The 232184-nt window shown below is 49.2% G+C and overlaps 1 protein-coding gene, 1 long non-coding RNA gene and 1 pseudogene across 3 annotated transcripts, besides 28 other annotated features; 2 read left to right on the forward strand and 1 right to left on the reverse strand.

Moving 5' to 3' along the window:
• Positions 861 to 1507: an enhancer, noted in NCBI's record as "H3K27ac-H3K4me1 hESC enhancer chr7:2902048-2902694 (GRCh37/hg19 assembly coordinates)". NCBI's record gives its function as "activates a minimal SCP1, AML or CMV promoter by ChIP-STARR-seq in naive H9 embryonic stem cells {active_cell/tissue: H9 hESC(naive)}" and the evidence as "EXISTENCE:reporter gene assay evidence [ECO:0000049][PMID:30033119]".
• Positions 2156 to 2285: an enhancer, noted in NCBI's record as "active region_25555". NCBI's record gives its function as "activates an Ori minimal core promoter by ATAC-STARR-seq in GM12878 lymphoblastoid cells {active_cell/tissue: GM12878}" and the evidence as "EXISTENCE:reporter gene assay evidence [ECO:0000049][PMID:35858748]".
• Positions 3063 to 3142: a silencer, noted in NCBI's record as "silent region_17888". NCBI's record gives its function as "represses an Ori minimal core promoter by ATAC-STARR-seq in GM12878 lymphoblastoid cells {active_cell/tissue: GM12878}" and the evidence as "EXISTENCE:reporter gene assay evidence [ECO:0000049][PMID:35858748]".
• Positions 7893 to 8097: a silencer, noted in NCBI's record as "fragment chr7:2909080-2909284 (GRCh37/hg19 assembly coordinates)". NCBI's record gives its function as "represses an EF-1alpha promoter that drives an FKBP-Casp9 reporter gene in an ReSE screen in K562 erythroleukemia cells {active_cell/tissue: K562}" and the evidence as "EXISTENCE:reporter gene assay evidence [ECO:0000049][PMID:32094911]".
• Positions 9045 to 9264: a silencer, noted in NCBI's record as "fragment chr7:2910232-2910451 (GRCh37/hg19 assembly coordinates)". NCBI's record gives its function as "represses an EF-1alpha promoter that drives an FKBP-Casp9 reporter gene in an ReSE screen in phorbol 12-myristate 13-acetate-treated (for megakaryocytic differentiation) K562 erythroleukemia cells {active_cell/tissue: K562(+PMA)}" and the evidence as "EXISTENCE:reporter gene assay evidence [ECO:0000049][PMID:32094911]".
• Positions 10071 to 10722: an enhancer, noted in NCBI's record as "H3K27ac-H3K4me1 hESC enhancer chr7:2911258-2911909 (GRCh37/hg19 assembly coordinates)". NCBI's record gives its function as "activates a minimal SCP1, AML or CMV promoter by ChIP-STARR-seq in naive H9 embryonic stem cells {active_cell/tissue: H9 hESC(naive)}" and the evidence as "EXISTENCE:reporter gene assay evidence [ECO:0000049][PMID:30033119]".
• Positions 12554 to 13134: an enhancer, noted in NCBI's record as "NANOG-H3K27ac-H3K4me1 hESC enhancer chr7:2913741-2914321 (GRCh37/hg19 assembly coordinates)". NCBI's record gives its function as "activates a minimal SCP1, AML or CMV promoter by ChIP-STARR-seq in naive H9 embryonic stem cells {active_cell/tissue: H9 hESC(naive)}" and the evidence as "EXISTENCE:reporter gene assay evidence [ECO:0000049][PMID:30033119]".
• Positions 25659 to 25718: a silencer, noted in NCBI's record as "silent region_17889". NCBI's record gives its function as "represses an Ori minimal core promoter by ATAC-STARR-seq in GM12878 lymphoblastoid cells {active_cell/tissue: GM12878}" and the evidence as "EXISTENCE:reporter gene assay evidence [ECO:0000049][PMID:35858748]".
• Positions 35320 to 35821: an enhancer, noted in NCBI's record as "H3K4me1 hESC enhancer chr7:2936507-2937008 (GRCh37/hg19 assembly coordinates)". NCBI's record gives its function as "activates a minimal SCP1, AML or CMV promoter by ChIP-STARR-seq in naive H9 embryonic stem cells {active_cell/tissue: H9 hESC(naive)}" and the evidence as "EXISTENCE:reporter gene assay evidence [ECO:0000049][PMID:30033119]".
• Positions 39181 to 39430: a silencer, noted in NCBI's record as "fragment chr7:2940368-2940617 (GRCh37/hg19 assembly coordinates)". NCBI's record gives its function as "represses an EF-1alpha promoter that drives an FKBP-Casp9 reporter gene in an ReSE screen in K562 erythroleukemia cells {active_cell/tissue: K562}" and the evidence as "EXISTENCE:reporter gene assay evidence [ECO:0000049][PMID:32094911]".
• CARD11 (caspase recruitment domain family member 11) lies at positions 44589 to 182314 on the reverse strand. Of its 2 annotated transcripts, NM_001324281.3 has the most exons (26): positions 182114 to 182314; positions 118967 to 119027; positions 96947 to 97078; positions 86022 to 86234; positions 84266 to 84403; positions 82659 to 82984; positions 78196 to 78375; positions 77126 to 77278; positions 76354 to 76479; positions 75484 to 75681; positions 72900 to 73076; positions 70982 to 71033; positions 68439 to 68521; positions 67045 to 67145; positions 65186 to 65238; positions 62680 to 62812; positions 61579 to 61780; positions 61081 to 61207; positions 57819 to 58059; positions 56938 to 57034; positions 55737 to 55832; positions 53684 to 53819; positions 51734 to 51913; positions 50619 to 50743; positions 48497 to 48612; positions 44589 to 45289 (listed from the first exon to the last, which is right to left on the reverse strand). In NM_001324281.3, the coding sequence occupies exons 3-26, from the start codon at positions 96951 to 96953 to the stop codon at positions 45085 to 45087; spliced, it is 3465 nt and encodes a 1154-aa protein (NP_001311210.1). In that variant the 5' UTR covers positions 96954 to 97078; positions 118967 to 119027; positions 182114 to 182314; the 3' UTR covers positions 44589 to 45084. The 2 variants fall into 2 exon arrangements, with proteins under 2 accessions (NP_001311210.1, NP_115791.3); NM_032415.7 differs by lacking the exon at positions 118967 to 119027.
• Positions 51431 to 51931: an enhancer, noted in NCBI's record as "H3K4me1 hESC enhancer chr7:2952618-2953118 (GRCh37/hg19 assembly coordinates)". NCBI's record gives its function as "activates a minimal SCP1, AML or CMV promoter by ChIP-STARR-seq in primed H9 embryonic stem cells {active_cell/tissue: H9 hESC(primed)}" and the evidence as "EXISTENCE:reporter gene assay evidence [ECO:0000049][PMID:30033119]".
• Positions 51932 to 52432: an enhancer, noted in NCBI's record as "H3K4me1 hESC enhancer chr7:2953119-2953619 (GRCh37/hg19 assembly coordinates)". NCBI's record gives its function as "activates a minimal SCP1, AML or CMV promoter by ChIP-STARR-seq in primed H9 embryonic stem cells {active_cell/tissue: H9 hESC(primed)}" and the evidence as "EXISTENCE:reporter gene assay evidence [ECO:0000049][PMID:30033119]".
• Positions 61516 to 62232: an enhancer, noted in NCBI's record as "H3K4me1 hESC enhancer chr7:2962703-2963419 (GRCh37/hg19 assembly coordinates)". NCBI's record gives its function as "activates a minimal SCP1, AML or CMV promoter by ChIP-STARR-seq in naive H9 embryonic stem cells {active_cell/tissue: H9 hESC(naive)}" and the evidence as "EXISTENCE:reporter gene assay evidence [ECO:0000049][PMID:30033119]".
• Positions 75865 to 76761: an enhancer, noted in NCBI's record as "H3K27ac-H3K4me1 hESC enhancer chr7:2977052-2977948 (GRCh37/hg19 assembly coordinates)". NCBI's record gives its function as "activates a minimal SCP1, AML or CMV promoter by ChIP-STARR-seq in primed H9 embryonic stem cells {active_cell/tissue: H9 hESC(primed)}" and the evidence as "EXISTENCE:reporter gene assay evidence [ECO:0000049][PMID:30033119]".
• Positions 77665 to 77856: a silencer, noted in NCBI's record as "fragment chr7:2978852-2979043 (GRCh37/hg19 assembly coordinates)". NCBI's record gives its function as "represses an EF-1alpha promoter that drives an FKBP-Casp9 reporter gene in an ReSE screen in K562 erythroleukemia cells {active_cell/tissue: K562}" and the evidence as "EXISTENCE:reporter gene assay evidence [ECO:0000049][PMID:32094911]".
• CARD11-AS1 (CARD11 antisense RNA 1) lies at positions 82482 to 85534 on the forward strand. The gene is made up of 2 exons (NR_187443.1): positions 82482 to 82955; positions 85044 to 85534. It is a non-coding gene; the product is annotated as a CARD11 antisense RNA 1 (long non-coding RNA).
• Positions 93130 to 93189: a silencer, noted in NCBI's record as "silent region_17890". NCBI's record gives its function as "represses an Ori minimal core promoter by ATAC-STARR-seq in GM12878 lymphoblastoid cells {active_cell/tissue: GM12878}" and the evidence as "EXISTENCE:reporter gene assay evidence [ECO:0000049][PMID:35858748]".
• Positions 106068 to 106250: a silencer, noted in NCBI's record as "fragment chr7:3007255-3007437 (GRCh37/hg19 assembly coordinates)". NCBI's record gives its function as "represses an EF-1alpha promoter that drives an FKBP-Casp9 reporter gene in an ReSE screen in HepG2 liver carcinoma cells {active_cell/tissue: HepG2}" and the evidence as "EXISTENCE:reporter gene assay evidence [ECO:0000049][PMID:32094911]".
• Positions 117091 to 117180: a silencer, noted in NCBI's record as "silent region_17891". NCBI's record gives its function as "represses an Ori minimal core promoter by ATAC-STARR-seq in GM12878 lymphoblastoid cells {active_cell/tissue: GM12878}" and the evidence as "EXISTENCE:reporter gene assay evidence [ECO:0000049][PMID:35858748]".
• Positions 117914 to 118645: an enhancer, noted in NCBI's record as "H3K4me1 hESC enhancer chr7:3019101-3019832 (GRCh37/hg19 assembly coordinates)". NCBI's record gives its function as "activates a minimal SCP1, AML or CMV promoter by ChIP-STARR-seq in naive H9 embryonic stem cells {active_cell/tissue: H9 hESC(naive)}" and the evidence as "EXISTENCE:reporter gene assay evidence [ECO:0000049][PMID:30033119]".
• Positions 118641 to 118730: an enhancer, noted in NCBI's record as "active region_25556". NCBI's record gives its function as "activates an Ori minimal core promoter by ATAC-STARR-seq in GM12878 lymphoblastoid cells {active_cell/tissue: GM12878}" and the evidence as "EXISTENCE:reporter gene assay evidence [ECO:0000049][PMID:35858748]".
• Positions 118641 to 119375: a biological region, named in NCBI's record as "H3K4me1 hESC enhancer GRCh37_chr7:3019833-3020562".
• Positions 118646 to 119375: an enhancer, noted in NCBI's record as "H3K4me1 hESC enhancer chr7:3019833-3020562 (GRCh37/hg19 assembly coordinates)". NCBI's record gives its function as "activates a minimal SCP1, AML or CMV promoter by ChIP-STARR-seq in primed H9 embryonic stem cells {active_cell/tissue: H9 hESC(primed)}" and the evidence as "EXISTENCE:reporter gene assay evidence [ECO:0000049][PMID:30033119]".
• Positions 137541 to 137786, forward strand: RN7SKP130 (RN7SK pseudogene 130; annotated as a pseudogene).
• Positions 182027 to 182376: a silencer, noted in NCBI's record as "silent region_17892". NCBI's record gives its function as "represses an Ori minimal core promoter by ATAC-STARR-seq in GM12878 lymphoblastoid cells {active_cell/tissue: GM12878}" and the evidence as "EXISTENCE:reporter gene assay evidence [ECO:0000049][PMID:35858748]".
• Positions 182027 to 182536: a biological region, named in NCBI's record as "Sharpr-MPRA regulatory region 4127".
• Positions 182242 to 182536: an enhancer, noted in NCBI's record as "tiled region #4127; K562 Activating DNase matched - State 4:PromP". NCBI's record gives its function as "activates a minimal TATA promoter and a strong SV40 promoter by Sharpr-MPRA in K562 cells {active_cell/tissue: K562}" and the evidence as "EXISTENCE:reporter gene assay evidence [ECO:0000049][PMID:27701403]".
• Positions 201609 to 201928: an enhancer, noted in NCBI's record as "active region_25557". NCBI's record gives its function as "activates an Ori minimal core promoter by ATAC-STARR-seq in GM12878 lymphoblastoid cells {active_cell/tissue: GM12878}" and the evidence as "EXISTENCE:reporter gene assay evidence [ECO:0000049][PMID:35858748]".
• Positions 204254 to 204333: an enhancer, noted in NCBI's record as "active region_25558". NCBI's record gives its function as "activates an Ori minimal core promoter by ATAC-STARR-seq in GM12878 lymphoblastoid cells {active_cell/tissue: GM12878}" and the evidence as "EXISTENCE:reporter gene assay evidence [ECO:0000049][PMID:35858748]".
• Positions 204374 to 204423: an enhancer, noted in NCBI's record as "active region_25559". NCBI's record gives its function as "activates an Ori minimal core promoter by ATAC-STARR-seq in GM12878 lymphoblastoid cells {active_cell/tissue: GM12878}" and the evidence as "EXISTENCE:reporter gene assay evidence [ECO:0000049][PMID:35858748]".

The raw sequence follows: 232184 nt of genomic DNA on the forward strand, positions 1-232184 counted from the left end.
TGGTTCCAGAATCCCCCATGGGTACCAAAATCCCTGGATGCTCAAGTCCCTAATATAAAATGGTGTAGTATTTGCATATAACCTACGCACATCCTTCTGTACACTTTAGATAATCTCTAGATTACTTGTAATACCTAATTCAATGTAAATGCTGTTCCAGACCAGCCTGGGCAACATAGTGAGACCCCATCTCCACTAAAGAAAAATTTACAAAAAAAAAAAAAAGATAATGGCCGGGTGTGGTGGCTTACCCCTGTAATTCCAGCACTGTGGGAGGTCGAGGCAGGCAGAGCACTTGAGGTCAGGAGTTTGAGACCAGCCTGGCCAACATGGCGAAACTCTGTCTCTAATAAAAATACAAAATAATTAGCCAAGCGTGGAGGCATGTGCCATCACAGAGTGATACCCTGTCTTAAAAAAAAAAAAAAAGAAAGAAAAAGAAAAATTGAGCCAGCCACGGTGGTGCTCACCTGTAATCCCAGCTACTTGGGAGGCTGAGGTGGGAGGATCACTTGAACCTGGGAGGCGGAGGCTGCAATGAGCTGAGATCGCACCAATGTACTCCAGTCTGGGCAACAGAGCAACGCTTGGTCTCGAAAATAAATAAATCAATAAATATAGTTGTTAGATTGTATTTTTAAGGTGTTTATTTTTTATTGTTGTATTGTTATTTTAAGAAATATTTTCCATCCCTGGGTGATTGAATCCATAGATGCAGAACAAGCAGCTATGAGGGGCTGAGAGTGTGTGTGTGTGTGTGTGTGTGTGTGTGTATACATAATTTATTAATTACATATAAAAAAATCTCCTACTGGTTTTGTTTCTCTGGAGAACCCCCAACTAATACAGTACTAGTTATGCCTCTCCCAGCTAAGGTCCCAGGAAGTACAATTCTACCCATTACCCTTAAGACATCACAGATGATCGGTCAGTACTAATAAGTGCTGTACGGTTATTGGACAGATTCGAGTTAACGTATGGAGAACAGGCAGGGTGCAAAGTGCATCCTGGCGTAGACCCCAGCTCTGCCAGGCACTAGCTCTGTAGGCTCTTGAACAACTTCCTTACCTCCCTGTGCCTTGTTTTCTTTTTTTTTTTTTCCCGAGACGGAGTCTCTCTCTGTTGCCCAGGCTGGAGTGCAGTGGCAGGATCTTGGCTCACCACAACCTCCACCTCCCGGGTTTGAGCAATTCCCCTGCCTCAGCCTCCTGAGTAGCTGGGATTACAGTTGTGTGCCATCACGCCTGGCTAATTTTTGTATTTTTAGTAGAGACGGGGTTTCACTATGTTGGCCAGGCTGGTCTCGAACTCCTTACCTCACAATGCGCCCTCCTCGGCCTCCCAAAGTGCTGGGATTATAAGTGTGCGCCACCGCACCCGGCCCTTGGTTTTCTATTCTGTAAAACGGAAGTGACCCGGTGGAGATAAAGGGGTAAATGCAGAGAATGAACTCAGAACATGCCGGTCGCCTTGGCAGTGCTCGCTAAGTGTTTGCATTTTTTTCCCTCCCTGTAACCGCTAGACCACCACGGAACTTGCATTTTTTGCTACTGGATGACAGGTCTTCCTCCTCTCCCAGGGTGGCTGTCTGGCAGGTTTCCCCACTTCCTGCAGTCTTCTCTGCCCTAGGGGACCAGTAGCCATGTTTCTGCCCCAACAAGTAACCTCCTTGCCCTGTCCTGGCTCCCGGGATCCTTCCTCTGGTGGTCTGCACGGGCCACGGCGCTCAGGGTGCCGCAGCGGCAAAGTGGGCAGTGGTCGCCCGTGTTCCAGGGAAGGAGGAGGGTGAGGGCGCCTGACCTCAGAGACCCCCAGAAGGTATCTGTGGGGGCACAGATGACCAGGAGCCCTGGAGTTAGTTCCATTTGCTGGCTGTGACCTTGGAAAGCCAGCAATGATTCAGGACCGGCTGCACAATTTGTGCAAAATGAAAATGTGGGGCCTCTTGTCCAAAAAGTATTACGAATTTCAAAACAGCCACAGCAGAGCACCACGCCGAGCAAGGGCCCTTCTCAGTACAGACCCTGAGCCTCCCGAGAGTGTGAGTGCTGGGGAAATCTGGGGAAAGAGGCCAAGGCTGTCCAGAGCCGAGCCCCTCCCTGGGGATTGTGTCTGGGGCCCGCAAACTCCCCAGGCGGAGGGAAGAGCCAGTCCTCCGGAGACGCTGGGCACCGAGCCTCCTCCAGGCCCGGAGAACGAGCCTGTAGCCTGTCGCTGTTTGCTGAGGGCCCTGACCTCTGTGGGAACACACAGGAAGTGGTTCATTTTCTCCCCACCAGTGACTCACTCCCGTCAGCCCTGCCCTTTCCAATCTCTGCTTCCTGTCCCTTAGCCTCAGCTTGGGTAATTCTGGGCAATAGAAAGGCCAGTCTGGTTGAGTCTGAAACTGCCATCTCACATGCAATTTCGCACTCATCTTGTCCCCCACTGAAGGGCTGGCTTAGCCTTGGCCGGAGAGCCCTGGAGAAGGAGGGGAGAGGTCGGGGGGACTGGCTGCGGTCCTTCCTCTTTCTCCTGGCTTCTGGGGTTGGGAGGGGAAGAGGAGGAAGAGGAGGAGGAGGAGAAGGTCTGGAGTGTCGGCACAATAGTAATATCAATAACAATAGCAGCTAATATTTACTGCAAGTGGTTCTCTGGGTCTGGAGATGCTCCAAGCACTTTTCTGACCGTAAGTTATGGCATTAAGTTTTGTAACTAGGAGGTAGGTCCTGTAATAAGGTCCTGTTGTAATTCCCATTTTTCTCTGTTGAGGAAACAGGCTGAGACAAGGTAGGTAATGTGCCCAAGGCCACAAAATTAGGAGGTGGCAGAGTCAGGATTGGAACCCAAGGTCTTCCTGATTCCACATCCGTTGCCCAGTCACTCCACTGCCTCACTTTCGCAAGAGTCCATATAAAGTTCCTGAGGTTGGGGCCTGGGACCTGTGGCAAGGTAAGTGTCCAGGGATTCAGCTAAGATGAGGCTTACACTTTTTTTTTTTTTGATAGAGTCTCTCTCTGTTGCCCAGGCTGGAGTGCAGTGGCAAGATCTCAGCTCACTACAACCTCTGCCTCCTAGGTTCAAATGATTCTCCCACCTCAGCCTCCCGAGTAGTTGTGACTACAGGCATGTGCCACCACGCTTGGCTAATTTTTCTATTTTTTGGTAGAGACGGGGTTTCACTGTCGGCCAGGCTGGTCTCAAACTCCTGACCTCAAGTTATCACCCCGCCTCGGCCTCCTGAAGTGTTGGGATTACAGGCGTGAGCCACTGCGCCCGGCCTGAGATGAAGCTTATTGAGGGTACTGAGAAAGATTTTTGACTCAATTTCTGAACCTTGTGAATTCTCACAGCACTTAACAGTAAGGAATTATCTGATATTTACATGCTTGTTATCTGCTTTCCTCATTAGGATGCAAACTTCATAAAACCATTTTGTTCATCTCTTCCTGATACCTGGTATGCGCTCACTAAATGCTTGGGAACGTGAATGAATGAATGAAACGTCTTCTGACGTGATCCTTGTATCTACATCTCCTTGCTGCGGCCAAGTCTCAGGTGCACCCTGAGCTCAGTGGTGGTCTTGCCTTTGCCCAGAGTGGGATGGGGTCCAGGTGGGGTGTCCCAAGCAGCCTGAAGAACATGACTCGAAATTCCCATCTGTGACCACCAGGTGTCGCTCATGCCACACAAGGAAACCCATAGATGGCCTCTGCTGAATTAGGGGTGCAGCGGGTGGGGAAATCTCATCTGTGACCACAGATGAGTTATCCAGGCTGCCATTTGTTCTCATTAGGTCCTGGATTTCCTCCTCAGAACCAGACAGATGTGATCAGCATTGTGGGCCGAGGGCCGGCACCTCCCCACCTCCCCGGCTATGGGTAGCTGTAGGGTGTCAGGGAGGGGATGCTGGGGTTCAGGCCCCGGATTCCATCCAGCTGCAGCCGTGTCACTGCCACTCCTCCTGCCCCCAAGCTTTGGCCTTGGCTGCCCAGGTAAGGCTGGCCCGGCACAGCCATTCATCAGTGTCAGCCGCCAGATGCCCCTCACAGGGCTCCCGTCCTCCGGGAACACTCCCAGGCCCCTAGCAACAAACTCAGCTTCCTGCCCTCATGGCACCGGCATCTTCCCCACTCCTTTTGCCGGGGTCTAAGTTTGGGGTGCATGCTTCCAGCCCCAGGAGCCCCCTCAATATCACACTGAGGTTGACTTGGCCATTTCTGCTTTCAGCCAACATAACCGGGTTCTAGAAGCTTCCTGACCGCTGTGGGAGGGTCACTTGGCCAGCAGGCAAGCGTTTCTTATTCCATGTACTTGAGTGAAGCAAAACCAGGGCTGTGTTTTTTTCCTTTTTTTTTTCTTTCTTTTTTTTTTTGAAACCAAGTCTCTCTGTCGCCCAGGCTGGAGATAACAGGTGCCCACCACCACGCTCAGCTAATTTTTGTATTTTTAGTAGAGATAAGGTTTCACCATGTTGGTAAGGCTGGTCTTGAACTGCTGATCTCAAGTGAACCACATGCCTTGGCCTCCCAAAGTGCTGGGATTACAGGTGTGAGCCACCACGCCTGGCCCTTTTTTCTTTTATTTGAGACAGGGTCTCGCTTTGTTGCCCAGGCTGGAGTGCAGTGGTGGGATCACAGCTCATTGCAGCCTCAACCTCCAGGGCGCAAGCGGTCCTCTCACCTCAGCCTCTTGAGTAGCTGGGACCAGAGGTGCTTGACACCACACCTGACTCATTAATTTTTTATATTTTTTGTAGAGACGGGGTTTTGCCATATTGCTCAGGCTGGTCTTGAACTCCTGAGCTCAAAGGATCCTCCTACCTTAGCCTCCCAAAGTGCTGGGATTACAGGTATGAGCCACTGTACCCGGCTAGGACTGTGTTTTTCTGTGACCCAACCTAATCGTTATTTCCAGCCCCTTTTCAGACTGATGATGGAAAATGTCATCTTGGCCAATTCCAGATGAACTTGGTCATTTAAGCTCAATTCTGAGCATTCCTTTGCTCACCTGGCGTGGCAGGTATGCTCTAGGGGGTGGTATAAACTTATGGCCCTGGGGAGGCTCCAGTTCCCCCTCCAACACAGATGTCTCCTGGAGGGACATTGTCATGTGCCATCCCCCACCCTCCATGCTGGTTATCCCAGAGGTGCCTGGTTCTCTGTGGAGGGCATTTTCTCTGCATCTTGCTAGCAGTCCCTGACTAATTTCCCGGCCTCACATCCTCCCGTGCTCCCATGGGGGCCATGGGAGACTTGGGGACCGTCTTTCTTGGACCCCTGCCAGGTGCCTTCTGTGTTAGTGAGATGTGCCCTTCCCTGGGTGGAAGGTTGACTTCCCATTCCCTGGGTTGGCTTCCCATTTCCCTGGGTGCCATCTGTGCCAGTTTGTTCTTGCATTGCTATAAAGGAGTACCTGAGACTGGGTAATTGATAAAGAAAAGGGGTTTAATTGGCTCACAGTTCTGCAGGCTGTATAGGAAGTGCGGTGCTGCCTTCTGCTTCTAGTGAGGTCTCCGGAAGCTTCCAATCATGGCGGAAGGTACAGGCGGCAGGAGTGAGAGAGAGAAGGGGGAGGCCCCAGACTCTTAAACGACCAGAGCTCTTAAACCCAGATTCTTAAACAACCAGATCTCATGTAAACTGAGCAAAAACTCACTCATCACCAAGCGAATGTGGCTAAGCCACTCGTGAGGGGTCTGCCTGCCGTGATCCAACACCTCCCACCAGGCCCTGCCTCCAACACTGGGGATCACATTCCAACATGAGATTTGGAGGGACACACATCCAAACCATATCACCACCTATCTCCAGGTATCCAGCACATGTGGGCTTCCTCCTCCCCTGCAGCCTGGGGGTGGGGTACTACATTTTCCTTTATAACATAGTGGTCACAATTTTGCGTTCTTTTCTTCCTGTTAAATGCCTCTCTCTCTCTCTCTCTCTCTCTCTATATATATATATATATAGATAGATAGATAGATAGATATTTTTTTTTTTAGATGGAGTCTCGCTCTGTTGCCCAGGTTGGAGTACAGTGGTGTGATCTCAGCTCACTGCAATCTTCGCCTCCCGGGTTCAAGCAATTCTCCTGCCTCAGCCTCCCAAGTAGCTGGGATTACAGGCAAGCACCACCATGCACAGCTAATTTTTGTATTTTTAGTAGAGACGGGGTTTCACCATGTTGGCCAGGCTGGTTTCAAACTCCTGAGCTTAGGTGATCCACTTGCGTCAGACTCCCAAAGTGCTGGGATTAAAGGTGTGAGCCACTGTGCCCAGCCTATAAATATTCATATATATACACACACACACACACACACACACACATATATATGTATATACATGTAAAATTTTTTTTTTGAGACAGAATCTTGCTCTGTTGCCCAGGCTGGAGTGCAGTGGTGCAATCCCAGCTAACTGCTTTCTGTGTTCAAGCGATTCTCCCGCCTCAGCCTCCTGAATAGCTAGGATTACAGGCATGTGCCACCATACCATGCTAATTTTTGTATTTTTAGTAGAGGAGGGGTTTTGCCATGTGGGCCAGGCTGGTCTGGAACAGTTGACTTCAGGCGATCCACCTGCCTTGGCCTCCCACAGTGCTGAGATTACAGGTGTGAGCCACTGCGACCAGCCTAATTTTTGTATTTTCAGCAGAGACAGGGTTTCACCATATTGGCCAGGCTTGTCTCAAACTCCTAACCTCAAGTGATCTGCCCGCCTTGGCCTCCCAAAATGCTGGGATTACAGGTGTGAGCCACTGTGCTGGCCTATTTATATTTTTAATTAAAAAAATTTTTTTGAAACAGGATCTCACTCTGTCATCCAGGGTGGAGTACAGTGGCGCAGTCACAGCTCACTGCAGCCTCTACCTCCTGGGCTCAAGTGATCCACCCACCTCAGCCTCCCAAGTGGCTGGGACTACAGGTGTTCACCACCACACCTGGCTAATTTTATTTTGACTTTTGTAGAGATGGGGGTCTCACTTTGTTGCCCAGGTTGATCTTGAACTCCTGGGCTCAAGTGATCCTCCTGCCTTGGCTTCTCAAACTGTTGGGATTACAGGTGTGAGCCACTGTGCCCAGCTATTTATATTACTTTAAATGGACAAATAGCAATTGATATGTTTATCATGTACAACACAATGTTTTGAAATACGCATACCTTGTAGAATGGTTCAATCAAGCAAATTAACATATGCATTCCTCCCATGCTTATTATTTTTTGTAGTGAGAACACTTAAAATCTGTCTACATGGTGAAACCTCATCTCTATTAAAAATAAAATACTCGATTGCATTTTCAAAATACAAGATGTCTCGATTTAAATAAGGGTTAAATCTTGTTTTCTCCACCTTATTTCCTAGTTCGCTAGCAAATGCTGCATTTGTTAATTAATTTAGGGCAATTCTTTCTTTCTGTAATTGACAAATAATAATTACGTCTATTTAAGGGGCACCGTGTGATGCTTCGATCCATGTATACGTCGTAGAATGATTAAACGCAGCGAATTAACATATCATAACCCTTAAAGCAGAGGCTTCCAGTTTCCTCTAGGGGATTCCCCATGTTCCATTCCAGTTCTGGTGGGGCCTTTCCAAGCCATACACAAACACATACACACGCGGATGTACCCCATGGAGTCACATACGAACGCACGTACACCACAGCCACGCATAGTCACAGGAGCATTGCAGGCACGCACGTGCACACACCCACCCACACACCCACCCACACACCCACCCAGGGGCATGGTCCTGTAACCCGGACCTCTTCACATCTTTGGCAACAGTAACGTGGCCCAAGGGGTAGGCCTATGTATTAGTCTGTTTTCACCCTGCTATAAAGAACTGCCTGAGACTGGGTGATTTATAAAGGAAAAGAGGTTGAATTGACTCACAGTTCAGCATGGCTGGGAGGCCTCAAGAAACTTACAATCATGATGGAAGGTGAAGAGGAAGCAAGGACCTTCTTCATAAAGTGGCAGGAGGGTGAAGTGCTGAGTGAAGCGGGAAGAGCCCCTTGTAAAACCATCAGATCTCCTGAAAACTCAGCCACTCTCACGAGAACAGCTTGGGGGAAATCTATCCCCGTGACTCAATGACCTCCACTTGGTCTCTCCCATGACTCAGTGGAGATTATGGGGATTACAGTTCAAGATGAGATTTGGGGCCGGGTGCGGTGGTTCACACCTGTAATCCCAGCACTTTGGGAGGCCGAAGTGGGCAGATCACTTGAGGTCAGGAGTTCGAGACCAGCCTGGCCAACATGGCGAAACCTTGTCTCTACTAAAAATACAAAAATTAGCCAGAAGTGATGGTGCGTGCCTGTAGTCCCAGCTACGTGGGAGGCTGTGGCAGGAGAATCGCTTGAACCCGAGAGGCAGAGGCTGCAGTGAGCCGAGATCACACCAGCCTGGGTGACAGAGCCAGACTCAGTCTCAAAGGAAAAAAAAAAAAGATGAGATTTGGGTGAGGCGCAAAGCCTCACCATATCAGTCTCCACCCAGGAGAGTCCACCCTGCCTGGAGGAGAAAGAGGGCGCTGGGCTGTGGTGGCCCCGTGTGTCCCAGTGGAGGGGTCTGTCTGCCATGGGCAGGAGTGCGCCCCCCCTGCACAGAGGGCTACAGCTCAGAGGCGAGGCGGGGATCGGACCTAGTGAGAGCTGAGCGCCTGGTCTGGGCCCTGTTGGGCTTGGTGAGCCACTCTGTGGCTTTTAGTGATACCTGAGCCAGCAGACCTTACCTCTGTGCGCCAGGGGTGCTTTGTGGGGTCCGATGCTGTTCACACCCTGCGTCCTCCCGTCCTGTCCGGGTCCCCCTTTCCCACGTGCACAAGGAGTGGCTGACGGTCTCCCAGGACTCCCCCACCACCCCCTACACACTCCACTTCAACTCTGCAAAGGCAGCACCCTTCCCTGGAGTGTGAGACCCTCCCTGCCTGCCCCTCTCTGCCTGAGCAGGACAGGAAGCTATTGAGCCCCTGTGAAGCTCTAGGCCAGGTGCCTGGAGTCAGCGATGAGTAAGAGGAGGCAGGGCCTGCAGCCCTCGGAGGCCCAGGACTTTAGGGAACTCATTAGAGAGACTCATTTCGTTACCTGTGTCACTTTGGTCATCTGGGAGGCAGACGTCAAGACAGAAGAAATGAGCAAGAGATTGATGAAACGCAATGCCCAAGCAGGATACAGGGAGAGGATGCAGGGTGGGCGGGGACCAACTTCCAACCGTGACGCAGGGCTTGTGTTTGCCAGAGGAGAAGAGGAAGGAAGGAGGGTTAAGTGGGAGGAGCCCCAGGCTGCAGTGCAGCTGTGAGAAAGTCCTCTCCAGGCCCACGGGGAGCTCTAGCAAGGTCCCGGGTGGGGCAGGAGCTGCCAGGCCCCAGGTGCTACTGCATTCCTGTGGAGGGTGACTCTGGGAGGGAAAGCAGAGCCGTGCACCTCCAGGGCCACCCCGACGGTGACACAAAGGCTGATGTGACACATGCATCAAAGCACTGACCAAATGCCGGGGCCGGTGGCTCACGCCTGTAATTCCAACACTTTGGGAGGCTGAGGCGGGTGGATCACCTGAGGTCAGGAGTTTGAGACCAGCGTGGCCAACATGGTGAAACCCCATCTCTACTAAAAATACACAAATTAGCAGGGCGTGGTGGTGCCTGCCTGCAGCCCCAGCCACGGGGAAGGCTGAGGCAGGAGGATCGCTTGGACCTGGGAGGCGGAGGTTGCAGTGAGATGAGATCGCACCACTGCACTCCATCCTAGGCAATGGACCGACCAAGGGACTGGGGTCAGGGAGCACCGACCAAGGGACTGGGGTCAGGGAGGCTTCCTGGAGAGGGCTGACACCTGAGACATTTCCAGTGTAAAGGAGATGGGGGCTGAGTGTCAGAGGCCAGGGCTTATGCAGGGCCCCGAGGTGGATCATCTCTCTGGGACTGGATGAGGACAGCATCACAGGCGCAAGTTGAGGGCAGGACTCATGGCTTGCGGGCGCAGTGAACGTGACATGGGCCAGGCTTGCAGAGCCCGAGGGTTGTATTTGGGACTCTGGTCCTGTGTCCCAGCCCACTTTGATTCCAGTGGGCAGACCAGCTCAACCCAAACCCCTGCCACTGGCTGAACGCTCCCTGGGGCCCTGGGTCTACCACCTGCCTTGGGAATGCTGCCTGAGCTCTCTCTCTCTGGCATTCTGACCACTCCTGCCAGATACAGCTCGATCTGTGCCTTTGTTCTAGCACTGATTTTTGTTCCTGCATGGAGAGCAGGCTTGCCTGTCTCCACAGTTAGGCTGGGGCCATGGTGGGAGGGGATCTGCTTATTCATTGCCTGATTATTCATTTTGAGGTCTGGTAGAGTGGGATTCTCAGGGAATGGGTGCCTGCCCCAGGATGAGGTTCAAGAACCTTCTCTCCAGTGCAAGGTTTGGAGAAGGTCCAGGTGAGCAGGGGTCTGGGGTCTGAGTCCAGAGTGACCCTAAGCCAGCAGCATCCCCCAAGAGCTTATTAGAAACACAGATACTCAGGCCTCAAGCCCAGACCTGTAGAATCAAAATATACCTGGAGGTAGAGTCCAAGAATCCGCATGTTATGAACTTTCCTGATGATTCTTACACCCATCCAAGTTTGAGAAACACCAGTGGTCCAAGTTTGAGAAACACCAGTGGTCCAAGTTTGAGAAACACCACCGGTCTAGTGCAATCTCCTCACTCCACATGGGGTGGCGGTACTTGGGCTGAGGCTCACTCTGAGTCCCACACCCAGACGGTGGCTGAATGCAGACAGAGAGCACATCAGGCCTCTGGGCTGTGAGGAACACAGCCAGAGACTTCAGTAAAAAACGCATCTGGGGGACTAAACCTATGATTTGTGCAAAAACACCTGGGTGATTTTCATCATGAAATAGAGCTCATCCTTCTGGAAAAACAATCCACCCATCTGTTCGCAGTCAGAGGAGGATGTTCACGTAACACCAGATGCCGTGTTGGGTGCCATGGTAACAGCACGCTTCCGGCAAGATGGTCCTGCCCTGCACACAAATCCTGAAACAGACAAAAAATAATTTAAAAAAAAGCCATGTAAGTTGCCCATGCTCAGGCCTTGTTCTTGCTCTCCCCAGGATGTGTCCTTCCTCTCCTGTTTGTCAGACTCCTACTCACCCTTTGAAACCCAGCCCAGATGTTCCTTCCTTCCCATTTGCATGCATCAACTTCCTCACCCCATCCTTTTTTTTTTCTTTCTTTTTTGAGATGTTGTTTCGCTCTTGTTGCCCAGGCTGGAGTACAATGGCGCGATCTCGGCTCACTGCAACCTCTGCCTCCTGGGTTCAAGCAATTCTCCTGCCTCAGCCTCCCAAGTAGCTGGGATTACAGGCATGTGCCACCACGCCCGGGTAATTTTGTATTTTTATTAGAGTTGGGGTTTCACCATGTTGGTCAGGCTGGTCTCGAGCTCCTGACCTCAGATGATCCACCTACCTCGGCCTCCCAAAGTGCTGGGATTACAGGCGTGGGCCACCGCGCCCGGCCCACCCCATCCTTAAGTGTTCAGGACACTTGGCCTGTACCTTTGCTCTGGTGCTTATTTTTGTTTCTGCATGGAGGGCAGGCTCACCTGTCTCCCCAGTTAGGCTCTGGCCATGGCGAGAAGAGGTCTGATTATTCATCGCCTGATTATTCATTGTGAGGTCCAGTATAGCAAGGTTCTGAGGATATGTCAGCAGGGACTGAGGCTGAGAGACGCTGATCACAGTTCCGTCAGGGATGACCTCCTCTGTCCTGGCAAGAGGCCAGACTGGAGCGACACTTCAGTAGAGAGAAGCCAGGGCTTTCTTCCCGCAAAGTCAATGATGTCTGGTCTCAACTGTCGGAAACTCGGTCAGCAAGTTTATGCTGTGATGAGAACTGGAGCACCAAACTCTGTGATGTGCATATGTTGTGGGCAGTGGCGGGTGCTGTTATCATTCATGACTGTTCCCTTCCCTGCACCTCGAGTTTGGGCTTTGCTGAGAGATTGCTTTGGGCAGTGGGCTGTTGAGGGGGATGTAGCAGGAGCAGAGGCTTGACACGCACTTCTTAATGGGGCTTGCCTTCTTGCCCACCTCTTTTTCGCCATGAGAAGAACAGCCCTGGGCTAGCCTGCCAGGCCACAGGGCTGAGCCTCACCTGCAGTTTGGAGCCAAGCCCAGGGAGTCCAGTCTAAGTCATCAGGATGCAAGAAATACATACTGTTTTCTGCAGCTGAGGTTTTCGCGGCTGTTATGCAGCCAAAGCTGACTCATGTACAGGATCTAGACTGGCCTATGGAATTAGAAAATCCTTTCTGTTGTTTTCCTGTTTGCTCCTCCTGGCTTTAGCCACAGCCCTCTGATTTGCATATGGCCCAGGAGTCTCCTGGGAAGAAATTTAAACCCCATGTCCAACATGGTTTTAAACATGTGCAGATTGTCAGATGCGGTGGAGAGGTACGGGCCATGGAAGACAAGTGTAGGGAGGAGAAAAAAATCCCTCCACAACAACAACAACAAAAAAGAACTCACCATAACTAAGAGAAGAGTTGGGCATCATGGGAAAACTCAGGAAGAGCCTGCGGGAGATGAAACAATGTTTTTCATAATGACGGTAGATTGAAGTAGATTTTATTCTCCTCCATCCTTGCTTTATCTACTCTGTTCTGTGTGGGGGTAACATACAGGTCCTTTTGCTTTCTTCGGGGATGATACAGCCACCTGGCCAAAACTGATCAAACCCCTGCTTCTGTGGGAGGAAGACCCCCAAGAACCATCAGAGACCAAAGGCAGGTGGATGAGAATGTTGGGTGGGGACTTGGGAGGCCCCAAATGGTGATGTGTTGATGAGGGCAACCTGCCTGCCAGTCATCCTTTAGGGACTCAGAGGACCACAGGAGAAGGGAGGGTCAAAGTCACTTGGCTGTGTGAGCTTTTGATGCAAGCTTTCCTGGGCAGGCTGTCAACACAACTGCATATCTGTTCAGGCCACAACACTTTCATTCACAGTGACCATTTGTTTTGTTTTGTTTTGTGTTTTGCTTTTTGAGAAAGTCTCATTCTGACACCCAGGCTGGAGTGCAGTGGCACCATCGTGGCTCACTGCAGCCTCAAACTCCTGGGGCTCAAGTGATCCTCCTGCCTCAGCTTCCTGAGTAGCTGGGACCACAAGCTCACACCAGCAGCCCTGTCTAACTTTTAAATTTTTGTAGAGATGGGGTCTCCCTGTGTTGCCCAGCTGGTCTCAAACTCCTGGCCTCAAGTGATCCTCCCACTTTGGCCTCCCAAAGTGCTGGATTACAGGCGTGAGCCACTGCACCCGCCGACACAGCAACCTTCTCCTGTTGGAGTCCTTAATGTCCCACTTACAGATGATGAGGCAGGGGTGGGGTGTGGTGTGGGATTTGCCCACGGTACCACACCTGGGCATGGTGAGGCTGGACCTGGAGCAGGACTTTCAGATTGTGAGTCCAATGTGCTCCTTGACTCTCAGACAAGGACACAGGTTCAGGTGGTTTATTTGGGAGGTGACCCCAGGAACACCATAAAGACGTGAGAGCTGAGACAGGGCGGGAGGAAGGCTATTAAGGGTAAGACATGGAAGGCATGTGAACTTCCTTTTACTGCTGTAACAAATCACAACGGAGTGACTGAAAACAACCATAGTTTGTTTTCTTACTTTTCTAAAGGCCAGAAGCCCAAATTCAAGGTGTCTGCAGGCCCTTGTCCTCCTGGAAGCTCTAGGGGGATCCGTCCTGTCTCTTCCTGCTTCTGGAAGCTCCCAGCATTCCTTGGTTTGTGAATGCCTCGCTCCAATCTCTGCCCCCGTCATCACGCGACCTTCTTCCCCATGCATGGGTGCGACTGTGTCTTCACAGGATGTTCTCTCTGTGTGTCTGGGTCTAAATTTTCATCTTCATCTTCTTTTTTTTGAGACACAGTCTTACTCTGTCACCCAGGCTGGAGTGCAGTGATGCAATCTCGGCTGACCTCCCAGGATCACCTCCACCTCCCAGGATCAAGCGATTCTCCTGCCTCAGCCTCCTGAGTAGCTGGGATTACAAGCATGTGCCACCATGTCTGGCTAATTTTTATATTTTTAGTAGAGACAGGGTTTCACCATGTTGGTCAGGCTGGTCTCAAACTCCTGGCCTCAAGTGATCCGCCTGCCTCGGCCTCCCAAAGTGCTGGGATTACAGGCGTGAGCCACTGTGCCCGGTCAAGTTCCTTCTTCTGATAAGGACTCCATTCACCGGGCTAGGGCCCTTCCTACTCCAGTGTATCCTCATCTAACTAATTACATCTGCAATGATGCTATTTCCAAATAAAGTGATGTTTGCAGTTACCAATGGTTAGGACTTGCGCATATCTTTTGGGGAATATAATTCAACTCACAAGAGAAGGTTGTAGCTGCAGGCACTTGGGGCTCAGTCTTGGTGGCACCCCTCCCTCCAAGAGGCTGTGTGGAATGTGCTTGAGAATTGCCCCCGTGAGGCGTGAGGAGCTGCGGCATTGACCCGCCCCCTCCTGCCTGGAGGTGTCTCGGAGCCCTGGGATTTTCCTCCCAATGTGGCATTCACAGGCATCACATCACTATCTGGCCATCAGCCACGGTGGGAGTATTGACACCACAGACATCAGCGGATGTTACAAATCAGGCTTCTTTTTCCCCGTGAATCAGCCTCCTGTACCACTCCGGCCCCTCCCTGGTGCAGGAGCAGTGCAGTGAGCTGATTCATGCGGAGAAAGATTGGTCTGGCCTGCCCCGTGAACGGTCTGTGTGTGGTCCTGGCCTGAGGACACCCCAGCGGGCTCATGTGGGGACTGCCTGCAGGTAACCTCTAGACTTGGCTGAGCACCAAGAGTGTTGGCCATAGGGGACCAGGCAGGTGGACGCCTGGGGGCAGCTGCTGGCTTCCCAGCGGGGCGCTGCCTGAGGCCCGGTTTGCCCAGAGAAGTGAGCAGCCAGCTGTGGCCCGGCAGAGTCCCAGGCCGTGCTGACAGGTGTGGCCAAAGGGCAAAGGGTGTTATTATAAAAGAGAATTTACGGCAGCGGCAGCTTGGGCTGGCTGAGCCCACGGGCAGCAGGAGGATGGAGTGGGGCTGGCAGGATGCTGGCAGGATGAAGGATCTGCATTTCATTGAGACAGTGGGTTGGAGTCCACGCGGCTGAGATTAAATAGCCCGTCCCCGGAATGCAGAGAGCCAGAGATAAATCAGACTTTACTGCAAGTGGGGTGGCAGGGAGTTAATTAGGAAAGAGAAAAAAAAATACATTTCAACTCACAAAGAAGCCCAGTGAGCCAGCAGAGAATAGCCCGGCCCCTCCAGGGGTCACTTTGGGGAGGGGCTGGCATCCCTGGTCCCACCAAAGGGCACACAGGACTGGGAAGGATGTCACCTTGGAAGTGTCAGGGCCCAGTGCAAGAGGGTGAGAATGCTGGCTGCCCCGTGGAGCTGTGCCCGGGCTGTGCCCCGGCTGGTCTTGGCCTGGGCCCTGCCAGTGAGGTGAGCTGGGTCCTGAACTTCCAGGTTGGGGACCAGGTCCTGGAATTGCATCCTGGTGCAGGAGCAGGCATCGCAGGTCACATTCAATGAGTGCTCAGAAATACTCACGGAGGACCGGGCGCGGTGGCTCACGCCTGTAATCCCAGCACTATGGGAAGTTGAGGTGAGTGGATCACTTGAGGTCAGGAGTTCCAGACCAGCCTGGCCAACATGGTGAAACCCCATCTCTACCAAAACCAGAAAAATTAGCTGGGTGTGGTGGTGGGCACCTGTAATCCCACCTACTTGGGAGGCTGAGTGGGGAGGATTGCTTGAGTCCAGGAGGCAGAGGTTGCAGTGAGCCAAGTCATACCACTGCACTCCAGCATGGGAGACAGAGCGAGACTCCATCTCAATAATAACAATAAAAAAAAAAAGAAATACTCACGGAGGGAGCCCTTTACCCTAAGCCCCCCAGGTTCACCTCTTGCCATGCCCCACCCAGCCAATTGACCCCCAGCACCTTCCTTTTTCGTCTCCTCTCTGCCTCTTGCCTTTACTTGCGAGGGGACCCCTGTATGAACATCTGCCTCACTTTCTCCCAGCCATCGTTCAAAGTCCAGTTCTATTTATTTTCTTTCTTTTTTATTTTCTTACAAGACAGGGTCTTGCTCTGTTGCCCAGGCTAGAGTGCAGTGGTGCAATCATAGCTCATTGTAGCCTGGAATTCCTGAGCTCAAGTGATCCTCCCACCTCAGCCTCTTGAGTAGCTGGGACTACAGGCACGTGCCACCATGTCCGCCCGCATAATCTTTTTTTTTCTTTCTTTTTTTTTGAGACAGAGTTTTGCTCTGTTGCCCAGGCTGGAGTGCAGTGGCACGATCTCGGCTCACTGCAGCCTCTGCCTCCCAGGTTCAAGCGATTATCCTGCCTCAGCCTCCCAAGTAGCTGGGATTACAGGAGCATGCTACCACACCTGGCTAATTTTTTTGTATTTTTAGTAGAGACAGGAATTCACCATGTTGGCCAAGCTGGTGTCGAACTCCTGACCTCAAGTGATCCACCTGCCTGGGCCTCCCAAAGTGCTAGGATTACAGGCGTGAACCACCATGCCCAGTCCCGGCTAACGTTTTCGTATTTTTGTAGAGATGGGGTTTCACCATGTTGCCCAGGCTTGTCTCAAACTCCTGGCCTCAGGCGATCCTCCTGCCTCGGCCTCCCGAAGTGCTGGGATTACTGATGTGAACCACTGCACCCGAACTCTATTTCCAACTTTTATTTAATTCATGCATTCATTCCACATCACTTACTGAACTCCTACTCTCTGCTGGGCCCTGCTGGAGGATCTATACCCAAGACCAGCCTCTGCTCTTCATGAATTTACAGCTTAGTGCTGTCCAGGGTAGGGGTACAGATGTGTGAACAGGTGGTCCTAGGATGAGTGGGGGATGTTGTTCATGGAGGAAGTACGGGGTTTTGGGCACCAGAAGATGGTGATCTGGCCTTTTTTTGTGGTGGGGGTGGGTGCAGTAAAAAATGTTCTGAAGTCAAAGTTGCTTAGAACATCAAGGCACACAGCCTGGCTGTGGGTCCCTGCAATGCCCTGGGGCAGCTGTCCTTCGTTTTTTTCCTTTTTTTCTTTTTTTCTTTTTTTTGTTGAGACGGAGTCTCACTCTTGTCACCTAGGCTGGAGTGCAATGGTGCAATCTTGGTTCACTGCAACCTCTATCTCCCAGGTTTAAGCTTCTCCTGCCTCAGCCTCCTGAGTAGCTGGGATTACAGGCGCCCATTACCATGCCTGGCTAATTTTTGTACTTTTAGTAGAGATGGGGTTTTACCATGTTGGCCAGGCTGGTCTCGAACTCCTGACCTCAGGTGATCTGCCCGCCTCGGCCTCCGGAAGTGCTGGGATTACAAGCATGAGTCACCGCACCCGGCCGGTCCATTGCTTTTTAGTGCCCCCTCTTGATGTGGACCGGTCTGTGAAAGAGGAGCCAGCACTAGAGGGTCCCTCGTGGCCAATTCCACCTTGATCTGGGAAGCAACACAGGCTGCAGCTGGCCTCTTCAAAGGGGCAGGAAGTGTAAGCTGCCTGTGTTTCCGGGAGCGGGGCCCCTAGTTAGATGTGCACGGGCAAACGCTACCATGGCTGAGTTTGAAAGGAGTAGGAACTGGCCTGACATGGGAGAGGGGTGGCCCATCAGAGGCAGGGAAGCAGGGTAGCAGAGTGCTCATTGTCACTGGAATGTGTGTGTGTGTGTGGACGCACGTGTGCATCCGTGTGACTTGAGTGTGTTTGCACATGTATATGTGTGGCTGTGTGCATGCCAGAGTGAAGCACAGGTGTGTAGTCCATGGATATGTGTGTCATGGGAGTGTGCATGTATCTGTGCCTGACTCGAGTGCATTTGCACGTGCATGTGTGTGTGAACGTGTGTGTGCATGTGGACATATGTGACCATGTGCATGTGTGCATGCCTGTGAGCAGCACATATGTGTATATGCACGTGTGTGTGAAAGTGCATGTGTGTATCTGTGCATAACTCGAGTGCATTTGCACATGCACATGTGTGTATGTCTGTGCATATGGGCATATGTGGTGTGTGCATGTGTTCATGCCTGTGTGCAGCACTTATGTGTATATGAACATATGTGTGAGTGTGCGTGTGTGTATCTGTGCATGACTGGAGTGCATTTGCATGTGCACGCGCATGTGTGTGAATGTGTATGTGCATGTGGACATATGTGACCATGTGCATGTATGCATGCCTGTGTGCAGCACACAAGTCTAATTGTACATGTCTATGTGTGCCTGTGAGTGTGCATGTATCTGTGCATGACTTGAGTGCATTTGCATGTGCATATGTATGTGTGTGTGCCTATGGGCATATGTGGTATGTGCATGTGTTCATGCTTGTGTGTAGCACATATGTGTATATGAACATGTGTGTGCGTGCATGAGTGTATCTGTGCATGAGTGCATTTGCACGTGCATGTGTGTGAATGTGTGTGTGCATGTGGACATATGTGGCCATGTGCATGTGTGCATGCCTGTGTGCAGCACACAAGTCTACTTGTGCATGTCTATGTGTGTCTGTGAGTGTGCATGTGTGTATCTGTGCATGACAAGTGCATTTGCACAAGTGCACGTTTGCGTGCATGTGCGTGTGCGTATGTGTGTCTCTGTGTGAATGTGTGCATACATGTGGGCATATGCATGTGTGCAGCACATGTGTATTTGTACATGTACACGTGTGAACATGTGTGCATGCATGCATTCGTGTGTGTGTGTGTGTAGGGATAAGGTGGTAAAGCCAGCACGGGAAGCAGAGACCAGACTGTGCAGAGTGTTGGAAACCGGGCTACAGAGGGCAGATTCTGCCAGAAGGCAGCAGGGAGCCCTGGACATTTCCTGTCCATATTTGCATATAGAAAGACCCCTCTGGGAACAGAGAGGAGAGTGGGTTAGAGGGAACCAGAGTGGACAGGAGACCCTGGCTGTATCCAGTGGGAGGTGATGGTGGCCTGGAATTGGGGGCAGGGCGATGATGGAGAGAAAGGGGCTGTGAGATGCGTCCAGGCAGGAGGCTGGCCAGGGTCCTCCCCCAAGTGGCCCCCGCCCCTCAGTTTCTCCAGCTGGGCCTCTGCCCAGGCTGGCATAAGCCTGCCCTGGGTCCCCCTCGGACTCTCCCACACACGTTGATCCTGCTTCTCTTCCGAGCCCATGAGGCAGGGATGGTGTCTGAAAATTGCTTGTAGCCCTCGGGGATACAAAAGAGGCAAAAATCGATACCAGCACGCAAAAAAGAAAAATGCTAAATGGAAGGGAACCGCCTTCTGTTGATGCTTATGGGGGGGCAGATGCTTGGTTCAGCCCCATTTCACAGAGGCTGCGGGCAGCAGTGGAGGCCCAGCCCCACCAGCCGGAGCCAGAAACAGCTCAGGATCCAAAGCATCTCTGAAAGAGGGTGGGAGGTGCTGCCTTGGGGCTGCACTTGGGACAAGTCCCAGCTTCTCCTGGCCTTGCCCTCCTCTCCACCCCGAAGCCCCTCCCACAAGGCTGCCGAGGAGGTCAGAGATTGGGGAGTCCGGGCTGGCTGCCCCAGCCAGTGGGAGGTCAGATCCTGCATGAAGCTGGGAGTGGCGGGCAGACAGCCCACCCTCCTACCCGCAGACCAGAGGTAAACATCTGATGCCCAGACGGAGGTGCAGAAACTTCTAGATGCAGCCAGCTGCTCTGCAGTGGGGAGAAATATAGATCTTGAAAAAAAAATCCTATGGTTCCCAGAGGTAACAGCGTGGATGCCACATTTGCAGGCGTTTCTGTGCACACGCAGCCTGCGCAGTTACCATCTGAGCTTCCCACGCGGACCGCCCATACTGTTACCCTCAGCTGCCTCCTCGCGCCAGTGCCTCCTGAACATGTCGGGATCCATGGGGGCTGCTTTGCTGTTTTTCACCAGCCCAGAATTCCCTGGGTCCCATATCCAGCTGCTCTGTGGCCTATTGGTGGTCATTTGTCCTTTTTTTCTTTTCTTTTTCTTTTTCTTGAGATGGAGTTTTACTCTGTTGCCCAGGCTGGAGTGCAGTGGCGCGATCTTGGCTCATTGCAAACTCCACCTTCCAGATTCAAGCGATTCTCCTGCCTCAGCCTCCCAAATAGGTAGCTGAGGCTCGCCACCACGCCCAGATAATTTTTGTATTTTGAGTAGGGACAGGGTTTCCCCATATTGGCCGGGCTGGTCTCGAACTTCTAACCTCAGGTGATCCGCCTATCTCGGCCTCCCAAAGTGTTGGGATTACAGGCGTGAGCCACCAGGCCCCCTTTTTTTTTTTTTTTTTTTTTTTTTCTGATGTTGGGCTATTTTAAGCCACGCTGCAGGGGGTACCCATGGGCACCATCGGTGTGTCCTGTGGGGAGTATTTCTAGGTGCAGAGTGTTAGAGTCACTCACTGGGTCCTGAGATGACCACTCCGTGCCTCAGTTTGCTGATCTGTGAGATGGATTCTAGCCCTTCCTCCTTTATAGGATTAAAGGAGGGAGAGTGCGAGATGTGGGATGAGTTCTCTGATTTCCATGTCCCGCCTGGGTGTGGGTGGCTCAGGGCATGGGCCCAGAACCCGGCCTCTGCACCCCAGCCTGGCCAACCAGAGGACAATGCCCGGCTTGGGAGAACAACCGGCCCTTGCTGTCAAGGCGTGAGGATTAGATGCAGAATAATGCAGTCCCCGATCAAACCTGCAGCTGTAACTCAGGCCCCAGACGCTGCCAGTGCCATAAATTTGGGGGGAAAGTGCAGCTCTAGCAGTTTGCGAACAAGAGCGGGGGAGGCTGAGTGAATTACAGCCCAGAGGAAGCGAAGGCCCCCTGCCTGGCATTGTTAGCCCCAGCCAGGGACTGATTGCTCACTGCCTTTAATGAAATTGAATTTTAATTTATATCCCAACCCAAGGTGGGGGACAAGGGTGTGCCCGGGCAGAGGTGGGCTCAGCCCCAGGATGGGGGCTCCTTCTGCAAGAGGAGCTTGCAGCCAAGTCCTACAGGAGAAAAAGATGGGCGCCCGGGGAGCTTCTCCAGCCCAAAGTTTCGAGGTCCTGCCAGTGCGGGCTCTGGGCAGGGTGCGGCCCCCGTTTGGCAATTCCTGCCTTGCTTAGGTGCAAGCCCCTAGAGGGCTCAGCGAAGGGGAGTCCCCGTCTCTTCCTTGTGAGAACTGGGAGCTCTGCCAGGTTGCAGGGGGAAGCCTGGGGAGAGGGGGAGCGTAATGATTTGTGGGGTTCGTTGGGAGCCCCCAGCTCCTTCACCTCTCCAAGGTTCCCAGATGACACATGATAACCCGCTGCACCCGATTTCCATATATCGCATGGGGCTTTTGAGGCCTTGCCAAGTGCCAGGTGAGGCTCCACGGGCACCCGTGTGGCCTTTGCCTCCTGTCTGTGTGCACCTGCTCTGGGTGGTCGAGGAGGGGCCATACCTCGGGGGCAGGCTGGCCTGGCTGCCAATCCCACCTGCACATTTCCTGGCCTTGGAAAACCACTTCCCGCCTCTGAGCCTCAGTTTCTACATCTGCAAACTGGAGATGAGGAGCACACCTCCGCCCAGAGCATCTGAAGGGGGACAGGAAGTTTGCAGGAGCTGCGGTTCTGCAGCGGCGCTTTTCCAGACCCTGCTCCGAGCTCATGGTTCAATGTGCTGGCGGCCAGCTGGGGGTGGGGGGTGATGGCCATCAGGACGCCACCCCCGTGGCCACGGCAGAACAGTGGTCTCCTTACGGCCCAGTGAGGAGGGGCCTCACAGAGGGGCTGGCAGGCGTGAGGGCATCCTGGGAACAGGGTTCCCGTGCAAGGGTTGCGCCTGCCGGTACAGGGGCTGGGAGGGCCAGGGCCTCCCTTGCGGCTGAACAGACGGGCTCAGGAGGCAGGCAGGTGGGGGCTGCAGGCCTCCCCCGACTTGCCTGGGAGCCTGGGAACAACATCTAGGGCTTGTTCTCTGCCTTCCTCACTGTGGTGGCCCCAGCAGGGCCCCTGGACATGCATCTGGACCCTGTAGTGGCTTCCTCTGTGGCCCTGAATGCCTGGTCTCCTTTGCAGGCCACAGGTCCCCCGTTAGTAAAGTGGGGAGTTGTCCTGGCTCCTGAGGACCTGTGGATGCCTCCCTACCCTGTGCTCTCCCCATTGTGCCACCCACACGCACCCATGAGCCCCAGAATCCACGTGTGGGGCCACGGCTCTCAGGGCTTTCGGGCCAGTCCTGCTCCCAGCCCTGCCAGTGTGCACCGTGGCAGGGCCTGTGGCGGGGGATGGAAGGCAGCTGCCTCCCTCAGTGACTTAGGACAGGTTGATCAGGCTGCGGCTGATGAGTGAGGCATAAATCCATTGGCTGCTGGTGGAAATTATTTTCTGCTGGTGGAGCTGTCAAGTGAAGCCATCGGTTTAGACACAGGGTGTGTGTGTGTAGGAGAGAGACTGGGGGAAAGAGAGACTTCCACACTGACTGTGCTGGGGGCGCCTTTGGAACCCAGGAGACATCTTTAGCTCCTACCTTTCGATTTTCAGGTGGAGAGACTACTCAGGCCCAGAAAAGGACAGGCACTCGGTTGAGGTCACACAGCAAGGGAGTCGGGAAGTTGGAAGGAGGAGGATGTGGAAGACGCAGTTTGCTCCTGGGTCCTCAGAAAGGAGGCTGGGTGTCAAATTCTACCCTTAGGAATTTTAGTGAGCAGGCGGTGCCTTTGTGCATAGAAAAAGATGCCCCATCCTCTGGGTGGCCCGGCCCAGCACCAGGGCGTGTGGCCAGTGAGCAGGCACAGGCCGGGCTCAGCCCACCTGGACCCCTGACTGCATGCAAAGGGTTCCAACTGGCACCAATGTGCCATTCCTGACCCCGCCTTAAACAAACGGATTATAAAAGGAAATTTTATAGCCATAATTTATGGGCAGCCAGCAGTGCTTGCCAAACATAGACGATAACACAAAAATAAATATGTCTCCAATACATTTTATACTCTTTTTTTTTTACCCCCCAGAGACAGGGTCTCTCCCCACGGTCCAGGCTGGAGTGTACTGGTGCAATTATAACTCACAGCAGCCTCCTGCTCCTGGGCTCAAGCGATCCTCCCACATCGGCCTCCTGAGTAGCTGAGACTACAGGCATGCACCACATGCCTCACTGATCTTTTTGTATTTTTGTAGAGATGGGGTTTCACAGGCTGGTCTGGAACTCCTGGGCTCAAGCGATCCTCCCACCTCGGCCTCCCAAAGTGCTGGGATTATGGGTGTGAGCCACTGCGCCCAGCCCTATCTTATATTATTATAATATTTATGATATAAATATGTATATATGACATAGATGCATATATGGATATACATACTTTTTTTTTTTTTTGAGACGGAGTCTCGCTTTGTTGCCCAGGCTGGAGTGCAGTGGCGTGATGTCCACTCACTGCAAGCTCCGCCCCCCGGGGTTCAGGCCATTCTCCTGCCTCAGCCTCCCGAGTAGCTGGGACTACAGGCGCCCGCCACCACGCCTGGCTAATTTTTTTGTATTTTTAGTAGAGGCAGGGTTTCACCGTGTTCACCAGGATGGTCTCAATTTCCTGACCTCGTGATCCGCCTGCCTCAGCCTCCCAAAGTGCTGGGATTACAGGCATGAGCTACCGTGCCTGGCCAGATATACATACTTTATATTTGTATAATATTATCGTAAAAGGTTTGTAATCCCAGCACTTTGGGAGGTCAAGGCAGAAGGATCGCTTGAGCCCAGGAGTTCATGAGCAGCCTGGGCAACACAGTGAGACCCTATCTCAAAAAAAAAAAAAAGTGCAAACCTGAAGTGCAAGCAAACCTGCTTATGAGGATTAATTGATCAAGTTGCTCTCCTGAGGTTTGGGGAAGGAATGGAGGATAGCTGAGTTTTGATGGGGACTGTGGCTGGGGGTCAGGGCTGGGCAGGTGCCATGAGGTAGGGTGCTGGTAGCAGGTGGCAGGGGATGGGATGGAACAAGGTCTGGCTAAGCACCAGGCACTGGGCTCAATGCCCTGCAAGTAGCTTCCCTGCAGTCCTGAAGGGGGGCTTGATATCCTCACTTTATTTTACCTTTGTATCTTTTTTTTGGAGACAGAGTCTCACTCTGTCACCCAGGCTGGAGTGCAGTGGTTCAATCTCTGCTCACTGCAACCTCCAACTTCTGGGCTGGAGCGATTCTCCTGCCTCAGCCTCCCGAGTGGCTGGAATTACAGGTGCACACCACCACGCCTAATTTTTGTATTTTTAGTAGAGATGGGGTCTCACCATGTTGCCCAGGCTGGTCTGGAACTCCTGACCTCAGGTGATCCACCTGCCTTGGCCTCCCAAAGTGCTGGGATTACAGGCGTGAGCCACCGTGCCTGGCTGTATCTTCTTCTTTTAAAATAATTCAAACATACAGAACACTGCAGAGTAGCAGAATGAACCTGCCAGGTACCTGCCTTCTAGCCCTATCTGGTCCCAATATGCAGGTATTTTCTTGGTATCTTGTGAAGAAACAGACCATGATAGATGTTACTGAAGCCCCACTCCCAACTTGCTCCAACCCAGCCCTCTCCCCTTCTCTGTCTCCTGAAGAAGAGCCACCTTCTCAGTTGATTATCCATTTTTCCATTGCAGGAATTTATACTGTTATTGCATATGTACATAACCATAAATAATATATGCAGTATTGTTTTTCAATTTCATAGATCTGTGCCCATTTTATAGTTGGAAACCCTGCGGCCCAGGGGACTGAGCCACTTGCTCACGTGCACATGGTTGTGAGTGGTGGAGCTGGGCTCAGACCCTGGGATCCTCCCTCCGGAGTCCCTCTCACGGGGGAATTCAGTGACCGTGGGTGGGGGTGCCCTGGAGATACATTTCTTCTCCACAAAGGCTGCCCTGGCTCAGGGATAAAGACACGTGGATTTATTGGAATGGCTTTTAGGGCCTGGGGACCTGCTGGGTGGTGCCAGGTCTCAGGGGCTCCGGGTCACATGGGGCGGGAGGGAAGAATGTGCAAGGGGCCTGCCCCTTGACTCCATGTTCTTTTGCAGAAAGGAAATCAATACCTTCCTGCTCCAGCAGGCTGGGGCACGAAGCTGTGGCCTGTGAGGTGACTGGAGCTGGGAGGCACCTTCTCTGCAGAGCAGGGAAAGGCTTAATCCTGGGAGACTTATGTCACCAAGGATGGCAGAACTCTGGGTGAGGGGAAGGGGGTCCTGGTCACCCCTCCTTGTTGCGCTGGCTGAAAAGTGGGGTAGTGGGCCTGAGAGGGAGGGTCTGCCAGGGGCCTGGGTTTGCCCATCTGGCTTTGGGCCTGTCTGGGGGGATGTGAAGAGGGTGGGGTGCAGCTGGGGGACATCTGGCAGTCATAGCCTGCAGGGAACAAGGCCACCAGGGGGGCCAGGGTGGAGAGGACAGTCGGGGTGGGGTCTCTGTGCATGTGCGTGGGACCACAGTGAGGGTCCGGTACCCACGTGTGCCCCACCATGGACCTGACACCCCCCCACCCCACCGTGCACAGACATGTGTGTGCACACATGTGTGTACACCTCTCCACATACACACACACACACACACACACACACACACACGGAGCCAAACACACACGTGCACACACAGAGCGCAGTGGAGTCCTTCCCACAGCTAGGGGGTGCTAGAAGTCTTCCCAGCAGAAATTCATTGGCTGAAACCGACGGACACACACTCACACAGAGGAAAAAAAAGGAAGAAGGAAAAAGAAAAGAAAATCCCTCGAAAAATATAGCCGTTGATGGTAATTCAAGTCGACAACACCCGTAAATCCTGGAGGCTGATAACAACAATAGAATATGAACGGAGCGGTGCCAGATTAACCGAGATATTTGATGCTTTGCCACCCAGATCAATAAGCCGCACTGAGATTTTTCCCGACATTCGGACCCCGAGCTGGTCCCTGCTGTAGGTTTGTGGGTGTCGTGTTCACCTCCGTCCCAACTCATTCTTCTTTTTTTTTTTTTTTTGAGACAGAGTCTCACTCTGTCACCCAGGCTGGAGTGCAGTGGCACCATCTTGGCTCACTGCAACCTCCATCTCCTGGGTTCAAGTGATTCTCGTGTCTCAGCCTCCCGAGTAGCTGGGACTGCACGCACGCACCACCACGCCCAGATAATTATAGGCACACGCCCTGGGCCCAGCTGATCTTTGTATTTTTAGTAGAGACAGGGTTTCACCATGTTGGCTAGGCTGGTCTCAAACTCCTGACCGCAAGTGATTTGCCCACCTCAGCCTCCCAAGGCCGAGGGATTACAGGTGTGAGCCACTGCGCCCGGCCTCCAACCCCCTCTTCCAACTTCTCTGTGCAGCATTAGGAGCTGCCTAGGGGTGGGGGGTGAGAAATCACATTTCTGACGGCGATGCCCCTGGGTCTTAGCTGGCTGTTCTGTTCTTCAACGGTGACCCAAATTGCAGCAGGGAATTGGGCCTGCCAAGGTCTCTTTCTGCTGGGCCAGGAGCCCCACTGGGATCCCAGCCATGGCTGGGCTGCTGCCACCTCCCCTGCTTGGGTTCTGCTGCTCAGCCCCAGGAGGGACAACTGCAGCAAAGGGACCCCACCCTGTACCCCCAACCCTTGTGCATGGGGAGCCCGGACCAGCAGCAGCTGCCTTCAGATGGCTCCTGTTTGCAGTGTAGCTTCCCTCATTCTCATTCACCGCCAATGGCAAATGTGCGTGTCTGTGTAGTTGGTAATTTTATGCTGTCGGGGTCTCCAAGGACAGGGAAAGATGGGCTTTTTAATTTTAACTTTTAACAATTATTTTAGGCCAGGTGCAGTGGCTCATGCCTGTAATCATTGCACTTTGGGAGGCTGAGGCAGGTGGATCACCTGGGGTCAGGAGTTCCAGACCAGCCTGGCCTAAATAGAGAAACCCCGTCTCGACTAAAAATCAAAAAATTAGCTGGGCGTGATGATGCACACCTATAATCCCAGCTACTTGGGAGGCTGAGACAGAAGAATCGCTTAAACCTGCAAGGTGGAGGCTGCAGTGAGCCGAGATTGCACCATTGCACTCCAGCCTGGGCGACAGAAAGACTCGTCTGAAAAAAAAATTTTAGGTTCAGGGCACACACGTCCAGGTTTGTGACTTGGGTATATTGTGTAATGCTGAGGTTTGGGCTCCTACTGAACCCATCACCCAAATAGTGAACCCAATTGTAGGTAGTTTTTCAACCCTTCCCCCACTCGCTTCCTCCCACCTTTGGAATCACAGTGTCTATTGTTTCCATCTTTTTTTTTTTTTTTATTTTTTTTGAGATGGAGTCTCGCTCTGTCGTCCAGGCTGGAGTGCAGTGGCGCCATCTCGGCTCACTGCAACCTCCGCCTTCTGGGTTCATGCCATTCTCCTGCCTCAGCCTCCCGAGTAGCTGGGACTACAGGCGCCCTCCACCATGCCCGGCTAATTTTTTGTATTTTTAGTAGAGACAGGGTTTCACCATGTTAGCCAGGATGGTTTGAATCTCCTGACCTTGTGATCCTCCCGCCTCAGCCTCCCAAAGTGCTGGGATTACAGTATTGTTTCCATCTTTACGTCTGTGTGTACCCACTGTTTAGCTCCCACGTATAAGTGAGAACATGAAGTATTTGCTTTTTTGTTTTTGCATTAATTCACTTAGGATAATGACCTCCAGCTGCATCCATGTTGCTGCAAAGGACACGATATCATTTGTTTTGATGGCTGCATAGTATTCCATGGTGTATATGCACCACATTTTCTTTATCCAGTCCACTATTGATGGATGCTTAGTTTGACTCCATGTCTTAGCTATTGTGAATAGTGCTGCAATAAACATACCACTGCAGGTGTTTTTTTCGATTGAACGATTTATTTTCCCTTGGGTAGACACCCAGTAGTGGGACTGCTATATTGAATTGTAGATCTATTATTATTATTATTATTTTGTGTGTGTGTATTTTTAGTAGAGACGGGGTTTTGCCATGTTGACCAGGCTGATCTCGAACTCCTGACCTCAGGTGAACCACCGGCCTCGGCCTCCCAAAGTGCTGGGATTACAGGCGTGAACCACCGCACCTGGCCAATCTATTTTTGGTTCCTTGAGAAATCCCCAAACTGTTTTCCACAGGGGCTGAATTAATTTACATTCCCCTGGCAGTGTGTAAGCGTTCCTTCTTCTCTGCAGCCTTGCCCGCATCTGTATTTTGACTTTTTAGTAATGGCCATTCTGACTAGTGTGAGATGCTCTCTCATGGCAGTTTTGATTTGCATTTTTCTGACGATTCGTGACGTTGAGCGTTTTCTCATGTTTTTTCGCTGCTTGTACGTTTTCTTTGGAGAAGTGTCTGTTCATTTCCTTTGCTCACTTTTTAATGGAGTTTTTTTTTTTTTTTTCAAGAGAGTCTTGCTCTGTCGCCCAGGCTGGAGTGCAGTGGTGCACTCTTGGCTCACTGCAACCTCCACCTTCTGGGTTCAAATGATTCTCCTGCCTCAGCTTCCCAGGTAGCTGGGATTACAGGCGCCCGCCACCACGCCTGGCTAATTTTTAGTAGAGATAGGGTTTTGCTGTGTTGGCTGGGCTGGTCTTGAACTCCTCCTGGTCTGAAGCAATCTGCCCACCTCGGCCTCCCAAGTGCTGGGATTACAGGCGTGAGCCACCGCACCTGGCCTTGTTGTTTTTTCTTGTTGATTTAAGTTCCTTATAGATCCTGGATGTTAGTCCTTTGTCGGATGCATAGCTTGCAAATACTTTCTCCAGATGGGCTCGTTTTGGAGGTGACTTCTGGGCCAGACCTCCCAGGCTCTAGTTTTGTTTCAGGGTCTGTGTTCCTCACTGCTTTGAGCTCTGGAGCAGCCTGTATCTGGCCATTCTCAAGGTCAGGGCTGCCTGTGAGATGGCTGGAGGGGACGCTGCCATGGAGCCCTCAGCCTTTTGTCCAGAGCATGTCCATGGTGGGCCCCGGCTGCTCAGGGCTTTTCCCCACACCAGACCTTGGTCCTGTTGTCTATGGTGGAGGCAGGGCTGGGCTTTCTGGCCTTACTGTCTGCCTATCCAGGACCCTGTCTCTGCAACATTCCTTGATCAAGCACTTCCTACACGCTCCAGGCTCTGTGGATGCAGGAGATTCAGGAGCGGGTTCTGACGGAGAGGGGAGCAGCTAAGCCAACCTTGCCGGCAGACACCAGTGATGAGGTGGACGGAGCGGCCGGCGGTGGTCAGCACTGAGACCCAGGAGGAGAAGAACAACGCTTCACGCCTGGACATAGGTTTGCAGTTTTGAGAACACATCCATTCTTTCAACAACACTTATTAGGCACCAACTGGGTACCAGGCATGTGCATAGCAGTGCCTAGGAAGACAGGGTCCCTGCTCTTTGACATTTAAATTCTGGTAGGAGTTCCCTGTGGCTGCTATAAGGAATCACTGAAAACCAGGTGGCTTAAAACAACAGAAGTGTACTCCCTCACAGTTTCGGAGCCAGGAGTCCGAGGTCAAGGTGTCTGCAGGACCTCCTTCCCTAAAAAGGCTCTGTGGAGGGTCCTTCCTGCCTCTTCCAGTCTCTGGCGGCTCCTGGAGTTGCTTGGCCCATGGCTGCGTCATTCTAGCCTCTACCTCCCTCTTCAGCCTTCTGGCCTTCTCTGTGTCTCTGTATCCAAATCTCCCTCCTCTTTTTTTTTTTTCTTTTTGAGACAGGGTCTTGCTCTATTGCCCAGGTTGGAGTGCAGTGGTGTGATAACAGCTCACTGAAGCCTCCAGCTCCTGGGCTTAAGTGATCCTCCTCCCTCAGCCTCCCGAGTAGCTGGGACCACAGGTGTGCACCACCATGCCCAGCTAATTTTTGTATTTTTTTGTAGAGATGGGGTCCTGCTATGTTGCCCAGGCTGGTCTTGAACTCCTGGCCTCAAGTTATCCTCCTGCTTCGGCCTCCCAAAGTGTTGGGATTACAGGGGTGAGCCACCGTGCCCCGCCTCCCTCCTCTTTACGTGGACACCATCACTGGATTTGGGGACACACCCTAATCCCGTATGACATCTTAACCTGATTACATTGGTAAAGACCCTATTTCCGGATAAGGCTACAGTCACGGCCACTGCAGACTTGGGCACATCTTTCACGGGGAGGTAGTCCGGTCAGTCCAAGAAAACCATGCAGCAGCTGAGAAGGGAGAAAATGCGGAGGCCGAGGCGGGCCTGAGCCCCATACCAGGGGAGGGGGGGAGGGAAGCGGGAGGGGGCAGCAGAGGGAACACCGCCACTAAGGCCTTGCACAGAAAGAGTTTTGGGGACCAACAGGGGGCCAGTGTGGCTGAATATAGCCAGTAGGAGGAAGAAGGTTCTGGAAGGGGCCAGGCCATGTAAGCACGGCAGATTGTTCTCATTTAATTCCAGCAGCAGGGGATCAGGTGCTATGGCTCTCACCTGTTATCCCAGCACTTTGGGACGCTCAGGTGGGAGGGTTGCCCTGGCTTAGGAGTTCAAGACCAGCCTGGGCAACATAGCGAGACCTCCTCTCTACTAAAAAATAAAATATAAAAAAATAAATAATAGTAATTCCAGGCTGGGCGTGGTGGCTCACGCCTGTAATCCCAGCACTGTGGGAGGCTGAGGTGCATAGATCACTTGAGGTCAGGAGTTCGAGACCTGCCTGGCCAACATGGTGAATGAAACCCTGTCTCTACTAAAAAAAAAATATACAAAAATTAGCCGGGCGTGGTGGTGCAAGCCTGTAATCCCAGCTACTCGGGAGGCTGAGGCACGGGAATCGCTTGAACTTGGGAGGTGGAGGTGTAGTGAGCCGAGATGACGCCAATGCGCTCCAACCTGGGTGACAGAGCAAGACTCCATCTCAAAAAAAAAAATAAAAAAAAAAAATTAGCAATTCTGGTAGCTTCCAATGGGAAGGTCTCAATCATCACAGTGACACTCCAATTTGTGTTCCAGAAAGATCCCTCCATCAGGGCGCTCTTCATTCGAATCCATGGATAGAGAATTCAGGGAGTCTGTGAATGTTGAATGGAAAAAAAAAATGACATCTTTATTTTCCCTACCCCCTAATGGAAAGTGAGCATTTCCTTGCCTTATGAATGAATGGAAGAAAAAAAAAAACAAAACTGCAGAGGCATGATGCAGCGCCTGGGACACGTTCATCAGTAGAAACACGGGGGTCTTCCCATCCCACTGCAGCTGCCGCAGGTAGCGTGAAACACCAAGCATGCTTGTCACAACTCCAGAATAACGACAGCTGTTGGCCCCACTGCCAGAGCTTGTTATTCAATCCTGTGATTTAATACATTCACTCACCACACACACAAAAAAGCATGCAAATTACCGGATTACCCATTTGCTCTTTAAATATTTTGATAAGAAAGTTGGCTTCCTTTGCGATCCTGTGTGTTTTATTTCATGCATTTGAAAATGTTATTTTGAGAAGGGAGTCTCTGGGCTTTCAGAGGCTCAGGGGAGTTCATGGTTCAGATGGAGCAGAGGGTGGGGCTGGAGAGAAGCAGGGGATTTGAGGTGTCTGTTGGGGTTCAGCTGGGAACCGGGGATGAGGCTTGGGCTTTAAGCCTGAGTGACTGGTGGGTGGGGATGCCATTGGTGGAGGGGGAAGAGGAACAGGTTTCCTCTTTCCAGGGAGAAAGTGTTGGGTTTATTTTTAAAAATTATTTATTTTTTTGAAATGGAGTCTCCCTCTGTAGCCCGGGCTGGAGTGCAGTGGCACGATCTCGGCTCACTGCAATCTCTGCCTTCTGGGTTCAAGTGATTCTTCTGCCTCAGCCTCCCAGAGTAGCTGGGATTACAGGCGCCTGCCACCATGCCCGGCTGATTTTTTTTTTTTTTGTATTTTTAGTAGAGATGGGGTTTCACCACGTTGGCCAAGCTAGTCTCAAACTCCTGACCTCAGGTGGTCCGCCTGTCTTGGCCTCCCAAAGTGCTGGGATTACAGATGTGAGTCACCGTACCCGGCGGTTTGTTTGGATTTGGACACTGAATTTGGGGAAATCCAAGCAGAGATGCCAAGAGGACCTGGCTCTACTAGGCTGGCCATTTAACAGCTGGGCTGGAGGTGCCTATGTGGGGGTCCCCTTGCATGTGGGGGGGTCCCCTTGCACGGGCTCACTGGGTCCTCACAGTGACTTCCTGTGGCTCGTCACCCAGCCTTTCTAGTGTGACGTTACCTCCCTGGGCTTACAGAAAGCTGTCAGAGAGCTCAGATGTGGCCATTTCCAACCCTGGGGCTCCACGTCATCCCACAATATGGGCATCTCCCAGCCAACAGACACCCTAGGACTCCTCACTGTGAAATCACATGGGATGGCACATCTGGGGGCCCGGCTACTCCATCACCAAGACCCCAGGCCAGGCGTGGTGGCTCATACCTGTCATCTCAGCACTTTGGTAGGCTGAGGTGGAGGATTGCTTGAGCCCAGGAGTTTGAGACCAGCTTGGGCAACATAATGAGACCCTATTTCTTAAAAAAAAAAAAAAGAAAGAAAATTAGCTAGGTGTGGTGGTGCGTGTGTGTGGTCCCAGCTACTCTGGAGGCTGAGGCAGGAGATTGAGCTCAGGAGGTCGAGGCTGCAGTGAGCTGTGATCATACCACTGCACTCCAGCCTGCGTAACAGAGCAAGAACTTCTCTCAAAAAGAAAAAGAAAAAGGAAAAAGAAAAAAACAAGACACCTAATGTCCACCTGGGCCTTGGCTGGTAACAGCCAAGCAGCTAGTGGTCTAAAAGCCTGTGTGTGTGTGTTTCTTTCTGTTTCTCTTTTTCTCTCTGTTCTGTTTCCCCTCTTCCTGTTTCTGTCTCTCCCTCCCTCCTTCCCTGCCTCCTTCTCCTTCTCTCTCCCTTCCTTGGTCCTTCCTCTCTGTGTCTCCTTCTTCATCCCTTCCTCCGTCCCTCCTCCTCTTCCTCTTCTGTCTCTCTGTCTCCCTGTCTCGCACACACACAGAAGCAAATGCAATTTCACAGCCTCATACCTGCGTTCGTATCCCACCCATCATACAAGCTAGGAGGGGCACACAGCGTCGGTCAAAACAACATCAGAACTGAATGTGACATGTAATAAGGAAGAAAGACAATCCTGTATCAGAGACTCATTTCCAGTCACCCCAAGCCGCGTGGAAACTTTCAATACAATTTTTAGCCAAGCACCTGGGGTTTCAAAGCAGACTGTGCTGAGAGGAGAGGGTGTGAGCCTTTGGCCCCCTGTTCACAAACAGCTAATTTTAGTAGCCAAACAAACCAGAAAGCCCCCAATCCTTTCTCCTCTCTCTCCTCCACGCCCCCGCCTCACCCACCTGCTTCCCGGCGCAGCTGCAGCTCCTGCCCACAGCGTGAGCCCCAGCTTCCTGCCAAGGGCCCCGGCTGTCTTGCCTTGGGGCTGCCAGGGAAGGACGATACCGAGGAGTTCAGGGACCCAGGTTGGGGTGCTCCTGTGCAGAGGACCTTGTTGGCACCAGGGGCCTTGTTGACCCCAGGGGCAGTGCAGGAAGTGGGCCATGCTGGGGACCCTCAGTCAGGACCAACCTCTCCATATCTGGGTCTGCAGGGAGGAGGGGCCAGGGCTCTGAGCTGAGCCCCCACATATGTACCAGTATTGGTGGCCCACCCTTCTCATTCTTTTTTTTTTTTTAAATTTTAATTTTAGTTTTTTTTTTAATTAAAAACTTTTTTTTTTTTTTTTTTTTGAGAGAGAGTCTCACTTCATCACCCAGGCTGGAGTACAGTGGCGAGATCTGGACTCACCGCAACCTCTGCCTCCCGGGTTCAAGCAAGTCTCCTGCCTTAGCTTCCTGAGTAGCTGGGACTACAGGCACACACCACCACGCCCAGCTAATTTTTTGTATTTTTAGTAGAGATGGGGTTTCACTATGTTGGCCAGGCTGGTCTCAAACTCCCAACCTCAGGTATCTTCCCGCCTCCACCTCCCAGAGTGCTGGGATTACAGGCGTGAGCCACTGCGTCCGGCCCCCACCCCTCTCATTTTTCAGCACTGCCTCCTGAGCACCTGGGAACTCCAGTCTTCCTGAATTTTGTCTGACCTTGACCTCTGTCCTTGGACCTGATGCACACCTCAGTGAAGCTTGTACCAAGTAAGCCCTGAGGCGGCCGTGAGAAGCCCTCGAAAGTTCCCCTGTTCATTATTATAGTTACTTTTAGAGACAGGGTCTCACTCTGTGGCTCAGGCTGGATTGTACCATCACGGATTACTGTAGCCTTCAACTCCCGTGCTCAAGTGATCCTCCCACCTCAGCCTCCTGAGTAGCAAGGACTACAGTGTGTGTCACCACGCTGGCCAATTAAACTTTTTTTTGCAAAGACAAGGTCTCACTATGTTTCCCCGGCTGATCTTGAACACCTGGCTTCAAGTGATCCTCCCACCTCGGCCTCCCAAAGTGCTGGGATGAGAGGTGTGAGCCACTGTGCCCAGCTGGAGGTTTCTGTCTTCAGATCTCAGCTCTGTTCCCAGATGTGAGACCCCCCTGAGCCTCAGTTTCCCCATCTGTAAAGTAGGAATGATGGTCACCAGGGGAGCAGGTCTGTGCTGGGTTTGTAAACACCAGGTGTAAATGGGCAGGTGCATGGTAGGTACCCTTGTCTGCTGGAGGGGACCGTTCTCTTTGCCTAGTTTGGAGGTCACCTTCAAGGTTAGAAGACCCAGAGGCCTCAAGCAAAAGGAGCTGCAAGCCCCACTCCGCTCGCCCAAAGCGGGCACTCAGAGGCATGTGTGCGGCAGTGACGGTAATGGGATGTGATGGGAGATCAATGGGAACACAGGCAGCTGCCTGGGTAGGGCTGTGGCTATCCCAGCCCTGGGGTTGCTGCTCTAGTTCATCAACAGAGATCTGATAACAAGAGGCCAGGCCAGGTGCCGGGGCAGGAGGGGAGCTGCCGATGGCAAAGGGACTCAGGCCCGTGGGGAGGGGGAGCCCTTTGACCTCTTAGGTGAAGCACTGCTAGACCCAGCTCCCCAGAGGCCCCCCACCGTGAGCTGGCCATGGGCAAAAGAGACGTCTGCTTTCAGTTTCTGATTATTACTATTATTTTTTGTTTTTGAGAGGGAGTTTCGCTCTTGTTACCCAGGCTGGAGTGCAATGGCGCGATCTCGGCTCCCTGCAACCTCTGCCTCCCGGGTTCAAGTGATTCTCCTGCCTCAGCCTCCCTAGTAGCTGGGATTACAGGCGCTCGCCACCACGCCCGGCTAATGTTTGTATTTTTAGTAGAGACGGGGTTTCAGGTTTCACCATGTTGGCCAGGTTGGTCTCAAACTCCTGACCTCAGGTGATCCACCTGCCTCGGCCTCCCAAAGTGCTGGATTACAGGCGTGAGCCACTGCACCCTGCCAGTTATTTTTAACACACAAAAATTCAATGAAATCCGTGGATCGGGAGAAAAGGTAGGTATGACCTGAGGAAGGGTTGCCCAGGGAGCCGTCCACTTGCCCTCTCGGCCCCTCCTCTCTCTCTGAATTGCGTCTCCAACCTGCCAGAATGTCCCTATGAGCCCTCTGGTGTTTTTCTTGAAGTTTATTGTGTTTTCCTCCTCAGCGTACTGGTCGGTGAAGGCCTGGGGGAATGAAATGTGTCTTGAGAAAAGCCTGGGTCACAGAGTAGGGTGGGCCACGTGGGATCTCGGGAGTGGGTGTCCCTGGTGTGCCCCCTACTGGTGACCTCTTCCCTGAGGATGGCCAGTCCCCACAACCCCGCTGAACGCACAGGCCTGGGCAGCCACCTTCCCGCCATGTGACCCTGCCTGGTCCCGCAGTGAGTCGAGCCGGAAGCCTGCTGGTCCAGTCAGATTCCTCCTGCAGCACTGGGCTGGAAGCCATATGGATATGCGGGCTGAGTATAAAAATGGTCACTGGAAGCAGACTCAGAGAGGAGAGAGAGGATCCCGTTGTGCGAAAGGCAGAGATGAGAAGAACCAGGTGTCCCCTGTCTGGGAGAAAGTTGTAGACAGACGTGCTAGGAAAGGTTCCCTGCTGGCCCGGCGCAGTGGCTCATGCCTGTAACCCTAGCACTTTGGGAGGCCGAGGCAGGCGGATTGCCTGAGCTCAGGAGTTCAAGGCCAGCATGGGCAACATGGTGAAACCCCGTCTCTACTAAAATACAAAAAAATTAGCTGGGCGTGGCGGCGTGCACCTGTAGTCTCAGCTACTCAGGAGGCTGAGGTAGGAGAATGGTGTGAACCCGGGAGGTGGAGGTTGCAGTGAGCCGAGATCGCACCATTGTACTCCAGCCTGGGTGACAGAGTGAGACTCTGTCTCCATAAAAAAAAAAAAAAAAAAAAAAGTTCCCTGCTCTCTGGGGAAAAATCCTGATTCATGGCTTTTGCCACCTCCCTGGTATAAACACCTCCATCATGCCAATATCAAGCTGCCCCTGTAAAGTCACTGAATAGGGACTTGGGAAGAGGTATCCACAATCGGCTCTTGCTGGTCTGGGCTGGGTGTGGCCTCGGTTTCTGATAGTTTCACTGTCTTCATGGGGCCTGGAGGCTGTCCACTTTCTGGCCATGAATCTTGTCCGCCCCTCCAAAGGTGTGACCCAAGGGCAGTCTCTCAGAAGTGTCTGAAGCCAAGAAACACAGCCCAGCAACCAAGTAAAGGAACTCGAAGACTTTTGCTTCTTGGCCAGGCATGGTGGCTCATACTGGTAATCCCAGCACTTTGGGAGGCCGAGGCAGGAGGATCATTTGAGGCCAGGAGTTTGAGACCAGCCTGGCAGCATAGTGAGAATCTGTCTGCATAAAATATTTTTTAAACATTTGTCAGGTGTGGTGGCATGTGCCTGTAGTCCCAGCTACTCTGGAGACTGAGGTGCGAGGACTGCTTGAGCCCAGGAGTTGGAGGCTGCAGTGAGCCATGATTATGCCATTGCACTCCAGCCTGGGTGACAGAGTAAGACCCTGTCTCTAAAAAAAAAAAAAAAATAAGGAGAAATCCTAACTGAGGAGGAGGCCCTCCATTTTTGCTTTGGGCACCAGCATGTGAAGATGTGATATCTGGATTGGTGGCAGCTATTTTGTGATAATGAGGCAACCTACCTGACAAAACCAACAGTTTTCTTGAACAATCTGTTCTGGCCAGAAAGAGCCTGCTTCCTGCATGACACCAAGCAATTGAGGCTGAGTTCCAGGTGTCCCTTTTAAGTGGATTATGTCCTCTCCAATTTGCCACAGTCCCCGCCTGTCCCTATTGCATTACTCTGGTCCACTTCACTCATTTACATTCTTGCTGGCACCTGGGCAACTCCAGTGGCAATGTAATAACTTGTTTAATTGCATGCCTATCCCAACAAGCTGTCAGCACCTTGAGAATAGGGACTGGGGCTGATAAATCTCTGGGCTCTTGGACCCATCCCTGTGGTTCCAGGGACATGGCAGGAACTCAGCGACTGTCCAAGGCAGGGCAGGCGCATAGAAGTATCTGCAATGATGGAAATGTTCTCTAATCTGCTCTGCCCCATACCGTAGCCACTAGCCCCATGAGGCTCTTCAACATTTGAAATGTGGCTCATGTGACAGAGGAATTGGATTTTTATTGACTTGTAATTAAAACCCAAATCCCAAATTCCTCGGGGAGGTGGAGTTGAGGTTTGGCGACCCTGCGATTAAACCCCTTTCTCTGCTGCAAGCTGATGCCTTGGTGTATTGGCCTGCTATGTCCAATGGGCAACAAACCCATTAGGGTCACAGAGCCAGGGAGGCAGACGGTGGGGCTTGGAGCGGTAACTGCTCTTCAACTGGTAAGGAAGAATCCAGTATTTTCCCCAATGGATCAGCTCTGCCAAGGCCATGACTAGCTGAATCCATGACTGGTCCCTGACCACTCTTTCCAGGCTTCGAACCTCAGCTTCGCTTTTCCTCTACCCACAGTCTACGAGGACACACTCAGTGAGATCTAACTCATCCTTCAGGCCTCACCTCTGACCCTCCCGCTTTGAGCCCCTGGCGGAATTGATCGTTCCTCTCCTACCCTTTCACCAGAACCCCTTCCCGTGGGGCATGTTCACCCTGAGGATGCCCTGAAATTGGTCGGTGAGTGAATGTTAGAACAAGTGAAGGAAAGTTGGGGGGGGCCCTGCAGGCTGCCCCTCCTGACGGCCTTCCTCCTCCTGCAGCCAGAGGGAAAGGAAAGATTCGCTTTTGTTCATGCTTTTTTCTTTTTTCTTTTTTTTTTGAGATGGAGTCTCGCTTTGTCGCCCAGGCTGGAGTACAGTGGCGCAGTCTCGGCTCACTGCAAGCTCCGCCTCCCGGGTTCACGTCATTCTCCTGCCTCAGCCTCCCAAGTAGCTGGGACTACAGGCGCCCGCCACCACGCCCGGCCAATTTTTTGTATGTTTTAGTAGAGATGGGGTTTCAACGTGTTAGCCAGGAGATTTAGCTAGGATGGTCGCGATCTCCTGACCTCATGATCCGCCCACCTTGGCCTCCCAAAGTGCTGGAATTACGGGCGTGAGCCACCGCGCCCGGCCCACGCGTTTTCTTTTTTTTAAAAACAATGGTGCAAAAGTACATATGACCTAAACTTCACCATTTTAACGATTTTAAAGTGTACAACTCAGTACATTCACAATGCCGTGCAATCAGCATCACTGTCTAGTTCCAAACAGTTTCATCACCCTAAAAAGAGACCCTGCACTTATGAAGCAGTCACTCCCATTCCTCTCTCCCTGACGCCTGGTAACTGCTAATCTTTTTTTTTTTTTGCCTCTAGGGATTTGCCTATTCTGGACATTTCATATAAATGAAATCCTACAATATTTGTCTTTTTGTGGCTGGCTTGTTTCACTGAGCATAGTGTTTTCAAGGTTCATCTAGGTTGCCATGCGTATCAGCATTTCGTTCCCCCCCTTTTTTTTTTTTTTGAGACAGGGTCTTACTCGGTTGCTCAGGCTGGAGTGCAGTGACACAATTAAAGCTCACTGCAGCCTCGAGCTCCCGGGCTCAAGCGATCCTCCTGCCTCAGCATCCCAGGTAGCTGGAACTATAGGTGTGCATCCCCAAACCCAGCTAGATTTTTTTTGTTTTTTATTATTTTTATTTTTTTTGAGACGGAGTCTTGTTCTATCACCCAGGCTGGAGAGCAATGGCACGATCTCGGCTCACTGCAACCTCCGCCTCCTAGGTTCAAGCCATTCTCCTGCCTCAGCCTCCTGAGTAGCTAGGATTACAGGCACATGCCATCACACCGAGCTAATTTTTGTATTTTTAGTGGAGACAGGGTTTCACCATATTGGCCAGGTTGGTTTCAAACTCCTGACCTCAGGTGGTCTGCTTGCCTCAGCCTCCCAAAGTAAGTGCTGGGATTACACGCATGAGCCACCATGCACAGCCTGTTTTTTTTTTTTTTGTTTGTTTGTTTGTTTGAGATGGAGTCTCACTCTGTCGCCCAGGCTGGAGTGCAGTGGCGCAATCTCGACGCACTGCAAGCTCCGCCTCCTGGGTTCACGCCATTCTCCTGCCTCAGCCTCCAGAGTAGCTGGGACTACAGGCGCCCGCCACCACGCCCAGCTAATTTTTTGTATTTTTAGTAGAGATGGGGTTTCACCGTGTTGGCCAGGATGGTCTCGATCTCCTGACCTTGTGATCCACCCACCTCGGCCTCCCAAAGTGCTGGGATTACAGGCATGAGCCACCGTGTCCGGCCCTGTTTCTTATTTTTAGTAAAGATGGGGTCTTGTTATGTTACCCAGGCTGGTCTCGAATGCCTGGGCTCAAGCCATCTCCCATCTTGGCTTCCCAAAGTGTTGGGCTTACAGGCATAAGCCACCATGCCCAGCCTCATTCCTTTTCATGGCTGAGCAATATTCCATTGTGTGGATGGACTATATTTTGCGTATCCATTCACCACTTGATGGACACTTGGCTGGCTTCCACCTTCTGGCTGTTGTGAACAGTGCCGCTGTGAATGTGTGTGTACAGTTGCCTGTACAGATGGAGAGGAGAGGAGAGGGGAGAGACAGTGCCCGTGTTACCTGGGTTTCTGGCTGAGTGACTGAGTTAAGGGTGGGCTGGGGAGGAGAGGGGCAGGTTTGGGAGTAACAAGGTGAGTGGGTTTTAGGCCTGTGTGGACTGGATTAGTGTCCCTCACAGGATGGGGGGGTGGGGATCAGTCTGTATCTTGTAGAGGTGGTGGGGTCCCAGCACCAAGCGTCTCCCCAGACTCTCCCGGGGAAGAACCACCGTGGTTCACAAACCACATGCACTACTCTGCAGTAAAGAACAGCGGCCCTGGGACCAGGTTCCCAGAGCTTAGGGTGTAACCGAGACAGGTGAGTCCACCATCCACACTGACCCCTGCCCCTATGGTTGGACAGGCCGAAATGGAAACGTCCCAGGCCAGCGCCGCCAGCCTGCTGTGGCCATCACGAAGCCCCGTCTGTGTGCGTGCACCCTCCGGGGAGGGCCGTGGGGCTCCCTCCAAGGAAATCAGTGCATGGCCCCTCTTGGGGGACTATCTTGCAGAGAAGAACTGTTCAAAATGATGCTCAACAGTGATTCCCTGGAAATGACGGCTGTCTACCAACAAGGACTGGTGACGGAAGGACAGGCCAGCACCGGCAGAGCACCACATGGCTGTCAAAAGGAATGCGAGAGGCCGTGCGGTGGCTCACTCCTGGAATCCCAGCACTTTGGGAGTCCGAGATGGGACCATCTCTTGAGGTCAGGAGTTCCAGGCCAGCCTGGGCAATGTAGTGAGACCTCGTCTCTACAAAGAATGTTTAAAAATTAGCTGAGCATGGTGATGCATGCCTGTAGTCCCAGCTACTAGGGAGGATGAGGCTGGAGGATTGAGCCCAGAAGGTTGAGGCTGTAAGTGGGCCATATTCATACCACTGCACTCCAGCCTGGATGCTAGCTTAAGAGATATGCCTACCTTGGCCTTCCAAACTGCTGGGATTCCAGGTGTGAACCCCCACACCCAGCCTGTGATGGCTTTTGAGAACAGCATGGTGGCATGATGCCAGGGCTCAAAGACATCTCACTCCTGCATTCACCCCCTCCCCAAAGCAGCCCCCTTCCTGGGTTGGGTGAGAAAACCAGCGTTTCTCAGAATTGTGACCTGGTTAGGTAGAAGCCCAGGGCCAGCGGGCCGACACTACCAGCGGGTGAGCAGACCGACTCTTCCAAGAGAGGAAATCCTGTAATCCCAGCACAGTAGCTGGGACTACAGGCATGAATCACCATGCTCAGCTAATTTTTAAATATTCTTTGTAGAAACAAGGTCTCACTACGTTGCCCAGGCTGGTCTGGAACTCCTGACCTCAAGTGATCCCAGCACTTTGGGAGGCCGAGGCAGGCAGATCAACTGAGGTCAGGAGTTCGATACCAGCCTGGCCAACATGGTGAAACCCTGTCTCTATTAAAAATACAAAAATTAGCCGGGAGTGGTGGTGGTGCACACCAGTAGTCCCAGCTACTCAGGAGGCTGAGGCACAAGAATCATTTGAACCTGGGAGGTGGAGGTTGCAGTGAGCCAAGATCGTGCCACTGCACTCCAGCCTGGGTGACAGAGTGAGACTCTGTCTCAAAAAAAGAAAAAAAAAAAACAAAAACGAAAACCAAAAACAAAACAAAAGCAAAAACAAATGCAACCAAACAAAAAACCACAAACAAGAGAGGAAATTCACATCCTCTCAGTGTGGTCATTATGTCACCCAGCCACCCAGCCCCCAGCCAGCCACTGCCTGGGACACCAACCACTTCCTTGGTCCCTAGAAGAGCAGAGGGGACACACGACCAAAGGCCCTGGGACCCCAAACAGCACCTCAGAAATGGAAAATCCAGCCCCGAGCTTACAGTTGCAAATCAGCAGACCTGGGTGAAGTTCCAGCTTACCAGCTGTGTGACCTTGGTCAAGTCACTTAACCTCTCTGAGCCTCAATTTTCACCTGTATAACATGGAGAAGAGTTTGGGGATAAGTAAAATAACATTTACAAGGTGCTCAGCACAGAGGAGGAGCTCAAAAAACATTTGCTCATATTTGCCAAATCCCAGAGCAATAGTTCTTTATCTTTTTGGGATTGCAACACCCTTTGGGAATCTGAGAAAGGCTGGACTTTCTCCCCAGAAAAGTGTGTGTCTACACATACGACACAATTTCCAGTGCTCGCCTCTCACAGTGGCTCTGGGCTGCGTGGCTGGTGCCCATGGTGTGAACCAAGCATCGTTGTGGCATTGTCGGCTTGGCACAGGCATCCAGAGCCTCGGGCTCCAGGCTTTGCTGTACGGGGAGCTTCCCTGAGCCCTGGGCTGGCTCTGCAGTCAAAACTCAGCTTGCAGGCCCTTGTGCAATACTTGGACTTGCAGGCAGACGGTGCAAAGAGCTCCGTGCCTCCCTCCCCGGCCTCCCAGACCCCACTCGGCTCACCAGGCAGACACAGGGGTTGCTGGCAGCTGAACAGGCAGGACCTGGGGGCTGAAGCCGATGATGCTGGAGGTCTCCTTGGAAATCCTCATGTGGACCCGTCCCCGGGGTGCCAACCCCACTCCCCTGCTGCCTTCACCATTTCATCAGAGAAGGGAAGGGAAGAGGGAACCTCATTCCAGCCCTCGGCCCCTGCCTCCTCTCACCCGCTTATTAGCAATTATCCACCCCACAGCCCTGCACTCTCGATCCTGGTTAAAATCACTCGGGCAAGGCAAGGGGGAAAAGAAACCCCACCACAGATTCTTTTCAGATATCTTTCCCTACGCACAGCTTATCTCCACCCCACTTGTCCTCCCAAATGACATGCAAGCCACCTGTTTGCTTATTCTGCTCAGCCACCCGAGAGTTCTGAAGTCAAACAAATGATATAAATCACTCAGCTGGCTTTTTGTCCGAGACTCCTTCCCGGTCACGTCTGTCCACTCAGCACGGAGCGCTTTACGAGGAAGCACAGCTTCCAGGCCGAAACACGAAGCCCTCGGCTTGGGGGAGGTTTACATTTTAACTTAAGGCTTTCACAAGATGGAAGCTGCAGGCCTTCCGGCCCTAGCATGGCCTCGTGTGGTGGTTTATTTGGCCCTAAATAACGGCAGCTGCACCTAGGAGTCACGGCCTCTCTACACCCAGCACGTCTAGCTTGTTTCTGGGGGCTGTCTTGGAAAAAGCAGCATTGCTCATGGGCTCTTGGAGGGAGACACTGTTTTTCAAGGTGTCACACTCCCTGGCAGACCCGGAGCTGGTGGTGCAGAGATGGATTGTGAGGGAGGAGGCAAGAACAAGGCATCCTCCTAGGACCCCCATGCATTCACTCCCACCTCCTGGAGATTTCTGCTGCTAATTTGTCTTCTGTAGGTCAAAATGCCAGAAAATGCTACAGGCCACACAGTATTTTCTTTTTTTGGAAGAGATCTTTATTAATAGAGTGCTTTTATTAATAATTCATACCTTGTCTAAGCGGTAAAAACCCAGCAGAGGATTAACCCATGCCCATGGTATTTGAAACTATAAAGAATAAAGTTTTCTCCTGTATTTGTTAGGAATTGCTCTTGGCTGCAAGTAACAGAGAACTGAAATAACAGTCATTTAACACAAGACACAAATTTCTTTCTGTCTCATGTAAAAGAAACCCAAGCAGCAGTCCTGGGCCCCCAAGTATCATCAGTGACTGTGGCTCCTTCTTTCTTTCTGATCTGCCATCCTCCAAGTGGGGTTTCCACCCTCACAGTCACCTCAAGATGCAAGAACACTGCTGGTGCTCCAGCCATTGCGTCTGCATCCGCAGCAGAAAACTGGAGGAAGCGCCATTTGTCTCTCCCCCAAACTTCCCCTTACATTTCCCTAATTGCAAGGGAGGCTGGGATATATGGTCTTTGAGCTGTGCATGTAGATTCCCAGGATGAGTCAGGATTCTCTTAGGAAGGAAGGGGAATCTGGGTATTAGGTTGTTAGTGAGCAGTTGCTCCCACAGTTCCCACATTCAGACAGACCCGGGTTTGAATCCGAGCCTGCCACCCAGTAGCTTCCTGCACATGCAGTGTGGTGCCCCGTGAGGGTGCAACCTGGCCTGGTTTGGCTGTGCCTGTCAGGTCCACACTCGGCAAATTTGCGTCAAGGGGGTGAAGGAGAAGAATGGTTCTAGAACTCCTAGGACTTTTGCTACCTGCTGGGGAGCGGGCGTGGCTTTCCTGCACCCCTCAAGCTCCTGGGAAGTGGGGTATGAACCCCCCAGAGGGCTGTACCTCACGTGCTTGCTCCTGACCTGCAGGAGGAAGCGGGGCTGCCCTTTAGGGACATTGAATGTGGGGCAGGGGCAGTTATGTGCAGAGAAGAGCTGAGTGACGGGGGCCTGGCCTCAGGGCTGGAGTTACGGGGCAGGCCAGACACAGACTGCAAGGGCTCCCCAGGGTCAGTGAGAGGATGGGCCCTTCTCAGGGTGACAAGATAATTTATTGATCTTCCAAATCAGGATGCATTTGAGTCCATAGGGTGCGATTAGCAAGTATTACCCTAAGCCCAGGGGTAAATCAGGCCTGTCCTGGGACCCTGGGGTGTGTGGTCACCCCACCTTCACCCTACCCAGGAACATGGGGCCTGAGTCTCCAGCTAAGCTCACTGGGCATGGTTTTCAGGTTAGGAAGGCGGCAAGGGCTCAAGGCCTGGCAAGCTGTTCACAAACAAAGGGTCGAAACAAAGAAATAATAATACATTTTAATGCAAGAGAAATCATAGCCTGGTACACACCCCTTCCCCGATCTGTCCTGCCTGGGGATGTGTTTATGGTGAGTGTGTCCCCAGGACTGGTAGTCACCTGGCTGTCCGGGTCCCCGCCCTACTGGCGGCAGCATGCCTGTCCCCAGCATTACATTCAACTGCTGCTCTGGCTCTCGAGAGGCCGGCTGGCCTCGGGCCTCCGGCTTGGCGTTCTTTGCTCCCCTGTCTCCCTGCTAAGGCCAGCAGGGCCAAACTGCTAGGCCAGGTCAGCCAGGGCTGGGGGAATGGGCTGTACCCTGCTCCTCCCCAGGCACGACTGTCCCCCCGGGGCTCCATCACCGGGTGGGGCGGAGCGTCTGCTGGGGCAGCTCTGTGGGCCACAGGATCCCCCCGCACCCACTGCATCTCTCTGCCCAGGGTGCCTGCCTCATAGGATGCCCCGCGCCACAGAGTCTCTCTGCCCAGGGCGCCCGCCTCACAGCTGGTCCTCGTCCACCCAGATGGTCTTGCGCTGCTCCTCGCCGATCTTGTCCTTGACAACGCGGAGCAGCTCCTCTACGCTGCCCCACATGTCAGGTTCCACCGTGGCGTACAGGCACGGCAGGGCCTCCAGCTCCTTCTCCTTCAGCCGGCACACGCGCAGGAACTCCTCCTCCGTCTCAGGTCGGGGCAGCAGCTTTCTGGGAGGAGACACGCAGGGGCTGTGGGGAGGCTGCAAGGCCGTGGCGCTGGTGTGGCACCACCTGTCCGGCCACCCCTGACTGCCGTGGTCCCCACCCCTTCCCTGCCTTGCTTCTCCCTATAGCGTCCGTGCCTCTTAACGCTAGGGACCGTGCCCCTTCATGCTGTTCATCGGAAATTCCAAATACATCCTTATTGATTGATTGATTGATTGAGATGGAGTCTTGCTCTGTTGCCCAGGCTTGAGTGCAGTGGCACTTTCTTGGCTCACTGCAACCTCCACCTCCCGGGTTCAAGTGATTCTCCTGCCTCAGCCTCCTGAGTAGCTGGGACTACAGGCATATGCTATCATGCCTGGCTAATTTTTATATTTTTAGTAGAGATGGGGTTTCACCCTGTTGGCCAGGCTGGTCTTGAACTCTCGACCTCAAATGACCTGCCTGCCTTGGCCTCCCAAGGTGCTGGGATTATGGGCGTGAGCCACCGCTCCCGGCCACATCCTTTTTATTTTTAATTGTGCTAAGGTACGCATAAAATAAAATCAACCATGTTACCTATTCTTTAAGTGAGTAATTCAGTAGCATGAGGTATATTCACACCGCTGTGCAACCAATCTCCAGAACTTTCTCAACTTCCCAAACTGCAACTCTGGGCCCATTAAATACTCACTCCCCATCTTCCCTCCGGCAGCCCCTGAGAACCACCCTTCTACTTGCTGTCTCTAGGAATCTGACTGCTCTAGAGACCTCACAGAAGCGGAATCACATACAGCATGTGTGTTTTTGTAACTGGCTTATTTAACTGAGAATGACACCCTCAAGGTTCATCCATGTTGGAGTGGGTGTGAGAATCTCCTTCCTTTTCAAGGCTGAATAATACTCCACTCTATGGGCCGGGTGCGGTGGCTCAGGCCTGTAATCCCAGCACTCTGGGAGGCCGAGGCAGGAGGATCACTTGAAGTCAGGAGTTCGAGACCAGCTGGCCAACATGGTGAAACCCAATCTCTAGTAAAAATACACAAATTAGCCAGGCATGGTGGTGGGCACCTGTAATCCCAGCTACTCGGGAGGCTGAGGTAGGAGAATCTCTTGAACCTGGGAGGTGGAGGCTGCAGTGAGCCGAGATCGTGCCACTGCACTTCAGCCTGGGTGACAGAGTGAGACTCCGTCTCAAAAAAAAAAAAATACTCCATACAGTATTTTTGTTGTGATACACACTGCACCATAAACACATTCCCAGGCAGGACAGATCAGGGAAGGGGGTATGTACCATGCTAGTATTTCTCATGCATTAAATGTATTATTGTTTCTTTGTTTCAACTCTTTTTTTGTTAACAGTTTGCAAGGTTTTCAGCTCTTGCCACCTTCCTAGCCTGTATGGATGGGCCCTATTGTGTGTATTCACTCCCCACAGACCGACCCTTAGGTGACGTCTACGTTTTGGCTATTGGGAGTAACGCTGCTGTGAACACGGGCGTGTATATGTCTCTTACAGACCCTGCTCTCAATTCTCTTGGGGATATGCCCGCAGGTGGGGTTGCTGGATTATATAGTATTCTATTTTTAATTTTTGGGGGCATCGCCATGCTGTCCTCCACAGTGGCCGCTCTCTTTTGCATTTCCAGCAGCTGTGCACCGGGTTCCGACGTCTACCCTCCTCGTCAACACTTGTCAGTTTCTGTCCTTTTGGTCCTGGCCAGCCTAACGGGTGTGAGGTATCGAGGGGGATGCCCGTCTCTTTTGCTCACTGCTGCGTTCCCCAGAGCCTAACCCTTCACAATGGCTCAGTGAGTATCTGGTGAAAAGGAATGAATGGGCCTAAACTCTCAGTCTGTGATTCCCTCTGCAAAATGGTGGCAGGACATTTATTTTGCAGGTGCGTGCGAGGAGGGGCGGGGATCCGAGATGAAGCCACTTAAGGGCCAGTCTGTCCTCATCACCCAGGCCCCAAACCTCAGCGCCGTCCTTTCGTTTTTTTTTTTTTGTTTTTTTTTTTCTGAGATGGAGTCTCACTCTGTCGCCCAGGCTGGAGTGCAGTGGCTCGATCTCAGCTCACTGCAACCTGCCCCTCCCACGTTCAAGCGATTCTCCTGCTTCTGCCTCCTGAGTAGCTGGGACTACAGGTGCCCGCCACCACGCCCAGCTAATTTTTTTTGTATTTTTAGTAGAGATGGGGTTTCACCATGTTGGCCAAGCTGGTCTCAAACTACCAACTTCAGCTGATGTGCCCACCTTGGCCTCCCAAAGTGTGGGGATTATAGGCGTGAGCCACCGCGCCCAGCCTCTGGTTCTCTGGAACCCCAGAGTGAACCCTTTCCCGAATCCTGCAGGCTCGACCCTGAACACGGATTCGGAGTCAGACTGCCTCTCATCGCCTCTCAGACAGAAGCCCGGCCCACACCGCCACCCTGCCCGTGTCCAGAGGTGAGAGGTGCGTTTATACCCTAAAGTGGACCATGCCACCTTCAGTGGCCTCCAGATGCACCCAGAACAAGATGTCGCAGCCTCCCGTGGCCCTGCATGGCCTGGACCCGCTGCCCCTCACCCCTCAGCCTCTCACTCTCCGTCCCTCACCCTCCGCCCCTCACTCCTCAGCCTCTCACCCCTCTGTCCCTCACCCTCTGCCCCTCACTCCCCAGCCTCTCACCCCTCCGCCCCTCACCCCTGCGCCCCTCACCCCTCCACCCCTCACCCTCTGCCTCTCACCCCTGCGCCCCTCACCCCTCAGCCTCTCACTCTCCGTCCCTCACCCTCCGCCCCTCACTCCTCAGCCTCTCACCCCTCTGTCCCTCACCACTCCGCCCCTCACCCCTCCGTCCCTCACCATTCCGCCCAAACATCTGTCTCAGGGTCTGAGCACCAGCTGTTCCCCTGCTGCCCAGATTGCGTCTTCTTTCTCATCTCCTAGGCCCCCCTCACTGCCATGGGTCTCGCTGATGGATACCCCAGGCCTTCCCGGACCACCCTGGGTGATGGGCACTCCGCCCCGTCCCTCCCAGCTCTTGTCCCCTGGGATGCGCCCCATATGTGAGTCACCATCTCGGCCGCTGTCCTTGGCATCAGCTCTGCAAGGTCAGTCCCGTACTTGGTGAGGGTTTACAAAAGGGGTGCATGAGGTGGGGGCACACAGGCCTCCTGCGATCCATGGAGGCTTGGTGGGGTGCTAGGGACAGGAGGGGACAGCCCTTAGGGGTCTGGGAGCCCTACCTGAACCTCTTGATGTTCTTCTCACACACCCGGATGAAGAGCACGATGGGGTAGATGTTGGACTTGATCAAGTCTCTTGTGCAGCCGATCCCAGCCTCCAGCAGGCAGTGCTTGTTCTGCGGGCACAGCGGCTTTGGTCAGCAGCAGCCCACCCACCTCCCGCTCCTGTGAAGGTGCCTGCAGCGGGGCCTGGATGCAGGGTTGGGGTCTATAGCGGGGCGGGAGCCCTGAAAGCCACCTGCCGCTGATCCAGGAGATGAGACCCCCACATGAGTCTGGACACTCCAGGACTCTGCTGACCACAGTGATGTTCATGGGCAGAGATGAGGCCCCGGACGGGGTGAACCAGGTGGCGTGAATGAGTTTGAATGAAACACCTGCTACCAGCCGGGCGTGGTGGCTCACGCCTGTAATCCCAGCACTTTGGGAGGCCCAGGCGGGCCGATCACTTGGGGTCAGGAGTTCGAGACCAGCCTGGCCAACACGGCAAAACCCTGTCTCTACTAAAAGTATAAAAATTAGCTGGGTGCGGTGGCCCACGCCTGTAATCCCAGCTACTCGGGAGGCTGAGGCAGGAGAATCACTTGAACCCGGGAGGTGGAGGTTGCGGTGAGCCGAGATGGTGCCACTGCATTCCAGCCTGGGTGACAGAGTGAGACACTGTCTCAAACACACACACACACACATACACACACACGCACACACACACACACCCCAAAACACCTGCTACCCTAGCCAGCCTTCAAGTAAGAGGGTAGGGAACACATGAAGGGTGAGGCGGCGAGGCTGGCAGGTCCCAGGAGTATCTGCAAGGTTCTCAACCATGAGCTCATCATTTTGAGAAAGGGCAATTTCTGCTTTGCTGAAGGCATCACTTAAAAAAAAATTCCACCAAATGTTGGCATGGTGGCTCATGCCAGCAATCCCAGCACTTTGGGAGGTGGGAGGATTGCTTGACGCTAGGAGTTCGAGACCAGCCTGGGCAATATAACAAGACCCTATCTCTAAAAAAATTAGAAAATCATTAGCTGGGCATGGTGGTGAGTAACTGTAGTCCCAGCTACTCGGGAGGCAGAGGCGGGAGAGTTGCTTCAGCCTAGAAGTCGCGGCTGCAGTAAGCCGGGATCATGCCCTGCACTCCAGGCTGGGCAACAGAGCGAGCCCCAGTCTCTAAATAAATAAAACATCAAACTTTGCATTGGAATAGAACATAAACACAGCATTCTAAGCATGCAGCTCAGTGAATTTCACAAACTGAACGCAGTCTAGCACTCGTGTCTGGAGGTGGGAATGACCCCCCTCGCCCAGGGTCTCCTTGGGCCTCCTGCGGGGCCACTGCTCCCCATTCCCCACCAATAGGACCATGGCCCACATTTCTACAGCACAGATCTGCTGGAAGGCTTCTTCTTTTCAGCTAAAAACAATCTCAGCTCCAACCCTGTCTGCTCACTTTCTATCCACGCCAGCTATCAGAATTTCCTAAACTGCTGTGGCCCAGACTTAAAAAAAACAAAAACACCACCATCTGCTCTTGCCATCCCCAAGGTCAGCGTCCACCACGGAGCCAGCCCCCGGCAGCTGGGGGAGCCCTCCAGTGACGCGGACAGAGAGCCTTTTCTTCATCCAGTGCTGGGACGAGGAAGAGCTCAACGCTTAGGTCACATTGTCTGGCTCCAAAGACTCCACATTGCACACAGACAACCTTTTTGCATCGTTGCCAATAACCCTTGTGATGCCCCGTTTTCCCCTCGTTTGGTGAATGCAATACCTGTCACCTTCATGTTCATCCTGTCTCTCGCCCTGATGAGCTCGTTCTCTATCTCTGGCCCTTGTTATCACAACCAGACACACACACTCCTAAATAATGCGAACACACACCAGCTCCAGGAAGCCAACACAAATAGAAAGCTCCAAAATAAAAACTCACTTCAGAGCCCAGGGAACAAGGGTGCAGAGAGGGAGTTAACACGGGGCAGCTGCTGGGACAAGGGGAAAAGGAGAGGTCTGGCCACGGGGAGGTGAAAACAACTCTTCATCCCACCCTTGTCCCTGGCCCAGGTGGCCTCATGAGGATCATCACGGAGGGTCCTGGCCCCATCCAACCTCCCAGTCCCCGCCTCACCTTGGCGGCCACAGCTTCAATGTTGGCAGGGGCGATGCATTCGAACGCGTTGGGGTTCTTCTCTCGGGAGTAGATGATGGTCTCCGTCTTCTGCCTTCTGAGGAACTCATCTCTTGTGACGATATCTGCAGAGAGAGGGGCCAGTCCTGAGGGCAGCACGAGGTGGCCTTGGGTTGACCATCCCACTCAGGCCCTGCCTGCCACCTTCTGGGCTCTACAGAACTCGATGTCCGATCCCCTTCCAGCCATGTTTAAATGAATCTCGTCTCCCCTCGACTAGACTGTGAAGCTCCTTGAGGGCAGGGCTAAGGTTAACCTTCTCCATACTCCCCATGGCAGCCCATAGAGCAGGTGCTTGGCACCTCAGCAATACCTTTCACTGGACAAAGCAGCTCAGGCACCGTGGTGCAAGGCTGATCACCAGTCTAAATAAATCTCCTGTTCCACCCACCCACCCACCTACCCATCCATCCACCCACCCATCTACCGACCCCTCACCCACCCACCCATCTGTCCACCTACCTATCCACCCATCCACCCATCCCCTTATCCATCCATCCATCCATCCATCCATCCATCCATCCATCCACTCATCCATCCATCCACCCACCTATCCATCCATCCATCCATCCATCCATCCATCCATCCATCCATCCACCAATCCATCCACCCACTCACCCATCCACCCACCCATCCTTCCATCCATCCATCCACCCACCCATTTATCTATCAATCTGTCCACCCACCCAGTCACCCATCATCCATTCAGCCATCCTTCCATCCATCCATCCACCTATCCAGGGGGAGGAGGGGTGATGGGGAGGAGGAGGAGGGAAGAAGAGGGAGGAGGGAGGGGAGGATGAGGAAGAAGAAAAGGAGGGGAGGAAAGGGGAGGAGGGAAGTGAGGAGGGGGAGGGGAGGAGTGAGAAGTTGGAGGAGGGAGAAGAGAAGAGGGAGAAGGGAGGAGGAAGGAAAGGAAAGAGGGAAGAGGAGGAAAGAGGGAAGAGAAGAGGGGAGGAGGGAAGAGAAGAGGGGAGGAGGGAAGAGAAGAGGGGAAGTCGTCCTGGTTCATGGCTCCCGCGGGGCTCCCCAGGTGGCCGTGGCTCGCCGCTCACCTGACTTGCAGATGGTGAACTCCATGGCACCTCCCGAGTTGAGCAGCCTCTGCACCAGCGTCTTGGCCAGCACGGTGGGTGTGAAGAGCACGGGCCGGCGGCGCTCGCAGTAGAAGGCGCGTACCAGGCTGTAGGGGATGAGGCTGAGGTTCTTGCCCAGCTCGCTCTCAGGGTCCAGCTCTGGCAGGGGCAGGAGAGGGTGGCGGTCAGACCCCTGGGGCTCCGAAGACCTTCCACGGAGGACGGGGCCCCTGGGCTGGGTCCTGGAAGCCACCGTCAGTGTGAAGGCCTGGCTGCTGCCCCGGGCATCCAGTGTCTGAGGTCACCTCGGGCTGGCACTGCTTGGGGCTTGTGTGCCAGGGAGGGGAGGTGTGGTGGGGGGCAGGCAGAGTGTGTGACAAATGCAGGAACCTTGGCTGAGCTCTGGAGGGAAAGTTTGCCTTGTCAGACGATCAAGGAGGGCTTCTTGGAGGAAGGGTAGGGACTGGGTACAGCCCAGCGGAGGGGAGGGCGAGGGCAAGGAAAGCAAGTGCCGGCAGGCACCCACGAGACACCAGGACCAGCGGCCAAGGCCTTGGGTGTCTCCCAGGAGCACTGGGAGGGACGACTTGGCCTCAGTTCTGCTTTCTCAGTCCCTCTGTGGCTGGAGTGGCAGAGCCACACAGAAGCCCGGGGTTCTGATGAAGCCACCCCCAGGCAGCCCGAGGAAACAGCTCCCAGAAACGGGCAGCCTGTCCCTTGTCCCTTGTGCCTTTTCTTGTACCCTGGCCTGGCCACTCCAACGTCCAAAGGGCCAGCCCGGGAAGCCGCCCCAAGGCCTCCTTTGAGATCCAGCCAGGGCTGTGTGGCTTCCCTTTCCCTGAGCAGGGCCAGCCAGGGCCAGCGGGGTGGGGGACGGTGGACCGGGAGGCCCCTCGCCGGGTTGATAAATGGCAAGTGGCACTCAGTGGGTAGAGAAATCAATAAAACGAACACTTCACAGCAAACAGCCCCAATTAACACGGGTACCCGGGAGCGAAGCAACCACACGAGAGCGTCGTTATTGGGTGAGCTTGGCGGGATGTCACCCCGAGGCAGCATGGTCCTCACAGCCAAGGCCAGGCTCCCTCACCGTTTTAATTTCTTTTTGTCTTTTATTTTTATTTTTAGAGCTAGGAGTCTTGCTGTATGGCCCAGGCCAGAGTGACTGCAGTGATGTTATCTTGGTTCACTGCAGCCTCAAACTCCTGCTCAAGTGATCCTCCCACCTCAGCCTCCCAAGTGGCTGGGACCATAGGCACGTGACACCATGCCTAGCTATTTACATATTTTAAGATTTATTTTTAATGCTTTATGTTTTTATTTTAATGTTTTTATATATTTTATAGTTATATATATATATATTTATTTATTTATTTTATTTTATTTTTTTTTCTGAGACGGAGTCTCGCTCTGTCACCCAGGCTGGAGTGCAGTGGCGGGATCTCGGCTCACTGCAAGCTCCACCTCCCAGGTTCACGCCATTCTTCCGCCTCAGCCTCCAGTGTAGCTGGGACTACAGGCGCCCGCCACCGCGCCCGGCTAACTTTTTGTATTTTTAGTAGAGACGGGGTTTCACCATTCACAGGATGGTCTCGATCTCCTGACCTTGTGATCTGCCCGCCTCGGCCTCCCAAAGTGCTGGGATTACAGGCGTGAGCCACTGCGCCCGGCCATAGTTATATTTTTTTGTAGAGATGGGGGTCTTACTATGTTGCCCAGGCTGGTCTTGAACTCCTGGCCTCAAGCGATCCTCCAGCCTTGGCCTCCCAAAACACTGGGATTGCAGGCGTGAGCCACCTGTGTCCACCCTCCTCTCCCTTTGGAGGACTTCCAGGCCCCCTCACAAGGACCGATGTTCCTCCAGGTGAGGGTGAGGCATGTGTGACTGTGGCTGGGAGTGGTGGGAGGGGCCAGGCGGTCCCCATGTACCTTCCTGCTTCTCAGTCAAGAGCTTGGTGGCGTCCAGCGAGGACCGGGCCAGGCTCCCTAGCGGACTCCCCGAGATGATGCGGACCCGCTCGTTGCTGTTCATCCGCTTATACTTGTTCTCGGACCTGCTGACGAACTGGAGGAGAAGAGGGAGGGTCGGGGGAGGACTGTTTTGCTTCCACTTCTAAACAGACAGGGTGCTGCCCTCAACCCGGCAAAGCCAGACCTTGTTCAAATCCCTGCTCTGCCCCTGGGGGTTCCTGGGCCAGTCATTTCCCCTATAAAAGCAGGAGACTCCCAGCAGGTGGCTCGAGCCCTTTAGCCACTGGAGAGATGTTCTCAGTAGGTAAATGAGTGAATCGGTGCCCACGCTGTCTTCCGCAGCCGGATGAGTCTCGGGTCAAGCTCATGTGCATCCCCGTGGGAACCTCAGGTGCAGCTCTGCAGGCACTGTGGGACCTGAGCCGCCCCAGCCATGAAGACCCCTGGCTGGAAACCCCTGTGGGCAGGGACTGTCCCCCTGCTGGGCATGTGCTGGACAATGCCACCTCCCTCTGACACTGTGCTCACCATGCCTTTCTGCTTCGGTATCCCTAAGTTTAATGGGGGCACCCACTTTTTTCTACAATTCACAGAGTTGAGTCCTGGAGGGCAGAAACGGATGCCCTGGCAATGGGCCCAGAAGCAGGTTCACACCATATTCTATGGGCTACTTTGAGTCTCTCCACACTCTTCCTTCTGCAGGAAGGAAAACGCATGGCATCTGGGGTGTCAGCCGGCTCTCTGTTAACTGGCTACAGGGCTCTGGATGAGACTCCCAAGGTTTCACTTTTTTTTTTTTTTGAGATGGAGTGTTGCACTCTCACCCAGGCTGGAGTGCAGTGGTGCGATCTTGGCTCACTGCAACCTCTGCCTCCCGGGTTCAAGTGATTCTCCTGTTTCAGCCTCCTGAGTAGCTGGGATGACAGGTATCTGTCACTGCACCTAGCTACTTTTTGTATTTTTAGTAGAGACGGGGTTTCACCACGTTGGCCAGGCTGGTCTCGAACTCCTGACCTCAAGTTATCCACCCGCCTCAGTCTCCCAAAGTGTTGGGATTACAGGCGTGAGCCACTGTGCCTGGCCCCAAGGTTCCACTCTTGCATGTCATGCGGGTGTAAAAATGCGTCATCTCAAATGGTTCTGCCTTTGTGAACCCCTCAGACTTTGCCAGGTTTCCTTTCCACCTGGGTGTCTCTCCGCCACTTGTTTGTGTCTACCTGGATTTTAGGGTCACACTGCTCACAATTTCCCTGGGTTTCCCTGTTCCAAGGTTGAGATGGAGCAGCGGAACATAACACTGTCTCCGTTGGGGTCTAATGAGTGAGGCAGCCACACAGGAACACGCTCATGGGGTCACATTTTCATATTACCCCCTTGGCTTTTGTCCACGGGCGATACAAGAAACGATCCCAAAGAGTGTTTCTGCATTTACGAGAAACCATTTCTGAAGATACCACACACGATGCTAGTCAATGTTCTTTGTATAATGATCCACGCCAGAAAAAAAAAAATCCCTTTTAGAATTAAGTAGAAGGGAAAAGTCCTTTCTGGTCTTGATTGCTAAAATGTTTCCCAAGACAGATAAGATTGAAAGACTCTGCTGGGTTCCCTTTTTTCCTTGGCTGCCGGGATGCTCAGATAAGTTGAATGCTCAATTAATGAGGACCTGATCTGGCCTAGATATTTAGGATGTTTGTTTTCATCTCCTGATACACTGCTTCTGATCTTTCTATTAGTATCTGAACAGCTAACTTCAGTTTCTTTTCACCATAAGGTTCCTCAATCTTTTATGAAAGTGGGATTTGCTTCCCGCAGGCACAGAGATTGTCTACCCACCTGTCACTGAGAGGATAAAACGGGACAGGAGATGTGAGGCACTGTGAAGAGTTGCAAGTGGTGTACAAACACAAAGCATGGTTATTTTGATTCGGGTGTCTCTTCTCAGTGGGGAGAGGGCAGGGCCACAGCAGAATATGATTGAAAAATCGGTAGGTGCTCCGGAGAGCCTTACCTGAAGGAGCTGGCCAAAAAGGAAGCTTGCTCGCGAGAGACGGGGGCTGACCCGGGGGTCGCTTGTTGAAAGCGCTTCTTCTGGCTGCAGGGTGTTCTGAAATGAATTTATCAATCAGTCAGGCCCTGCTGGGCTTGGCAGGAGGGGAGAACACAATGATGCTGGTGAGAACTGGAGACCTGTCCTCAAGCCCCTCCATGCTAACGCTTTCTTAGGGAAATCAAAAGGCTGCAGGCAAGGGGCGGGGGCAGGCAGGGGCAGGCGGGGTAGGGGAGAGGAGTCCTGGAGACTTGGGAGAGAGGTGATTTGCTTCAACAGAGACCAGGGATGGTAGAGCAAAGGCCTGCAGTCCAGCTGGAGCCAGAAACCTAGGCTCATCTTCTTTTTTTTTGAGACAGAGTCTCGCTCTGTCACCAGGCTGCAGTTCAGTGGCATGATCTCTGCTCACTGCAACTTCCACCTCCCAGGTTCAAGCGATTCTCCTGCCTCAGCCTCCCGAGAAGCTGGGACTACAGGCGCACCACCAAACCCAGCTAATTTTTGTATTTTTAGTAGAGATGGGGTTTCACCATGTTGGCCAGGATGGTCTCGATCTCTTGACCTCATGATCCTCCCGCCTCTGCCTCCCAAGGTGCTGGGATGACAGGCGTCAGCCACTGTGCCCAGCCTTGTTCTTGTTTTGAGACAGGGTCTTGCTCTGCCGCCCAGGCTGGAGTGCAGTGGCACGATCTTGGCTCACTGCAACCTCTGCCTCCCAGGTTCAAGTGATTCTTCTGTCTCAGCCTCCTGAGTAGCTGAGATTATAGGCGCCCACCACCATGCCTGGCTAATTTTTGTGTTTTTAGTAGAGACAAGGTTTCACCATGTTGGCCAGGCTGGTCTTGAACTCCTGACCTCAAGTGATCTGCCCACCTTGGTCTCCCAAAGTGCTGGGATTACAGGCGTGAGCCACTGTGCCCGGCCAGACACCAACCCCTTGTCCTGGAAAGTCAGGACCTGTGGGAGGGCATGAGAGGATGGGGCTCCTTCTATAGGGAGCGTCTCATTCCTAAGGAACCAAGGAACCAAGTTCCCTAGAATTCATCATCCCAATACGGATGGATTGCATTTGTTACTGCCTCTAAAAAAGACCCGGGAGTTAGGTTTGAAGCTGGCGAGATCCCTGCCCCTGCTGCCCCCACAGGGTGCTTGGCAGACCTACCCGGAGTGCCCGCAGGGTGTGGTGGGTGCCGTCTACCTCCTCCCGGCTGCCTCGGTGCATCAGGCGCTGCAGTTTCACCAGGAGGAGCTGCTGGGCTCTGGGGAGCGAAGAGAGGAGCCTCAGAGGCTGAAATTCAGGGGCCAAGCACCGGGAAGCCAGCGGGGCCGCAGCACCGCACTGGCATGGGTGGGGCGCGTGTCCGACTCTGCGTAGGGATGGCCCTGTGGCTGGTGTGCGCTCTGAGCCCAGGGGGCGCCCGGGGAGAAGATGTGGCTCCTTGTATCTGTGTTTGGATCCCACCTCCAGCACTGGCTTGCTGTGAGGCTGCAGCAAAGTGGCCGAACCCCTCTGAGCCACGGTCTCCTCCTCTGTAAATCTGGTGTGATGATGCTTGCCTTCGAGGACTGGCCTGAGGTGTGGTGTTATGGTCTCATAGATGCTGTGGTATGGATGTGTAGTGTTACAGTCTTACAGATGCTTCCAGATGCCTGCTGTGTGCCCGACACACTACCTGTGCTCAGTCCTTGGGGGCTAGTGCTGTTATAATGACAACGTCGTTGTCGGGATGAGGTCTATGGAAAAGAAATGACTAGTGAACCCAGCAAGACAGCATAGAATTGAGTGGTCTGGTCACTACCAGATGGAAAAGGATTCTACAGGATTCTAGTGAAGGTTGAGAGAAACATCTCTGAGGAGGCAGGAAGGGCTTCCTGGAGGAGGAGGGCCTGGGGGACCTCACTGTGAAACAGGGAAAGCAGTGGCCTTCTTTGGCCTGGGCTTCTCTATAAGCCCCTCTGCTGATGTTCGTGGCATCCGCAGCCTCCTGCCTGGTCCTCCATAGACTCAGGGAAATGGAGGCCCCGCCCTGATTCTGGCCTCACCGGCTGTAGCTGGGTATGGTGCCCATATCCAGGTCATGGTCTGTGAAAGGGTCGACCCGCGCGCACAGCCACTCGTGCCTGTCCTGGTACATGGTGTCACGGACGTGCACAACATCGTCACACTTCAGGGACATGGTGCAGGCGTCCAGCTGGCTGGAGATGTTCAGGTTCAGCCGGATGTAGAACGAGTCCCCCGATGTGATCAGGCCGTCCTCCATGTCCTTCACCAGCTTCCGGTACCCTGCGGAGGGAAAGATGCTCCAGCTGTCTATCAGTATGGGGTCCCCCGACCATCAGAGCTGCTCCTACAGCAGCTTTCCTCACCACCAACGTGCCTGTGCAATATGCTGCTCTTAGAGCTCATAGCCAGGGGAAAGTTCTACCTCCCCAGTGAAGGTAGCCATGTTGTTTACCAGTTTCCCTTTTTGTCTTGGCTGCCAGGAAGCTCAAAGCTGAAATTTTTGCCAAGTTGCAGTGATCACCTTTACTAGCATTCCCGCTACACTCTTCATATTTCCCCACCATTATACAGCACTTGTTTGTTTTTTATTTTTTTCACTGATGCACAACTCGCATACAGTAAACTGCATAAATTCTTAAGTACTCAGTTCAATGAATTTCCACAAATGTATATGTGTGGGCAGCAACAACCAGAACCCTCTCTGTCAGTACCTTTCCTAAGGGGAACCACCTTCCTAACCGATGTTGCTATAAATAGGCTGAATCTCACTTCATGTAAGTGGAACCAAACAGTATATGTTCTCTTCACTTCCAGCTTCCACTTTTCAACATTACGCCTGTGAGATTTGTCTGTGATGCTGCAATGTAGCTGGAGGGCGCTCTTTTTCACTGGTGTATAGTACTCCATGGTATGTGGATGTATCCATTCTCCCATGTGCAATTTGCATTGTTTGCAGTTTTGGGCTATTGTGAACAACTCTGCTATGAGTTATTCACACACACTGCTGTCTGTGGATATACGTGCTCATTTCTCTTGGGTATATATACAGAAGTGGAATTACTTGGTCATAGAATATCTATCTATTCATCTATCTATTATCTTTCTACCTATTATCTGTCTATCTATGGATATGTGTGCCCATTTCTCTTGGGTACATACACAGAAGTGGAATTACTTGGTCATAGAATATCTATCTATCTATCTATCATCTATCTACTTATCCATCCATCATCCATCTACGTATCCATTATCATCTATCTATCTATCGTCTATCTATCTATCTATCTATCTATCTATCTATCTATCTATCTAATCATCTATCTACTTATCCATCCATCATCTATGTATCCATTATCTATCATCTATCTATCTATCTATCTATCTATCTATCTATCTATCTATCTATCTTCTACCTATCTTCTATCTCTGTATCTTCTATCTATTTATCTATCTTCTACTTCTATCTATCTTCTATCTATCTATCTATCTATCTATCTATCTATCTATCTATCTATCTGCCTATCTATCTTCTATCTATCTTTAGAAGATACTGCCAAATGGTTTCCCAAAGAGACCATGGCACATGTCGTTTTAACCTTATTTAAATGTCATCAACCTCCCAAGTAAAGTTTTGCAAATACTTTGTGAGGGAGCGGGGCATAAACCATGAATGCAACAAATGCAGCAAGCTCTGCTATGATATCAAACCATAATATAAACCCCCACATCAGCCCCACCTGCTGAGGGCTGTATAATACTGCGGAAGCTAAAATGGTTCTAATAACCAGAGTAGCCTGTCGAATGTCCACGCCCACATTCCAGGGCCGTGCCAGCCAGCTGGATTATCTGATGAATGTTCCCACCACTGTGCATGGAGAAACAAGGGTTCCCTGTCAGGTCCGTCCGGGGGATCTTGGCCTTGTCCAGCACATCTCAGAATTCTGCCCATCCACCTGGCCAGGGGCCACTGTGATCGCTATCTGAGTTCTCTGCCTCCTGTGAAAACGGAACCTGCACACAGGACCCTGCCGGAATGAACTTTCTTTCCCTGGAATTCCAGACTTGCAGGGCTGTGCTGCTGCGCAGCTCCGGGCTTTGGAGGTGCTGCCCACATCATATTCTGCAGGCCCACGGATTTTCTGCTGGGCTGGAAGATCAGGGTGCACCATCGGAGAGAAGCCTGTCCTGCATGTAGGGACAGAGCATCACTATTGTCTTTGCACGGGCAGGGCACTGCCGGGAAGGAGCTCAAGCAGGCGGCTCTGGGGAGTGGATAGAGAGAAACTGGCTATTTATTCTCTACTGAAACATTCATGAGCCCTGGCGGTTAAAAATAAGATCCAGCTGCAGAGATAATCATGTAGAAAAACCCAGAGGTGAGAACAAGAACTCAGACTTGTTCAGAGCGGAAAACAAAGCTCAGAGCTCACAGCCCAGGAGTCTTGGCCGAGAAGGAGGAGATCCCATTCAAAGGATGCTGGGGGCCCCGTGAAAAGGGAGGGTGAGGCCCGCCTGCCCCGGAGCTGGGGGATCACAGAGCAAGAATCCTGGGGCCCAGGATGTGGTTCAGTGGTCTTGGTCCTGGGTAGAGAAATCTCTGGGCCCCCTGGCCAGCAGTGCCACAGAATATGATGTGAGCAGCGCCCCCCAGGGTTGGGAAGCAGCACAGCCCTGCAGTCTGGAATTCCAGGGAAAGAAAGTTCACTCCAACAGGGTCCTCTTTGTAGGTTCTGTTCTCATAGGAGGCAGAGAGCTCAGGTAGCCATTGCTATGGCCCCCGGCCTGGTGGGTGAGCAGGCTTCTGAGATACGCTGAACAAAGCCAGGAATCCCCCAGCAGGACCTGACAGGGAACCTCTGTTTCTCCATGCCCAGTCCGTGGGCAGACTGACCCTAGAGCTGCTGCCTACGGACATCAGGAATGGGAAGCCCGAGAGAGGAGGAAACTTCCACTTACCAGGGAGAGGGCTGAGCTGGGCCAGCCGGGGCTCCAACAGGTGTGCCTGAGGCTGGGGATGCCGTGTCCACTGTGACCCGGCGGGCAGCCCGAGACACCTGGGCAGGTGAGTGCAGACGTGGCCAAAGAGCCAGTGCAAGACAGCAAAGCCCCGCTCACGGCTGTTGCCGTCCCTGTGTGCTCTCCCAGACCTGCCCCTGCACCTCGTGATGCTGCCAGGAAGTGCCCATGCCTTCCACTGAACAGACGAGCAAGCAGAGGCTCTAGGCGGCGAGGTCACTTGTCCAGGTCAGAGACTCGCCTCCCTGGCCAAGGGTCGCTCCAGACGGTGGAGGGAGGTCTCACCTTCGTGGTTGACCTTGTAGTGCAGCGTGACGGGGCCGCTGCACCTCTGGATGGTCCAGTGGGCTTCCTCTTTGGTGCATGTGTCCAACGGGACACTCTGCCTCTCGCCTCGGATGCAGCCTTCTAGCTGGAGAGCAGAGACAGCGTTTGTCTCCTGGCCCCACAGGCAGCAGAGCTGCGGGAGCGAGACCGCTCTCTGTACATTGGGAAAAAAACCATCTCTCCCTGAACAAAGACTAGCTCAGTGCCAACAGGGGGAAAAAGCATCTTGTTCAGGGGGGTGCACCTGCCTCCTGCCTGCACCCTGGGAGCTTGCAGGATGCAGAAGCATGGGCGGGGAGCTGGGGAGAGAAGGGCCCAACAATGCCGACGGTCTGACCACCTTCCAGCTCCCTCCTCCTGCCCGGGGATCCATGGCTGAATGCAAGGCTTAGGGGCTCCTAAATGTCACCACTGACACTACAGTTGCAGCCACCTCCCTTGCCGCCATCCCCTCACCAGCAGCAGCTGGTGGCCCTCACGGAGGCCGGCTTTCTCGGCCAGAGAGCCAGGCTTGACCGAGTGCACGAAGCTCCCTCGCGCGTTGCCCCCCAGCAGGGTGAGCTGGGAGGTGAGGCTGTCGCCATTCAGCGTCGTGTGCTGCACCGAGGGCCCTGGGCCCCGCACGTGCCCCACAGAGGTGACCGAAGGCCGGAAGGGTCTGCAGCAGGAAACAGAATGTCAGTTAGGCAGCTGGGCTGAAAAGAGAAAAGCCCTACTGGGACACACCGGGGGTTGGTGGTGGGCGCCAGGACCCCGGTGGCATGGCCTCCTGTGGTCATCAGGCGCCTGGGTGTCCTGGCTCCGAGAAGGCCCTTAATGGCTAAGGGAAGTGAGAGCTCACAAGTGGCTCCTGCTGCGAGAAATGCAGATGAGGAGAGGAGCTGAGGCACCCTCTGTGGCCGCAGCGGCCGTGCTGGGACTGGCAAGGGCCATGTTAGGAGGGTCCCCTTGAGCGCGGCCCACCGGGCTCCACTGTGTCATGGATGGGGACTGCTGGGTATCTGGGTCCCACTTCTTTGCCTCTGCCATGCTGCATGGCCTTGGGCAAGCCCCTTCCTCTGTGGGCCTCGGTTTCTGCACCTGGACACTTGGGAGGTCAGAGGAAGTGATTTCTTTTTTTTGAGACAGGGTCTTGCTCCGTCGCCCAGGTTGGAGTACAGTGGTGCAATCATAGCTCACTGCAGGCTCAACCTCCTGGGCTCAAGTGATCCGCCTGCCTCAGCCTCCTGAGTAGCTGAGACTACAGGTGTGTGCCACCATGCCTGGCTAATGTTTAAATTATTTTGTAGAGATGGGGTCTTGCGTGTTGCCCAGGCTGGTCTGGAGCTCCTGGGCTCAAGCAGTCCTCCCGCCTTGGCCTCCCAAAGTCCTGGGATTATAGGTGTGAGCAATGCGCCCAGCCAGGAAGTGATTTCTGACTCGGGAATGCTACAATTCTGGTTCTGGCTCTAGGAGAACAAAGCCCACATGAATGGTCCCCTTTGTAAGAGAGCGAGGGGGCAAGGGGTCTTTATCCCATCCCCACCCTCAACCCCGGCTTCCCCTTCACTGGGGTACCTTTCCAGAGAGAACTTCCTGAACATGAGGTTGACCTGCTCCAGGTCGTAGGCATCCAGGCCCTCGGATTGGTGGGAGGAGGAGGAGGAGTGGATGGAGGAGGGTCCGAAGGAGTAGCGTTCGTGACTGTCATCTGCAGAGGGACGAGGGCCCATCAGTACCAGGGGTGGCGGGGAGCTCTGGAGACAGCCCTGGGACCTGCTGGGCTGGTCCCGGCACTGGGGGCAGGCTCGGAGCCCTCCTTCCCTACTCTTCCCGGGCAGCCTCCCAGGAGATGGGTCTCTGAGGTTCCCTGGCACAGATGGCTGAGTCCTGCATTGAATGTCTCCAACACAGATGTTCTCCAGCCTCCAGGAGCTTCCTCTTAGTGGGAAGCTTTATCAGGTATCTGGTTTTTAAGATTTTTTTTTTTTGAGAGAGGGTCTTGTTCTGTTGCCCAGGCTGCAGTGTGATGGTGTAATCATAGCTCACTGCAGCTTCAACCTCCTGGGCTCAAGTGATCCTCCTGCCTCAGCCTCTGGAGTAGCTGGGACTACAGGTGTGCACCACCATGTCTGGATAATTAAAAAAAAATTTTTTTTTATAGAGACGGGGTCTCACTATGCTGTCCAGGCTGGTTTTTAATTTCTGGGCTCAAGCCATCCTCCTCTCTTGGCTTTCCAAGGAGCTGGGACTACAGGCATATGCCACCATGCCTGGCTAATTAATTATTTTTTTGTAGAGACAGGGTCTTGCTATGTCACCCCTCCTGGCCTCCAGTGATCCACCAGCCTTGGCCTCTCAGAACGCTGGTATTACAGGCGTGAGGCACCGCGGCTGGCTTCATTCTGTTCTTGAATTGGGCCCCCACATTTTCATTTTGGGACCCTAAGGCCTCACCATCATCCATCAGCTTCCCGGCCCGCAGGGGCCTGAAGCAGGGCAGGAAGAGGAGGGTCTGGCCCCGATAGGAGCCCCTCCCTATCTTCTCACCCCAGGTGGACCCAGAACACCTGGAGGAAAGACACCCACTGCCCAGAGCTCTGGGTGGCTGGGATGGAGAGAACTACAAATCTGCTCGGGGCTGATAACAAAGGCTTCTCTGCAAATGGAATTTTTCCCGACACTGCAAAATACTTTGGACGGTTGCCCGGGATTCTCTCCCCTTTCCAAAACTCTTTCAATTCTTCTCATTACCCAGCCTCGATTAGGGGCTAACCTCTCTTTAACACTTGGTAGCGCTGATGCTTCCCCATTAAGGAGGACCACTCATCTTTCGTTTCATCGGTTGGCAGCCTTAGCTGGCAAAGGCTGGGGGAGCCCTGGAAGAGAGGGGGCTGGCAGGGCACACCTGGAGGACTCTGAGCCACAGTCTCCCCTGCTGCCAGCTCTGTCGGGGCCAGGGGATGCTGCCACCCTCCCTCGGTGCTGAGACAGGCTTGAAGGTGGTGATCCTGCAAGCCCGCCTTCACCCTCCCTACTTCTCCCCATCCTGCCTTGCCCCTCCAATGTCGACCTGTTCCCCTGGCCTTGCCCTTCCAATGTCGGCCTCTCTCCCCACAGCCTTGCACCTCCAAGGTCGGCCTCTCTCCCTGGCCTTGCCTTCCAATGTCGGCCTCTCTCCCCACAGCCTTGCACCTCCAATGTTGGCCTCTCCCTTCAGACTTGTACCTCCAAGGTCGGCCTCTCTTCCTGGCCTTGCCCTTCCAATGTTGGCCTCTCTCCCCACAGCCTTGTACCTCCAAGGTCGGCCTCTCTCCCTGGCCTTGCCCTTCCAATGCTGGCCTCTCCCCACAGCCTTGCACCTCCAATGTTGGCCTCTCCCCACAGTCTTGCACCTCCAATGTTGGCCTCTCCCCACAGCCTTGCACCTCCAATGTTGGCCTCTCCCCACAGCCTTGCACCTCCAATGTTGGCCTCTCCCCACAGTCTTGCACCTCCAATGTTGGCCTCTCCCCTCAGCCTTGCACCTCCAATTTCGGCCTCTCCCCCTGGCCTTGCCCCTCCAATGTCGGCCTCTCCATCTGCATTCTGTATTCCTTTTGCAGAGGCTGGTTAACAGCTCAACACATGAATTTCGCATGAGAACTCCCTGCTCCCAGCCCACTCTCTGCCCTCCTGTTCTTTCCTGTCTCTGAGGCTCCTGTCTTTATCTATAAAATGAGGGTAACAATAGCATTTCTGAGAGCGGCTGTTGAGATTAAACTGGATCAGGTATGCAGGTCGAGCCCCTCCATGGTGCCTGGCTAGAGTATGTGAGAGCTACGCTTTTTAAAAGCCCAGACCTAGCTCGCACCCTCTGCACAGCAGCCGGATGGGCCCCCATTACCTACAAGACAAAGAACAAGCTCACAGGGCATCTCTCAGCCATGGGCAAGCCCAATGGGGGACAGAGGCTTATCTTTTGTGTTCAAGAGCGACTCTGAGTCCATTCCACATAGTAGGTCTTAAGGACCTGTGACCCTCCACCTGTGACCCTCTGTGACCCGTCCTACCCAGGACCCTCCCGGATCTGAGAGGCACGTACCATCCAGATCTAAGGCGTCAAACCCGCCGCTGTCATTGTCTTCTTCGACTGTGCTGCAAGACACAAGGGAGGTGGGGGAAAGCATGCATGTGAGTGTGTGTGTGTGTGCACACGCAGGCAAGGGAGAGAGAAGCTTCTGGAAGGTTCCAGGCTTCCGAGTGGCCTTGCTTCTGAGAGGGCAGTGTGGGTGGAGGAGGTTGGGACAAGGAAGGGTGGAGTAGGCAGGAGGCTCCCTGGAAGGGTGGGTGGCCTGGAGGTCTTGGAGATTGCCTCCTCCAGCAGGGGAGGAGGAAAGCCAGGGCAGGTGAACAGAGGCCCTGCCGGCCCCACCTGCTGTTCACGTCTCTCTCACTCTTCTCCGACATGGTACAGGACAGAGATCCATCTGCCCTGTGTGATGGGTTTGGGAGCTGAGCGCCCTTCAGCCGGAGTGGACACAGCAAGCTTGCTGTGCTCTGGAGTTCTCAATTGTCTGCATGTGGTTTTTGCAATAGTGCTTCAAGGTGCAGGTGCTTTCATGCAGACGCCACATGTGGCTTCTGAAAGCTGCTTTCAACACCTGCCCCCGGCTGGCCAGAGGGTGCCCCCGCAACACAGCTGCTGGTGGAGGGGCTGGTGTGGGTCTGATTTTTTTTTTTTTTTAATTTTTGAGATGGAGTTTTGCTCCTGTCACCCAGGCTGAAGTGCAATGGTGCGATCTTGGCTCACTGCAACCTCTGCCTCCCGGGTTCAAGCGATTCTCCTGCCTCAGCCTCCCCAGTAGCTAGGATTACAGGTGCATGCCACCATGCCCAGCTATTTTTATTTTTTATTTTTTTAATTTTTAGTAGAGATGGGGTTTTGCCATGTTGGCCAGTCTGGTCTTGAACTCCTGACCTCAGGTGATCCACCCGCCTCAGCCTCCCAAAGTGTTGGGATTACAGGCGTAAGCCACTGTGCCCGGCCTAGTGCAGGTCTTTGCTGCTGATCTCTGGAGCCAGCCAGGGAAGGCCATGCTAAGAGGCCCAAACCCAGGCCCCAGTGGGACCGGGGGTGTGGATCCAGCCTCCAAGGCCACTGCTTGCTCTCTGCCCTTCTGGAAACCGCCCAACAACCTCTGACTTTGTAGGTGACGTGCCAAACCCTGGCAGGCTGGAAACACCCGTTGCCCAGGCATACTTCTACTGTGGTTCTCTTTGTGAGGACACTAATGGTTTTTAGGAAGTAAGGAAGGTGGGAGAGGAGATTGGAGAAGCCATTCATGAGTTTCTTTTTTTTTTTTTTTTGAGATGGAGTCTCGCTCTGTCACCCAGGCTGGAGTGCAGGGGCATGATCTCGGCTCACTGCAACCTCCACCTGCCGGATTCAAGCGATTCTCCTGCCTCAGCCTCCCGAGTAGCTGGGATTACAGGCACATGCCACCACACCCAGCTAATTTTTTGTAATTTTACCAGAGATGGGGTTTCACCATATTGGTCAGGCTGGTCTCGAACTCCTGACCTCAGGTGATCCACCCGCCTCGGCCTCCCAAAGTGCTGGGATTACAGGTGTGAGCCACCATGCCCAGCTGTGAGTTTCTTATTCTTTGGCAGAAAAAGCCAAGCCCTGGGGCTGTGGGGCCCGGGAACCTGATTTCTGGGCAGCATGGAGCCACGGGTCATAGGTTTTGTCCTTGGACAGGCAGCTGGGTGAACCCAGGGAGGCCGCTTCCCTCCTCTGAGCCTCAGCCTCCTCATCTGTACAATGAGCAGTACCCTGCCTTTCAGGGTTGCTTCGAGGACAGCTGGGTCAGCAAGCGTGGACTGGCCCAGAGACGGGGTAAGGAGGCTTGGCATGGTGGCACGGGGCAAAAGCCCAGTCCTCCCTCACCTGCCACCCACCTGCGATGGGGCGCGTCCTCCTTGTAGCGTCTGACGATGGAGTCGTTTCCCGGGGGCTCGGCGGTGATTGACATGATGCTGCTGCGGCTCCGGGGGGGCTGCTTCAGACACAGACACACACACGTTACGGGTGCATAAATATTACACACGCAGGGACTCAATTCAATGCAAAATCGTGCCCGCCTCCTACTCAGGCGGCATGGAGGCAGCGAGCCGGCTATCAGCGGCGACCTTGGCTGGAGGAGGCTTGTGCTGAGCCCGGAGCGGCCGCAGCCGCCGAGCTTGAAGCACATCTGCTCGCACATCTGCTCACAGGGAGGACGCAGGCGGGAGCCGGCCGGCTGGGGGACTGGGGCGCTGCCTCGCCATGGTGCACAGGCTGAGCTCAAGGCCCCCGGGCTGCACCTGCTGTGGGCACCTGCTCTAAACATGGTGAACAGTGTGGGCCTGGGGCGTGGGGAGGGCAGTGGTGCCCCGGACGGCACAGCTGCTGGAGGGCAACCTTTGAAACCAGGCCTGCTGGCTCCTGGCCAGAGCCGCTCTTAATAAGAGCCTGGGATTCTGCCACCCAGGGCAGCCATCAGACAGGAATCATTCATTATCAAATATCTGCCTCCCCCAGGGCCTGATTTTGGAAGCTGAGCTGACAAGCTTCCCAGGGCTTCCCCTTGGGGTTAGAATCTCTAATCTTGGGCCTTCTGCTGCCTGTCAGGGGGTGGGCAGTGCTGGATGCAGTGGCTGGGACCCTGCCCGGCTCTGCCCGGGTAGGGGTTCTGGGCTGGGGATGGGGCCCCAAGCCTCAGCTCTGCGGCGGCTCCAGCTGCTCACAGCTCCCTGCCCTGCCTGCCGCCCGTTCCCCAGGCTGCGGGAGTTGCCAGGGGCTGAGAAGTTGCGGCAGAATTTTCACGGCCTGTGCCATGCGCGACAGCCCCTGGGAGGCCCAGCTCCTCCTCCCACCAAGTGTTAAATTGGGAAAGGAGGCGGCAAGAAGGTGTAAATACATTGCGAGGCTGTGGAAACCTCTCTAAATAAACATAAGGGAGGCTGGGGCTGCAGCCCAGAGCAGGCAGCAGCGCTGCTCAGAGGCTGGGTCTTGGGGAGGAAGGCGAGGTGGGTCAGGGCTGGTGGGGTGGATGAGGCTGGGGCCCCGGGACGGTGCTCTGCAGCAGGAGAGGGTGTTGGGGGATGAGCTGGTGCCCCGGATGGCACTCTGGAGGGAGAGAGGGTGGTGGGGATAAGCTGGGTCCCTGGATGGCATTCTGCAGGGGGAGAGGGTGGTGGGGATGAGCTCTGGAGGGAGAGTGGGTGGTGGGCATGAACTGGGGTCCCAGACACTCTTCTGCAGGGGGAGACAATGGAGGGGACCTGCAGATCGGGCAGAGGCTGCAGCTCACCATCTTGGTGAAGGAGTTGGTGATGGGCAGAGATCCGCAGGAGCTAGGGCTGGCGTCCGTGCCTTCTTCCTCGTGCCCCTTGGCTGTCCTCACGGGAGACGAGATGGGAGAGACAGAGAAAGGAGAAGGGGGCCGGGGAGGGTTTGAGGTGGAAGAGAGAGAGGGGAGGAAGAGAAAAGGTGGGGAAAGGGAAGTCAGAGCCTCATGGCCCATAGGCACATGGGGCTCTCTGGCATCATCCCCAACCTCCTTCTAACGAGGTGGGTCTGGGGCCTCTTCTCTCCCTTGAGGGCTCACTCCACTCTCTGTGGCATCTGCTGGAGAAAGAGCCCTCAAAAACCTCCTCTTGCTTTTTATCAAATTTTTTATAGAGATGGTGTCTTGCTATGCTGCCCAGGCTGGTCTTGAACTCCCGGCCTCAAGCAATTCTCCTGCCTTGGCCTCCCAAAGCGCTGGTATCACAGGCATAAAACCATCTCTTCTTTTCCTGTCTCCCCCCACCACAGTAGGCTCCTGGCGGGGAGGGGGTGGTGGGTCTCATTTGCCAACATATCGCAGCTCCCAGCGAGGGTCACCCCCTGGGCAGCCTGGGTCAAAGCTGGACAACGCCATGTGTCTCTGAGGACTGGTGTGGGGTCCCCGGCTGGCATTTTCTGTGAACAATGGACAACCGGGGCATGAGTCTTCCTGTCCAATTCTCTGCCATCAACATGGACTCTGCCTCTCCCCGACAAGCAGGGCTGGCTGATGGGGATGAGGACAAACTGGGGGCCAAGTCCGTCACCTCCTCAGTGAAGCCTCCCTTGATGTCCCTGCCCCAACCCCTGGCTCTGTGGTGGGTTGCCTGGGGACCATGTGCACATCCTCTCAGCCCTCCTAAGACGGCTTTGCTCTCTGTGTCCCCTCCTTGCTCCCACCCTTGCTGTGTGTGCCCGTGTTGTGTGCACAGAGAGATATACGTACATGCACCCCCATCAGTGGATGCCTTGTGGGGAGGAACCATATGCTGTCCTTCCCTGGGCCCCCAGCACCTGGCACTGGGCAGCCTATTAAGGTCTGATGAGGAGCCCCATGGCCACTGCATCCTGTCCCTTCCCTGTGATGCAACCCCCTTCTCTGCTTCCTGCAGGCCCCAGGCCCTTTGCACCTCCCTTCTGATACAGAAGGCCACTGAGACACCGGATGTGGCCGTGAGGGAGCTGGACGGGGCCCCCCGCCCTGGCCTCCCTCTGCTGCCCTCCGTGTCCAGAGAGAACGGCCTTAAGCACAGGTCTGCACTCTTCACTCTCCTGCCCACCCCAAAGCCACCTGGGGGAGGCTTCATCCTTGCCATGCAGGATGAAGTCCATATCTTCAGTGAGGCGCCCACAGTCTCAGCCCAGTGCTCTCCTGCTTTACGCTCTGGGGTGGCAGGGCGGCTTCTGCCTGTGCACCTCCTGGTCTCCACACCTCTGTTTATGGGCCCCTCTCTGAGCTGAGGAGTACTTCTGGACACTGTGTCCCTCCACCAAAAGGCTCCCTTTTCCAGCCCCAGTTTAAATGTCCACCCCGCCCCCACATTTTTCTTTCTTTCTTTTTTTTGAGACAGCGTCTCACTGTGTCACCCAGGCTGGAGTGCAGTGGTGCCATCTTGGCTCACTGCAACCTCTGCCTCCTGGGCTCAAGTGATTCTCCTGCCTCAGCCTCCCGGGCTCAAGTGATTCTCCTGCCTCAGCCTCCCAAGTAGCTGGGATTACAGGCATCTGCCACCACGCCCGGCTAATTTTTGTATTTTTAGTAGAGACAGGGTTTCACCATGTTGACCAGGCTGGTCTCAAACTCCTGACCTCAGGTGATCTGCCCGCCTTGGCCTCCCAGAGTGCTGGGATTATAGGTGTGAGCCACCCCACCCGGCCAAATGTGCCCTTCTTGATGGATCCTTCTCTGACCTTTGTCCAGCCACTCTCAGGACCCATGCACTTTCCACCTCCTGGCTGTGGCCCTGCCTGAGTGTGTGGGGTCTATGGACATCTACTTGGGCCTTCCAGCACCTGGCACATAGTAGGTGCTTGATTTGCTTAGGCAAACCCTTCTAGCCGATCTGTCACTCCCAGAGACATGGTGAGGACAAAAGAGAAGATTCTGAAGGCAGTGTGTCTCGGAGAACCAGGGACTGACGAATGAACCAGCCTCCTGTGAAGTCCTGTGGGGGAACACCCGGCCAAAAGTCTTGGAAGAGGGTCAAAGAGTCCTTTCGCTGAGAAGCCACGGGCAAAACGCACAGTTCAGCTAACGCACCAGGGATTCCGGACAGACCCACCGGGAGAGGCGGGGAAGCGTGGAGGGAACCACAGAGGGGACCTTTCAGCAGTTGGGCTCCTGCCTGCTTTGAATGACGATGAACATTAATTGCTATTTGGATGGACCCCCACCACTCCGAGACCCCCGAGAACCCGCCACGTTTACCACGCAGGATTGTTCGTTACAGTGGGAGAAACAGATGGACCGAGAGAGACAGAGTGACAGATGAGACAGGCCAAGAGAGATTTGGGCGTCTCACTAACCTTGAAAATCTGATGTTCGCTTCAGGCTGATGGGGGATTTGGCTCTCTGCAGCTAAAAGGGAGGGGAGGGGAAGAAACAAGACACAAGACACAAATCAAACAGGGACCTAGACACATGTCACTGGGGCTTAGAAAAAAATAGAGAGAGGCCAGCCATCGTGTCCCTCGTCATACGGCCACCAGGTTCAGCCCGGAACGCACACGGACCGATGCTCATCTCCCGCGGCCGGGACGACAAGACACAGCGGCTCCCCTGGGCTTGAATCAGGCAGCTGCTGGTATAGACAAGCTCTCCTCCCAGGGCGGCCGTGTAATATGGCTCATGGCAGAAGACAGGACAGGAGCCAAGAGCGGCAGAGGGGACCAAGTGATGTGCGGGGAGTGTGAAGCTGAGCAGAGCTGGGTACATGACACAGAGCAGGTTTCAGAAGAGGGTGAGGCTGCCAGGCAGGTGCCCTGGCCACCCCCGGCCCGGAGTGCTAATGGGGTCTCAGTCAGCTCAGATGTGCTGCCTCAGGCCTTCTGGCTTGGCGTGTGGAAGGCTGGGAGAGGCAGAGGCATTGTCAGGCCCTGCTGTGGCATCTCATTCATTCACTCATTCCCTCCCCATCGAGAGCCAGCCGTGGGCTTCGGGTTGCCCGAGATTCTGAACACAGTGACAGGATTACTGCTAACTCCAGCTCCTGGGATGGTGCCTGACATGTGACGGGCATGTGATTGGCACTCAGTACATATACTCAATACATATGTGATGAATAAACAAATGAATTGGTTTTTTTTTTTTTTTTTTTTTTTTGAGACAGAGTCTTGCTTTATTGCCCAGGCTGGAGTGCAGTGGTGCGATCTCGGCTGACTGCAACCTCCGCCCTACTGGGTTCAAGTGATTCTCCTGCCTCAGCCTCCTGAGTAGCTGGGACTACAGGTATCCACCAACACGCCCGGCTAATTTTTGTATTTTTAGTAGAGATGGGATTTCGCCATGTTGGCCAGGCTGCTCCCGAACTCCTGACCTCAGGTGATCCGTCCACCTCAGCTTCCCAAAGTGCTGGGATTACAGGCGTGAGCGACTGCACCAAGACTGAATTTGGAAATGATGCTCATTTCATTCTCTTTCCCTCCTTCCATCTTTCTTTCTTTCTTTCTTTCTTTCTTTCTTTCTTTCTTTCTTTCTTTCTTTCTTTCTTTCTTTTTCTTTCTTCCCTCCTTCCATCTTTCTCTTTTTCTTTCTTTCTTTCTTTTCTTTCTTTCTCTCTCTTTCTTTCCTTCCTTCCTTCTTTCTTTCTTTTCTTTTTCTTTTCTTTCCTTTCTTTCTTTCTCTTTCTTTCGTTTCTGTTTCTTTCCTTTCTCTCTCTCTCTCTTATTATTGAGACAGGGTCTTGCTCTCTCACCCAGGCTGGAGTATAGTAGTGCGATCATAGCTCACAGCAGCCTCCAACTCCTGGGCTCAAGTGATCCTCCTGCCTCAGCTTCCTGAGTAGCTGGGACTACAGGTATGTACCACAATGCCTGGCTGTTTTTTTTCTTTTCTTTTCTTTTCTTTTTTTTGAGACACTTGATCTTCCTATGTTGCCCAGGCTGGTCTGGAACTCCTGACCTCAAGTGATCCTCCCGCATTGGCCTCCCAAAGTGCTGGGGTTACAGGCGTGAGCTACCATGCCCAGCCTGTCTTTCTTTCTCTCTCTTTTAATGTCTATTACATTTATAAGAGTGAGGAAATCAGTAAAAATGTACAAATGAGTAAGAAGCGAGTCGCAGGATTTCCAGCTTACAGGGTTGAAATAGGGTGAGTCACAGTCTGGGCACCCAAGACCCACCCAGAAGCAGGCGTGGCTGTGCTGCCCCATCGCCGCCTGCAGGGGCCCCCGGCTCACAGACCCTCTGCCCTGCACCTGCGCCCCCTCCCTCCACACCCATGCACCTGGATGCCCTTCAGGTTCATCCTGCGCTGGGGCGGATGGTAGGGCAGGAAGTACTTGCTGTCTTCAGGTGACTCCTCCGAGGTGGAAGAATCGTCAGCTTCTTGACCATTGGTCCTGGGGCTGGCATCCCCAAAGTCCTGAGAGATGATGGTTACTGGCAGGTTCCTGGGCAGACTCTGGGGACAGAGAAAAAGCTGGCGTTAGTGGTGGGGCTTGGCGATGCGCCACCAGTGGGCAAGATGGCTGGGCTGATGGCATCATCATTCCCTCGGCCACCCGAACATGAAGCTCACTTTGGCCATTCTTCTTTCCTGACCCCAACCGTAACCCCAGACACTGAGCCCCCATCAGTCCAGCCTAATGATGCATCCTCCTCCCAGGCTTCTGGTCCAGTCTCCCAAACAAGCCCCGGTCTTCTTGTACAATGGTAAAGGCATTGCCTCCTAACTGGCCTCAGCCCCTTCCATCTCATCTGCCACCATGAAATTTCCAATTTCTAGCCCTGTGCCTGAGCTAAAAATATAAAAAATATTCAGAATGACTGAATGATGTTAAAAAAAAAACACACACACACAGTCCTAGGTACTGTCTTGTCTGGAGCGCTTCATAGCTGTCACCTCATTGAATCCTTCCTGACAAGTAGAGGTTGTTGTTGATAATTGCTTTTTACAAAATAGGAAGCGGAGTGCTGTAGCATGAAGGAACTACGTGGCCCACAAAGCCACATGGCACCCGCATGCTGCGCTGCCTCCAGACTCAAAGCGTCTTGTTCCACTCCCTGTGCAAAATCTTCCAGGGGCTCAAAACAGCAGTAGAGCTCCTGGGTGTGCACAGCCCACCTTGGCGTGCCCCGTTAACCCCCTGCTGCTCCTTGACTCCCACTCTGCAGACGGATGGAAGCGCCGGTCATGCCCTGCTGACAGCACAGTGGGCTAATGCCAGGCCTGTGTTCACGCTGTAACTGCAGCCGGGAGCACGGGTCCTCCCAAAGTGCTGGGATTACAGGCCTGAGCCACCGCGCCTGGTCAGGGTCCCTTCCTTTGTAAATGAGGACACTGAGCATGCTTTCCATGCAGGACAGTTCCGTGGGGTAAATGAGGTAATGCACAGAGGGCACATTGCGTGGCACCTGCACGTGACAGCACTCGGTAAACCCAGAGCTATAATAGTGGTAACATTTACCCTGGAGGAGGCATTCCTTCATTTCTCAGTGCCTGGAGCCCTGCTGGGAAATGCACTCTGCAATTCACATAGTCCATAAATGAGGGTTTACTCACAAGCACTAGGAACCGTAACGACCACAGGGTGTCTTAAACCCAGTGACGGTTCAGGTGTGCGGGGGAACCCCAGTGGGAGGCCAGCAGCTGGCTGTGGTCACTGAGAGGGCACTGAGGCTCCTAAGGCAGAGGCTGCCCAGCAAGGAAGTGGCCAGGTCAAGCTTGCCTTTTTTTTTTTTGAGATGGAGTCTTGCTCTGTCACCAGGCTGGAGTGCAGTGGCGTGATCTCGGCTCACTGCAACCTCCGCCTCCTGGGCTCAAGCGATTCTCCTGCCTCAGCCTCCCGAGTAGCTGGGACTATGGGCACGCACCACCACGCCTGGCTAATTTTTTTGTATTTTTAGTAGAGACAGGGTTTCACCATGCTGGTCAGGCTGGTCTTGAACTCCTGACCTCGTGATCCACCTGCCTCGACATCCCAAAGTGCTGAGATTACAGGCGTGAACCCTCGCACCTGGCGCCCTGCATCTTCTTATTTATGTTTTTAATTTTAATTTTTTAAATTTTTAAAAATTTTCGCTCTGTTGCCCAGACTGGTCTTGAACTCCTGCCCTAAAGCGATCCTCCCACCTCAGCCTCCCAAAATGCTGAGATTACAGGCATGAGCCACTGTGCCCAGCCCTACCCTGCATCTTCTAACTTCAAAATGAGTGGCTTCCACTCATCACTAAACAGACACAAACACAACAGTAAAAGATGTGGATTATGCTGGGCGTGGGAGGGAACTTCCGGCTTCAAATATATGAAGAGCCAACCGGGCACAGTGGCAAACGGCTGTAATTCCAGCTCTTTGGGAGGCTGAGGCGGGAGGATCGCTTGAGGATAGGAGTTTAAGACCAGCCTGGGAAACAGTGAGACCTCGTCTGTACAAAAAAATTACAAAATTAGTCAGGAATTGTGGTGTGTGCCTTTAGTTCCGCTACCCAGGAGGCTGAAGTGGGAGGACTGCTTGAGCCCAGGAGTTTGAGGCTGCAGTGAGCTGTGATAGTGCCACTGCATTCCAGCCTGGGCGACAGAGTGAGACCCTGTCTCAAAAGCAAAACAAAACTAAACAAAGGACAAGGAGCCATTCATTGCACAGGGAAGCGGCGACTGGTCACAGCCCTCAGTGGGTGCCAGGGGGCACCTGGCTTCTGGTTTGGGGCCCCACAGGGAGGTGGCGACTGGTCACAGCCCTCAGTGGGTGCCAGGGGGCACCTGGCTTCAGGTGTGGGTCTCCACGGGGAGGTGGGGACTGGCCACAGCCCTCAGTGGGCACCAGGGCCCACCTGGCTTCAGGCGTGGGGTCCTGCCCGTCCCGCCCCACCTGGTCCAGGTTGTTGCTGTCCTTGGAGAGGCGCCGCAGCTTGCTCTCCAGGTTGACGATGCAGGCCTCCCGCCGCACCATCTCGATCCTCATCTCGTCGTTCTTCTCCTCCAGCTCGCGGATCTGCTTCCTGTACTTGTCCTTTTCGATTAAGCACTGCGAGTACTGTGTCTGAGCTTCATCTCGGGAGTGGAAGGCCTGCCAGGGAGAAGCGGGACGAAGGCTGCTTTGGGGGTTGCACCCCAGCCAAATCCAGCTGGGCCCAGGGACAGGCATCATCCCAACCCAGGGGCCAGCCACATCGTCTGTGGCTCTCGTCTGCAGTCTGACCCCTGGGCGTGTCAGTCACTACCTTCTTCATTAACGCGATCACAGAGCCGATGGTCCGACCCTTGCTAGTGGCAGGCTCTGTGTTGAGAGCTTTGATGCAGTGTCCCTGGAAGGCCACAGCCTGTCCCTATGAGGCGGTGCTACCGTAATTATCCCCATTTTACAGATGAGGGCACTGAGGTCAGGGGTGGCAGCTTGCCTATGGGCATACACCTTATGAATGACAGGGCTGGATCTGAACCCATCCTCTCACCCGAGAGAACACACAACATTTAAGAACCATGCTTGGTCGTGGGAGCTGCTGGAGCCCAGCTCGGATCCCCCTGCTACCCAAACGCCTGTGACTTCCAAAAAAGCCTTTTGGAATTCATCTTTTAGAATTCATCTTTGGAACAGAAATGGGAAAGATGGATTCAGGAGTGATCCCTGCATTGTCAGTGATGTTGCACTGGACAAAACACTCTGAAGGAGCCGGTGGTCTGGGGTGCGGGCCCCGCTGTGCAGCCTCGCCGCCCTGCACGCTGCAGGTGGTGCCTGTACCTGGTCCCGCTCCCGCTCCACCTCCTCCAGCTGCAGCATGACCGTGTTCATGCGGTGCTTGTACATTTCACAGTCCTTTCCCAGGGTCGAGCACTTGAGCTCCAGGTCCTCCTTCTCCTCCAGGTACTGTGAACCACACAGAGAAATCAATATGCGCATCGAGCAATCAATAGGTCAGGACTGAAAGCTGTTCTCTGCTCGTGCCTTCCCGCCAGCTGGCTGGAGCTGGCCTGTCCCTCCCTAAGCTGGCATGGTCAGGACATGGCCTGCCCTTCTGGGAACCGACTATCTGACTGTTGGGGCTCAAGGTAGGAGACCAATCAACCCAGCATTGTTGTGAACCCACTACAGACCAGGTAACATAGGGGAGGACAATGTGATCTCAGTCAGGAGGGGGACACAGGTGCTAAGCTGGTGCAATAGCTTGTACATGCCCAAGGGTGGCCGGCACATCTGGGATCCTGCAATCCGCAAGGTGTGGGTGAGGCTCTGAGACTCACACCTTGGCAGGTATGTGGGTTCCCCCAATCCCAAGCCCTCACCCTCCCCTCTGCCCACATTGCTCCCACCCCCAGGCCCTCATCTGGTTGATAAACTGCAGCTTCTGCCAGGGGCTGAATACTGGGAGGTACAGGGGATTTATGCCAGGGGTCTGATCTAGTCCCTGGAAAGGAGTGTGGGGTCAGGGAGGTCCTGCTGACACACACCACTGCCCCCTGGTGTGAAGGGGGCCGGCCGAGGGCACCGCTGGGCGGGCGATCCCCACTCCCACCTTGTCTCGCAGCTCCTCTGCCTGGCGGGCCTCCTCCTGCAGGTTGTAGATCCTGTTGACCAGCTCCTGCCTGTCCTCCAGGGCCTCCTTGCGGTCGTGTTCCAAGATGTCCAGGATGGCCTTGTCTGAGTCTGGCAGGCTGCGCTTCCCGGCCTGGGTGGGAGGGAGGAGGTTTCAGAGGGTCAGGGTCGGGGTGGGGAGCCAGGTGGTCCTGGAGGGCAGGGGACAGAAGAACCAGCAACAGATACGGACAGAGCAGAAGGTTTTGTGCCTGGAAGGTAGAGGCAAGAAGAGATGTATGTCCCCTGGGGTCTCTAAGAAGCTTAGCATTTAAGAAGTTTATTGCCTGGAAAGAAGCAGAAAACTGGCTTTTGCTTGGGCGTATCCTGGGCCTTTTGTTCTCCCTGGCGCTTATCGGAGCGCAGAGAAGCAGTTGCTGCACCCGAAACACTTTTTAGATGCTGCCCCTGAAATATCAAGGAATCTGTTCTGGAGAAGCTGGGTTCATCCTCGGCTCTGAAACAGAGCCTCATATACCAGGCAGCCACTCCTGGGGGGACTGTTCTGGAGGGAGCAGGAGGATGCATGTTTTTTTTCTTGCCCTGTAGATATGTTTTGGGATGTCACTCCTCAGCAACTTCCTCCTCTGTGCCCACAAGTGACTCGGCGATGACAAGTGTGGGGAGGCATTTGAGGTTGGAACAAGAGGCACGGAGCTTACAGTTGAGTTTCTTGGAATCTTTAAGGGCACGTAGGTTTCCTAGATGTCCTTGTCTCTTCCCACAGTGCCCAGGGCATTGATTTCCACGTGGTTGGTGATTTTCCTGGAGTGCTTCAAATAAGCACATGTTTTCCCAAGTATGATATCCTATCTCTGACAAATGGGTGGTGGGGGTCACCGCTTTACAGAGGAGGAGACAAAGGTGCCCAAGGATGGCACGCATGCCTGTGATCCTGCAGTCAGCATGGGTGAGGCTTGGGGACTCACACCCTGGCAGGTTCATCGTTTCCCCCAACCCCAAGCCCTCACCCTCCCACTGCCCGCGCTGGCCCCGCCCCCAGGCCCTCACCTGGATGATGGACTGCAGCTCCTGGTTTTTGGTCTTCAGCATTTCATTCTCCCGCTCCAGTTCCAGAACCTGCTCCTTCTTGGGCCGATTTTCAATGTCATTCTTCAGTTTTAGAGACTGATTTCTCTCCAGCTTACATTCCTCCTCCATCTTATTCAACCGGTGCTTTAGCTGATCGATCTGAAATACCCCAAGGGTGCCCAGGGGAGAAGGCAGGTGGCAAGAAACACTCAGAAAAGGCAACGCTTCCCCCGATCCCACTGGGCTGGCAGCATAACCTGAGTTATGCCCCTCTCTCCTTCTTCCACGGGCAGAGAAGGGCTCCAAGAAACCTTCTCCAGTAAAACAAACTGTCATCACCCTGTTGATGGAGAGTTCCTGATTAGTCTATTTAGAATAGCTCCAAAGGGGCTACAGGCCTCAGAGAAAATTCCCTCAACCTTTGTCAGGTGGGACAGGTTATGGATTTTGGGATAAAAGAGATCCAAGTTGGTGTTTCCCACTTCAACGCCCTTCTCTGATGGGTTTCAAATTCTGATCCTCGGAACTCAAGGATTCCCCTGAGGAATCCAGGGGTTACCCAGGGGGAAGGAGGAGATGGTTGACAAGTTGGGGTTCTGGGCATCCACACTGACTTCACATCCCAGAACAGCTCTGCTTGTGTGGTTTGTTCTTCTGGGTTTCACACAAGATTTTATTTGGATAAATAGCACTGTTGCTAAAAAGGAAGAGGAAGAGGAGGAGGAAGAGGAAAAAGAAGAAAAAACAGGAGAAGGAGGAGAAGAAGAAAAGTAGAGGAAGAAGAAGAGGAAGGGGAAGAAGAGAAAAGAGAAGAAGAGGAAGAGAAAGAAGAAGAGGAAGAGGAGGAATGAGAAGGAGAAGGAGAGGAGGAGGAAGAAGAGGAAAAAGAGGAAGAAGAGGAGGGGGAGAAGAAGGAAGAGGAGGAGGAGAGGAGGAGGAGGAAGGAGGAGAGGAAGAGGAAGAGAAAGGGGAAGAAGGAGAAGGAGAAGAAGAAAGAAGAAGAAGGAAGAGGAGGAGGAGAAGAAAGAAGAATAATAGGAAGAAGGAGGAGAAGAAGGAGGAGGAGGAGAGGAAGAGGAGGAGGAGGAGAAGGAGAAGGAAAAGGAGAAGGAGAAGAAGACAGCCTGAAATTCACTGAATTGTAATTTCACAGGATCTCCACCCTAAAGAACCTCCCTAGACTTAGTGGCAGAAAGAGTAGCTTCCTGGAGGAGGCAGCTATTGCATCTGGAAATGAGACAAGTGGAGATGTGCTGATTTTCACACTCAAGAGTTTAGTGTCAGGAACTGGGACCAGCAGAAGACTTCTTCAACCTGTGAGACTAACCTGTGTTCCTCCCCAAACACATCGGCTTTGCTAAAGTATCCCAAACAAGAAGGTTGCATTCGAGGGCTATAAAGAAAGGAGGCACCAAAGGGGAGAGTGTCATTTTTCAAATCTAGTCTTGGAAGGAGAATCATCTCAAGGAATCTGGCAGGTAGAGAGCAGTGGCTTTAGCAAGAAAAGACCAGCTCCTGCACCCCAGTGATTAACCTGAGACGATGAAGAAAGGGGCGTGCAGGAAGCAGCCCGAGGCCAAGAAAACCAGCCAGGGACTCTGCTGGCCAGATGTTCTTCCAAATTCTACTTACACTTTCTCACTATTAATGTATCTCCAGGGAAACATAACACAGGAGGAAGTTCCGGGAGAGAAACTTGTAAGTCTCTGCCACAGGGTAACTTCCCCAAATCCTAGGTAAAAACAGCATAGAAATCTCTCCTGCTCATGCAAAAAAAAAAAAAAAAAAAAAAAGCTCCTCAGCATCTTCAAAGCTTAACCCAAGTGTCCTGTGGTAAGTCCCGGGTCCCACACGAGCAGGCATGGGGCGCTAGCATTGTGGGGTGCTTACAGGGTCAGCCGCTCCGCCAAAGACCTACGGTTCAGTATCCCAGCAATCCTAGGGCACACGTATTACTTTCATTATTGACATCTGCAAATGAGGAAACTGAGGCCAATAGCTAAGTAAGTCGTAAAGCATAAAGCCAGAATTTGAACTCAAAGCTACAGGACTTACAAAGCTCATGCTTCTAACCAAAACACTATTGCCTGCTATGCCACTGACTCAATTCACCTGAATTCCCGGTGGATTGTTTACGGATCTGTCTGCTTCACTAAATTGTAAGTGACCTGAGCACAGCTCACGTTATTTATCCCCATGTCTCCCACAGTGCTTAGCACAGTGCCTCACACGTGGCAGGTGCTTAATAAATATTCTGTGAGTCTATTTTCCATCCAGCAGCCAGAGTGATCCTTCTCAGACATAAATCAATTGTCACTCTTCAGCTCTCAATCCTTCAGAGGGTTCTCATCACAACTAGAATAAATCCCAAAGTTCTTACCATGCCCCCATGATCTGGACCCCGCCATCCCTTCCACTCCCTTCTGCACCATTTGTTTATTTGGCTCTGGCCCCACTGACTCTCCTGCCATTTCTTTTCTCTTTCATTTGTTTCTCTTCCTTCCTTCCTTCCTCCCTCCCTCTTCCTCCCTCCCTCCCTCCCTCTTCCTTCCTCCCTCTTCCTTCCTTCCTCCCTCCCTCCCCTTCCTTACTCCCTCCCTCTTCCTTCCTTCCTCCCTCCCTTCCTCCCTTTCCTTCCTTCCTCCCTTCCTTTCTTCCTTCCTTCCTTCCCTCCCTCCCTTCCTGTCTTTTTCCTTCCTTTTTCTTTCTCTTTCTCTCTCTCTCCCTTCCTTCCTTCCTTCCTTCCTTCTAGTTCTTTCTTTTGACAGGCATGGCTCACTGCAGCCTCGACCTCCCAGGCTCAGGTAATCGTCCTGCCTTATCACCCCTAGTAGCTGGGACTACAGGTGCATACCACCATGCCTGGCTTATTTTTGTAGAGATGGGGTTTTGCCATGTTGCCCATGCTGGTCTCAAACTCCTGGACTGAAGCAATCCTCCCGCCTTGGCCTCCCCAAATGCTGGGATTACAGGTGTGGGCCATCAAGCTCAGCCTTCCTGCTGTTTCTTCAAAAACAAAAACAAAAACAAAAACAAAATGCCCCCTACTTATGGGCTTTGCGAGTGCTTTCCCCTGAGACTTGCATGGTTGGCTCCTTTCATCCCTTCAGATCTCTCTTCATGTGTCTCCTTCTCAGAGACCTTTCCTGGACACCCTAGTTAAAGTAGCAATCCTCATGTTCTGTCCTCACGCCCTGTCTTCTCTTCTTGATAGCACTCATTTCTACCAAGTATCTATGCATTTGTTTTCTGATTACAATGTTAGTTCCACGACAGAAGGGTTTTAGTCTTCAGCTATGTATCCCTGGAAAAGAGCCTGGGGGCCAGGTGTGGTGGCTTATACCTGTAATCCCAGCACTTTGGGAGGCCAAGTGTGCAGATTGCCCGAGCCCAGGAGTTCAAGACCAGCCTGGGCAACATGGTGAAACCCTGTCTTTACTAAAAATAGAAAAAGGGGGGTGGGTAGGATAAAAATAGAAAAAAATTAGCTGGCATAGCATGTACCTGTAGTCCCAGCTACTTGGGAGGCTAAGGTGGGAGGATCACCTGAGCCTGCAAGGCCAAAGCTACAGTGAGCTGTGATCACACCACTGCACTCCAGCCTGGGTGACAGAGTGAGACTCTGTCCAAAAAACTCCTCCAAAAAACCCAAAAACAAAAAGCCTGGTACCCGATGGAACTCAATAAACAGAAAGAATGAACGAGGCCGGGTGCAGTGGCTCATACCTGTAATCCCACCACTTTGTAAGGCCAAGGGAGGCAGATCACTTGAGCCCAGGAGTTGCAGATCAGCCTGGGCAAAATAGCGAGACCCCTTTTCTACAAAAAAATTGAAAGAATAGCCTGGCGTGATGGTGGGCACCTGTAGTCCCAGCTACTTTGGAGGCTGAGACAGGAGGATCACTTGAGTCTAGGAGGTCAAGGCTTCAGTGAGCCATGATCACACCACTGCAGCCTGGGCAGTGGAAGACCCTGTCTCAAAAAAAAAAAAAAAAAAAAAAAAAAAAAAGAAAAGAAAAAGAAAGAAAGAAAAGAAGGAAAGGAAAATAAAAGAAAAGAAAAAAGAAGATGTAAATCTCCTTAATTCATTTGCGGAGTGAGCCATTCTGGGTCTGCATGCGCATGTGCAAGGTGGATCTGGGACTGAGCCGGTGGTGGAAAGCTGCGCACTGGGTCGGTCCTTGTGCGCATGTCTGCCCATGCGCACAGGGGATGTAGGCCGCTTACCCGGTAGCGCTAAGCACTATGGGTACACGTGCAGGTGCATAGTGGACCTAGAACTCCCAGAGGCCCTGTGTCCTCCATTCCCCCACACCTGGCTGGCAGGAAGCTCCGGCAGACCACGTGCATGTGCCTGCACCTGCTTTATGGGAGAATTGAGCCCTGGTGACATTTGTTTCCCCCGGGTCACCCTGGCGGAGTAGCCCTTGGGCACCCCTCACCTCGAGTTGGAGGTCTCGGCTCCTCATGACCGCCATGTTCTTCTCCTCACTGAGCTGTGCGTAGCGCATGGCTAAGTTGTAGTTGTCGTCCTTCACCTTGACCAGCTCGTCATTGTAGCTGTCCCGCTCTTCCTTCATCTTGTAGTACCGCTCCTGGAAGGTTAGCAGCTCCACGCGCGTCAGCGTCATCTGCTTCTTCTCATCCTCCAGCTGCCGCAACCTGGCCAGCAGCTCGCAGCGTTGCAGGTCCTTGGCCTTCATCTGCTGCTGCAGCTTGATGACCTCGTTCATCAGGAAGTGCGTGAGGCCCTCGTGGCCTTCCTCCACTGTGGAGAGGGGGCACCCAGTCAGGCCTGAGGACTGGGAAGTGGAAAAAGGAGGTTCCAGACGCAGGGCAGGTGCCATTCATTCACTCACTCACCAACGTTGTGCCAAGCTCTTTACTCACTCTGCCCACGAGGCACTGGGGATTCAGAGTGAGCGAGACTCACAGCCTTGGCCCCGGGAGAGCTTAGGGTGTAATAAGAGAAACACATTTAAAAAAATCAAATGATACCACAAATAGAATTACAGACCGTGAGGATTTCACAAAGTAAAGGTAGATGGGGCTATGAGAGTGTGTAGCAGGGGCCCAGATCCAGCCTTGTGGGCAGAGGGGGTTGGAGAAGGCTCCTGATGGTTGAGGTAAAATGTTAAGTTCGGGTGGGAAAAGGCATTCTAGGAAAGGGGAACAACATTGCCAAGGCCATATGGGGAGGAGGGAGGAACTTGGCATATTTCAGGAACTGAACGAAGACCAAAGTGGCCGAAGGAGAGAGAGAGAAGAGAAAGGCGAGGCTGGTGGTGTCAGCAGGGACTGGATCATGAAGGGTCCTTGTGGGCTGCATTAAAGACCTGGGACTTTTTTTATATTTTAAAACAGGGTCTCGCTCTATTACCCAGGCTGGAGTGCAGGGGCATGATCATAGCTTATTGCAGCCTGGAACTCCTGGGCTCAAGCAATTCTATGGCTGCAGCCTCCAAAAGTGTTGGAATTTCAGGCATGAGCCACTGTGCCTGGCCAAGACCTGGGTCTTTACAAAGAAGCAATGAAAAACCACCAAAGGGTTTTAAATAGGGGAGGAAGAATGGAGAAAGCACTGGAACAGATCGGGAATGGATATGGAGAGTTAATGGGGTTGTGGGAGTCTGGACTGTGGGAAGTGTTGGGGCGGGCGAGAAGACTGATTCAAGAATGTTTAGAAAGGAAGATTAAGAAGGCAAGATGCTCAAGGGCTCTGGCCCATGAGACACTAGAAAGAATGCAGGCAAGGCAAGGACAAGATCTACGGGGTAGAATGAACTTGTGTTCCACCTGGCGCCATTCATGGGGGATGGTCCGTGAACACCCACTTCTCTTGGTTCCTGCTTCCCTTTGCCCCTGTTAACCTTTCATCATCAAGCAAAATAAGTGGTTGACAGACCCCAGTTCTATATGTCATAGATTCACAGCTTAAGAACCATGCCACTACTGAGGACACACACACACACACACACACACACAGACACACACACACACACGCCCCTCCTCTTAGAGTCCAGATGTTCCCAATGGCAAAAGCACTTACCCACAATGGTGGAGAATCTCCGAGTGGGCTCTTTCCCAGTCACCAGTTTGTACAGTTCTGGGTAATAAAATTCTAGGCTCTCCAAGAAGACCACATAGCCCCTTTGCCCCTTGGTATGTAGAATGTCCAACAGCCGGCCTAGGGGAAAGACCAGATCACTCTGTGAGAATACATATCTGATGGAACGCAAGTCTCTGTGGCTGGTCTCATCCTGGACTTGTGTCCTTCAATCAACTCTAAGAAGACAGTCTCCCCACATTCTATCACTTCTGAGTTGTATCTTGGAGCCCAGATGACGTAAATCAAGGTGCCAGGCCCTCCGCAGGGATTTGGTGAGCGTTAGTTTTCTGTTTCTAATAAACTGGTAGAACCAGGATAAATGGAATTGCCGCCCCAGTTTTGAAGAGTTTCCCAACTGACCAGGGCCAAAATGAACCACGTAGGCACCAGGTCTTCTATGACTGAAGGAGGTTGGAAGCACGATAAAAATTATGGAATAATATATGGTTCTCTGGGATTGAGAGCAGGAAGACAAATCTTTGGGTGAGAGGCTAGGAAAAATCATAGGAAGTAGGGATAGTTCTAGGTTTTTCTTTGGGATTATTACACAACCTGGAAACACCTTAAATGTAATTTCCCCAGCAGGTCCCAGTTTCTATACTATTGATTCCACTTATTGCTTACATTTCTGGGCCCTTCCTTAAACATTTTATTTTCAGATATTCTTCTGAGATATAGAAGAAGAAAGGTAGGTCTTAAAACTCGACCTTTTCCCTAGGACGGACAGAAGAAATAAATTTGATGGTATGTCAACCCCGATTGTTTGGTGAAGCCGCCTGCAGTACTGTTTCGAGAAACATTCCAAAGTTACATCCAAGCTCAGTGGGAAAGCATGCTGATTACTGATGTCTGCCATGGATGCCAGAGAGTCGCAGCTGATGAGCCACTTACCACCAGCCACGCTGGGGGACAGTGATTATCAAACCTTCTAAACTGATCCATAGAAAGAAAAACATTTAACATTGTGGTCTAGTGACCATAGACAAAGATAACTCTACAAGTACATGTGTATACACATGTACATAATGTAAAATTAAAACAAGCTTCACAAACCATATTTATTACCTTTACTGAATATGATAAACCCCCCCTCCAGAAGTCAGGCTAGAAAAGCTTGTGGAACCCTTCTCGGAATATTTTTAAACAGATAAAGTACATCAGATTACAAAAGAAACCAATTATAATAAAATCCAGTTATCAAATATTAAATAAATTTGTGTTTCAGTAACATACTTCTTTATTAATGCATTAAATAACAAGACCTCTCGGCAGGTCTAATAAGTACTGTAATTTTGAAAGAGAGATGAGTGTAAGTGGCATTTTGAGAGATTTGCAGTAACTGTAGTGATAGGAAGAGATCTGTAATTTTCATTGTTGCCTAAGTCACAAGAATTACTAATCACTCCTGTAATTTGTGGCTTCCTGACATTTGCAATTGAGGGCAATGCTGAATTGCAGTTGAGGTTGGTAAAATAAAGATGGCATTTCTTCCCCCCTCCCAGTTTATGGATCCTTTGAGTTCCATACACAGACAGCTTGAGTTCTATACACAAATGAGTAGGTGATGGACTGCGGACCCCAGTTTAAAAATCCCTGACCTAGAGCAACTTCATTTTGGTACAGCTACCAAAGGGTATGTCTGGAAGTTGCCGTGTGCGGTAGCCCTCCCTCTCCCGCAAAGAGGTCCTAAGGTTACCTGCTCGGTTGATCTTGGATGGCAGCATAGGGGCATTAAGCACTTCATCTTCATCCTGCTCATCAATGACCTTACACTGACGCAGGTAGGGCGTGAGCTTGGCAGGGTTGATATAGCGGCTGAGCATGTGCCGGTTACACTCCACATTCTCCCACAAGGCGTCCTCTTCATCCTTCAGCGTCTCCATGTAGTCATCCATCTCTGGCCCTCCTCCTTTTAGACATAAACCCCAACAAGCTTAATAAAGCAGTCTCACTGGAACAGCTCTATCAACTCCTCTGGAGTGACCTCTAGAATATATTAAGTTAAAAAAAAGTCCTGTACACTAAAGTATATATAGCATTTTACCTTTTGTCTAAGAAAGGGGTTATGAATATAAAAATATATATTTCCTTATATGCTAAACATAAACAATGGAAGTTTAAGCCATCAATTTTAAAAAAGATTATTTATAGGGCAGAGAGGGAAAATCCTGCGGTTGAGTCTACCCTTTCCATCCAAGTTTTTATGTCTTACTAAAAATGTATAGTTCCCTAAACAATATATACTATTGGCTTTTGTTTTAAAATTTCACATAAATGGTGTCATACTGTACGTTTCCTTTTTCAGCATGTTTTTCTCCCTCTACATTTTTTTTTGAGATTTATCTAGATGGATACATATAGATCTAAGTCATTCGTTTTTAAAAATAGCTTTATTGTGATGTAATTCACATAGCATACAAGTTACCTTTTTAATATGTTCAATTCAATGATTTTAGTATATTCACAGAGCTGTGCAACCACCACCACAATCAATTTAAAATCATTTCCGTCATTTCAAAAAGAAGCTCCTCACCCTTTATTAGCCACTCTCAATTTCCCTCTAATCCCTGCTCCTCCAGCCCTGTGTAACCACTCGTTCACCTTCTGTCTGTATAGATTTGTCTTTTCCGTACATTTTATACAAGTGAAATCCTACAATTTATGGTCTTTCATGTCTGGCTTCTTTCACTCAGCAACTTTTCAAGGTTTGTTCCTGTTGTAGCATGTATCAGGACTTCACTTATTTTAAATTGCTCAGTGATTTTTTCATTGCATGGACATGCCCCATTTTGCTTGTCTGTTCATCCACTAATGGACATTTGAGTTATTTCTACCTTTTGTCTATTATGAACAATGCTGCTATGAACATTCATGTAAAAGTTTTTGTGTGACTGTATGTTTTTATTTCCCTTGGGTAGATACGTAAGAGTGGATTGTTAGGCCATATGGCAACTCTATATTTAACATTTTGAGGAATTGCCAAATTGTTTTCCAAAGCAGCTGCATCATTTTACATTGCCACCAACAAGCCATGAGGGTTTTAATTCCTCCATATTCTTGCTAACAACTTGTTATTGTCTGTCTTTTTTATTACAGCTCTCCTACTGAGTGTGAAGTAGCATCTCATTGTGGTTTTGATTTGCATTTCCCTAATGACTAACGATGTTGAGCATCTTTTCATGTGCATATTGGCCATTTGTGTGCATTGAGAAATGTCTATTCAAATCCTTTGCCCATTTTAAAATTGTGTTGTTTGTCTTTTTATTATTGGGTTGTAGGATTTTGTTATGTATTCTGGATGCAAGCCACTTATCAGATATATGACTTGCAAATATTTTCTCCCACTCTGTCAGTTGTCTTTTCACTTTCTTAAAAGCATTGTTTGTAGCACAAAAGTTTCAAATTTTGAGGTAGTCCAATTTATTTATTTTTTCTTTTTTTCACTTGTGCTCTTGGCATGTATCCGAAACACCATTGTCTAACTCAAGATGATGAAGACTTACTCCTGTTTTTTGCCTTTGAATATTATACCTTAGTTCTTACATTGAGGATGATCCATTTTGAGTTAATTTTTGTGTATGGTGTGAGGTAGGGGTCCAGTTGCATTCTTTTATGTGTGGATGTCCAGTTGTCCAAGCACAGTTTGTTTGAAAAGACTACTCTTTCCCCATTGAATGATCTTGCTACCCTTGTTGACAATCAACTGACCATAAAAGTAAACATTTGTTTTTGCACTATTGATTCTATTCCATTGATCTATATGTGTATCCTTATGCCAGTACTACATTGTCTTGATTACCGAAGATTTGTAGATTTGTAGTAGGCCTTGAAATTGGGAGTATGGGTCTCCCAACCTTGTTCTTTTTCAAGATTGTTTTGGCTATTAGGTGCCTTTTACCTAATTTTAGGATTAGGATGTCAATTTCTGCAAAAAAGGCAGTTGGCATTTTGGTAGTGAATCTGCTGAATATGTAGATCAATTTGGAGAGTACTGCTACCTAACAATATTAAATCTTCTGATCTATGAACAGGGGGATGTCTTTCTTTAAATCTTCTTTAATTTCTTTCAGCAATGTTTCATAGTTCTCAGTGTACAAGTCTTGCACTTCTTTTGTTAAATATATTCCTAAGTATTTCATTAATTTGATGACATTATAAATGGGAGTTTTTTTCTTAATTTCATTTGTGGGATATTCATTGCTGGTCTATAGATATATAATTTATTTTTGTATATTGACCTTGTATTCTGCAACCTTGTGAAATCATTTATTAGTTCTGTTAGTTTGTTAGAGACATCTTATGATAGCCTATATATAAGATCATGTCATTTGCAGATAAAGGTAGTTTTACTTCTGTTTTTCCAATCTGGGTGCCTTTTATTTCTCTTCTTTGCCTAATTGCTCTGGCTAAAATACCTCCAGTACAATGTTAGATAGAAATGTTAACAGCAGGAATCCTTGCTTTGTTACTGATGTTAGCGGACAGCATCCAATCTTTCACTGTCAAGTATGACATTAGCTGTAGGCTTTTGCTTTTGTTTTTAAGATAGATGTCCTTTATCAGGTTGAGGAAGTTTTCTTACCTTCTTGGTTTATTGAATGTTTTTATCCTGAAAGGGTTGTCGATTTTGTCAGATGCTTTTTCTGCATTTATTGAGGCTGCCATGTGGTTTTTGTTTTTTATTGTATTGATAGGGTTACACTACCTGACTTTCAGATGTTAAACCAACCTTGTATTCCTGGCATAAATCCCACACAGTCAGGGTGTATAATTCTTTTTATATGTTGCTTTTTATATGTTGCTGGATTTAACTTGTTTTTTAAAATAGGATTTTTGCATTCATATTCATAAGAGATATTGGTCTGTAGTTTTCTTTTCCTGTGATGTCATTGTCTGGTTTTGATATTGGCCTCAGAATGATTTAGGAAGTGTTTCTTCCTCTTCTGCTTTTTGGAAGAGGCTTTTAAGAATTGATATTAATTTTTCTTTTGTTTGGTAGAACTTACAAGTAAAGACATCTGGGCATGGGTTTTTCTTTGTGGATTATTTTTACAAATTCAGCCTCCTTACTTATTACAGGTCTGTTCATATTTTCTGTTTGTCTTGAGCCAGTTTCAGTAGTTTGTGTCTTTCTAGGAATTTGTCCATTATATCTAAGTTATCTAATTTATTGGCAGCAATTGCTCACAGTTCCCTTCATAATTCTTTTTATCTCTATAAGTTCAGTTATAATTTCCCCCCTTTCATTTCTGATTCTAGTAATTTGCATCTTCTCTCTTATTTTGTCGATATATCAAAGAACCAACTTTTGGTTTCATTAATTCTCTGTATTCCTTTTCTATTCTCAGGTTCATTTGCTTCTGCCCTAGTCCTGATTATTTCCTTTCTTTTCCTTGCTTTAGGTTTAGTTAGCTCTTCTTTTTCTACTTTTGCAAGGGAGGAGGTAAAACTGCCTTTGCAAAAGTTATAACAGAAAATTCTGACAGTGAAAGAGATCTGACCTAACCAATTCCATCTTGCTTCTAACCTCCAAGCAGTCCTCGTTCATTCCTGGGCAGAGGCCAAACTAACTTTGGGAGGAACTTAGTTCATAGATTAATGTATTATTCTGCTGCTGTCAGATGGAGTGGACTACAGATGTCTGTTAGGTCTAGTTTTTTTTTTTTTTTTTTTTTTTTTTTTTTTTTTGATAAAGAGCCTCCCTCTGTCACCAAGGCTGGAGTGCAGTGGTGCAATCTTGGCTTACTCCAACTTCTGCTTCCTGGGTTCCAGCCAGCATGTCTGGCTAATTTTTGTATTTTTAGTAGAGACAGGGTTTTGCCATGTTGGCCAGGCTGGTCTCGAATTCCTGACCTCAAGTGATCCACCTGCTTTGGCCTCCCAAAATGCTGGGATTACAGGTGTAAGCCACCACGCCCAGCCAGGTCTGGTTTGTTTATAGTGTTGTACAAGTTTCTTATTTGTTGATCTTCTGCCTAGTTGTTCTATCCATTATTCAAAGTAAAGTAATAACGTCTTCAACTCTTTTTTTTGAGACAGAATCTCACTCTGTTGCCCAGGCTGGAGTGCAATGGCGTGATCTCAGTTCACCGCAACCTCTGCCTGCCGGGTTCAAGTGATTCTCCTGCCTCAGCCTCCTGAGTAGCTGGGATTACAGGCACCTGTCACCATGCTTGGCTAATTTTGTATTTTTAGTAGAGACGGGGTTTCTCCATGTTGGCCAGGCTGGTCTCGAACTCCTGACCTCAGGTGATCTGCCTGCCTCGGCCTCCCAAAGTGCTGGGACTACAGGCATGAGCCACTGCGCCTGGCCAACGTCTTCAACTCTTATTGTTGAATTGTGTATCTCTCCCTCCAGCTCTGTCCATCTTTGCTTCATGTATCTGGGGCTCTGATAGGTGCATATGCTTATAACTCTTATAGCTTCTCAGTGGATTGACCATTTTATCATTATGAGATGTTCTTCTTTAGCCACAGCCAAATTCCTGGACCTGGGGATTTCACAGTGGTGGGATGGGTGAGTGTGCTGGGGGCAATTGAGCTAGAAGGTGGCATTGGTGTAGCCATGGAGGTTGGAGCTCAGCCAGGGTGAGGAGACATGCAGGCAGGTCAAGGCTATGAGGGCAGAGAAGAAACCAGCAAGCAGAGGAAGCTGGTCTACCGAGTGGTGCCATGGTGAGCCCATGAGGTTCCATGAGAAGCGGATGGCCGGGGTCATCTCTCTTGCTGCATAACTCAGTTCCCAACCTCATGAGCCTTGGCCTTCTGTGGTGTCTGGTCCTTGTTGTAGGCTTTCAGTATCCTTCCACCTTCCCCGTTAATTTGAGCTATTAAATTTGTTTTAAAAATTATCATTTTTAGAGACAGGGTTTTGCTCTGCCACCCAGGCTGGAATGCAGTGGGGCAATCCTAGCTCATGGCAGCCTCAAACTCCTGGGCTCAAGCAATCCTCCCACCTCAGCCTCCTGAGTGGTTAGGACTACAGGTGTGTGCCTCCACCCCTGGCTGTTTTGAACATTTTTTGTAGAGACAGGGTCTCACTACAGGCATGCACCACCATGCTGTAGTTTGCCCAGGCTAGTCTCAAACTCCTGGCCTCAAATGACCCTCCTACCTCAGCCTCCCAAAGTGCTGGGATTACAGTCATGAGCCACCACTCTTGGCCAATTTGAGATATTTCAAGTGGGATTTTGTTCCCTGCAACCAAAGTGCCTTGAGTAAAAATATCTATTTTCTGTCATGAGCAAAAGTTGGATTTAAAGTAATTAAAAATGAGGATTTGGTCTCCATTGAATCCAATGAACTTTGTATAGATGACAACCTCCATAGTTCACTGCCTTAAGTTCTGACCTCTATGAGCCTTTTGCTAACACATGGCACTGGCTACCTGGGTCAAAGCCAGCAACACCATAGACACGCCTACAACAATGGCTCATTCTGACAACATGACCACGTGATCATTTGCATTCACAAAGGAAAATGTACTTGCTTTTATTATTTTCAAGAAGTGGACAGCCTAAGAATTTTATTCAACGAATTATTTATTGACTAGGTGGCAGGCACTGCTGGTGTCTCTCCACACGACCCCCGACTTCCTGCTAACAGAATCCTTTTTTTTTTTTCCCCAAAAGCCAGGCAGTCTGATGCTTCAGGGAGGCTGAATATCTTTTGAGCTGCAAAGAGTGGCCCTTGTTTGGTCTCTACCAGTAGCGTAGAAACAAGCAGGTGAAGTGCTTTTGGCCATGCAACCTGCAGGAACATGCACTGGGAGCGGTTCTGGAGGTTTTCCTTGATCTTTAACAGGGACACCTTGTCCTTGGGCTTTTGGCTATGAGTGTGTAAAGGTGAATGTGATGGTTTGGGTCACTGCACCTCAGCCTGTATCCCTCAGGTGACATCAAGGACCGAGGGTCTTTCCAGCTCTCTGCTCTGCCATCCTGAGCCCCTCCCACCTCTGGACTCCTGTAAGATATAAATGCTCTTTGTCCCAAGCCTTGTGAAGTTGGGTCTACTGTGATTTGCAGCCCAAAGCCTCCTAACTAATAAAGACATCTACTTAGTACAAAGACTTGCTCAGCACCATGAATGCACAAGAGAGCTGAAAGGCAGGTGTTAAGAAGCTTATACCTTTTGCGGGGTCAGAAGGCACAGGCCTAGGAATTAAACAGCAGCTCAAGGCAAGAAGACAGGCAGGTCTGGATAGACCAACCAGCATTTCTTACCAGCTTTCATGAACAAGGAGGTTGTAGTTGGCACATGCCAACCACGTGTTACAAGAGTGCTCAGTGACATAGAAAGCCTTCCTCCCGGGACCCCGGGTGACCCGGTGCAGCCACCTCAGCGGCCTGTCAGCTAAGCAGGAAATAACTAGGGCCAAATCTTCTTTCCAGAGCAGAGATGAAAGGGACCCTCCTACCTCATTGTAGCTCTCTGCAGCCTTGAGCTCCCAGGCTCCAGCAATCCTCCCACCTCAGCCTCCTAAGTAGCTGGGACTATAGGCGCACACCACCATGCCCGGCCAAGGGACCCTTCTACCTCAGATGCAGTGAAATCACAGACCCTGGATCTCGTTGAAACCTGTCCCATCGTTAATGCCCCTTTGCAGCACAGTTGCTTAGCAACCAGGGGTGAAGTTGAACTTGGGAAAGTGGACCAGTTTGTGAGTGCCTGGACTGAAAGGGCCTCTTCAACCTCAGCCGACTTGAGTGAGAACTGGCTCTGTGCTGAGCACTGTGCTGGGAACAGAGGGTGCAAAGACGTTTCGCACACAGACCCTGGGTTGCAAGCTGCTCAGAGGTTGGTGGTAAGTGTCAGCCGCCCACACAAGCCCCGGTGGGAGGAACAGCATCCTCTGGAACCCTGCAGAGAGGGCAGCCACACGCCCTGCTGGCAGAACAGGAAGTGCTTCCCCACTGGGCTGCCCGCGTGCCAGGCACCGTGCCTGACCCTTTATAGAAATTATCTCATTTGGCTGGGCATGGTGATTACACCTGTAATCCCAGCACTTTGGGAGGCCGAGGTGGGCAGATCACTTGAGGTCAGGAGTTCGAGACCAGGCTGGCTAACATAGCGAAACCCCGTCTCTTCTAAAAATACAAAACATCAGCTGAGCATGGTGGCAGGTGCCTGTAGTCCCAGCTACTCAGGAGGCAGAGGCAAGAGAATCACTTGAACCCAGGAGGCAGAGTTTGCAGTGAACCCAGATTGTTCCACTGCACTCCAGCCCTGGCAACAGAGCAAGACTCTGTCTCCAAAAAAAAAAAAAAAGAAATCATCTCATTTAACGACCACAGCGGCTCTGAGAGATGGATGTGCTCACCCTTGTTTTGTAGACAAGGAAACCAAGAACCAGAGAGCCCTAGCAACTTGCTGAGGGTCACATAGCAAATCTAACTGGGGTTCCAGCCCACGCCTCCTTCATGTGAAGACCTCCCTGAGGTTCCCCCTCCTTAGAGAGCTGGGAGCATTTTGAGTGGGAGTTTGCTAGGCAGAGGGACAGGCAAGATAAAGTAGCCTGGTGAAGGGTGAGTTCATATCACAAACACCCGGAGCCATGATCTGGGGGCATCTGTTCTCACTGGAGTGACAGAGTAAGGACGCTATTGCACCTCTGCTCCCAGCAGGGGCTCACCTGCAGACATTTGTTACTGTATGAAAAAAACCTGCAAGGGCTGGAAAACAAGTTGGTTTCACCTAGTAGGGTTGAACATGCAGAACATACATGCCAGGAGTCCCTTCTAGATATCATCCCTAGAGAAATTCTACCCGTGTGCATCCAGAGACCTGTGCAAGAATGTTCAACAGCAGCACCGTGTATCCAAAACCAGAAACCACACACAGACATCGTCCAACAGCGTGGATAAATACACTGTGTATTCAACGCTGGAGCACTCCCCAGCAGTGAACATGGAAAGAAATATGACCATGTGCATAAGCACAGGTGGACCTCAGGAACATGATGCTGAGTGAAAAAGCAAGCCACAGAAGATGCATGGTATAAAACTGTCTATAAGTACTTCAAAAACAGGCTGGGCACAGTGGCTCACGCCTATAATCTCAGCACTTTGGGAGGCCCAGGTGGGAGGATTGCTTGAGGCCAGAAGTTTGAGACCAGCCTGGAAAACACAGCGAGACACCATCTCTACAAAAAATAAAAACAAAGTAGCTGGGCATGGTGGTACACGCCTGTAGTCCCAGCTGCTTGGGAGGTGGGAGGATCACTTGAGCCTAGGAGATCGAGGCTGCAATGAACTACGATGGCACCACTACATTCCAGCCTGGGAAAAAGTGAGACCCTGTCTCTAAAAAATTAAAAAAATATATACATATATATAAAACAAGGCTGAGTGAGATGGCTCATGCCTGAAATCCCAGCACTTTGGGAGGCCGAGACGGGAGACTGGGAGTTTGAGGCCAGCCTGGACGATATAGCAAGACCCCATCTCTACAAAAAAATAAAAACTTAGCTGGGTGTGGGGTTGCGTGCTTGTAGTCCCAGCTACCCAGAAGGCTGAGATGGAAGGATTGCTTAAGCCAGGAGGTTGAGGCTGCAGGGAGCTATCATCATACCACTGTACTCCAGCCTGGGAGACAGAGCAAAATCCTGTCTTAAAAATAATTTTTTTTTTAAACATACAAAACAAAACCCTACTGTTAAGGATATACGGCAAAACTATACCAAGAAACAAGGGGACTGATAAAAATCAGAATGGTGGCTTCCCATGGGGAGGGGCAGCCAGACAGATGTGACCTCGGAAGGTCCCCTGAGGACATTGGTGACACAAGGAATTATGTTATGCTTCAACTGGGGACATGAGTGTCTGTTTCATTGTTCTCTGCCTCATAGATACACATTATATATACATATTTATATGTATGAAATATTTCATGGAAAAAATCTATGGAGAGTGTAGCTAGCCTCAAAAGAAAAAAAATGTCTCAGACGCAATTCGAAATGTATTTTCCCTTCTAACACTTCCCTCTAACTCAGCATGACTCAGCCTCATCACCGGGGATGAACCCAGTGACTCTGTCAAGCTCTGGGCAGTTTCTTTGAAGGCAGTTTTCTCAGAAATGTGCCCAGAGGCCCCGAGGCTCTGAACTTTAACAGCATGGCAGGTTGGATGGCCCGTCCCTACCTAAGTCTTAGCTGGAGCTTGTCGCAACTCGCAACTCAAACCCAACCTTTGGCAGGGTTTGACTTCCAGTGTGAGACAGGTCCTAGGCCACACCAATCTCTTTGCAAATGGCTGAAAAGCAAGTGCCAGACCCCCAGGCTAGGCTCCACAGAAAGGGCTGTGTTGCTCACCTTCCCTGGGAAGCAAAGGACCAGGAGGTGACCCACCTGAGGACGAATTCCATGAGAGTTGCTGGCCTCACGTCCTGACTTACTCATTCAAGACCTCTACTGTGGCTTCCTCTTGCTGTTATGATAAAGTTCCAATCTTTTTTTTTTTTTTTTCTTGAGATAGGGTCCTGCGCTGTTGCCCAGGCTGGAGTGCCGTGGCGTGATCTCAGCTCACAGCAGCCTCTGCCTCCTGAGCTCAAGCAATCCTCCTGCCTCCACCTACTGAGTAGCTGGGACCACAGGCAAACACCACCGTGGCCAGCTAATATTTTAAAAATTATTTTTGTAGAGATGGGGTCTTGCTATGTTGCCCAGGCTGGTCTCAAACTCCTGGGCTCGAGTGATCTTCCCACCTTGGACTCCCAAAGTGCTGGGATTACAGGCATGACCACCATGCCAAGCCATGTTCAACTTTTTTTTTTTTTTTTTTTTTTGAGATAGAGTCTTGCTCTTTCACCCAGGCTGGAGTGCAGTGGCACCATCTGGGCTCACTGCAGCCTCGGCCTCCTGGGTCCAAGGATTCTCCTGCCTCAGCCTCCTGAGTAGCTGGGGTTACAGATGCCCACCACCATGCCTGGCTAATTTTTGTATTTTTTGTAGAGACGGGGTTTCACCATGTTGGCCAGGCTGGTCTCGAACTCTTGACCTCAGATGATCCACTTGCCTCGGCCTCCCAAAGTGCTGGGATTTACAGGTGTAAGCCACTGTGCCTGGCCCATGTTCAGCATCTTGATCTTGATCTTCAGGCCCTGCAAGGTTTGCTTTCTGCCAGCCCCTCAATCTTATCACAACTACATCCCCGGCCTGCCAGCCTTTTCTCTGATGGTCTCCCAAGCTCCGGCTGGTGTCACAGCCTGATCTCTGCCCCTCTCTCCCTTCACTACTCCCGCCCCTCCGCCAAGTCTCAGGTCACCATCACTTGCGTTTTTTCCAATATAAAGGAACGGCCAGGCACAGTGTCTCCTGCCTGTAATCAGTGCTTTGGGAGGCAGAGACAGGGAGATCGCTTGAGGCCAGGAGTTTGAGACCAGTCTGGGCAACGGAGCAAGGCCCTGTCTCTACAAAAAATTTAAAAAATTCACCAGATTTGGTTGTGTGTGCCTGTGGTCCCAGCTACTTGGGAGGCTAAAATGGGAGGATCACTTGAGCCAAGGAGGTGGAGGGCTGCAGTATGTTATGATCACATCACTGCACTCCAGCCGCAGTGATAGAACAAGACCCTGTCTCTCCATAATATATAGAGAGGTATAGAGGGGATAACAGATGCCGAGTACCTGGCATGGAGGGGTGCTCACACACAGGGGCTGCTATCCCGCCATTGGGGTGTGACTTCTACACTTTCCGGCTGGATCTTGTCGTCCCTTGAGCCAGGCTCCCGTTGCATCTGGACTTGCAGTGCTTGGGATCTGAAAAGGAAGAGATAATCAGCCTTGGAGCAGGAGGCGGAGGATGGAGAGAAAGGGAATCGTTCTGGGATCAAAGAGATGTTCTGCTTTGGAAGAAAAGGCCAGGAAGTCCTGAGGGGCGTGTCACCCTCGATGACACTGGCAGAGTGGACCACACCAGGGGCTGCAGGGGGAGAGGGGCTTCTGTTCCACCCTGGGGAGTGGACAGCCTGGGAGGCCACTGACACAGGTCCTGACACCCCTGGAGATGGGGAGGAGGGAAGATGGCAGCCTTGGGCATGCTCGTGGCCAGTGTGGAAGATCTTTGATGGAAAAGGCTTTGATGGAAACCTCTGCAGACTGGAGCCGCTCTAATCAGCTGCTAATTCATTAGGTCAAAAGCAGCAAACCCCGTTCCCAAACCCCGAAGAGTTCCCGTCACTGTGAATTATGTCTTTAGCCTCCAGCCTGCCATGGGTTTGGGCAGGAACACGCGGTAGCCCACACACGCTGTAATTTCCCAAGGGCAGTGTTCCTTATGGTGACTGACGAGGCCACCGCTAATGCCCCACTCAGCCATCCAGGAGCCCAGCTGGGGGTTTGGGTTTTTTGGGGAAGGGTCAGTTCTCCTTCTGGAGAAAGGAGGCCAGGATCTCACTCTGTTGCCCAGGCTGGAGTGCAGTGGGACAATCATGGTAAGAGGGAAAGGTGGGGTTCAAACCCTTGTACGGTGGAAAGAGCCTTATGCCTGTCCCCAAAGCTGCTTGGAACCTGGTGGGGGGCAGGCTTTAGGCAGCTGCTCTAGGACAGTTCCATTCAGGAGTGACAGGGACCCTCGGCCGCTGATGTTTAATCAAGGACTTCCTTGGTTTTGGCTTTGAAGACTAACCACAGGTGACATGAGATCTCCCGGGGCTGACAGAAGCTGTTCCTGTCGGGCAACGGCTGGGCTTGGAGTGAACTGTCAGAGGCCCTCAGCCCCGGGGAGGTGGTGGCGACAGGCATCGCTGCAGGACACCATCTCCCTGGTCTCCTCACGGCCTCCCTGCTCTGTGGCTGGGACAGGGCCAGGGGTTGGGGCTGGGTGGGGAAGGGAATGAGAGAACCAAGGGCCTCTGCAAAGGCAGCAAAGCAGTCCACAGGCCAGTCAGCAAACACAAAGGGAAATGACACTGTCTGCATTTCTTAAAAAAGAGAATGTGTTTATCATCAGAAAAAAAAAGGCTTTAAAAAATTGTAAGGAAGGCTTTAATTGTGGCCAGGCATGGTGGCTTATGCCTGTAATCCCAGCACTTTGAAAAGCTGAAGTGGGAGGATTGCTTGAGGTCAGGGGTTCAAGACCAGCTTGGGGGAACATAGCGAGACCCTATCTCTACAAAAAAAAAAAAATTATCTGGCCTGTACACCTACAGTCTCAGCTACTCAAGAGGCTGAGGTGGGAAGATCGCTTGAGCCCAGGAGGTTGAGGCTGCAGTGAGCCATGATTGCGCCACTGTACTCCAGCTGGGGTGACAGAGCAAGACCCTGTCTCAAAGAGAAAAAAAAGAAAGGTTTTAATTACAAGAAAGGAGAAACAAGGCTGGGTGCTGTGGCTCACGCCTGTAATCCCAGCAGTTTGGGAGGCCGAGGTGGGCAGATCAGCTGAGGTCGGGAGTTTGAGACCAGCCTGACCAACATGGCGAAGCTCCGTCTCTACTAAAAATACAGAAATTAGCTGGGTGTGGCGCATGCCTGTTGTCCCAGCTACTGGGGAGGTTAAGGCAGGAGAATCGCTTGAGCTGGGGGCAGAGGTTGCAGTGAGCCGAGATCGCACAGTCGCACTCCAGCCTGGGCTGCAAGAGTGAAACTCTGTCTCAAAAAAAAAAAAAAAAAAAAAAAGGAGAAACAGGCTTGAACAACTACCCTTGCTGTTCTACCCCTACCCCCTACCCACTATGTCAACGTAGGTTGGGAAAACTGAGGCACAAGAAAACCAGTACTGAGGCTGGGCTGTTTCTGACTTTAGAATTTTGATGACAGCATTTGGGAACTTGGTCCTCAGGTCAGGGAAGATTTCTAGGATTAAAAGTCAATCTCTTGACCACTTGCAAGACTGGCTCATAGGTGTAACATGCAACTGACCAAACACCATCCCTCGTGCTTACAGACTATCCGGTGTGTGCCAGACACTTTGTTAGGCGTCACTGATGAACCTCCAGAACACTTTGAGGTAGGTGGTATCATCATCACCACCACCACCACCACCTTACAACCAAGAACACAAAAGCTTAGAGAGGGCTGGGCATGGTGGCTCACGCCTATAATCCCAGCACTTTGGGAGGCTGACGCGGGTGGATCATGAGGTCAGGAGATCGAGACCAACCTATCCTGGCTAACATGGTGAAACCCCGTCTCTACTAAAAGTGCAAAAAAATTAGCCGGGTATGGTGGTGGGCGCCTGTAATCCCAGCACTTTGGGAAGCCGAGGCGGGAGGATCACAAGGTCAGGATATAGAGACAGTCCTGGCTAATATGGTGAAAGCCTGTCTCTACTAAAAATACGAAAAATTAGCCAGGCATGGTGGTGGGTGCCCGTAGTCCCAGCTACTCGAGTGGCTGAGGCAGGAGAATGGTGGGAAACCGGGAGGCGGAGCTTTCAGTGAGTCGAAATCGCGCCACTGCACTCCAGCCTGGGCAACAGAGCAAGACTCCGTCTCAAAACAAACAAACAAACAACTATTGCTTCTCAAAAGAGGAATCAATTGCTTAATGCACTGTAGATTCCTCATGGTGGTGTTTTCCAAGTACAATCAATGCCCATTCACCCCACTATGAAGCCTGCTAGTTGACAAACGAAATGTTAGTTTTTCTTTTTTTTCCTTTTTTTTGAGATGGAGTGTTGCTCTCGTTGCCCAGGCTGGAGTGCAGTGGTGTGATCTCTGCTCACTGCAACCTCTGCCTCCTGGGTTCAAGTGATTCTCCTGCCTCAGCCTCCTGAGTAACTGGGATTACAGGCATGCGCCACCATGCCCGGCTAATTTTTGTATTTTTAGTAGAGATGGGGTTTTACCATGTTGGCCAGGCTGGTCTCGAACTCCTGACCTCAGGTGATCCAACAGCCTTGGCCTCCCAAAATGCTGGGATTACAGGTGTGAGCCACCGTGCCTGGCTGGGAAATGCTGGGGTTTTTGTGGCCTCTCACTTAAGAATAAATAGAGGCAAGGATCACTTGATGGTTGAGGAAAGTCTCCACATGAAAGGCAGAGATCAAAAGGGTCACACAGACACAAGGAACCTGCTAGGAGCAGACAATGCACAGAATAAGAGAAAATTTTAAAAAAACATAACCTGGCCGGTGCAGTGGCTCACACCTCTAATCCCAGTACTTTGGGAAGCTGAGGTGGGAGGATTGCTTGAGCCCAGGGATTCGAGGCCAGTTTGAACAATATAGCGAGACACTGTCTCCACAAAAAATCAAAAAATTAGCTGGGCATGGTTATATGTACCTGTAGTCTTGGCTACACAGGAGGGTGAGTCAGGAGGATTGCTCGACCCCAGGAGATTGAGGCTGCAGTGAGCCATGTTTGCACCACTGCATTCCAGCCTGAGCAACACAGCGATACCCTGTCTCAAAAGAAACCCCCAAAACATAACCTGATAATTAAGAATCATTTAGAGATGAGATGAAGCACTGCATCCATAAAGCAATGGTAGGGTGCTAAGAAGAGGAACAATCAAAGAACAAGAAGTTCTTGGCAATTAAAAATAAGGCAGCAGAAATTTAAAATCAATAGAAGGCTTGGAAGATAAAGTTGAGGAAATTTCCTGAAAAGTTAAATAAAAAATTAAAGAGAAGGAAGATAAGAGGGGAGGGAATGAGATCAATTTAGGAGGTCTAATATCCAATAAATAGAAATCCTAAAAAGAGATGACAAAGACTGTGTCTTCTTGTTATATATCTTCTGGGGATAGACTATAAATCAAGGGATGAAATTATCAGAGAAATAAAGTTAGAGAATTCTCTGAGTGTAAAAACATGAGACTTCAGACTTAATAGGCTCTTTGAATATTAGTACAATCAGTTGAAAAGAACCTTCTCAGTGCACATTGTTGCAAAAATTCTGGCCACCAGGGAATAAGAAACGACCCTAGAAGTTTCCAGAGAGAAAACCTCAGGTCACATGAAGAAGAATGGAAGCAAATATACCATCAAACTCCTCAATACAAATACTGGAAGCTCGGAGAAAATGAGGCAATGCCTTCACATTTTTGATGGAAAATTCTTTTTTACCTGGGATCCTATATCCACCCAAACTATTATGTGTGAAAATAGAATAAAAATTATTTTCAGAAAAGCAGGAACTCCAAATATTTGCTCCTGGGCACCTTTTCATTGGAAGCTACTAGAGGATATGATGCAGCAAAATGAGGAAGTAAACAATAAAGAGGAAGGTGTGGAGCTCACAAAGCAAGGAATCTACTTGGGGAAGCATCAAGGAAAGTCCCAGGGTGAAAGTAAAGCGGCCAGGAGCAATTGGCCAAGATTGCAACAGGATCATGGAGTGTCCACAAGGGAGAGGTTGCCAGGGGAAAAACAGAATGATTTTCTGATATATTTGATAATTCAGGAAATCATATTGTTAGGCGAATGACAGATCTGAGAGTCAGATGGGGAAACAATGAAGAATAAGTATATTTAAAAGAAACCCTGCGCAAAAGCAAAGGAAAAAAAAAAGAGGCAATATTAACTCCAGGAAAAAAACAAAAGTGCAGACAAGAAAGAAAATCAGAGCACACAACTTGCCTTAACATGAACAATATTTACCTAGTTATAATAATATAACCACCACAGATGAATCAACACAACAGATTGTGGCCTAATATAATGAGAAAATGGAGGAAGGGGAAGTGCTTTGAATGGGTTATTAGTAAAAGAGAGCTAAATTCTCATCTATCTAACAATATGTCAGTTGATAATGTCTTAAAACTAACATATCAACAAATAGCAAGGCAAACATTATTTAGACCTAGTGAAAAAGAACAGAAGAAATAACAGAAGAAAACAAAGTGAAAAAGAGGTTTTTTTGTTTTGTTTTTTGTTTTTAGGTGGAGTCGCACTCTGTCACCCAGGATGGAGTGCAGTGGCACGATTTTGGCTCACTGCAACCTCCACCTCCCAGGTTCATGCGATTCTCCTGCCTCAGCCTCCCAAGTAGCTGGGATTACAGGTATGCTCTATGTCTGGCTAATTTTTGTATATTTAGTAGAGACGGGGTTTCACCATGTTGGCCAGGCTGGTCTCAAACTCCTGATCTTAAGTGATCCACCTGCCTGGGCCTCCCAAAGTGCTGGGATTATAGGCATGAGCCACTGTGCTTGGCCTGAAGAAGAGTTTGAGGTGATTGCCTCTGGGGATCAGGACTAGGGGATGATGATGGCTGGGTTGGGGAGTGATGTTTTTCTTACATGCCTATTTTACTTTCTTATTTTCAATTTTTTAATTAAAAATATAATAGAGATGGGGTTTTGTCATATTGCCCAGGCTGGTCTTGAATTCCTGGACTCAAGTGATCCACCCGCCTTGGCCTCCCAAAGTGCTGGAATTACGGACGTAGCCACCATGCCTGGTGTATTTTGCTCCTTTGCATGACTCATGTATGACTTCGATAAAAAATAAAACTAACTTAAAAAAACACATGTCAGTCATTGGAAATATGGATAATGCATTTAAGTATGAAGAACAAAATAGTTATCTTCAGTCTTTGCACACACACCACGTTCCATCTTTTGCAATGCTTGTGAGTCAGCTCACCCCTTCCTAAACTGAAACTGCTGACTGTGTACCTGGCTCTTCATGGCTATCACCTTGATTAATCTTCACAGAAGCTCAATTAGGTGGTTTTATTACTCCCATTTTATGGATGAGAAGGTAGGATCTGAGAGTTCAATAACAGAGTGAGATCTCACAGCTAATAAGTGGAAGAGCAGAGATTCCTACTGAGCCTCCCTGAACTCCACATCATCTGAGCTTAATTAAACTAGCAATCATCCCAGCTAATGTTTATTTAGCATAGCATCTAATCGAACCAATTATATTCTTTTCTTCCTGAGCTCCAAATCTTCCTCTTTATTACTGTGTGTGTGTGTGTCTGTGTGTAGAGACAGGGCCTCACTATGCTCTGGAATTATAGGTGTGAGCCACCGTGCCCAGCCTCTTTATTAATTTAAGCCCTCATTTTGCTGGAATGTATACTCGAATAGCTGCCTCTGAAAAGGCATATGGAGTTGCTATTTGCCAGATATCATGCTAAATGCTCTATGTCGATTATCTCATTTAATACACAAAACAACCCTATGAGGTAGATACTCCTACGCTCCTTATTTTATAGAAGAGGAAACTGAGGCACTCAAAGAGAGTTCCAGCAATTTGCCACATGTCTGTCTCATCTCTGTATCCCCAGGAGAAATTAGCATGGAGCTATATTCTTAGTAGGTGTTCAATATATATATTTGTTGAGTGGATAAATACAAATAAATATCAAATCTTGAATAAAATAAACATTAAGTTTCCCATTGCTTCAAACCCAGGGAGCCCTCTGGAAATGAGCTGTCTTGGGGGGGCAGACACCTCTTTTTTCCAAGAGCTGCCCCAGTGCAAAAGCTCTGGAAACAGGAGGAGATAAACAGTTAGTTAGATGAATGCATCTCTGGTTAATTGATTTGCCTGCATGATTGGAGTGAATGGCTTAATATGCAGGGTTTAATTATTCCAATGAAACCTCCACTTAATTGAAAGGGCTTCTAGCAAAAAAAGGGAAAGAGATTATTTAAAAGGATGATCTACTGCCCATGAGAAAGGATTGAAGAGACATGGATACATGCCCGGACTCCAGCTATACTCAGTGTTTACAGCCTTGAAATGAAAGCTTGATGGAAAAGAGCCAGAATCATCCCTTCATGTACCACCTGCCCCATCCCCTTCATTCCTACAAAGAGGGCACTTGCAGAAGCAGCTAGAAAATTCCCCCTGCAAGACTATTCCCTGGTATCCCAGTTAACTTTTTAACCTCTGTCTATCTCAGCTCATTCAACCAAAATCCTGAGATGATAATATTTCCCATCAATTAACATGCGTTGAGCAATCAGCAGAGCTTCACTGATACATATTTTGAAAGTAGCAATTATCATTTTAAATTTGCAGTGGTGTGGCAGACATTGCCAGCTGCTGGCCCAATAGCCATTCTCTCTTACTTATTAAGAGATCACCAGTTTTGTTTGGGAACATTACTGTGCCCAACCAAAAACCTGTTATTTCCAGCATCCCTTGCAGCTAGGTGGCTATTTGACACGACTCTGGCCAGTGAGATGTAGGTGGAAGTTTCTGGATGAGTCATATGGGAAGGCTCTTTAAAAGGAGGCAGATTTCAGATGAGAAGAGCCCTTTACTTGTCCTTCTCTTCCTACCTGGAATGTGGGTGTGATGCCTGGAGGCATAGCAGCTATTTTGTGACAGTGAAGACTAGGCCAGGCTCTAAGGATGTCTGACTAGGATGCTATAAGAACCTCAGGTCATTGATGACAACCCTGGACAGCTAACCTTTGAATTCTTGGTCCATGAGAAGAGTAAAACCCCTAGTAGGCAGAAAATCTGATTCTGTTTCTATTATTTGCAGCTGCAAACAGTCCTAACAGATACAAGTGCCACATACAACGCACACTTTCTAAGTTATATTGGTCCTGGCCACAGACCCCTGATCCCTGAAATCAGAGCAACCCGCTTATCGATCTATTCCTTCCCATTCTTTTTTCCTAGAGACAAAACCAAAGTTGGCAAGTGGTCAATAAGAACTAAGTATTTAATACTATCCGTGTCTAAAGTGCTGCGGCGGACAGAAACAAATGGTGCAGCTCTGAGGGGTGAGCAGTACCATGAGGAGATAAGGATCGCCCAGGAAATTGTAACTCACGGACGACACCCTCAGCCATTGGTTTAACCACTCCCAGCTTTCAGTGTGTAGGCAGGATGATTTATCTCACCCGCCTTCTGTGGCCCTGCTTTGTATCCCCAGCATGCCCCTCACTGTGCAGTCAATGCTGTCACTTCTCCAGCCTCTGCCTTATCCCCTGGGCTGCATCTCCCCTTGCATCAGCTCTCACTCTTCCATAGGCACCCTACCTCCTCCCCATGTCACATTACAGCCGAGCTTCCCGGCCACCATCCCCGGCAAGGCCTAGTCCCTTGGTCCAGAGCACTGCCCGCCACCCCAAGCATCCCCTCAGGCACCAGACTGCCTCTAATATTCATACCTGAAGCTCCCCAAGAGGCCACATCATTTTTAGCTGACTCAGGCAAAGGGCCAATGGCTCCTGAAGATAAAAATGTCTCATCTTGATTCCTTTTTAGGGAAGGCGAGAGCATCAGTAGGAAGTTAGGAGGGGCTGGTGTGCCCTGAACCCAGAGACCAAGGGCACCACCACATATCATCCCCCAGCCCCCCGGAATATATCCACACTTATTCTGCAGTGGCTTCAGATTTGTACCAAGACGATGAAGTGTGGAAGGGCACGCACCCCTAGTATTCCCAAAGGACCCTGCTTCCTGGGTCTCCTTTTTTCTAACGCCACCGCAGAAAAGCTTTTGATAGAAGCCCAATTAGGAGTGACAGATTTAAATTGTTCTGAAATGCACATCAATTCATCACGTCCACTTTTTATGAGCATTGGCCCCACCTGGATTTCAGGTCCGTGCACAGGGCTGATTGACAGCTCTGATGGCGACCAGGAGCCATGATGGGACCACTCAGCCAGACCCAAATCCCAGAGTGAGGTCACCCTCTCGGACTCCTGTCAAGTCAGACTTGCTACAGGACTGGCTAGGGGGAAACCCTGGCCTTGATAACGAAATACTCTTCTCTCCTGCTGTTGCCTCTGAAGCCTGGTCAGCAAATCCGCCTTCCCCACAGGAGACTGATAAGCAGTTGCGACCACCAGCTGATTCCAATTCAAGACCTCTCTGTGCTTTCAAAGATGGGCTCTTGGCTTCACCTGTGCACTGGATGGAATTTGTTTCATTGCTGTGTTCTTCAGTGTCCTGGCTGGCATTTTATTGCCTGGGTTGGAAGCAACTTGGGGAGCCCATTGTCCCTCTTTGAGTTCTCTATGTCAGTGTCGTGATTTGCTTGGGCCACGCTATCCGGTATGGAGTGGGTTTTTAATAAATATTTGCCGAATTGAGTGCTCTGATGTTTTATGATAAAAACATTCTGTTGTCACAGAATTACATTCAGTGTCAGTCCACCAAGGAGAATGCAGTGAGCTTAAGTGCTGTGACGGGCCCGGGACGGCTACTCTGCAGTTTTGTCTGACTGCTCCAGTGGAGTGAGGACCCTTCCTTCATGCCACCTGTGCACTGGGCACAGAACAAATTTTTGTACCACTTCTTTTTTAAATTAAAAATTTTATTTTTACAGATGGGGTCTTGCTCTGTCATCCAGGCTGGAGTGCAGTGGCATGATCATAGCTCACTGCAGCCTCCAACTCCTGGGCTCAAGTGATCCTCCCATCACAGCCTCCCAGAGCACTGGTATTACAGGGGCACACCACCACCCCTGGATAACTTTGTTTTTTAAGAGATGGGGGGGCGGGGGGTTCTTGCTATGTTGCCCAGTCTGGTCTTGAACTCTTGGCTTCAAGGGATCCTCTTGCCTTGGCCTCCCAAAGTGCTGGGATTTCAGGCATGAGGCAGCCTGCTGGGCCCAGTTTCTGCTTCTTACCCTCTTTTGCCATTGCTGGTTCATACACCTGTCGTGAATTCCTTGGAGGAGGCCTCACGTGCACCCATCGGTGCCTTTCCAGCACAGCACCTGGCCCTCCTTTGTAGCGTGACGGAATAAACAAGTCTCCTGTAGCGTTTAGCCTGGAGACTTGACACGAAAGCAACAGCAAGGTGGGATACAGAGCCTGTGTTTTTGTGCATACATTAAATTCGGGAGGAGGAGAGGTGGGAGGAAATTGTGTTACTCTTTGGTTTTGGGAAGTTGAGAGACAGTGTGGAAGGTGCAAAATCAGACATGGGACAGGCACTGCCAGAGACTTGGGCATTAGAAAGCAAAATCCTGCCCCTGGGAGCCCTTGGGGCTGGCATGTGAATGTGTGGGGTGGGCTCAGCAGCCCCGAGAATCTTCTCAGTGAAAGAGTTGGGCCCTTGAGTTTTGTAGAAAAGGTGACCAGTATCATCAAATGAGTCCCACTCGGAGAGTGGCCAAGAACCAGAGGTGGAAGAGTCTGTGGGAGCCACAGTCAGACCTTAAATCTTCCTCATTATCTTCTTCTCATCTTACTCGGCTGCCACTAGAACCCCCAAGGAGCCCGCGACAGGGTTAGGCCAGGCCAGGCCAGATGCCTTTGGAGTCAACTCCGGGAAAGTGTGCAAAGCGTGGTAATGAGGATATTCCAGACAGACTGCGGGGACGGGGGTCCCACTCACTCACTTGCACATTCACTCACTCGCGCATTCACTCCCACTCACTCATTCACTCATTCATTCACTCATTCATTTACTCACTCATCCACTCATTCACTCATTTACTCACTCATCCACTCACTCATTCATTTACTCACTCATCCACTCGCTCACTCTCCCATGCACTCACTCATTTACTCACTCATCCACTCATTCACTCACTCACTCATTCACTCACTCATCCACTCATTCACTCACTCATCCACTCATTCACTCACTCATTTACTCGCTCATCTACTCATTCATTCACTCACACATCCATTCACTCATTCATCCATTCACTGACTGACTCACTCATCCATTCACTCACTCATTCACTCACTCATCCATTCACTCATTCACTCATTCATTCACTCACTCACTCATCCACTCACTCACTCATTCATTTACTCACTCATCCACTCGCTCACTCTCCCATGCACTCACTCATTCACCCACTCATTCATCCACCCACACATCCACTCGCTCGCACATTCACTCACTCATTCACTCACTCATTTACTCACTCATCCACTCATTCACTCACTCATTCACTCACTCACTCATTCACTCATTTACTCACTCATTTACTCGCTCACCCACTCATTCATTCACTCACACATCCATTCACTCATTCATCCATTCACTCACTCACTCATTCAATCACTCTTCCATTCACTCACTCACTCTTCCACTCACTCACACATCTACTCACTTATCCACTGACTCACTCATGCATTCACTCACTTATTCACTCACTCATCCATTAACTCATTCACTCACTCATCCACTCATCCATTCACTCACTCATCCACTCACTCAGCCATTCACTCATTCACTCACTCACACATCCACTCACTCATCCACTCATTCATCTATTCACTCATTCATTCACTCACTCATCCACTTATTCACTCATGCATTCACTCATCCATTCACTCATTCACTCACTCATCCATTCACTCATTCACTCACTCATCCACTCACTCATCCACTCACTCATCCATTCACTCATTCACTCATCCACTCACTCACGCATCTACTCACTTATCCACTGACTCACTCATGCAATCACTCACTTATTCACTCACTCATCCATTAACTCATTCACTCACTCATCCACTCATCCATTCATTCACTCATCCATTCACTCACTCACTCGGCCACTTACCCAGCCATTCACTCATTCACTCACTCACACATCCACTCACTCATCCACTCATTCATCCACTCACTCACTCATCCACTCACTCATGCATTCACTCATCCATTCACTCGTTCATTCACTCATTCACTCACTCTCACTCAATCACTCATTCACTCACTCATCCACTCATTCATTCACTCACTCATCCATTCACTGATTCACTCACTCATGCACTCACTCACTCATGCATTCACTCATCCATTCACTCACTCATTCACCCCTCAGTCACTCATTCACTCACTCACTCACGGATTCACGTGTTCGTTCTCTCACTCACACATTCACTCATTCATTTATTCACTCAATCATTTACTCACTAATGCACACATTCATTCACTCAATCACTCATCCACTCATTCACTCACTCATCTGCTCATTAATTAATTCATTTACTCATTCATTCATGTGCTCACTCACTCACTGACTCACTCATTAGATTCAAAAAGCATTCCTAGATGCAGAAGTCAAAAAAATCGAAGAAACTTTGACTATGAGAAGACTCAGGGAATGAAAAATAAGTAAGAATATGCCACACATGACAAATATGGGAGGTTCAGAGCCGAGAAAAAGAGGCAGGGAAAGAGAAACTCAGAGGAAAGATGGTCAAAAGGGCCCCCAGACTCATTGGAAGAAGAAAGAAGTGGCAAGAAAGATCGGGGCTGAGGAGCAGTGAGAAGGAGATTGGAGGGAAGAAAGAAACCTGGATCCCAGCCCAGTCTGGCCCGTATTTTAAAGTCAAGCATTAGCTCAGAGAATGCAAATCAGAGCTACAGCAGAGTGATTTACCAAGGGAACGCAGCGTGATCACTCGGGTCACTACCTGCAGCTCAAATGAAGTTATCTCCAGGGCCCAGAGCTGGCCCCGACCGCATCACAACCTTCCTTTGAGGAGTCAGCAGGCAGCGGGACACACACCAGGCACCCGTCGCTGCCTTCTGCATTTATAAGACACGCTGGAAATACACTTAGAATAGACGCAGCGATCAATTTAAAATGCATTTCTAGTTGTGGGGCCATCTATTTTATGAAATACCCTGCAAATGGATAAATGCAGCAGTGCTTCGAAACACATTCCCAGGTGTTTGAAAGTAACTTTGCCAACTTTTTCCATTGGCTAGAAGGTCAGTATTTTTTTTTGAAATGCAGATTTCAGGTTTTCTTCCATGGTGACAGGGATGTGGTGGTGGAGGCTTCTGCCTCTAGCTTTCTAATCCTCCCATTCTTGTCCCAGGATCCACCAAGAGGTGCAGTCAGGGCAAGTCGCCTCAACCACAGCAGAAGAGCCCAAGGAGGGGTCTGTGTGTCTTTCCCTGGAGCTTCACAGGGCTCCCAGCTCTTCCTTCTAGAAAGGCCTTCAGGTCTGGTCAACCCAAGGTTCAGGAAGCAGCTTTTTTTTTTTGGCCAGGCATGGTGGCTCATGCCTGTAATCCCAGCACTCTGGGAGGCCGAGGCGAGTGGATCACTTGAGGTCAGGAGTTCACGACCAGCCTGGCTAACACGGTGAAACCCCGTTTCTACTAAAAATACGAAATATTAGCTGGGTGTGGTGGTGGGTGCCTGTAATCCCAGCTACGAGGGAGGCTGAGGCAGGAGAATCGCTTGAACCTGGCAGGTGGAGGTTGCAGTGAGCCGAGATTGCACCATTGCACTCCAGCTTGGGCGACAAGAGCAAAACTCCTTTTCAAAGAAAAAAAGACACTTTAAATTTTGTGTGTGTGTGACAAGGTCTTACTCTGCCACTCAGGCTGGAGTGCAGGGGTGCAATCAGAGCCCACTGCAGCCTTGACTTCCTGGGCCCCAGTGATCCTCCCACCTCAAGCCTCCCCAGGAGCTGGGACCGCAGATGTACACCACCACACCCAGCTACTTTTTAAATGTTTCTATTTTAAAGATGGGGGTCTTACTACATTGTCGAGGTTGGTGTTGAACTCCTGGCCTCAAGCCTCAGCTTCCCCAGATGCTGGGATTGCAGGCATGAGCCACCATGCCCTGCCAGATCTGGGTTTTATTTAGGTCTTGGACTTCCTTATTTTAACCCAAGGTGTTCAAGGCTTGAGGTCAACACTGCATTTTCTCATCTATCAGGCTCAGTGGGCAGATTTCCAGGCAGCAGAAGAAAAAGAAGTAGGGTGGTTTTTGAGGGCTAGGCTTGAGTGACTTTAACCTCCTGCACTCAGGAGGTTAAAATATTGTAAGTTGTACTTGCTGCTGTGAAGTGACATCGTTCCCTCCAAAAAGGGCAGGGGTTGTAGGGGAAAGGATTGCAGGAATTCTAATTAAACAAAAAGAAAGTCAAACCAAAAAAAAAAAAAAAAAACCTTTGCATGAAGAGATAAAAACGGCAGTTCCCCTCTGTGTTCTTAGTGGGAAGGATGTGGTCCTGCAGTCAGAGAGTCCTGGGTTTAAACTTCAGTTGTGCCATTTGTTGCTGTGTGGCCTTGGGCATGTTGCTTACCCTCTCTGAGCCCCCTTTTATTGGCTGAGTAGCACTAACATCGTTTTTTGTTGTTGTTGTTGTTGTTTTTTTGAGGTGGAGTCTGCTTCTGTTGCCCAGGCTGGAATGCAGTGGCCCTATCTTGACTCACTGCAACCTCCGCCTCCTGAGCTCAAGCGATCCTCCCACTTCAGCCTCCGGAGTAGCTGGGATGACAGGCATGTGCCACTGCGCTTGCTTATTTATTTATTTATTTATTTGTATTTTTAGTAGAGATGGGGTTTTGCCATGATGGCCAGGCTGGTCTTGAACTCCTGGCCGCAAGTGATCCACTGGCCTCGGCCTCCTAAAGTGCTGGGATTCCAGGCGTGAGCCACCGCTCCTGGCCACGAGTAGCACTAACATCTTAAGGCTACTGTGGCACGTACAGTGGGCAATGCTACTTAGCTACTCAGCCCACCCCCGTCGGAAGCTAGCAGCAAACTCAGGACAGAAACAAGAAGTCACTACCTACTCGTCCTGTGTAATTACCTCCATTCCAAGCAGAATTTAGAGAAAAACTTTAAACATTTACCCTCAAACCTTCTGTCTGAGCTTCCGATTGGAAACTCACCCAGCCGGTGGTGTTGGCATCTTTCTGTGTCTTCCACGTTCCTCTGGGCAGGGACACACTTCATATTTCCTTGTGTACCCTGGCTTAGCAAGTGTGTTCCATAAATCGGCATTTCATATTTATCAAGTGAGTGGTGTCCAGTGGCTAAACGCTGGCTTTCTTTCGCTCATTACAGCTTCTTCCCTTCAGCCGATCAGACCTCTACCTCCCCATGTGTGGGGAGAGCTTTCACTGTGACTGCTTTCCGGTGCCTGCTGTTCCCACCTAGATGGTTCCACTGTGCCTGCAGTTTGGAGGTATGCACCAATCCATCTTGTACTCTCAATCACTCACGGGTTAGAAGCCTAGAATAGATGGCCCTCTGATTTCTGACCTGCAGGGCGCAAACTGTCTTTACCTGGTGAAATGCAGACAGGCCAGCTGGTCCTATGTCCCACCAGGAGAGCTCTTCATTTGCCAGTGTCCCCAAACATCAGTGTTACGGAAACAACAAACATATCTGCCACCTGCTCCCACCCTGGGCAATTTCCAGAATCTGAAGGGCCTTCTTCACTATCAAAGCCAGTCTATTCTGCTGGGCACCATGGCTCATGCTTGTAATCCCAGCACTTTGGGGAGGCTGAGGCAGGAGGATTGCTTGAGCCCAGGAATTCGAGACCAGCTTGGGCAACATAGTGAGACTCCGTCTCTATAAAACTATAAAAAAATTAGCTGGGTGTGGTGGCATGTGCCTGTAGTTGTAGCTATTTGGGAGGCTAAGGCAGGGGGATCACTTGAGACTGGGAGTTTGAGACCAGCCTGGGCAACATAGTGAGACCTTGTCTCTACAAAAAAATTAAAAAAGTAGGCAGGCATGGCGGTGTGTGCCTGTGGTCTCAGCTACTCAGGAGGCTGAGGTGGGAGGATCACTTGGGCCCAGGAGGTAGAGGCTGCAGTGAGCCATGATTGCATCACTAGACTTCAGCCTGGGTGACAGAGCGAGATCCTATCTCAAAAACAAGAAAGTCCATTCTGTCCACTGGGCTGTTTCTGGAGTTCAGTTATGTTTGTGGGATATTGATAACCCCATATCAGCCATCATTTTTTGGATTATACTCGTCCCTCTCTCATTGTTTAAGGGAATGAGGGGTGTATGGGAACTTCTTTACCAGTTGACCTTCAGAGGACATATTCCCAGACAACCAGGGCACAATGTCTCTGTGCGGTGGGTGTCTGCACACAGTGGGCATTCAGTCAACCTCAGAGCAGGACGACAGAATGTCTCAGTTACCAAACCCACATGACAGACGCGCAGGCGGACGCTGACAGCCTCTAAGGGGAGACTGCTGTGGTGTAGGAGACCTGGGAAGCCCCCATCCCGTGTTCTGGACGTTCATGCTTGGGCTGTCTGTAACCTCACCAGGATTACTGTAGGCTGTGGCTGGGCTTCCGGGAAGGAAAATGAATAATTAAGACGCTGGAGATGGAAAACTTCAGGACACAATAGAGATTTTTAGTCTTAACTAGACAGGAAAATAAGTGTCTCAGGCCAGGCACAGTGGCTCACACCTATAATCCCAGCACTTTGGGAGGCCAAGGTGGGTGGATAGCTTGAGTCCAGGAGTTTGAGACCAGCCTGAGCAACATAGGGAGACCCCGTCTCTACCAAAAATACAAAAACAAGCCGGGTGTGGTGGTGCACACCTGTAGTCCCAGCTACTTGAGGAGGCGGAGGCGCGAGGATCGCCTGAGCCCAGGAGGTTAAAGCTGCAGTGAGCCGTGATTGCGCCACTGCACTCCAGCCTGGGTGACAGAGCAAGAGCTTGTCTCAATAAAATACAATAAAAATAAAATAAAATAAAGCAGCATCTCAATATTTAAGCACATTTGACCATTCAGGAAAGGGCTCTCAAGAGACCTCCAAAGAGTAACCTCACCACCTCTTAATCCCCAGGAACTGACGACCCAGTGGGGCAGGTTCCAGATTCCTCATTTGTCTGATTTTGCTTTCTACTATGTGTTTTTTGTTTTTGTTTTTGTTTTTTTGTTGAGATGGAGTTCACCCAGGCTGGAGTGCAGTGGTGCCATCTCGGCTCACTGCAACCTCTGCCTCCTGGGTTCAAGCGATTCTCCTGCCTCAGCCTCCCTAGTAGCTGGGATTACAGACGCCCACCACCACACCTGGCTAATTTTCGTATTTTTAGTAGAGACAGGGTTTCCCCATGTTGGCCAGGCTGTTCTTGAACTCCTGACCTCAAGTGACCCACCTGCCTCAGCCTCCCAAAGTTCTGGGACTACAGGCGTGAGCCAGCACGCCTGGCCTCTGCTGTGTGTCTTACAGTAACATCACCATTTACAGGAGGCATTTCTAGAAGAATAAAGCATGAAACCTACATCCGGTGCTCTTATTATCACAATTATTATAACAATGAGTGTCTCCATCTGAGGTTAGGTGGGCACAGAAACGGAATTCAAACCAGTCGGATTTTCTGTCTCGGAGAATTCTGCCAACAAGATGCCAGGGGAGCTCGTGCGTTGAAATGCATTAATTGAGTACCACTATTTTGGGAGCAAAATAGGTTTGTGCATCCAATTAAATGTGGGGCATCTGAGAGGGAGAAAGACGGAGAGAGAGCGGGGATTCAGAAAGGGTCTCTTTACTTATAATTAACTACAAAATAAACAGCTCTTTCATGGAATGGGGCCCTCTCTGTTCCCGCCACCCCTGCAGCCCACGTTTCAATTAGCTCTGTGTTATTCGGGTCCCCTATTACTCCAGATAACCCAGGACTGGCTGTAATTAATTGTTATAATACACTCAGGAGCAGAGCCAAGCTGCAGCTCGGGAAGGCTGGTTGAAACTGCTCTGTTCCTCTAACCGGCCTCCTGGAAGGGCTGGCTTGGAGCTCCACCTTCACCAATAAGTCAGAGCTCCTCCATGGGATGACGAGGGAGAGGGGCTGAGATACTTGGAGTCTGCTTTGTTTGCTGCATTTGGTGCTGAGCAAGGTGCTGGCCCTTTTCTCTCTGCCCCGCTCCCTTCACAGTCCCTGAAGCCCTGAACCCTTCACTCCAGCGACATTTAAAATAAAGACATCAGGCCAGGCACGGTGGCTCACGCCTGTAATCCCAGAACTTTGGGAGGTGGAGGTGGGCCTATCACTTAAGGTCAGGAGTTTGAGACCAGCCTGGCCAACACGGTGAAACCCCGTCTCTATTAAAAATACAAAAATTAGCCGGTCGTGGTGGCATGTGTCTGTAATCCCAGTTACTCTGGAGGCCGAGGCAGGAGAATTGCTTGAACCCGGGAGGCAGAGGTTGCAGTGAGCCGAGATGGCGCCACTGCACTCCAGCCTGGGCGACAAGAGCAAAGCTCCGTCTCAAACAAACAAACAAACAAACAATCACAAAAATCAGCCGGGCGTGGTGGCAGGCCCCTGTAATCCCAGTTACTTGGGAGGCTGAGGCAGGAAAATCACTTGAATCCGGGAGGCGGAGGTTGTAGTGAGCTGAGATTGCACTACTGCACTCCAGTCTGGGCGACAGAGTAAAACTGTCAAAAAAAAAAAAAAAAAAAAAAAGACATCTTATCCATAGAATGGAATATTATTCATCCATACAAAGGCACGAAGAAGCATTGCTGCTTGCTGTGGCACAGATGAGCCTTGCAGACACTAAGCTCAGTGAAAGAAGCCAGACACAAAAGGCCACACATCATAAGATGCCATTTAGATGAAACGCCCAGAATAGGCAAATCCATAGATTCAGAAGGCAGGTTCGTGGGTACCAGGGACTGGGGGGAGGCAGGGATGGAGGAGGGGGTGGGTATTAATGGGGATGAGGTTTCCTTTTGGGGTGATGAAACTGTCCTGGGGCTGGATAGAGGTGGTTGTTACATAGCACTATGAATGTACTAGACGCCACCAGGTTATTGATTTTAAAATGGTGACTTTTATGTTATATGAATCTTACCTCAATAAATAAATAGCAACAGGCTGGGTGCAGTGGCTCACACCTGTAGTCCCAGCACTTTGGGAGGCTGAGGCAGGAGGATTACTTGAGCCCAGGAGTCTGAGACCAGTCTGGGCAACATAGCAAGACCCCATCTGGGCAAAAAAATAAAAAGATTAGGCAGGCGTGGTGGGGTATGTCTGTAGTCTCAGCTACTCAGGAGACTGAGGCAGGAGGATTGCTTGACCCAGGAGTTTGAGGCTGCAGTGAGCTATGATCACACCATTGCACTCTAGCCTGGGTGACAGAGGAAGACCCTGTCTCAAAAATAAACTAAACTAAAATAAAAACAGCTACAATTTTTTGAGCCGAGGTGAGCAGGGGCTAGGCCCCAAACCCTCAGTGACTCCAAGCCCCAGACAGCCTGGGCAGGAAGCTCTGATCATCTCTGGTGAAGACCTGAGACTTCCCAGTCTTGGGGAGGGGACACCAAGGGATGAGACAGGTTGTGGGGAAGCTGGGACTTGAGCGCTGTAGGGAGGCCGTGTGCTTGTCATGGGAGGCAACAGTCCACGTGGGAATTGCAGGAATGCCTTTTTTTTTTTTGAGATGGATCTCACTCTGTTGCCAGGCTGGAGTGCAATGGCGTGATCTTGGCTCACTGCAACCTCTGCCTCCCGGGTTCAAGCGATTCTCTCGCCTCAGCCTCCCAAGTAGCTGGGATTACAGGCGTGCACCACCATGCCTGGCTAATTTTTTTGTATTTTTAGTAGAGACGGAGTTTCACCGTGTTAGCCAGGATGGTCTCAATCTCCTGATCTCGCGATCCACCTGCCTCGGCCTCCCAAAGTGGTGGGATTACAGGCGTAAGCCACCGTGCCTGGCCTTTTTTTTTTTTTTCTGAGACAGAGTCTCACTCTGTCGCCAGGCTGGAGTGCAGTGGCGCGATCTTGGCTCACTAAAACCTCTGCCTCCTGGGCTCAAGCGATTCTGCTGCCTCAGCCTCCTGAGTAGCTGAGATTACAGGCACCCGCCACCGTGCCCTAATTTTTGTATTTTTAGTAGAGACGGGGTTTCACCGTGTTGGCCAGGATGGTCTCCATCTCCTGACATTGTGATCTGCACTTACAGGAGGCAGGGTCAAGGAAAGGACAAGATAGAAGCAGAGGTGGAGAAAGAGGGTGAGGTGAGTGGGAGAAGAGGGGACGGCGGGACAGAGGCCTTGTGACAGAAAAGGGAACAAGAACTCAGGGTTTTACGTTGTACCCACAGGTGCAGAGCTGAGAAAAGGAAAGAGAAATGAAGAACGGCAACTCGGAGGGAGGAGACGGTGGGGGTGGCGCGGGCACCGGGTGCAGGCTGAGAAAGCGAGAGGGCGGTCCGGCCAGGGGGTGGGGGTGCTGCAACCAGCTCTGGTCACGCCCCTTCTCCTGAGAGCTCCCAGGACTGCAGGCAACTTGCTGAAGAACTTGGGTAATTTCCCGGAGGCCGGCTCACCTGTTTCCAGCCCATCAGTGATCTTGAAACTTACAAATACTCAGACTCACACTTTCCGCCTATCCGTGCAAGGTAAGAGGAGCCAAACACATCTCGAAATGCACCGATTTTTCTTCTTCTAAGGGGGCAGACTCTCGTGGTGTGCCCCCACCCTCTCTGTTAATGCCTCTATTGTGTAAAAACGTCTTTAGATAAATTTGTCGGGCTTGGAGCCTGGGGTGGCCATTTCTTTGCACTTTATCTACTACAATCCAAGACCAGCAAACATGAGGCCACGTTTTTCCAGTGGTTTCTGCCTCCCCCACCACAGTGGTGACGGAAATACGCTCCCCAGCAACAGTGAGAAGACCCTGGGATTCTGCAGGCTCAGAGATCATCTGTACCCTCCCGCCGTGTAACTGCAAGACGACAAATGAGATGCAAACAGGGAAGTCTTTCTTACGTTTGTGCCAAATGATACAATCACCAATAATGAAATAAGGCACCTGTGAAAACTGCACCCAGAAACGGTCGATCAGTATGGACATGAGGTTGTTAAGAATGCGTTTCCTTAGCATCGAAGAGGGGGTAACTGGCTGCTCTCTGATCATCTGTCTCTTCTTCCCTGTGTGCAGGGAGCTATGAAGGAGCCCACTTAGGAAGCCAGGATTTAAGGTGACAGGAGCATATTGCAGGTGGGGCTCCACCTGCCGGGCAGTGACGGCTGGGGGTCACCCCGAAATCTCTGCACTCAGGGCTGTCAGACGGACGTTACGCGGTATGTGAACTAGAGACACTAAGAGCCTATTATTCTGTTTTGCATTTTAAAGGAGGTCTCTGAGGACCAGCTGATGCTTTCAAACCACTTAAGTCAGCGAAGCCCCAAAAAGGCTGTAGTCTCTTGCAAGCAAAAGTTACCAAGGGGCTGCCGAGGGTCTTCAAGCCCGCAGGACTTAAGAAATTCCCGAGTGTTTCACCAGGAATTGAGGAATCTACTCGGATCCCTTTCAGGGATCCCGGGGGGAGGGGAACTTCCCCTTTGGGGTCCCCAGTCCTACTGTCTCTTTGGGAAGCTCCTTGTCCCACAGTCGCCTGGTTTGTCCTCCGGTGTTTGTGGGCAGGGGCTGGGCCTTTGGTGCCCCGGTGGACACCAGCGAGCCACAGCCTCATTTCTTAGCATTTGCAATCTCAAGAGATCCCAGAGGAACCGTCTGGAAGGTGCTTGCGGGGTTGAGGGGTGGGGAACACGAACCCTTCCCAGACCTGGGGAGGGCCAGGCTGCAAGGCCCCACGTTTTGGAAACAGACCCTGTACACACTTCCTCTCCACCCAGCTGGGGGCCACGGGCAACTCAGGCCTTGAGACACACTCTGCGCACTGAGCCCCACTCCCCGGCCCCTGGCACTGTCCCAGTCAGAAGAAAATAAGACCCAGTGCCACATGACAACGGGAGCATCCTGGCCTGTGTGGGTCACCGGGCATGTATGGAGAGCGTCTACGGGCTGGATCCATGGAGCTCTGTGCAATCCAAGCCACGGCATGAGACAGTCGCCCCAGCACCTGCTGCTGAGACTCCACATCTGGTTTAGGAAATTAGGAGATGCAAAGAGGTGTGCATGAAGCCATGAAAACACATGGGCACGGACAGGACAAGGGGGCCAGGTGCTGGGGAGAGGGGGTCCCATGGCAGCCCCCCAGGGACAGGGCTTCACCAGCGCTGCACCCGCGGGCCTCAGTCACGGGACCGGCCAGTTGGGAAACGTACTCACGCGGTTGTGAGCCAGCTGGGTCCTGGGGGTTCCTCGTGTTCCTCTCAAATTCTCTCTCCTCCTGTTGATTCCCCAGAAAACACCAAGGCTGTGGGAGAGCAGCCACCTCCCCCGGAAGCCTACACCGACGCCCCACTCAGATGCTGCCTCTATTTTTAGCGGGGGCAGAAGTGGGGACTGGGGGTGGGCTGCCTTACTTCCCTCTTTTTTTTTTTTTGTTCCGAGCAGAATCTGTGGGTGACTTTCCATTCATGGGAGTGGGGAGGCTCGGAGAGCAGAAAGGGACCCAGGCCGTGCAGGGCAGGCAGAAACTGCAGGGAACAGGGTGCGTCTGTCATCAGGGCCAGGAGGGCGGTGGGGCAGGGAGGCAAGGGCAGGAACCCGGCGTCGTCAGTCACTGTTCGCACCTCTGCTCTGCTCTCACCGCTGGGCCCCGGGCCACGCCAGACCTCACCCAGGGGACCTCTCTGGCCTCCTCTGCCTCTGAATTCCACAGAGGAGGAAGACTGGCCAGCAGAAGTGCGGGGCCTTGGACATTCCAGGGAACACTCTTCTATGAGCGTGCATCCCATGATGCATACCCTTTTCCCCTCTGTCTCTTTGAAGTTTGTTAGTGGGTGTGGAGCCCAAAGTACTTTGGACTGGAACATCATGGCTGGAACATCGTGTCTTTACCAGAGAATGGAGGGCAACCAGAGTTGTGGGAATGAATGGAGGCAATGCATGAACACCGCCCACCCCAGCGACCTGTGGATGCAGGCGATCAATTCCTTCCCCAAAGCTGTCAACGTCCCCTCCGCTCCTATACAAGCAAACACCAGTTTCTCGGCCATTGCTTCCTGGCCCTGGCCCTGTGTGCAACAGCACCCAAGTCTACTATCTTAGCAGGCTTCCTCCCTATTTCCCAGCCTATACCAATCACAAGAATACTCGCTGTTTCCCTTCTTTTCTTCCAAAAAGTTGAGGTGTAATCAGTGAGCTGCATGGGTCTTCAGTACACAGTTCGATGAGTTAGGAAGATGCCCACGCAACCAAGATCTCAGTCGTGATACAGAGCATGGTGACCCCCACTAAGAAGTTCTCCAGGGCCCTTTCCATCCCCCTGTGGCCCCCAAAGGCAACCGCTCCTGTGATTTCCATCAGCTTTGCCTTTGCTTGAACCTTAGGAGAGTAGAATAATGTGTTGTTCTACTCAGACGTCCCCTCCTTGGGTCTCCAGGAAGCTCTGGGCACCGCAGCTGTGTACTCCATGCAATGGTTAATTTTCTGTGTCAACTTGACTGGGCTAAGGGATGCCCAGATAGCTGGTAAAACATTTCTGGGTGTGTTGTTGAGGTTGTTTCTCAGCATTGGAATCAGAGGACTGGGTCAATAAGACCCGTCCTCCTCATTGTGGAAGGGTGCCATCCAATCTGCCGAGGACCCCTGATAGAACAGAAAGTCGGAGGAGGGAAGAATTTGCCATTTTGAGCTAGGGCATCCATCTTCTTTAGGGTCTGGCTGCTTTCACGCAGCGTGTGAGGCTGGTGTCAGTCACGCATTCCTGTTTGTCACTGGGCAGTATTCCATCGAAAATGTCCCACATTTTCCTGACTTGTGTATCTTTCGCTGGACATGTGGGTTGTTTCCTGTTTGCCTGGGACCTTCCTGTACAGATCTTCATGTGGACGTGCTGTCATTTCTTTTGAGTAAACGCCCTGGAGTAGGACTGTCTGGGGGAGGAAGACACGGTGCCCCCAGCCAGGGCCGCCATGGAGAATTGGGGGAGCAGCAGGGACTGACCATGATCTCCTCACACCTCCGCTCTCTGATCATTCCAGCGCTAGCACTTTCTGGGAAGGCTGGGAAGCTCACTGATTACACCTCAAGTTTTTGGAAGAAACGAAGGGGAACAGCAAGTATTCTTGTGATCGATGTAGGCTGGGAAATAGGGAGGAAGCCGGCTACGATAGTAGATTTGGGTGCTGTTGCACAGGGAAAGGAAGCAACGGCTGAGAAACTAGTGTTCACTTGCATAGGAGCGGAGTGGACGTTGACCTCATCCTTCCCGGCTTAGGCGGGAGAGACAGTGATGATGATATCGGGAGGCCTGAAACCCACCAAAAAGAGTCAGAAGGAAGCTGATTCAATATGGGACTGGCAATTTCAGGGGGAAAAGATGTCAACACCTTCAAAGGTGGGGCCAGACCCCCTGGAGGTAAAAGTCCCTTCCAATTGGATTCTTAAACACACCCCATCGGAGAGACCAAAACATGGCTGGTGGAATTCAGGCTTGATTCCCATTTCCCCGGGAGAGGGTGAAAAGGTTCCTACTGGGCTGCTCCAGGGAGCACGCCAAGGATCACCAGCGCCATGGGGCAGAAGAAGCTGAGTCCCCCCATGAGCAGCACGGAAAAGAGGGGGTCACCTGAGGCCACAGAGGAGAGGGACTCCTTGGAGGAGGCAGCAGTAACTAAGTCACACACATAAAGGAAGTGGCATCTGAGAGCTTCCGGCACGCACGCCCAGGGAGGTGGGAGCCTAAGCTTGTGGGTGAGGAGTGATTTTTCTAGTATGACAAGAAACATAAAATACAAAACAGGTGGTTCTGCCAATAAGTCAGCCCCAGAGGAGCCTGGTGACCCTGGAAATGGGGCCGACCTGATGTGGACTTAGGGGCTTTGGGGTTTGAGCCCCAGCCTGGACTCCTGAGCTTCAACAAGGGGGCTGGGAGGCAGCCCTCTTTCCCTTTTTTTTTTTTTGAGACGGAATCTTACTGTGTTGTCCAGGCTAGAGTGCAGTGGTACAATCTCGGCTCACTGCAACCTCTGCCTCTTGGGTTCAAGCAATTTCTCCCACCTCAGCCTCCTGAGTAGCTGAGATGACAGGCGTGCACCACCACGCTCAGCTAATTTTTGTATTTTTAGTAGAGACGGGGTTTCACCATGTTGGCCAGGCTGGTCTCGAACTCCCAACCTCAGGTGATCCACCCGTCTCGGCCTCCCAAAGTGCTGGGATAACAGGCGTGAGCCACCGCACCTGGCCAGGAGGCTTCTTTCCTGATGCTGCTCCTCCAGTGGAGCCAGGTCTGTCCTTCTGAGGCCCCCAAAGCAGTTCAGGCCTAGGCCTGTGCAAGCACTCAGGATCCCACCTCCTCCCTGGCACTATTTGTTTTCTTTATCTCCGCCTTGAAGCTGTAGTTCCAAACAGGCAGGCCCTTGACTGCTGATTCAGCTGCCGGAGCCAAAACTCATAAAATCCTATTTCAAAAAGGTCCAATGATTTTCTTTTCTGATCATAAATATGAAATTTAATTAGCAGCCTGCTGCTAATGAAGTCACCGTGGAAGCCAGCCTGGAGAGGCGGAGGGAACGTGAACACCTGCAGGCAACAGAACCTACTGCCTGATTAACCCTTCCTCTCCTGCTGCCCCTCACTGGGCCCTTTCTAGGGCCCCATGGGCCCCGCTGCAGAGGGGCAGCCTCTGGCCTGGAAGGACAAGGAGGGACTGCTCGTTCAGGCAGAGTTGGAGGTGGCTCAGATGTCGCTTCCTTGGGTCTCCAGGAAGCTCTGGGCACAGCAGCGGGGTACTCGATGTGCTGGTTAATTTTATGTGTCCACCTGATTGGGCTAAGGGATGTCCAGATAGCTGGTAAAACATCTGGGTGTGTCAGTGAGGATGTTTGTGGAGGAGCTCAGCATTTGAATCAGTAGACTGAGTTAAGAAGATCCGCCCTCCCCAACGTGGTTGGGTGCCATCCCATCTGTCCAGGGCCCCTGATAGAACAAACAGTCAGAGGAAGGAAAAATTCTCGTTTGAGCTGGGACATCTGTCTTCTCCTGTCCTCTGACACTGGAGCTCTTGGTTCTGGGCCTTCAAACTCTGGGACTGACACCATGGACTCCCTTGTTTTCGGACCTTCAAACTGGGACTGAATTATATACTAGCTTTCTTTCTTTTTCTCTCTCCGTTTTTCTTTCTCTTTCCTTCTTTCTTTCTCTCTCCCTCCCTCCCTCCCTCCCTCCCTCCCTCCCTCCCTTCCCTCCCTCCCTTCCTTCCTTTCTTCTTTTCTGAGACAGGGTCTTGCTCTGTTGCCAAGGCTGGAGTGCAGTGTCATGATCATGGCCCACTGCAGCCTTGAACTCCTGGACTCAAGTTATTCATCTGCCTCAGCCTCCCGAGTAGCTGGGACTACAGGTGTGCATCACCATGCTTGGCTAAGTTTTTAAATTTTTTTTAGAGATGGGGACTCCCTATGTTGCTCAGGCTGGTCTTGAATTCCTAGGCTCAAGTGATCCTCCTGCCTTGGCCTCTGGAAGTGTTGGAACTATAGGTGGGAGCCACCACGCCCGGCCGTGGCTTCTGTGATTCTCCAGCTTGCATAGAGCATGTCATGGGGCTTCTTGGCCTCCATAGTCATGTAATCCAATTCCCATAATTAAATCCCCTTTTATATATGTCTCTATGTATCCTACTGTTTCCATGTCTCTGACTAATACACTGTGCTGCAGATCAGAGACCCAGCTTCTGTCTTCTCTTTAAAACCCTCTGGTAGGCTGGGCCCGGTAGCTGACACCTGTAGTCTCAGCAATTTGGGAGGCTGAGGTAGGAGGATCACTTGAGCCCGAGAGTTCGAGACCAGCCTGGGATAGTCAGACCTCTCTACAAAAGATTTTATAACATTAGCCAGGCATGGTGGTGTGCCCCTGTGGTCCCAGCTACTCGGGAGGCTAAGGTGGGAGGATCACTTGAGCCCAGGAGTTCAAGAAGCGGTGAGCCATAATCGTGTCACTGCACTCCAGCCTGGGTGACAGAGCGAGACCCTGTCTTTAATAATAATAATAATAAAACCCTCTGATGGAACATTGTCCACAGCAAAAGGGAGGCACTGGGAATAATACACAGCTCGGCATAGGAGCTTAAGGGAAGGCCACCGGAGCTCAGAAAGTGCCCAGGGCCTCTGCTCAATGCTGTGCGTGAGCTGGGGGCACACAGCATAGTCCATTCTGCCTTACAACGGACTGGATGGTGCGGAGTCCTTCTCGCCACCAGCCAGCCTTCCTGGTAGTGACTTCCAGATACCTTCTGCCCACAACCCAAAAAGATCAGAGGAACCCTATAGTTCCTCCTTCATACTCCACAGAACACATGAAACCCAGGACCACCCTATTCCTCCCACTACTCCTGGCTTCATTTTCTCCTCCTATAATGCAGGAATAATAATGCCCATAGTTTGCAGGATTTTAGGGATGATTCAACAAATGTCTAAAGAACATGCCTGGCATACAGGAGGAGCTCCATAAATGGGAGACTTTATAATCATCATCTTGCATGAGTTTATGAGTTAAATCCCCAATCCAGAACTCACTACTATCTGAAGTCCTACGGAGGAGACACGGACTATTTCAAACATGATTCAGGAAGCTGAAGTGAGAATGTGACCATTAATTTCCCAAACATGTTCGGAAAAACCCAATCCATCTGGTCGGTGCCGACATCACGCTAATATCTACTCAAGCGTGTCCGTGTGTGGAACACAGGGTCTGCAGTCCCAGCGTGTGTGGATCGTGTGGGGATGTGTCATTTCCCTGCACACAGGTCACGCCTGTGCAGACAGCCTGCATGGGCACTGCACACAGGACCTGGTACACAGACCCCTCCCTGCAAAATGCAAATACTCATCAGAAGTGAGAAGGAGCCGTGCTCCCCCCGATAGAGCCTGCAACGTAAAACTTTAGATTTAGTCTGTGGTCAAGGCACACAGGATTATATTCTAGTAAAAAGTTTATGACAGAAGGTAATAGAGTTTTTGAGGGATTTTTTTTCTCGCCGGATTTTTTTTTTTTAAACAGAAGCGTATTGCAATTCTGCAGGTATTTGGGTCCCAGCTCCTGAACGAGTAGGAACAGCTCAGGTTTTGCTCCCTGCACCTCTGCAGGGAACCCTCCTAGGGTCATGGCTGAGGTTGTTGGGATGCTGGAGCCGGAACCCCTCAGGTATCACGGTCAGCACCAACAGGTGCAGCTGGCTTCCAGGATTAAATGTTACCGGTAAGCTGAGTTTGTGTAAATCAAACTCTCTTCTCCCCATTGACTGGATTTAGAGCTGACTCCTCACCTATGCAACTGCCCTCCACAGCCCCTGCTCACAGCCTCAAATTCCTCACTCAAAGTGTCGCCCATCGGCCGCAGCGTCAGCAGGTGCTTCACCTGCCGCATTTTGAGCCTCACCTCAGCCCTTCGGAACGGAGCCTGCGGTTTAACAGGCTCCCCAGGTGACGCTCACACACACTGATAAACGCCGCTCCAACTCACCCCTCCCTGTGCGCAGAGACGTGGGTCCCCGACTCTTGGTTCACTCCCTGCCTGACCCCTCCCCGTGCGCAGAGATGTGGGTCACCGACTGCCGGTTCACTCCCTGCCTGAGTCTTTCAGGACTTTGGTTTGAAGCACTATAGAATTCGTCCATGTAACTAAAAACCACTAGTACCCCAAAAGTGATAGAAAATTTTAAAAAATCTGTTAAAAAAACCCCAAACAAGTTAAATATTTAAAAATCAGATAATATTTCATATAAGTTTTTTCAGTGCACTTGAAGTCTTCTTTGGGGACAGGGTGCCTAGTGAATCCGACCCTCCACAAATCCCACCTCATGGCCAACCTTGGTCCACTGCAACCTCCGCCTCCCAGGTTCACATGATTCTCGTGCCTCAGCCGCCTGAGCAGCTGGGATTACAGGCACCCACCACCATGCCTGGCTATTTTTTAAAGAACTGAGCACTTCAATGAAAAGGCAGAGGTGATCGGGGTGGATTAAAGAGGATTCAATTCTATGCCGTCGATAACAGGCACACTTGAAACATAAAGATGTAGAGAAGGTAACAGTAAAAAGATGGAAACGCTATTCATAAAAACTGAAATGGCAATATTAATATCAGAAGAGTAGACTTCAGGAAGAGGTGTATTACCAGGGATAAAGAGGGACATTTCATAATGAAAACAGAGTCAATTCATCAAGAAGATACAATCTTAAATGTGTATGCACCAGTTCTAAAGCTTCAAAACACGTGAGGCCAAAAGAAAGAAAACTGAAAGGAGAATTGGACAAAATCTACAATGATGGTTGTTGATTTCAACAGTCTTTTTCACTAATTGTTCGAGCCAATAGATAAAAATGAAGGCTATAGAAGATTTGAATAATAGTATCAACCAACTTGACCTAATTAATGTTTAAAACACTACAATTAACAGCTGCAGAATACATACTCTTTTTTTTTTTTGGGACTGAGTGTCACACTGTCGCTCGGGCTGGAGTGCAGTGGCACCATCTTGGCTCACTGCAACCTCCGCCTCCCAGGTTCAAGCGATTCTCCTGCCTCAGCCTCCTGAGTAGCTGGGATTACAGGTGCCCGCCACCACACCCAGCTAATTTTTTGTATTTTTAGTAGAGACAGGGTTTCACCATCTTGGCCAGACTGGTCTCGAACTCCTGACCTCGTGATTTGCCCGCCTCGGCCTCCCAAAGTGCTGGGATTACAGGTGCGAGCTACTGCACCCAGCCATACATACTCTTTTCAAGTGTACGTGGAACATTCACCAAGATCTTTTGTTGGTCTATAAAACAAGTCTCAACTTTAAAAGGACTAAAATTATATAGAGTATGTTCTCTGACACAATGAAACTAAAGTAGAAACTTATGATAAAAAGGAACCTAGAAGTTTTCTAGATGTTTGGAAATGAAATGACACAGTCCTAAATAACTCATTGGTTAAATAAGAAACCAAAAGAAACTTTTGAAGATGTTTTGAACTGAATGGAAATAAAAACAAAACATCAAAATGTGTGGAATGCTGCTAAAGCAATGCTTAGGGAGGACTTTATAACTTTAAATGATCATATCAGAAAAGAAGAATAATTTAAAATTAATGGTCTAAGTTTCTGCATTAAGAAGCCAGGCTGGGAGTGGTGGTTCACGCCTGTAATCTCAGCACCTTGGGAGGCTGAGGCAGGAGGATCACTTGATGCCAGGAGTTTAAGACCAGCCTGGGCAGCTTAGTGAGACCTCATTGCTATAAAAATAAAAATAAAAGGTGGTGTGCACCTGTGGTCTCAGGTACTTGAGAGAATTAGGCAGGATGATCACTTGAGCCCAGGAGCTTGAGGCTGCAGTGAGCTATGATTGCACCAATGCAATCCAGCCTGGGTGACAGTGAGACCCTGTCTCAAAACAAAACAAAACAACAACAACAACAACAACAACAAAACCCCCAGAAAAAAAACAAAAGAAAGAAAGAAGAGGAAAGAAGATAATGAAAATAAAGATAAGAGTGAAAAACAGTAAGTTAGAAAGCTTAAAAACAGTTTAGAAAACCAAAAGCTGGGTCTTTAAAAAGAGCAACAAAATGGATAAACCTCTAGCTATACACTAAGAAAAAAAGAGAAAAAACAGGCCTGGTGCGGTGGCTCACACCTGTAATCCCAGCACTTTGGGAGGCTGAGGTGGGTGGATCACGAGGTCAGGGGTTCGGGACCAGCCTGACCAACATGGTGAAACCCTGTCTCTACTAAAAATATAAAAATTAGTTGAGCGTGGTGGCACATGCCTGTAATCCCAGCTACTCAGGAGGCTGAGGCAGGAGAATTGCTTGAACCTGGGAGGCAGAGGTTGCAGTGAGCCGAGATCGCGCCACTGCACTCCAGCCTGGGCGACAGAGCGAGACTCTGTCTCAAAAAAAAAAAAAAAAAAAAAAGAGAAAAAACAAAATGACCAATATCAGGAATGAAAGAGGAGCTATCACTACCAGTGCAACAGACATTAAGAATATATTAGGAATATTGTTTTAAAAACATTATGCCCACAATTCTATAATATGAATGATAAGAACAGAAATTACTCAAAAGATATACATTCCCAAAATTGACTTAAGAAGAAATAGACAGTCTGAATTAGCCCTATATCTATTTGAAAAGTTGAAGTCATTATCAGAAACTCTCCCACAAAGAAAATTCCAGACTCATACAGCTTCACTGGTGAATTCTGTCAAACATTTAAGGAAGAAATAACACAAATCTTACATAAATACTTTCAGAAAACAGAGGAAAAAGCAACACTTCCCACCCATTTTATGTGGCCAATATTATGCTGATTCCAGAATCAACCAAAAAACATTACAGGAATAGAAAACTAGGAACCAGCATACTTCATGAACATAGATACGAAAATCCTTAATGGGATTAGCAATAACTTCAAAAATATATAGAGAGGATAACACATCATGAGCAAGTGAGATTTATTCCAGAAATGCTAGTCCATTCAACATTAAAAAATCTACCAATGTGGCCAGGCACAGTGGCTCATGCCTGCAATCCCAGCACTTTGGGAGGCAGACGCAGGCAGATCATGAGGTCAGGAGTTCGAGACCAGCCTGACCAACACGGTGAAACCCCCTGCATCTACTAAAAGTACAAAAATTAGCCAGGCGTGGTGGCGGGCCCCTGTAATCCCAGCTACTCAGGAGGCTGAGGCAGGAGAATTGCTTGAACCTGGGAGGCAGTGGTTGCAGTGAGCCAAGATCATGCCACTGCACTCCAGCCTAGGCAACAGAGCGAGACTCCATCTCAAAGAAAAAAAAATAAATCAACCAATGTGCATCACCATATTAAGAGAATAAAGAACGGAAAAATCATCTGATTACTTCAATCTATGCAGAAAAGTCATTGGGCAAATTTCAGCATCCATTCATATTAAAAACTTCCACAAATTAGAATAGAAGGGACTGTTCCCCAAAGACTGGGACCAAGGCAAGGATATTCACACTGACCACTTCTATTCAACATTGTGTTGAAGTTTCTAGTTAATCCAATAAGACAGAAAATAAAAAGGACGAAGACTGGAAAGGAAGAGGTAACCTGCCATTATTTGCAGAAAACATGATTGTCTAAAAGAAATCCAAAGTAATCTACAGAAAAATCTGCTAGAATTAATAATATTCAATTAACAATGATTAATAATTATTTGCTAAATTAGCAAAGCCACAGAAGGTCAATATACAAAAGCCAAAAACCCTAATATCCAGAAACATAACACACGTAGGATTTAAGATAAGGAAAGCTTTGTAAAGTGTCTGCACCAAGAACTACAAAGCATTGCTAAGAAAAATTAAGGAAGCCCTAAGTCAAACAGAGAGATATATCATGTTCATTGATTGGAAGATTCCTTAATATTGGTTTTTGGTGTTTTTTTTCTTTTGTTGTTGTTTGTTTGTTTTTTTGTTTTTATTTATTTATTTTTTTTGAGGCAGGGTTGTGCTGTGTTGTCCAGGCTGGAGTGCAGTGGTGCAATCATAGTTCACTGCAGCCTCAGACTCTTGGTTCAAGCGATCTTCCTGCCTCAGCCTCCCAAGTAGCTGGAATTACAGGCACACATCACCACACCCAGCTAATTTTTGTATTTTTTGTAGAGACAGGGTTTCACCATGTTGGCCCAGGCTGAGCTCAGGCAATCCTCCCACCTCGGCCTCTCAGACAGTGCTGGGATTACAGGCATAAGCCACCATGCCTGGCCTGGAACTCTCATACATAGCTGGTGAGGGTGTAAAATAGGACAACCACTTTAGAAAACGGTTTGGTAAATTAAATATATACCTATTCTGATGACTTAGCAAATACCTAGGGTTCTAGGACCCAGGACCCCTATGTATTTACTCAAGGAAAATGAAAATATGTCCACACAAAGACTTGTGTGTGGTTAAACTGATAACAACTTCATTCATAATAGCCTCAAGCTGGAAACCACCCCAGTTACCCAACAGGAGGAAGGATAAACAAATTGTGGTAATAAAAATAAACAGGAAAGAGACATGCAACAACGTGGAAGAATCCGAAAACATGCAGAGTGAAAGAAACCAGACACGAAAAGGTACACACTGTGTGATTCCAGGTATGTGAAGCCCCCGGACAGACAAAGCTACCCAACGTGAAAGAAATCAGAACAGTGATTGTCCCAACAGCTTCTGGTGGGAAGGATGGAAACTGAGCAGGAGGGGCATGAGGAAACTCTTGAGAGCACTGAAGATGTTCTGTATCTTGATGGATTATGGGTTACGTTCGTCAAAAACGGTTGAACTATCTACCGTGCACTTAAGATCTGTGCATTTCACGGTGTACAAATTATATCTCAATTTAGAAAAAAGAAATGAGAATGGATCTGAAGTGATCCCTCCAATACAATACTGTGCTTTCACACCTCTGAAATCTTTTATTTGATTTTTAATTTTCATTTTTTATGTCCATAGGTTTTTGGGGGTACAGGTGGTATTGGGTTACATGAGTAAGTTCTTCAGTGGTGATTTGTGAGATTTTGGTGAACCCATCACCCAAGCAGTATACACTGAACCCAATATGTAATCCTTTATCCCTCTCCCCATCCCACCCTTTCCCCACTAAGTTCCCCAAATCCACTGTGTCATTCTTATGCCTTTGCATCCTCTTAGCTTAACTCCCACTTATGAGCCAGAACATACGATGTTTGGTTTTCCATTCCTGAGTTACTTCACTTAGAATAATAGTCTCCAATCTCATCCAGGGCCCTGCAAATGCCACTAATTCATGCCTTTTTATGACTAAGTAGTATTCCATCGTATAGATATACCACAGTTTCTTTATCCACTTGTTGACTGATGGGCATTTGGGCTGGTTCCATATTTTTGCAATTTTGAATTGTGCTGCTATACACAAGCGTACACCCTTGAAATCTGAAATGATAGCTCAGTGGGCCTGGGGAGAGGGGTAGAATTCCAGCAGATACTCCAGGAATAAACCAGATCCCAATGGGCCCTTGGTGTTGTTTGCACCTGTGATCCCCATGCACACAGGTGATGGGGGATGGCTAAGTTAGACGACATCTGTGTTTCCTAGAGCTGCAGTAAAAAATTATCACAAATTTAGCAGCTTAAAACAATGGAAATGTATTCTCTCCCAGTTCTGGAGGCCAGAAGTCCAAAATCAGGGTGTCGGCCAGAGGGGCTCCTTCTGGAAGCTCAGAGGGAGAGTTTTTTCCAAGCCTCTTTCCCAGATTCTAGTGATTTCTGATGATCTCTGGCATTTCTTGACTTGTAGATACCTCACTCCAATCTCTGCCTCCGTCATCACACGGCTTTCCCTGTGCATCTCTGCACAGCCTCTCTTCTTTTTATTTCTTTTTAAAAAATATTTATTTATTCAGAGACAGGGTCTCACTCTGTTGTCCAGCTGGAGTGCAATGGCACAAACACGGGTCACTGCAGCCTTGACCTCCCAGGCTCAAGTGATCCTCTCACCTCAGCCTCCTAAGAAGCTGAGACTACAGGTGCATGCCACCATGCCCAGCTAATTAAAAACTTTTGTGTGGGGGGTAGAGATGGGGTCTTGCTGTGTTTCTCAGGCTGATCTTGAACTCCTGGGCTCAAGTGACCCTCCCATGTTGGCCTCCCAAAGTGTTTTGATTACAGGTGTCAGCCACCAGGCCTGGCCAGTCTGTCTGTCTCTCTCCTCTCGTTCTCCTTTTTGTAAGGAGGCCAGTCATTAGATTCAGCCCCCACCTCCTTATCCAGTATAATCTGTTTTTAACTTAACTAACCCCATGTGCAGAGACCCCATTTCCAAGTTAGGCCACACTCTGAGGTTCCAGGTGGGCAGGAAATCTGGGAGACATTATTTCCTCCACTGCAGTCCATGCTCTGGCCAAAGTACAGGCAAGTTTCAATGAAGGTGAAAATACAGCACAGGGCCTGGGTCTTCATAGGGGCCTTCAACAACCCATGTGTGGGTTTGGGACATGGAAGCCCAGGCCATGGAAAGCAGATCATGAATTAGAATTTGAAAGAGCACGATGTGTGGGTGTGCGGGGCCATGATCGCACCAGAGGAGGGATGGAGAAGGCATTTCTGGGGGTTCTTGGGAAGAAAGTGCATTTCTAGTGACCCCACCCTGGCATCTGATCCACCCAGAGGCATTGCTAAAATTTGAAGGCCCCGAAAAGCTTTGAGAACACACCCGTGACACGTGCGAAGTCTACGGGAAAGAGAGGCGGCGGACTCGCCAGGGGAAAGCTCATATCCAGGGACGCAGCAGAAGGTGGGCCCCGTGATCCGGGTCGGAGCTGCTTTTAATTGCCTTTGCTTTTCCTGCACAAAGGAGTCTGGGCCATTTGGCTTTCTCTGCAGAAGAATTAACCTTTAGCAGGATGGATAATTGATCCTCAGCAGGGGAAACGTCCCGTGGGTTTTGACGCAGAACCGGCTCTCGGTAAACCTGTCCCTGCCACACCCTGCAAAGCTCCCGCCCCTGCCTCCTCTTGTCTGGAGCTGTCTCCCTTCTAGCTCGCCAAATGCTCAGGGTTCCTATATTTTAAAAAATCTTGTCCCATCAAACTCTGCTTTCAGGAATGGCACGAAGAGCCGACACGCACGGTGAGCAGCTGCCTTCTGCAGATGGAACGCCTCACCTGGGACGCCTCACCTGGGACGCCTCACCTGGGACGCAGGCGTTCCTGTTCCTAGTCACGCCCTGAGCCCTGGATTCCTGCCCAAGCTCACATAGCAGGGACTGGCCCAGCCCCATTCACTCATGCATGTCTGACCCCAAGGCAGGGCTGGTGGCCTCTAAATCCTCCCGCTAGGGTTTCAGCGCCTGGCTGCGTTGAAGGTATCACCTTTTCTACGAACACCTGTTCTGAACAGTGAAAATAGCTATTCCTAACAGAGGAGTTGCAAGCTCCAGGGATCTGTGTGTGCGTTGGGGAGAGTGGAGTACATCATTTCTGGAAAACGGGGCCTCAAAACGTAGCGCCGTTTACAGATGAGAAAAGATGCATTTAGAGGCTTGAACTGGAATGGGCTGTACACAGGACTGCCTTGCCAGACAGCGGCTCAGAAGTCTTCAAAAACGTTTGAAGATGCCCCGTTAAAAGCGTTTGGTTATCTGTTGGTAACAGTGCTGGTCTGCTCAGCCTGCCTTAACAGAATACCACAGACTGGGTGGCCTAAGCAAGAGAAATTCACTTTCTCACAGTGCTGGACACTGGAAGTCTGAGATCAAGGTGCCAGCAGGGTTGGTTTCTGGTGAGGCTCTTCTACCTTCCTTGCAGGTGGCCACCTCCTGGCTGTGTCCTCAAATGGCCTTTACTTCCATGCACGTGAACCTGGTGTCTCTTCCTCTTCTTACAAGGACACCAGTGCTGTGGGATCAGGTCCCCACCCTCATGGTCTTATTTAAAATTGCCTCCTTAAGATTCCTCAAATAAATAAAAATTGAGCTACCATTTGACCCAGCAATCCCACTACTTGGTGTCTACACAAAGGAAAACGAATCATTGTACTAAAAAGATACCCACGCCCTTATGTTCATGGCAGCGCTAGTCACAAAGCGAAGATGGAATCAATCTAGGTGCCCATCAACGGTGGATTGGATAAAGAAAATGTGGCATATATACACCATGGAATACCACACAGCCATAAAAAGGAACAAAATCGTGTCCTTTGCAGCAACATGGATACAGCTGGAGGCCATAATCCTAAGTGAATTAACAGATGAACAGAAAACCAAATACTGCATGTTCTCACTTAAAAGTGGGAGCTGAATGAGGAGAACACATGGACATAAAGATGGGAACAACACACACTGAGGTCTGCAAGATCAGGGAGTGAAGGAAGTGGGCAAGGGTTGAAAAACTACTGATTGATATGGTTTGCCTCTGTGTCCCCACCCAAATCTCACCTTGAATTGTAATAATCCCCTTGTGTCAAGGGCGGGACCAGGTGGTGGTAATTGAATTACAGGGCTAGTTTCCACCATGCTGTTCTCCTGACAGTGAGTGAGTTCTCACGAGATCTGATGGTTTATAAGCATCTGGCATTTCCCCTGCTTGCACTCATTCTCTCTCCTGCCGCCATGTGAAGAGGTGCCTTCTGCCATGACTGTAAGTTTCCTGAGGCCTCTCCAGCCATGTAGATCTGTGAGTCAATTAAACGTCCTTTCTTTATAAATTACCCAGTCTTGGGTATTTCTGCTTAGCAGCATGAGAACAGACTAATACAACCACCTATTTGATGTTCACTATTTGGGTGATGGGTTCAGTAGAATTCCAAACCTGAGCATTATGCAATGTCCCTATGTCACACACAAACCTGCACATGTACCCCCGGAATCTAAAATTTCCAAAAAGAGAAACAATAACTAAAAAGAAAAACCAATCACTCCCTGCTTAAAGGCCCCATCTCCAAATACAATCACATTGGGAGTTTGGGCTTCAACATGTGAATTTGGGGGACACCATTCGGTCCATCACAGTAACCAAGCCTGCTATCCCTCCCCGTCCTGATGGGATGTGTGAACGAAAGTGGACTTTTTTAAGAAAGGAGGCTTGACTTGACAACACCCAAACGAACAGTCCTTTAAGACAGTGTTTCCGGCAATTTCCCAATTGCTCCACATGTTTTCTGGAATTTCTTCCTCTGAACTGCTGCAATTCTAAAGCTTGAGAAACAGTTGCAGAGGGTGAGAATCTGCATTCTTCCCTGTGCAGTGACACCATCGCTGGGATAGGCACAGAGACCAAACAGCGGCCACATCGAATGACCTCACATTTCCCAGCCTCTGTGCACACGCCCATGCTGTTCCATGCACCGGGAACACCCTTCCCATCATGTCCATGTACAAGGCACACCCCTTAGGGCTCAGGGCCACTGTTGCCTGAACTCCATGGCAGTTCCATGCCTGCTTCCTCCACCGCTCCCAAGCTGCAACTTTCAGACTCACACTTGTCACATGGGATTGTGCTTTTTGGCCTCCTTCACTTGGCAATTTGCCCTGGAAACCAGCAGACCTGTCTTGTCACCAGGAGGGCCTCAGTCATCAAGGCACTCTGCAGATGTCTGTCTAATCTTGTGGAGGTGACGTCCTAGCCAGCTCCCCCCAACCCCACCCACACCAAAAGCTGCCACTGCCTGGTTTTGTCACAAAGAAAAACAGGGAATAAAGTGACACCAGCAGACCTACTGCCACTATTCCCAGCTCTGTGCCTGAGGCCTTTCTTTCAACTGTTTTTTTTTTGAGGCAGAGTCTTGCTCTGTTGCCCCGTCTGGAGTGCAGTGGCACAATCTCAGCTCACTGCAACCTCTACCTCCTGGGTTCAAGCAATTCTCTTGCCTCAGCCTCCCAAGTAGCTGAGATTACAGGCGTGCACTACCATGCCCGGCTAATTTTTATATTTTTAGTAGCAACAGGGTTTCCCTGTATTGGCCAGGCTGGTCTTGAACTCCTGACCTCAAGTGATCTGCCCACCTCAGCCTCCCAAGCGCTGGGATTACAGGCATGAGCCACCGCACCTGTCCTTCCGGGACTATCTTAGACCACCAAGCCCAGAGTGTAACAATTAAGGGTGTTTGGGTTGAATAACCCCCCAGGTACCTCAGTCTCAGGAGGAATCCCTGGGCGTGAGTTCTGCCCATCTGCCCAGCCTCCCCATGGGATGGAGTCCCTGTCATTCACCGTAGTGACAGGCTCCATAACATTCCCTTTATCAGCTGCCCCTCGACGCTGTACCACTTCCCCACCCCAAGATCCTCATCCCCGGCAACTCCCAGATGAACTAGTTGCATTCAAACCCTCATCTCAGAGACTGCTTTGCGGGGGCACGCAAATGATGATGCAGTCCGGGATGGCAGATGTTGCTCTGGACAGGTGGCATGGAGCTCAGATCCCAGCTCCGATAAAGGCTCGTTGGAGCTGGCCAGATTCAAAGCAAACAACAAGCAAAAATGCCTGCCCTCCCCTACCCACCCCAACAAATCTCAGATGAGAACCTCAGATGGTGCAGATGGACAGGGCACCATTTTTCAGGAGAGGGAAAGCCGGGGTCATCCTGAAACTCCCTTCAGCTCAGCCCACAGGGGAGGCAGGGCGAGGATGGAGGCTGATGGTTGTGGGTGAGTGGCCCTAGGCATGGCTCAGTTCTGAGTCTTCTTGTGGGCCTGACTTAGCTGAGAGGCAGTCCTGAGATGCTCAGGCCCACAGCAGGGACAGCAGCGGCTGCTACCACCTCCGTGCTGAGAAAAAAACAACAAGCTGCCCAGAACTGAGACACCCCACCCAGCAGCAACCAGGGGCTCCGGGGACAGGATGGTGGTCTGGGCCCTGGGCTCTCAGCTCACATTCTACAGTGAAAAGATGGACGTCTTTTTATTTTTATGCAGAATCAAGCTGACAGGGTCTAATTCTTTCCCCCAAGGAAAGATTAAGTGGGGAGGTTGAACTTGGGATGGTAGAACGAGCTCTGTGCTGGAAAATCTACGTTTAGATCCCATTTCTCTTAAAGTCTATCTGTGGCAATTTTAAAACCTGACCCCCAAATTCTCTGCCACTCTTCCCATTGTTAGATGGGGCTTGTGTCCCCACCCCTTGAACCCGAGCTCTGTAACTGCTTGACCTACAGAAAAAGCTGGAAGTGATACTGTACCAGTGTCTGGACTGAGGCTCTAAGAAACTGCAGCTTCCTGGTCGGGCGTGGTGGCTCACATCTATAATCCCAGCACTTTGGGAGGCCAAGGTGGGCGGATCACCTGAGGTCAAGAGTTCGAGACAAGCCTGGCCAACATGGTGAAACCCCATCTCTACTAAAAATACAAAAATTAGCAGGGTGTGGTGGCTCATGCCTGTAATCCCAGCTACTCTGGAGGCTGAGGCAGGAGAATTACTTGAACCCAGGAGGCGGAGGTTGCAGTGAGCCAAGATCACACCACCACACTCCAGTCTGGGTGACAGAGTGAGACTCTGTCTCAAAAAAAAAAAAAAAAAAAAAGAAAAAGAAATATATACATAGCTTTCATTGTCTGTGTCCTGGGACACTCACTCTTAAAGCCCAGACATGCCTGGGCATGGTGGCTCGTGCCTGTAATCCCAGCACTTTGGGAGGCCGAGGTGGGAGGATCACTTGAACTCAGGAGTTGCCTGGGCAACATAGCAAGACCCAATCTGTAAAAACAAAACAAAACAAAACAAAATTATCTGGGTATGGTGATACACACCTGTAGTCCCAGCTACTTAGGAGGCTGAGGCAGGGGATCACTTGAGCCTGGGAGGTTGAGGCTGCAGTGAGCCGTGATTGCACCACTGCACTCCAGCCTGGGCAACAGAGCAAGACCCTGTCTCTTAAAAAAAAAGAAGCCCAGACAGCAAGCAGCCCATGCAGAGTCCACGTGGACAAGGATCAAGGTTCCCAGCCCTCCCTGGCTGAGATCCCAGCCAATAGCCGGCAGCACTTTGCAGCCACATGAGAGCACTGTCTGGGAAGTGGATCCTGCGGCCCCAGCTGAGCTGCCCGAGTTGACCCCGCGTGGAGCAGAGACAAGCTTTCTCTCCCAGGCTCTGCCCGAACTACAGAATCCATGAGCTCAAGAAATTGTTGTTGTTTGAAGTCATTAAGTTTTGGGGTGGCTTTTACACAACACACAACCAGAATAACGTCTCTGTGGCCTGGGGCAAATGCTTAACCTCTCCCGACCTCGGTTTCCTCGTCTGTAAAGGGAATAGGATTCAAAGCCTTCCAAAGTGCATTTCAGGATGTGAGGGTAATCTGGCTGCAACAGCTGTCACCCCCATTGATCACCAGAGTTGATTTGGCTGATCTGGTTGGCTAGGCGGGTGTCCCCTTCCTCCCTCACCGCTCCACATGTGTCCCTCCTGAGGCTGCATACTTGGTCAAAGAGGATGACCATCCCCGAGAGAGGAAGACCGGTCTTCCATCAAGGGTACAGAAGTAGCCGCGCTCCCCTGCTAGAACCTCCAAACAAACTCTCAAGGTGCAAAGTGCATTTCAGCTCAAATAGTCAATGCACTCTTTCAACAATAGTGAATCAGTTTCCTGGTTTTATCATAACACGTAACGCCCTTTCTCCAGTTTATCAAAAAATTCCCTAAAAGGACCAGAATGCTTTGTCAGTCCTTCTTAAACATCAATGTCTACATGACTCAGCTGGAGATCCTGTTCAATGCAGGAGGTCACAGATGGGGCCTAGAAATCTGCATTTTAATGTGATTTTTCTTTTTTCTTTGACTCAGGACAGAGTCTCACTTTGTTGCCCAGGCTGGAGTGCTGTAGTGGTGCCATCATAGCTCACTGCAGCCTCAGCCTCCCTGGGTTCAAGTGACCCTCCCACCTCAGCCACCCAAGTAGCTGGGACTACAGGTGCACACCTACCATACCTAGCTAATTCAAAAAAAATTATTTGTAGAAACGAGGTCTCACTATGCTACTGAGGCTGTTCTTGAATTCCTGGGCTCAAGCAGTCTTCTTGCCTCAGCCTCCCAAAGTTCTGCGATTACAGGTGTGTGCCACCAGCCCAGATTTTTTGCTTTTTTTTTTTTTTAACAAGATGGGATCTCACTTGCTTGTCCAGGCTGGAGTGCAGTGGTGCAATCATATCTCACCACAGCCTTGAACACCTGAGCTTGTGATCTTCCTGTCTCAGCCTCCTAAGTAGCTAGGACTACAGGTGTGCTCCACCACAACCAGCTAAGTTTTTTTGTATGAAGAAATGAGGTCTCACTGTTGCCCAGGCTGGTCCTGAACTGGCCTCAAGCAATCCTTCTGCTTGGCCTCTCAAAGCGCTGGGATCCCAGACATGAGCCACTGCACCCAGCCACTGATTGCTTTTTTCTTTTTTCCTGAGACAGAGTCTCACACTGTCACCCAGGCTGGAGTGCAGTGGTATGATCTCAGCTCACTGCAACCTCTGCCTCCAGGGTTCGAGCAATTCTCCTGCCTCAGCCTCCTGAGTAGCACTGATAGCATTTTGAGTAGCAAGGGCCCCTTTGTTTGTCTGTTACCAGCAACCACCCTTACCCACAGGATTAAACATGGAAAGGCAGTATCTTTTTTTTTTTTTTTTAAGACAGGGTCTCACTCTGTCACCCAGGCTGGAGTGCAGTGGTGTGATCATGGCTCACTGCAGCCTCAACCTCCTGGGTTCAAGCGATCCTCCCGCCTCGGCCTCCTGAGTAGCTGGGACTACAGTCATGTACCACCAGGCCTAGCTAATTTTTTGTATTTTTAGTCGAGATGGGATTTCACCATGTTGCCCAGGCTGATCTCGAACTCCTGGGCTTGCTCAAGTGATCTGCCCGCCTTGGCCTCCCAAGGTGCTGGGACTACAAGTGTGAGCCACTGCGCCTGGCCGGCAGTATCTCATTTAATCCTAGAACAACTCCCAAGGAAGGCTCTAGAATCACGTGCACTTTACAGATTGGAGACACAGCATCTGGAGAGGTCTGGGGATGTGCCCACGGCCACAGCTGGTGAGTGGTAATGGCCAGGACTTGCACTGAAGTCAGCTCCTCCATGCTCAATCCCCTGCCGCCCTCTTCTGAGCACCAGGTGATGTGAGATCAACCATGTTTTTAAAAATCTCACCCCTTCATGCCTGCAGCAAGGCAGCTGGGGATGAAGATCTATCACAGAAGGACAGAAATGGGGACTCAGTTACACTCAGGAATAACAAAACAGAGTTAATAAAGATAGAGGTGACTTTTTCAGGTTCCCCAGCTCCAGCCGTGATTAATTTACAGCTTTTTACATGCTAATGTTTTCCTGCCTTCTGCTCATAATAAATAACCAATATGCTTTAATACCTAGTTATTATTCATCCCTTTCAGATACTTGGATTTTGATTCTTTGCTGCAGCTCAATCACATTGAATTTCTTTAACCAGGACAGCTCCATTAAGAGTCCCTTGCAAGGACACCCTGGCGGGGCGGTGACAGTAACAGGTAACGGGTGACGAGAGAGTGAGGAGCTGCCACACGAAATATTGGCAGCCATGGGGAAAGAAAGGGGAGGCCGTAATAAAAAACACCACCAAACTACATTTAAGTAACGCGGAGGTGATAACACAGACCAATAAAACCAGGGAACGCACAGTGAAGGTTGACACGCCATCCTTAACGCGCCTCCCCGGCTTGTTTCTGCAATAGAAACTCACATCCATTTAATCACCTTTCTGACATGGAGCGTTCCCTTATATTGGGATAAGAATGGCTCGTCATCCCTCCCACCCCCTCCACCTGCCGGGCTGTGTATTTCAGAAAGTTCCTTGGAACTTTCTCCATCTTCTCTCCCTCCCAGTGGTTTTCAAGCAGAGAAGGCCAGCTCATCAAGAGACATGCATGCGAGTTAATAGAATTGCTTCCTTCTAACGAAGCTGTTCCTTCTCCTGCAATCCAAGAGCTCTCTGGCAATCCTGTTCCCCATTTGACACACGGCGACTCACGTTCCTCCAGGCCCACTGAGGACTGAACGTGGCAATCCTCATCCTGCTCTGCGGCTGCCCCAAGAACAGCAGCCTCACTCCTGGGGCTTCTGGGCAGCCACTTTCCTTGGCCACCTGGACCCTCGTAGGTCAGTCCTCTGCCTCCCATGCTGGGCCACTCCTTCCACTGTAGGAACCACCCAAGGTGTTTCCAATACAGGAAGCCCTTTCTCAGGGACAGCACTTTGTATCTTTCTTGAACTCATCTGGGACTACTTCCCGTATAATGTGGTGTTTTTTTGTTTTTAAGAGATGGGGTCTTGCTATGTTGCCCAGGCTGAAGTACACTGGCCATTCACAGGCGTGATCACAGCACACTACAGTCTGAAACTCCTAGGCTCAAGCAATCCACCTGCCTCAGCCTCCTGAATAGCTGGAACAATGGGTGTGTGCCACTGTGCCCAGCTCAGAATAATGTTTTTAAATACATAGAATAACATATAGGCCGCGTACAGTGGCTCATGCCTGTAATCCCAGCACTTTGGGAGGCCGAGGCGGGTGGATCACTTGAGGTCAAGAGTTCGAGACCAGCCGGGCCAACATGGTGAAACCCTGTCTACTAAAAATACAAAAATTAGCCGGGCGTGGTGGTGCGGGCCTGTAGTACCAGCTACTCAGGAGACTGACGGAGGAGAATCGCTTGAACCCAGGAGGTGGAGGTTGCAGTGAGCTGAGATCGTGACATTGCACTCCAGACAGTAAACAAATGAAACTGCATCTCAAAAACAAACAAACAAACAAAAAGCTTCTGCGGAGGCCTCAGGAGACTTATAATCATGGTGGAAGGGCAAAGGGGAAGCCAGCACATTTATGTCAGGAGCGGGAGGAAGAGAGAGAGAAGGGAAAGGTGCCACATCCTTTTAAACAACCAGATCTGGTGAGAGCTCACTCACTGTCAGGAAAACAGCAAGGGGGATGTCCATCCCTCCCCATGATCCAGTCGCCTCCCACCAGGACCCTCCTCCAACACTCAGTCACAACTGGACATGAGATTTGGGTGGGGACACAGAGTCAAACCGTATCACTCGGCCTCCCAAAATGCGAGGATTTACAGATGTGAGCCACCACACCTGGCAAATTGGGTCATTCTTATCACACCCACCTAAAACAGAGTTGGGAGGGGTGGAGGTAAAAAGCACCCGGGACACATAACATGGCTCCAGAAATGAAATTCTCTGCAAGCCCGGGCTGCGGACACTGCCAGCCGTAACCTGAAACCAGTTTTCTCTAACAGCTACTGAAACAATCTGCTATGACTGTAAGGTTAGTTTTACCCACCGCTGTCACTCACCAATCGGGGCTTGCCAGCTCCCCAAAACTTCACTGGTGACGGTCAACTTAAAGAACAATACGTAACACTTCTGTTTTAAAAATAAAACCTCAAACCTTTGTTCTTTGGACATAACGAAGACCACCCAGGTCTGTGTGTACGTCAAAAATTGTAATTCTTTGTTTTTTTTGAGGGGTCTTGTTCTGTTGCCCAGGCTCTAGTGCAGTGGCCCCATCATAGCTCACTGCAGCCTTGACCTCCCAGGCTCAAGAGAGCCTCCCACCTCAGCCTCCTGAGTAACTAGGACGACAGGCGTGTGCCACCACTCGCGGCTAATTTAATTTTTTTTTTTTTTTTTTGTAGAGATAGGGTTTCACAATGTTGCCCAGGCTGGTCTCAAATTCCTGGGCCCAAGCAATCCTCCCCCCTCGGCCTCACAAAGTGCTGGGATTACAGGTGTGAGCCACCGTGCCCAGCCCAAATTGCTGTTCTTACTTCTCAAGTAAAACTTCTGAATTGCAGAGATTCGTCTCTACAGTTTATTTGATGTCAACAACTCCTATATATCCAGTGCCTGGCCCAGAGCTCAATAACAACCACCAACTGTGTGGAAGAGTCCGATCTGATTCTAACTCTACAGTAAAGGACGCCCCACAGTCATTGAGAGGCCACGAACACTGCAGCAGATGGCACAAGGTGGTCTGCTAGTCTCCTGCCTAACTCATCATCACAGCCTGGCCTATTAAGAACAATTCCTTGCCAGAAGGGCCTCTCTCTAGCCTTACCCCATTGCAGCATCAGCTTACTGGTGGGTTTTGGCAAGAACCCGAAGTTAAGACGGGCACGGGAATGATGCCTCCACGTCCGATCAGCGCCAGAAGGTGCTGCTGCGACCTCTTCTTCCCCGCTCCCCCCAGTCATTTCTTCCCTGCCTGGACTCACTCTGTGGGAAGTGATGGTATCTGAGGACTGCAATATGCTCCACGCCAGGCCCCCATCCATCACCAGCTTCCTGCTGGTTACCATGGAGACGGAATGTGGGGTCCCCACTGGGATGGCACATTCAGAGTCCCTGGGCGAGGGAGTATTTGTGGGCAAAGGGACACTGTGAGATCCAGGACCACCCAGAGTGGGGCCACGCAGAGGTCCACGCAGGCAAGAGAGGCCAAGGGGGAAGGAGGCAGCTGAGAAAAACTGCTGGATGTGCACAGAACTAAGGGCAGCATCCATGAACGTCTGGAAGACCAGACCAACCGCACGTGGAACTCTGGTGAGCTGAAGAAACCAGACCCTGACTATGGCACAGAGGTCTGGGCGAGCTAAGAGGTCAGCAGCTTCTTAAGTCCACAGCCCACCGTGAAGATACCACGTGCCTTCCCAGGTAGGGAAACACTGGATAATCTCAATAGTCACTTCTGCAGCTATCTAAGACACGCCTTCATATATATATATATGTGTGTGTGTGTGTATACACATATACACACACACACACATATATAGGAGCAAATGATAGCATCCATAGGAAAGCTTAGTTCACAGCCTGCCACATAGAAACTCAATATATATCTCTCTCATATATTATATATGTAACAATATATATTATTGATATATGATAGATATATAATTATATGTAATATCATATAAATATACATTATTGTATATAATATACAATTATATATTATATATTTATATGAAATATGTTATATATGATATATAATTAAGTATATATTTGCATTTTTAATTTATTATATTTTATTATATATTATACATAATGTATATCATATATATTTATAATTTTAAATTAAAATATATATTTCAATAAATATATATTTAAATATATAATATATAAAAATAAATATAAATTTAACATATATTTTACTATATATTTATAATTATAAATATTTATATATAATATATATAATTTATATATAATATAATATAAATTTATTTATAAATATAAATATATAATATATAATATAATAAAAATTTATATACAATATAAATTTATGAATATTTATAATTTATTGTAATTATTGTTTTTTATGAGACGGTCTCGCTGTGTTGCCCAGGCTGGTCTTAAACCCCGGGGCTCAAGCGATCCTTCTGCCTCAGCCTCCCAAATAGCTGGAGTTACAGGAAGGCACCCCTGCCCCTGGCTTAGCGCAGGCCTCTAATGAGCCTAGCAGCATGCTGGATTTCTTTTGACAACGGAGGCTGGCCATAGGAAGGTAAGGAGAGAGTCTAGGAAGAGACCAGGAACCTGGCTACACCTTAGTGGGGTCACCCTACACTCAGGATATGGGGCTCCGTTTTGTAAGCTCAAGGAATTTACTATTTCCTCCTTCATTCTGGTCACTGAATGCTTAAGAGGCTGACTCATAAACCATAATGCTTATTTATTTGGGACAGGGTCTTGCTCTGTCACCCAAGCTGGAGTGCAGTGGCACAATCACAGCTCACTGCAGCCTTGACCTGGGCTCCAGCAATCCTCCCACCTCAGCCTCCTGAGTAGCTACTACTACAGGAGCTTGCCACCATGCCTGGCTAATTAAAGAAAAATTATTATTATTATTTTTTTTTGTAGAGATAGGGTCTCGTTATGTTGCCTAGGCTGGCCTTGAACACCTGGGCTCAAATGATCCTCTTGCCTTGGTCTCCCAAAGCTCTGGGATTACAGGCGGGAGCCACTGCACCTGGCCCTAATTTACCTTTTTATTATAAGTGGCCATTTTCTTCTGGGGAAGCATGATAAAGTGGACTTTGGAGGGAGGCAGGCCTGGGTTTGAACCTGGCTCTACCACTTACTGGCTGAGTGAGGAGGGAAAGTGGCTTGAACTCTCCAAGCCTCGAATGCTTTACCTGTCGAATGGGAGTGATGACAATATATAAATTTCACAGGGTTGCTTTAAGGAGCAAATGAAATCATACAAAAGAAAGCTTAGTTCAGGGCCTGCCACATAGAAACTCAATAAATATTTCCTGTTAACTACACAGAACTGTGTCCCTAGGAGACAGTGTGTTTAGTCAAAAAAAAAAAAAAAAAACCAAAAAACAGTGAGGAGTGGGGTGTGTGATGTGACCAAATGGATTGGTAAGCCTGGTATCACAGGACTTCTCAGATCCTTTGCACATGAATCTTGCTAAGGAAGGTGCAGCACGCAGCATTTCCCAGCTTATCTGACCATGGCACCCTTGGTTCATGGAGCAACTCACGAACTAGTGTTCTGTGTGGCATACACTTTGAGAAACATCATCACAGGCCATGTGTCCATCAACCTGGAGAAGCTGATGAACTCACGTGCACTCTGGGGATGCATCTGTTCAGAGAATGTGGACTGGTCGGTAGCATCAGGCCATTCCCTCCCCAGGAAAGTGGAGGGGAAAAGCACATGCACAAGTCTTACTCTTGGACAAGAACACCGTCTTCAGTCATGGCACCAATATCCATGATGGATAAGCTCAGTGAATGAGATCACTTTGCATTCATTTACATTCTGGCTTGGAGTCTACTGATGAGGTGTGGGAAGGACCCAGTCACTGCGGAAACTCGGCTCAATTCATCTTTTAGGGCAAGTGATCCCTGCTGGGAATCGCTCATTCATTTCTCTTCAATTCCTATCAGGTGGAATTTCAGGGCATGGCATTTTCTGAGCCTGCTCCCAAATTCTGGAAAGAGGGAGGGAGTGGGTGGAAGTGCAGAGGGCTTGGGACAAGATAGTCAAACAAGCTCTACTGCAACCAGCAGGGTGGCCTGGCCCAGAGCACGATAAACCATCAAGATACTTCCCTGCCTATGAAATCAAAACCATAACAGCTCCTCCAACTGTGGGTGGTGAGTTAATATTTATACACTCTATAGATTTATTCTAGAAGAGGAAACTGAGGAACTCTCCTAGAATCCAGCAGAAAAAGGTGGTGGTGGGTGGAGCTGGACAGGATAAAAGAAAAGCTAAGTGGAAGACAGATTGAGAAGTTGCAACGGTTGTCTTACAGGTGATACAGATGGAGAAAATTAAAAGAATGGAGAGGAAGAGAAATTCAAAGAAACTCTAGAAAAAAAATCCCAGAATTGAAAAAATATAGGAATCCTAAGCTCAAATAATGCAATGGTTTCCATGCCAGTGAGTGCATGTGCACAGCTGTACGGTAAGTCCTCAGTCGGCATTGCCCACTCGTTCTTAGAAACTGCAATTTTAAGCAAAATGACCTGTAAGGCAATGAATTTTACCATAGGCTAATGATTACAAACAGGAATTAAGTTTCTACTCACAAAAACATCACCAAACAACAGCAACAACTACTACTACAACTTCTTCTTTTTCCTCCTCCTCTTCCTCCTCTTCCTCCTCCTCCTCCTCCTCCTCCTCTTCTTCTTCTTCTTTCTTCTTTCTTCTTCTGTCTCACTCTGTTACCCAGGCTGGAATGCGGTGCTGGAATCATGGCATACTCACTGTAGCTTTGACCTCCCAGGCTCAAGTGATCCTCCTGCCTTAGCCTCAAAAAGTGCTGGGATTTCAGGCATCAGCCATTGTACCTGGCCTACCAAACTTCTCAAGACCAAAACACTTCTAGTATTAAACATGGAAATAAATGTGCACTATACATAGAATAAATATGAGCTTAAGAAAGATTCATTAAGAACAGCAAATAATTATTTACCCATTTATTGCAGTTAAGGGTCTTGGGTGGTCAGAGCCCATCCCAGCAGCTCAGGACACAAGATGGGCACCAGCCCAGGATAGGACACCATCGCGGGGCATCTCTCACACCCCACACTCACTCAGACTGCAGCCATGTAGACGCACCAATGAACCTAATATGCACACCTTTGGGATACGAGAGGAAACCGCAATACCCAGAGAAAACCCACACAGACGTAGGGAGACTCACAGACTCCACACAGGCAGTGGTCCCAGCCAGGAATCAACTTTTTTTCCCATTGACATTATAATGAAACAACATTGAATGAAATGACATCAATACCCTCCTCTGAAAAACTCAGACTTCAGCTTGGAAGACAAACCAATACACCAGAGAATCAGAAAACAAGAAGACAATTGTACATCTTGATTTTAGCTTCTGACCAATTTTCTATGATAACCTTGAGAACAAGATGATAGAATTGGGACTGACTGGTTTTCCTCATAGGTGAACGCACAGGTGGTTGAACAGCATTACCTAAATAGTATTGATAATAGTGTTTTCTTTGTGCTGAATACATTTTAGACCTTGGAGAATGTCTAAGGGGTTAGACGAAAGAGCTCATTTCTGGACCCTGTTTTGTTCAACACCTTTGGCAATGATGTGTGTGATGACATACAGGAGAACCTTATCAGATTTGCAGGTCACATAAAGTTGGGAAAAATGGTTAATATGATAAATGCACTCATCAATATTCAAAAAGACTTGACAGGCAAGAAGATAGGGCCCAAACCACAAGATGGAATTCAACAGAAATTAACGTAAAGTGCTGAATTTTGCCTTAAAATTTTGCCCAAGGGCAGGATGGGGGAGAATTGGCTTGGCAGAGGCTTAGGAAGGAAGGAAGGAAGGAAGGAAGGAGGGAGGGAGGGAGGGAGGGAAGGAAGGAAGGAAGGAAAGAAGGACGGAAGGAAGGAAGGAAGGAAGGAAGGAAGGACTGACTTTATCAGATTTTAGCTGGTCACACAAAGTTGGGAAAGATGGTTAATATAACAAAGGAGGAAGGAAAACAGGAAGGAAAAAAAAAGAAAGAAAAAGGAAGGAAAGAAGGAAAGGGAAGAAAAACACTGTGGGCTTTTAATTAACTAAATGTTCAATGTGACCCGGTAATGTAATAAGTGACACTTAAACCATAAGGGCAGATTATACGAAGAAGGCAAACTGTAGATGCTGTAATTTCTCCCTTCTCTCCCACTCCCAACCCAGTGGATACAAAATTATGAGAAATCATTTTATCGCTAGCAGACAGGATCGAGCTGAAAGAGAAAACCCAAGTCCGGAGGCTGCAGGAAAGACCAACTCCAAGACCGCAGACACCAGATACAAAGGATAGCTCTAGGGTGACAAGTTAGAGCTCTGCCTGAGACAGGGACAGCTGCCCGGGTTGAACCTCCTGCAAACTCCCCTCACCCCATTCCATGGCCAGGCAGCACCCCAGGGAGATGTCTTCCCTCCTGCAGGCAGACTGCGGGCCTGGCGGTCAGAGAGGCACGACGGTGCTTGCGGGGAGGGTTGGGCTGTGCAGGTGAGACCCAGGAGGAACAGGAAGCCTCAGATTCTAGAAAAGGAGTCCCTACAACGCAGCAGGGATCATCTCGTGCTCACCAAAAGGCCGCAGGCACAGATACAGTCAGAGCTGACCATTTGGAGAGGATGCCCAATGTGAACGTGGTCCTCTCCCCAGGAAACACTAGACACTGGAGGAAAGCCAACGCCGTAAGAGAAACAACCAAGCACGGTCAAGGAAAGCGTTCACAGGGCCAGCAGAACAAGCCATTAGATTGTGCGTGCTTCATGTCCTCAGAAAGACGCAAGAGAGCATTGGCTCCACAAATAGAAATTAAAACAAAACATCACCGCTGGGTGCGGTGGCTCACGCCTGTAATCCCGTCACTTTGGGAGGCCGAGGCGGGCGGATCACGAGGTCAGGAGATCGAGATCATCCTGGCCAACATAGTGAAACCCCATCTCTACTAAAAATACAAAAAATTAGCTGGGCGTGGTGGCAGGTGCCTGTAGTCCCAGCTACTCGGGAGGCTGAGGCAGGAGAATGGCGTGAACCTGGGAGGCGGAGCTTGCAGTGATCTGAGATCGTGCCACTGCACTCCAGCCTGGGTGATAGAGTGAGACTCCGTCTCAAAAAAAAAAAACCCAGAAAACCCCCCCAAAACATCACCAAAACAACAACAACAACAAAACCAAACAGTAGATGGACTGAATTTACAGAATGGACACAGCTCATGACCAAATCACTGACTTAGCAGATGGAATTGAGGAATTCTCCCACAATCCAGAGAAAAAAGGCATTGGGGGTGGCCTGGATAGGATAAAAGAAAAGTTAAAGAGATGTGGGAGATAGATCCGGAAGTTCCCACGTTTGTCTTACAGGTGACCTAGCAGGAGAAAATGAAAAGAACAGAGAGGAAGATAAACTCAACAAAACTCTAGAAGAAAAGCTCCCAGAATTGAAAAAAGATATGAATCCTGAGCTCAGAAAGATGCACAAAGTGCCCGGAAGAACGAAGGGGAAAAAAAAAAAACCACAGCAATTCACGTGATGCTGAAGTCTCAGATGCCAGGCTTGCGAGAAAAAGTCTTGAAAGCTTGCAGGGATCTGTTACCTGCAAAGCTATAGAATCAGATGGATCAATTGGCAATACCTGGTCCAAGAAGACAGTATCTTTAACATTCTAAGGAAAAACAATTTTGAAACTAGAATTCTATATTTAGCTCGACAATGATTTCAAGTATAAACATAGAAAAAAAAATTTCACACATGCAAGGACTGAAAAAGTTTCCCATCCATAGACGTTCAATGAAACCATCACCAAAAGCAGTACATCGGCAAGGAGGAAGAAAGACTCCAAGGGGAAGAAATAGGATATAAGGAACAATGGTAGTTGCCTGTTATGGACTGCACAGCATCCCCCCGAAGGCATAAGTTGAAGTCCTAACCTTCCGTAGCTCAGAATGTGACTGTATTTGGAGATAAGTTCTTTAAAGAGGTAACTAAGCTGAAATGAGAGTTAAGTGGAGCCCTAATCCAATCTGCCTGCTGTCCTTATATGAGAATACGTTAGGTTCGTGCAAAAGTAATTCCAATCCTTGCCATTATATAATGGTAAGAACCACAATTACTTTTGCACCAACCTAATATAATTTGAGGAAAAAAGCATGAAAAGTAACTAGGAAGATTTTTATGCTATTTTTGAGACAGGGTCTTGCTCTGTTGCCCAGGCTGGAGTGCAGTGGGGCCAGCAGAGCTCACTGCAGCCTTGATCTCCCAGGCTCAAGTGATCCTCCTGCCTCAGCTCCTGAGTAGCTGAGACTACAAGTGTGCACCACCATGCCCAGCTAATTTTTTAATCTTTTGTAGAGACAGGGTCTTACTATGTTGCCCAGGCTGGTCTCAAACTCCTGGGCTTAAGAGATCCTCCTGCCTCAGCTTCCCAAAGTGCTGGGATTACAGATGTGAGCCACTGTGCCTGGCCACTTTTCATGCTATTAAGCATGAATGCTTGCATGCCTCACAATCTGGCTTCACAGCACATAAAGCAAAACTGATAGAAATACAGGAAGAAATCGGTAAAGACATTGCCACAGTAAAGAGACTTCCTGCAGTCCTCTGAGACGGGGACGGCAAGTACAGGGAGAGATGATTCAAATAGTTAGCATGTTTGCTCTAATAGAGCTACAGAACTCTGTACCCAACAAATAGAAGAAAAAAAACTCTTTTCAATTACACATGGAAATTCTACAAAAATTCAACACAGATTAGCCACAAAGGAAATTTCAAGTAATAATGAAACGCAGAAATAGCATATGGCATATTTGCTGACAAAGACATAATAAAATTTTTAAAATGACAAAAGAATACCCCCTCTAATCTATAAACCAGAATATTTACAATTATTTAAAAATGAACCATAACGAGAGCAGAAACTGCTAGAATCAATATGAGAGTGCAATAAGGTGGCTAAATCCAAAGTCAACTTGCATCTCTCCAGATATTAAAACATATTATAAGACTACAGGCCACAGTGGCACAGAAACAGATAATTAGATGAATGAACAAAAGTCTAGCAGACAGCCAGTGTAGGTGTAAAAATTTAGTGTATGATTAGGGTGACATTTCAAACCAAGGTAGAAATTCAAGTGCTGATGGATAATTGGCTAACGATTCAGAAAAAATTACGTTCCTACCTGCCCCTTTGCATAATTTGCAGATAGATGAATGATTTATAAATGAAATAATAAATTCCAAAGTATTAGAAGAAAAAAAACTGTTAAATACGCCGATAACCTTCATATAGGAAAGGCCTTCCTAAAGAAGGCATGGTATGCTAATGTCATTTAGGAAAAGATTGATGCCTTCGCGTACATTGTAATTTATAACTTCTATGTGGTGAGAAACAGCACGACGAAGTTAAAGTGTAAGTTATGGTCCAGGAAAACATCTGTAATATATGAAATAGAGATTAATGTGCAGACTGTCAATAAGAAAGAGACAAGGCACGTGGTGGGAAAGAAAAGGAGGAAACTGAGCAGGAATTCACAGAACTTTACACAACCAATGAACATGGCAGTGGTAATTAGGCTCACTAACAAAGAAAAAAATTGGAACATTGAGATTCCATTCTGCGCTTGAGCTGGAGCTGCAAAAGAGGAGTGAGAAAAGAGCTCACCTCCACCAGGCACTGTGGCTCATGCCTGTAATCCCAGCACTTTGGGAGGCCGAGGCAGAGGATCGCTTGAGCCCAGGAGCTCAAGACCAGCCTGGGCAACATAGTGGGACCCCCCCATCTCTACAAAAAAGAGTCAAAAAATGAGATGAGAAGATGGTTTGAGACTGGGAGGTTGAGGCTGCAATGAGCAGTGATATCCATTCACTTAATCCCACAACAACCCTGTGAAGTGATTTTTTTTATTTTTAATTTTGAGATGGGTCTCACTCCGATCACCCAGGCAGGCTGGAGTGCAATGGTGCAATCACTGCTCGTTGGTACTAGCAGTTTCTGCTCTCATTATGGTACAGTACCTGGGACAGGATCGGCGGCCAGTAAGCATAGGCAGTTGCTATCATTATCATCAGCATGTTTCCACCATCTGAGTGGCTAACATTTTCAAGCTGGATAATACACAGTTTTGGCAAGGGTGCAGGGAAAAAAAAGGACTCTCCCGCTGTCTTGAGGGGAATCTAAATGGGTCCGGCCAGTTTTTGAGGGCAATTTGGCAATATCCATGAACACATGCCACCACACATCTGACACTGGGTGCTGCTGTGTGATTGTGTCTCCCTGAAATCCTATGTTGAGATCCTAATCCCAAGGAGATGGTATTAGGAGATGAGGGAGAGTACCTCACCCTTGGGAGTCGGTTAGGTCAGGGGGTGCTGAATCCTTGGGGATGGGATTAGGACACTTATAAGAGAGTCCCCAGAGAAATATCCTAGAGAGACCCCTTGCCCGTTTCACCATGGGAGGACATGGCCAGAAGGCACCGTCTATGACGAAGCAGGCCCTCACCAGACACTAAATGCCTTGTTCTTGGACTTCTCATCCTCCAGAACCATAAGAAATAAATGTTTGTTGTTTGTAAGCTGCCCAGTCTATAATATTCTGTTATAGCAGCCTGAATGAACTAAGATGCCCAGGAATTCCTATTTGGCGCCCAACCTAGAGAAATATTCAACCCTCTGCACATCCATGGACACACAAAGGACAGCAAAAGGTTGGAAGCCATCTTAAATGCCCATTAGAGAAACCACACTTTTTTGTTTTTTTTGAGACGGAGTCTTGCTCTGTCACCTAGGCTGGAGTGCAGTTGTGCGATCTTGGCTCACCGCAACCTCCGCCTCCTGGGTTCCAGCGATTCTCCTGCCTCAGCCTCTTGAGTAGTTGGGACTACAGGTGCCCACCACCACACCTGGCTAATTTTTGTATTTTTAGTACAGATGGGGTTTCACCATGTTGGCCAGGCTGTTCTCGAACTCCTGACCTCAGGTGATGCACCCACCTCGGCCTCCCAAAGTGCTGGGATTACAGGTCTGAGCCTCTGTGCCCAGCCTCATATGGTAATTTTGTGTTTAACTTTTGCCAAAACTGCCCAGCTGTTTTCCATGGCAGCTGCACCATATTACATTCACACCATGATTTCTTCTTTAATCACAAAATGCAAGAGAAATTCTGGGAAGGGAGTGGGAATGCCAGAGGGAGCAGCTAGGAAAGGAAAGGTTTGTTGGGCATCAGTGAGTGTGCAGGAGGGTAGAATCTGCCCAGGCCAAGAGGAAGGCAGGCAGGCAGGCCAGTGTTCAGACAGGAGCAGAGCCAGGCAGGGCCTGGAGAGGGAGTGGGCTGGGCCTATGTCTGGGCAAAGAGCTGGGCTTGAGTGCATAAAGTCACGGGGAAGTCTATTTAACAGCAGTGGCCGGGAAGGGGTGTTGAAGTCTTTTATGCAGAGGCCGGCCTCAAGCACGGGCCCAGCCCACCATCTGGTCACCTGCAGAAGGACCCCTTTGCCCCTTCCCTTTTAGGTGCATCCTGGAATCTACTGGAAGACGCAGGAGGGTGAGAGGGCAGTGGCAGGCTGGATAATGAGGTCGCTGGTCCTCCTGACCCTGCGGTGCAAAGGCAGGGCGCCCGGAACTGTCATCATCTGCTTCCAACTGTCATAAAAGAGATGTGGCGAGTGGGGAGGACATCAAACTAAGTTTAACATGCAATTGAACCAGGGACTGAGCTGGCTCCTGCGTCTTCTCTCTCTGACTTTAAAATGAACTCCCGGAAGCTCCAGCGGTGGAGCTCAGCACCGTGCCCACAGAGGAGCTCAATAATAGGGGGGATGACAGCGGCGGTGGTGAGGGCACAGGACGGAACGGCAGGCCCTTCAGTGCTGCCCTGGAGACCCGCGGGCTGCACACACATCAGAAACATCTCTGTGGAGCCCCCGAGGCCTGCATTGCCGCAAGCGGGAAAATGGATTGTTGCACCAGCATTTCTGGTGGCCAGCGACAGGGTCTGCCTCCCATCCTGTGGACGGAAGCCCAGGAGTTCAAGGCTCCAGACTTGGAGGCAGGAGTCACTCCAGAGCAGGGAGGGACCAGCAAGCCTCTGTATGAGTTTCCTGGGATTCATGTGTTAAGAATAAACTGCCATAGACAGGGCGGCTTCAACAACAGACATTTAGCATCTCAGGGTCCTGGAGGCTGCTGTCCGAGATCAAGGTGACAGCAGGGTAGGCGTCTCCTGAGGCCTCTCTCCCGGGCCTGTAGACGGCATCTTCTCCCTATGACCTCACAAGGTTGTCGTTCTGTGAGCATCTCTCTCTGATCTCTCTCTCTCTTTTTTTTTTTTCTTGAGATGGAGTCTCACTTTGTTGCCCAGTCTAGAGTGCAATGGCGTGATCTTGGCTCACTGCGGCCTCTGCCTCCCTGGTTCCAGTGATTCTCCTGCTTCAGCCTCCTGAGTAGCTGGGACTATAGGCATGCACCACCCTGCCTGGCTAATTTTTGTATTTTTAGTAGAGACAGGGTTTCACTATATTGGCCAGGCTGGTTTTGAACTCCTGACCTCAGGTGATCTGCCCGCCTCCGCCTCTCAAAGTGCTGAGATAATAGGCGTGAGCCACCAGGCCAGACCTCATTTCCTCTTCTTATAAGGACACCAGTCACATGGGATTAGGGCTCACCCCCATGACCTCATTTAACTTAATCACCTCTTTAAAGACCCCATCTCCAAATACAGTCACATTGTGAGGTCCTGGAGGTTAGGCCTGCAACATATGGATGTGGGGGGACACAACAGCCCATGATCCCCCAGCAACATATGGATCTGGGGGGAGACAGCAGCCCATGATCCCCCACGGGGGCTTTGGCACTGGAGTGGCCCCAGGCCTGCCTTCTCCTCACCTGGCTGCATCAGGTAACTCTGGCTGGCAACACTTCCAGACTCTCATTCCAGAACCACCCCAGGGAAATAACAGAATGTGTTGAGACTCTTACTGTTGATAGCAGCCGGCTGGGTATGGTGGCCCACACCTGTGAACTTTGGGAGGCTGAGGAAGGAGGATCGCTTAGGCCAGGAGTTCGAGACCAGCTTGGGCAACAAAGTGAGACCTCATCTCTACCAAATATTTTAAAATTAGCCGGGGATGGTGGCACACATCTGTAGTCCCAGCTACTCAGGAGGCTGATGTGGGAGGATCGCTTGAACCCAGGAGTTCAAGGCTGCAGTAGGCTGTGATCAAGCCACTGCACTCTAGCCTGGGTGACAGAGCAAGACCCTGTCTCTAATAAAAGAAAAGATAGCAGTATTAGCCACTTGACCCTTCCCGTGGGGCTGTGTCCAGGAATCGCAAACTCTCAGAGGCATTTGAACAAGAGCAATTCCATCTTGAATAGGAGCTGGGTAAAATAAGGCTGAAAACTACTGGGCTGCATTCCCAGATGGTCAGGCATTCTAAGTCACAGGATGAGATGGGAGGTTGGCATAAAGACCTTGCTGATAAAACAGGTTGCAGTAAAGAAGCCGGCTAAAACCCACCAAAACCAACATGGCGACGAGAGTGACCTGTGGTCATCCTCATTGCTATACTCCCACCAGTGCCATGACACTTTACAAATGCTACGGCAACGTCAAGAAGTATGGTCTAAAAAGGGGAGGCATGAATAATCCACCCCTTGTTTAGCATATCATCAAGAAATAATCATAAAAATGGGCAACCAGCAGCCCTCAGGGCTGCTTTGTCTATGGACTAGCCATTCTTTTATTCCTCTACCTTTTTTTTTTTTTTGAGATGGAGTTTCACTCTTATTGCCCAGGCTGGAGTGCAATGGTGTGATCTCAGCTCACTGCAACCTCTGCCTCCTGGATTCAAGCGATTCTCCAACTTCAGCTTCCTGAGTATTACAGGAGCCCACCATCACACCCAGCTAATTTTTTGTATTTCTAGTAGAGAAAGGGTTTCACCATGTTGTCCAGGCTGGTCTCGAACTCCTGACCTCAAGCAATCCACCCACCTTGGCCTCCCAAAGTGCTGGGATTACAGGTGTGAGCCACTGCACCCGTCTGGTCTATTCCTCTATTTTCTTAATAAACTTGCTTTAACTTTATTCTATGGACTCACCCTGAATTCCTTCTTGCATGAGATTCAAGAACCCTCTCTTGGGGTCTGGATCCGGGTCCCTTTCCAGTAACAAAATCACCCTCACCGCACCCTCCATGAAATCTCACAGCATCTCAGTGGAAATTTAGGTGAGCATCCAATTGGCAGGTAAGAAACGGTCCTGGAGAACCAGACTCAGAGCATCCTCCATCTTCCACGTGTTTATTGGACACCACAAGGTTCATAGAAAAAGGTAGAAATTGGATGCACAGCCAGCAGGATGGGCATGGCGGCCAGTGGGGTCCTGCTTTACCTCCAAGGGGGATGGGCTGCCCAGCTCAGGCTGCCCAGGAGGGAGAGTGTGGACAACCTGGACCCTGTAGATCAAACAGGACGCTGGAGGTGCCAAGCCATGAGTGCCTGCGAGAAACATCAGGAGGAAACAGGGCTTTTGTATTTCTTTCCACATCAGTCCTGGGTCCCACTAAGGCTACTGGAATGATTGATTTTTGGTTTGGCAGTACTGTTGTCTGAGGCGTTCAAACCACAGCGACTCCATCCTGAGTGAGGCTGAGGAAAATAAGGCTGGGACTTGGTGGGCTGCATTCCCAGAAAGTTAGGCACTCCTGGCCTCTAGATGTTAACGGTTAAGAGAACAGACTGATAACGTTTACCAAACAGACCCAGACTTGTGAGTGTCCTGATATTCTGACATCTTTTTTTTTTTTTTGAGACAGACTCTTGCTCTGCCGCCCAGGCTGGAATGCAGTGGAGCAATCTCAGCTCCCTGCAACCTCCACCTCCCGGATTCAAGTGATTCTCCTGCCTCAACCTCCTGAGTAGCTGGGACTACAGCATATGCCACCATGCCTGGCTAATCTTTATGTTTTTAGTAGAGACGGGGTTTCATCATGTTGGCCAGGCTGGTCTCGATCTCCTGGGCTCAGGTGATCCTCCTGCCTTGGCCTCCCAAAGTACTGGGATTACAGGCTTGAGCCACCCCACCCGGCCCCGATATCTTGAGAACAAAAGCATTCCTAATTTGCTTTAAAGATAGTAATATCAATTCTTGCAAAATATAGTAATTAAGAAAATTAATCCTCCATCACAAATCCTTGTAGCAAAGTATATTTCCCCATGATTTTCTTTTTTTCTTTATCCTATATATAAACAAGTATTGTACCTAGGTAGACGCGTCCCTCCTCTTACTTTCAGGACCACCCTACTCTGTCTATAGAGGTAACTGTTCTTTCACCCTTTTTTTTTTTTTGAGACGGAGTCTTGCTCTGTCACCAGGCTAGAGTGCAGTAGCGCAATCTCGGCTCACTGCAACCTCCGCCTTCTGGGTTCAAATGATTTTCCTGCCTCAGCCTCCCAAGTAGCTGGAACCACAGGCACACGCCACCATGCCCAGCTAATTTTTGCATTTTTAGTAGAGACGGGATTTCACCACGTTGGTCAGCCTGGTCTCGAACTCCTGACCTCAGGTGATCCACCCGCCTCGGCCTCCCAAAGTGCTGGGATTGCAGGCATGGGCCACCGTGCCTGACCCACCTCACTTTCTTAATAAACCGGATTTTACTTTGCACTGTGGACTCGCCCTGAATTCTTTCTTGCACAAGATCCAAGAACCATCTTTTGCAACATAGTCACCCTGCAACATCGTCACCCTGGGCCTGAGCTTGCCAGCAAAGATGGCGGCGTGGGAGGAAATGGACGTTGTGACCAGTGCGGGCTCCTGGCTGAGAACACAGCCCGGCCTTCCTCAGACACTGTGACTCAGGTGCACACTAAACACAGGGGGAGAACTGGTGTGGGGCACAGCGGAGACCCTTCCTCTCTGAGCACCATGAAATCATGTCAAACCTGGAAACTTCTGGCAACCCATCAGATGACGCAAAACATTGAGAGCTTCAACTGAATCCAAGGTCCCAGGAAAACAAGGTTCTGGGACATTAACCAGAAGTCCAAGTATTTGAATGCAAAATAATTCTGTGCAGCCAGACATGGTGGCTCATGCCTGTAATCCCAGCACTTTGAGAGGCCAAAGCGGGTGGATCACCTGAGGTCAGGAGTTCAAGACCAGCCGGGCCAACATGGTGAAACCCTGTCTCTACTAAAAATACAAAAATTAGCCAGGTGTGGTGGTGGGCGCCTGTAATTCCAGCCAGCCTGGGCAACAAGAGCGAAACTCCATCTCAAAAAAAAAAAAAAAAATCTGTGCTCTTGGAACTACATGTCATTTACGTTACATGTGCAGAAATCTACTCATTGCCCTGAAGGGCTGTTTCCTAATCTCCAGAATGTTCTCCCACGTTCAGGCTGGGAACTTTTTAAGGGCAGGGCCTGTTTTGTGCTGTCTTTGCATCTCTTTGGCATGTGTTAGGATCACTTGTGGAGTTTTTAAAAATCCATTACCCCAAATAATGAAGCAATTAGTTGTGGTAGGGCCTAGGCAATGGCAATTTTAAAAGAGGATTCTGACCGGCAGCCAGGGCTGGGAACCATTGCACCAGAGCCCCTGGCTTTAACAAGGACCCACATGAAGTGTGAGAGGAGAGGCAGCAGAGGAGAAAGGGGGCCCAGGTGAAGCTTGTGGACTGAGCAGAGCTTCTCCAGGTTTACTGTGTGTAGGAACCCTCTGGGCTCTTGTTGAAGTCATTCACAAGGTCTGCGGTGGGGCCTGAGAGTCTGCATTTCCAACACAGGCCCAAGAGACGTCAGTGCTGCTGCTCTGAGGACCACACTTTGAGGAGTAAGAGAAAGGGGCACCAGGAGAAAATGCTTCCAGCTGGATTTCCAGTGAAATGCATATACATTTCTCTCTGCTCCCTCCTGAAAATGGAGCAATTCACCTGTTAAGAAATGAAATGTGTGTGTGTTTTCATATGAACATAAAGAACAGAGAAGATGACAGTAGATGAGAGATGCTGAGAAAATTTTGGAAGATGGAAAGCAGATAGAGACTACCATTTCTGGGGAGACTACTGCTATGGTCTCAATGTGTGTGTCTTCCCCCAAATTCATAGGCTTGAATTCCTCTCCCGTAAGGCGATGGTGTTAGGTGGTGAGGCCTTTGAGAGGTGATTACGTCATGAGGGTGGGGCCCTTGCAATGAGATTAGTGCCTTTATAGAAGGTATTCCAGAGAGTTCTTTCACCCCTTCCACCATGTGAGGACACGGCTCTGAAACACAGGCCCATTAAAACAATTAAATGTAATCAGAGATTATAGAACATTTCCCCTCCCCCACACTTCACCACTACACTGACAGGGCTCCAGTGTAATCACAGTGGATTAGAGCTGAAAGAGCTGCAAATCACAGACTTGCTCTAAGGAGGAATATACAGGGAATCCCCAAGTCAAGAGACTAGACAAAAGCAAGGACATTTGAGGAGTCTGAAGCTCCTAGTACCTTGAAATACAACAAACATTAAACAGAACCTGAATCTTAGCAAGATTCACAGAATCTTCACACTAACGGCTCATTTTTCTCAGTTCCTATTACCTAATACAGCATGTATGGCTGTCAACAAAAAAGTACAAGGTATACCAAAAGGCAAGAGAAAACACTCTGAAAAGACAAATTGATGATCAGAACCAGACTCAGATAGGACATAGACAGGGAATTTAAAGAAGAAGACATTGATGCAGCCAAGAAACAGGAAACAAAGCTCAACATCACTGATCATTAGAGAAATGCAAATCAAAACCACCGTGAGATACCATGTGTTGAGGGCCCAAATGGAAAAAAAATAGACAGTATGTAAGAACAGATGGATAAAGTAAGCAGACAAATGGAAACTGTATGAAGGAATCAGAAGGACATGCTAGAAATAAAAATCACAGAGTAGAAAGGAAGAATGCCTTCAATGAGTTCATCAGTAGACTGCACATGGCCAAGGAGAGAATCAGTGAGCTTGAATACAGATGAATATAATGTCCCAAACTGAAATGTAAAGAGAAAAAGGAATTAAAAAAAATCTGAATCCAGAATCTACAGTGAACTCAAACAAATTCACAACAAGAAAAAATCAAACAACCCCATTAAAAGGTAGGCAAAGAACATGAACAGACACTTCTCCAAAGAAGACATTTATGTGGCCAACAAACATGAAACAAAGCTCAACATCACTGACTATTAGAGAAATGCAAATCAAAACCACAGTGAGATACCATCTCATACCAGTCAGAATGGCCATTATTGAAAAGTCAAGAAACAACAGATGCTGGTGAGGTTGTGGAGAAATAGGAACGCTTTTACACTGTTGGTGGGAATGTAAATTAGTTCACCCATTGTGGAGATGGTGTGACGATTCCTCAGAGACATAGAACCGGAATACCATTTGACCCAGCAATCCCATTACCGGGTATATACCCAAAGTAACATAAATCATGCTATTACAAAGATACATGCATGTGTATGTTCATTGCAGCACTGTTCACAATAGCAAAGACACAGAATCAACCTAAATGCCCATCAATGATAGACCGGATAAAGAAAATGTGGTACATATATACACCATGGAATACTATGCAGCCATAAAAAGGAACGAGATCATATCCTTTACAGGAACATCGACGAAGATGGAGGGGAAGTTGAACAATGAAAACGCATGGACACAGGGAGGGGAACAACACACAGTGGGGCCTGCTGGGTGGTGGGGTTGGGGGAGGGAGAGCATTAGAACAAATAGCTAATGCATGCTAGGCTTAATACCTAGGTGATGGGTGGATAGGGCAGCAAACCACCATGGTACATGTTTACCTATGTAACAAACCTGCACATCCTGCACATGTACCCCAGAACTAAAAATAAAAATTAAAAAAAAAAATCAGGGCAGAACATCCAAGAAGTATCGAATAATATCAAAAGTGTGTAAGGCATACTTGGATAAGCAGAGGGAGACGAAAAGAGAAGGAAGCAAAAGAAATATTTCAAGTGGTAACGACCAAGAATTTTGCAAAATGAATGACACAAATCCAGGAAGTTCAGAGAACACTAAGCAGGACAAATAACAAAACACCCCAAGGCATATCCTGTCCAGCTGCAGAAAACCAAAGATAAGGAGAAAAATCTCAAAAGGAATAAAAGAGGGAAAAAAACCCTACCTTATCTGTAAGTGAACAATGATAAGAATTACTGCAGACATCTCATCAGAAACCAAGTGAGCAAGAAGAAAATGGAGTAAAATAGTGACAGAAAGAAACCACTGACTTAGAATAGAATTCTGTGAAGTAGTCCTCAAACGTGAAGGAGAAATAAAGACTTTCTTAAATAAGCAAAAACAGAGAGAATTCATAGCAGACTTGCTCTGCAAGAAATGTTAAAAGAAGGTCTTCAGAAGAAGAAAAATGATACAGAGGAAGAACAATGGAGAAGAAATAACTAAAAGTAAAATAAGATCTTTTTAAAAACTCTTAATTGATCTAAAAGATAACTGTTTTTAAAGAATAACAGTAATTATGTATCAGGTAATTCTAGCAAATGGATCAGTGAAGTGATTGACAGCCATCTCACGGAGTCAGGAAGAAGGAATTGGGAATTCTGTTACAAGGTATCTTCACTGCATATGAAACAGTACAGTGTTATTTGAAGGTGAATTTGGATTAGCTAAAAATGCATTTTCTAAATTCTAGGACAACCACTAAAAATATTTAAAAAGAAATGTGGTTGATATGCTAAGACAGAACATAAAATGCTCAATTAAAACCTGAGAAGTTGGCCGGGCACAGTAGCTCACATCTGTAATCCCAATGTTTTAGAAGGCTGAGGCGGGAGGATTGCTTGAGGCCAGGAGTTTGAGACCAGCCTGGGTAATATACTGAGACTGTGTCTCTACAAACAAATACAAAAATTAGGTGGGTGTGGTGTTGTGTGCCTGTAGTCCCAGTTATTTGGGAGGTTAAGGTGGTAGGATGGCTTGAGTCCGGGAGGTTGAGGCTACAGTGAGCTGTGATGGCACCACTGCACTTCAGCCTGGGTGACAGAGTGAGACCCTGCCTCAAAAAAAAAAAAAAAAATTTATATATATATATATATATATATATATGAAAAAACAACAAGAAGACACCTGAGAAGTCAGAAAAGGAGGCCGGGGGAAGAGAGCTTGGTATTTATTCAGAGAAGGACAAGTAGATCTAAGAAACAAAACAGAGTTTGGGTTCAGATTTGAAGCCATGATTATTTGAAAATTTTGATATATCAGAAGCTTAGCATTGCAAATCAGTGGGGAAAAGATGCTGCAAAAACAAATGGATATTTCTTTGGAAATAAATTTAACTGGATTTCTCCCATAAGCCATCCACATAAATAAATACCATGTACTTTAGTGTGAAATCTTATTGCTAGCATTTCTTATGATATATTGATCTATACAGATCATCCCCGATTTACGATGGCTCGACTTACAATTTTTTGACTTTACAATGGTGCAAAAGTGATAGGCATTTAGTAAAAACTCTATCTCAGGCACCCAAACAACCATTTTGTTTTTCACTTTTCGTATGGTATTCAATAAATGCCATGAGATATTCAACACTTTTTTAGAAAATAGGCTTTGTGTGAGAGGATTTTGCCCAATTGTAGGCTAATGTAAGTGTTTTGACCATATTTAAGGTATCCCAGCCTATGCTAGGATGTTCAGCAGGTTTGCACTAAACGTAATTTCTTTTTTTTTTTTTTTTGAGTTGGAGCTTTGCTCTTGTCACCCATGCTGGAGTGCAGTGGCGCGATCTTGGCTCACTGCAACCTCTGCCTCCCGCGTTCAACAATTCTCCTGTCTCAGCCTCCTGAGTAGCTGGGATTACAGGTGCCCGCCACCATGCCCGGCTAATTTTTGTATTTTTCAGTAGAGACGGGGTTTCACCATGTTGGCCAGGCTAGTCCTGAACTCCTGACCTCAGGTGATCCACCTGCCTCGGTCTCCCAAAGTGCTGGGATTACAGGTTTTAGGCACCATGCCCAGCCTACTAAATGCATTTTTGACTCACATATTTTCAACTTATGATGGGTTCATCGGGATGTAGCCTTATCATAAGCCAAGGAGTATCTGTATATCCTTTTGTCTGAAATTTTCAAGAAATCTAACTTATAATTTCAAAACGTTTACAGACTTTACATTAGAGAAGGATGAAACCCGAGTTCCTAATGGTGGAAGAGCTGGCGAGGAGAGAGACAGTTTTCTCTGCAGAGCCCCAGAAGAGCTCAGAAAATGGAAGCACCTTGTACTGCAAGAGGTGGTGTGCAGGGCAGGGCTGGGGCCAGCAGATGAGTGGAGGAAATGTAAAAAGAGCAGGTGAGCCCCCAGATTCCCTCCCCAACTGATAGGAGAAGGTAGGTTTACTCGCTGGAAAATTATGGGGACAACAGGTGTGGGGATAAGGTGCCATCTGGAAGGGTAGATGATTAAAATGTTGGAAGAATGGGATTCAGAAGTGGGGAGGGGCAGGCTACAGGACTGCTATTTTTTATTTTAAGTCATGTGATAGTATTTGATGTTTTATTTCTATTTCTAGTTTTAGACAAGGTCTCACTCTGTTGCTTGGGCTAGAGTAAAGTGGCATGATCATGGCTCACTGCAGCCTCGACTTCCTGGGCTCAGGCTATCCTCTCACCTCAGCCTCCCGAGTAACTGGGACTACAGGTGCGTGCCACCATGCCTGGATAATTTTTTATTTTTATTTTTGGTAGAAACAGGGTTTTGCCATGTTGCCCACGCTGGTCTCAAACTCCTGGGCTCAGGCGATCCGCCTGCCTTGGCCTCCCAAAGTGCTGGGATTACAGGCAGGAGCCACCACACCTGGCTGTGTTTGACTTTTGTAAACCAAGTACACATATTGTTTAGATAAAAATAGAAAGCAAGCTTAAAAACAAAGAAAACAACCGCAACCTAAAATTAAGGTCTCTTCTGGATGTGGTCATTGGAATGGCTTTCTCCACTGTGGTACAGAATGAAGACCAGGAAGCAGCTACCCAGGGAACGCATAGTCTCACCAGTGGAAAATCCTGCCCCTCAAATCTGCAGGTGTCATGCCCTGCCATAATGTCAGTGGGGCCAGGCCTCAGGGAGAATAGGTGTTTGGTCCAGGAAAATAAAGGGTGTTCTTGTAATGACTTCACAATTTCTTCCCAACTTGGTTCTTCTCTCATTTTTCCCCCTAAACTCAATCATCCATCATTTACCTCGGACTTGCTTCAGGCCACACTATTTATAACAATAGAAGCAGCATTTTTGGCTTGTCACCTTTCTCCAATGGAGCCCAGATTGTCTCTAAACCTTTAATGGGCATACAGAGTACCTGGGAACCTTGTTAAAATGCAGTAGGTCTGGGGTGGGGCCTGGGAGTCTGCCTCATGGGAGCAGCCCCAAGGGGAGGCTAACGCTGGTCCCTGGAACACACTCTGAGTAGCAAAAGGACTTGAGGCAACTTTTTGGGGGTGATGGAAATGCTCTAAATCTTGATTGTGGTTACATGGAGTATATACATTGATCAAAATGCACTGAGTTTATTGTATGTAAATTATACCTCAATAAAGTTGATTTTAAAGGAAAAAACCCATTCTAGATGAATTACAGATATAAATGTGAAAGATGAAACAATAAGGCTTTTAGAAGGAAACATAAACTTTAGGATAGGTGAATGCTTCTTAAACAGGACTCAAAACAAATTAACTATAAGAAAAAAATACACACATGAATTGGACTGCATTAAAACTAAAAACTTCTGTTCATCAGCAGACTATTGAGAGTAAAAAGCTGAGCTGTAAACTGAAAAAAAATCCACAATACATATATCTGACAAAGAACTCACGTCTATCATATATAAAGAACTACTACAATTCAATAAGTAAAAGACAACTCAATAGAAAAATGGGCAAAACACTTTAACAGGCACTTTGCAAAGGAGGCTATCTGAAACGGACAATAAACACATGAAAATGTATGCTAATTAGTCATAAGCAAAATGCAAATTAAAGATACGAAATTATTTATTTTGCCTAAACACCCACAAGAATGGCTATAATGAAGACACAGACAATTCCATGTGTGAGTAAGAGTGTGGAGCAACTGGAACTCTCATACACTACTAATGGGAGTGCAGACTGAAATGACATCCTTAAAAACTATTTGGTAGTATTTATTAGAGCAGAACAAAAACATAGTCTAAGATCCAGCAAATCCACTCTTGAGTGGCCAAACACATGTTTCCAAAAACACATAAGAATGAATGCCTGGCTGGGCATGGTGGCTCATACCTTTAATCTCAGCACTTTGGGAGTCCAAGGCAGGAGGATCACCTGAGCCCAGGAAGTCGAGACCAGCCTGGGCAACAAAGTGAGACCACCCAATTCTACCAAAAAAGAACGCTTGTAGCAGCATTATTCAATGCAGCCAAAAATTGGAAACAACTCAAATATCCATCAGCAGTAGTATAAATAAAACGTTATACTACTCATTGGCAATAAAAAATGAATTATTGGCAATAAAAAATGAATGAGCGACCGCCGCAAGCAACAACATGGATTAAGCTAAGGTTGCCAGATAAAATAGAGGACATTCAATTACATTTAAATTTTGAATTAAAAACAAATGATTTTTTTTTTTTGAGACGGAATCTCACTCTGTTGCCCAGGTCAGGCTGGAGTGCAAGTGGCATGATCTCGGCTCACTTCAACCTCCGCCTCCCGGGTTCAAGCGATTCTCCTGCCTCAGCCTCCTGAGTAGCTGGGATTACAAGCACCCACCACCACACCTGGCTAATTTTTGTATTTTCAGTAGAGACGGGGTTTCACCATGTTGGCCAGGCTGGTCTCAGACACCCAACCTCAGGTGATCTGCCCGCCTTGGCCTCCCAAAGCCCTGGGATTACAGGTGTGAGCCATTGCGCCCAGCCCAAATGATTTTTATTTTTATTTTTTTTTAGCATAAGAATGTCCTATGCAGTATTTGGGACATACTTACACTACAAAATTCTTATTCTATTAAATGTTATTATATTACAATATTATTTTTTAGCTGGTCATGTTCTGTTTCTTGATCTGGGTGTCACTGGGCGACCTGGGTGTGTTCACTTTGTGAAAATCCGCTGAGTTACACACTTAGGATGAGTGCAGGTCTCTGGTGTGCATTTGCTACTTCAATACAAAGTTTATCTGAAATCACAATAAAACGATCCCTGGCCCGTGGCCCATTAAATGAGGGCCTGCCTCTTGCCTTGAGGGACCCATCTGTTGTCGTCTCTGCTGTCTGTGATCTCTGTAACCCGTGCATCCATCCTGGCTTGTAGCCGCTGCTCAGAACGCCCCGGTGACGCACCCTTGCCCACAGGACAGCATCTGCCCTCCTTGGCACAGCACCCCAGGGCTCCTGTGGCCTCCCCTGCCCCATTTCCACGTCCTCACATCTTTTTTCCAGCGCTGACACTAACCACACCACCACGGCTCTGTGCCTGCCGCTTCGCCTGCTGCTCTGCCAGGCAAAAACCTATTTATTTTCCCAGTCTCATTTCAGCTTCTGTCGGCTCTGGGAGGTCTTTCCTGACTCCTTCAGGCAGACCTGTCTGTTCCTGTCCCCAAGGTCTGTCTTCATTTCAAGCATCCATTAGAGCAACTCCATTACTTCGCAACTGACTGTTTATATATCTGTCTCCTCCCCGGACAACAGGCTTGCTGGGGCAGGGACTCTGTCTTTTTGTCTTTTTATCCCTAGCAACTCACAGAGTGTCTGTGCGTGTTAGGCTCTGCGTATGTGTTAAGTGGGTCATGACAGTAATGGGTGTTAATGAATGGGGACCAGCAGAGAGATCGAAGGGCTCTGTAAAGCGTTCACACTTAATTTTAGAATTAGAGATGGCAAAACCCTGTCTCTACAAAACAAAACAAAAACCAAAAATTAGCTGGGCATGGTGGTGCATGCCTGTAGTCCCAGCTACTCAGGAGGCTGTGTTGGGAGGATCACTTGAGCCTGGGAGGTGGAGGCTGTAGTGAGCCATGATCCTATCACTGCACTCCAGCCTGGAAGACAGAGCGAGACCCTGTCTCAAAAAAAAAAAAAAAAAAAAAAAAAAGAGAAAGAATTGGAAAATGATGCTGTAAGTCACTCTGCTAATGAGTGGCCAGTGTCTCATTTAACTTCCCAGGAGAAGGGTGCTGGTCTTGTCTCCCATGTCACAGATAGGAAGAAAAGTGCTGAGCAGTTCAATGGTTTGCCCAAGGTCACATGGCCGGTAGGGAGCAGACCACACACTCATGGCACTGGCTGTTCCGTGAATCACAGCAGACGCTGAATCACTAAAATGTCCTTCTGGGACAGGCAAGTCAACAGAGGAAGTGCCCAGTCTGCCCCGGGCCACCTTTTGACTCAAGCAAGCTTTCTGGCACCTCTCAAATCAGTCCCTGTGGGTGGCCACCCCCTCTCCCATGGAATGGCTCGCCGGGAACGGGTTAACACCTCAAACACCTAAACACAGCGTTCAGCTCTGTCCAGACACTCTCGACTCCTGCCTGAGATTTTCAGGTTTTAAACAAAACAAAAATCTGATTCACTGTTTCCAGTCCTACAGGAAACTCAGGTCCTTTATTTATCTGCCACTAAAAAAAAAAAAAAAAAAAAGAAGAAGAAGAAGGAAAAAAAAATCAAACCAGAAAAAAAGCCCTTTATGTCTTAAAAGGGTTTTGAATGCATCTCGTTTCATACAGCACCAAACATCGTTCATGACGGGGGCTCCAGGATGAAGCCCAGACTAAAAGACAGAAGGAAATGAAACGCATTGCAATAAAACACACATGCTAATAAATAAGGGCCTGGGCAATGAATCCAGCTCGGAATATACCACTGGCAAGAAGAAATGCCCCAAAGCTTTACTTAAACCAAATAATAGAAGAACAGATGGCTCCCCTGGGTCTCTGGGAAAAGTTAATAGATCCAGGAGGCTGCAGATAGAGGCTTTGTTTGGGATTTGGGCAGAAAACACAAGGCATTCACAAGATTCAAGGTGAAAGAAAGAGGGCTTGTAGATTTAGGGACAGGGACATTTTCATCAGATAACGAAAATAGATATGTCTGGATATCTCTGCTGGGTTTCCACAGGCTGCAGGGCACGTGCCCTCTCCAGAAATTAACCAGGGCTGCGCTCGGCAGCATGCTAGGGAGACCGACTGCTTCTAGCTGCCCAACTGGAGAATTAATTTAACTCCAGAGATTTGGATAATAAGAAAGAACCCTTAAAGGAGATAAAAATTTACTTTGGGAAGATTTTTGTCCCCACCCATTGTACAGCAGCATCCTTAAGTGGTGGGAACAGTGGGTGGGAACTGGAAGCTCTGGGTTCTATGATGCAAGACCCCCCTGGTCACTGATTAGCTGAGTGACCCTGAAGAAAACCTTCAGGCTGCCACCTGCCCAGCGGCTGTTAAGAATGCTGAGATCCGTGGACACAGGGAGGGGAACATCACACACCCGGCCCTGTCGGGGGTTGGGGGGAAGGGGCGGGAGAGCATTAGGACAAATAGCTAATGCATGCGGGGCTTAAAACCTAGATGACGGGTTGATGGGTGCAGCAAACCACCATGGCACATGTATACCTATGTAACGAACCTGCACGTCCTGCAAATGTACCCCAGAACTTAGAGTGAAAAAAAAAAAAAAAGAAAGAAAGAAAAAAAAAAGAATGCTGAGATCCGGTTGGGCGCGGTGGCTCAGGCCTGTAATCCCAGCACTTTGGGGGCGGAGGTGGGCGGATCATGAGGTCGGAAGATCTAGACCATCCTGGCCAACACGGTGAAACTCCGTCTCTACTAAAAAAAAAAAAATACAAAAAATTCGCCTGGCGTGGTGGCGGGTGCCTGTAGTCCCAGCTACTCGGGAGGCTGAGGCAGGAGAATGGAGTGAACCCAGGAGGCAGAGCTTGCAGTGAGCGAGATGGCGCCACTGCACTCCAGCCTGGGAGACACAGCGAGACTCCGTCTCAAAAAAAAAAAAAAAAAAAGAAGAATGCTGAGATCTGTGGACACAGGGAGGGGAATATTACACAGTGGGCCCTGTCGGGGGTTGGGGGGCAAGGGGAGGGAGAGCATTAGGACAAATACCTAATGCATGTGGGGCTTAAAACCTAGATGACAGGTTGATGGGTGCAGCAAACCACCATGGCGCATGTATACCTGTGTAACAAACCTGCATGCTCTGCACATGTATCCCAGAACTTAGAGTTTTTAAAAAAAAAAGAGAGAGAGAAAAAAGAATGCTGAGATCTTCTAAGCACGGAAGGATCACACCCGCATCCAACCCCCATATTAATCCCCTTTCTCCTCCGCACCAGGGAAATCCAAATGACCTTGTCTTCCCAGAGTGGGGGGCAGCAAACTGAATCCATTAACAGGGAAAGAAAGGGCTTTCAACCCAACCGGTGAGATGGTTCAGAGGAGTGCGTGACCGACAGGAATCCACAACTGGAGAGGTCAATTAATAAAAAATAAAACTTCCCCTTTATACCACGGTGCATAAAAACCTCCAGCACCATTTTTCATCTACTTACATTGTCTTGAGAGCAATTTTGTGTAGTGGCAAGGCAGGAATTATTTATCTCCATCTTATTCATGAAGAAATAAAATCTTGGGACAGTGAAGCGATTTGTTCAAGGTCACGAGGTCATCACGGATTTTTTTTTTTTTAGCTTTTATTTTAGGCTCTGGGGTATACCTGCAGGTTTGCTATATAGGTAAACTAGTGTCATGGGGATTTGGTGTATAGATTATTTCATCACCCAGATACTAAGCCCAGTACCCAGTAGTTCCTTTTTTTTTTTTTTCTCCCGAGATGGAGTCTTGCTCTGTCACCCAGGCTGGAGTGCAGTGGCACAATCTCGGCTCACTGCAACCTCGACCTCCCGGGTTCAAGTGATTCTCCTGCCTCAGCCTCCTGAGTAGCTGGGATTACAGGCGCCTGCAACCACACCTGGCTAATTTTTGTATTTTTAGTAGAGACGGGTTTTTGCCATGTTGGCCAGGCTGGTCTTGAACTCCTGACCTCAAGTGATCTGCCTGCCTTGGCCACCCAAAGTGCTGGCATTACAGGTGTAAGTCACCGTGCCCAGCCCCCATAGTTACTTTTTTTCAGATCCTCTTCCTCTTCCCACCCTCCACCCTCAGGGAGGCCCCACTGTGTGTTGTTCCTGTCTTTGTGTCCATGTGCTCTCATCATTTAGCTCCCACTTATAAGTGAGAACATGAGGTATTTGGTTTTCTATACCTGCATTAATTCACTTAGGATAATGGCCTCCAGCTGTATCCATGTTCCTGCAGAAGACATGATCTCATTCTTTTTTAAAGCTGCATAGTATTCCATGGTGTGTATGTACCAACTTTCTGTATCCAATCTGTCATTGATGGGCATTTAGGTTGATTTCATGTCTTTGCTACTGTGAATAGTGCTGCAGTGAACATTCACAGGCATGTGTCTTTATATCGTGGATTTTCAAGGCTGGAAGGGCTCTGGGTCATGCAGGGCAAGTGCAGATGACGGATGGGGCAGCCCAGCTTCCACGTTCAGATTCACACCCATGGGCAAACGTCAGTGATTGATCACTGAGCTTGGGTCCTCAATGCGGTGCTCCAGCAAGCCATTACTAGTTGATTGGAATTGGCTTGCTAGATGCAACCCATTTACTGCCCCAAGTCCTGTACAGTCTTCTCATTTGACTTACGAGGAAACTGAGCCCCAGAGGTGAAAGGGAACTTGGCCCAGACCATCCAATGGGTCAGTGTCTGAAAACCAAATCCCTCTTTCTGAGCCCAGTGGCCTCTCCAGTGCACTGTGCGGTGCCCTATCTACTGCAGAAAGAATTCCCCCATCAAGGTGGGGCAAGATGGCTCATGCCTATAATACCAGCACTTTGGGAGGCCAAGGGGGGCAGATCACTTGAATCCAGGAGTTCGAGACCAGCCTGGGTGACATGGAAAAACCCTGTCTCTACAAAAAATACCAAAATTAGCTGGGCATGGTGGTGCATGCCTATAGTCTCAGCTACTTGGGGAGGCGGAGGCAGGAGGATCGCTTGAGCCCAGGAGGCAGAAGTTGCAGTGAGCCGAGATCATGCTACTGCATTCCAGCCTGGGTGAGAGTGAGACGTGTCTCAAAAAAAAAAAAAAAAAAAAAAAAAGATTTCCCTATCAAAAGACGCATGAGAATGACATTCTTCATGACCTAGCCTGAGCAAATTTTCTTTTCTGTGCCCAGCAAGCGGACAAACTACCAACAGAGAAGTGAAGGACTGTTCCAAGGATCTTAAGTCCGAGTCCCAGGCAGGATGGGATGGAAGAGAGAGTTTGGAAAATCACAAGTTTGATTTTGGATTCACTCCATGTCCAGGCAGACGTGTGAAGACAGTTGGATATTAAAGTCTAAAGTTCAAGAGGAGACCCTGGGCGGAAGATATAAACTTGGGAGTCATTGGCCTATAGATGACTTTTAAAGCAAGAGGTGGGAGGAGACCACCCAGGGGAAGAGGCCCACGGACTGAGCTCCGGGCAGTTTGACCTCAGAGGTGAGGGAGACAGAAGAGTCAGAAAAGAGGCCAGGAGGGAGTAGCCAGTAAAGAGGGAAAGAAACAAGATGGAGAGGCCCCAAAGCCAAAGGAACCTGTGTTTCAAAGAGGAGAGAAGAATGGGCTTCAGATGCTGCTGAGGTCAAGATCTATAAGGACAGAGAATGAGCCATCAGATAAGGGCATTGGTGACTTTGTGTTTTTGTTTTTTGAGACAGGGTCTTACTCTGTCATGCAGGCTGGAATGCAGTGGTGTGATCATAGCTCGCTACAGCGTCGACCTCCTGGGCTCAAGTGATCCTCCCACTTCAGCCTGCCAAGTAGCTGGGACCACAGGTGCACACCACAATACATGGCTTTTTTTTTTTTTTTTTCCAATAGAGACGGGGTCTCCTATGTTGCCCAGACTGGTCTCAAATTCATAGCCTCAAGTGATCCTCCTGCCTTGGCCTCCCAAAGTGCTGAGATTACAGGCGTGAGCCCACACCTGACCACATGGGTGGCTTTGGCTAGAGCTGTTTAAATTGAGTACTGGGGCAAAAGCCTGAAGAAAGTGGGCTCAAGATGGAAGGGGAGGAGAAGAATTAGGACAGGGAGTACAGACAACACTTTGCTATAAAGGTGTTACGGGCTGAATCCTGTCCCTCCAAATTCCTATTATGGACATCCTAACCCCCAGGACCTCAGAATGGGACTGTATTTGAAGACGGGGTCTTTAAAGAGGTGCTGAAATTAAAGTGGAACTATTGGAGTGGGCCCTAATCCAATCTGACCTGTGTCTTTATACCAAGAGGAAACTGGAGGCACAGAGACCCAGGGGACACACACTCAAGAGAAAAGGCCAGGCGAGGACACAGGGAGAAGACGGCACCTGGGAGCCGCAGAGAGAGGCCTCAGAAGGAACCAGCCCGCCCGGCACCTTGATCCAGGACTTCCAGCCTCCAGAAATGCCAGGCAATAAATGTCTATTGCTGCAGCTGCCCAGTCTGTGGGATTTTGTTATGACAGCCCCAGCAAATTAATACAAAGGGGGTGCAGAGAAATGCGGCAAAGGCTGGAGGGGAATGTAAAATCAAGACAGGTTTGTCATTTGTTTGTTTTAAAGTGGGTGAAATTGCAGTAGATCAGTCGCACTTGGATAGGAACGGTCCCCGTAGAGAGGGAATACAGAATGGAAGATGCAGCAGAGAGAGAAGACAGTTGCTCGAGAAGCGTCTTTGATTGGAGAGAGGTGGGCTCTGGTGCCTGTGCAGAGTGGGCCTTGGCAGGTGGCAGGATCATCATCTCAGGCACAGGGCAGGGCGAAGTGCCAGGCGCAGAGGCAGGAGGCCCTAGGCAGGCGGAAGGGGGAAGTAGGGCCACCAGTGCAGTGGGAGGAGGGCCTCCGAGGCCCATTAGTCTGACTGCCACAAGACATAAGGTTGATCTTTAAAATATATTTTAAAATTACAGCTGGGCACGGTGGCTCATGCCTGTCATCCTAGCACTTTGGGAGGCTGAGGCGGGCGGATCCCCTGAGGTCAGGGGTTCGAGACCAGCCTGGCCAACATGGTGAAACCCTATCTCTACTAAAAATACAAAATTAGCTGGGCATGGTGGCACACACCTGTTATTCCAGCTACTCAGCAGGCTGAGGCAGGAGAATTGCCTGAACCCGCGAGGTGGAGGTTGCAGCGAGTTGAGATCACACTACTGCACTCCAGCCTGGGCAACAAGAGTGAGACTCTGTGTCAAAGAAAATAGAACTGTATATATATAATTACTAAATTATATATATAAATTATATAAATAGATATTATACAAATATAATTATACATATTATATACAATTATATATAAATATATAATTATACATATAATTACATATATAATTTTTTAAAAATAATATGTATATATGTACAAATTACTTAAGAAAGATACAGGGCTGGGCACGGTGGCTCACATCTGTAATCCCAGAACTTTGGGAGGCTGAGGCTGGAGGATAGTTTGAGTCTAGGAGTTCGAGACCAGCCTGGGCAACATAGCAAGACCCTCATCTCTACAAAAAATAAAAAAATTAGCCGGTCATGGTGTCACATGCCTGTAGTCGCAGCTACTTGGGAGGCTGAGGTGACAGGATTGCTTGAACCCAGGAGGCTGAGGCTGCAGTGAGCTATGATGGCACCATTGCACTCCAGCCTGGGCAACAGAGCAAGACAAAATTACAGCAAACTTCCACATAAAATGAGTGAGGAGACACGGTGACCCGTCCCCGGCGCACAGACGGCCTTCTGCTTGTACCGGAGCTGGGTCCTTTCCCCACTAGGTCATGCTCTTCGCCAGTCTAAGACCTCCCCGGGCTCAGAACACTCGGAACAGGGCCCGGTAAAAGGCCGTCCTTTAAGAAGGAGGAGAAACATTTTTCAAAGATCGAGAACTCTCCTACGAAGAGCCAAGAGCCTCTGCGTGCCTCAGGGACTCAAACGGGGATCACGGTGCCTGTTCACTGGCAAACAGGGACCCCCATGTCAGCTCGCAGAGGCTCTCCGCAGGGTATCAAGCTGCTTCTTGAAACGCGTCTGAGAATTGAAGTCAGGAGTCTTGGAAGGCGGTGTGAGGTATCGTTATTATTCTGCTGAACGTTTCCCCCGGAACCAACGATACCTGAATCCCTTTAAAAATAGGCCATTTCTTCTTAGAAGATTTCCACGAATCACATAATCCTTACGCAGAGGCAGGCAACGAAGCACTAATGTCAATAACGTTACAGTTTTACTTCACAGCAGCATTTATCCACTGACATAGCAATTTACTAAACCGCAGAAAACGCCGGCACAGGGCCTCTGCTTGCCCTTGGATTTTTTTTTTTTTTTTTTTTTTTTTTTGAGATGGAGTCTCACTCTGTCACCCAGGCTGGAGTGCAGCGGCGCGATCTCGGCTCACTGCAGCCTCCGCCTCCCGGGTTCACGCCACTCTCCTGCCTCAGCCTCCCGAGTAGCTGGGACTACAGGTGCCCACCACCACGCCTGGCTAATTTTTTTGTATTTTTAGTAGAGAGAGGGTTTCACCGTGTTAGCCAGGATGGTCTCGATCTCCTGACCTCTTGATCCGCCTGCCTCGGCCTCCCAAAGTGGTGGGATTACAGGCGTGAGCCACCGCGCCCAGCCCTCCTTGGATTTTTTAAATTTCAGAGACAAGGTCTCCTTCTGTCGCCCAGGCTGGAGTGCAGTGGTGCAATCACAGCTCACTGCAGCCTCTACCTCCTGAGCTCAAGTGATCCTCCCACCTCAGCCTCCTGAGGAGCTAGGCCCACAGGCATGACCACTACACCAGCTAACTTTTACATTTTTTGTAGAGATGGGGTCTTACTATGTTGCCCAGGCTGGTCTCAAACAACTAGGCTCAAGCCATCCTCCTGCCTCAGCCTCCCAAAGTGCTGGGATGATAGACATGAGCCACTGTGCCCAGGCTGCTTCCAGATTTTTTTTTTTAAAGGGCCATCACCACCAAGACACGTATAAGAATGTTCACAGTGGTTTCATCATAACAGCCCCAAACTGCAAGCAACAGAAACATTTATCAACGGTCAGGTGGATAAGTAAATTGTGGTAATTTTTTTTTTTTTTTTTTTGAGACAGGTCTCACTCTGTCACCCAGGCTGGAGTGCAGTGGTGCGATCTTGGCTCACTGCAACCTCTGCTTTCTTGGGCTCAAGCAATTCTCCAGCCTCAGCCTCCCGAGTAGCTGGGATTATAGGCGCAAGCCACCAATGCTTGGCTAATTTTTGAATTTTTGTAGAGACGGTTACATCCTGTTGCCCAGGCTGGTCTTGAACTCCTGAGCTCAAAGCAATCTGCCTGCCTTGGCCTCCCAAAGTGCTGGGATTACAGGCATGAGACACAGCGCCTGCCCCTATTGCGGTAAATTTATGCCATGAAATACTGTGTAGCAATGAAAAAGAAACATTGAATGTGACTCCGTCCACGTCAAGTTCAAGGACAGGGATGGTGATAGAGGTTGGAAGGGTCCTCCCTTAGGGGACAGGGGAGGGGTAACGACTGGGAGGGGATATGGCACTTCCCCAGAACCTAGAAAGGACCCAAATCTTGATCTGGGTGATTGGCTCCAGAAGGGCATGTGAAGGCCCGTCAAGCTGTTTGTACGCTTAAGACTGTACTGTGTGTGTGTTATACCTTAATTTTTAAAAATTATTATTATTATTATTACTGATGGGCAATCAGTTTTACCTTTCTTTTTTATTTTATTTTTAGAGATGGGGTCTTGTTCTACTGCCCAGGCTGGAGTACAGTAGTGCAATCCTAGCTCACTGCAGCCTCAAACTCCTGGGCTCAAGTGATCCTCCCATCTCAGCCTCTGGAGGAGCTGGGACTACTACAGGTGTGTGTCACCATGCCTGGCTAATTTTTTAAAGTTTTTTTGTAGAGGTGGGATCTCACTATGTTGCCCAGGCTGGTCTCGAACTCCTAGGCTGAAGTGATCCTTCCACCTGGGCTTCCCAAAGTGTTGGGATCACAGGTGAGAGGTGCCACGCCTGGCCTATCAAACTTTTTGATGTTTGCCAGTCTGACAGGTGGAAAACGCTATGTCCCTGTTGTATTACTTCACATGGATTTAATTACAAACGAAGCATGCTGACTGACCTGCTCATATTCCGTGTGTTTGTACCCTTTCACCATTTTTTCCATTGGTTGAATTCTCTAATTTTGGGGTCTGGACACTCCCACTGAGGGTCCAGTCCTGTGCCATCCACTGTGCCGAAGGTGGCCATACTCACTCCCAACTGCAGCCGCCTCCACCCCGCAAGGACAGAGTTGCTAGCTTCGACAGAGACCCTCTGGCTCACAAGGCCTAAAATATTTACTATTTGGAGCTTTCGAGAAAAAGTGTGCCAGTTCCCATGTCTCATTGGTTTACAAGAGTTCTTAGTAAATTAAGGAAATAGCTCTTTGCCACATATACTCTGTTTTGCATTTAGCTCATCTCTCTCTGTTCTCCCTCCTGGCCTCTGAATAAGCAAGTCAGAAGTAAAACTTAAAAGCAGAAGCCTGCAGAACCCCTTGACACATTTGGTGCGTTTGGAAACACTTTGGTCTATGCTAATCTAGGGGTGGTATCATTATTATTATTAATTTGTGATAGAGTCTTGCTCTGTTGGCCAGGCTGGAGTACAGTGGCACAATCGTGGCTCACTGCAACCTCTACTTCCCGGGTTCAAGTGATTCTCCCGCCTCAGCTTCCCGAGTAGCTGGGATTACAGGTGCTCACCCCCATGCCTGGCTAATTTTTGTACTTTTAGTAGAGACGGGGTTTTGCCATATCTCAAACTCCTGACCTCAGATGATCTGCCCGCCTCGGCCTCCCAAAGTGCTGGGATTACAGGTGTGACCCACTGTGCCCAGCTAGGGGTGGTAATTTTATACCCATTTTACACGTGCAGCAATTGAGGCTCAAAATCATCATGTGACTTTGTTGGGGTCACCGAGATTGCAGGCAGTGGAGCCGGAATGGGCACCTTGTCTGTCAGGCTCTAAGTCTGTAGATCTCTCCAGAAAGCAGGTTTGCCTTTTTTTTTTTTTTTTTTTGAGACAGGTTCTTACTCTGCTGCCCATGCTGGAGTGCAGTGGTGCAATCACGGCTCCCTGCAGCCTCAACTTCCTGGGCTCTAGCAATCCTCCCACCTCAGCCTCCTGAGTAGCTGGAACCACAGGCGCATACCTCCATACCTGCCTCATTTTTAAATTTTTTGTAGAGATGGGGTCTCGCTATGTTGCCCAGGCTGGTCTCGAACTCCTGAGTTCAAGCAATCCTCCGCTTTGGCCTCCCAAAGTGCTGGAGTGCTGGGATTATAGGCATGAGCCCTCGTGCCTGGCTTTTTATTTTTTTTTAATCTTGCCTCTTAAGGAATGAGGCCAGTCCCAGGGGACGGCAGAAATCATAACCAGCATTGTCCTGGCAGGTGTTGCCTTTGATACCACCATGACCGAGGACATGGCATGGGGCAGCCCCCATTCTGCTGCTGTGATACTTGGGTATAAAGACAGCAAATTCCTCAGTTGCAGAGGGGCAGGAAGGAAGATGACATGCTAGACACAGAAACCACACAAAGGAGGATGGAGCCCTGTTTGTGAGCATGGATACTACACATGCCCCTCTCTGGCTCTCACACTTGCAAGAATAATGCCCACTAAGGAATGGCCCCGGCTGGGCCAGGAGGAACCCAGCACTTTGGAGGAATGACTGTGCTTGGAGTAGCAGGACAGGGGAAGAAGAAGTGACAGCCACACAGATGGGACTGGAAGGACTTTTATCACCCTCTGGCTCTCGGCCACCAACACCTATTACAGAAATGTGACAGCAACCATTATAATCTCTGAGCCCTTGAACAAATCACAACCCAAAAGGTTACCCTCCCGAAAATAATCACCCCATTAAAACCACTGACCCAGAGAGCGGCAGTCCCTCAAGGAGAGAACGCAGACAAGGCATGGGGCGTGTTCTTTGTATGGAGCGTGCAGTGCCCTGGCCGTGATTTTCTTATGTGGCCTGCCACAGGAAGAGGCTGGCATCTGGAATCTGTGCCTTCTAATTTTTATTCTTTTCTTTTTTTTTTTTTTTTTGAGTCGGAGTCTCGCTCTGTTGCCCAGGCTGGAGTGCAGTGGCACGATCTCGGCTCGCTGCAAACTCCGCCTCCGTGGTTCAAGCAATACCCCTGCCTCAGCCTCCCGAATAGCTAGGATTACAGGCGCCCGCCACCACCCTGGCATAATTTTTTTTGTATTTTTAGTAGAGACAGAGTTTCACCATGTTGGCCAGGCTGGTCTCGAACTCCTGAACACAGGCAATCTGCCCACCTCGGCCTCCCAAAGTGCTGGGATTACAGGCGTGAGCCACCACGCCCAGCTGCCTTCTAATTTTTCTTTGGCAGAAGAGCATGTTTAAGGGGCTCCCTCGAAGGTTCTCTTTTCCTTCTCTTTTTGTTTCTGTATTTCAATCAATCGATCAAAATATTTCCTTTCTTTTTTTCGTTTTTTTTTGTTTGAGACAGGGTCTCGCTCTGTCGCCCAAGTTGGAGCGCAGTGGTGTGATCTCGGCTCACTGCAACTTCTGCATCCCAGACCCAAATGATCCTCCTGCCTCAGCTTCCCAAGTAAGGAGAGACCCCTATGCCTGGCTAATTTTTTAGTATTTTTTTTGTAGAGACATGGTCTCATCACGTTGCCCAGGCTGGCTGGTCTGGAACTCCTGGACTCAAGCGATCCTCCTCCTTGGCCTCCCGAAGTGCTGGGATTACAGCCATGAGCCACCGTGCCCAGCCAATCAAGCTATTTTCTAGACTGATTGGGTACTGCCACCACCAAGAGTGAGGGTTTTTCTACAGGGTAGATTGACGGAGCATCAGCTCGGTCTGTGATTTCCTTGGGCCTCATAATTCCCCCGTAAGATTGAGATTGCAGATAAGGAATCTGAGGTTGCACCAGAAAAAAGTAACGAGGTCCATCCAGCTGGTGTTTGCGGGGATACCGGCACTGCAGCCCTGGGTCTGGACTCCAGGGTCCAACCTCTGATCTGCTCCAGACCTTAGTCATCACGGCAAAGGTAGTCCTAGCTCATATGCCGCATTTTCTCATTTTATGCTTGGTGTAACTGACAATACTGAAAATAACCAGTATTGATATCCTGATTTCATTAGAGAAATGACTCTCAGAGAGCTTAGGTGACGGGAAGCCTGTCTAAGGTCACACGGCTAGCACAGATCAGTAGTCATGCCTCAAACCCATGCCTTCATGGGCTCCAACCCAAAAGACGGAATGCTGCTGGAGGCGCTGCCTGCAAAGCAGATAGTGCAGGGCCTGGCCAAGAGGGAATGGAAAGTGTTTTTTTGTTTTTTTTGTTTTTTTTTTTTTTTTCCTTTTTTGGAGACAGAGTCTCACTCTGTTGCCCAGGCTAGAGTGCAGTGGGGCAATCTCAGCTCACTGCAACCTCTGCCTCCTAGGTTCATGCGATTCTCCTGCCTCAGCATCCCGAGTAGCTGGAATTACAGGCGCCTGCCCAATTTTTGTATTTTTAGTAGAGATGGGGTTTCACCATGGTGCCCAGGCTGGTCTCAGACTCCTGACCTCAAGCGATCCGCCTGCCTCCGCCTCCCAAAGTGCTGGGATTACAGGTGTGAGCCACCGTGCCTAAAGGCGGTTTTTAAAATGGATTCGAAGAGGCTCCATTTTTCAGCATTTGACACGCCTTTTCATCATCATCATCTGAAAATCGGGACCCTATTTGGCCTTTCATGCCCGACATGCTATGAGGAGCTACAATCACAAGTGCGTCTTCAACTCCACGGCCTCTGCCAGCCACCACCAAGCCACAGTCACACAGCCCCTCAGTCCCAGGAAGCAAGCCTTTTATCGGAAGGGTCCAGAATCACTGCATAGGATAAAGAAGTCCAGACACTGCCCCTCTTTTTTTTTTTTTTTTTTTTTTTGATACAGGGCCTTGCTCTGTAGCCCAAGCTGGACTGCAGTGGCGCCATCTTAGCTCACGGCAACTTCCGCATCCCAGGCTCAAATGATCCTCCTGCCTCAGCCTCCCAAGTAGCTGGGACTACAGCTGCACACCACCATGTCTGGCTAATTTTTTGGTATTTTTTGTAGAGACAAGGTCCCGCCATGTTGCCCAGGCTGGTCTCGAACCCCTGGACTCCTAGAACCTGGGCGCCCTCTTGTGACCCTGCCAACCCCTTCCTAGTACAGTGTCCACAGGTGGCTGTCCTGTCCCATCTCCCAGCTCCACACCCCCTTTTGGTGGGGATGCCCTTCCTCCCTGAGATTTTCAGCACCATCTCGGCCTGGAACCTTCCAGGAATCCCTGGACCTTCTGAGTCCTACCATCACCCAAGCTCACTCCCTGCTGCCCTTCCCACTCCTCCTAATTCTTTACCATCTCATGTGTGTCTCAGCCACACTCTGACCACGGTATACACAGACTGTGTGATGAACCTACTCAGGGTGGAGCGCTGCTTCTCACATCCCTCCTGAGCCCCCTGCGGCACCAAGTACAAAGCCACTCACACACGCCCACTGATGGATTTAAACAAGCGTGTCATCTTTAGAAGAGCTTGGTTTAGAAGTCTTTTTTTTGAGACAGAGTCACGCTCTGTCACCCAGGCTGGAGTGCAGTGGTACGATCTCAGCTCACTGCAACCTCCGCCTCCCCAGTTCAAACGGATTCTCCTGCCTCAGCCTCCTAAGTAGCTGGGACTACAGGTGTGCGCCACCACGCCGGGCTAATTTTTTGTGGGTATTTTTAGTAGAGATAGTGTTTCTCCACTTTAGCTAGGCTGGTCTGGAACTCCTGTCCTCGGGTGATCTGCCCGCCTTGGCCTCCCAAAGTGCTGGGATTACAGGCATGAGCCACCGCGCCCGTCCAGAAGTCATTTTTTAAAATCACATAAAGGATGAGCGGATACACAAAATATGGTCTATCTGCACAATAGAATATTATTCATCCTGAAAAGGGAAGGAGATTCAGTCACAGACTACAACACAGATGAACCGTGAGGACGTGAGGCTCAGAGAAATAAGCCAGGCACAGGAAGGACATAGGTTGTATGAGCCCCCTTATATGGGGTCCCGAAAGTCATCAGATTCCTAGAGACAGAACGGGGAAGGGTGGCTGCCAGGGGCTACGGAGGGGGCCAGGAAGCTGCTGTTTAACGGGGGACACAGTTTCAGTTTGGGAAGAGCTGGATGGTGGTGATGGCCGCAAGATAACATGGACGGGCTTAACAGCACTCAACTCTGCGCTTCAAAGTGGTTCAGCGAGCTCATTTTATGTCACATGTATTTCACCACGATTTTTAAAAAAATCACATCAAGGACCATTCATGCATTAACAGAAGACTGCTGGGGCCAGTGGAGCCACGGCCTGCCTATCTGATACCCAGGCAAGTAACATCCACACGGGTCCAAGCATTCCCTGGCCTTGAATTACGCTGAGTCCTGGTCACTGTTGCGCTCCTCAGGGCAGCCCTGGCCTGAGGCAGGGGTGTCATCTCTTTACAGATGCCTTGCTGGGGAGAGAACCGGAGTTTCCGCGAAAGCGCAGAAGTGGACACTTACGGAGAAATTCCTGTCCTCATATCAATTCCCGGCTCCCGGGATTTCCGGCACGCATTATGCACAGGCTGAGCGCTCAATAAATGTGGAATGAACGATCGACTATTTTTCTCCCCTTTCTGGTAGGTTGGTAACCTTATACCTTCAAGACGAGTCATAAATATTAGGAGAAAATGTTTTGAACTACAAATCAAAGGCTTTGAGAGCAGGCCAGGCAGAGAGAGGTCAGTTTGGTCCAAGACCAAGTTTGTGTGGGCAGCCCCGAAGCTCACAGCTGAGACCACTGTCCATGAACCTGGGTCCCCGTGACAGCCTCCAGCGGTGCTCAGAGCCCCCGAGGGACAGAAACACCCTCTCTGCCCCTATCTGCAGAGGGGGCTCAGCAGAAGGCCTGGTGGCCCCATCGGGCCTGGAGGGGCCTCCTGGGGGAGGTGGCTTTCAGGCCTGAGGCCGCTAGGACCTGCTCCGGGTTTCAGTCGGGAACCTGGGCCCTCTCCTGTGCCCCCGCCACCCCCTTTCTAGTACAGTCCCCGCGGGGGGCTGTCCTCTCCCATCTCCCAGCTCCACACCCACTTTTGGTGCGGCTGCCCTTCCTCCCTGAGCCAGGCCCCACCTTCCCAGGAGCCTCTGAGTCAGGCTGGGCTGTGGTCTGCAAACTTCCGGGCCTTTCAGGTGTCAGAAAAGTTTCTCTTCCTCCCTCTGGGGCAGGTGCACCAAGGGGCTGCAGCCTCCTGACCCCCGATTTTTTCCTGTCCAGTAGGAGGAGGTGGGGGCTTTGCTGGGCGGTGATACTCAGAGACGCTCAAAGAGACACGGAGGAGAGGCACACGAGGTGGAAAGTGAGGGAGAAAAAGGGTTGGAAGGGAAAAAGGGGAGAGGAGAGTGAGAGAGAGAAGGGGGGCAGGGGGACAGAGATGGAGAGGGAAGGATACCCCCAGCATCGCGGGACCAGCGGGAGCCACTCCCATCCCCCGACGCCCCCCCCGCCACCGTGTCATCTCACTGATGCCCCCCATCTCCTCCCCGTGCCCTCTTCTCTTCCCCCAACTCCCCGCCTCGTGCTCCCCCTCCGCCAGCTCCCCCATCCCCGCTGCGCCTACCTGGGGCGCTCATGCTCCGCCAGCCAGCTGCGCGGGGCGCCTCCTCCACGCAGGCCTCCGGCTTCCTCCAGGCGACCAGGCCCTCCGTCCCCCCGGGCCCGGAGCCGTCCTCCGAGGGGCGCCGCCCGCCCAGGGGCTGCAGGGCCGGGAGGGGGCTGCGGGCGGCGCGGGCAGGAGTCCGAAGGCCAGAGGAGGCAGGAGAGAAAAAAGGAGAGAAAGTATGTCATAGGCTGGGAGGGGCGGGGGAGGGAAATGCAAAACCCGACAGGAAATGAGACTAAAAAATGCGAAAGGTTAGAAAAAGATAAGGAAGAGAGGGAGGGGGCGGAGTCGGTGCTTCGGGAGGAGGGCGGCAAGGAGGTGGGGGTGGGAGTGGGGACAGGGCCGGGGGTGGGGGTGCTTGGGGACAGATCAGGGAGCCGGAGATGGGGAGACCAAGGCGAGTCTCAGGGCCCAGCCCACCTGCATCAGTCGGGGTGAGGCTGGACCAGTCTGGGCATCAGTCCCCACCCAGCCGTGACCCCCGGCAGAGTCCAGGTGGGGCCTTGGGAGGGGCTCTCTCCCTTCTAGGTTCTCCAGGGCACTGGCTCCCGAGATCTAGCTGAATTTCTGAAGAAATTCCAGAGCCTGTCACTGCAATGGGAGGGGAACGGGGTGCCCCACATCAAATCCTGCAGCCTCCTACACCCCAAGCCTCTTTCCTCCCTCAGCCCCTGTTCTGGAAGCTTCCTGGGCATGCCGGGTGGTCAGCACCCCTTCAAAGGCCTTCCTCACCCCGACAGCTTTGGGGTCCAAGACACCCACCATCAGCTTGTGCCCTCGATGTTCCGGTGAAGTATACTTGTAAGAGAAACTGTGATTTGGATGTCATCATTTTACTTTATTTTTATTTTTTGAGATGGAGTCTCGCTCTGTCACCCAGGCTGGAGTGCAGTGGCACAATCTCAGCTCACTGCAAGCTCCACCTCCTGGGTTCAAGCGATTCTCCCACCTCAGCCTCCCGAGTAGCTGGGACCACAGGCGTGCACCACCAAACTTGGCTAATTTTTGTATTTTTAGTAGAAATGGGGTTTCAACATGATGGCCAGGCTGGCCTCGAACTCCTGACCTCAAGTGATATGCCCACCTCAGCCTCCCAAAGTGCTGGGATTACAGGCATGAGCCTCTGCGCCCAGCTGGATGTCATCATTTTAATAATTTACCCCAAATGGCCATCGTCATGGGTGGGATGGTCCCAAGGGTTTACATGGATTGCAGACTCAAAAATCTGGATGAAAGAAAATGTGATACACACACACACGCCATGCAATACTACTCAGCCATAAAAAAGAACGAAATAAAGTATTTTGCAGCAACTTGGATGGAACTGGAGGCCATTATCCTAAGTGAAGTAACTCAGGAGTGGAAAACCAAATACTACATGTTCTTATTTAAAAGCGAGAGCTAAGCTATGGGTAGGCAAAGGCAGGCAGAGTGGGATCATGGACGTTGGAGACTCAGAAGGGGGAAGAATGGGAGGGGGTAGGGGATGAAAAATCACCTATTGGGTACAATGTATACTGTACAATGTGCACTATTCCAGTGACTGATGCACTAAAAGCCCAGACTTCACCACTATACGCTTCATCCACGTAACCCAAAACCGCAAGTACCCCTAAAGCTATTGAAATAAAAATCTGGATGAGCCATGCCTACCCAGAAAACCTTAGTTTCTATTCTCTTGCTGCAATTGCACTGCCTCCTGCACCGCCCGCCCCCCCGTTGCCCCAGCCTCTGCACCTCTCATTCTACTCTGCCTCAGTTTACCATTCTCCTCTCATCTATCTCCCTCTCTTTTGATCCCCTCATTATGGCTAGAGAATGTAGGCTTCTGTTTCATGTTTTAAGTGTTCTGAGAAAAGTTCCTCGAGCTGCTAGAAGGAAAGGCCTTCAATAAATTAAATTTTCAGCAAGACAATAAATAAAAAATGGGACATTGGTCCAAGCACGGAAGAATCTGAAATACCAGTGAGGAGTCTGTTTGCACTGATGCACATGTGCTAGGGATGAAGGAAGACACGAGTTTGCTTCCTGTAAAGCGTGTTCAGAAATGCAAGCAAGGGCCGTAAAGAAAGTTTCTAAAATGAACACCAAGACCCACAGCCTTCTAACACCAAGACCCACAGCCTTCTAGGCCTTGGTCCCTAAGGATACATCTCACTGCCTACCTGGGACTGGGGAAGCTGCTTGTACTCCATGAAACCTCTAAATCAGGCAGTGGCATTTTATTTATTTATTTATTTATTTGGGATGGAGTCTCACTCTGTTGCCCAGGCTGGAGTGCAGTGGCACGATCTCGGCTCACTGCAACCTCCACCTCCCGGGTTCAAGTGATCGTCCTGCCTCAGCCTCCTGAGTAGCTGGGATTACAGGCACGCACCACCACACCTGGTTAATTTTTGTATTTTTAGTAGAGATGGGGTTTTACCATGTTGGTCAGGCTGGTCTCTAACTCCTGACCTCATGATCCGCCCACCTCGGCCTCCCAAAGTGCTGGGATTACAAGTGTGAGCCCATGCGCCCGGCAAGCATTTTATTTTATTTCATTTTATTATTTTTGAAACAGGGTCTCGCTCTGCTGCCCAGGTTGGAGTACAGTGGCTTGATCAAGGCTCACTGCGGCTTTGACCTCCTTGGCTCAAGCCATCCTCCCGCCTTGGCCTCTCGAGAAGCTGGGACTACAAGTGCACGCCACCACGCCTGGCTAATTTTTTAATTTTCTGTAGAGATGAAGTCTCACTATGTTGCCCAGGCTGGTCTTGAACTCCTGACCTCAAGTGATCCTCTCGCTCAGGCCTCCCAAAGTGTCAGGATTACAGACATGAGCCACGGCATCTGGCCTGTCATTTTAAAGAAGAGCTCAGATTTCCCTCCTGCAAGATACGAAATGAGGGCAGTGCCTTAAAACAATGAAACATGTCTGTAGAGATATGTATGCAGTAAAGTACACAAATGCTGCAAAGTCCCATGAATTTTTGCAGCAACTTGGATGGAACTGGAGGCCATTATCCCAAGTGCGAGTGTAACCCACACCCGCACTTCATTCTATCAAAACATGGAACTTTATCTGCACCCCAGAAACCCCCTTGTGTCTCGTTTCAGTCACTCCGCCACCAAGGGTAGGCACATTCCTGCCTCTGACAGCATCAGTCAGTTTGCCTGTTTGTGAACTGCATGTAAACGGCAGCATGCATGCGTTCTTTCGGCAGCCTGGTCCCTTTCACTCAGCGTTATGTTTCTGACTTTTATAGATGGGACTGCATGCGGGTCTAGTTCATTAAGACAAGCCTGTTTCTCCTCCAATATCTTATTAAAAATTTTAAATGTTCAGAAAAGTTAGAAGAACCATCTAGTGAATCCGCATATACCCCACCACTTGATTCTACAACTAGCATTTTGCTATATTGGCTTTATCACAGATCTATCCATCTATCTCTCCATCAATCCTCTCGTCCTTTTTGTTTTTTTTGTTTTTTTTTTTTTTTTTGAGACAGAGTCTCACTCTGTCACCCAGGCTGGAGTACAGTGGCACGATCTCGGCTCACTGCAAGTTCCGCCTCCCGGGTTCATGCCATTCTCCTGCCTCAGCCTCCCAAGTAGCTGGGACTACAGGCGCCCGCCACCATGCCTGGCTAATTTTTTGTATTTTTAGTAGAGAGGAGGTTTCACCGTGTTAGCCAGCATGGTCTCGATCTCCTGACCTCGTGATCCACCCGCCTCGGCCTCCCAACCTCCTGTCCTTTTTTCTGGGTGTATTTCAAAGTAAGTTGCAGACATCATCAGTACACGTCACTGTTAAACACTCCATCATGCATGCCATTCACTAGAGAGGTTTGTTTAGGTGAAATTTACAAACAGATTTTAACCATATGATGCAGTGAAGCTGGGGATGGTGGCAGGTGCTTGTAGTCTCAGCTACTCCAGAGGCTGAGGTGGGAAGATTGCTTGAGCCCAAGAGTTCGAGGCTGCAGTGAGCTGTGATTGCACTACTGCACTCCAGCCTGGGGGACAGAGCAAGACCCCACCTCAAATACATACATACATACATACATACATACATAAATGATTTAAAAACTATATGATGCAATGAGTTTTGACAAATGTACATATTGTGTAAGCCAAGCCCTTATGAGGACATAGAACGGTGTGGTCCAATGTGACAGCCACTGGCCACATTTGACTGCTGAGCACTTTGACAGGAGGCTGGTGAGAATAGGAAGCGAGTTTTTAATTCTCTTCCATTATTATTATTATTATTAGAGAAGGAGTCTTACTCTGTAGCCCAGGCTGGAGTGCAGTGGTGCGATCTCGGCTCACTGCAACCTCCACCTCCCGGGTTCAAGCAATTCTCCTACCTCAGCCTCCTGAGTAGCTGGGATTATAGGCGCCTGCCACCACGCCCAGATGATTTTTGTATTTTTAGTAGAGACTGGGTTTCACCATGACGGCCAGGCTGTTCTTGAACTCCTGACCTCCAGTGATCCGCCTGCCTTGACTTCCCAAAGTGCTGGGATTACAGGCATGAGCCACTGCACCTGGCCAATTTTAATTATTTTTAATCTAAATCCAAAAACTAACACTTGATTTTGTTATCGAAAAGCTTTTAAGTACGTCTGGAGCAATTTGAGCATGTTCACCTACTTTTTCAACTGTAAAGTTAATGAAATCTAAATACAGGTCAAGTATCTCCGAGGAAAATGTGGTGTCTGCATTGACGTGCTGTACGTGTAAAAGAAACCAGATTTTGAAGACTTTGTGTGTAAAAAAGAATATGAAACGTCTCATTAATAATGTTTATATTGATTGCATGCTGAAATAATATTTTTGATAAGTTGGATTAAATGAAATATCTTATTAACATGCATTTCCCTGGTTTCTTTTTGGTATTGCCAGTAGGAAATTTAAAATTACACATTTTATTTCTATTGGGCGGTGCTGTATTATATAGAACACAACTATCACCCCACTGAGTTCCCTCATGCCTAGATACACCATTTTGTATCTTGATTCCTCTGTGATCCCAGAGAGAAGTTGATTCCAAAGTCCTTGAATCATAGACACAAAGATGGGAACAACCTGCTGGGCACGGTGGCTCAGGCCTGTGATCTCAGCACTTTGGGAGGCCAAGGCGGACAGATCACTTGAGATTAGGAGTTCGAGACCAGCTTGGGCAACATAGGGAGACCCTGACTCTACCAAAAATACAAGAAAATTAGGTGGACATGGCGGCGGGTGCCTGTAGTCCCAGCTGCTCGGGAGGCTGAGGTGGGAGGACTTCTTGAGCCCAGGAGTTCAGGGCTGCAGTGAACCATGATCACACCACTGCACTCCAGCCTGAGTGACACAGTGAGACCCTGTCTCTAAAAAAAAGATAGCAAACTAAACACAAAATTTACCTGCCAAGAACAGTGGGGGATAGGTTATAAAAAGGTGCCTGGAAAGAATGCAGGTAAGAGGTGAGAAGCATTTCTGGGAGGCAGACGGCAGTGGACAGGAGCCCCGGCTCAGAGCCTGGAGCAGGGAGTCAGCAGCAGAGCTGAGAGTGACTCTCCTACTGTAGAACCCCTCAGATCTGTCAGGATTGAACTGAAGGCAGTCTCAGAGGAAGGGCAGACACCGAGTGACTGATGGGAGCATCATCTGTAGGACTGCTGGGGCAGGTACGGCTGCCCCACTTCCCTCCCCCAACCCTCCACTGTGCCACTTTAGCTTCCCCCCTAGGCCGAAGCCAGAGAGATCTTTCCAGTGAAAACTCTTGGTTTGATGGGTACAGACATGCAGTTAAATAGAAGGTACAAGTTCTAATGCTGGACAGCAGAGTAGGGCGATTGTAGCTAGCAACAATGTATTGTATATTTCAAATTAGCTAGAAGAGAGGACTTGAATTATTCCCAACATGGAGAAATGATAAATACTCAAGGTGATAGATGCCCCAAATACCCTGACCTGATCATTCCACATTCTATGCATGTAACAAAAGGCTGAGCCCAGTGGCTCACGCCTATAATCCCAGCACTTTGGGAGGCCAAGGTGGGAGGATCGCTCGAGCCCAGGAGTTCAAGGCCAGCCTGGACAGCATAGCAAGACCCCATCTCTACAAAAAATTTAAAAAGTTAGCTGGGTGTGGTGGCATGTGCCTGTGGTTCCAGCTACTCAGGAGGCTGAGGTGGGAGGATCGCTTGAGCCCAGGAGCTCAAGGCCAGCCTGGAAAGCATAGCAAGACCCCATCTCTTCAAAGAAAAAAAAAATTAGCTGGGTGTGGTGGCACGCACCTGTGGTTCCAGCTACCCAGGAGGCTGAAGTGGGAGGATCGCTTGATCCCAGGCGTTCAAGGCCAGCCTGGACAGCATAGCAAGACCTCATCTCTTCAAAAAAAAAAAATTAGCTGGGTATGGTGGCACGCACCTGTGGTTCCAGCTACTTAGGAGGCTGATGGGGGTGATCACTTGAGTGCAGGAAGTTGAGGCTGCAGTGAGTTGTGATCACACCATTGCACTCCAGCCTAGGCAACAAGAATGAGATCCTGTCTCAAAAAAAATCACACACATACCATAAATATATAAAATATTATGTATCAATTTTTGAAAAGCTGCTCAGAGGGGCAAATGCTCTTAGAATGGGGGCATGGGCCCCAAAAGCCCTTCCTCATGTCATAACAGGGGGGCGGCTGGGGTAGCCTCTCCCTGCCTGGGTTCCCAAAAGCAGGGCTTCTGGAACCATCTGCAGCGAAAGACACCCCCAACCCCTCCTGCCTTTAAAAAAAATTCTAATCTGTTACGGCCTGATACTTTTGTGAAATATAATAAAAATTAATTACTAGAAAATAGAATTTTAAAAAAGACACTCAAGACACAAGCTGGCCGATCATGCTTGGTTGTCGTGTCAATGTCAAAACTGCTATAAAAGTTTCTAAATGCTTAGTCTTAGTTTCGGCTCTTATCTTGGTGCGGACCGGTGCACTGAAGGACACAGGTCCCCAGACCAGATTTCTCAGAGCATAGCCCTGGAGTCAAGGCTGCCTGTTGACACAGTATTCCTGCCCCCCGTTATCCCAGCTGGCCTCTCCTCCATACAGAGGTTGGAAAAGACAAAGGAAACTCCACACGAGTCAACACGGACCTTCCCAAACATGGACAGAGATCAGCAGCTTGAAAGGGTGGGACTTAGATGAACAAATTGGACAATCATCTCCCAAGGGCAGGAAGGGAAGAAACAATGATGAGAAGGGAATGAAACATAATGATCCAAAAAGATCCTCCAATGAGAATCCGCAGAGAGATTCGAGCAGAGATCACATCCATCAAATAAGAACAAATTACTATGAAACAGGCTGCCTGAATAAAGGAACAGGTCATGGAAATTAAAAATAGGGTTGTTCGAATAATAAAATAAAATTTAACATACAGTAGAAGGGCTGGAAGAAGATGTCTGTGAGGTCTATCTGCTGGGCTGGAAAGCGAGAACTAAATAAAACCCAAAAAGAAAGAAGAAGTTTGAGAGAAAAGTTGAGATCTAAATGATGAATTCAGAAAGACCAATGTCTACTTAGTTCCAGCAGGAAGAGAGAAGGTGGAGGGAGGAATTAATCATGAGATAACGATAATATTTGTCCGAGCTGAAGAATGACATGATTCTTCATGAGGAGAGAGACCACGGAGGGCCAAGTAGGATGAATGAAAAAGATCTGTACCTAGATATAGCCTCATGACATTTCAGGAAAGAAAAAAAAAAAGATGGATAATGAGAAGGCTCTAAAATCTTTTAGAGAGAAAAATCATGCACACTGATGCCAAGTTCCCAGTGGGATTCAGAATTCTCATCAGCAACATTGGCTGCTAAAAGACAAGGAAGTCATGCATCAGTGTTCTCAGGGACATTTAATTTAAACTTAGAGTTCTGATTTCAACCAAATCATCAATTAAGTGTGAGAGCAAAATAAACATTTTCCTCAACATGCAGGGAACTTTGGAAATTTAATTCCTAAGCACTCCTCAAGAAAAAAGTTCCTTGAGAATGGATGACAATAAAATGAAAAAGAAATCTAGGGGCCAAGTGTGGTGGCTCACACCTATAATCCCAGCACTTTGGGAAGCTGAGGCAAGAGGACCAATTGCTTGAGGCCAGGAGTTCAAGAGGAGCCTGGGAAACATAGCAAGACCCCATCTCTAAAACCAAACAAACAAACACCTAGAAATTGGCTGTGTACACACCTATGGTCCTAGCTACTCATGAGGCTGAGGTGTGAGGATTCCTTGAGCCCTGGATTTGGAGGCTGCTGTGAGCCATGATTGAACCACTGCACTCCAGCCTGAATAACAGAGCAAGGTCTCAAAAAAAAATCTAGGAAAAAGGAACTCAGAAAGACTGAAATAAATAAGTGAAAATAATTCTTTTAAATATAAATAAATAGGACAATTTAAAAAATAACAATTGTGCAAGAGACCTACAAAAATGTCAGTATACAAGGAGACTTCAAAAAATTCATTGAGAAATGAAATTAAAATATAAAAATAAAAAATATAAATGTTATTTCCCAACATAAGCTCCATCAAGGTCAACACTTTGGAAAATTATGATATCACCCATTGAGTTCATGCCTAAAGAACTGAGGGTCCTTGGAATTTCATCATGTCAATGCAGTCTTTTTCGCATTTGTAACTGAAGGAGAATGGGTGCCCTTTGCAGATTTTTTAAGATTAGGAAACAAAGAGAAGTCAGAAGGAGTCAAATCAGGACTGTACTGTAGATGCCTGATGATGTCCCACTGAAACTCTCACAAAATTGCCCTTCTTTGATGAAAGGAATGAGCAGGAGCATTGCCATGGAGGAGAAGGACTGTCTGATGAAGTTTTCCCTAGCGTATTTCTGCTAAAGTTCTGGCAAACCTTCTCAAAATACTCTCACAATAAGCAGATATTATTGTACTTTGGCCATCCAGAAATAGAACAAGCAACATGCCTTGAGCATCCCCTAAAATTCTTGCCATGGCCTTTGCTCTTGACTGCTTCACTCTTGCTTTGCTTTGACTGGACTCCTTCTACCTCTTGGTAGCCATTACTTTGATTGTGCCTTGTCTTCAGGATGGTACCAGTGAAGCCATGTTTCATCTCTTGCTACAATTCTTTGAAGACATGCTTCAGGATCTTGATCCCACTTGTTTAAAATTTCCACTGAAAGCTCTGCTCTTTTCTGTAGCTGATGTAGGTGCAATGGTTTTGGCACTCAACAAGTGGAAAATTTGATCAATTTTAATTTTTCAGCCAGAATGGTGTGAGCTGAACCAGTTGAGATGTCCGTGGTGTTGGCCCTTATTTCTGCTGTTAATCATCAGTCTTTTTCAACTAGGGTGTGAACAAGATGAGTTTCTTTCTCACGACTTGATGTTGGGGGGGGGGGGGGGCTTCATCTTCAACATTGTTTTGTCCCTTCTAAAAAAGAGTTGTCCATTTCTAAACTGCTAGTTTCTTTGGGGGCACTGTCCCCATAAACTTTGCCAAGCATCAATGATTTCGCCATTCTCCCACTCGAGTTTCACCATAATTTTGATGTTGCTTCTTGCTTCAATTTTAGCAGAATTCATGTTACTCCAATAGGGACTTTTTATAAACTGATTCCTTAGCCTTCTTAGTGCTCCAAACTGGATCCTTTTCAGACATGTTATAACCAGTTCACATGCGTTTATTTTGGTGCCAAAAAAAATTTAAATCTATGCATGGTTTTTTGAAAATATGCGTTTTCCATGAACTTTTTGAAATCTCTTCCAATATCAGAGCTTTTAGTAAAGACCCTGGCTAGCTAGTGGAAAGATCTTAGCTGCTAAAAGAACTGAAAAGAATTGTTGAAGTACCGGATGGGACTAATTTTTAAGCCAGATCCATCTGGAAGTCTTATTTGATCAAAAATGGTCATTTCTAAGGAGCTCAACTAGGAAGGGCGTGAGCAAGGACTATATGGGTGCGCTTAATTTTCAGTGTGTGCCCCTTTATTCTGACAAATGTCTATTTCCACAACCGTGCAATTCTTTCATAATAAAAATAAAATCATTTACACAAGAAGCGTGTGCATGTGCATATGTGTGTGTGTGTCTGTGCATTTGTGTGCACGCATATGTGTGTGCATGCATGTGTGTGTGTGCATATGTGTGTGTACACTACTGAATATTAAATACCAGGGCAGAGCTGATCAGTTCTCTTACCTCCCTGCATTCAAGCAGTCAAGTGATCGTAGCATGGATCTGTGGTGTGGTCACAGGTCACATACTCAAATCCTTCTTGTGTTTAGAGAAAACCCCTCTGTTATCTGGAAAGCATCTTGTCTTTCTTCTGCGCCCCTCCTCCATGATAGTAGGAAAAGTAAAACTTTTAGCTCTCTCTGGCTTAAAATTTAGCCCAATCCAGTAATTGATTAGTCCTTTTAGATGGTACTCACTCTTTCTGGATTGACATGTTGAGTCTCTCATGCAGCCGTCCCCTCCCTCAGCTTCCCCCTCTCGGATGGTTCCTGAGTGTGCAGGAGGAGAGTGGCTCATAGGGGCCTGGAAGGTCCCAGAGGACGTCTTGGGGTCCCAAGCCTCTGTCCTCTGTTTCTCAGTTCTCTAAGACAATGCCCCTTCCTTGGCTGATTGTGCTGGCCTTGCTGGAATTCATGCTGATTTCCAGCTTGGGTATAACACACAGTCTGCTTTCTCCCAGCTCGGCTGAGTGTCTGTCATATTCCTATCCAGCCTGGAAGTCCACCTGCCGCCTCTGCAAAGGGGTCACTTTGCAGTATCTCAGTCACTCACCTAACTGTCACTGCACCGGGAACTTAAAAGCAGCTTGGGAAAGCCCATGCTTCAGGCCTCTCTGCAGGACATGGAGTGGCACTCGGTTTTTGCAAGGGCAGCCCAAGATGCAGGTCTGGCCCTGCCCCACTATCCCCTCCCTGTCTGCTCTGTGCAGGAGGAGGCCAGTACACCCACCTCTCCCCCTGGGGAAGCTGAGAAAGAAAAGTGATATCTGCCCCTAGTGCATGCATCCGTGTGTGGACAGACATGTGCACGCTCTTTTTCCATCTGAACAGAGACAACTGGACTAGCCCCTGAGATGGGGATTCTCATGTGAGTGGTTAATTGAGGGGTGCTCTCAGGAGCAGGAAAGTGAGAGGAGGGGAAGAGCAGAGAGGGAGAGCTGGATGGGGAGGTGATGCCAGCTGGTGTTGAGACTTGACCCCTTCTCCCGGGAGCTCTGGAGCATGAATGGCCTGTTGGGCTGATGGGCTCCACCATCCGTCAGTCACTGGTTGCAGGCTGCCTGGAGGTGGTGTGTGTAACATGTCTTCTCTCAAAACAGGGTCACTTTGAGCTGAGATCATCTTAGAAACAGGGAGGGCAGAGGCTGGGCGCGGTGGCTCACGCCTGTAATCTCAGCACTTTGGGAGGCCGAGGCGGGCGGATCACAAGGTCAGAGCTCAAGACCATCCTGGCTAACACGGTGAAACCCCGTCTCTACTAAAAATACAAAAAATTAGCCGGGCGTGGTGGCGGGCGCCTGTAGTCCCAGCTATTTGGAAGGCTGAGGCAGGAGAATGGCGTGAACCTGGGAGGTGGAATTTGCAGTGAGCCGAGATCGCGCCACTGCACTCCAGCCTGGGTGACAGAGCGAGACTCCATCTCAAAAAAACAAAAACAAACAAACAAAACAACAACAACAACAAAAAAAAAACAGGGAGGGCAGCAGCAGGGGTCCATGCTGCAGCTGCAGGATCAGATGTGGTTCGTTAAATCAGTTCAATTTTTGAAACTGTCAGCTTGGCTTGCCTCAATGCCCCTTCCTCACTACTGTCCCCCATACGCCTCCGTATGTCTCCCAGTGCTCTCCATCTTCTGTGGTTCTTCCCCTTACAAACGTTAGCCATTTATAGTAGCTTAAGAGTTGTCTGCATCCCCCCACAAGAGATTAAAAAAATGGGGAGAACAGAGAGGCTGAGGTCGTACCTTGGTCTCAACGCTGTGTTAGGAGCCATTGCTGGATTGTATGGAGAGTGAAATGGAATGAGAGAGGGAACCCAGGGGAGGTTGTGGTTCTGTCTCTTAAATGACCCCTCCTTTGCTAGGGCAGTCCCCCTTCGTTCCCTCGCCTCCAGAGAGCAATCTCAGCCAGTGGCAGCTGCCTGTGACTCTGGGAAAATCATTCCTTATCAGTGAAACAGTCACACGCTTGGGACAGCAAGAAAGCATTTCACAAACTATTGATCTGAGAATTAATATATTGCTTTTTTCCCAGATGCCACACCTCACTGCCGTGGTATATATTAATACCCCACAAAATAGCATCAAGAGCAAAACAGAACCCTATAGGCCTTTAATTATGTTTTACGTACTTTATACTTCTACGTGGTTATTGCTCTCTGCCTCTGCAAGCTCATGCCTCTTAATTTCAGATTGTTTCCAAGCCATCTCCCTATGCAGAGATGATTCCAGAAAGGCATCAATGTGTCCACATTACCCCACACTGATAAAAAATAACCCACTGAGAGGTCCATTTACTTTCCTGACTGCTGAACACCTTCAATGACCCCTGACTTGTTGGCTGTTTTTTCTTAAAAAAAATTCTTGCAGAAAGCATGGCTCATATCCAGGAGGAAAATACTTTCCATCTGTAGGCTGGTAATACACATGCAACAGTTTTCAATTGCTTGGGCTATGAAATATGATGATAGCCATCTATATATTTCACGGGGGGAAAGGATACCTTGAAATTCACTCCACTACCGTGCTGGCGTGGAGGCATTTCTGCACGAAATGTGCAAAACGATTGTATGCTCATGAGAATACCACGACTAAAATGAACTCAGGGCTTTCTGATCTAAGCCTTGAGGACAGCTCCAGGTGGTCCTATAGAGGCTCTGTTTTCTGCGTGAGGCAGATAAATGTTGGAGAAATGTGGCAACATCCGATTCACCGCTCATGGCTGTGTACTGTCTGCTTTTCCTTTCCAAGGGGAGAGGTGACAGTCCCTGAAACTTGACCACCATTTTCTTCCCCCGTTAATCAACATTAGGGTAATTGGCACGCTACATCCATTTACAGTGTGGCGTGTGTGCTTGCGGCTCTCTATAAATAATGAAAAAATCACAGTAATGACCAGAAATGTGTGTGAGGCGTCGCGGCGAGCGTGTAATGGATGCTTTGTTTGTCTTCGGGGACTGTATTACCAGCATGTAACTGATTAGGCTTTAAAACGCTCTAGGTTACCTGAGGCCCGGAAGGTGCTTCATCACCTCTGAGTCTGTTCTCCTCTGCCGGGAACTTAACAGAGGTCCAATATTTGCTTTTGGTTCCCCCTGTTTAAAGACGGAAAATATTTAACCCTGCTCGTCCATCACCATGCCTGCCGATTGCTTTTTCTCCTCCCTTTGCTTTTAGAGGAAGAAACTGGAAACACTCAGGCCGTATAAACAGCTTTGAGTTATGTCTGTTTTTTAGCACACAATGTTTGAGTACGCAAGTCAGGGCTCATTAAAAACACGAATGTTGTAGCTTATACAATTGGCCTCTTTAAACACAGTCGTCCACACACCAGTGGTTCTCGAACTGTTTTATAGTAGTCTGGGTTTTTTTTATGAGGCATCTCTCAGTATCTACGTGCATAACACACTCCAGCGTATTTCCCTAAGGTTCTGCTGGGCACAGCGGTACTCACACCATCACTCCAGCCAAAGAAGAAGTAAACATCCCGTGATTAAAGTGAGAACCAACTGTCACTTTATCAATGTGGACACCAGCGTGTGACAGTTACGTTGCAACTATTTAGAAGAATTTCATGAACCTCTGAGCTTGCACACACTTATGCTGTTTAACTTTAGCCTTGGCATATTTTGCACCCTGTAAAATCAAATGCATTGTTAGCTGCTTGGACCCAAACCGTGCATAGCATGTTTGAAAATCGACATGTTTCCAACCTTTGATTTTCTCAATCAAAGAATTGTGTCTATTTGGAATGTGTCTGCTAAAATGGCTGAGTTCAGAGTATAAGAACACAGAGAGAAATAGCAGGGCTGCGAGGAAAGGGTTAGCCGAGGGAGGAAAACAGGAGGAAGGGAAACTTTACAAGGTCAGACAGGGAGCGCTGGAGAAAGAAAAGAATGATTAGAAGTGAGAGGAACGGCCACGCGCGGTGGCTCACGCCTGTAATCCTAGCACTTTGGGAGGCCGAGGCAGGCAGATCACCTGACGCCAGGAGTTCCAGACCAGCCCGGCCAACGTGGTGAAACCCCGTCTCTACTAAAAATGCAAAAAATTTAGCCAGGCGTGGGGTCGCGCTTCTGTAATTCCAGCTACTCAGGAGGCTGAGACATGAGAATCACTTGAGCCCGGGAGGTGGAGGTTGCAGTGAGCCGACATGATGCCACTGTATTCCAGCCTGGGTGACAGACTCCGTCTCAAATAAATAAATAAATAAATAAATAAAAAGAAAGAACAGAAGTGAGAGGTAGAACAAATCACTCTGATCAGAGAGAAGCCAATGCTGGTGACATCAATAAGGTTCAGTAATATTCAGCACGAAATACAAGAGGCAAATACACTGAAAAAATAGGCAAACCATCATGGAGCCGGAAGGCTTTCATTTGGCAAACAGTCCAAGACCCCCATCCTGTGCACTGCCAATGGGGGGGCACACACAGAGCAAAATTAAAACAAGAGCAGCCAAACACACCCTCTCTCCCTCTCTCTCTCTCTTTCACACACACACACACACACACACACACCCCGCTTTGGTTTTCAGCACCAGTTTTTGTATCAGGGGATGCTGAGATGAAATTACTGTGTGGAAATGGCCCATACAATTTTAAAGCACTTGACTAGATAAATGAATGATATCAATATTTTATTAATAACTCTTAAGATCACTGGGCCCGCATACATGACTGTGGATGCAGCTAGTTCCTTTAAAGTGTGGTGTTCTACTCCTTCATGACCTGGCCTGTCCCAGTAACACCACTGCATATTTGAGCCACGGAACAGAGCATTCTGAACAACTTTCTACGTATTTCAAAATTATATTTAGCAATAATTATATCAATCTGTAATAATCATTACTTTAATCTGTTCTATGGCTTTCAATGATCAGTTATAAAAAGAATGGATTTTTCAATTTTATTTTATTTAATTAATTCATTTAGAGACAGGGTCTTGCTCTGTTGCCCAGGCTAGAGTGCAGTGGTGCAATCATGGCTCACTGCAGCCTCAACCTCCTGGGCTCAAGCAATCCTCCTGCCTTAGCCTCTGGAGTTGCGAGTACTACAGGGGAGTGGCACCATACCCAGCTAATTTTTTTGTTTTTATGGAGCCGAGGTCTCGCAATCTTGCCTAGGTTGGTCTTGAACTCCTGAGCTTAAGTGATCCTCTTGCCTCCGTCTCCCAAAGCGCTGGGATGACAGGCAGGCGCCACTGTACCCGGCTGATTTTTCAGTTTTAAAGGTGTTATGCAAATTCAGGAAAAGATTCTGGGTAAATACTGAAATGTGTACCTACAACAAAAATATGGCAATTTGGGATTCACCGTCTGTTTCAGTGTTTTAAACGTTAAACATAAACTACAAGTGATCACAAAAATGGCAGCAATTAAGTAACTCAAGCTCTGTTTTGTTGTCCTTCTCACTGTTATTTTATTCTCGTTCATTTGGAATCTACCTTTTAAGCACAGGAATCTGTAGGACCGTAGGGGTTCGAGACAAGAATCTGCCAGAAATGAACCCAAACAATCTTGAAACTTTAGGAATCTACACTTTTATTTTCAGTAGCTTTATTGAGATATCATTTACATACCATAATGTTCACCGATTTAAAGTGTGCAATTCAGGCCAGGCACAGTGGCACCGAGTAGTTCAAGCTACTTGGGAGGCTGAGGCGGGAAGACGGCTTGAGTCTAGGAGGTGGAGGCTGCAGTGAGCCATGATTGTGCCACTGCACTCCAGCCTGGGTGACACAGTGAGACATTGTCTTAAAAACAGAACAAAGCAAGGTTCAGTTCAATGGTTTTTAGTATATCTACAGAATTGGTATCACTCCAGCCAAGGAAGGAGTAAACATCCTATGATTAAAGTGAAACCCACCCGTCACATTTTTTCTTTTTTTGGTTTGGGGGACACAGTCTCACTCTGTTGCCCAAGCTGGAGTGCACTGGTGTGATCTCGGCTCACTGCAACCTCTGCATCCCAGGTTCAAGGGATTTTCCTGCCTCAGCCTTCCAAGTAGCTGGGATTACAGGCACCCACCACCACACCTGGCTAATTTTTGTATTTTTAGTAGAGATGGGGTTTCACCATGTTGGCCAGGCTGGTCTCGAACTCCTGACCTCAGGTGATCCGCCTGCCTCGGCCTCCCAAAGTGCTGGGATTACAGGCGTGAGCCACCGCATCCGGCCACACCTGTCACTTTATCGATGTGGAGACTGACGTGTGACAGTTACACTGCAACTATTTAGAAGAATTACATGAATCTCTGAGAGTGCACACAATTATGCTTTTCAACTTTAGACTTAGAATATTTTGTGCCCTGTTGTCTAATTTTAGAACTTTTTCTTCCTCCCCCAAACAAACCTCGTACGCATTAGCAGTCATTCTCCTTTCTCCACCCCCTCTCCCCAAATCTCCTCCGTCACCCCTCCCTACCCCTAGCCAACAATCACTCTTCTCTTTATTTCTATGGAGTTACCTGTTCCGGGAATTTTCTATAAATGGAATCATACAGTAGTCAGACTTTTGTGTCTGGCTTCTTTCACTTAGCGTCATGTTTTCAGAGTTCTCCCACGTGGTAGCAGGTATCAGTATTTCTTTCCTTTTGTTGCCAAAAATTATTTGTTTCTAGAAATAGATGACAAGTTATTTATCTGTTTATCGGCTGATGAACTTATATTGTTTCTACTTGTCGGCTGTTGTGAATAACACTATGAACACCGATGTGCAGGCTTTGTGTTAAGAGATGTTTTCATTTCTCTTGGGTAGATACCTAAGAGTGGAATTGCTGGGTCATATGTATAACTGCGCATTTAACATTCTCAGGAGCTGCTAGAGTGTTTTCCAAAGCAGCTGCACCATTTTACATCCACTCCAACAGTGTTCAAGCATTCTAATTTCCCCAATACTTGTTACTCTTTTCTTTATGGTAGTCATTTAAATGGTGTATGGTGGCATCTCATTGTGGTTTTGACTTGCATTTGTCTAATGACTAATGATGTTGAGAACCTTTTCTTTATTTACTGGCCATTTGTGAATCTTCTTTAGAGAAACGTCTGTTCAAATCCTTGGCTGATTTAAAAAATGGGATTGTCTTTTTATTATTGAGTTAGAAGTGTTCTTTATATATTCTGGCTACAAGTCCCATATCAGATTTGTGATTTGCACATGTTTTCCCCCACTCTGTGGGCTTTTTCACTTTCTAGATGGTATTGTTTGTAACACAGAAATTTTAATTTAATTGCTTATGCATTTGGTGAAATAGCTAAGAAATTATTGGCAAACCCAAGGTCACAAATATTTATTCCCATGTTTTCTTCTGAGACTTTTACAGTTTTAACCTTTACGTTTAGGTCTATGATCAACTTTTTTTTTTTTTTTTTTTGTGTGTGTGTGTGTGTGTGTGTGTGTGTGTGTGTGAGAGACATAGTCTCACTCTTTGGCTCAGGCTGGAGTGCAGTGGTATGATCTCAGCTCACTGCAACCTCTACCTCCCGAGTTCAAGCGATTCTCCCACCTTGGCCTCCTGAGTAGCTGGAATTACAGGTGTCCACCACCATGCCTGGCTAATGGGGTTTCACCATGTTGGCCAGGCTGGTCTTGAACTCCTGACCTCAAGCGATCCACCCACCTCAGCCTCCCAAAGTGCTGGGATTACAGGCGTGAGCCACTTCACCTGGCTGCCATGATGCTCTTTGATGGAATATTTATGTATGGTGTGAGGTAGAGATCCAAATTCATTCTTTTGCATGTAGATATCCGTGAGTCCATCATCCATCCATTATCATCCATCACCATAATAGAAACGATTCTCTCCTCATTGAAGTGTCTTGACACGCTTGTCAAAAATCCATTATGTTTGGACTCTCAGTTTTATTCAATTTTTCTCTATGTCTATCCTTATGCTAGTACCACACTATCTTGATTACTGTCATCTTGTAGTAAGTTTTGAAATTAGGAGCTGTGAGTCCTTCAACTTTGTTCTTCATTTTCAAGACTGTCTTGAATATTCTGGGGCCCTTGAATTTCCATATGAATTTTAGGATAAGCTTGTTCAACTTCTGCAAAGAAAAAAAAAACAGCTGGGATTTTGATAGGAAATTGTGTTGAACCTGTAGATCAACTTGAGGAGTATGAACGTGGGTTGTCTTCCTATTTATTTAGATTACCTTTAATTGCTTTTGACAATGTGTTGTAGTTTTCAGTATACAAGTCTTATACTTCTTAGTTATCCCTAAGTATCCTATTCTTTTTGATGCTATTGTACATGAATTGTTTTCTTAATTTTATTTTTGAATGGTTTATTGTTATCATCTAGAAACACAATTGATTTTTGCATATTGATTTTGTATCCTTCAACTTTGCAGAACTCATATTTAGTTTCAATAGTTTTAGTGGGTTCCTTGAGATTTTCTACAAAATCATGTTATCTGAGAATAAGGATTGTTTTACTTCTTCTTTTCCAATCTGGAAGTCTTTCATTTCTTTTTCTTTCCTAACTGCCCTGGCTAGAGGCTCCAGCAGTGGCCAGAGTGGATGACCTTGTCTTGTTGCCACGGGAACTCACTCTTGGGGAGCAGCTGAGTTGGGGGGATGTTGGGAGCCGACTGCAGGAACGGGAGTTCTTGGAATTAACTCCCAGGTAGTATACAATATGTATTAAAGCTTGAGTAATAAAAACTGTGCTAATCCAGAGTGCACATAGCTATTATTAAAACCCAACAGTCACCACAGCAATTGTTTAGAACTTAGCCCGAACAAAGATTTTTTTCTTTTTCGATGAGGAATAGCTGATCATGGGCATTGTGTAGAATTGCTGGTGCATGGTGATAATAGAAACAGTCTAACTCTTCATTGGTTTTATTGTTAATTTTAAATTCTCTACAGACAATGGACCCTTTCCTGCAGGAGCCTGGAGTAGGTGGCTCCCAGTGTGCTCCACCCTTGGGGTGCCAATGCCCACCCCACTTTTCTGACACCCTCTGAAGCCTACTCAGACACAAATCTTTCTCTGATGTGCACACCAGTTCAGCCATGAGCATGGCCTGGGTCTTATCCATTCCTGCCTCCCTTCCGACACTGTGCACACGTGCTTCAGAGTGGAATTGAGACGGCCTGGGCCCCATTGATTGGCACTCTCTGCTCTACCCCAGCACTGGTCTTTGGGGCCCATGTGCAGACAGCCCAGGATGGCAATCACAGGGCTGCAGTGTCTCAGTCCAAAAACCTTTAGGCAGAGCAAACACAAGCTAGAAGGACCCAGTCTGAGTCACTCAGTTCCACTGTGAGTGCATCGTGGGACCCGGGGCCCATGGTGCAGCTCTTTCAGTTTCTCTTCTGTGAAATGAGGACAGTGGTGCAGTCTCAACCTGTTGCCACCACCCAGCCTCCTCCCCTTTCTCCTCCACCTCCTTCCCTGCCCACCTCAGAGTGGAAAGTTTTGTTAAGGTGGCTGTATTATTGAGTCTTCGGGAGGAGTGAGGTGTCAGGAATGAAAAGGGGGAGAAACAGCCTGCTTACATCATTCCTACCCCCTAGCCCCCTAGGGGCTCACATTCTTCTTCTTCTCTTCTTCTTCTTCCTCCTCCTCCTCTTCCTTCTTCCTTCTTTCTTCTGCTTCTCCTCTTCTTCTTCTTCCTCTTCCTCCTCCTCCTCTTCTTCCTTTTATTCCTCCTACTCCTCCTCGTTCGTCTTCTCCTCCTCCTCTTCCTTCTTCTTCTTCTTCTTCTCCTCCTCCTTCTCCTTCTTCTTCTCCTTCTCCCCCTTCTCCTTCTTCTTTCTTCTTCTTTCTTTGTTTTTTAGAGGCAGGGTCTTGCTCTGCCGCCTAGACTGGAGTGCAGGGGTGTGATCCTAGCTTACTGCAGCCTTGAACTCCTGGGCTCAAGCAATCCTCCTGCCTCAGCCTCCCCAGCAGTGGGAATACAGGTGCACACTACCACGCCCAGATAATTTTTAAATTTTCATTTTTGTGGAGATGAAGTCTTGCTACATTGCCCAAGCTGGTTTCAAATTCCTGGGCTCAGGCGATCCTCCTGCCACGGGCTTCCAAAGTGCTGGGATTACAGGCATGAGCCACTCCGCCTGGTTGGGACTCACATTCTTGAGCCTGTGACATACATATTTTAAAATGTGTTTTATTTTTTACATGGATTAGGGGAAAGTGGAGAAGATATGGCTTTCTTACATAAGCCCACTAACTGAGATCAGCGATTTCTAGAAAAAGAGACAGCGAATTGTTTTGAATGACGAAGTGCGTGCCCCTGAGGGAGCTTTAAAGGAGATGAAGCTGCCAGGCTCTACCCAAGTGCCCCCGTGCTTATCACTTCTGGGTGCAAAGGCCCCACTTGCACCAGCTGTAACCACCTGGGACTTTCTGCCTGAAGGTGTTCTCTGTTTTATATGAGTGGCCCTAGGAGCAGCTCTCAGCCCATAACTGGTGGAGTTGCAGGATAAATAACCCAGTTATCTCAACTCTCTGGTAGGGTAACTCCAAGGTATGTTCTGTCCTGTCTCCTGGAGGCTCCTAGCAGGACTGCATTCCAGTTGCCTATCATGGGGACTGGATCCAGGATGAACATGTTATCTGTTGCAGGCAAAGGGAAGAGGTCTGAGAGAGGATCTCTTGGGAATCCCAGGAGGCAGGGACACCTTTTTTTTTTTTTTAAGAATTTTTTTTTTCAGAGATGAGGTCTTGGTATTTTGTCCAGGCTGGTCTCAAACTCCTGGACTCAAGCACTCCTCCAGTCTCAGCCTCTCCAGTAGCTAGGACTATAGGCTCACACCACCATGCCTGACTAATTTTACTTAATGTTATTTTATTTTTTGTAGAGATGGGGGTCTCACTATGTTGCCCAGGCTGGTCTCAAACTCCTGGGCTCAAGCAATCCTCCTGCCTCAGCCTCCCAGAACGCTAGGATTACAGGCATGAGCCACTGCACTTGGCCTTCAGCTCGGTTTTTTAAAGGTCCTTGCAATTCTTAACATGGGACAACATGCCAAAAATAGTTACAATGCTGCATATATTTAAAGTATTTTCCTGAAATAATTTACTCTTTTAACACACAATGCAATATAATTGTGCTTTTCACAAGTTGATTAGAGGATATATTTTTTAAATCCTTTGATTCATTTTGCAGGATGGGTGGCATGGGCCGATATGGAGGCATCACCTATAGTTGCATGAAGAAAGTTGTCTCCTTTTAAAATTGTCAGAGTAGCTCTGTGACCATGTGTATGACCTCATTTGGAGATAATGTCATAAAGCCATGCGGGAAACCCTTTGGGAATGTAGGGTCTGGGTCAAATGGCCTTGCATTGAGAAACCAGGAAATTCACTTTTCAGCTCTTTTCCATATCTGTAAAGTGGGAATTACAGTCCCTATCTCACTGGTTTGCTGTGAGAAGTCAATGAAACAATATTGGTAAAATGCTTAACTCAGAACCTGGCAATGGGGGTGGTGTGTGTGTGTGTGTGTGTGTGTGTGTGTGTGTGTGTGTGTGTGCCCTGTTTCCTCCCCGCCCCGACACTTGCCTTTGAGATTAGAGGAGCTTGTTGTGTGGCTTCTGTAAAGTTCCCAGACTCTGGTGAGTGTCACATCAGTGTCTGATGAAAGGCAGCTTGTAAATATAAAATGCTGCTTTGATTGCAATAAAGGTTCATGCACAAAGTAAGAGAAATAACAGGAACAAAAATAAAGAAAAGAAAAAAGTTCAGGCTAGGTCAACAAGTCCACGTTTCCTACCTGAACTGTGGGCTCTGGGATGGGTTGTTGGGGACAGACCTTGAAGCAGAGAGGACCACAGAGCCAGGACCAGGGCCACAGGGCTTGAGGAATTGTCTATTCCTGCTGAGGGTGGGGAGTTCAGGAGAGCAACGATTTCTGTTCCTTGTTGATGACCTTGGCCAACTCTTCGACTCCTCAGGCTGCTCTTTTTCCCGCCCCCAGGTGGCGCTCTTTCCTCCTTCCTTCCCACCCCTCCATTGGTGACTTCATCCACCATCGTGGTGCAGCCCTAGCTTCTATCTGGACAACGCCCACCTTTCCCTCCCATACCGATCTCAGTGACGTCTCCATGAAGCCCTTCTAAGTTTCACCCATGCAGAGGTGGAAATACATGATTGCACTTGTTATTTAAGGAGGTTTCCTGTGTGCCCCCGCTGTGCTGAGGCCTCGATATAGAATCTCAGTTATTCCTCAGGAAATCTTCGCATGCAAGTGGTTTATTTGGGAAAGGATCCCAGGAAACACTGGCAGGAGAGATGGGAAGTGAGACGGGAAGGGAAGGCGGCCAGCAAAGGGGGCATGGATGGATGAGCTGGTCATAGAATGTTTGAAGAGACATGGCTTAGGAAGGAAATTCATTTGAATTTTTTTAACTTTGGACCTGTGCTTTCAAATGTCTTCTCCCTTGCCTGGCACAGTGGCTCATGCCTGTAACCCAGCATTTTGGAAGGCCGTGCAGGAGGATTAATTAAGGCCAGGAGTTTGAGACTAGCCTGGGCAACATAGTGAGACCTCGTCTCTATAAAAAAATCAAAAATATTAGTGGGGCATGATGGTGTAGACCTGTAGTCCCAGCTAGTTGGGAGGCTGAGGAGGGAGAATTGCTTGAGCACAGGAGTTTGAGGCTGCAGTGAGCTATGATTGTGCCACTGTACTGCAGCCTGGGTGACAGCGCAAGACCCTTTCTAAAAAAAGAAAGAGAGAGAGAGAAGGGAGAGAGAAAAGAAGGAAGAAAGGAAGGAAGGAAGGAGAAGAAAGAAGAAAGAAAAAAAGAAAGAAGAAAGAAAAAGAAAGAAAGATGGATGAAAGAAAGAAAAAGAAAGAAAGAAAGAGAAAAAAGCTCACTGTTAGAAAAAGAAGATTGACAAGGATGAAATAATGATAAATCCCAGGGGGATGAGCCTCCCAGCTCAGTCTCTGCTGGAAAAAAGTATTGAAAAGCACAGGTCCACCATGAAAAGAAATTAAAATGAATTTCATTCTTAAGCCAAACATATTCCAGAGAATCCATTTTAAGCCCTCCTGAACATTTATTGAAACCCCCTTCCATCTCCAACCCCAAAAGCTCCAAAGGACCTCACTTCTTGCTCCCCTTCCCAAGCCCCTGCTCTCAGCCTCCTCTCCCCTCTTCCCCATCTGTCCCATAAATTTGATCCCAGCAAGCAAGAATCCCTTCTTTTTATGAGCTAGAAAACTGACCAGTGACAGAAGATTTTTATTCACAGGAGGAGAGAGAGGATACTTCATTAATTTCAGTCCTACCTGTTGTACATATGTGTGTCCTGTAATAAATCATTTGTCTGACCCTTGTTTCTGGTTCCTAGGAGGAAGCTTCTAATTCTTGGAATTTCCTGAGTGATGGGATTGCCTGAGTTTATGCTAACAAGGTGACTCGGGATGGTGGCCAGCCACACCAGAAAGACCAACTGTGTGATTAGAGAGTTGGGACTTTGGGCCAGTGACATCAGCCTGATGATGTCTGGGGAGTGGAGGGGTTGCTGGAGATTGAGTTCAATCATGTGGCCAGTTATCTAGTCAATCATGCCTACATAATGAAACCACAAAAAAACCTCTGAATGATGAGACTCAGTTGAGCTCCCCGGGTTGGGAGTCATACTTCTGTGTGCTCAGAGGGCGACACAGAAGCTTTGTGAATTGGGCCCTCCCATGGGTTTTTTTTGGGGGGGTTGTTCCTTTATAATAAACAATTATAGAAAGTACAGTGCTTTTTTAGTGCTTTGAGTTGGTCTATGAGTTACTGAACCTGAGAGAGTAATGGGAGCCCCCGAATGTGTAGCCAGTTTGTCAGAAGTGTGGGTGGCCTGGGAGCCCTGGCGCTTGCAGTGGGTGCCTGAAGGGAGGACAGTCTTGTGGAAGACTGTGCCCTTAACCTGTGAAATGTGACCCAAGTCCAGGTGGCTGGTGTCAAAACTGCATTGCCTTATACTGTGGCTCAGACCATATGACAGAGATGAGAATCTGTCATTTCTGCTTGGAGAAATCAGTTTTTGGGGTGTGACTAATTTTTGCTCTGGGACCCAGATTTCACCCCCCCTAGAGTTGAGAGTTCTGCCCTTGTGTTTTATTTTCTGCTTTTGGCTAGAGATGTGAATGAGGGTGAGAAGATTATTGCCTGGGGATTGAAAACCAGGCCACAATGAAGTGGGACCCCCAAGGCCAAGAGTCCTGTCTGTGTTTTCCTCCTATAGGGAGATTGGCAGGTGGGGTCAGAGGCTACATTCATAAAGCATCTCAATTTTCCTCCACAGTTTGTGCTACTTAATGGCCCTGCATAAATACTTCTACAAGAGCCAACAAATTAATGACTCATAAGGCCCTTTAAAGCATTGGAAAGAAACTAAAAAGGAGATCTAATTTGTTTGGTTCAGGATTATTGGTATCAAGCTGGGTTTGGTGTCTTTTGTTTACTCATTGGTTTCCAAAAATAAATTTTGGGAAAACAGACCATTAAGGATAAAAGATGCTCCAGTGTACTTGAAACTGTTTGAGAAACAGGTAAAAAGGCAGTAAAATATAAAATTTATTGTGGCTGAGGGTTTTTCTAATGCCAAGCACAACAGCAGTAGACAGAAGCACAAACTGTGGACAATTGACCTTGGCTGGATCATGCCTTCTTCCCAATTTCCCAGGGCAGAGTGTCCCATTACGTAGAAATAAAAAAGAAATGCATTGTGTCTAGAGCCTGGAATGTGGGGTCCTCTGGGAATATTCATTTCAGTTACGCAACAAATATTTATTAAGCCTAGATTGCGCCTGGCCTATCTTGAGCTACTTTTATTAGAAGCCTTCTCTCAGAGGCTTTAAATATCTCTACCACCCACATATAGCAGCTCCAACGCTTTGATGTCATACAAAATTAGGCCAGAGTCATACTTCCATCACCCACAAGCTCTGTGACCATGGGCAACCTCAGCTTCCTCATTTGTAAAAATGAGTTGTAGTGGGTGAAACAGTATCCTCCAAAAATTCATGTCTACTGGAAACTCAGAATGTGAGTGTATTTGGAAATAGGGTCTTTGCAGATAAAATTAGTTAAGGATCTCAAGGTGAAATCATTCTGGATTTAGGGTTGGCTGTAAATCTAACGATGAGTTTCTATATAAGAAGGGGAGAAGATAGAGAGAGACAGAGAGAGAGAGACCGTGTGAAGATGGAGGCAGAGAAAGCAGTGATGCATCTACAAGTCCGTGAACACCAAGGACTGGCAATGACCATCAGGAGCTAGAAGAGAGTCATGGAACAGATTCTCCTCCAGAACCAGAAGGAAGCAACCCTCCCAACACCTAGATCTGAGACTTCTGGCCTCCAGAACTCTGCAAGAATACATTTCTGTTGTTTTGAGCCACACAGGTTGTGGTCTTCTTTTTTTTTTTTACAGCAGCCCTAGGAAACTAATGCACTACTCCAAATAGAATTATGGCCTCGTAAATGAAAAGATGGATGCAAGCATTTGACTGATACAGATATTCAACCAGTGCTAATTCTTCTTTCCTTTCTAGGCTGATTGAATAGGTAATGTTGAAGCTATGGGTTAGTTTTCAGCTTCATCTATCATCTTCCTGGTTTATTCATTGAAAAAGGTTTTCACGTAGTAGGCTTAACCTTTTTGCCCCAGTTTGGGTATCCGCTTTGGAGCTTTTCCGTTTATTTTTGTGTGTGTAGCAGACATCATTGTTGCCCTGCCCAAATGCCCTCAGCACTCCTCATTTTTATGCACATGGACTCATGCAGAGGTGTAACTGCAGCGGCTGCAACTCTTCCTGAGAGCTCTCTCTGGCTGCTGGCACCTGCTTGGCTCACACACGAGACAGAAAGTTGAATACCCCCTCCTCCCGCAGGAACACCCTTAAACCAGCGACTGATGGGAGTCAGTGCATACATTTCCCAGCTCCCTTGCTCGCAGCTGGGATGAGTCTGAGCCACGTTTCACACTGTTTTCCAGAGTCCCCAGCAGGACTGAGCTTCACTTTCCCACAGCAGTGAGCTGCTTGGTAACACACACATTACTAGTTTTCTTCCTGTGTTAGCTTCCTGTGGCTGCCATAATGTATGACCACAAACTTGGTGGCTTGAAACAGTAGATATTATTCCCTCCTCGTTCTGGAGGCCAGAAGTCCAAAAATCAGTATCAGTGAGCTGAAATAAGTGTCTACAGAGCCATGCTCCCTCAATAGTCTCTAGGGGAGAAGCCATTCCTGGCCTTTTCCAGTTTCTGGTGGCTGTTGGCTAATCCTTGGAGTTTCTTGGTTTGTGGCTGCATCACTCCAGTCTGTGCCTCCTTCTTCACATTGCCTTCTCTTCTGTTACGCAACAAATATTTATTAAGCCTAGATCGTGCCTGGCCTACCTTGAGCTACTTTTTCTAGCTCAAGTGATCTTCCTCTCTCAGCCTCTCAAAGTGCTGGGGTTACAGGTGTGAGCCAGCCGCACCCGGCGCCCTGGTAAGTCCTTCATCAAGGTGGAGAAGGGTGAAGATTCCTGTAGTCAAATCTCTATTTCCCTTTTATAAGGATACATGTGATCGTATTAAGGACTCATTCAGATAATCCAGGATAATCTCCCTACCCCAAGGACTTCAATTTAACTACATCAGCAAAGTCCCCTTTTTTTTCCACCTAAGGTGTATTAGGTCATTCTTGTATTGCTATAAAGAAATACCTCACACTGAGAAATTTATAAGAAAAGAGGTTTAATTGGCTCACGGTTCTGCAGACTGTACAGGAAGTACAGCAACATCTGCTTTTGGGGAGGCCTCAGGAAGCTTCCAATCATGGTAGAAGGTGAAGCTGGAGCAGGCATCTCACATGGTGAAAGCAAAAGAGAGTTGGGGGAGGTGCCATCCACTTTTAAATGACAAGATCTCATGAGAACCCACTCACTATGGGTATTAGTCTGTTCTCATGCTGCTAATAAAGACATACCCAAGACTAGGTAATTTATAAAGAAAAAGAAGTTTAATGGACTTACACTTCTACATGGCTGAGGAGGCCTCACGATCATGGCAGCGGGTGAAGGGGAAGAAAAACGCATCTTATACTGCGGCAGGCAAGAGAGTGTGTGCAAGGGAACTCCCCTTTATAAAACCATCAGGTCAAAAAAACTGTGTGCTGTAAAATAATTGTGCAGTATCCATACAATGGAATATTACTCAGCCATGAAAAGGAGAGATGCACTGACACACACTACAATGTGGATCATGAGACTTACTCACTATTACAAGAACAGCATGGGAAAGATCCACTCCCATCATTCAATTACCTCCACCAGGTCCCTCCCATGACACATGGCAATTATGAGAGCTAAAATGGAAGATGAGATTTGGGTGGGGACACAGCCAAACCATATCACTACAGCAAAGACAGCACCAAGGGGATGGTGCAAAACCATTCATGAGACATCCACCCCTGTGATCCAGTCACCTCCCACCAGGCCTCACCTCCAATACGGGGGATTACATTTCAGCCTGAGATTTGGGCAGGGACAAATATCCAAACTATATCATATGGTAACATTCATAGGTTTCAGGAATTAAGATGTGAACATCCGACCTACCACAATTCCCTTTCTCTCCTTACTTCCCATTCACCTATCAATGCTTCCTGGGGATCAATTTACCAATAAACTCCTTACTCTCAACTCTTTGCCCTCAGCATGTGCATCTGGAGGGACCTCACCTCTGACTGTATCACTTCATAGGGAATGAGAACCAACCTTTCAAGGAATCATTTATTAATTTGTTGCACTCACATTCCACTAGCAGTTGTACTTACATGAGTCTGAACAAGGTTGTCAAATTCTATGAAGGTCGTTGATTAGCTCACAACCATAATGCCAAGTTGGAGGGGGTGATTGGCTTGAACAGGCTTTTGAGTGATAATAACCCAAGAAAAAGAAATGAGGGAGAAGCCTACTGGGGACTCTCACTGCTGCTTGAAACATCTCTCAGCCTCACTCTGTGATTTATGATTTGATAGATCTAGTGAGAGAGAAGTTGGGGTGGGAGAGTCACTGGCCAGAGAGTCCCAACCCTCATAGCTGTGGACGGTCACTTGCAGTGGGTTGGGAGGGTAGGTGGTGAAATCTTAGGAACAGGTGACACAGGTGAGCTCTTTCTGGTAAGTACCTTTTTTTTTTTGTTTGCGTTTTTTCTTTAAGAGACAGGGTCTTCCTGTTTTCCAGGCTGGAGTACAGTGGTGCAATCATAGCTCCCTGCAGCCTCTACCTCCTGGGCTCAAGCAATCCTCCTGCCTCAGCCTCCTGAGCAGCAGGGACTACGGGTGCACACCACCATGCCTGGCTAATTTTTTATTTTTGTAGAGATGGGGTCTCACTACATTACCCTGGCTGGTCTTAAACTTCTGGGCTCAAGCGATCTTCCCACCTCAGCCCCCAAAGTGCTGGGATTATAGGTGTGAGCCACTGTGCCCAGCCCCCTGGTAAGTCCTTCATCAGGGTAGAGAAGAATGAGAGCACCTCTAGTTTCCTGGAGCTCTGTAACCTCTGCACCAACGTAAAGGTCAAGACTCCCTGGTTAAGGCTTTCAACTTTCACTGGAGGGGCTGAAAGGCCATGCACTGTGCTTGGAGATATTTACTTGTTTATTCACTTGATTGTTCATTCATTGATTCATTCATTCATTCCTTTTCCCTTCTGTAGAACAAGTACCTATTGAATGTCTGCCATGTGCCTGGCAGTGGGGGCTCCTGTAGATCAGAGGAGAGAGAACCAGGGAAGGCTGTCCTGAGGAAGTGACATTCAAGTAGAGACTCCAAGGAGTGAGTTAGCCAGACCAGGAGCATAGGGAGCCAGAGAGCATCTCCCAGCAGAAGACCTCCATGAAATGCCCTGAGGCAGAAGAGGAAAGACCTGGGAGGGCTGGGAGGGGCGGGGAAAACAAAGAGTCCAGTTGTCTTGAGCACCACGATGACTGGAGGTCAGAGCTGGAGATCCAGGCAAGGGCCAGCTCTGGAGCTCTGTTGGGGGGTTTGCATCATTCAAAACTCAGTGGGAAGTCACAGGAGGTCTGGGAGAGAGAGACAAGAGCTGATGGATGCTTTAAGAACATCACTCGACTGGGCACGGTGGCTCATGCCTGTAATCCCAGCACTTTGGGAGGCCAGGGTGGGCAGATCACGAGGTCAAGAGATTGAGACCATCCTGGCCAACGTGGTGAAACCCCGTCTCTACTAAAAATACAAAAATTAGCAGGGTGTGGTGGCTCATGCCTGTAATCCCAACTACTCGGGAAGCTGAGGCAGGAGAATCGCTTGAACCCGGGAGACAGAGGTTGCAGTCAGCCGAGATCACACCACTGTAGTCCAGCCTGGTGACAGAGTGAGAATCCATCTCAAAAAAAAAAAAAAAAAAATCACTCACCCTGGTCACTACCTCCTGAGTGCTCCAGGAAGGGTGAGGGCAGGAACCGATGAGGCTGCTGTGGGCATCTGGGTGTGATTTGGCGGGAGCTGGATGGATGGTACTTTGGCTTCATTATCTGTGATAGGTTGAAAGCTGTTCCCTGCAAATTCCTCTGCTGAAGCCCTAACTCTCAGTACCACACAATGTGACTGCATTTGGAGACAGGGTCTTTAAAGAGGGGATTAAGGTAAAATGAGGTCATCGGAGTGGGCTTTAATCCAATCTGCCTGGTGTCCTCATGAGAAGAGGAGATTAATACCCATTTATGCCTAGTGTTCCATTACTGGAACGCTAAGCATGTGAGAATTATTTATATCCTACTGCTCAAGGTCATCGCAGGGGTCTGATTGCAAAAATTCAAAAAATTGCAACCTCAGGCATAAATGTTAAGACACAGACACACACAGAGGGATGCACATAGGAGGATGTGGGGAGAAAGTGGCTGTCTGCAAGCCAAGGAAGGAGGCCTCAGGAGAAACCAACCCCACCAATCGATACCTTGATCTTGGATTTCCAGCCTCCAGAACTGTGAGAAAATAAAAGTCTGTTGTTGAAACCGCCCTGTTCATGGTGCTTGTTAGGGCAGCCTGAGCTGACTCATGCACCCTGTGTGAGCTAAAATTGGGCCAGCCCAGGTGATCCAGCCTCTCTCCTTCTCCTCCTGCTTCGTCCAAATGCCCCAGCACCTCTCTGTTGTTCACAGCAGCTTCTTAGCCATAAAGGCCATATCTCCCATGGACTTGTCTGCTGGAGCATCCTCCCACCAGCAGACAAGTCCTGGTCTCTGGAAAGCCTGTTGGCTCTCTGTCCTCTGCCACCTGCCTCCCAGAATTATGTGCTGACTCTTTCCAGATGAACTCACTGAAAAATTGTGAACTACCCCTCTGCTGCCCCAAGTCGCCTACACACTTATGGCAATTCCCCAACCAAACGAATGTCACTTTTACATTATGCAGACAGACCAAATTAGCATTTAGCAGAGAAAGGGGCTTCTTCTTCTTCTTCTTTTTTTTTTTTTTGCAAATCATATAACTCTAAATTACCTTCAATTTCCCAAATGGAATTTGGCTCGAGATTCACTCTGGTATGGAGTAGTCTGTAATGAGATTATATTATGTTTGGGGGAAAACATTCAAATGACCAAGATAATTAATTTTGCATAACAACCAACATAGAGCAAGCTCCAGAGCTGGAACTCAAAGCCTGCAACCTGCAGGGGCCCCTGGGGGTGATCAGAGTTCTTTCAAAATACAGCAACAAAGGCCATTCTGGGGACCCGTGCAATGCCCGGGTTTGAAAGCTGGAAATGTCGGGTTCTTTCTCCTCTGGCTACTGTCTTCATATTTTCTCAGCAGCTGTGATTTGCTGTAGGAGCTGTCCTGGGTTTGGAAAGACAAAAGGAGCCCGATGGCTCAATAGAGCATTCTGGAAGAGCTTTACTGGGAGGAATTTTTTGAGAAAAGTCCCTAAGATTTCAAAACGTTTGGTGCTGTTTCAGGGCCCAGCTTAGGGTAGGGTGGTGTGTGTGTATGTGTCTGTGTCTGTGTGTGTGTGTGTGTGTGTGTGTGTGTGTGTGTGTATGTATCTTGAAAAGGAAAGAATAAGATCAAACCCTCCTCTTGTCTTTGAATCTTCATTGTCAGGTGGCTTTATTTGCATGATATCAGACTTGTCTGAATATCTGGGAAGAACCTGACACAGCGGCAATTTTCTGGTTCTGATTCATTGTGAAAATCACCTTGGAAATAGCCAGGACCTGGCATCTCCCCACCTCCACCCCTTGCACCTCTTGGCTGTGTCTCATTCTAACACAGTTTAGAATATGCATCAGCCTGGGAGCCAGAGAACCTACATTTTCACTTAGGCTCTGCCTCTAGCTGCCTGCATGGTCTCAAAAATAAATTCCTGCACCCAAACAAATCCTTGTCCGTGAATGTTCACAGCAGCACTATTTGCAATAACCAAAAGGTGGGAGCAACCCCAATGTCCACCAATGAATGAGTGGATAAATAATTGTGCGGTAGCCATACAATGGAATATTACTCAGCCATCAAAAGGAAAGATGCACTGACACACACTACAATGTGGATGAAACTCGTGGACATCTTGCAGAGTGAAAGAAGCCAGACACAAAAGATCACATATTGTATAATTCCATTTACATGAAATACTCAGAATAGGTAAATCCATAGAGATAGAAAACAGATTAGTGTGTGCCCGGGGCTGCAGAGCAGGAGTGCAGAATGACAGCTTAATGAACGTGGGGCTTCATTTTGTGCTGATGAAATGCTTTGGAACTAGATAGTGGTGTCGGTTGCACAACATTGTGAATGTACTACATGCCACTGAGTTGTAAACTTTAAAGTGAATTGTGCAATTAAAATGCTTACTTTTATATTATCTGAATTTCACCTCAATAAAAAAAAAAGTTCCTCCCATCCTTGATCTCACACTGGATCTTGGGGTCTTCATCTGGGAAAATTAAGGTGTTGGACTAGAAACGGGGATTGCAAACTCTTACTCTATAGACCACATTTGGCCAGCAGATATTTAATTGGGCCTTAACAGTGTTTTTTAACACATTCTAAATCTGAATTCCTTTTTTTGACGGTCAGTTTCCAAAGATGAGCCTCCCAGCCCAATGAGCTATCCCTCCTGGTATCCATGCAATGGGGTGGCCACCTCCAACACTGAATCCAGGCTGGCCTTTTGACCAACAGAATGCAGCAGGAGTGACACTACATAATTCCAAAGCTGGACCTTAAGGTATCTGCAGCTTCTGCCTTTATCTCATGGGATGCTCCCTCTCTGAACCCAGAAACCATGCTGTGAGCAAGCCCTCGCTGCATGGGGAACCACATGGAGAAGCCCCCACAGAGCAGTCCATGCCAACTGCCAGCCATGTCAGTGAGCAATCTTGGACGTTACAGCCCAGCTGAGCCTCTGAATGATACAGCCCTAGCTGATATGTATTCATAGAGAGAGCAGAAGAACCACCCAGCTAAGCCCAGGCAACACACAGAATCATAAGAAATAATACAATGATTATTGTTTAAGCCACGAAGTTTGGGGGTGGTTTCTCACACAGCAACAGATGACAGGAACAGCTTTGACTGCTTCTTTGGCTTGTCACAGTCCTCATCTTATCTCCTACACCTGCCCACTTCATACATCTGAGCTACCTGCCTGGCCCCTGCAGGCAGCTGGCTCTGCAGCCCCAGATGTGATGATGATCTCTAGGTTCCCATCCAGGTTTGCCAAGTGCATATTCTCCATGTTCCAATCTGAGCACATTGAGCATTCATGGCCAAGATCTTTCAGTGGGTGGATAAGACTGAATTCTCCAAAGACATAGGACCAACATGACATACATATGTATGTGTGTGTGTGTGTATATATATATCTATACGTATATGTAGGTATATGCACGTGTGTGATGTATTATGTGAGAGAGACAGAGTGAAAGAGAGTGAGATTTATTTTAGGAAATGGCTTATGCAATTGTGGAGCCCAGTAAGTCCAAAGTCTGCAGGGAAGACCAGCAAGCTTGAGGCCCAGGGAAGAGGTAATGTTGCATCAATAGCCTGGACAGTTTGAAGAGAGTCTGCAGGCAGAATTCCCTTTTCCTTGGGGAATGTCAGTCTTTTGTTTCTCTCTCTCCTTTTTTTTTTTTTTAGTCAGAATCTCGCTCTGTCACCCAGGCTGGAATTCAGTGGCATGATCTCGGCTCACTGCAACCTCCACCTCTCAGGTTCTAGCGATTCTTGTGCCTCAGCCTCCCCAGTAGCTGGGACCACAGGCATGTGCCACCAAGCCCGGCTAATTTTTAGTAGAGATGGGGTTTCACCATGTTGGCCAGGCTGGACTCAAACTCCTGGCCTCAAGTGATCTGCCTGCCTCGGCCTCCCAATATGCTGGGATTACAGGCATGAGCCACCACGTTCGACCTCTTTTTTCTGTTAAAACCTTCAGGTGGTAGGATGAGCCTCCACCCACATTATGGAGTGGGGTGGTAATCTGCTTGACTCAAAGTCTACTGACTTAAATATTCATCTCATCTAAAAATTCTCTTTACAGCCACAGCTAGGCTGCTGTTTACCATATATCTGGGTACCATGGCCTGGCCCAGCTGACACATAAAATTAACCACGCTGGGGGGTAATGAACCAACTCACTGACTCCCATTTGGCTTGCAGATTCCCAAATTAAACTTCTCCCCGGGGTCCTGTGGATCCCTTCTGCATTTCCGGGTGTACCTGACCCCACTTTAGCATGCTTTGGCCCCCAGTGGGCCTGCACCTCACCTCTCCCTCGGGCTCCTGGAGATGATGGCCTGGAAGGCACAGGTGGCTGGAGTACTTGAGGGCTGATGTTCCCCAGAGGGACACTTGGCCAATGAGTGAAGAGGTTGGGGGCGGGAGGGCAACTTGGAGCCCTAATTCTCCCTCCAGTGCTCCCTCTCCATGGGCCCAGGCTGAAGCCACAGTCCACAGAGCCTTCCCGGACCTCACAGCCTTGCCGGGCTCCACCCCTTCCCTGCCAGCTCCCCGCTCTCCCTCACTCCCTCCCCAGTTTCTCCTGGGGTGCCCCAATCCTCATGTCAGATCCGTGTCTGCAGAACACAACACAGGACAGACCATCACGTGAAGAGAGGAAAAACATTCATTAAGGAAAAAAATCATTGAGCATTGTCTTCTGTGCCAAGCATGATCTCTAGACATGGGAGACAGGGCAGTGAACCAAGCTGACAAAATTCCCTGAACTCCTGAAGCTGACATCCTTCCATTCGGATGGGACTCCAAAGTTTTTCCAAGCGAGGAGTAGAGTATATACGTCTATGCTGAGAGCGCTGGCCTTACTCTGTTATTGTCAGTCCGGCCTTATCCCTACAAGGACTTGGTGAGAAGGCAACCCTCTGCTTCAACTTGATTTGTGCGTTTTGTGTCTCCCCGTCACCATTTCAGTTTCTTGCTCTTACAAATAAAGGAATAAAGTGCACATTACACGCAGCCACCAGTGCCATGCAGGTCTCACTCTTTATGCAGCATAACCAAGCCCTGAAGGCTGTCTGTGCTCCCCGTGCTGCTAGTGAGGGTGGATTCGAGGCTGCCAGCACGTCCAGACCACCGGCATGTCCAGACCCCCCTTATCTCCTCATGCCTTCTTCCTGCAGCCTCACCCCAATCCTACTGAAGCAAGATCAAAGCACAAATAACTCCCAATGTGGGCCTTACTGTTCCTTCCCATGATCAGAGGTCATGCGTGACCCAGAGCGACACGCAGTGTGATCACTGACATCATAGACACATGTAGAGATGCGTTGGTGTTTGGTGACGAATATGGAAATTCAATAAAAGGCAAGTTAATTAAAACAGAACAAGCTGTGGCCTGGGGCAGGGAAATGTAACTGCTGATTGTGTGACGGAGAGTTCAGCTACAAGGGGAGTGGGACGTTTTCTCTCTTTCTTCCTGTGTTTCTTTGGAGTCTGTTTGGAAAAGGCAGATTCTGAGTTTGAGGGGTAGGGAGTGAAGGTTCCAGGCTGGGATGCACGTGCGTGGTGCACATGTGTGTGGCTGCTCCCTGTGTGGGTTCCAGATGAAGAAGCACTCACAGCCCATCAGCTCCTTGACAACCAGGAGGACAAACCTGGTTTGTCCTTGCTTAGAATCCCAGTGCAGACGCGGTGCCTGGCACTGACTAAGAGTATTTCTTACTCATGCCAATAGTGATGTTTTGAAACAAAACACCCTGGTATGGGTTGAATTGCGTCTCGCCCCTTCCCAGTTCGTATGTTGACATCTTAACCCCCAGGACCTCAGAATATGACTACATTTTGATATAGGGTCTTTTCTGAGGTAATTAAGGTGAAGTGAGATCATTAGGTTGGGTTCTAACCCAATAGGACTGGTGCCCTTATAAAAAGAGAAGATCAGGCCGGGCATGGTGGCTCACACCTGTAATCCCCACACTTTGGGAGGCCGAAGTGGGCAGATCACTTGAGGTCAGGAGTTTGAGACCAGCCTGGGCAATATGGTGAAAACTCATCTCTACTAAAAATAAAAAAATTGGCGAGCCTGTAATCCCAGCCACTTGGGAGGCTGAGGCAGGAGAAGCACTCAAATCCAGGAGGCAGAGGTTGCAGTGAGCCGAGATTGCACCACTGCACTCCAGCCTGGGTGACAGTGTGACTGTCAAACAAACAAACAAAAAAACAAGAAGAAGAAGAAGAGAAGGGAAGATCAGGCCGGTCACAGTGGCTTATGCCTGTAATTCCAGCACTTTGGGAGGCTGAGGAGAAAGGATTGCTTGAGGCCAGGAGTTCGAGACCAGCCTAGGTAACGTGGTGAGACTTCTCTAATAAAAATAAAATAAATCAGCCAGGCATGCTACCATGTGCCTGTAGTCCCAGCTACTCAGGAGGCCGAGGCTGGAGGATAGCTTGAGCTCGAGAGGTGGAGGCTGCAGTGAGCCATGATCATGCCACTACACTCCAGTCTGGGCAATAGTACATGACTCAAAAAATTAAAAAAAAAAAAAAAAAAAGGAGATCAGGACACAGACACACACAGGGGGACAGCCATGTGAGGACACAGGGAGAAGATGGCCTCTACAAGCCAAGGAGAGAGGGCTCAGGAGAAAGCAGCCCTGCAGACACCTTGATCTTGCACTTCCAGCCTCCAGAATTGTGAGAAAATGAATTTCTATCGTTTAAGCTGCCCGGTCTGTGGTATGTTGTTTTGGTGGCTCTAGCAAATGAATATATACCCCAACCATTTATCATTGCTCAGGGGTCTATGGGTGGGAGGGGTGGCTCTGCTGAACCGGGCTGAGCTCACCTATGCCAGAGCTTGGGTGGCCGTTGGCAGGTCCTTGATGGGCTATGATCCACATGGCCTCCCATGCTCCAGCAGAGAGCCCGGGCTTGTTGTCATGGCAACGGCACGGTTGCAAGACAGAGGGTTCTAGTGCACAGACTTCCTGAGACTTAGACTCCCAATGGGGATGTCATAACTTCTGCTGCCTCCTATTGACCAAAGCAAATCACATGATCAGCTTAGATTCAAGAGGATGGAAACAGACCCCATCCCTTGGTGGGAGTTGCTACACAGTCAGAAAGCAAATGGTTTAGAAGGCCTGGATTTAGAAAGGGGGCTAGAGAAACAGGGTTAAGTTTGCCATCAGTCTAGAGGATTACTGAGCATTTCCTTTTGAATGTAAGAATCTGAACTTAAAATGTTTGAGTAATCTGGCTAAAATGTTTGAGTAATCTGGGCCGAGAGTGGTGGCTCACGCCTGTAATCCCAGCACTTTGGGAGGCTGAGGCAGGCAGGTCACGAGGTCAAGAGATCGAGACCATCCTGGCCAACATGGTGAAATGCCATCTCTACTAAAAATACAAAATTAGCTGGGCGTGGTGGTGCACACCTGTAGTCCCAGCTGTTCGGGAGGCTGAGGCAGGAGAATCACTTGAACCCGGGAGACAGAGGTTGCAGTGAGCCAAGATCATGCCACTGTACTCCGGCCTGGTGACAGAGTGAGACTCCATCTCAAAAAAAAAAAAAAAACCAGCTTGAGTAATCTGGAAGCCAATTATCCACACTAAAAAATTATCCACATTAATCGGGAAGCCAATTATCCACATTAAAAACATTAATGGCAATTTGCTTGGCAAAGGCAGACTCTGAGTTTGAGGGGTAGGGAGTGAAGGTTCTAGGCTGGGATGCGCGTGTGTGGTGCACATGTGTGTGGCTGGTCCTGGTGTGGGTTCCAGATGAAGAAGCACTCCAGCCCATGAGCTCCTTGACAACCAGGAGGACAAACCTGGTTTGTCCTTGCTTAGAATCCCAGTGCAGACATGGTGCCTGGCACTGACTAAGAGTATTTCTTACTTATGCCAACGGTGATATTTTGAAACAAAACACCCTGGTATGGGTGGAATTGTGTCTCACCCCTTCCCAGTTCATATGTTGACATCTTAACCCCCAGGACCTCAGAATGTGACTACATTTCGATATAGGGTCTTTACAGAGGTAATTAAGGTGAAGTGAGGTCATTAGTTTGGGTCCTAACCAAATAGGACTGGTGTCCTTATAAGAAGAGAAGATCAGGCTGGGTGTGGTGGCTCACACCTGTAATCCAAATACTTTGGGAGGCCGAAGTGGGCGGATCACTTGAGGTCAGGAGTTTGAGACCAGCCTGAGCAATACGGTGAAACCCCGTCTCTCCTGGAAATACAAAAATAAGCTGGGCATGGTGGTGCACACCTGTAGTCACAGCTGTTCAGGAGGCTGAGGCAGGAGAATCACTTGAACCCGGGAGGCGGAGGTTGCAGTGAGCCAAAATCGTGCCACTGCACTCCAGCCTGGCGACAGAGTGAGACTCCACCTCAAAAAAAAAAAAAATTTTTTTTTTGAGTAATTTGGAAGCCAATTATCCACACTAAAAAATTATCCACATTAATCAGGAAGCCAATTATCCACATTAAAAACATTACAAATTCTCGCTGGAGCCCAAAAGTTTGAGGCTGCAGTGAGCTGTGATTGCACTCTAGCCTGGGTGCCAGAGCAAGACCCTGTCCCCAAAATAGTAAATAAATAAGTAAATAAGTAAATAAATAAAATGATTCTTGGCTTTACAGAAGGATTCACCATAGGATCACCCAGTTACAGAAGCATCCCAGTGTGTCTAAGGGATCACTGGCAGGGTATTCACTCCTGGCTGGGATCGAGGAGATTGGAAGTACTTACGAAGGACAGAAATGCTTAGAAACAGAGTTAGGAGGCCCTGCCAAGCAGCCATCAATCAGAGAGGAAGATATGCCTCCCTGAAATTAAGTCCAAAGGAAAACCCAGAACTGACCCACATTCTCAGTGACAGGGTTTTTAAGGTTTATGGTGTATCCCAGGAAATCTATACATGTTAAATAACAGAGGTGGGATAAGCCCTGGTTTGAGGCCAATAAGAAAAGCTCTATCTCGGCTGCAAGAGTCAAGATTTCAGGCCAGTCACTGTGGCTCACACCTGTAATCCCAGCACTTTGGGAGGCAGAGGTGGGAGGATCGCTTAAGCCCAGGAGTTCAAGACCAGCCTGGACAACATAGTGAGATCCTATCTCTACGAAAATATTTTAAAAATGAGCCCGGTGTGGTGGCACATTTGACCTGTAGTCAAAGCTACCTGGGAGGCTTAAGCAAGAGGATCACTTGAGCCTAGGAGTTCAGGGCTGCAGTGAGCTACGATTGCACCACTGCACTCCAGCCTGAGCAACGAAGCGAGACTCTGTCTCTAAAAAATAAAAAGATTTCAGGCTGCAGCTGAAATGCCACTTCCTCCCAAAGCCCCTGTCTGGGTCTTCAGCCAAAAGCAAGTGGCCATGCTCTGGTTTCTCAGACTCCTGAACTCCTCTCCAAAGTAGTGCTTCTCACACAGGGCCAGTGCACGTGCCCCTGTGCGCTTTGCCGTTTGCGGATTGCAAACCGCATGAGGGCAGGAAGTTACTGGGATCATTTTCCCAGCAAGTGGGAAGCCCACCATAGACATCTGTCCATTGACCTCCCCGTGCCCCCTTCCTTCTAAATCCCTTTGCTTTCTGACTTGGTAGCATCTCCTACCACGAGGTGGGGTCTGTTTCCCACCTCTTGAATCTAAGCTGATCATGTGATTTGCTTCAGCCAATAGGAGACAGCGGAAGTTATGACAACCCCATTGGGAGTCTAAGTCTCAAGAAGGCTGTGCACTAGAGCCCTCTGTCTTGCAACCCTGCCATTGCCATGACAACAAGGGGGAAGCGCTCCATTTGCTTTTGGGGAAGAAACTGAGAATAACCGCGTTGAGCAAAGTACAACATCCCTCCTCGGCAGCCCCATTCCTTTAGGAAAGCCTTGGAAAGAAGCAGAGATTTATTTACAAGGAAATAAAAAGGTTTGCATTTATAATGGGCTAGGTACCATTTAAGTGGGTGCTGTCCTCAGCCTGCCTGCCAGGGATGTGGGAGAGGCAGATGGTGAAACTGTGATTGGCTCTGGAAGCTAAAACTAATACAACACTCCCTGCCCACCCCACCAGCTGAGGTGCGGCACCAAGGAACTCACTCTGGGGGGATGTCCTAAACCAAACCCTGGTTTGGTTTATAGCTTGTTTGAACTCGACTTTGTCCAGCCAAATGTTTCTCAACAGCTCTGAAATATGTGAGCACATTCCTTGAATGCTGGTAATTTAGTCCCAATTGCTACTTGCTGGTGGAACACAGCAACTGAAAATAAACAAGATTCATACTTATTTTCAAGCACGTTGCAATATGAGCAAAATTAACTTTGGTAAACAAGACCCTCCTGAAAAAAGATCGAGTTGGTAGAAACTGCTCTGTACCCTGAAAACTAATTCTGAGGCTGAAAAGACCCAGTAATCAAAGGCAAGAATAGCAATTTTCAGGATGGTAATATAGCGGGCAGATCGGAGCCGGGCCAGGGAGCGCGCCACTCTCTCAGGAGTACAATACAATACGATGCAATTAATTTTCCTCCACCATCTTTCATGTAGAAGTTTAACAAAATGCTCTGCAGCTAATTACCAACTTCCTATGCAAATATAAGCAGAGTGTGTAGTTTGCAATTCATCAAATGGATACAGTGAGAAGACACCCTAGAAGACACAGAGATGGGGAGATGGCCCAAGGAGAGTGTTGATGGCACCATTAACCAGGAGCTGTTGGTCTCCTGGAGGGGGCAATGTAGGAACCAGTGGGGGTCTGGGTATCACCAGGAAGCTGAGCACAGACAGGCCAGGATGCCCTGGTGAGAATGAAGAATCAGACATCTCATGGACACAAAGAAGGAGTCAGAAGCAAGGAAGAGATGCCAGTCCTGATAGGGGGTGTGTGAGATGCTGAGCTGGTTCTGGAGGGGGTCGATTGAAATTCTGATGTGGACAAGATGCCACCAAGGTCTGTGGTGACAGCAGATGGAATAGGCATGCATGTCTGGATGAACATGGAGGTGAATGGGTGTGGGTGTCCCGGGATAGGGGGCCTGCAGTGGGACAGTGCAGAGACGGGGGACAATGATGGGCCCTAGAGAGTCCCTGGAGGTGGTAGTATGGAAGCGGGGGCAGAGAAGTGCTGGGTAGAGAAGGGCAGTGTCCCTGGCAAAAGCTCCACCCTTGGACCTGGGCCTACGGACCTGAATGAGGACAGGTATTTCTGTTTTCACACTCGAAAAGTTGTCTTTTGGCCCACCACGCTGCCCATCCTGTGCCCATAAAAACCCCAGACCCTAGCGAGCGCAGACACAAGTAGCTGGACATTAAGAGGAGCAGAATAGCACACCAACAGACACCAGCAGACGCTGGCAGCCAGTGACAGCAGAACTACGCTGACGCCAAGGGGAATTTGGCCGGGGGTGGCTGCAGGAGAGTCCGGCTGCTGGGTGGCCTGACTCCAGGAAAAGACCACCTTCCCACTCCATTCCCCTTCTTTTTCCCTATCCATCTTGCTAGGAGCCACCTCCACCACTCAATAAAACCTTGCATCCAGCCGGGTGTGGTGGCTCACGTCTGTAATCCCAGCACTTTGGGAGGCTGAGGTGGGTGGATCATGAGGTCAGGAGTTCAAGATCAGCCTGGCCAAGATGGTGAAATCCCCGTCTCTACTAAAAATACAAAAATTAGCCGGGCATGGTGGTGGGCGCCTGTAATCCCAGCTACTTGGGAGGTTGAGGCAGAGAACTGCTTGAACCCAGGAGGCGGAGGTTGCAGTGAGCCGAGATCATGCCACTGTACTCCAGCCTGGGCAACAGAGCGAGACTCCATCTCAAAACAAAAACAACAACAACAGCAAAAAACCTTGCACCCATTCTCCAAGCCCATGTGTGGTCTGATTTTTCTGGTACTCTAAGGCAAGAACCTGGGATACAGAAAGTAGCGCTCTGTCCTTGCGATAAGGCAGAGGGTCTAATTGAGCTGATGACCACAAGCTGCCTGCAGACAGCAAAGCTGAAAGAGTGTACTGTAACACACGCCCACTGGGGCTTCGGGAGCTGTAACCCCTCAACACTAGATGCTGCTGTGGGGTCAGAGCCCCAAAACGCTCCCCACGAACTGCCTGTCTGTATGCTCCCCCAGGGGTTTGGGCAGCGGGGCACCAAAGAATCGAGCCGTACTCCTGTCACAATGCCCTGAGAGGGGGATAAGGGAGGTTCTCCTGTTTCAGTGTCATCAGTGACCCTGTCCCATCCAACACCCCTTCATGTTCCTGACATCAGAGGAAGACACAATCCCGGAGTTGGAGAAGAGGACCAAGACTGAACTGGGAATTTTAGGTGACAATATTCTAATGACATGTCAGGGGTGACACTGGTGGGATCCTGAGGTCACCAAGTGATAGATGGGAGCGGTGACCAGAGCTTTACAGCCTACAAAGGACTCTTAGTGGTCAGGAGGCAGGCAGGTATGAAGGCCCCTTGTCCCTTGTCTCATCTCCAGGCCGACAAAATCAGGGCTCAGAATAGAAGACTCATTGGGAAAAACATGTACAAGGCTGATTCAGGAATTCAGGTCCCTGATTTTAAATCCAGGGTTCTTAGGATGAAAACAACTTCCAGCTTAAACCTGATAAATTGCTCTGAAATGAACCCAATGAAAGCAAAAATAGAAATTAATATACGAAAACCCGAGTGTGTTCAGAATGCTAAGCATTCTGGAAATAATAGAGGAAATCAGTCAAATCAGTTGTTGGCATCTTATAGATCAAAAAGGAAAAAAAAAAAAAAAAACAAGAAAGAAACAAACCCAAACAGAAACCCAATGAATGAAGTGATATTTTCCCTCCGCGTCAGCTGTTTTGGTGTTTTTGTTTGTTTGTTTTTTTCAGAGCCCATTGTCAGGAGAGCATAGTTCTGACTAATGTAGGTTTAGCCCATTTTTGTTTCAGAAATTGTAAAGAGGATCTCAGAGATTCACGGATGGAGGCCTAGGGGTACTGCCTACTTACCTGCAAACCAGCAAAGAGATGATACAGGCTCCTACCTCAACACTTCAAAGTCCTTCTTCTTTGAAATAGCTGAAAGATGGAGCCAAAAGCACGTGAGAGTCAAGGTCAGACTTAGCTAATCTCCCGCAGGTAATGCCTTTCACCTTCATAAAGAGAAGAATTACAACACTGTCTTCCCGCATGTCCTCAGCTGATGGCCAGAGAAGAGGAAGATAATATTTACTATTTTGTCCTTACAAAATGCACACAGATGCCGACCGTATATTTGAAAAGCAGGGGCTTAATATTTTGAGATGAGGTGTGGGACCGGGAAAATGTGGACGATCTCACCTTATTCATTTATCTAAATTTGACAGTGGAACCTTCTTCCACAGAACTCAATGTCACACCCGCAGAATGCCGGGGCGTGAAACAAGGCCACTGTTAACACGAGGAAGAATTACTTACGATGTATTAACAAGACAAAAAAGTCAGGAGAAGTGGAAGAAAATGATGAGACTATCAGCATTAGTTCCTCGCTGGCTGAGTTTAGTCTGAAATGACAGCTTTGCCCGCAGGCTACAAAGCAAGCATTCAGAGAGATTCAGGAGTGGTCTTGCTTTCAAATTTTGCTGAGCTGAAGAGTGTCATTTTTCATTTTCGTGTCTTAGAAGCCCATGTCCACACCTTCTCATGGTAGCCTTGCCTGCCTCTCTCCCTGAGAAATGTCTAGGCTTCTTAGATTGCAGCGGCAAATCAAGGTGGGCTCCTCTTACCTGGGGGAGAAAGCCTAGACTCCAACCCCAGTGGAAGCAACCACCGTGCCATCAGGGTGCCACTGAACAGGGCTGCTGGCTGCAGGAGACGTGGGTTCTCTCTTTTCACCTTGAGGAAGAGCTGCCCAGCCCCACACCTTCCCCTGTGGAATTCTCTCGGGTGATGCTGTCATTGTCCTACCCTGGCAGACCCTCCTTGGAACAGGTGTGTGCTTTCAGCCACCGAGTTTTGCCAGAAGCTCAGGAAATCTGTATCTTCACTTGCTGGCATTGACGGATGATCCTATCGGTAGGGGGAAAATGCTATGGTCATGCACTGATGATGTGGTAGGAAAGAATTTACTGCATAAACATCTACTTTCTGAGAAGGGCTGGGAACAGAAGGCCACAGGGGGTGAGAGGGGTTTCTTCTCCCTGTCAGCCGGCTCTTAGTTTGACCTGCCATTCAGGGCTTGGACACAAAAGACAAAACAAGACAAAACAAAACAAAAACACTCAGAGCTCCGGAGGTCTTTGTCTCATGTCCATGGCCATGCCCGGAGCCAGGAATAGGAGCAAGCTGGTCATTCTGACCCCAGACCCTGACATGGGGTAAGCTTCCTTCAGAGGGCTGGTGAAAGCTTTGTCTTGGTGTGGCAGGAACTAAGAATGCAAAAAAGAAGGAGAGTGAGGCCAGATGTGGTGGCTCACGTGGGTAATCCCAGCACTTTGGGAAGCTGAGGCAGGTGGATCATGAGGTCAGGAGTTCAAGACCAGCATGACCAAGATGGTGAAACCCCCATCTCTACTAAAAAAAAAAAAAAAAAAAAAAAAAATACAAAATTAGCCGAGCGTGGTGGCAGGTGCCTGTAATCCCAGCTACTCAGGAGGCTGAAGCAGGAGAATCCCTTGAACCTGGGAGGAAAAGGTTGCAGTGAGCCGAGATCGAGCCATTGCACTTCAGCCTGGGCGACAGAGTGAGACTCTGTCTCAAAAAAAAAAAAAAAAAAAAAAAGGAGACTGAGTGATTGCCGTTGGTGCAATGGAACCACCAGAGGTTTCTGGCAGAGACAGCCAAAGACCTGGTGTGTCCTCCCCTGGGGCTCCTCAGGCCCTGGCTCTACAGAAAGACCAGCATCAAGCATGCCTTTGCCCTAGGTGGAGGCTTTAGAAAGCAGGGTGGTTGCTAAGGGCAGATGCCAAGCACTAATACCTGCTGTCCTGCCTTCTTAATAGACCTTCACCCTCAAACCCTTTCATTTTTACAAGACTCCTGCCTGCCGCAGTTCCCATGTTGGGGAGCCAGTACTCACGGGAGACATTGTTTTAATCTTATTTTTAATTTTTGTGGGTACATAGTTGTTGTATATATTTATGAGGTACATGAGATGTTGTGATCCAGGCATGCAATTCATAATAATCACATTAGGGTAAATGGGGTCTCCATCCCCTCAAACACTTCTCCTTTGTGTTACAAACAACCAATTTTAGTGTTTTGATTACTTTTTTTTTCTTTTTTTGGAGACAGAGTCTCCCTCTGTTGCTCAGGCTGGAGTGCAGTGGCATGATCTCGGCTCACTGCAACCTCCGCCTCCCAGGTTCAAGCGATTCTCCTGCCTCAGCCTCCTGAGTAGCTGGGATTATGGGCACCTGTCACCATGCCCGGCTAACTTTTCTATATTTAGTAGAGATGGGTTTTTGCTATGTTGGCCAGGCTGGTCTTGAACTCCTGACCTCAGGTGATCCACCTACCTCTGCCTCCCAAAGTACAGGGATTACAGGCATGAGCCACCGTGCCCGGCCTCTTTTGGTTACTTTTAAATGTACGAATTATTTTTGACTACAGTCACCCTGTTGTGCCAGCAAATACTAGGTCTTATTCATTCTTTCTAATTATTTTTTTGTGCCCATTAGCCCTCCTCACTCCCCCTCACGCCCCCTCCCACTCCCTTTCCCAGCCTTTGGTAACCATCCTTCTACTTCTCTATCTCCACAAGTTCCATTGTTTTAAATTTCAGCTCCCCAGTGGGCGGCTTTCAAGAAGACCACTAACTGAGTAGAGTTCAAGCTGGGGCAAGTCACTTGACCTCAATTTACCCATCTGTACAATTGGAGTGACAGAGCCTACCTCGCAGGGTGGCTGCAAATGTCAGAAGACACCGCACGCTGGAGCTCAGCGCCCATGCACAGGGACAGGTGAGGGGTGCCGACAGTGTCAGCGAAGGGTCTGGGGACCAGCAGGAAGCAGGAATGATGGGATGTGGTGGGAAGGGAATGATTCTGCTGAAAGTGGGGAGGCACCAGAGGGTACCTCGTTAGCAGCTTGACCGGGATCATGGCCAGCTCCAATTGGTCTACACGAATGGTACTCTGAGGGTCATTTGTCATGCAAGTAACCCCTGCCCTCCCACCTTCTGGCTTTTAATATATTAGCCCGGGAAATGCCCGGCAGGAACGCAAACCGCTGGAAAAGATCTCTGGGTTGCATTCCAGGCAGACGGCAGTGGTACCCACTCCCCGTCTCCACCAGGAGACCCCTCTGGAGGGAGGTGGCCGGGTCAGGCTCAGCTTGGGGCAGCGCATTCTTTCTCGGTCCACTAGGGGGACATTTACTAAATCCCCACAACCTGCAAATTCCATCCTTGCTGGGACAAATGGCTCCCTCGTGTCTCTCAAGACCCACTGCTGTTTGTTAACCTGCTGGACAGCCAATCTCTTATAGCTTTCAGGGGACAGGAACATATCAAGTTCTTTCCTTTTTTATTTTTTTAAACAGTGAATGTGAATGTACTGCAGATTTCCCGTGAAATGCTCCATCGTGGGAGTTACTAACTGATGAGTGCATTCATTCGTTCCTTCATTCATGCGTAGGGTACCTACTATGGGCCAGGCCTGTGCAAGGCTCTTGAAGGACAACTGGGAAGAAAAATCAGACATGGCCCTATTCTTATGGCACTTACGATTCAGTGGGAAGCTAGACAATAACCAAATAATTGCATAAACAAATGTAAAAAATCATCAATTTAGGCCGGGTGCTGTGGCTCACGCCTACGATCCCAGTGCTTTGGGAGGCTGAGGTGGGTGGATCACTTGAGCTCAGGAGTTTGAGACCAGCCTGGGCAACATGGCAAAACCCTGTCTCTTAAAAAAAAAAAAAATTATCCAGGCGTAGTGGTGTGGACCTGTAGTCCCAGAGTCTCAGGAGTCTGGGGTGGGAGGATCCCTTGAGCCCAAGAGGTTGAGGCTGCAGTGAACTATGATGGTGCCATTGCACTTCAGCCTGGGAAACAGAGCAAGAACTTGTTTAAAAAAAAAAAAAACAAAAAACAAAACAAAACCTCACAAATGTATTTATCTTTTGAGACAGGGTCTCACTCAGTTGCCCAGGCTGCAGTACAGTGACTTGATCAGAGCTTATTGCAGCTTCTAACTCCTGGACCAAGTGATGCTCCCATTTCAGCCTTTTGAATAGCTGGGACCACAGGTGTGTGCCACTAAAAGATTGTTTTCTGTAGAGAAGGGGTCTCCCTGTGTCCCGGCTGGTCTTGGACTCAAGGGATCCTCCCACCTCAGCCTCCTAAAGTACGGGGATTACAGATGTAAGCCACCACACCCAGCCACAAATTTCTACAAAGAAGAGTTACACAGTGTTCTCACAGTCTACAGTAGGAGGGTTGGACTCGCTCAAAAGGAGGGGAGCTTCTCTGAGGAAGTGGCCCAAAAGATGAGAGAGAGTCAATTAGGTTTTTAAAAAAAAAAAAAAAAAAAAGCCATCCAGGCTGGGGAATGAGCATTTGCAAAGGCCCTGTGGCAGGGGGCTCATGGCAAGCAGGAGGTCAGAGTGGAAAGGGAGGGGCGCAGGGCAAGAAGAGATGTGGAGGGGGCAAGGGCCAGGCTTGGAGGGTCAAGTTAAGACACTTTAGTCTTTATCCTAAGAGTAATGGGAACCCCTGAAGGATGTAAAGGGAGTAACTTGGTCAAATTTGTGTTTTAGAAAGACCAGCTGGGGCATGCCTGGTGGCTCATGCCTGTAATCCCAGCACTTTGGGAAGCTGAGTCAGGAGAATCACTTGAGGCCATGAGTTCGAGAACAGTCTGGGCAAAACAGTGAGACCCCAGCTCTACAAAAAATAATTAGCCAGGCGTGAAGGTACACACCTGTAGTCCCAGCTACTCAGGAGGCTGAGGTGGGAGAATTGCTTGAACCCGGGAGTTCAAGGCTTCAGTGAGCTACAATCCTGCCCCTGCACTCCAGCCTGGGCGACAAGAGAGAAACCCTATCTTAAAAAAATAAAAATAAAGGCCACCCTGGCTGCTCGCAGGGGGCTGGACTGCCCCCACCACATGGCCCTGCAGAAATGAAGGCCTAGTCCCTGGGTGGTGGGAGGGCTGCTGGCAGAAAGTCCCGGCTCCCCATCCTTCAGGGATAGTGGCTGTGGGGAACGTGCTGGCTCTGAGGCATACTCCATTCCAGGACAGCCAGCAGCTGATGCATGATCAACGAGGGGTAAAAAGGCCCAGACTCAGCTCTGAGGGTCTCCCCACCCCATTTCCAGATTCCCTTCAGGGTTGTCTGAAGCCTTCACGGAGGCTGCCTCAAAGCTCAATATCCTTCCTGCCTAATTCTGTACTTTTCCCTTCCCCGGATGCCAGTCCTAAGAGAACCCCTTGACAGATCTCCTGCACAGTCTCCTCCCTCTCTGAGTCTGCTTCCTGGGGCACCCACCCCTCCACCCTCCGGCAGGAGAAGGGATCAGAGACAGTACAGAGTGGAGGAGGGGATGGGCTCTCTAAGTCAGATGGAGCGAGCTCACGGCCTGCACTGGGTGGTGACGGAAGAGACCCAGGCAAGGAGGGCGCCTGTCAGGGCTAAATCATGTCCCCACAAACGATGTTAAACCTCCAAAAGATCATGTCCTAACCCCCAATGCCTGCAAATGCCATCTTATTTGGAAACAGGGTCTTTGCAGATAATCAAGTCAAGATGAGGTTCTTAGGGTGGGCCCTAAACCAAGATGACTAGTGTCTTCATGAAAAGGGAAATTTGGACACAGACACACAGGAGAGCACACGTGAGGATGAAGGTGGAGATCAGAGGGATGCGTCTACAAGTCGAGGATCACTGCAGATTGTGGAGAACCACCGGGAGCTGGGGAGAGGCCTGGGGCAGGTTCTCTGCCCCCAGAAGGAACCAACCCTACCAACACCTTGATCTTGGACCTCTGGCCTCCAGCCCCATGAGGCCATACATTTCTGTTGTTTAAGTTGCCCTGTTTGTGGTACTTTGTCGTGGCAGGCCCAGCATACTAATATAGGACCCAAGAGGTAGCTGGGGAAAGATTGGGCAAACTGTGTGCATGGCATCATTACTCAGGTCAAAAATTTGAAATGAAGCTCAAACTTAAAAATATTGGTAAGTATGAAAAAAAAAGCATGATAAAAAAAAAAAAAAGAAAAGCTATTGCTGCTAAAGGAAGAAGGGTAGGGTTTCCCCACCTCCATCAGCTTGCAAAAATGAGGCTGGTGACGTGGCTGTGGGTCTCATTTCCTGCACGGCCTGTTGGGGTTTGTGTAGTTTCTGGGCACTCAGCTTGAGAGGCTGACCTCCCAAAGGCATTGGGAGCCTGCGGGAGCCAGCCAGGGGGAGCACAGCTGTGCAGCCATGCCTGTTTGTCCTGACCCTACAGCAGGACGCAGGCGCCCCACCACCCAGAACCCCAGAACCGGATGTAGGAGGTGGTGAGAGCTGCATTGGTTGATTTCCTATTTTCTTCCTTCCTATTTTTTTTTTTTTAATTTTTTAGAGCAAGGTCTTGCTCTGTTGCCCACGCTGGAGTGCAGTGGTTCAATCATAGCTCACTGCAGCCTCTACCTCCCGGGCTCAAGCAATCCTCCTGCCTTAGCCTCCTGAGTAGCTGAGACCACAGATGCATGCCACCATGCTCGGCTAATTTTTAATTTTTTTTTTTTTTTTTGTAGAAAAGGGGGGTCTTGCTATGTGGCTCAGGCTGGTCTCAAACTCTGAAGCTCAAGTGATCCTCCCACGTTGGCTGCCCAAAGTGTGGGGATTATAGGCGTGAGGCACCGCACCTGGCCTGATCTCCTATTTCAGTAATGTATCACCTCCTGTGCAAAGAAGGAAGATTGTTGCAAATTAAACATAAAAACATGAAAGCTTTTCAAGCTGGGTATCTAAGTAGCCTTTTCATTCCCACCAACTCCATGACAGATTCCTATATGTGTTGTGCATAACCATTATTAAAATAACAATATCGCCCTGTTGGAAGAATTCAGAATGTCACTAGAACATTCTAAAGATAAAGGCCAAAAAAAACCCAAACCCCCCCCCCACACACACAAAAAACACAACCAAGCTTTATCTTTGGAACAGAATAAGGTTAAAAAAAATTAAAATAATCACAAAGGTATGATTTAATCTTTACAATGTTATAAATATTAATATGAAAAAGACTTTATATTGGGAAACATTATTATACAGTATAACGCTAATTTTATGAAAATCAATTCATTTAGTGCTCATACATTTTTTACCTCTCTCTTTGGCTTTTGCTGACGATTTACGTCTTATCATTTTCTACTTCAACACCTACCACCTTGCACTGGGGTACAGTGCAGGATTTGGACATCACAA

Source organism: Homo sapiens, chromosome 7, assembly GCF_000001405.40.
Source record: "Homo sapiens chromosome 7, GRCh38.p14 Primary Assembly".
NCBI classification, from domain to species: Eukaryota; Metazoa; Chordata; class Mammalia; order Primates; family Hominidae; genus Homo; species Homo sapiens.

Excerpts from the sequence above, each read along its gene's own strand:
- CARD11 (NM_032415.7), bottom strand. Across the intron at positions 61,208-61,578 it reads AGGGCCACCAGCTGCTGCTG|CTAGAAGGCTGCATCCGAGG; the intron begins GTGAGGGGATGG and ends TCTGCTCTCCAG. Across the intron at positions 58,060-61,080 it reads CTACAAGGTCAACCACGAAG|GGTACCGGAAGCTGGTGAAG; the intron begins GTGAGACCTCCC and ends TTCCCTCCGCAG.